The 251592-nt window shown below is 43.5% G+C and overlaps 1 protein-coding gene across 1 annotated transcript; it reads right to left on the bottom strand.

Annotated features, from left to right (window-relative positions):
- Positions 1-806: 806 nt before the first annotated feature.
- On the bottom strand, positions 807-162986 carry GPSM2 (G protein signaling modulator 2). The gene is given in 16 exon segments (XM_030205267.1): positions 807-3871; positions 6283-6500; positions 15078-15231; positions 17443-17625; positions 27509-27579; positions 29070-29199; positions 31577-31685; positions 41160-41315; positions 43417-43532; positions 45700-45823; positions 46508-46650; positions 61196-61207; positions 61209-61332; positions 76802-77023; positions 130255-130359; positions 162888-162986. Coding segments are annotated over 16 exon segments (2070 nt in total). The 5' UTR covers positions 162908-162986; the 3' UTR covers positions 807-3688.
- Between the last annotated feature and the right edge of the window lie 88606 nt (positions 162987-251592).

The raw sequence follows: 251592 nt of genomic DNA on the forward strand, positions 1-251592 counted from the left end.
AAAAAAAACAACCAAGAACCAGGCAATTAGTACATCCTCTTCTCCATAACCAAATAAGTCCACACTGAGGGAGTTAGAGCAAAAATAAAAGGGGAAAAAAAAACGAGGCAAAAATTGAGGTGTATCATCCACCAAAACCATTGCTGCCTTACATCACTATTTACTGAGCTATTGAGGTTTACTCACTTTTTTCCAACAAAACTTTCTCTGTAAAGAATCTATAAACAAAATTATCAGCATGATTCTTTAAACACTTGGAGAGGAACAGAAAATAATGTTGCCCCTGCAGCAAGCATCCTAGCCTTGAGCTGCAAAAATATTTTAAGTTGCTGTGTTGCTCTAGATACATCAGGAAATATTTATAGCCATTGCTCACAAACTAGATCTTTCAGCATATTTATTTTATCACTGTCAGCAATAAAGGTGACTTAAATGTGTTGGCTGCTTTGTAATATCTAGAGTTGTTTCTAAGAAGTCAGGCATTAGAGACAGCACCTTCCTCACCTCTATTACCATGGCTGGACAAAGCCCAAGTGTGAGGTTGACCTGACAACTTAAATTAGACCTGGTGCATAGGTATTGCAGCCTGAACATATGGACACATCTGAGAGGAGGAGAGAGAGATGGGTCTCTGTGTGCCATGGGGAAGGGGTGGTGCAGCAGGAGTGGAAGAGCCAAATGTCTGAAAATGGGGTGCTGGAGCAAGACAGGTATGTACAGGTAGGGGGAGAAATGGTCTCTTTTGCAAGAGACTTGGTTTTATTGTGGTAAAATTTAAACTTGGGGAAAAAACATGGCTGCCAAACTGTCTTCTGGTATGAAGTTTATTCCTCAAGATTTTCAAACCTAATACAAAAACTAATGGGGAAAAAATTCCATCTTTCCATAGCCATGAAAATTTTTGAAAGAACATACACATTTTACAGTAGAAATACAGTATAAGGAACAATTATATCTTACCTACTAATTTTCTTTCCTTTAGTCCTACCACACCAGTCCAGAATGAATGGGTGTTGTGTCCATCAACCGGCAGATGAAGACAGAAACAAAATATTTTTGATTCACCCTTCAAGGGCATCATGCAGGCACATATATTCAATATTTTGGCTTACAAAGCTGTGACACTCCTCCCAGGGGAATTATCAGAAATATAGTAAAAGTAGCTATTACAATTAAATGTATGTAGAAGGCCAAATTATTGGCTCAAGCAAACCAATATAAGGTAGCTCAATATAGTTAAACACTTGTAGCCAGTTCACACATTTGGTGAAGTCAATGAAGCAAAATAAGCAGATTCCAGTGAATCAATGAACCTGCTCGATGAAGCAACTCTAGTAAACAGAAGACCCTACAAATAAATCATTGTAGGACAAGAGATAAAAACCAAGCTCTCAGAACAAGCCAGAGATAACCCTTAAAGAAAAAAAATGGAGTGACTGACTGATCAAATATGTGCTAGAGTGGGCTTCTGGACTGGTAAGACTAAAGGAAAGAAAATTAGTAGGTATGACAATTTTTCCTTCCATAGTATCCAACCAGATCAGAACAAATGCGATGTAGCAAAGCACTTCTGAATATGGGTGGGAGTGTCAAAACTCTACTAGAAGAAATGGCTTCTTGGAGTGAAGGAGCTGAAGAACCGTAGACCAAGATAAGAATGCCTGAAAAATATTGTTTGTTCTCAAAGAATAATACCAGGAGGTGATCAAGACCTCCTGTAAGTGGCAATGCTCATACCTAGGGCCACCCATAATGGTAGACAGACACCTCTGCACTTTCTGAAAATACTTCTAAAAGAGGAGGCCATAGAACCACTAAAAGAAGCAGAATAAAGAGAAGGAATGAACACCTCCAGGTTAGCAATCAGCTTCCAGGAGAACACTGAATGTGCATCAACCAAAACACAGCCTGAGTGGCTTGGTGGAAGTACTAAAGGTACATTCCAGACTACTCCCAAACAGTAGGGATGGCTACTCTTACAGAGAAGCAATTTTGAGCAAGCACAGCAGAATCAGGCTCGGGCTGCTACATTCAGCAAGCAACATAGAAGTGCAGAATAAAACACTGACAGAGGCAACAGCATAAGACTAACATAAGCAGAAAGTGCTACAATGACATGCATGCAGAAAAATGCATAATGGGAAACAGATTCTCATCTGATGAATAAGAACAGGAATTCAATGCAGGGTATGGAAAACCAGATGGAGAAACTGGCTACAGACACAAAAGGGAAAGCAGAGTAAAAGAAAATCTTATCCTGGAGTCTACAATAAGCCCTGTGGAAAAGGAATGGCATACAAGGAGTTTAAATCCACTCCAGCTAGAGATCCCCAGTAAGATCAAGAAAACATCATTCAGTGAGGATCCCAAGGATAGCCACTGGTGAAGGAAAAATACAATCCTTTACAGCTGCAAAGGGAACAAGCTTTTTTTTTTTTTGGAACATGGGAAAACAGTTAAAAAATGAAAAGATATTAAATGAATCTATTGCAATACAAGTAAAACGAGAAACAACTTGCAGGAGTAAGAACCCCAAGCACTTTCAAGTGACCAACACCACTGCAGTTGCAGGATTAAGCTAACCAGATCCAATAAGAAACAAAAAGTGGAGTCAATCAGTCAAAAGTGGGAACCAGATGATTCTTTTACTACTGGTATCCAAACAATTCAAAGAGCCTGACACTGCTGTTTCAGCATACAAATATGCCTGCATCAGGTGTCAAAAAATCTTGTTAGCAGATGACAGTAGACGGAATCATTACCTGGTTCTTAATTCTAATGCTCCTCAGCAAAGCAATTTAAATATAGTTCTGCAAGCAAAAGCAATTGATATGCCGCTCAAATGGGACACCCCAACCAGGGTTTGAGGATCTATCAGATCTGGTTAGCTTAATTATATATATATTTTTAAGTACTGGCAAAAATTTGCTGCACTATATTAGATGCTGCAGCTAGGACCTGCACAGTGAAGCATTACCATTCTCTGGAGACAGAATAATACTGTGACTGAATGATGCTCTTGAGAGGCAAATCACACAGAATATTGTTTTTCTGTCTCTATCCGAAACACGAATTTGTTCTGGACTGGTCTGGTTGGACACTAAGGAATGGGGCATTTTTTTAACCTTTTCTCCTACTCTATCACCAATTTCTAGCAATCCTATTATTGCAAGTGCTAATTGTGGGCTAATAAAGCCTATCATGGCAAAACCTACAACACATGAGTGAGCTTTGTGAACACACTATGCAGGATCACAAGTTTTCACTCGCTTGCTTTACATGATCATTGCTTTTGTAAGTTGAAAAATAAAAGCATAAAATTGTGTAGTACCATCAAAACACTGTAAAAAGTACATCAATTCTTCCCATCTGTAGTATTCCTTGAAAGCAAAAAGTGCTAATCATACAACCCATTACCAAAGTACCTGAAAGGTGGAGTTTATACTCAAATGTTTATCATATGTATCTTTTGACCCTTTGTGAAAAAATAAAAAATTCCATTTATACAATATTAGACATTTCCATAATAGTCCAAACAATTTTCCTAAGGGCATGTTGGAAATTTAATTTCTGAAAAAATAAAGATTCTTTGAAAAATTTGGAAGAAATTTACATCACAGTATGATGTGCTTCCTGATCGTAGTGTTGAGCTTTGAATTTTTAAGAGGTAGTACTTGTAAAAAATTCCTTATAGTTTGAGCTTGTTTAGTTTGAATTTGGTGTCTAAATTTGAGGGCAGATTGACCCGCTGTTCATCCATTCTCTTCGCCTGAGATCTCAAAATAAGGCTAAAGAAATCCTCATCAGGCACTGTACGCCCCTTAGCTGCTGGTGGAGGAGGAGCACATCTCTGATCATCTAATCTGGAGCCCTAGAAATAGAATACAAAATATTAAAGATTAATTGATAGTTTTTGCTTGCTAAGTGCTAAAGTTTCAAAAGCTTAGGGGCCCTTTTACTAAAGGGTTGCTGTGCAGCAACCCGGAACTACCACCGGCCCAACGCAGGTGCTGGCGGTAGTTCCACCCCCAGCGCGCTCCCATTTCCAGCACTAGCAGATTTTCCTGGAAAATAATACTGCCGGGTTAGAACGGGAGCCCTTAATTCCACCTCAATGGGTGGCGGTAAGGGCTCCCTCCAAAATGGCCACGTGGCAAGTGCAAACTTACTGCGTGGTCATTTCTTTTTTCAGGCTTTTTACTCACTGTGGTATAAGGGGTCCTGGCGTGTGGCAAAAACAGCCGCCGCCTGTAGTGTAAGGCCCCTTTTACCGCAGCTTAGTAAAAGGGCCCCTTAATTGGGAGTCATGTGCATAAGTAAGCTCTATGCACTTGTCAATTTTCAATCACTTCAAAACGTGTATACATCTGTGAGAAGCATACATGTGGCTGCATAAAAATGTTGAGTTCAGGGGGCATGCTAATTTATGCACAACTTAAAATTTTCATTAGCTGTGTAACAGCATCTAATTTGTACATACAACTTTCCTTCCAAATAGAAACTGTCGCATGCAGTGAAGTTACTCACCTGTAGCAGATGTTCTCGAAGGACAGCAGGCAATTAATATATAAAATGGAATTCTCTAATTTTTTCATATCAGGCAGAAAATGGTAGGGAACATGTTACTTAAGCTGATACATTATAAACCTAACTACAAAACTTTGTAAATTGTTAGAAACTTGGTTATTTCAGAAGTTTCATTCATACTGAATATTATGATTAGACTTTTATGTTTTGCAATTATGTTAATCTTGGGTATGCCTAACTTCTTTTAGTGTGAGCCATACTAAAAACATGGTTATATCAGCAGTTTCATTCATACTGAATAATGTCACTGGAGTCCAGTAAAATCTGGCATTAAGATATTCTACTTGCTGCCATGCTGGGACATTTGAGGTCTTTTTTTCCTCCTTTTAAGACTATATACAAATTTGAGTATCATGTGGAATATTTGTTTGATATGAGATTTACAAACAGAGGAGTTTTCAGCTTGCAAGACTGAAAAAAATGAATAGCCAGGTGATCTGACCAGGAAACCTGCACCGAAATAGGAGCAGAAATTGGAAAAGGAAGATCCATGGGGGAGGGAATAAGATCTAGTGTGTGATCAGCTAAGTGGGTAGGAAAGAAGACCCTCTGAAGAAGTTTAAGATCAGACAAAAAAAAAAAAAAAAAAAGAGAGGAAGTTCTTGGGTTGGGGCAGGGCTGGAGTGTCAACGTGAATATTGAAATCACCAAGGATCACAATGTTGGGGTAGCGGGTAGTGGTTTCAGCAAGCACTTGATAAACAAGAGTCCCACTGGGTCTGGGATAAGGAGTACGAGGGAGATAGGAGAGCCGATTCGAACAGCCAGAACTTCGTGATAGAGAAGTGTGTCAGAGTTCTATGACCTGGTTTACTAGAGAAAAAGATGGCCAGGCCACCGCCAGATCTAGAGGGTCTAGATAAGAAGTAAATATCATAAACGTCAGCTGTCTCCCCCACGTCTGATCCAAGTTTCAGCCAGACAGAGGATATCAAGTCGAAGTGTGGCTGTTATCATGGATTGCGGAGCATCCGGTTTCTCTTTTCCTCCTCCCCTTGGCTCACCTTCTTGCCTTTCCAAGTTGTCAACTAAAGATGCTGTGGTAGCAGCAGAAACAATGTGAAGATGCATAGAACCATTTCCCTGTGCGTGTCTCAGTATGCTCTGCTGGTCATACCCTTCAATGCAGGAAGTTACAACAGAGGGGGGCAAGACCAGCAGAGCTGGCAGTGGCATCCACAGAGAAATGATCACGTAGCACCAAACAGAATATGCTGGATAGTTTGTATCAGTGAGTTGACAACACATATACAAGTAGGACTCTTCGTTTTGCATTCATTACTTGGTGTATTTATTGACCCCTGATGCAGACGCTTTTTAGCGTCGAAACACGGCCTGTGTCGGGTCATTATCTCTGATATAATAAAGACTGTTGGACTCACGTCTCCAGTGGTGAATCGTCTATTAGTCTCTACTTTTGCCTTCTGTGTTGATCTCATGAAACATGAGAACTGCAGTCAAAAAATGCTGGCCCACAAATTTTCAAAAGTGCTTGTAGTATTATACCTTGAACATGGTCCCAGAAGTTTGCACATATCTTGCTGCCCCCAAAATTCTGGCATTCTGGTACCCACACTCTCTCCCCCCCCCCCCCCCCCCCCCCCAAAAAAAAAGGAAAAAAAAAAACACAAACAGAAAATGCAACACAGACTATATAATGAAGCAAGATATATTAGAAAACAGGGTAAGACTTACTTGGCACTTTATCAGCATATTGAAGAAGTCATCATTTGGCTCATTACTCTCAGTAGCCATCAGGTGGCCAAGGACAGATTGACCATTGTGTTGATTGAGACGTAGACCTGGTAGATTACTGAAGTTAGCTCGTTGATCATTTAATCGACGGCTCTGTGAACTTGCAAGTAGGTTCAAAAACTCATCTGAGTGTGGGGAGACCATAGAACCAGAGAGAGCTAGACAACATGGATGAAGAAATGGAAAGGAATGTATTAGAGCAGCAAATACCTCCTGTAGTTAAACTTTCAAGAAATAATGTATTTGGACAGTCAGAGGCCTCCATATGAGAGCTGAGTGGGGGTGCTGCAGAGGCACCATTTACAGGCCCTAGTAGGAAGAGTCAGCCACAGTAACACCTAGAGACTTGATTAGGTACCACATAAACTGAGTTTCAGATGAGAGTCAAAGTTTGTGGCTCCATGTCTAAAAATTGATGTCTGGGACGAGTTGGAAAGGAAGAAACAATTATCTGGGTAACTGTAAATTAAGCCTCAGTGACATAGTTCAATAGAGGCTTGTCCTTAAATAAAAAAAAAAAAAAAAAAGGAGAAAGAAAAAAATGTATGACCAACAATTGTTATATTATATACCACACTAATTTTTTTTAAGAATGTTAGAATTTCAACATGTAGCCAATAGACAATCCAGAAATTTCAACATATTTCTGGAAAAAAAACAAACATTCTTATCAGGTACCTACCCAATTGTTATGTGATTTATCTCATTAGCAAAACTGGAGCTCTAGAGATTACACCTCAACTAGGAACTATCAATTTTTCTATGACTGATTTTACAAATTCCTTTGGGTGACCTCTCTCAAATAGACAACTTACATTTTGCTGTACTGCTTTTGAGTATCTTGCTTAGGGGCAAATGGGGGAATCTATGGAACTGGCTCAGAGTTACAGAATTTCATCTTTAATATTTAATCTCTAGCATCAGTTAATCGTGAGGCTCTTATTTCTCGTTTATCCCTTTTGGGTTTAGCTGGGGTTCATCAGGATTCTCCAGATTATGCAGATATGACTATTCCAGTTCTATTTTATACCAAAGACCTAGACCAAAAAAAGCTGCCTGGCAGCTGCAAACCAACTTTAGTTGCCACCCGGGGCGAAGCACCCCACTCCTCAAGCAAGGGGGTGCGTGGAGCAGGTGTGTGGCTGTCAGCTCTACCAGTCCCCTGCCCCAGAACTGGAAGCTGAAGTCAGAGGGGGCAGGGGACCGGCAGAGCTAACAGCTGCTCGTCTGCTCCACCCCCCCCCCACTTTCTGCCTGCACCCAGGGCAGACTGCCCCCACCGCACCACCCTTGATACAGTACAGCTACCTTGATTGACTGTGCTTCACTGTCACAGAATTATATCGAGTCTACTCAAGGACATAGACCTCTTCCTTGAAGACAACTTTGTAATGCTAAGAAATTATGTTATATGAAAATAAGGTTGGATTAATAGCAACAGTTTTAAAATTCACATAACTTTTCAATCCCAGTTTAATGTGCTTATGTCGATGCTAGATCTATAGTTAATAAGTCATTACTTTTAAATGACTTAATAGTAGCAGAGGATTTAGGTTTCCTCTGTTTGGCAGAAACCTGGTTAACTGAAGTAAACAGTCCACTTATACCAGTCTTAAGTCTTCCAGGTTATGGTATGATGCACTGTCCTAAGTAAATGGGGAAGGGGTCTGGCTGTAATTTATAAAAGCTTTTTTCATTTAACATTGGTCAGTTATGCAACCTGGACTACAATTTATGATTTGTAAATTTCAAGATGATTTGACCTCTATTTATCGTCCCCTGGATTCATGGGTGTCTATTCAGTATGACTTATTTGAAGCTATTGGTCATTTTGAATGTCCATTTTCCAGATTTGTGTTATTAGGAGACTTAAATCTCCCCTTACAGGATCATACAGATCCTAAAGTACAAAATTTTCTGTCTCTGTATCTTGTCGTCAATTGTTTTTACCCTTTGTTCCTACTCACTAGAAAGGCCAATCTTTAGACACGGTTACGTTGTACCTATCTAATTTATTCTTTATATCAGATTGGTCTGCAGTTCCTTGGTCTGGTCATTTGTCTCTATTTACCATGAACATTTCTATATCTTATGCAAAATCTAAACAGGTAAAACAAACCATAGAAACTAGAGGAAAGATTGATGAAGTCAATTTTTGAACTCAAGTACTTAACAGTCTTAAGCCACTCCACGATGACCCAACTATTACAAAATCAAATTGGGATATTACACTGTCTAATGTTTTAGATATTATTGCTCTGTAGTAAACTAAAATCTTAAAAAGACAATTCCCCTTGGTTTAATGGCCAATTAAAAAGAACCAACAGCAGCAAAGGTGGTCTAAAGGAGAGAAAACAAATACAGATGTCCAAAAGTGTCTTTACTGGAGAAAGGTCCATCTGGGCTAAGTTTCGGCGAACTGCCAGCATCAGGGGTCATCAGATTCTTAATTATGCAGAAATACAAAATATGAGAATGAAGAATTCTTCCGAACAAAAATCCAACAATATGTAAGTTAAGATTTCCTTGCTCTGAAAAGACAACTGCTAAACGTTGCTGGACATTTGCTCAGAATTCTTCATTCTCATGTTTTGTATTTGTGATTATTAATGAAGAATCTGATGACCTTGATGCAGGCAGTTTGCTAAAATTTGGCCGAGTCAGGTCTTTCTTCAATAAAGGCACTTTTCGACATCTGTGGTTGTTCCTTCTCCTTTAGACAACCTTGGCTGTTGTTTTTTTTGTTGGTTTCTGCAAAGGGTTCACTCCTGTTTCTTGTCGTTTAAAAACCATTTAAAACAGATAAAACAAAATTGTCATTGGTTAGAAAAAAAATGGAGAAAGGACTATAATCCTATAAATAAATTGAAGTGGAAAAAGGCTTTAAATTCTTATAAATTTAATCTTGCTGAAGCAAGGGAATCATATTATGCAAAGGAGACAGGCTACAAATCAAAGTACTAAACTATTTCAATGACTTCACCTCCTCCTCCAACTGATCTTGTTCTACCAGTTCAACCAAATGCACAAAATGATGGCTGGATTTTTTCCAAAGACAAAGTGTACGTATTGAGTTTGAAAAATTATTGCAACATAATATTCAAACTGGGCTTCCAGTTAACTCTGATACTGAAGCTATGGCTGACCAAATTTGGAGTGCATGTGATGCCATTACTGTTGCAGAAATTAAGTATCTTGTTCCTAATCTAAGACGTTGTCATTGGTGTGCTAGATTGATGTCCATCTAATTTATTTTTATATCCTCCAGTGCTTCTTACAAATTGGATTTTGTGTTTTTAAATTTTCTTTTAGTCTTAGGCTCTCTACCATTAAGTATGGGACAAATTGTTTTGACACCAATACCTAACGCGCAAAGTCTTGATCTTTCATCAGCCGCTAATTTTAAGCCTATAGCAGGCATCTCATTTCTTACCAAACATTTAGAAACACTTGTAAGCAAACTGGCTCAATACATGTATAAATTTTCCTATTTACATTTTTCACAGTTTGGGTTCCAGCCTCAGCATAACACCAAGACCTTACTACTTACTCTAGTCAATGAAGTTAAGAGTTACTTTAGCTTGAGTAAACAGATTATACTGCTCCAGTTCGACATCTCAACAGCATTTGATTCCGTGGATCATTCATTATTAAACAGGCTAAGTAAATTTGGGTTGGCTGAGTCCTTGTTTAATTGGTTTAAAGAATTTTTAAGCAATTACAAATCATAAATTATGGTCCAGGTTGCATAACTGACCAATGTTAAATGAAAAAAGCTTTTATAAATACAGCTAGACCCCTCCCCCATTTACTTAAGAGAGTGCATCATACTATAACATTTGTAGCCCACTGGTTAGTGCAACGGACTTTGATCCTGGGGAACTGGGTTTGATTCCCATTGCAGCTCCTTGTGACTCTGGTCAAGTAATTTAACCTGCCATTGCCCCAGTTACAAATAAGTACCTGTATACAGTATGTAAACCGCTTTGAATGTAGTGCAAAAACCCCACGGCCACTTTCTGGGGTTACCCCATGGCCACTTAGAGGGTGTATATGCACAGCTCAGGTCTGCCTGACCTGCCGCTCGTGCTCTACACTAGCACCCCTCCTCCTACCGACAGGATCACAACCGCCTCTGGGCGAGTCTCCTGTTCTCAAATTATCCCCAGTGATTTTTAGGTTACTGGGACCACACTCCCAGTGGTCCCATAGTTCCAAGAAAGCACTCACACACCCAACACACAAACCACCAGGATTATCAGGCCAGACAGGCAGAAAAAACAAATGTATATTCTCAGAACATGGAACAGTGGACAAAAAAAAAAAAAAAAAAAAGAAGTGCAAGAAGTAACAAGTAACTGAAAAATGGATCAATTAGAAAACTAGCTAAACATCTGCATACTTCCTAGAAAGTATCTGGAGAGATCAGGACATACATTGCTGTTCACCAGTTATCAAATATAAATGTTTTTTTACAGGGCTTCAGCAAAGAGCTCTCTCTCTCTTCTCTCAGGCTGAAACTGAAGCAACAACCAGCAACTGCTGGGTAATTTCAAACTCCAGGCCAATCAGAGCCGGTTCAAATAAAAACTGGTTACATCACTACAGGCACGTTCTATTATCTGCGTGCCAACTAAAAGAAAGAGAAGTCAGTCCTCTGTAACAGCTTTAAGCATAAACATGCACCACCTGCTGGCCAAACTAGAGAAATACTCTTCAGAATTAATTTAGGCAGAAAATATCCAATACATTTTACAGGCTTAAAACACACTGTTTCTTCACACCCATCAATCTCAACATCTGCGATGCTGAAACCTGCTGGCTGCTGCGGACCTGCAAAAGGTATCCGCTCTCGCTTGAGGAAGTAAGGCCTGAGCCTGCACTGTATCTAACAGGGCTCTTATGTACTCCAGTTGGAAAACTGGGTACAGGTGGACTTGGGGTAATTGACAAGCCCCAGTAGCTCCAATACCTGAATAGTCATCCACATTGACTCCTTGGCTCTCTCCTGAGATGTGTTCTTGATCAGCCAATCATCTAGGTAGGGAAACACATACACCCCCAGTTTGCATAGATATGCTGCGACTACCACCAGACACTTGGTGAAAACTCTGGGGGCAGATGCCAGGGCAAATGGCAGAACGCAATACTGGTAGTGGCATTTCTGAGATACTTTCTGTGACTTTGAAGTATCGAAATGTGGGTATAAGCATCCTTCAAGTCCAGAGAGCATAGCCAGTTGTTTTCCTGAATTAGAAGAAAAAGGATGTCCAGGGAAAGCATCTTGAACTTTTCCTTGACTAGAAATGAGTTCAAGGCCCTTAGGTCTAGTTTTTTTTTTGGTACAAGAAAGTACCTGGAATAGAATCCCTTCCCTTCTTCCCCTGGTGGTATGGGTTCGACTGCTCAGGCCTGCAGAAAGGCGGAGATTTCCTCTACAAGTACCTGGCTTGTGCTCAAAGCTGATGAAAGATGCTCTCAGTAGGCAATTTGGAGGCCGGTGATGCCAATTCAGCGTGTAGCTGAGAAAGACTATTTGAACAACCCACAGGTCGGAGAGTACAAGGGGCCATCTGTGTTGGTAAAAAAAAAAAAAAAAAAGAGCCTCCTTCTGACTGGTAGGCCATCCAGGATGGATACTCTGAGTGGCTATGCTCTGCTGGAGCCAGTCAAAAGCCCAAGACTGGTTTTGACTGGAGAGCCGGCTGGGGCTTCTGAGGACAGAGCTGGCAAGTCCTGGAACACTGGGCCTGAGTGGAGCGAGTGGGAGGCAGGAACCTACACCTTTGAGAGTAATAGGAATGCCACCTAGACCCAGTCAAAAATCTTCTTATTCAAGAAGATGCAGATGGAGGATAGTATCCATATGTTTCTTAATGAGGTCAGCAACCTCTTCAACTTTCTCTATAAACAAACTGACCCCTCGGCACAGCAGGTCTGCCAATCTCTTGAACCGCTGGTTCCAGGTCAGAGACATGCAGCCAAGAGAGTCTGCGCATCCCCATACCCATGCCTGAGAATCTGGACACAACATCAAAAGTATCATAGGTGCCCCTGGCCAGATAGTGCCTATACTTCCTCTGCTTGTTGGCCAGCTAGCGAAGCTCTGTGGCCTGCTCCTGAAGGGAAAGAGTCCACCAGACTCGGTGTACTGTTTACCAAAGACTCCAAGTAAAGGCTCGTGAACAGCTGGTAGGACTGGATGTGAGTAATAAGAATCGAGGTCAGAAAAGTCTTTCTTCCAAACGAATCCAAAGTCCTGGCCTCTCATCCCAGGGGCACTGAGGCATGAGACCGAGAACTCTTGAACCATTTGAGAGTGGGTTTGACCACCATGGAGTTGTGCAGCAATTGTGCCTTCTCAAATCCGGGAGCCTTCTGGATATGATACTATCAAGCTCATTTTCAAAGCACTTAGCCTCCCAAAGTTCCATAGAAACCTATGGAACTTAGCCTCCCAAAGTGCTTTGAAAATATGCCTCTATGTATCCACCTTCTTGGGTGCGAACTGCACTGTGAAGGGAGATTCCTAATTCTTTAACAGTGCGTCCTTAAGGACAGGGTGCAACGGTACAGTGACCCCTTCCTTAGGAGGAGACACATAGCCCAGAACAATCTCTGCTCTGGGCTCCTCCTCCATCTCCAACTTAAATGGGATGGATGCAGCATCTCAGGTAGAGATTCTTGTCTCTCTTGAGGAAAACAGGGATCAGATGGAATTGCATATGACTCATTCTACAAGAAGTAATTTAGATTTTCATCTGACTTCCATAAGCAGTCCCAATCAGACTCTTCCCATACTCAGGAGCAGATGAACGAATCTGTACCAATCTCGTCCTGATGTCCACACTCTGAAGAGCCTTGAGGAGCAGCCTTACCCTCAGAATGTAGGAAGCTTCCTCCCAACACAGAAGGCGGTACTGCCTGTCCCAACACAGACGTCAACACCCTGATGAGGCACCAGTGTTGAAGATCTGGGCAGCAGCACCGATGTAGCCTCGGAGAGGGTCTGAGGCTATTCCACTGGTGGCATAAGCGCTCTCGATACCAAAGTGGGAGCCCCCTGTAGCAACTGCGCCAGCTCCTCTTGCAGCAAGCTGCAGAACTGCTCATCAAAGGTGGGCATCGGCAAAGGCATGGAAGTCGGGGCTGAGGCAGTCTGAGAAGACATCGATGCCGAACCGGTGGCAGGGACCAGGCCACTTGATGACTTGCACATAGGCACCTCTTCTAAGGAGAGGGAGCGCTCCTCATGATGCAGATGCTTCTCGGGTATTGGAGGATCCGATGTTCCTGGAACCGTGCATCAACGAAGACCAATGTTTATGCTTCTTGGCTTCCGTGCATCAACGAAGACCAATGATTATACTTCTTGGCTTCCCCTGATGCAAAGAACCTCGATCCTCCGGAGCTCATAAGGATGCCGTTGAATCCATACGCATCCTCGATGTCTGTACCAAAGCTGACTGGTCCCAGGGTCTGCTATCAGCGCCTGGTGTCAAGGCAGGTGGATACCCACTCAATGCCGGTGCACTCCCAGTGGAAGCCGCAGTTGGAGCAGCCACGGATGTTGATGACACCAGTGCTGAAGTCAATATTCCAGCCTTTGAGGAGCCTAAAAGTTGAGCCAGTTGCACTCGCTGAGTTCTCACCTGCATTTTCAAACAGAGATCACAGTCAGAGGCACCTGATGTACGAATTCTGCAGGTCTCTAGCAAAAATTACCCGTCTACACTGGGCGCATCTCTTGAAGCCTCTGGGGGTCTTCTGTGACACTGAAAACAGAATCTCAGCCAAATTAAACTCCTCAATCTTGAACTCTCAAAAAGGAGCAGCATTCAAATTGAGGTAGGGGCTGCAGCCTAAACTGGGTAGCCACACCCAAAAATAAAGAAAACTTAAAAACATCTGTAAAAATCTCTAAAAGAATAGAGGGGAAGGCACTTAGAAAAATCAAACAGCATAGCATGAGGAGAGCACAGGTGAACACATCCTCTCAGCTCTGCAGAAAAAAAGACAACTGGAAGACCCGTTGGATGACGTCACCCAGATGTCAGAATAAGGAGGTCTGCTTGTCCTCGGAGAAATGGAGGTCTCTGATTGCCAGTACCATCAATCTGGTACCTTTTCTGAACACTGAGGGCCCCATTTACTAAAATGCAGTAAAGTTTGGGAGAAACCACACAGTAATTGCCAAAGTGAACATACAGTAGCGCAATACCTCAGAGTTAACTGCTGGGAGAATTTCCCACTATTAACAGAGACAAAAGTTCTTTACTATACATTAGCTGCATTGAATTGCAGACAACATGATGCAGTTAGCTAGCTACACCTACTGAGGTGGCATTAACTGTATTATGTAATCTGTCACACTAACAGTTAAAGGTGTTAATTACCTCCACTAACTGTAAGGCATAGTCCCTATCCATTCTTCACCTGATTCTGCAGTAATTGTGCTAACAGCTAAGGTGCGGAGTTAACTGCCTAGCTAACAGTTGTAAGTAGTTCCTTAAATTAGCAGATCCAAATTTTATAACAAACCAAATAAAAGAGAAGGCAGCATGTGACAACTGCTCTGCCTGGTATCTCTCTGCTCAGTTTTAACAAAAGATCTCCAGTGTTTCATTTCCTTTGCTCCTCGGTTTTGAAAAACACCACAGTTCCCATCATGGTCCTCAATCTGAAAAGCAGTACCTTGTATATTAATTATTATTGTTATGAATTGAAATAATTACATGTTCTTATTGTTTTAGGAGGTGTGGGTGAAGCGTCCGCTGTCAGTCTGCTCTTCTCTTGTAAACAGCACCTCTGATCATCCATTCTGTTGCTCTGAAACCGGCTTAACAAATCAAAGAACCCTTCATCTCCAATACATTCAGTACTTGACTTCTGAAAAAAGATAAACAAGATGGAATTGAAACTTTAAAGCTTCCCTTTGATGAAAATGAAGAAATTTCATTTTATCCCAGGGTATTTTAAAGAATATGTTTGGGGGGGGGGGGGGGGGGGGGGAGGAAGACACAAATAAACATGCCTAGCATATAAAGTTTATATTTTATATATTCAATTCACATTAATCTGCCATAATAGTTAACTTCAGTATCAGCTTGGAATGCAAAGCAAGAGCCTTGCAAAAGTCTTCATACACTTATACATTTTTTTTTCCTAGTCAGAGAAATTTAAAAAAATAGAATTCAAAGTGCATTAGTTAGTTTCACTGATCTATACAGCATATCATCTGCAGTCCTTCCTAACAACATTTCCTGGGACCATTTTAGACTCTCTTCCCTTCCCCCCCCCCTTTTTTTTCTTCTCACCCTGTTCCTTCTATCCTCTCAGTTTTAATTGTAACTGTTTCACTACTGGTCTGGCGCTAGCCTAATCAGTACATTGTAAGCCACTTTGAGCCTGCTAACGTGGGGAAAATGTGGGATATAAATGTGCTAAAATATAAAATAAAAATAAATATTCTACTCTCAAAATGACAGAAAAATTATAGAAACATTCAAAAAGTCAATAAGAATAAACCAAAAGTCTTGATTGCACAAGACTTCACACCCTTTGACTGAATGCTTGGTAGAAACTCCTACTGCTGCAGTAACAGCCATGACTAATTTAGAATAAATGTCTACCAACTTTCTAACGCAGGATGGAACAGTTTTTGTTCATTCTTTACAGGATAGCTCAAGTTCAAGTTAGGTGTGTTATATTCACTTTCTTCACTGAGGCACTTGAATGTTGCTTTAACTGTGCTTATATTTCTATCATTTTCCATATTTCAATTTTCATAAAAACTCAGTGAAATGCCCACTGCCGACGGACCCTGAGGCAGCTAAGCGAAACACTGGCCAATTTTGGTCTCAAGGGGATTTAAGAGAAAGTTTGAGGATTCGGCTCTTCGTTTGCAGTTAAAAGATAGGTGCATCTATTTTTTGATTCAGTTAAGTTGTGAGTTTGTATACTGAATCAGATAGAGTCTTGGATTGATACACAAGATTGAAGTGACTTAGATGTGGGCATTTCACTGAGTTTTTATGAAAAAAAAAAAAGATTGAAGTATGAAAAATGATACAAATATAAGAAATGATTAAAGAAAATTTTGTGGAAGGTTTTTGCCGATGATGAAGAGAAGATCTATGAATTATAGCTACGTCATGCAAGGTTCCACATTAGGAGTTATGGACCAAGAAAGGGATCTGGGTGTCGTCGTCGATAATACACTGAAACCTGTATGGAAAACAGGTGTGAGGATGTTATAATGCCATTGTATCACTCCATGGTGCGACTGCACCTTGAGTATTGTGTTCAATTCTGGTCGCTGCATCTCAAGAAAGATATAGTAGAATTGGAAAAGGTGCAGCGAAGGGCGACTAAAATGATAGTGGGGATTGGACAACTTCCCTATGAAGAAAGACTAAGGAGGCTAAGGCTTTTCAGCTTGGAAAAGAGAGGGGAAACATGATAGAGGTATATAAAATAATGAGTGGAGTGGAACATGTGGATGTGAAGCGTCTGTTCACGCTTTCCAAAAATACTAGGACTAGGGGGCATGCGATGAAACTACAGTGTAGCAAATTTAAAACAAATCGAAGAAAATGTTTCTTCACCCAACGCATAATTAAACTCTGGAATTCGTTGCCGGAGAACGTGGTGAAGGCAGTTAGCTTGGAAGAGTTTAAAAAGGGGTTAGACGGTTTCCTAAAGGACAAGTCCATAAACCACTACTAAATGGACTTGGGAAAAGCCACAATTCCAGGAATAACAACATGTATAGAATGTTTGTACGTTTGGGAAGCTTGCCAGGTGCCCTTGGCCTGGATTGGCCGCTGTTGGGGACTGGATGCTGGGCTTGATGGACCCTTGGTCTTTTCCCAGTGTGACATTACTTATGTACTCAGCTTTGGATTTGGAGCTCTCTGAGGCTTTTCCTTACTTTTTGGTTATAAGTATCTATTTGTGTGGATCATACTACTTGTTATGATCGTTATCTACATATATCACATATATCTTTGTTAATTCTCCGTGGACTTTGACATAAATCTTTGGTTGCATTTTTCAACATATTTACGCTTTCAAGATAGCAAGAACAAAATAACTTACCCTTTGAGTACCTGGAGCTCTGCTGATGGCTTCAATAGAATTACTGGTGTCCTGCAGAACTTTACTGGATGAAAGACTTTTGTTTTTTTTGCCTTTTAGTCTATTTATGAACAGCAATTTAGTAGATGGTTTGACAAGCAGCACTTTCTGTTTGCTGAGAATTTCACTGTTCCAGTTCTGAACCTTTTGGGAAAAAGTAACAAAGGCAGTATAGTATGTGCTACAACTTTTGTATTCTCAGTCATGGTATATAATAATTAGGTTTTCTGTCATTCAAAACAATGCAGTAAGGTGTTTTTATAACAAAAAGAATCTGAAAATCAGTGCCTCAAACCCAAACCTGGGGGCTTACAGAGACAAAGTAGCTCACGAAGTTACAATATCCCCGAGGCAGGCAGAGACAGCAAGGCTTTCCTATCCACAACAGTTATTCCTGTGATTATAGTACCCAATCCAGCCCTTTACGTCGACCAGACATACAATGTTGGCAATGCAATAAATTTGGCCATTATGCCTATGAATGCAGAAAAGGCTTTCGCAATGGCAGAGGCCATAATAATTGGGGGGTGGGGGGGGGGTATCGTAACCCCACCAGCCCCAGTTCTTTCCCCTTTGTTGTTGTGATTGTTATTTTTATACTTTTTGGCATTTGATGTCTTCACAAATAGAGCAGATAAAAGGACAGAAATCTAATAATTCCAGTACCAGCAATACCCCCCCCCCCCCCCCCCCGTTCAAGCCCCAGCCACAGTTCTTCTAATAGAGGCAATAGCCCTACTCCTATCTCTAGCTCCTGGGCTGAAACAGAATTGGAAGCCACTTTTTTTCTCTGATTCTGATACATTTACACCTCCTCTGCCGGAAGCCACCGCTCTACTGGCACCTCCTCCATGTAATAATTTAACCTGCTTTGAAGCTACTAAATTCAGGAGAAGAAGATAAGTTAGGGGAAATTTTTGAGGGAGACAGAGAATTTTTTCAGCTCCCTGAGCATGATGGAAATTGCTCCCTCATATCCCCCCCACCCTTTATCCCCCCCACCCTTGCCTGCCTCTTTAAACATTCACTTTGAACTCTTGCAAACCGAACTGTGTGATTTTACAGATAGTTCCTGTCAGCATGGCGGCTTTGCTGCTGTAAATTATACTGACAGATTCCCATTGAAGTAGCTTAGTGCAGGCTTCCTACCTCATATACTGACCAGATCGCAGAGCTAGCTACTATGTTATATGTTTTGCAACTTAAAGTCTTGCAACAAGATTTGTCTATGGTCACCTAGTTTAAAAGTTTGCAGTTATTAGATTGAAGATTAGGAATTGTCCCATATACACAGGAGGCGACTGTGTGTGCTCAAAATCCCCTGAAACCTTTGTAAAGTTACTATCTATGTCTGTATCTATGTACGGCAAGTGGATAGAGACTGATCAGCTCTATCCACTCTGATTTTTTTTTTGTTTGTCTCTTATTTCACAAAAATTGTAAAATTTGCTTACATCTTTGTCTTTGTTTGTACTATTCATTACGCTTCCTTTTTCTGCCTTGAATCATTAATAAACTGTTGCTAGAGAAAATTCTTGCTAGCAGCCTTCTCTCGCAATTAAGAAAAAATAGACACTTTTTGGTTGCCATTTCAATGTTACTATGTTTGATGGTTATGGAATTAATGTCTATTGTTTGAAATATGTTAGAGTAAATATCAATCTTTAGCCATGTTCTTTTGTTAATTGACATAGCTATACCAGTGGAATATATTTGTTAAAGTGACAGTGGACCTCAAATGAGCATAAGTCTATATATTCTGGAGAAAACAATGCATTGTAAGAGAGCCTTTTATGGCACACATGATTTATTTCAGATTATTTTGTGGATTGCCCTATCTTTAGTTACTTGATAAAAGAGTGCTTATAGCTGTTTTCTGACTATATGAAGTAATATTTATAGCGCATTGTAACATGGAGAACATTCGAACGCTGTTCTTCAGTGTTTCTGTTATGGTACAGATTACAGAAAAAGTAAGATACACTGTTAGACATATTGCAGTGAAAGAGAAATTGCATAGGAGATAAATTTAAATGAGTGCTCCAGTGCTTTGCTTTTGTTTTTTGGTTTTTTTTAAAGAATTGCAGTTCATCAGGCTTCCCATTTACAAAGTATGTCGTCCATGGTCAACTCCTCAATCCCCTAAATCAAAACAATTTAATATATTTGTTTTTAACTGCATTTTTAAATGAGTTGCATCAGTCATTAAAAATAAAAGAGGGCTGTTTTGTGTGATGAATGCTTCCTTTATCAATTTACTTTTGTTTTGGCTTCTTGGAAGAAGTTACGTAGATTTTGCTATATGTGGGCGTACTTTTTCTCCTTCTCTCTTCTTTCAGAAACATAAAACATATTTTATTTCACTGTTTATGTTCAGGGACTGTATATTCATTTCTATTTTACAGCACTGTAGAGCATTCCTAACATCCCCGTTTTTGGATAACTAACATTAACTGTGAGATTTACTGTAATGTTCCTAAGCCCCCTTTTATATTGTGCTGAGATATGGTATAGAACCTCTTACATAGGTATGCCCCCTGATATTGTAAATAATTGAATTATTGCTACTATATACAGAGTTAGAACTATATTTACATCATTTAGGAATTAAGGTTAATTATCTAGAAATAATAATGTGAATGACATTTTTTGAGATGTTTTTAATTTATACAAGGAAGGAAATAAAATTTTGTAGCGATCATGGCTATCAGTTTTTAATTTACACTAATAAGATTTGTGCTTATATCCTTGAGTCTTAGTGCAGTATTTTAGGGAACTTCTTTTGCTTAAGGTCACCTTAGGAACATCTTATCCCCTGTATGTCCTGTATGATTTTTTTATTTCACTCAAGTTTTAAGGCTGACCCTATTACGGCTGATTTAATTGCATTTGGATACCTTCCGCCTGCTTTGTATTTCATGGGCCCGATTTACAAAGCAGAGGAATATTTAAAATGCAATACATTCTTTAATTTCCAAATTATAGGTTATTTCTTGCCTGATCTATATTTTGTAAAGGTCAGCCAAGGACAGCTCAATTTTATTAGATTGGGTTCAAAGCTTGCCATTACTTGTTCTGCAAATCTTGTTCTGCATTCTCTGCAATAGTATTTTCCTTACAGGCTCATGCTTTCTCCCTTTAAATTTAGTTGCAAGAAATGTTTGTCTAAATGTGTTTAATTCTTAGGTCTCATGAGAAAGCCATGCATCTGTACCCTAGGTAACTGAGATTTCACAGAGCTCCCTCCCAGGATATTGTTTAGTTTTTCATGTGCTTTGCCTGACACTGTTTTGTGCTGCTCTAGTGTGCCCTAATTTGTTTAAATTGCCTTCTCTTTCATTGCATAAGAGATAACGTGTTACCATTATCTGATTGTAAACTTTCCCACTTTGTTTTATATTATCTGAATTTGAGAACGGTTTTCCTCCTTATTTTAGCAAACAGAGGGAGCTACCATGATAAAGATTTACAGTTATGTTTTGAACTGTAGGGTGTCTAATTGTAAAGCAAATGGATGAAAATTTCCATTTATTCTTGGGTTATTCTATGTGAAAGGTTACAGAGATGGCAATTCTATGTGAAAGGTTACAGAGATGTTTATATTTTAAAAGTTGTTTGCTGCTAATGTGCAAGTTGGATGCACTGTTTAAAAGTCACATGGCAGAATATCTAGAAAGTACACTGTATGTTAGAAGGTCTGAGTAAGTAGACGTTTGTGTTTGGACAGGGAACTGTATATGAATTATGGTATACTCTTTTGCGATAGGCTACAATGGCATTTGACTTTATTCTCCATTAACTTTAACTAGCTTTGTATCATGTATTAAACTTGAGAGCAGCATTGTGCTCATGCCATTTTGTTTAAGACCTGGCCAGACATTAAACAGATTGTTTCACTTGTTGGAAACTATGACCTTTATGACCTTATGCCTATAACTCACTATTAAGTCCTCATTGCTCTGCTCTGTTTACTTGTTTTATTGCATTCATTCAAAGCATCTTTATTTACTCTAAGTTGGCATCCTTTTGAAGCATACTGCGAGACTAGTCTCCAAACAGTGACATCTACAGCTGCATTCCTGGAAGGAGAATTTCATTGGACTCATTTGTGTGATTTAAGACCTAAGACCTGCTCCATTTACTGGATGAACTGTTGAACTCTACCCCACTGATTACACTGTTGCTCTGATTGCAGGATTGTTGCTTTTATGTAATTTATGTTCCATTTTTAGCTATAATGCTTTTTAGGTGTACACTCATATGTTTAGCACCAGCAGCTTTACCATTACCAAAGCAACAGATTGATTCATGTTTCATAATGTTTCATAAGCTTTGTGCTGTCCATTTCATAGCCAAATGTTTTTGTTTCTAATTTTTTTTATATGCCCTTTTCTAATTTTCTGAATATGCCCTCTTCTCCTTCAACTACTGGGTGCTGCCTTCCCTCTTAGACAGCTCGCTATTGTAAGTGTGCAGCACTAACTGTCCCTTTCCATGACAGTCTTTTCCAGATAGATAAAGAAATAACCTTCCTGGATCTGGCACTCATCAGGAGAGATGGTTACAATCGTAACAATCCTATTTACAGCATACGGATTTTCACTATACTCTAGATTTTTCTGTAAAATAATGTTATGTTCTGTGCTAAGTACAATTTTCAGGGAGAACAGGTTTGACTCCCTTTGAAATTCTGTTTGTCAGGCAGTATGTAATCCCTCAGTTTGCCTCACTGAAAAGAAAGTTATGAGGAGGCTGAGAAATCACTGGCAGCATATATGAAGAAAAAGTTTAAGAAGTTTCTCTGTCTGATGTCATTCAGATCACTTTAAAGATCCTGCACACACATAACTTGGAAGCATCCTATTTACTGCAGCTGCAAAACCATACTTCCTGCTTCAGATATCTAAAGTATGCTAATGTATGTCATTTAACAAAACTGGACTCAGCCATACTTCACACTATCTGTTGTGATATTGAACATGCCCTCTTCAAACTGATCGTTGTTACATTGATGATTGGGGACTTACGGCTCTAGACTTTTCATTCATTTCATTTTTGTCATTATTCTTACTGCCTTGCTAGCAACAGTTTTGTTGATAAAAAGAGGATTTATATTTTGTATTACTCCAACATTTGTGAAAGAACTGCTATAACCTTTTAACCCTCTCATGACTGTTTTGAGTTAAGATCCTGGTCCTGATGATAACACTGCCTGAGTCCTTACATCAGTTTTAGTATTTTGTGTGAACCTTTGCTTGCCAGTTGGACCACAGGCCCAGGGATATTTACTTTAGAAACAATCCACTTCTATGGGATTTGTCTACTTAAACTTGAACAGGGAAGCATACCATTACCTAGACCTAATACTGGAGAATTGGTACACTTTTGGCTGATCTCATATAAGATACTAGAGATTGGTACCTTGGTTCTTCTATAGGCAAAGGGGAGATAGTTTTGAGCTGTTTGAAATTGTTCACACACAAACCCACTGGGGGGGCCATCCCTTTACCGCTCCCATTCTGACTGTTTTTCATTTTCTGTTGTTGATCAGTAGTGTCCACAGATCCTGAACCTATTGAGCTCGGAAAGGTCCATGCAGGAGACTGGGTCCTAATCAAGGTCATCAAGAGGGAAAATTGGGCTTCACCTCGCTGGGATGGTCCATACCAAATACTCCTGAGTACCCCCACGGCTGTACAAGTAGTTGAACGAAGTACCTGGGTACACCTAAGGTAACAGAACCAGAGGCTGAGATTAGGCAACCAGAGTAGACCAACTTCTCACAAGGGTAAGCCCAGCTGCAAAGGGGAGGTGCCTCAATAGGAACCCTCGTCTCAAACCCGGTGAAAAAAACAACAATCCAAGCGAGACTTTAGGGTCGAAATGGAGGCCTTAACATCTGATCCAGATGGCCCACGTCAACAATTGACTGATACAACAGTTTGGAGTCCCTTTGGACGACTGAGAAGAGGACAGCAAATCAGGATCTTGACCGACAGACAGATAACAATCAGGTTGGTCCTAGGAACCATCTGTGGTATACTTCTTGTCCTCCTCCTGTTCCAGGTTATGCACACAGTCCACTGGAGACCAGGAAAGGAATCATTCCCAAGACCACTACAATCGGATGCTGGAGGACTTCACTCTAGACTGACGCCGAGTTACTGCAGCCCGAGTACTCTGCAGCTCACCTACTACCCTTGACATCATTTCTCCAGTGACATATCGTTATCAGCCCTGTGACCTGGTGTACTGCAAGAATTTTACACACAAAGTTTGAACTGCTCCTGGGAACAATTTGTGATAGAATTCCATTTTTAAAGAGACATATCATTGTTCCACAGTTCCGATGTTACAAGATCTTTCTGCAACAGCCATGTCTAAGAGACACTAATATACAACTTACTGTATTTGGACTCTTGTTTGCTTTCATATTTCTGTTATTTTGAGAAAGGAATTGTATTAATATGATTTTATTACTATGGTTTACCACTCATAGTTTGAATTTGTAGATGTGCTAAAGGGGGGCTGCTAGACCACTAACACTACACCTGATGGGAGCATAACCAAGGCATTGGAAGAACTTACAACTCTTGCCAATGAACTTGCAGAAAATTCTGGTATCGATTCATCCTGGACAGGCTCGTTGGAAACACTTCTTCATGTCTGGACTGGCCACAATCATTGTTGTTATTTCTATTTTTATACTTTTTGGCTGTTGTATTATACTCTGTGTTAGAAGATTAGTAGAATGCTTAATTGAAACTGCCTTGAGCCATCAAGATCCTATCGGACAATATGTGTTATACGAAAGAATGCTTCATAATGTTGCACCTGAGCATGATGAAATTCATGCTGATTTTGAATATCTAAATATTAATGTTAATGAGCAGTAATGTATAATACATCCATGCATGATCATCTTCCCTTGTCACCAAATACTAATGGGTAATTTAATAAGACCATGGGTGGGTGTTTTAAAGGATTCCACCTACACCTTATTGTCTTGCTACACATTATCCTTTATCTGTTACACATCCTAGCCACTGTACCTCACAATTATAGTACACTAATGTCTCTCCTATTTACTATCCACCTCCTAGTGCTCATGCAATTACCTAGCCAACAGGTAAGTCAGGATCGAGTCTTTCCCCCTACTACGGGATTCTCAAGCCTGCAACCTAAGACAGCCTGGAACTGGAGCACGAATCGTCTGCTTGCTGAGAACACGCAGATCCTAAGGTGTGCATATTCACCTAGAGATAAGACTAGGTGTCATATAAAAAACACTGGTAACTCCCAACTTTGGTGAAGGTCTTGCTTATGAAGACCTTCAAGGAAGGAACTGTTTATAGGGGGACATGCAGGTTATGAACCATAAAATAAATTTGCAACAGTAACTGCCTGTTGGCGTACCTCAGGGTTCTGTTCTTGGTCCCCTCCTCTTTTCTATCTACATTTCTTCACTTGGTTCATTAATCTCATCCCATGGCTTTTCCTACCATCTCTATGCTGATGCCTCCCAAATCTACCTTTCTACCCCTGATATCTCACCTTGCATCCAAACCAAAGTTTCAGCGTGCTTGTCTGACATTGCTGTCTGGATGTCTCAACGCCACCTGAAATTAAACATGACCAAAACCGAGCTTCTCATTTTTCCCCCCAAACCTACCTCCCCACTCCCCCCATTTTCTATTTCTGTTGATGGCTCTCTCATTCTCCCTGTCTCCTCAGCTCAAAACCTTGGGGTTATCTTTGACTCTTCGCTCTCCTTCTCTGCTCATATCCAGCAGACCACCAAGACCTGTCGTTTCTTTCTTTACAACATCCATAAAATCCGCCCCTTTCTTTCTGACCACTCTACCAAAACCCTCATCCACACCCTTGTCACCTCTCGTTTAGACTACTGCAATCTGCTTCTTGCTGGCCTCCCACTTAGTCACCTCTCTCCTCTCCAATCAGTTCAAAACTCTGCTGCCCGTCTTGTCTTCCGCCAGGGTCGCTTTACTCATACTACCCCTCTCCTCAAGTCGCTTCACTGGCTCCCTATCCGTTTTCACATCCTGTTCAAACTTCTTCTACTAACCTATAAATGTACTCACTCTGCTGCTCCCCAGTATCTCTCCACACTCGTCCTTCCCTACACCCCTTCCCGTGCACTCCGCTCCATGGATAAATCCTTATCATCTCTTCCCTTCTCCACTACTGCCAACTCCAGACTTCGCGCCTTCTGTCTCGCTGCACCCTACGCCTGGAATAAACTTCCTGAGCTCCTACGTCTTGCCCCATCCTTGGCCACCTTTAAATCTAGACTGAAAGCCCAACTATTTAACATTGCTTTTGACTAGTAACCACTTGCAACCACTCGCCTCCACCTACCCTCCTCTCCTTCCTGTACACATTGATTTGATTACTTTTTTTTTGTCTATTAGATTGTAAGCTCTTTGAGCAGGGACTGTCATTCTTCTGTTTGTGCAGCGCTGCGTACGCCTTGTAGCGCTATAGAAATGCTAAATAGTAGTAGTAGTAGTAATTATGAGCACAGCTATGCCTCTGTGAACAGGCTATGAACAGGTTAAGAATCACTGAGAAGCTAAATCATAAGAAATTATACAGAATGTGAGTCTCATGTCAGCTTGCTCCTTCTGTTGGAGACACAGGCAGATATGGAGTCATAACAAAGATATGTGTGGCAAGAGAATACTATAATGTAAGAGGGAAAATTTGCTGTTGACCATGGAAGCAGATAATGAAGGTAACATAACTTTAGTTGCTGGGAAGATGGTTTTTGCAAAGTAGGATAATCTTACTGACCTTACTTATTATAAACAAATATGCTATGAAGAACTCTGCTTCTGTAAAGATAGAATTTGCTAGAATGAGCTGGAATATGAGAGAAATGCTGACTTTGTACTTCTAATACTAGCCTATGAGAGAAATGCTGACTTTGTACTTCCAATACTAGTCTATGAGAGAAAAGTATATAAAAGGAGAATTATGGAGAGAGGCAACCAGAGAGTTAATCTCAGAGATCACGTTTGTGTCCCGGTTGCTGTCTCATATGAGAATTAATTAATTATATTATGCAGTCTAATTGTATTCCTGATTGGTAAGTGTAATAAACAAATTACTGATTATTCTCATATTACAATATCGTTTATTCATTTTACTATACCGTCTCAAATTGTAGTTACAAAACAGAAACGGTTTACATATTAATATAAAAATAGTAATAAAAACATAAAAGAACTCCATCAAGATAGGAAAGCAAACTAAAACAGCCTTCTGTGTCTTTCTGTCTCTCCCCCTGGTGGTGTTGGGACCATATTCCCTGGAGTGCTGGACATTCCAGGTTACAGGTAACTAGTACCTTTATACCTGGGAGAGAGCAGAAAGATAAATATATACATACACACATTCCTCAGTGATCACCCCATCCCGGAAGGGTGGCCTGGCATTTGAGTACCGGCACCTTTTTTGCTAGAAAAAAACGCACTGTGTATGTATATACATACACAGTGCATTTTTTCTAGCAAAAAAGGTGCCGGTACTCAAATGCCAGGCCACCCTTCCGGGATGGGGTGATCACTGAGGGACCCACCCCACAATAGCCAGGACCCTGCAACCAGTCACAGAATCTATAACAAGGCAGAATTGGTATGTAGAGCCTCAGCTCTTTCATTAAAACTTGGAGTCCATGAGTCAATTTTAGTAGACAATGGAAAAGGTGCCGGTACTCAGTACCCCCTCAAATAAATAAATTAATTAAAAAAAAAAAAAAATATATATATATATATATATTTATAGTAGGATATATGTGTGTGGAGATATATACAGATATAGATAGCCTATATATATATATATATATATATATATATATATATAGGCTTATCTATATCTGTATATATCTCCACACACATATATCCTACTATAAATAAAGAGGTTAATAGTAAGGGACAAGATTTGCTAAAGCATGGCCTGCATCTGGATTTGACTAAGGTGTTGGGAATAAAGGAATGTCACAAACCTTTTGTGGAGTTAGCTTCACAAGCTCCATGTTTTCCATACTGTGACGGCGACCTAATCTAGATCGAGCAACTATAAAAAGAAAAAAAATACAAGATTTAAAAAACCCACTTGCCCAAGACAAAGTTATTCTGATGGCTGATGAGTACAACTGCCCTCATACTATGGATCCTGAAGCATGGGAATTTACGGAGGCATGCAGTGTGTAGATAGTGCTTGCACATGCAGAACACAGTTTCTCTCCCATTCCCTAAGAAATCTTCACCCTCCCTAATTTCTGGCAAGGCAGCAACATGCTCTGAGCACTTCAAGCAGATCACTGAGCAGGAGTGGAAATGCATCTGCAGCATATTCCCTCTGTACCTATCCGTCTGGCATAGCTTCTCAGCCTGAGAATCATCATTTGTGTGGTTGTAGCTGGATATCACTTTGTATTTTAGAGTGTGGCACAGAAAACTCTGTAATGCTTTAAATTATTCCTGAGGTAAGCAAGAAAGGTGGAAACTGCAGGGCTCCCCAAACCTGTACTAGGGACCTAACAGCTAGTCATGTTTTCAGAATATCTACAACAAGCATGCATGTGACAGATCAACCGTTTGAGTCAATGAAATACAGAAGCAACTGGGAAGCAGCACCTCAGACTCAGGGAAAAAAATGGCTTCCTCAATGCCTATAAATTTGAGGGATCTGTTTGTCCACATAGTTGCATACCATTTTAAAAACAGAACATTGTTTCATTAATATCAATCATATGTTATGTCCATTTGGTACAATCAAATTAAATATAAAAGCCTTTTATTTTTAAATTGTGTTCATTTAAGAAAAAGACCAAGGCAACAGTAATATTCAAACAGCCCAGAACACTGCAGCCTGACTTATATTCGGCAAAACAAAATATGAAAGTGCTAAACCCCTGCGAGAAAAACTACACTGGCTCCCACTCAGAGAACACATCACGTTCAAAATATGCTTCTTAGTCCACAAAATCATTCACGGAGAAGCCCCAGCCTACATGTCAGACCTGATAGACCTACCACCCAGGAATGCTAAAAGATCATCCCACACATTCCTTAATCTTCACTTCCCTAACTGTAAAGGTTTGAAATACAAACTAATGCATGCGTCTACCTTTTCATACTTGAGTACACAGCTATGGAACGCACTACCGCACAACCTAAAAACGAACTACTGAAGACCTCTCTCTTTAATAAGGCTTACCAAAAAGATCAACAAACATAAATACACACAACTCCTCCACATACATTCAGAATTGTCTTATAATATCTGCTTGTTATATAACTATCATGTTTTATCACTATAATGCTACCAAGATCCTTCTGTAACACTAAATGACTATTTTCTAATCTATTCCACTATTCATGATATATTGTAAGCCACATTGAGCCTGCAAAGAGGTGGGAAAATGTGGGATACAAATGCAATAAATAAATAAATATTCAAATATAAAACAATTGCTTCTTGACTATTTATACTGTGTGAAAATGGGCATGTAGACATCTATTGACCATACCTGAGTATAACCATGAAAATCATGCACATACCATGTAAATTGTAATCTGCATCTTGGTTCTCTGACAGGACAGAGTTATTTGTACTATAGCTAAGGCCAAGCACCATCTGGAGGTCAGAGAGATTAAGTCGAGCTGTCAGTTCTCCACTGCGATCTCCTACCTGCCAAGCAAATATAAGTTTTAATATATAGCTCTTGGACAATTGCATGATATGTTTCAAACAACAAGGTTAACAGCCTTAAAAATATACCTAATAAGCACAGGGCAAGTACTCAGCAATACAAAATTTAATAGACTAAGGCAAAACATAACAAAAGATAACTCAACATGCAACCTCAGAGGCAAATGAAGAAAGCTATTATGGGTAGAAGTGAAAGGTTAATGAGAACTCAACATGTACCTTAGTGGGCAAACGATGTTCAGCATGGGAGTTAGCTCGTGCAGTAGACGTGGTGCACAGCATAGTAAAATGAATGATATTTAGACTATTAACTAATCTACTCTGAAGCAGGGAAGTACACGGTTGATTTTAAGGCGTGCAGTAGACGTCGTGCACAGCATAGTAAAATGAATGATAATTAGACTATTAACTAATCTACTCTGAAGCAGGGAAGTACACGGTTGATTTTAAGGCAAATTCAATGTGAAAAATATACCACCAGGTCTGAGGAGACAGAATTTGATTTATTAACTTAATATACTGCTTAACGCAACTGAGGCTTTAAAGCAGTTTACAATAGTAAAGGAGTAAACCAAGAATAACGTATAATTACATTTCAGAAAAAAAATACATATGCATGTCCAATTTAAAACCTTACTATAAAAAATTCAGTTCAGTGTAGATTTGGTCTTAGCTCTCCTCAAACATTCAGGTTTCCAAGGCTTTCTGAAACAAACTTAACTCTGGTGGTAATCAGTTTCTATAATGATGGTCCAGCATAACAGAATGCCCTACAAGCTCATCACCTGCATCAGGGCAGAAAAGTTAATAGCCTCCCTAACTCCCGGGCGCCCCAGACCTGTGATCCCCCTGATCCTCTGACCTCCCCTGATCTCTCCAATGTCCTTTGCCCTCCCCCCAAATTTCCCTGACGTCACAGACTTCCCTCTGCCAGCATACCTTCAAGAAGCAGGAGTGAAGTCTACTCACTCTTGCCTCTGTGCCACCATCTTGGATTTACCATGTGGTGTCAGTCTACCAATAAGAGAATTTTCCCTTATTTGGTAGTCTACACCCAGACTACAAAATAAGGGAAAAATCCCCTTATGTGGAAGAATGCTTGACATTTTCCAAAATAGCGGTGCAAGGCTGGGGGGGGGGGGGGGGGGGGTGGGATGGGATGCTGGATCGCAGAATCAGGAGTCATCACAAGGGGTTTTTTTTTTGGTAGGTGGGTGACGATGACCTGTTATATGGCTGCAGCTTTTTAAAATGTCTTTCCTGTCGGTGCATGTGCGGTGTTTGGCTTCATACACTAATAGGAAGAGGGACATTTTACAATGTGTAGCACACTTTTGCCATGGTGTGCATGTTTGTTTGTTTTTTTTAAATGACAGCGCACGCTTTTTACAAATTTTTATTCATTTACTTTTTTTTTTTTTTTTTTACACAGCAGTCATGTTTATGCTCATTGATTACTGTATCTTGTTGGTAATTTATTGCAGGCACCAGCATCAGTAGCTCTCCTCAATCTCTCTTATCCCTCTCCTGCAGATATTAAGCATCAAAGAGAGGAAGTGGTACAAGGCTGCAATGGGCTACAACTTCCTCCTGTGCCAGCCCATTTGTTTTTGTTGCTGATTGGTCTTCTGAGTGAAAATTCCCACTACTCCCGCACTGGAGCTCTGAAGAGATGCCCCCAATTTGAGTAAGGAACTTGAGCTTTACTTAAAGCCAATTTTTTTTGGGTGGTGGGGGGGGGGGGGGGGGGGAGGGGAAGAACCTTCACCATCTCAAAAGTTTTAATCATACACTTCTTTGTTATAAAAAGATATACCAGTAATTAACCAGCTACTTTATTGTTTTTCAGTTATACCTGAAAATATAAACATGAAAAAAAACCCAACCCAAAACAAAAAACAGTGAAATAAAAACTGAAATTAGCTAATTTGATCCTTTTCAGGGGAAACATGACAACTTCCAAAAGTCACTACTATAGTTCCTTAGAAAGGCTTAGTATGCAAGATCTGTTCCCTTAAAAAGCTAGAGAAACCAACATTTATTATATTTATTTATGACATTTATATCCCGCATTAGCCCAAGTAGAATTCAGGTTCAATGTGGCTTACATAACAACTAGAAAAGCACGAACATGTTCAAAATATATTAACAGAAAGTAAATATAAAATAATAAAAATAAAACATGTTTTTATAAACTCTGGCAGCAATTCAAGTGATTAAAAGCAGGAAGGAGCAGTTTAATAAAAAAATTGATTTAGCTTTTGTAACATAGGATGCATGAAAAACTTTAAAATGAATGTATACTTACAAAATGAAAGTAGTAACATGGAATTTTAAACATTAACTTTTTTTGTACCTCTCTTGAAATTTCCAAGTGCTTTTCTGCAAAGTGCATAGCTTGGTCATGATTTCCTAAGGCTGTGTATGCATTTCCCAAACTCCAGCATGCTCTACCTTCACCCACCCTGCAAAACAATTTCAATTGTTTAGGAGCTTGTGTGCACCACATGTTCAGTGGCAATGTGCCACATTTCCCAACACAAACCAGTGAAAGTTTTTAATAAGGATTGCCCTGAGATTTATTACAAAAGTTTGCTACCAACAGTAGAAAACAGATTGATGAAACTGACAAGTCTGCATAAAATTAACATCATCCCATCTGGTTGCCCAGTGGCAGGGCTATGCACTGCTTTGTAAAAAAATGGTCCCTAGTTTGATCCACAAGTCCGGTCTTCTGCTTCCTTGGTCGGGTGGGAATGCTGTAGAGGCACTATTCAGCGCACCTGGAGTAGGGATTCAGAGAGTCATGGTCATTGCTCAAGGGTAACACCTGGTGGCCAGATTCAAAGTCCTCATAGCCAAACTCAAGGGACATAACTACACACGAGGGATGTTATTGTAATGACTTGCAATTGAAAGCTCATGGTACCAGGATCCTCAGCCCTGGTTTCAACTGAGATGGAGGCTCAAGAGTATAAGTAAACTTACAAGGTAAAAAAATTATTCCAACAATCTAGGGAAACACACCAAAGCACTGCAATAAGTGATAAATCCCATGCAGTGCAGTTCTTTGGATATACTCCACACCTGTAATCATCCTGGCTGCGTCTGCCCATTGTGCCCCTGGACTTAGCTATCTCTTGTAATATTGCCTGTGTTGTACTTCCTCTGTTTTTCTTAATATATCCTTAATCTCCAGCTCTTTTGGTACTCCTAATTTTTGTATTGTAGCGTTCTCTCTTTGGCCTGAGTCCGTCGTCCTCTCATTGCTATTTTGAGTTTTATAAAACGCTTTGCCACTTCAACAAAAGGCAGATATCAAACAACTAACTTAGGGCCAGATGCATAAAGGCAGCTGCTAAATACAGATGCTGCAGGAGAGCTTATCGAGTTGCAAACAGTGATCAATGCGCAAAGGGGATGGCATGCAAATGAGATGCACGGATCCCCCCCTTTGCGCATTGGTCACTGTTTGTGACTCAATAAGCTATACCAGGCTTTGTGGAAATAAAACAAAGGAAACCTGAAAATGACCAAAAATCTAGCTAAGATGCTAACAGGGAACAAGGGTACCTCACAACAGCAACAGGACATATGAAAATTTTAAAAATAAAGTTTGAATGAAAAGACATCTTGAAGCAAAGTTCCAGTGATGTGCATCCAAAAGGTTCTGAGGAAAGATGAACCCTGAGGTGATTCCATGCAACAGCCAGGAAATAGTAAGCTGGAAATGATTTCCTGTGTTGGCCCCGTTGGTGACATCACCCATGCTGTGAAGATTTGCTTATCCTTAGAGACCTGGCAGCTCTGCCCTAGCTCAAGGAGGTTTGTAGGAATATTCAGGGACACTATATGGGGCAGCACCACTGAATATCCCTAGATAGCAGCAGCTATGGGAAAATTATCAGGAAAACTGCTGCAGTTAACCATAAGAACATAAGTGTTGCCATACTGGGAGAGAACGAAGGTCCACCAAGCCCAGTATCCTATTTCAGACAGTGGACAGTCCAGGTCCATATCCAGGTCATTCCCTTTGAATATTGGGTCCATATTTTTCCTGTACCCTCCTCCTCAAAAGACCATTTGATGGTCCGTTTTAAAAGTAATTTTTTAATGCTCATTTTTGAGGGCACTACAAGAAGCCTGTGAGGGGACTCCATGGGACCATTAGATATGAAGGAGCAAAAAGGGCACTCAGGGAGGACAAGACCATAGCAGAGACCCCTGAACAAATTCTTTGCTTCAGTCTTTACAGAAGATGATGTAGGAGGTATACCTGTACCAGAAATGGTTTTCAAAGGTGATGATGGGGAGGAACTGAAAGAAATCTCAGTGAAACAGCCAAGGACTCATGGATGTTCCCTTGCAGTCTGAGAGGCGCTGTATCTGGCAAAACTGCAGTTTATGAAACCCCGGCTCATTGTCAAGGTGACCCCTTCAACGTGTAGCCCTTGAAATCGCAACATTTGGGATAAAGCGAAAGCTACATACCTGTAGAAGGTATTCTCCGAGGACAGCAGGCTGATTTTCTCACTGATGGGTGACGTCCACGGCAGCCCCTCCGATCGGAGATCTTCATTAGCAACAGTGTTTGCTAGCCCTCGCGTGCGCATGCGTGACGTCTTCCCGCCCGAACGCGCTCGTGTTCGTCAGTCCAGACGTCAGTCCAGTACAGAGCAAAGACAGACAAGGGTAGACACAATTCCAAAGGGAAGGCGGGTGGGTTGGTGAGAACAATCAGCCTGCTCTCCTCGGAGAATACCTTTTACAGGTATGTAGCTTTCACTTTCTCTGAGGACAAGCAGGCTGCTTGTTCTCACTGATGGGGTATCCCTAGCCCCCAGGCTCACTCAAATCAACAAACATTGGTCAATTGGGCCTCCCAACGGCGAGGACATAACTGAGATTGACCTAAACTTATTCAACTAACAGAGTGCAGCCTGGAACAGAATAAAAATGGGCCTAGGGGGGTGGAGTTGGATTCTAAACCCCGAACAGATTCTGCAGCACCGACTGCCCGAACCGACTGTCGCGTCGGATATTCTGCTGTAGGCAGTAATGCGATGTGAATGTGTGGACAGATGACCACGTCGCAGCCTTGCAAATCTCTTCGATAGTGGCTGACTTCAAGTGGGCCACTGACGCTGCCATGGCTCTAACACTATGAGCCGTGACATGACACTCAAGAGTCAGCCCAGACTGGGCGTAAGCGAAGGAGATGCAATCTGCTAGCCAATTAGAGATGGTGCGTTTCCCGACAGCCACTCCCCTTCTGTTGGGATCAAAAGAAACAAACATTTGGGCGGACTGTCTGTGGGGCTGTATCCGCTCCAGATAGAAAGCCAATGCTCGTTTGCAGTCTAATGTGTGCAGCTGGCGTTCAGCAGGGCGGGTATGAGGACGGGGAAAGAATGTTGGCAAGACAATTGACTGGTTCAGATGGAACTCCGACACCACCTTCGGCAAGAACCTAGGGTGAGTACGGAGGACTACTCTGTTATGATGAAATTTGGTATAAGGAGCATGAGCTACCAAGGCTTGAAGCTCTCTGACTGCGAGCTGAAGTAACTGCCACCAAGAAAATGACCTTCCAGGTCAAGTACTTCAGATGGTATGAAATCAGTGGCTCGAAAGGAGGTTTCATCAGCTGGGTGAGAATGACATTGAGAACCCATGACACTGTAGGAAGTTTGAGGGGGGGCTTTGTCAAAAGCAAACCTCTCATGAAGCGAACAACTAAAGGCTGTCCTGAGATCGGCTTTCCTTCCACACGGTAATGGTATGCACTAATCGCACTAAGATGAACTCGTACAGAGTTGGTCTTAAGACCAGACTCAGACAAGTGCAGAAGGTAATAAAGCAGGGTCTGTGTAGGACAAGAGCGAGGATCTAGGGCCTTGCTGTCACACCAGATGGCAAACCTCCGCCATAGAAAGAAGTAACTCTTTTTAGTGGAATCTTTTCTGGAAGTAAGCAAGACCCGGGAGACACCCTCGGAGAGACCCAAGGAGGCAAAATCTACGCTCTCAACATCCAGGCCGTGAGAGCCAGAGACCGGAGGTTGGGATGCAGAAGCGCCCCCTCGTTCTGAGTAATGAGGGTCGGAAAAACACTCCAATCTCCATGGTTCTTCAGAGGACAACTCCAGAAGAAGAGGGAACCAGATCTGACGCGGCCAGAAAGGAGCGATAAGAATCATCGTGCCTCGGTCTTGCCTGAGTTTCAGCAAAGTCTTCCCCACCAAAGGTATGGGAGGATAAGCATACAGGAGGCCTTCCCCCCAATCCAGGAGAAAGGCATCCGACGCTAGTCTGCCATGGGCCTGAAGTCTGCAACAGAACTGAGGTACCTTGTGGTTGGCTCGGGTAGCAAAGAGATCCACCAAGGGGGTGCCCCACGCTTGGAAGATCTCGTGGACCACTTTGGAATTGAGCAACCACTCGTGAGGTTGCATGATCCTGCTCAACCTGTCGGCCAGACTGTTGTTTACGCCTGCCAGATAATTGGCCTGGAGACACATGCCGTATCGGTGAGCCCAAAGCCACATTCTGACGGCCTCCTGACACAGAGGGCGAGATCCGGTGCCCCCCTGCTTGTTGATGTAATACATGGCAACCTGGTTGTCTGTCTGAATTTGAATAATTTGGTGGGACAGCCGATCCCTGAAAGCCCTTAGAGCATTCCAGACCGCTCGTAACTCCAGGAGATTGATCTGTATACCTTGTTCCTGGAGGGTCCAACTTCCTTGGGTGTGAAGTCCATCGACATGAGCTCCCCATCCCAGGAGGGACGCATCCGTCGTCAGCACTTTTTGAGGTTGAGGAATTTGGAAAGGACGTCCCAGAGTCAAATTGGACCGAATTGTCCACCACTGCAGGGATTGAAGAAAACTGGTGGGCAGCTGGACTACATCCTCTAGATCCCCAGCAGCTTGGTACCACTGGGAAGCTAGGGTCCATTGAGCTGATCTCATGTGAAGACGGGCCATGGGAATCACATGAACTGTGGAGGCCATGTGGCTGAGCAATCTCAACATCTGCCGAGCTGTGATCTGCTGAGACGCCTGCACCCAGGAAACGAGGGACAGAAGATTGTTGGCCCTCGTTTCCGGAAGGTAGGCACGAGCTGTCTGAGAATCCAGCAGAGCTCCTATGAATTCGAGTTTTTGAACTGGAAGAAGGTGGGACTTTGGATAATTTATCACAAACCCTAGTAGCTCCAGGAGTCGAATAGTCATCTGCATGGACTGTAGAGAGCTCCTGCCTCGGAGGTGTTCTTCACCAGCCAATCATCGAAGTAAGGGAATAAGTGCACTCCCAGTCTGCGTAAAGATGCCGCCACTACCGCCAGGCATTTTGTGTACACCCTGGGCGCGGAGGCGAGACCAAAGGGTAGCACACAATACTGAAAGTGCCGTGTTCCCAGACGGAATCGAAGATACTGTCTGTGAGCTGGCAGTATCGGGATATGAGTGTAAGCATCCTTTAAGTCCAGAGAGCATAGCCAATCGTTTTCCTGAATCATGGAAAGAAGGGTGCTCAGGGAAAGCATCCTGAACTTTTCTCGGACCAGATATTTGTTCAGGGCCCTTAGGTCTAGGATGGGACGCATCCCCCCTGTTTTCTTTTCCACAAGGAAGTACCTGGAATAGAATCCTAGCCCTTCTTGCCCCGGTGGCACGGGCTCGACCGCATTGGCGCTGAGAAGGGCGGAGAGTTCCTCTGCAAGTACCTGCTTGTGCTGGAAGCTGAAGGACTGAGCTCCTGGTGGGCAATTTGGAGGCTTTGTGACCAAATGAAGGAGTATCCTAGCCGGACTATTTGAAGAACCCACTGCCTATCAGTGAGGGAGATAGTCCGGCTGCACTGGGTGCACTTTTTGAAGCCGCTGGTAGGCTTCGAGGACATGGGCGGAAAAATGCGCCGGCAAAGTCAAAATTCGCGATGATGGCTAATGGCACCAAAAAATTTAGAAAAAACCCGTACGGGCGGAGAAAAAAGCCGCACTCGATCACGAAAGGAAACTTACGGGAAAAAACTTGACATAAGGGAATTTTTGTTTTTTTTGAAAACTAAGAAACACACGATGTGAAAAGAAAACCGGACACTTCCGAATGGAAGAACGCGGCGAAAAGACGTGAGGGGTCTCCTTGGGGTGCAGACCGACCGAAAAAACAGCCGTCCTGAGCCGCAGAAAAAAGAAGACCGACGAACACGAGCGCGTTCTGGCAAGAAGACGGTTGCGCATGCGCACGGTGCATGTGCCTGCGAGGGCTAGCAAACGCTGTTGCTAGTGAAGATCTCCGATCGGAGGGGCTGCCGTGGACGTCACCCATCAGTGAGAACAAGCAGCCTGCTTGTCCTCGGAGAAACAAAGTTATTGTGCATTGACAACAAGGCCAGAATGCACGTCATCAGTCCAGCTGCAGCTCGAGATTTCTGTATAAAAGAGGCCCATATCTAAGGCAGAAGGCTGCTGCTGTTTAGCATTCCAGCCAAAGTGCAGCCCCTGCTTTGCATCTGTCAGACCATCTGAAGAACACTCTGCCATCTGCTAGATGTCTGCACCAGGTTGTATAGTTATTATGCACAGTTGTTTTATAAGTGCTGTGGGTTAGAGTAACTGGCTGAATGACAAGTCTGTCTAGGGTAGTGTGCGTTTGTGCTATTTTTGACAAGACCTTCATTGTCTTCATTCTTGCCTTTTAATTTTGTTCTTGCTGGTATTATAAATAAGCAATCTATTTTTATTATACCCTTTGGTGTGGAGTTAGCTCTGTTATTATTTGGACGTTATTTCGGGTCTATAGATAAAAGGGAACACAATTGCTTCCTGTCACTAGTTTGCCTAATGCTAAAACGTGACAGAGTCACACTCTTAAGTAATCTATACTAAATGTCACGTTCCCAATAACAACCAAAAAGAGTGTTATCTGGGTATGCCCTCCAGAGTGCCGCTCCATGGAGCAACCTCACCTTGAGTATGCATTCAATTCTAGTCACCATTTCTCAAAAAAAAGATATAGCAGTGTTAGAAAAGGTTCAAAGAAGAGTTACCAAAATGATAAAGGGATGGAATGCCTCACATATGAGGAAAGGCTAAAGAGGTTAGGGCTCTTCAGCTTGGAAAAAAGATGGCTTTGGTGGGGGGGGGGGGGGGGGGGGGGGGGGGATATGATTGAGGTCTACAAAATCCTGAGTGGTGTAGAATGGGTAAAAGTGAATTTATTTTTCACCCTTTCAAAAAGTACAAAGACCAGGGGACATTCAATAAAATGACATGGATATATTTTTTTGCTCATAGTTAAGATCTGGAACTCGTTGCCAGAAGATGTGGTAACAGCAGTAGTGCATCTGGGTTTAAAAAAAGGTTTGCACAAGTTCCTGGAGGAAAAGTCCATAGTCTGTTATTGAGATAGACATGGGGGAAGCCACTGCTTTACCTGCGATTGGTAGCATTGAATGTTGCTACTATTTGAGTTTCTGCCAGGTACTTCTGACCTAGATTGGCCAATGTTGGAAGCAGGATATTGGGCTAGATGGACCACTGCTCTGAACCAGTATGCCTATTCTTATATTCTTATGATCTACACTGGGATCAAGGCTATTTAAAACATTTATAAATGATCTGGAAATCGGACTAGCGAGGGATAAGCAGCATAAAATGTTTAGTACTTTTATGGGATCTTGCCAGCTATTTGTGACCTGGATTGACCACTGTTGGAAACAAGATGCTGGGCTTGATGGACCTTTGGTCTGTCCAGTATGGCAATACTTATGTACTTATGTAAATGCAAAGTGATGCACTTTGGGAAGAATAATCCGAATCATAGTTACCTGATGCTGGGGTCCACCCTTGGGAGTCAGCTCCCAAGGAAAAGATCTAGGTGTCATTGTAGACAATGCACTGAAATCTTCTGCTCAGTGCGTAACGGTGGCCAAAAAAGCAAAGAGGATGCTAGGAATTATTAGGAAAGGGATGGCAAATAAGACCAAGAATACTATTGCTCCATTGTGTGACCTCACCTTGAGTACTGCATTCAATTCTGGTCGCAATATCTCAAAAAAGATATAGCGGAATTAGAAAAAGTTCAAAGAAGAGCAACCATAATAGTAAAGGGGATGAAACTCCTCTCATATGAGGAAAAGCTAAAGAGGATAGGGCTCTTCAGCTTGAAAGAGAGACAGCTGAGGGGAGATATGATTGAGGTTTACAAAATCATGAATTGTGCAGAACAAGTAGAAGTGAATCCATTTTTTTTTAACTCTTTCAAAAAGTACAAAGACTCGGGGACACTCAATAAAGCTACATGGAAATAAATACTTTTAAAACAAATATGAGGAAAAATGTTTTCACTAAATGAATAACGAAGCTCTGGAACGTGCTGCTGGAGAATGTTAACAGCAGTTAGCATATCTGGGTTTAAAAAAAAAAAAAAAAAAAGGTTTGGACAAGTTCCTGGAGGAAAAAAATCCATAATCTGCTACTGAGATTGCGATAGGAAAGCCACTGCTTACCCTGCAATTGGTAGCATGGATTGTTGCTACTTTTTGGGTTTCTGCCAGGTACTTATGACCTGGATTGACCACAGTTAGAAACAGGATACTGGGCTAGATTGACTTTTGGTCTGACCCAGTATGGCTATTCTTATGTTCTTGAGGATCCTTTATGATTCATTTGCTCCTGCTATAGCACATATCAGCACCATACTGCCTTGGGTTGAAATGAAGAAGAACATAAGCAGTCACCCCTCCACCTTGTTTCCCTCAAGTAAATGCACTGAATATAAAGCATTTTCAAAAATGCATCAAATATTTTACCACAGGTGAGAAAAACAAAAACATGCATCTTATTTTGTTGAGACTTACCAACTAAATTATTTTAAAAAGGAAGTAAAAAGAAATGCTAGAACTTAATCTTCATATTAGATAATGCACAACAGAATATTAACCTGATCATTATAAAATGATACATGCTAATTAATTTTAAAATTTCAACTCAAAAAAAATCTGAAGAACAGTTATACATCGTCTGCCATTCACAATGAATGTGTGTCTTCACAAGGTCCTAGATCTCAACTAGATCATATGAGGTCCTATTTTACATAAAACATTGAAATTGGAATTCAGATGTCCAGATCAGGACACGGTTAATTCTGGTGTTAATTCAGAAAAGGAGTGCATGTCTATTTGTGTGAATGCGTAGTGGGGGGCAGCCATTTTACAAGGATAAACTTGGGGGGGGAAAAGCAGCACAAACCAACAACTTCCATATGAAAGCAGAGATTTTGCAGCTTCCACGTGTACCAATCCCATTTACAAACCTATACTATAAGGAAATAAACAGTGGATTAAGGAAACATGTTCCCTTATCCCTTGTGCAAAGCCTGGGCTGAACAATCACTTTTTAAAAATCTGTATACATCTCTGAGCTGGTGCAAATTAAAACCAGACAGAAATTTTCCCCTTATATACATATACATGTATTCTCATCGTAAAATGAAGAACACACATGTAAAATTGTCCCTCCCAAACCACATGAAATCTGTGTGGTGTGGATTGACATATTAAATAGTGGCATTCACACTTGTAGATCACATACACATTTAAATAGAGATTTCAAAAAAGTTACTAATTGCCACATGATATGCATCTAAAATAAAAATCATTTTCTTCTAAAACTTGGTCTAGTCAGAACTGGTTTTCAACTTCTGTAATGCTTCAAGTATGTACCAAAAAGACCCACTCAGGATGAGCCTGCAGTAGCAGAATCTGAGCTCCAGTAAGCAAGTAATACTGAGCAAATAAACCACAGCAATCCAGGTTTCCTCAGCAGTGCTATGGCTAGTTTACTGTCTAATCTCCCATTTTAATTTCTGGACAACTGTTACTCTTTAAAGAAACAAGCTATAGAGCATGTGCTGCACCAGGTCTTCTTACCTATCATTCAATTCCTGAGCAATTGTAAGATGCTTCAGATGATAATCTATGGCCTTTCCATAGTCTTGAAGTAGCGTGTAAGTGTTCCCAAGGCTGTAACAACTTTGTGCTTCCACTGCTCTGTCTTTAAGCTGTCGAGCCAACTGTAGTGTCCTCCTATGAGAAGCAGGCACAGCAGCAACATTTGTCATAAAACTGCCAATTTTATTTTATATTGACAAATAGAAAGACACAAATTTCCCATCTTCTATGCAATAGTTAAGCAAAAACTATTTTTAGTTGCCATCTTCACATCTTGGCTGAGCGAATGAGTGCTAAAGAAAACTGTGAATTAGAAAAGTTTAAGCAAAGAGAAGAACGTATAGTTTGGCTAACTTTATCTACTTGCACAATTGTGCTAAACATGAATCATAATGGGATATGGAATTAAAAGGTCACAAGGCAAAGTTAGAGCCTATCCAGAATTTCTTGAGTCCTTGTGTCCGTAATGTCAACTTACTCCTTTACCTTTACTACAGAAGGCTTAGGTGATCAAATGTTATAAGGAGAAGTAAATGAGTGGAGTTGAACGGGTAGATGTGAAGCGTCTGTTTACGCTTTCCAAAAATACTAGGGGGCATGCGATGAAGTTACAATGTAGTAATTTAAAACAAATCTGAGAAAAATTTTCTTCACTCAACGTGTAATTAAACTCTGGAATCGTTGCCAGAGAATGTGGTAAAGGCGGTTAGCTTAGCGGAGTTTAAAAAAGGTTTGGACGGCTTCCTAAAGGAAAAGTTCATAGACCATTATTAAAGGGGAAAATCCACTATTTCTGGGATAAGCAATATAAAATTTTTGTACTTTTTTGGGATCTTGCCAGGTATTTGTGACCTGGATTGGCCACTGTTTGAAACAGGATGCTGGGCTTGATGGACCTTTGGTCTTTCCCAGTATGGCAATACTTATGTACTTATGCAAAGGTTCCCCCCCCCAAAAAAACCCAAGTTCATTTATAAAATTACTGCTTAACTTTTATATCTTATCTCAAAACCAAAATTACTTACATATAGCAAGTGATCTACAAGGACAGAAGGATACAGATCATCACAACATGGGTTATGTCATCCAACAGAGCTGACCTGGGGAAAAGCCCTTCTGGAAACTTTTGAAAGGACCTACTGTGCATGTGAACTTTTGAAAGGACCTACTGCCTGTGTCACGCTTCTTCTGATGGACTAGACTTTGACGTGCCAAAGATTTTCACATTACTCTTTACAGCAGAGCTTCCCAATCTGTAGGCTGCAACCCCAAAAAGAGTTGTGAAACCAGATTTTGGTATCATGACCTGAGTGGGCATTTTGTAGGATATCAATGTCCTGCACCTGCCAGGGGTCGCACACTTTCGACAGCTACGCAAATTGGTGTTGCAGTTGCAAAAAGATTGGTAAGAGTTACTTTACAGTCTCCTTAGTCATCTTGGGCACAGATGGCACTAAGAGGGTTAACCCTTTATAGTGTCCAATGTTCCCATAATAAGCCATATGGGAACAGATTGATGGAAGCATTGGACACTAAAGGGTTAATGATCAGACTCCATGCACTGCAAGCACCAACTGTGTGTACCTGTGCCAGATATGATCTTACTGCACTACCTGAATTTCTTAAAGACATTGGGGGCTTTTTTTTTTCTGTGACGGGCTGCTGAAAAATATAGCCACTACCAAATGAAACTAGATAGGTCCAGAAGGGGCACTCTGTGTCCAGTAACAGGCAGCAATAGATGAATGTGAAAAAACAAAAGAAAGAAAAAACAACAACTGGAAAATACTGAAAATCTCCACTAAGGACACTAAAGGGGAAAAGAAAAAATATCTGAAAACAAACAAAAAAATCTTTTTTTGTAGAATAATAAATATTAGGCAAGTGAAAAGAATGTCTTTATTGCTCTGCAGAAAACTAGATAGAAGAAGTCCTGCATATTATCTGGGAAATGCTGCACATGAATGGTAGGGCCTTTCAAAGCCTTCCATAGTTTTTCTGAGCTGAAAAGGCTCTTTCCCACAAGATCTATCAAATGAGATAATCCATATTGTCAAGAGACGATATCCTGCATTGTCCTTAGAAAATTTATATGTTTCACCCTTCTGAAGTTTGCCCAATAAACAAAGATCATACAAACAAATCAGACAATCACAACACACACAAAAATCCACCCAATGTGTTTATAATCACATGATACAAGAAAACACAACTACTAAAAGAATTAAATACTAACTTGTAGTATTCAGCAGCCATTTCAAATTCACCCAGAAATATAAAAGAATTCCCAAGATTGCTGTATGCTCTTCTTTCTGCTGGTCTATCACCAAATTCTTTCGCAATTAGCAGCCGCTAAAAAAACACAACTCATATTTAGAGAGTTATTTTACAACATCTTGGTAAAACACAGGTCTTCAAGAACAACACTAGCTTTTTCCACCTAAACAAAAAATACTGTCATTAAATGGCAAAGTATATTAGACAGAACGATCAGTGAAGTCTACTTACTAACTGGTGACATTCACTATTACATATATTAGTAAACAGGCAATATTGCCAATATTGGGAGCTGTGGTAAATAACTAAGTATAAGTTAGTAAATAGATTTCAATGATCCAGTCATTCCTAAACAGTGAAATGAAAATATTCATATCCAGTTGCTTATGCTTTATTTGCTCCCAGTTAAAGAATACCAGAAGGATACTAAAATTACCAGATGACTCAATAGTGACCAGTAAAGTTCTAAGAAAGTCACATTCACTGCACAATAACTTAGAAGTTAAATCTAAGGTGATAACCACGGAGTCTATAGCCTCTTGCTGAGTGCTTCCACAGAATTGCAAGGGAAAACAGAATAGGGGAAAAACCAATGGGTAGTTAAGCTGAAACCACATGGCACCACCGTCCAGAGGATGGTTCTCACTTAGAACAAGAAGAAACTGCTAAGGAAAAAAATCCAGCCCTTTGGTGCCTTATATTTCTGCAGTTTGTAAAACCTGACTCCAAGTTAAGGCAAGTCTCTGACAGGCGGATGATCAGAAGCCCTGTGCTGTTCCAAACAGCGCTCTAAAAATAGCTGCTCAGGCACAATCCTCCTGCACTTGTTTGACAGGCCTGGAGTGTCAAAAGCCCAGACACATCAAACATGGGGGCTCCCTCCAATCTGCAAGGCCCCTGGTAGCCTAGTGCCTCTCCCCAAAGCCCCCACACCCTTCAGTGACAGGGACATGGGGACTGGAGGTCCGGCGGATATCCAGTCCCCTTGATTCCCCCCGACACAGGGGCACATGGGGCCCCACTAACCCCCCCCCCCTCACACCCAAAAATAATGCCCTGGTGGCCTAGTAGGCCGCAAGCCCAAACCTCCCCACCTGGTGGTCATGCAGCCCCCCCCCTCTCCATACCTTTATGGTGGAGGAGGGAGTAGCACACTCCCTCCTCTTTAGCGACACCTTCAAAATGGTGGTGCCCAGCCCTGCCCAGTGCATCCTGGGAGGCGCTGAGCAAGGCTTCCCAACCATTTAAGGGAGAAACCCCCTTATATGATAGGTAAGCCCCACTAGAGGGGGGCTGATAGACCACGAAGTGGGGGGTTGGGCTTGCAGCCCACTGGGCCACTAGGGCCTAATTATTGTGGTGTAAGGGGAGTAGAGGGGACTGGATGTCCACCAGCCGGCTTGGGCGTGGGGGGGGGCAGGGTTCGCCTGCTAGCATGCTGGACAGTGCTCCCCAATCCTCCCCAATGCTCTGCAAATCCTAATGCCAGCTCTGAGCTGGTGTAGGGTTTGCTGTGACAGCAGCACCAGTGTTTTGGCATGCTGCCACTATGCACTGGGGAGGAATACGCAATGCCCTTTTTAGCATGCATTTGCATGCTCATTGCGCTCAAGAGCCAGCGAGTGCGTTGTTGCATGCGCTCACTGGCTCTGATCATCGGGCGGAAGCAAATGTGGCTGCTAGTATAGCACTATTGGCCTCTAGCATCCGTGTTTGCTTTTGATTATCGGCTCATAAGTCTACCATAGTAGCCCTTTCCTCACATCCCTCTCTGTTCATTTCTTAGAACAAGCACTTCATGAGGTATTGCTGCAGTACTCCTTCACTTAATATCAGTAGAAAACAGGTTATATAGGGCTGAAGAAAGAAGAGGTGGGTCAAGAAGTACTTCAATGCAAGTTCAGGTCGAAAGCTTCTGGTCTCAAGTTACATAGTAACATAGTAGATGACGGCAGAAAAAGACCTGCACGGTCCATCCAGTCTGCCCAAGAAATGTGCCACTTTTTTGTGTATACCTTACCTTGATTTGTATCTGTCTTTTTCAGGGCGCAGACCGCACAAGTCTGCCCAGCACTATCCCCGCCTCCACCATTGGCTCTGCACAGACCATATAAGTCTGCCCGGCACTATCCCCACCTCCCAACCACCAGCCCCGCCTCCCACTACCGGTTCTTTCAGCAATAGTTACAGATATCAGTGGTTTCTATTGGCAAGTTTATCATAAAGTAGAGGACTAGAATACCTGCTCATGAAACATGACTGCTTTCCGGAAGTTACCAAGCAGATAATTTGTGTTTCCCAGATTTCCATATGCCCGACCCTGGGCAGCTCGGTCACCTAGCTCTGTCACTATGATTAAATTTGCTCTGTTGGCAGACAAAAAAAAAAAAAAAAAAAATCAAATTGTTAGTTTACCAATCCCTTTTCCTACAATATTCAATGGTCATATTACTAATGTTTAAATGGAGGAAAAAACGACGATAAGAACATAGATTCCCTATTTGATTTAGGGAAGCTGGTTTCCTGTTATCAATCACCATACACTACTCATAACATCCTAACTCCTCAAATGAGCTAAACAGTCCAGATATATTTAAAGCCAAGCGATTTTGGATAACTAGCTCTCCACCTAATAAAGTATCCTGAGCTAGCAAGAGTTATAGTTGTTACCAAGGGGAGGAATGACCTAGTTGTTACAGAAATGGGATAAAAACCAGGGATCAGATTCCGCTCCCCCTCCCCCCCAACTGAAACTCATGACCTTAGGCAAGTCACTATTCCCACTGTCTCTGTAAGCTTCTTGAAGACGGGACATTGAATCTTTGCTAGATATCTAGCATGCAAAAATAGATTATGAATTTACTTTTCATTCACTGTGTGTTGAAGGAAAGGCAGTATTAGTAAATGGATTACACTAAAACTAGAGGAAAAAGTTAATTCAAATGACATAAATGTTTCACTGCTTCTATAGATATAACAACTATAACCGATTTCTAATTCATCTCTACCCATTATCATTCAGATATTCCAGAACTTTCATATTTACTCACTCATAATAGTCTGCAGCTTTCTGTAAAGCAGCTTTTACTTCTTCAGGAAACTCCCCTGGATCATGAGTGCCAATGCAACCTATATTTTTACTCTGGGAATGATATACATTTCCAAGATTGTAGAGTGCTCTTGCTTCTCCAACCTGGAATAGATAAAATTAGTCACAATTTCAAATCTCTTTAAGAGTTATCATCATGTACTAACAACATTGCACAAAGATTTTGCTGTTTCCGTTCGCTGTAAATTCATCTGATAGAACAAAAAGGTTTCAAGGGTTATTTTAAAAAAATTAAATGTTTCCAAATTCTTACAAACTGTAGGAAAAAACCTGAATCTTGAGTAACAATTCATTATTTTCATATAGTACATGACTTTACATTGAAAACCAATCCTCAAACTCTCTAAAGTGATTCAGACAACATTTCTAAACTATAAGCCACTTCCATCAACACAAGTTCAATTTTAGACCTACTTTTGCATATTATCAGGTTGTGTGGTAACCGTTGCAGCCATTTTGAAAATATGGTTCTTTAGGCACTTCTTTTAAAAAACAGCTTTAAGGCCAGGAAAGAGTGCCATTAATCAGGCTACCCCCAGCCAATGACCTCTCCAAAAGAAGAGTTTGAAGAGAGGGGAAATTATCAAGAACCTGGGAAGGATGACTCAGTAGGAAAAAAGATGAAGGGAGGAAGCAAGGAGACTCAGGAAGAAGGGGCAGATACTGTAAGAGGTGGAGAGAATGGGGAGAAAGGGTACCTAAGAGCAGATGGATGAATTCTTGGATTAAAAGGAAGTAGAAAGCAGAGTTAAAAAAAAAAACCCAAATCAAGTCCCTCCTTCAAAAACAAACAAAAACAAGCAAAATGACAAAAGGCAAGAAATAAAAAAAAAGCACATTCAAAAACTTTCCTGGGTTTCCAAAATTTTTTAGCTGACACTTTTTTTTCAAATATTTCTTCACTCCTACTAAAAGGGGGCCTATTCATTAAGGTATAACAGTATACCAACATTCAAATCCTGTGAGGGTAATATTCAGCCTGCAGAGATCACCTTTTTTTTTTTTCTAAAACACTGGCCACCATGGGTTAAAAAAAAAAAATCACACAGACACACCCCATCCTGATAGTGACTGATACTGAATATCCAGAGTTGTGGTTAGCACTACAGACATTTGAGTAGTCAATCTACATACACTTAGGACAAGACAACCTGATGCTCTGAAACCCTACATGGCGACGCAGCAATCAACAAGATCGTGCTCTTCAGAGTGAGATCTTTCAAGGCCTTCCAGAGTAGCTCAAAATGAGGCTTCTGAAGAGCCCGAAGGACTAAATTAAGAATACAAAAGGGAGGCCGTAAATTGCCTGTTCCCTGCAAGAACTGAATATGATCCAGTTGAGCTGCAAGAGATGTCTTCTGTAGCTGGCCCCTGAAACAGGCCAAAGCCACAACCTAAAATTTTAGAGAATCCAACGCCAATCCTTTCCAAAGACCTGCTTGGAGAAACGCTACAATATTTCTCATCCTTGATCTCTTTGTAACACCAATTGCATCTCTTTAACCTGGAATGGCGATGCCTTAACAGGTAAGCCACACTGAGCCTGCAAATAGGTGGGAAAATGTGGGATACAAATGTAATAAATAATAATAAAGTTAGCAATGACAATCAGAATACCCTTTTCGTTTTAACCAAGCCCTTTCTTTGGCCAAGCCTTCAGAACAAAGGGGTACAAGATTCATACTTTAGAATATGCTCTGTAATTTTGTTTTTTATAATAATCTCTACCATTTTGACCGGCACCAACATCAGGCTCATTGGTCTATAATTTCCCGGATCACCTCTGGAACCCTCAAATCGGTGTTACATTGGCCACCCTCCAATCTTCTACTACTACTACTTACCATTTCTATAGCGCTTCTAGACGTACGCAGCGCTGTACACTTGAACATGAAGAGACAGTCCCTGCTCGACAGAGCTTACAATCTACTTAGGACAGACAAACAGGACAAATAAGAGATAAGGGAATATTAAAGTGAGGATGATAAAATAAGGGTTCTGAACAAGTGAATAAGGGTTAGGAGTTAAAAGCAGCAGCATCCTTCCTGTCTCATCAGCTTGTAACCTTGGGGTCATCTTCGACTCCTCCCTCTCCATCTCTGCACATATTCAGCAGACTGCTAAAACCTGTTGTTTCTCTCTCTATATCACCATCAAAATTCACCCTTTCCTTTCTGAGCACACTACCAGAATCCTCATCCACACTCTTATCACCTCTCGCTTAGACTATTTGCAACTTGCTTCTCACAGGTCTCCCACTTAGCCATCTCTCTCCTCTTCAATCTGTTCAAAATTCTGCTGCACGACTAATATTCCGCCAATGTCGCTATGCTCATATTAGCCCTCTCCTCAAGTCACTCCACTGGCTTCCTATCCATTTCCGCATACAGTTCAACCTCCTCTTATTGACTTATAAGTGCATTCACTCTGCAGCTCCTCAGTACCTCTCCACTCTCATCTCTCCCTACACTCCTCCCCGGGAACTCCGTTCACTGGGTAAATCTCTCTTATCTGCACCCTTCTCCTCCACCGCTAACTCCAGACTCCGTTCCTTTTAGCTTGCTGCACCATATGCCTGGAATAGACTTCCTGAGCTGGTACGTCAAGCTTCATCTCTGGCCATCTTCAAATCTAAGCTAAAAGCCCACCTTTTTGACGCTGCTTTTAACAGTTTAGAGGAGGAAAGAAGATGTGTAGTTTCCTCTTCGGTGATTTCAGAAAAGGAAGAAAAGGAAGCAGGGGTTTGGAGGGTTTGAGAGAATGGACTAAGGGAAGGAGAGGTGGAGGTGACCTGGTTGAAAATTCAAGTTTAATCTTGTGAACTTTATCATGAAAGTACTCAGCCAGAGTCTGGGGGGAAAGTGAAGGGGGGGTTGGAGGTGAAGGCCTTTGAGGAGAGAGTTCAGTGTGGCAAAGAGACGTCGAGGGTTTGAGCCAAGAGAATTTGTCAACTGGATGTAATAGTCCTGTTTGGCAAGTAAAAGAGAAGACTGGAAGGAGGTCAGCAAGAATTTGAAATGTATGAAGTTAGCATGGGCACGGGATTTCAGCCAAAGGCGTTCGGTAGAACGGGCACAGGAAAGTAGGTAGCAGATTCTAGAGGTTAGCCAAGGCTGGGGTTTGGTACGTTTTACAGAACGGGGAATGGGAGGAGCTAGAGTATCCAGAGCAGAGGTAAGAATAGTATTATAGGAAGAGACAGCCTCATTGACAGACTTGGATAACGTGGAGGGGCATAATCGAACGGGGCCAGCCATCTATAAGGACAGCCATCTCTAATGACGGCCTCGTAAAGCAGTGTACCCGACCGTATTATCGAAACAAGATGGCCAGCCATCTTTCGTTTCGATAATACAGTCAGGGCCGGCCAAATCTCAACACTTGGGCCGGCCTTAGAGATCACCGCCATTGGTTTTCGCCGATAATGGAAACTAATGGCAGCCATTTCAAACCTGGCCAAATCAAGCCATTTGGTCATGGGAGGAGCCAGCATTTGTAGTGCACTGGTCCCCCTCACATGCCAGGACACCAACCGGGCACCCTATGGGGCACTGCAGTGGACTTCACAAATTGATCCCAGGTGCATAGCTCCCTTATCTTGGGTGCTGCGCCCCCCAACCCCCCCCCCCAAAACCCCTTACCTACAACTCTATATCACTACCTTAGCCCTTAAAGGGTAACGGGGGGCACCTAGATGTGGGTACAGTGGGTTTGTGGTGGGTTTTGGAGGACTCCCATTTACCACCACAAGTGTAACAATTAGGGAGGGGAATGGGCCTGGGTCCACCTGCCTGAAGTGCACTGCAGTACCCACTAAAAACTGCTCCAGGGACCTGCATAGTGCTGTGATGGAGCTGGGTATGACATTTGAGGCTGGCATAGAGGCTGGCAAAAAAATGTATTTAAATTTTTTTTTGGGTGGGAGGGGGTTGGTGACCACTGGGGGAGTAAGGGGAGGTCATCCCCGATTCCCTCTGGTGGTCATCTGGTCAGTTTGGGCAACTTTTCAAGGCTTGGTCGTGAACAAAAAAGGACCAAGTAAAGTCGGTCAAATGCTTGTCAGAGCCGGCCTTCTTTTTTTCATTATCGGCCGAGGCCGGCCATCTCTTAACCATGCCCCTGTCCCGCTTTCGGTACACTACCGATGCTCCCTCGAACTTTGGCCAGCCCTGCGACAGAAAGCACTTGAAGCCGGCCAAAATCAGCTTTCGATTATACCAATTTGGCCAGCCGTAGGCCGGTTATCTCCTGATTTCTGTCGGAAGATGGCCACCCTTCTCCTTCGAAAAATAAGCAGGATAGTGGTAGAGAAGAGATTTGAAACACTGGAGGACAGAGTAGAAGGGTCAATAGCCCTGAAGATTCCTAATGTGTGCTTGATTTTAAAGATAATTACATATTACTAACAATAGTTCTGCATGTTCATTTTCCAATTCTAACAGTACTCTGGGATGAATACTGCTCCAGGTGATTAGTTACTCTTCAATTTGTCAAATTGCCCCATTACATCTTCCAGGTTTACAGAGATTCGATTCAGTTTCTCTGACTTGTCAGTTTTGAATACCATTTCTGGCACTGGTATCTCTCCCAAATCTTCCTTGGTGAAGACTGAAGCAAAGAATTAATTTAATTTCTTGCTATGGCTTTGTCTTCCCCGAGTGCCTCTTTTACTCCTCATCATTTAGCGGTCCAACTGATTCTTTTGCCAGCTTCTTGCTTCTAACATACCTAAAGTTTTGCTATGTGGTTTTGTCTCCAATGCAATCTTCTTTTCAAAGTCTCTCTTTGCCTTCCTTATTAGCACTTTGCATTTGGCTTGCCATTCTTTATGCTGTTTCTTATTATTTTCAGTCGGATCCTTCTTCCATTTTCTGAAGGATTTTCTTTTAGCTCTAATAGCTTCTTTCACCTCACTTTTTAAACATGCTGGCTGTTTAGCCTTCTTTCCTCCTTGTTTAATACATGGAATATAACGGGTCTGGGCTTCCAGGATGGTATTTTTGAACAGCATCCATACCGAATGTAAATTTTTGACCTTTGCAGGTGCTCCTCAGTTTTTTTCCCCCACTGTTCTACTCACTTTATCATAGTCTCCTTTTTGAAAGTTAATTGCGCCTGCAAAGAGGTGGGAAAATGTGGGATACAAATGCAATAAATAATAAAATAATTGCTGTGATGAAACAGTGGGTTTCTAAGCCTGTGAACAGTAAATTATTCCATGAAGTGTATTTCCTCCTAATTGGCCAGCAGATGGCACCTGTTTTGTGTTTTAAAGCTGTTGCTGAAAATACTATTTTCTTTTCCAGTTTAAGCTTGTGAAAAGGCAATTTGAAGTACTACTGGCCAGATACTTTCAAAGTTGGTGCCCTGGGCTCTGATTGGCCCTGAAGTTCAAATCTAGCAAGAGGAGGTACTGGATTTTCCCTATTCTCAGCTGGGGAGTACAGAGGAAAACATCTCTGTCCTGAGACCTGTTCAAGACTTGTGAGCAGTTAATTTCCTAAAACTCCCCAGGTAGTAACAAGTGTTAGATAGTTTAATGTTGATCCTTGTTTATCTGTTATTGCTTGCTGTACTTTCCACCTGGTTTTCAAGCGTTCACTGTTCTACTGTGACAATAAACCTGTTGTCCTGGACTGACTAAGAATCTTGGTGGTTTGTGTGTTGGGTCTGTGGGTGCTTTCCAGGAACTGTGGGACACTTGAGAGTATGGCCCCAGTACCTAGAAATCACTTGGGAATAACTTGAGAGTGGGAGACTCAACCAGAGGCAAGTGGGACCCAGTCGGTGAGAGGAGAGGGCTAGTATAGAGCACGTGGGCAGGAGCAGGTGGGCCTCAGCAGTGCTGCGCACAGACCCTCCAGGTGGCCGCATGGTTAACCCCAGGCGGGGTGATAGGCATTCCATGACAATAACGTATTGGATTTCCTGTGTGTGCTTACTCCAGAGCCGATATCAAATTTGATAATATTATGATCACTATTATCAAGCAGCCTAGCATCATTACCTCCTGAACCAGATCATGTGCTCCACTAAGGATTAGGTCTAGAATTTTTGCTCCTCTTGTTGGCTCCTGTACCAGCTGCTCCACAAAGCAGTTCTCGATTCAGCAAGGAATTTTACCTCCCTAGCATGCCTGATGTTATATTTACCCAGTCAATATCAGGGTAATTGAAATCACCCATTATTGTGTTGCCCAGTTTGTTAGCCTTCCTAATTTCTGATAACATTTCTACATCTATTCTTTCTGGCCTGGTGGATGGTAGTACATTCCCATCACTATCCATGTCGCCCTTTCCACAAGAAATTTCAATTCATAGGGATTCCAAGATGCGTTTTGTGTCCTGCAGAATTTTTAGTCTATTCAAGGCCCTCCATAACATACAATGCTACCCCCTCCACCAGTTCGATCCACCCTATCACTACGATATAATTAGTATATTAGTATGTGTCCCACTGGTTAGCCTCCTTCCACTAGGTCTCAGAGATGCCTATTATATCTAATTTTTAATTTAGTGCAATATATTCTAACTCTCCCATCTTATTGGCATTTGCATATAGACATTTCAAACTACGTTGTTGTTCCCATTTATATCTTGCTCAGCAGTTGAATGTTAATTTGCAATCTTGAAAATCTGTCTGCTTTTTATTTAAAAAGACCCTGGTCTACTATGGTCTCTATTGCAAACCTCACTATTGGGATACCCTTGGGCTCATTTTCGAAAGAGAAGGGCGCCAATCTTTCGACACAAATTGGGAGATGGGTGTCCTTCTCCCAGGGTCACCCAAATTGGCATAATTGAAAGCCGATTTTGGGCGCCCTCAACTGCTTTCCATCGTGGGGACGACCAAAGTTCCCGGGGGCATGACAGAAGCATAGCGAAGGAGGGACTGGGGTGTGCTTAACACATGGGCGTCCTCGGCCAATAATGGAAAAAAAGAAGGGCGTCCCTGAGCACTTGGCCGACTTTTACTTGGTCCATTTTTTCTTGCGACCAAGCCTTAAAAGGTGCCTGAACTTACCAAATGACCACTGGAGAGAATCGGGGATGACCACCCCTACTCCCCCAGTGGTCACTAACCCCCCTCCCACCCTCAAAAAACATCTTTCAAAATATTGACTGCCAGCCTCAGATGTCATACTCAGGTCCATCACAGCAGTATGCAGGTCCCTGGAGAAGTTTTAGTGGTGCAGTGCACTTCAGGCAGGTAAGGGAGCTATGTATCTGGGAGCAATTTATGAAGTCCACTGCAGTGCCCCCTAGGGTGCCTGGTTGGTTTCCTGGCATGTCAGGGGGACCAGTGCACTACAAATGCTGGCTCCTCCCATGACCAAATGGCTTGCATTCGGTCATTTCTGAGATGGACGTCCTTGGTTTTGAAAAATCTCCGAAAATCAGAAACGTCTATGTCTAGGGACGACCATCTCTAAGGACGACCAAATTTCAGGATTTGGACGTCCCTGACCGTATTATCAAAACGAAAGATGGATGTCCATCTTGTTTCGAAAAATAAGGTTTCCCCACCCCTGGATTGGGATGTTTGCGAGGACGTTCAAATCGAAACAAGGACGTCCCTTTCGAAAATGCCCCCTCCACGCCATTGTTTTTGTTTTTAGTTGTTTAGTCTAGTAGGTGGAATTGGTTTTACTGCACTATTGGGGGTATATGTGATTATTTATTTATAGATTTTATTTATGATATGTTTATCTTTTAGTATGTTGTTCTGGTATGATTTATACACATATGTAAATGCTTTTGGTTTTTTTTTTTTACAGTTGTTATATGCTAGCACCAAATGCAGCCATTTAGGAGGGCAAAACGCAGCCGTGTCAGGCCTATTTTAAATAATGTGGTGAATAAATTATTTTTCTCAACATTGTCATTGGCGATTCGCATCTTTTTTCTAGTCCTTCCTATTCTCAGGGCACAGATTTGTAGAAGTCTACCCAGCACTGCTCTTGTACTAAAAGTTCTGATGTTAACGTCGAAGCCCCTTAAAATTTACACTCCAATTCATCCATATCAATTCAGTTACGATCAGGGCGTAGACCGTAGAAGTTGCGTCTGCCCAGTACTGGTTGAGTCCCAATTACCAGCGTTGCCATCCAATCGCTGCTAATATTCCGTAGATCCATTCCTTCTAAACAGGATTTCTTTGTGTTTATCCCCCTTTCATGAAAAAATACTTCCTGACGTTACTCCTGAGTCTGCCCCCCTTCAACCTCAATTCATGTCCTCTAGTTCTACCACCTTCCCGTCTCCAGAAAAGGTTTGTTTGTGGATTACCTTTCAAATATTTGAACGTCTGTATCATGTCACCCCTGTTTCTCCTTCCTCCATGGTATACATGTTCAGGTTAGCAAGTCTCTCCTCGTACAGTTTACAGTGCAAATCCCCTACCATTTTTGTAGCTTTTCTTTGCACCGCTTCCAGTCTTTTTACATCTTTAGCGAGATACTGCCTCCAAAACTGAACACAATACTCCAAGTGGGGTCTCACCAACAATTTATAGAGGGGCATCAACACCTCCTTTCTTCTGCTGGTTAAACGCCTCTCTATGCAGCCTAGCATCCTTGGCCACAGCCTTCGCCCTGTCACATTGTTTCTTCACACTGAATTATATTGGGCGCAGTAGTCATCCAATTAAACTTTGGCCCAATGAACATAAATCCCACATTAATACAAGAATTTACAAGTGCCTTTGGTTTCACATTGGTTAGAAAAATAACAGATTTGAAATGGTGCATTATTGACCCAAGTGGTGAAGGGTGGGAGGGTGGCAATTCTGAACAGCACTTGAATTTTAAAGAACAGTATTGGATCTTTCATCTTGACTCTGTTACTTCTAAAGGATAGAATATAGAACTTGAATGGATGTCACTTGTTTGAATCCTTGACCCTGATTGGTATGCTTAATGAATCAGCTGATAACACGGACGTAAATTTTAAAGTTTCCTTTGACAACGATGCCATCTTTGACTATGGAATGCATGGAAGATGGTTGGGTCTGGCTGCATAAAGTTCTTTTTGTAAAGTAGTATATCTCTATTTGTTTTGCACCTTTAAGTTTTTTGGTTGCATTTCTAATGTGAGATTTTTTTTTTTGTTTGTTTGTTTTTTTAAAGGGAGTGCCTTGATAACAGCAATTGCAAAACACGCGCCATGTCAAGGGAGCTCCTTGATACAGAAATTGCAAAACATGCACCATGTCAGACCAATATCCTCTAGCAGACTTCTTTAAATTCAGATGAATATACTTTTCTCATGTAGTTTTCTGAAATGGAATCTATTTATACTGATAAAAAATGGACTAGTGATGACGATAATGCATAATGCTTGTTAATAAAGTTTAAGGACTGATGAGTTGCATCACTGAGGTCATCTTAAAACAATTGAAAACTTTAAGATTCTTTTGAGCTAATATTTGTTTGTGGGTATTCTACTTTGTGTAAGAAGGTGGACCTAGCATGTGAGCTAAAGTTGATCAAGCATGTGAGGCTAGGCTGGTGAAGTCAAGGTGATAAGCTCGGCTGAATCTGGGCCACCAGACCTGGCTGAGTCCAGGCCTCCAAGCTCATGTTGGTAAACTTGGATGAATTAAAGCAGAACTATGCTGAGCATCTTCTCAGCAGAACCTATGATGTTAGCTCGGCTAATAGGCCCAAATAAGTTAAGCAGGAGAAGTTGGAAAAACTAGCTGAAGCCACGAAGCTAAACTCTCTTGAGCTCATGAAAGCCATGAGAAATGAAAAAGGAAATAACAGTGGAGCAGGAGAATGAGAGCAGCTCAGGATAATAAGTGACAACTGAACTATGTGAATGCAAGACTACTAGTACTTATTTCTATAGTGCTACTAGACATACACAGCGCTGCACACATTATATGCAGGTATCTTTTCTATCCCTAGGTATTTGTGACCTGGATTGGCCACTGTTGGAACAGGATGCTGGGCTTCATGGACCTTTGGTCTGTCCCAGTATGGCAATACTTATGTACTTATATTAGTAGGCTCACAATCTAAGGTTCATTTGTTTTGTTTTTCGTTTATTTTTTGCTTTAATACCTGGGGCAATTGAGGGTTAAGTGACTTGCCCAGAGTCACAAGAAGCTGCCATTGGAATCAAACCCTGTTCCCCAGGATCTCAGCGCAGTGCACTAACCTTCATGCCATTCCTCCTAATGACCAGTGCAGCAAGCTACATACCAACTGGCATTGCCAGGAGGAGACTAGGTACATCAAAAATGTAGAACAAAGCATGAACCTGTAGTGTAGGAAGTAAAACTCAGAGAAAGGAAAGGACTTATATCTGATAGATCTGAGCAAAAGAATCTCTGTTCCCCTGTAAGAATGCTCACAAAAACAAACTGGACTCAATCTCTCGACCATCCTAGAATAGAGATTATACAGTGCTATTACAGAGGGGCCGAGTACCTGGGAATAGAAGGACAAATTTCATCTAAGAGAGAAGGAGCTCCCTGAGGATCTCACAACACCAAGCAACTGTGAGGAGAAAAAGCAAAATAAATGTTCTGTGATGAGGTACGCATTGGAAACAAAGGCACCTCTGAAAATCAAAGGAATAAACTACCACTGAATTTCACCTGAGAAGACACTAATTCCTTTGGTGTTAAGCACAATCATGCACAAGCAAGTGCTAAACTTGAGTCAGTCAGGTTATAAGGTACTCACTCCAAAAGGAGCTTCAGACCTTTTATCTATTCAATAAGGGCCCTGTTTACTAAGTTAGCGAGTGCTAAAAATTAGCGCATGCTGTGTAGACACCAATAGGAATATTATGGCATATACATGGATAGCGCGCGCTAGCATGCCTCTAGTGTGGATAGCAAACATGGCCCTTATTTATTTTGAAATGTAACTGCTCCTAAAGCAGTCTACACATCCTGATTGTCACTGTTCAGAGAGCAGTCTAAAGGTCTGACCAAGTTACTCCACATAACTAAAAGATTGTTCTAGAAGATTCCATCTCTCCCTCCCTTGTCAAAGTTCCAGCCTCATGTGCTGCACAAGCTGAGGGACTGTTAACAGTAACCATGAAATCTGAAAATTCAAGAACTCCATGCACTCACTCACAGGTGCCAAACACTGCAAAAAACTTACTCCTGCTGAATTCTGCGCACAAATTTTGAAAATTCTGTAAAATTTTATATACAAAATTTGCAAATTCTGCAAATTTATTAGTCATAATTTAACCAATATTACTGCCTCTCCTGTACAGATACCATCTATATTTTCCCACCATCCATTTTTTCAGGCCCCCTCCCTGTACCCATACATAGCCCCCTTCCCTCCCTCATCCACCTTTTTACAGCTTCCTTCCCTCCACCCACACATAGCATCCACTTTTTATTTTTTTACAGCACTACCTCCATCCATAGCATCTACCTTTTTTATAGCCATTCCCTCCAACCACAAAATCCATTTTTAGTCCCCTCCCTACTACTACTATTAGCATTTCTATAGCGCTACAAGGCATACGCAACACTGCACAAACATAGAAGGAAGACAGTCCCTGCACAAAGAGCTTACAATCTAATAGACAAAAAATAAATAAAGTAAGCAAATCAAATCAATTAATGTGAACGGGAGGAAGAGAGGAGGGTAGGTGGAGGCGAGTGGTTACAAGTGGTTACGAGTCAAAAGCAATGTTAAAGAGGTGGGCTTTCAGTCTAGATTTAAAGGTGGCCAAGGATGGGGCAAGACGTAGGGGCTCAGTAAGTTTATTCCAGGCGTAGGGTGCAGCGAGGACAGAAGGCGCGAAATCTGGAGTTGGCAGTAGTGGAGAAGGGAAGAGATAAGAAGGATTTATCCATGGAGCGGAGTGCACGGGAAAGGGGTGTAGGGAAGGACGAGTGTGGAGAGATACTGGGGAGCAGCAGGAGAGTACATTTAGAGGTTAGTAGAAGAAGTTTGAACAGGATGCGAAAACGGATAGGGAGCCAGTGAAGGGTCTTGAGGAGAGGGGTAGTAATGAGTAAAGCGACCCTGGCGGAAGATGAGACGGGCAGCAGAGTTTTGAACCGACTGGAGAGGGGAGAGGTGACTAAGTGGGAGGCCAGCAAAAAGCAGATTGCAGTAGTCTAAACAAGAGGTGACAAGGGTGTGGATGAGGGTTTGGTAGAGTGCTCGGAAAGAAAGGGGCGGATTTTACGGATGTTGTAAAGAAAGAAACGACAGGTCTTGGCAATCTGCTGGATATGAGCAGAGAAGGAGAGAGAAGAGTCAAAGATGACCCCAAGGTTTCGAGCTGAGGAGACAGGAGAATGAGAGAGCCATCAACAGAAATAGAAAACGGGGGGAGCGGGGAGGTGGGTTTGGGGGGGAAAATGAGAAGCTCGGTTTTGTTCATATTTAATTTCAGGTGGCGTTCAGACATCCAGACAGCAATGTCAGACAAGCACGCTGAAACTTTGGTTTGGATGCAAGGTGAGATATCAGGGTAGAAAGGTAGATTCGGGAGTCATCAGCATAGAGATGGTAGGAAAAGCCATGGGATGAGATTAATGAACCAAGGGAAGAAGTGTAGATAGAAAAGAGGAGGGGACCAAGAACAGAACCCTGAGGTACGCGACAGGCAGAGGGATGGAAGTAAGTAGAAGAGGATCCAACAGAGTGAACACTAAAGGTGCGGAGGGAGAGGTAGGAAGAGAACCAGGAAAGGACAGAGCCCTGGAATCCAAGTGAGGACAGGGTATCGAGAAGTATGCTGTGATCGACAGTGTCAAAAGCAGCGAAAAGATCAAGAAGAATGAGGATGGAATATTGACCTCTGGATTTAGCCAGTATAGGTCATTGGAAGACTTTAGTAAGAGCAGTTTCGGTTGAGTGGAAGAGGGCGAAAACCAGATTGTAGTGGGTCAAGAATAGCATGTGAGGAGAGAAAATCAAGGCAGCGGCGGTGAACAGCACGCTCAAGTAATTTGGAGAGAAAAGGAAGGAGGGAGATGGGTCGGTAATTAGAGGGACAAGTAGGATCGAGTGAAGGCTTCTTAAGGAGAGGTGTGACCACAGCATGTTTAAAGGCAGCAGGGACAGTCACAGTGGAAAGTGAGAGGTTGAGAATGTGACAGATAAAAGGAATAAGAGCAGGAGAGATGGCATTAAGAAGGTGGGTGGGAATGGGATCAGAGGAACAGGTGGTACATTTTGAGAGAAGTGTAGTTTCCTCAATAGTAACTACAGGAAAGGAGGAAAGGGAATGAGGGGATTCTTCCCCCGAAGCATCCACTTTTTAACAGCCCCCCCCCCCCCCACACACATTTTTTTAACAGCTCCCTCTCTCCTTGCACGCACCCACAGTCATCCATATTATTATTTTTTTCAGACGCCCCTGCACTCACCTGTGAGCTGGGAGCAGGAGAACCGGCATGGGAGTACCTCTTCAGGGCAAGAAAGAACCCTACTCTCTCCTGATCACTGTTGCTGCTCTGGGCCGGTGCAACTGCTCTTTCCAAATGGCCACAGACACTTCCCTGCGGTGGTCTCACAAGATCACTGCTTTAATTCTTGGTGGCCGTTTTGAAAAGCAGCAGCACCGGCCCAGAGCAGCGGCAAAGGAAAGAATTGGGCTCTTTCCTGCTCCTGGAGGGCTCTAGACCACCAGGGCGTAATCAGATAGGCCTGGGGGCAGGGCGGCAGTGACAAAGTGAACCAGCAAGCCTTTACTGTGGGCTGGGGAGTGCAGTCAGCCAATCAATTCCCCTTGGACTCAGAACGCACATTCTGCATAAAAAATATTGAATTTGCACAGCTGTGGAATTCTGCTCAAATTCTGTGCTACTTCTGTCAGGAGTAAAGCTGAATAAATCAGTAATGAAATACAGCTTACTATAGTCCCATGTGCAATGCATGCTAAGCTGAGGGACTTAACGATGACCATGGAAATCTGAAAATTCTAGAATGCCACGCAGTCAGTCACAGCTGCTAAACACTGCAAAACTGAAATAATGCTCACTTCTGCACAGTGTAAATGATAAAATACACCTTACCACAGGTAAAGGAGAGAGGACTTTGGGAGGTTTTGACCTTAGCTGACAATAATCATGTCTGCCACATGAAAAAAAGAAAATGTTCTCATGGTTAAAGAGGACAGAGGCACACACTCTCACAATGGCAGAGAACTGACATGGGGGAAGCCAAAAATGCCAGAACATGGCACAAACTCACCACACTGTTTAATAATAGTTATTTCTCTCCCCAGAGGCCCAAAAAGGTTTAAAAACCCTGGAAAGGGAAAAATCCCCTCCCCCCCCCCCCCCCCCCCCCCCCCCCCCCACCTCCCCCGGTTCCAAAACACCAAACAGGACTGCACAAGATCAACTGATTTTCAGGGGACTGCACAGCTCACTTACTCCTATATCTGAAACTCAATGACTCTCAGTCTCATCTGCTGATAGGAGTGCATATCCCATCTGCGACTGTCTAGAGGGATGGTATGGAAGTGGTGTTTTACCAGTGTTTAGCAAATATCCCCGATGTGCAAAAGAAAAAAAATTGTCTATCAGGATTTGTCAGCTAAAACCTAAAATTGGAAGCTCTAAATACAAAACATGAATCTGAAAAAAAAAAAAAACCCCAAACTCCATAATATCCAGGAATTCACTGCACCTTGTCATAAAGTTTCTCTAGATATCTCTAGATGTCTTTGACCACAAACAATAGCCTCCTCAAATTTCCAAGCACTTTCAATGGTGTTTCCCAGGTTGCCACTAGCCTTAGCTTCACCCAGTCGGTCTCCAATGGTCCTGAAATGAGAGGAAATACATGTTAGGGGCAACCCTTTAATGTAATGCTTTTAAAGGGCAATTCAATAACTAGGCTCTTGCGTGTGCCAATTATGCACGTAAATGTACAAAACACCAGTCCTTTGTAGTTAAGTATATGCTTACAGGTACAAAGGAAGTAAAGACTGACTCAACTTCCAAGCAGGGAGTGTAAACCAGAGTATCTTTGTTATAAGACTTTGTATTTCGAATTACTATGTAAGCCGCATTGAGCCTGCATTGTTGGGAAAGCGCGGGGTACAAATGTAATAAATAAAATAATAAATCAAGAATCTTCTGGTTTATACTACCTGACTGGAAGTCATTGAGTCGGTCCCAATTCCTTTGTACTCTTAGATATCCATAGAGATCTGTTCGTGTAAGTATATACTTACATATGTATGCGGCTAGCCATACGACTATTTTGTTAGAGGGCACATAAGCGGCATAGAACAAATGCAAGGGGCTGTTCATATGGGAAGTACACAACTTATGCATGCAACTATTAGAATACATTAATTTATGTGTGCCTGTGCCACATTTAGGTGCCCACAGTTATGCCAGGTCTATAGCTGGTGTAACTACAGGTGTGTTAAGTGTTAGGCATACTGGTATCAGGTTATGCTAGCATTCTATACCGGAATCTGGGTGCCCAGATGCTATTATAAAAAAAGGCTCTCATCACATGTCATTGGGATGCCTAATGGAGGTGCCCAGTTATAGAATTGCCACATTAATCTTTATGCAATTGATGAAAAGTAAAACTATGAGAGCATTTTTCAACCTTATATCCTTAAAGTCACTTTCTACCACAGACTACACATCACCATGGAAAATTCTTTCCACAGAAAAGTAAGAGGAGAGGAAAATAGGAGCTCTCTCTAAATGGGTGTGAGCAGTGGTGTAGCTATGGAGGGTCACAGGGGCCTGGGCCCCCCCCAAATTGGCTCTGGGGCCCCTGGTTTGGCTGGCAGGAGTCCCCCCCCCCCCCCAGTTGAAGTGTTTGTCCAGCGCTGGTTTCCGGTTCTCCACCACATTGCCTGCCCTGTTCTTCCCCTCACATTGAGTACATGCTCATTTTAGTGAAACTGAACACAAGCAACACTTAGCGAATGCTCAATTTCATTAATTGAGTGAGTGCACAATGTGAAAGGAAGAACAGGGCAGGCAATGCAGTGGAGACCAGTGCTGGACAAATGCTTCAGCTGGCGGGGGTTGGGGACCCCCACCAGCCAGGTATGTGAGGCAGGCCAAAATGTACCCCGCCCCCCAAACACACACACTTCAAGGTCTGGCTACACCATTGGGTGTGAAATGAGAGCTATTCACAAGATGATGCATTTAAAGTTGTGAAAGATATTCTTGATAAAATAAAAACTTAGAGGAGCGACTGCGAGGGTCATAATTTACATCAGGCATGGATGCTGTTCAAAAACACCACCCTGGAAGCCCAGGCCAAATATATTCCGCGTATTAAAAAAGGAGGACGGAAGACCAACGACAGCGGCATGGTTAAAAAGTGAGGTGAAGGAAGCTATTAGAGTTCTCATACTATTCCCACAGATATTTTACTCAACATTCTATGTTTAGCTATGAAAGAGAATTTTTTTTTAATGTACAATCAACTTTTTTTTCTTTACAAATTAGAGGTGTAGCAATGAGGGCTACTTTTGTCCCATCAATAGCAAATCTTTACATGTCAAAATTTGAAGAATGTTGGGTTTATTGTTCATCTTTTTTTGAAACGATTGCTAAATGGGTACGCTACATTGGTGATATCTTCATCTTGTGTAAGCGTACCATGGTGAATAGAAATGCTTGCTGCATGGATTAATACATGCAATGAGAATTAGAGTTTTAGAATGGATTAATATAAGCAATGAGAATTAAGAGTTTTACAATGACTTCAGCAATTGATAGGCTTCAATGATGAACAATTCCTTTTTTATTCTGAGAAACTGTGATAAATGTAAACTGTCTTTGAGAAATTTGGGGTGACAGCTCTCATATGATATGAAAGTATTCCTATCCATAGGTTTATTAAAGACTCTAGTTGCAAAGCCTGCCTTCTCCTGTGTTACCTCCAGATCTAGTAGATTTTAAACAGAGTGCTACTTTGATGGAGAAACTAAAACGAAGAGGGTATCCTAAGAAAGTTTTGAAAACAACTTATAAAAGAGCAAGGTTTTATAACATAGATTTTCTTTTACTGCAAAAGGAAGGTCAGACAAGTGACACATATGATGCCCTGTATAAGTCTCTGTTGAGGCCCATTTAGAGTAGTGTTTGCAATTTTGAGGCCCGCACCTACAGAAAGATTATAAACAGGATGGAGTCAATCCAGAGGGTGGCTACAAAATTGGTGAGAGTGGCAACAAAATTGGTAAGTGGTCTTGGACATAAAACATATAAGGATAGGCTTATGAATCTCAACATGGTAACGCTAGAAGAGAGGAGGGAAAGAGGAGATATGATAGAAACATTTAAATATCTCAGGGGCATTAATGTACAGGTAGAGTGCCTTTTTCAAATGAAGGAAAACTCTGGAATATGGGGGCATACGATGAATTTAAGAAGAATAGGCTTAGGAGGAAAGTATTCCTTTACAAAAAGGGTAGTGGAGGTGTGGAATGGCTTCCTTGTGGAGAATGTGGAGATGAGGACTGTTTCAGAGTTTAAGAAAGCATGGCACAAGCATGTGGGACTCCTTAGGAGGTTACGGAGGATGGGCAGAGTGGATGGGCCATTTGGCCTTTATCTACCGTCATATTCCTATGTTTCTGTGTTTAAAATTTAGCTCTAGTGGTTCTGATGTTACACAAATAGCAAGAAAGAACTGGGATATTAAAAAATTTCATCCTGTTTTTGCCAACATTGATTTAATGATAGCGTTTGCTCAAGTCAGAAATTTAAAAGAAATTTTGTGTACAACTGATGTTAGGACAGAAGGTATTTCAAAGAATACTGTATAAGCACATTTTAAATGCTTACAATGTAGTGTGTGATATGATGTTACAGGTTAAGGAATTTAAAAATCCGACTGATGGCAAGGTTTATCAATTACAGCAGTTTACTACATATAAGAGTGAATTTGTACATAAGTACATAAGTAATGCCATACAGGGAAAAGACCAAAGGTCCATCGAGCCCAGCATCCTGTCCCCAACAGTTTATGTCATCGTTTGCCTGTGCCAAAAGCTATGTGTAGGAATGACCCACTCGTAACCTGAAAGTTTGTATGCTGGAACATAAATCCAATATGATAGGGTGGATCGAATTGGTGGAGGGGTAGCATTGTATATTAACGAGAGTCTTGAATCAAATAGATTGAAAATGCTGCAGGAAACAAACACTTCTTGGAATCACTGTGGATTGAATTCCATGTGTAAAGGGGAAAAGGATAGTGATAGGAGTGTACTACCGTCCGCCTGGCCAGGATGAACAGATGGATTCAGAAATGTTAAAGGAAATTAGGGATGCAAACAAACTGGGCAACATGATAATAATGGGTGATTTCAATTACCCCAATATTGACTGGGTAAATGTAACATCAGGGCATGCTAGGGAGGTAAAATTACTTGATGAAATCAAGGACAGCTTTATGGAGCAGCTGGTACAGGAGCAGACGAGAGAAGGAAAAATTCTAGACCTAGTCCTTAGTGGAGCACATGATCTGGTGCGGGAGGTAATGGTGCTGGGGCCGCTTGATAACAGTGATCATAATATGATTGGATTTGATATTAGATTTGAAGTAAATATACATTGGAAATCAAATACGTTAGCATTTAATTTTAAAAAAGGAGACTATGATAAAATGAGAAGAACGGTGAAAATAAAACTTAGAGGAGCGACTGCGAGGGTCATAATTTACATCAGGCATGGATGCTGTTCAAAACACCACCCTGGAAGCCCAGGCCAAATATATTCCGCGTATTAAAAAAGGAGGACGGAAGACCAAACGACAGCCGGCATGGTTAAAAAGTGAGGTGAAGGAAGCTATTAGAGCTAAAAGAAAATCCTTCAGAAAATGGAAGCAGGAAGACAAAATAATAAGAAACAGCATAAGGAGTGTCAAGTCAAATGCAAAAGCACTGATAAGGAAGGCTAAGAGGGACTTCGAAAAAAAGATTACGTTGGAGGCAAAAACATAGTAAAAAAATGTTTTAGGTATATTAAAAGCAGGAAGCCTGCAAAAGAATCGGTTGGACCGCTAGATGACTGAGGAGTAAAAGGGGCGATCAGGGAAGACAAAGCCGTAGCGGAGAGATTAAATGAATTCTTTGTTTCGGTCTTCACCGAGGAAGATTTGGGTGGGATACCGATGCTGGAAATGGTATTCGAAGCTGACGAGTCGGAGAAACTTAATGAATTCTCTGTAAACCTGGAGGATGTAATGGGGCAGTTCTACAAACTGAAGAGTAGCAAATCTCCTGGACCGGATGGTATTCATCCCACAGTACTGATAGAACTGAAAAATGAGCTTGAGGAGCTATTGTTAGTAATATGTAATTTATCCTTAAAATCGAGCGTGGTACCGGAAGATTGGAGGGTGGCCAATGTAACACCGATTTTTTAAAAAGGTTCCACGCTCTCATTACCTCTCGTCTCGACTACTGCAACTTGCTCCTCACTGGCCTCCCACTCAGCCATCTATCCCCCCTTCAATCCATTCAGAACTCTGCCGCACGTCTCATATTCCGCCAGAACCGTTATACTCATATCACCCCTCTCCTCAAGTCGCTTCACTGGCTTCCGATCAGATACCGCATCCAATTCAAGCTTCTCCTCCTTACTTACAAATGCACTCACTCTACTGCTCCACCCTACCTCTCTACCCTCATCTCCCCCTACGTTCCTGCCCGTAACCTCCGCTCACATGACAAATCCCTCCTCTCACCTCCACCATTGCCAAATCCAGGCTCCGCTCATTTTGCCTTGCCTCACCCTATGCCTGGAACAGTCTTCCTGAATCCCTACGCCAAGCCCCCTCCCTACCCATCTTCAAATCCTTGCTTAAAGCTCACCTCTTCAATGTTGCATTCGGAACCTAACCTTTCGAACATATAGGTTGCCCCAATCTGTCTGACCTATCTGATTAACTGTACATTTGTCTTTTAGATTGTAAGCTCTTCGAGCAGGGACTGTCCTTCCATGTTAAATTGTACAGCGCTGCGTAACCCTAGTAGCGCTTTAGAAATGTTAAGTAGTAGTAGTAGGAGATCCGGGAAATTATAGACCCGGTAAGAACAAAATTACAGAGCATATTCAAAAGCATGGATTAATGAGACAAAGTCCAACATGGATTTAGTGAAGGGAAATCTTGCTTCACCAATCTACTACATTTCTTGGAAGGGGTGAATAAACATGTGGACAAAGGCGATCCAGTTGATATGTGTATCTGGATTCCAGAAGGTGTTTGACAAAGTACCTCATGAAGACTCCAGAGGACATTGGAGAGTCATGGGATAGGAGGTAGTGTTCTATTGTGGATTAAAAACTGATTAAAAGATAGAAAACAGAGAGTAGGGTTAAATGGTCAGTATTCTCAATGGAGAAGGGTAGTTAGTGGGGTTCCCCAGGAGTCTGTGCTGGGACCGCTGCTTTTAACATATTTATAAATGACCTAGAGTTGGGAGTAACTAGTGACGTAATTAAATTTGCTGATGACACAAAGTTATTCAAAGTCGTTAAATCTCGGGAGGATTGTGAAAATACAAGACTGGGAGACAGGGCATCTAAATGGCAGATGACGTTTAATGTGAGCAAGTGCAAAGTGATGCATGCGGGAAAGAGGAACCCTAATTATAGCTACATCATGCAAGGTTCCAAGTTAGGAGTCATGGACCAAGAAAGGGATCTAGGTGTCGGCGTTGATGATACGTTGAAACCTTCTGCTCAGTGTGCTGCTGCAGCTATGAAAGCAAATAGAATGTGTATTATTAGGAAAGGTATGGAAAACAAAAATGAGGATGTTATAATGCCTTTGTATCGCTCAATGGTGCGACTGCACCTCGAATACTGTGTTCAATTCTGGTTGCCACATCTCAAAAAGATATAGTGGAATTAGAAAAGGTGCAGAGAAGGGCGACGAAAATGATAAAGGGGATAGGACGACTTCCCTGTGAGGAAAGGCTAAAGCGGCTAGGGCTCTTCAGCTTGGAGAAAAGGCGGCTGAGGGGAGATATGATAGAGATCTATAAAATAATGAGTGGAGTTTGAACAGGTAGATGTTTAGCGTCTGTTTATGCTTTCCAAAAATACTAGGACTAGGGGGCATGCGATGAAGCTACAATGTAGTAAATTTAAACGAATCGGAGAAAATTTTCTTCACTCAACATGTAATTAAACTCTGGAATTCATTGCCAGGGAATGTGGTAAAGGCGGTTAGCTTAGCGGAGTTTAAATAAAGGTTTGGACGGCTTCCTAAAGGAAAAGTCCATAGACCATTATTAATGGACTTGGGGAAAGTCCAGTATTTCTGGGATAAGCAGTATAAAATGAATTGTACTTTTTTGGATCTTGCCAGGTATTTGTGACTTGGATTGGCCAACTGTTGAACTGGATGCTGGGCTTGATGGACCTTTGGTCTGTCCCAGTATGGCAATACTATGTACTTAAGATGTGCGAAACAACACTCTTCTTGTAGAACATTGCACTGAATAGTCGCATCACCTTTATGGATTAAATGCTTCACCAGACTATGAACCTGTTTGGAACCATGGAGGAAATTGATACAAAGACTTCAATGACGTGAGGCACGTTGGATGAACAGACTGAATACCCTGGAACATGTTGGTTTAAACCAAGAGACTGACTGTGTTGTATTTCTCTAATTCATGAGACAATCTTATTTATGAATTTTCTGGTTTTCATTTATCTACTGTTTTAGCTTTTGTATGCTGTAGTAATACTAAGGGTAAATTTGTGCTTTATTTCTAAATTGTTTTGATAGTAATATTTATTAATGGCTTATGTAATTGTTAATGGGAGTATGTCAGTATATTGTAATAGGATATTGTGTCAATATGTACTGTGTGACATGAATTGCTTGGGTTTTTTTAAAGCACATGTATCAGAAGCACCATGTTTGAGTTGAGAGGTTGACTTCCGCTCCGTATGCAGGAACCTCAAAGTAAGTTATTTATTTTCTTTAGCTTTATGCTTGTTGAGTTCTTTTTAATGACATCTTGACCATTTTATTTTTAGATTGGGTGTCTATCCTATAATCTCAAGACCCTGACAAAGTCAATAGTTAAGGCGAAATAGGTCCCGTCGGTGGATTGTGTTAAGGGGAGCAAGCAATCTTGACTACTCCATGATTTAAGTTCTGTCATCAGGCACTTTTAAGAATCTATGCAAGAATGTTGTTTGGATTTATGAAACTTATGGCTTTGAAGACTTGTGGAAAGCTTTGCAGCTATTGATAATAAATGTGAACACTTTCACTCTGAGTGTGCGTAAGAGATCTTTTTTTCGACTGCCACATTTTGTTTAATCTCCCTTCCCTATTTTTCCTGCAAAGTTTAGGGCATTAAGAACCAGAGTAAGATCCCCCTGGGCAACAACTAGACATGTTTCACCCTCCCTCACATTCAACTCAGTCACGAGTGATGCTCCTTTGACCTGTCCTCTGAAACATGTCAGGGCTGATATCCGAATCTTCAAGCAGAGTGATACCCTGATCCAGGCCCTTCTGCAGAATTCCAAAACAGATGGGACCTGGGCCTGTCACAGAAAAGGTAGCACTCAGCACACCCCTCTTCAAACATTCTCCGGTCTTGAACATACACCAAGGATGAGAAACATTTACAGGACTTCAAAAGGGTCACAACGACAGTGGGAGATCCATCTCTATATTTTATCAGACACCTCTCAAGGGCCAAATTGAGAGCCAAAAGGGATCCAGGTCTTAAATGAGGACTGAACTCTATGCCAGAATAGCCTGCTCTTCTGGAAGGCATAGGGGTGCTTCCTCTAAGTGACAAATTAGGTCAGCAAACAAGGGGCTCCAAGGCCAGTCTGGGGGTTAATCAGAATAACCAGACATGCTTGTTTGGCCACTAGTTTGAGAACTAGCCTCAGTCAGAATTAACCACCCCAACCTACATGAACACCTAAACCTAATCCTATTCTACCAGACCCCCGGGCAATTGGCAAGACTTACAAATGCACTTTCAAGATTTCATATCGAATACTTGTTTGTCCCACCCAGAACCTTATCATAGCAGGTGACATCAACCTTCACCTACAATGTACGCGGATGCAAAGACTTCCTCCAACTATGGGAGCTCCACTGGCCAAACACACAACCCACCCATAAAAAAGGACATACACTACACATCACCCACAAACTCTCATCAGATCCAAATCTCACAATAACAGACACAAAATGGACAGCCAGACCAGGGTCTGACCACTACAGTGGTAACCTCTCCCTCCAATTGAGAACAAAAAAGACACAACAAAAACAAAAACAACAAACCTACACTACGAGAGGCAAAATAGACCCACCAATATTCTGGCAACAACTTTAAAACGAAAAAAGACGAAAACACACTCAAAGACTGGAAACAACTACGAAGAAAATATAAATACGCTATCAGACAAACTAAAAGAACATATTACAAAACTAAAATAGGACCAAACTACAAAGATACACACAAACTCTTCTCACTCGTAAACAATCTCCTAAACACCACTACAGCCACCTCCAACAACACCGAAACCCCATCAACAATCAATCTCGCAAATCACTTCAAGGAAAAAAATCATAAAGCTCCGATGCATGATACCTACAAATACAACGGACTACACAAACATACTTGAATGTCTAGACCCGAAACCCGGGGAATGCCCAGCAGACCGATCATGGACCAACTTTGACAAGCTCTCATCAAAGGAAATTTCACATTGGCTCAGAAAATATGCCAAATCACAATGCAAATTAGACATATGCCCTAATAGTCTAATAAGATCCGCACCCAAACAATTCAAAACAGACCTCATGAACCACGTAAATTACAGGCTTCAAAATGGGCTCTTCCCCACGGATAAAGGAAACATCCTACTAACTCTGCTACCGAAAGATGCTAAGAAGAACACAATTAACTTAACCAACTACCGCCCAGTAGCATCTATCCCACTCTTAACCAAACTCATGGAAGGCATAGTGATGAAACAACTCACTGAATACCTAAATAAACACTCAATCCTGCACGAATCTCAATCAGGATTTCGGACAAACCACAGCACAGAAACTGTTCTAGTAGCCGCAATGAATTCATTCAAACAAGCAATCACAACTGGTAACAACATACTCGTCCTACAATTCGACTGTCCAGTGCCTTCGACATGGTTAATCATGAAATACTATTACATATACTAGAATACTTCGGAGTAGGAGGCACAGTAATCAAATGGTTTAAAGGATTCCTAACTACAAGATCATACCAAGTAATAACGAACGCGGACAGATCACCCCGTGGACACCTGAATGTGGAGTACCCCAAGGATCCCCCCTATCACCAACCTTATTCAACCTAATGATGATACCGTTAGCCAAACTGCTAGCCAATCAAACCTAAATCCTTTACATATATGCAGACGATGTCACTATCTACATCCCGTTCAAACATGATCTAAATGAAATCACCAACGAGATCAACCAAAGCCTCCAAATCATGCACACCTGGGCAGATGCATTCCAACTAAAACTTAACGCAGAAAAAACAACAATGTCTTGTACTCACCTCCCAACATAACACAAAACTTCTCTAACATAATCACACCACACTGCTCTCTTCCAGTCTCACAAAACCTGAAAATTCTCGCAGTTACTATTGATCGAAACCTCACTCTCGACACCCACGTGAAGAACACAACAAAAAAGATGTTCCATGCCATGTGGAAACTCAAAAGAGTAAGACCATTCTTCCCGAGATACGTCTTCCGCACCCTGGTACAGTCAATGGTAATAAGCCACCTGGATTACTGCAACGCACTATATGCGGGCTGCAAAGAACAGACTATCAAAAACCTCCAAACAGCCCAGAATACTGCCGCCAGACTCATATTTGGAAAAACTAAATATGAAAGTGCAACACCCCTAAGAGAGAAACTGCACTGGCTCCCACTTAAAGAACTCATTGCGTTCAAGATATGTACGATTGTACACAAAATTATTCACGCAGACACCCCGATCTACATGCTGAACCTAGTGGACCTACCTCATAGAAACGCCACAAGGACATCCCGCAAATTTCTCAATTTGAACTGTAAAGGACTAAAATACAAGCTGATGCATGAACTACCTTCTCCTACACGAGCACGCAGATATGGAATGCTCTACCCACAGACCTGAAATCAATTGTCGAAACAAATAACTTTCGCAAATCTCTGAAGACATACTTCTTCAACAAGGCCTACAACAAGAGCCAACAACTTCACTAATTCACTTTCCCAACCGAACCAGTTAGGAAAATCCACTTCTACTATCACCCGCCTAATCACTTCCTCTTTCTTCCCTACTTATCTCTACACACTACTAACTGTATCTGATATTCTGTAATGACAATGTCATAACAAAACCATGTAAGCCACATTGAGCCTGCAAACAGGTGGGATAATGTGGGATACAAATGCAATAAATAAATAAATAAATAAATAAACTTTGCCTATTAGAGGCCAGGCAGGAAACACACAGAGTGACTCCCTGCAAGGCCAAGGATGCACTATAGTATGTAATCTTTTAACCTGGGTTCCCTCCAGCGGAAAGGCTGTTGTGCTCATCTCCCTTTTTCCCAGGTCTACACAATCATGTCCTTGAAAATCTTCTTGGAGCCCAATGCCACCCGACTGAGGCAATGGGCTCCCCACTCCAAATTGGTGTCAGAGGTTAATACTGCCCAGTCAGGCAGCTCCAAAGGCATTCCCTTCAGGAGGTGGAAGGCATCATCCCACTATCCCAGCTTTTGTCGAAGTGACCTGAGTAGAGGCAAATGGACCTCGAAGTCCTGTGATCTGGGGGTCCATCGAGAGAGAATGTGGAGGGGCCACATATAAGCTCTTGCCCAAGGGACCACCTCTAGGAGGCCACCACTGACCCCAAGAACTGTAAGTAATCATAGGCCCGGGAGGCCTAAGTGCAGACACTCCTCTTCTAAAATTTCAGCTTCAGTATTCACTCCACAGGTAGGACCACCATTCCTCTCTTGGTATTTAACTGCATCCCAAGGTACTCCATCACCTGTACCGGCACCAGCTAACTCCTGGAGTAATTCACCACCCAGTTGAGGTGTTAGGAACTGAGTCACCTTTGCCGTCACCTCCCTGGATTCAGCTATGGAAGCTGCCAAGATCAGACAGGCAAGCAGATAAGGATGAATTTGGAACTACTGCATGCAGAAATACACAGTCACCACTACCATGACCTTGGAAAACATCCAAGAAGCAGTGTTGAGGCCAAAGTGTTGAACTGAAAATGTTTGCCCAGCATGCAGAAATGCAGGTAGTGTCTATGGTGTATGCTGATAACAATATGGGGGAGACATGCCTCAGATCCAGAATGGGAGGCATTTACCCCTTTAGGTTGAAAATTGACAGGAAAGATCTGCCCTTCTTGGGGACAATGAAGTAAATGGAATAGCAACCTGTCTCTGCTTCTGCCATGCGATAGATTCCACCATGCTTAAGCGGTGGTGGCACTGCAGGGTGAGCTCTACAGCCTCCCTCTTAGTGGAAGAGCTGCACAGGGGCTGTCTGAAACATGATTGCCAAACTCTAAGGTGTAGCCTTGTGAAACCACCTCCAAGACCCATTGGTCAGAGGTGATGAGAGCCCAGTTGTGGTAGTATAGAGATCCATCTGCTCACTTTACCTCCAAGGGGAACGGCTGATCCTCATTATCAACCCTTAGCTGGTAAAGAGGAAGGAGGAGGGACCCAAGCCCTTGCTCCCCAAAAGGGCACATTCTTCTGGGCCAAACTGAAAAAGGTGATAGCAAAGCTAGGAAAAATGTTTGGGTGCATAGGGAGAGGAATGGCCAGTAGGAAAAAGGAGGTAATAATGCCTCTATATAAGACTCTGGTGAGACCTCATTTAGAATATTGTACAATTCTAAAGACTGTACCTTCAAAAAGATATAAACAGGAAGGCGTTGGTCCAGAGGATGGCTACTAAAATAATCAGTGGTCTTTGTCATAAAGTGTACAGAGACAGACTTAAAGATCTCAATATGTATAGCTTGGAAGAAAGACAAGAGGGGTGATATGACCTATTAAAAAACCTCCGTGGCATAAATACACAGGAGGCAAGTCTCTTTCAATTAAATGGAATCTCTAAAATAAGGGAACACAGGTTGAAGGTGAAAGGGTAAATCGCTGCCGGCTGGCTGCAGGAAAGGCAGTATTCTTACTTATCTTACTGATGCTGCCAGCAGCCCAAAAATTGAAGGACAGTGGTGCAGGGAGCGGGAAGGGAGTGAATAGGAAAGAGCTGACTGAGGAGTTTAAATTGAGAACTGGAGACGGCATGATGGCTGAAGTCCATGAGGTTAGTAGTCTCCTTTCCCTCTCCTCCATGCAGTTGTCATCCTCGTTCACCCAAACAAAGCAAGCAAACCTATGAGCTGTTCTGTCCACATTGTTATTCTTTATTGTTGGTAGCATTTTTACTTGATCTCACTTATTTTCAAGCATGCCAGCTTGTGTAGCATACAGATGTACAAAGAGGAAGCATTGTTTTTCATCCATTAGTAATTCTAAATTGTAAATCATTGTGTTATTTGGAGGCACTAGTTATAGGGACTCCCTGTATTCATGCAGAAATGTTTTCACCTAGTAAAGGGCCACCAAAACAGACATGTTATGAGTATCAATCTTATGCTTAACAAATCAAATGTACTATTTATAAGTACAATTTAAAAAAAATCATTTAATTAGGTTGAGACCTAGGAGCTTTTAACATCTTTTTTTCTTGTGCTTACATCAAAAAAAGATGGCATGTGGGAACTTGTTCCTTTTGTTTTGTGGAATGCAGTGAGGTATTAAATAATGAGTCAGTCTAAATGTGGCAACATTGTCCAGTTTGAGGCTTGTGCAGATGGGAGAGCTCGCGGGAACAGGGACAAACATTGACCCCATGCCATTCTCTAATGCTGAGCTTAAAGGACATTTGGTGTGAACCAGTATGTCATTTTTATGCTCTTATGTTAATACTAGTAAAAAAGGCCTGTTTCTGACACAAATGAAACGGGCGCTAGCAAGTTTTTCTCGGACTGTGTATGTGAGAGATGGAGTGTGTGTGTCAGAGAGAGGATGAGACAGAAACAGTGTGTGTGAGAGCGAGAATGTGTGAGAGACAGAGTGTCTGTGTGTATGAGACTGTGTGACAGAGAGATAGAGTGTGATAGACAGGGAGTGTGTCAGAGAGAGTGTATGTGAGAGAGAGTGAGTGAGTGTGAGCCCCCACCCCCCTCTCGCAGGGCTCCCCTCCCCACCCCCACCTCTCTGGTCTCAGGACCCTCTCCAAACCTCCCTCTCCCCTGCCCCCCCCTCCAGCCATCCATGTCCAGCGACCCTCCTCTCCCCCTGCAGCCACCCATGTCCAGTGACCCTCCCCTCCCCCCGGCGCATCAAACCCCCTCGCTACCCGCAGCTGCCAGTGGTAACGCTGTCCGGCCGCTGCTGCTTCTCCTGTTGAGCAGCAGCGGCCGCTACAAAAAGAAAAAAAAGCAATAAATGTTTTTAAACCCAGCCCAAATCATTCGCAAATGCCCAAGTCTTAAAATGCAGTCTCTTCAGCCGCTCCTCCTCTCGCCTGTCACGTCGCTGCGCTCCTCCGGGGTCTTACTCCAGGGGCAGTGACGTGGAGGCGAGAGGAGGAGCGGCTGCAGAGACTGCGTTTTAGGACTCGGGCATTTGTGAATGATTTGGGCTCGGTTAAAAACATTTATGTTTTTTTTTGTTTTTGTAGCGGCCGCTGCTGCTCAACAGGAGAAGCAGCAGCGGCGGCCGGACAGCGTTACCAGTGGCAACTGCGGGTGGCGAGGGGGGTTGGGGGGTGTTTGATGTGCTTCGGGGGGGAGGGGGGGGGTTGATGTGCCGGGGGGAGCTTGGGTGATGCGCCAAGGGTGGGGGGGGGGGGTTTCTGTGGTGCCGCGCTTGTAGTTTTTTGATGCTCCGCTCCCTGCCACTTGCTCCGAAGTGGCAGGGAGTGGCGCACTGACGGCTGATTCCCAGGCAGGGGGAGGAGTAGGGAAACACATCATCCTGGTTACGGAGCCTAGCTCAGCAACTCCAGGAGCCAAAGACACAGGCAGTCCCACATTAGAACGTTGGTGGTGAGAATTATTATACAGGATTTTTTGGCAAATAGAGACAGCATGTCTCTCAAAAGCTAGCCCCATAAGCAAGTATTACCTACAACATTTGACTTTTTTTTTTTTTTTTTAAGAATAATGCTTAGGTCATGAGGATCCTGGAGAGAGCACACACAAAGATTTCAATTCTCTAGAACCATTTCTAAAAACCTGTTAATTTTGTCTCTTTTACAACCCCCCCCCTCCTCCCCACACACACACCTTTTTCTTATGGCTGAACGTACTCATTTCAAAATTATAGTAGTTTCTCTTTATGAGAAAAAAAAAAAAAAACAGAAAATTAGCGCTCCTTTTACTAAGCCACACTAGTGATTCTAGTGCAGCAAATACAACAAAGCCCATAGGAACTGAATGGGCTTTGCCGTATTTGCAGTGCCAGGAATCAGTAAAAGGCTAAGTCTGGTCCTCAAAAGTTAATCTGGCATACCACAATTAAGTTCTATAACAAAACCAATTTAAAACAAATCCATATGTTCTCCAGCTGCTTACATACTTTACTATAAAAATAATCAACAATTTTGTAAATCACAGTTCACAAGAAGCTACCCAATTTGAGTATTTTGTAGAGAAGACATCTTTTCTTGGATTGTGATCAGATTTTAAGTCACCAAAACTGGACACTTAGGAATTTCTATATCAAATTATTTCAGTAAAATTATATACTCCCACCAAATATCTAGATTGAAAATAATTGTATTATACTGCTGGATGTTGGGCTCCATTGTTTGCCTGCATGAATGTATTTGTAGAAATGAACTACTAAAATCTGTCTTGTGCTCAAATACTTAAAACATTTCCAAATGACTATACCTAGAGAGCTTGGACCATAAAAATGTGACACATTAAGTGGCATACTCAGAAGCCTTCCACCTCTCATTCTGTGAATAAAATCATGGCTGGCTGGTCCTGCATACAGCCAAAGCACAGACAACCATGAAAATCAAATTACATCATTTTGCAATGTTACCTATTACTGGAGATTTCAGGTTTTAATTAAGTCAAACTCTACAGAATAAAATAAGAATATACATTCCACTAAATTTAAATATGGTCACTTATAAGTAATTTGCATACCTTGCAAGGGTTAAATCATGATGGTGGTACTCTAAAGCTTTTGTATAATCATGCAAGTAAAAATAGGCATTGCCCAGCTGACTGTAAATAGCACTGAGTGTTTTCAGATCTTCTGTTCCAACTTGAACTGCTGCTTCAAAGAAGGACACTCCAGCTTGACAATCACCCATCTTACATAGCCGTTCTCCTTCCAAAGCCAGCTCCAGGCATGAAGCTTCCATTCTACACATTTAAAGGAAAAATAATATTTATTGTAGCATTTTAACACATTCTCAGTAACCCCAAGCAAAATAATATATAACAAAGAACAAAAACCTGTCAAACTATTATCCTCATACAAAATAAGGTGAAATTTGGACTTATCTGCTAATTTCCTTTCCTTGTGTCCTGCCAGACCAGTCTGATGCATTGGATATGACTCCTGGCCAGGAGATGTAGAAAAATAGGTCAGAGCTGCCTTCACTTTCCTTAAAGCGGGCTGGTGTTGCCGTCAGCAACTTGGTATCTTCTGCCAAAGCTAAAGCAACTGTTATGTCTTGCATTTCCAGTTTACCAAAGCCAAAACCTGATGCAATCAGATTTCATGGTCACTAATCCGGAAATAAGATAATGCCATAAACAAAGAGTATGTTTACTTTCAGAGGGGCTACAACACACTCACTGTTAGCTTTCAGAATTTGTCAGACTCCTTGACTACCATGGCTTCCATGAGTGGGTTCTGGATTGGTCTGGCAAAACTCAAGGAAAGGAAATTAACAGTTAAGTCCAAGTTTTAACATCTTTTCTTCACTGCCAGACTAGTCCAGATAAGTGGGAAATACCCAAGTTCTACCCAGACTGGGCAAAAGGAAGCCACTATAACTCTCAGGATTCCTAACACTTAAGTTGTACACACTTCAGACCCTCATACTCACATCAAGGCATTTAGAGAAGGGGTGCAATTGAAGCAAGAGCTCTAACCTGCCATTATTCTCTGGAATAGGGGTTCTCAACCCAGTTCTTGGGACATATTAGGTCAGTCTGACTTTCATGATAACCACAATGACTATTTATGAGATAAATTTGCATTCATTGCCTCCATTGTATGCAAAATTTATCTCATGCATATTCATTGTGAATATCATGAAAACCTGATCGGCTAGGTGTGTCCTGAGGACTGGGTTCATAACCCCTGCTCTGGAAATATTCTAATGCTGCCTACTGGGACTCCTGCACTCTGAGCAGGCACACCAGCTCTCGAGGCCTTGCCAGCCCTTGCTAGTGTGGTCCAAGGTGATCATCTTGACGTCTCCTTAATTCAATGTCTCTTTCCCTAACTGAAGAACTTGCTTGTCAAAGTTTTGCTGAGCTGAAATGAGGCCTAATCACAGAGATGCTCCACCTAGCCCTGCAGGCTACTAGTTTTCCTCAGCTTGATCCCATCGGTGAGAGAGAGAGAGAGACGGACTTACGACACTGGGCTAATAGAGATCATTATGAAAGGAGTTAACAGGGAGAGACACTGGTGTGAGTTCAAAATACACAGGTCTATTATCCTGACCCCTAGGATCATTCTCAGGGAGGACGTGGAAAAGGGATATTCTGGTCACTGGGATTATACTTTTGAGTCCACGACATCCAAGGCCACAAGATCAAGTTTGAGTCCAGAGTGCTCCCTGCGCTCCAGTTGAAAGGAAGGACTAAATTGGTTTTTCAAGATAATAGTTGGTGTAGACCTGCCATGCCTGCAGTACCTGGCTACAGTTGAACCCTAAATAGCCAGATTACCTGAATTTACTACACCAGGGCTATGGAGTCAGTACATCAAACCTTCGACTGACTCCTACTCCTACTATGTATAGTAAATCTAAGAGAAACTTAATTACAAAAACCTAGGATATTTCGTTATGTACAAAATTAGGACTAAGATCACAAATATATTTAAGTCTGAACAAAAATCCTGAGCAAACTATATAGGTATAAAATGATAAATGTACCATATATTATAATGTTGTAAGTTTTTATTTTGAAGCTAGAGTTGGAGTCAGTATATTTTTACCAGCTTCAACTCCACAGCCCTGCAGGTACCTGGGGCCATAGCTTGCCTAAGGGAAAAGAACGTGAAGCCATCAGCAAGGGGATCCAGGATACTGAATCTTAGAAATAACTGGTGATAACCCTTGAAAGGAATGCCGCCACTTATCTACACAGTGAACTATCAGACAAGAGGTCCATCATTCTGATGAGGACTCCAAGAACAGGTAGTCCTCTTAACATAAGAACATAAGAATAGCCATACTGGGTCAGACCAATGGTCCACCTAGCCCACTATCCTGCTTCCAGCTGTGGCCAATCCAGGTCACAAGTTCCTGGCAGAAACTCAATTAGTAGCACCATTCCATGCTACCAATCCCAGGGCACGCAGTGGCTTCCCCCATGACCATCTCAATAATAGACTATGGACTTTTCCTCCAGGAACTTGTCCAAACCTTTTTTTAAACTCAGATACACTAACCGCCCTTACCACATCCTCTGGCAACAAGTTTCATAGCTTAACTATTCGAGTGAAAAAAATATTTCTTATTTCTTTTTAAAGTATTTCCATGCAATTTTATTGAGTGTCCCCTGGTCTTTGTACTTTTTGAATGAGTGAAAAATTGATTCAACTCTACCCACTCCACACCTCTCAGGATTTTATAGACCTCAATCACATCACCCCCTCAGTCATCTCTTTATCAAGCTGAAGAGCCCTAACCTCTTTAGCCTTTCCTAATTCCGCTATATCTTTTTTGAGATAAGGCAACCAGAATTGAACACAATACTCAAGGTGAGGTCGCACCATGGAGCAATACAGAGGCATAATAATATTTTTGGTCTTATTTTGCATCCCTGTCCTAATATTTCCTAGCATCCTGTTTGCTTTCTTGGCCTCTGCCACACACTGGGCAGGTCAGCATATTGTCTACAATGATACCCACTGAACACAATACTCAAGGTGAGGTCGCACCATGGAGCAGTACAGAGGCATTATAATATTCTTGTCTTATTTTGCATCCCTGTCCTGATATTTCCTAGCATCCTGTTTGCTTTCTTGCCCCTGCCGCACATTAGGCAAAAGAGGTCAGCGTATTGTCTACAATGACACCTAGATCCTTTTCTTGTGTGCCGACTCCGAAAGTGGCCCCCAGAGTCGGATAACTATGATTCGGATTATTCTTCCCAACGTGCATCACTTTGCATTTGTTTACATTAAATTTCAACTGCCATTTGGATGCCCAGTCTTCCAGTTTCCTAAGGTCTTCCTGCAATTTTTCACAATCAACATGTGTTTTGACAACTTTGAATAGTTTCGATCATCTGCAAAGTTCATTAATCGTTCCAATATGCAGATCATTTATAAATGTTAAATAGCACCCTCCGTTCTTCAGGTATTACGGACAATTTTAATGACAGGTTACAGATCACTAGCAGCAGATCTGCAATTTCATGTCTGAGTTCTTTCAATACCCTGAGGTGAATACCACCCGGTCCTGGTGATTTATCACTCTAACTTGTCAGTTTGGCTCAGTACATGTTCCAAGTTCACTGAGATTTCTTTCGGCTCCTCAGCATTGTCACCCCTGAAAACCATTTCCGGTATAGGTAGTATAGGTAGATCTCTTACATCTTCTTCCATGAAGACCAAAGCAAAGAATTTATTTTGAAGTCTTTACATTGGTTTTCTATTAAGTTCAGGATTGAGTTTAAAATTTTATTGTTGTTTTCAAAATTTTGACTAGTTATATTTCCCCTACACTCAATGCCACCCCGAGATCTTCTCAAAAACAGTTCCATCTTTTCAGCAAGTTAATTTAGAAGAATGCAGGTCTTCCATATTTTATGTTAAGGGCATCAAATTATGGAATGCTTTGCCCTTAGAACTTTGTACTGTGCAAAACACTGTCTAGTTTAAGAGTCTTTAGATGAACAGCAGTGATTGATATTAGCTATATGAGTTGTAGACTCTGCTGTCATTGTAGCTTTATGTTAATTTGTATTACGTCATAATAAATAATTTAGTAATATTACTTTTGTTATTTATTGTATTTGTTGTATTGTATTATTTTATTATGTTTGTATTTTTGTACCCCACCTTACTATTCTAGATAGATACAGTGGGTTAGAAATAGTTTTTTTTATTATTATTCAATCTCTCCACTATGGCCTTGTCCTCTGAGGGTGCTCTTTGAGTCCAAAATCTTGTGGCTCACTGCAGCAGCCTAACATTGTTCCCAAGCCTACACTGAGGGTGAATTAAGTCCTCATGAGTAATGTCCAACCACACAGTGTGAAGACCTCAACTGTTGCCATAAAGGAGCACTGCTACACAGCACCTTGCAAGGAGGGGTCCACCGCAGTCAAACCAACTGTCCAGGAAAGAGGAGAGCTGAACTGGTGTTGTTAATTGGCGTGCCTTTCAAAATTTCCTTTTTATATATGGAAGTTTTGTAAATCGCTTTGACCTGCGAGACAGACATGGTGGTATATCAAGTCTGCTAATAATTTCTAGCAATGTTGGCTTTTATTTATAATTCCAAATGCTTTTAACATATAGAAACATTAAAAAAGGCTAAAAGAATTGATGTGAAAAATTACAGTCCATGTCTAAATATGCAACATATACATTAGACTAATTTCCTTTTTCAAATAATCACAACCTTATTAGTTTTGATTGGTATCATAGAAATGTGCTAATATGTTGTTATTTCACAGTACAAAGGCATACAATAAACAGGGCCTGATTTATTAAGGCTCCCCCTCCATCCTATATCTGGTAAACTAGCTGGTAAAAAAAACTTGACCATAATCATCTAAGGAACTCATTTACCCAAGTTTATATTTGATTAAAAAATTCAGTAATTAAATTTATGTTAACAATTCTGAAAACAAGGCACCCTAAGACAAAAAAAAAAAAAAAGTTATCCACACCTCTATGGTATTAATAAGATCACTATTATATTTATATCCTGCCTTTCTGTAATCCTGTACCCAAAATAAGGAACAAATCAAAACAACATCTCCTGTCCAGAGGCACATACCCTAGCTTACAGGCTTTATAGGCTCAGGTTTATAGGGAGAGAGGGAGGATAGATCAGTTCCAAAACAAAATAGTTTTCCATCAGATCAACCTAATTTGAAACTATGCCTCTCTGTACGGTCAGAAACCTCCAATATCTATACGCAACGACCTCTACAGAGCATTAAAAATTTATGAAAACAATCTAATATTTATACTGCTTCTCATCCCACACTGAACTCTCTATCCTGCAGCTGGAAATGAATTATTAAATATTCCCTGCCATTCAAATAGAAAAAAACATGATTGCCTTTAAATTATTAAATGGTGCTAATGCATAAAACATTCTGCTTACCCATTACTAGACCCAATGCAAGAAAGACAACACCTAGAACTATGTAAATTATACCCAAGATGGGAAAAGGAAAATAAAAATGTGTATGCTGGTAGTGCGCTCAGAAAGGAAAGGACAAATCTTGGTGATTGTAAGCTCTTTGAGCAGGGACTATCTTTCTTCTATGTTTGTGCAACGCGCTATATAAATGCTAAATAGTAGTAGTAGTGATATTATAGAGAAAAACAGGTTTAGCAGTCTGTTGGATATGTGCAGAGAGAGAAGTTATGAACTGATGAGACGGGGAGGATGAGAGTGTCAGCGCTGCGTATGCCATGTAGCGCTATAGAAATGCTAAATAGTAGTAGTAGTAGTAGTATCCACAGAGATATTAGGGGAAAGAGAAGAGGTGGATTTAGGGAGAAAGATAAGAAGCCCCAACCCCAGGCCTATCTTAAGTAATCATTGGTGGTCAAGGGACCATGAGAGATGGGAGCGATCCCTCATCACTCCTGTCCCTGCTGGCATCAGATTCAAAATGGCAGTCCATTCCTTAGCAATAGTACTGCTAGGGGTTGCAGGCCACATTTTGAAACTGGTGCTGGCACGAACAAGAGTAAGCGGAGACTGCTCCTGTCCTGCTTCTCCTGGACCACCAATAATTATTTAAAGTAGGCCTGGGAGAGGAGGGCCTACAGGGTAATGGGGCTGGGGCTTAAACACTTGACCACTTACATGTCTTTGGAGAGGGGGGGGGGTTCTTTGCTGGCAGCTGAGGAAGGACCCCTAAACCACAGAGCTTGTGGATAGCACCAGCCTCTTTAACAGACGCCCTGGGAGTATTCAGAAGGCAGTAAGTTAATTGCAGTAATAACAAGCAAACATCTTTTTTTTTCTATTTTCCCACAATCAGAACGGATTTATTTCCTTCTGCTATTGAAGAGCAGTATTGGGTCGCGTGTTAGTGACCCAATACTCCTGGGCAGGAAAATAAAGGGGTTACAATACCAAAAATGACCAACAAAAAAGAAACTTAAAAATATAGAAGGATAATACACACATCACATAAAATGTATGGCATCCATGTGATAACAGATGTGCACAATATATATTTTAAAAACCATACCATCTACAAAGAGTATCATGCAATCAATTCAAACCATAAAAACTAAATACAACTTACAACATCAAATGGAGATACAGGTGCTGTGTAAAACATACTAAAAAACTGATTAAATAAATAACCACCACCACATCAGAAACCCCCTGGGTCACCCCTGTGGTGCTTGGCCCCCAGAACAGGGCCCCAGCTGGGGAACCTCCAGGCCTCTAGGGATCCCACTGTTGGTAGAGGAAAGTGAATGATACATACCTGTAGCAGGTGTTCTCCGAGGACAGCAGGCTGATTGTTCTCACGACTGGGTGACGTCCGCGGCAGCCCCCACCAACCGGAAGAAGCTTCGCGGGCGGTCTGCACGCAGGGCACGCCCACCGCGCATGCGCGGCCGTCTTCCCGCCCGTGCGCGACCGTTCCCGCCAGTTGAATGACAAGCAAAAAATGAAAACGCAACTCCAAAGGGGAGGAGGGAGGGTAGGTGAGAACAATCAGCCTGCTGTCCTCGGAGAACACCTGCTACAGGTATGTATCATTCACTTTCTCCGAGGACAAGCAGGCTGCTTGTTCTCACGACTGGGGTATCCCTAGCTCTCAGGCTCACTCAAAACAAGAACCCAGGTCAATGGAACCTTGCAACGGCGAGGGTATAACAGAAATTGACCTACGAAGAACAACTAACTGAGAGTGCAGCCTGACCAGAATAAATTCGGGTCCTGGAGGGTGGAGTTGGATTTAAACCCCAAACAGATTCTGCAGCACCGACTGCCCAAACCGACTGTCACGTCGGGTATCCTGCTGGAGGCAGTAATGTGATGTGAATGTGTGGACAGATGACCACGTCGCAGCCTTGCAAATCTCTTCAATAGTGGCTGACTTCAAGTGGGCCACTGACGCTGCCATGGCTCTAACACTATGAGCCGTGACATGACCCTCAAGAGCCAGCCCAGCCTGGGCGTAAGTGAAGGAAATGCAATCTGCTAGCCAATTGGAGATGGTGCGTTTCCCGACAGCGACCCCTAGCCTGTTAGGGTCGAAAGAAATAAACAATTGGGCGGACTGTCTGTGGGGCTGTGTCCGCTCCAAGTAGAAGGCCAATGCTCTCTTGCAGTCCAATGTGTGCAACTGACGTTCAGCAGGGCGGGTATGCGGCCTGGGGAAGAATGTTGGCAAGACAATTGACTGGTTAAGATGGAACTCCGACACCACCTTCGGCAGGAACTTTGGGTGGGTGCGGAGCACTACTCTGTTGTGATGAAATTTGGTATATGGAGCATGAGCTACTAGGGCTTGAAGCTCACTGACCCTACGAGCTGAAGTAACTGCCACCAAGAAAATGACCTTCCAGGTCAAGTACTTCAGATGGCAGGTATTCAGTGGCTCAAAAGGAGGTTTCATCAGCTGGGTGAGGACGACGTTGAGATCCCATGACACTAGGAGGCTTGACAGGGGGCTTTGACAAAAGCAAGCCTCTCATGAATCGAACGACTAAAGGCTCTCCAGAGATGGCTTTACCTTCCACACGATAATGGTAAGCACTAATCGCACTAAGGTGATTCCTTACTGAGTTGGTCTTGAGGCCAGACTCTGATAAGTGCAGAAGGTATTCAAGCAGGTTCTGTGCAGGGCAAGAACGAGGTTCTAGGGCCTTGCTCTCACACCAAACGACAAACCTCCTCCACTTGAAAAAGTAACTCTTTAGTGGAATCCTTCCTAGAGGCAAGCAAGACACGGGAGACACCCTCAGACAGACCCAACGCAGTGAAGTCTACGCCCTCAACATCCAGGCCGTGAGAGCCAGGGACTGAAGGTTGGGGTGCAGAAACGCTCCGTCGTTCTGCGAGATGAGAGTTGGAAAACACTCCAATCTCCACGGTTCTTCGGAGGACAACTCCAGAAGAAGAGGGAACCAGATCTGACGGGGCCAAAAGGGCGCTATCAGAATCATGGTGCCGTGGTCTTGCTTGAGCTTCAGTAAGATCTTCCCCACCAAAGGTATGGGAGGATAAGCATACAGGAGGCCGGTCCCCCAATGGAGGAGAAAGGCATCCGACGCTAGCCTGTCGTGTGCCTGTAGTCTGGAACAGAACAGAGGCAGCTTGTGGTTGGTCTGAGAGGCGAAAAGGTCCACCGAGGGGGTGCCCCACTCTCGGAAGATCTTGCGTACCACTCTGGAATGAAGCGACCACTCGTGCGGTTGCATGACTCTGCTCAGTCTGTCGGCCAGACTGTTGTTTACACCTGCCAGGTATGTGGCTTGGAGGAGCATGCCGAACTGGCAAGCCCAATGCCACATGCCGACGGCTTCCTGACACAAGGGGCGAGATCCGGTGCCCCCCTGCTTGTTGGTGTAATACATTGCAACCTGATTGTCTGTCCGAATTTGGATAATTTGGTAGGACAGCCGATCTCTGAAAGCCTTCAGTGCGTTCCAGATCGCTCGGAGCTCCAGGAGGTTGATCTGCAGATCCTTTTCCTGGAGGGACCACAGACCCTGGGTGTGAAGCCCATCGACATGAGCTCCCCACCCCAGGTGAGATGCATCCGTCGTCAACACTTTCGTGGGCTGCGGAATTTGGAATGGACGTCCCAGGGTCAAATTGGTCCGGATGGTCCACCAGAGCAGTGAAGTGCGGCAACTGGTGGAGAGGCGGATGACATCTTCTAGATTCCCGGTGGCCTGAAACCACTGGGAAGCTAGGGTCCATTGAGCAGATCTCATGTGAAGACGAGCCATGGGAGTCACATGAACTGTGGAGGCCATATGACCCACAAGTCTCAACATCTGCCGAGCTGTGACCTGCTGAGAACGCTCTGGTCTGCGAAGCCAGGGACAGGAGGTTGTTGGCCCTCGCTTCGGGAAGGAAGGCCTGAGCCGTCTGGTATTCAGCAGAGCTCCCATGAATTCAGAGACTGTGTTGGCTGGAGATGGGACTTTGGGGTAATTTATCACAAACCCCAAGCAGCACAGCCTGGCGCATCAGCCCTTCCAGGATCCCCGGAAGGATGGCTCGGGAGGCACTCGTCCCATGCCCGCTGCCGGGAAAGACGGGGGGGCCAGTAGGGTGTCGGTGCCGGAAGCTGCTCGGTCCAGGAGACTTGCACCGAAGTGCTGGGACCCTGACGCGTCTGTACCTCCACTACCGAAGGGGGATCTCTCCTCTCGAGCACGGAGCCTTCGGCGTCGACTCCTCTCACGGTACCGAGAGCCGGATGCATCGAAGGCGACCGATGACGGTGCTTCGTGACATTGTCTTGCGGTGCCGTCATCGGTGCCAGTTGGAATGGAGGAGGAGGAGGTCGATCCCCCTCGGTCTCGAGGAACCGGGTCAGACAGGGTTCGGTCCCGAGGGCCATGGGCCGAGGGAGTGACCGGGGCCGATTGCCCACGTGGCCTCTCACCCCTACCCTCACCGGAGGACCGGCGGGCCGACAGGACCTGTGCTCCTGGGGTCGATGCCATCGGTGCCGATTTCGCGGGCATCGATACCGGTACCGAAGAACCGGCCGTCGATACCGATGCCGTCGAGGTCGACGTCGAGGGGCCGGCGCAAGTTCCGAAAAGACGGTCCCGTAGAACTTGCCTCGCAACCTGAGTCCGTTTCTGGAGACCAAGACACAAAGAGCACGACTTGATATTGTGCTCCGGCCCGAGGCACTGGAGGCACCAAGCGTGGGTGTCGGTCTGCGAGATAGGCCGGCCGCACCGACCACACTTCTTAAATCCACTCGGGACCTTCGAGGACATCGACGGAAAAATCGCGTCGGCGAAATTAAAGTCGTCGATGGTGGCGGTAAATCACACCTCGAAAAATAAATCGGCCGCGCGGCCACAAGGCTGCAACGCGACGCCCCCGCTAGAAAACAAGGGAAAACAAGCACGTTCACACTTTTTTTTTTTGAAGAAAAAGAAAAGGCCGTAACGCGCCTAGAAACAAACAAAAACTAAGAAAATTCGCGAAAACGCGACGGTTTTTCGGGCTGAACAAGAGAGAGCGGCGACGCACGACTCTCTCCAGCGCGGAAAAAAACAAGACTGGCGGGAACGGTCGCGCACGGGCAGGAAGACGGCCGCACATGCGCGGTGGGCGTGCCCTGCGTGCAGACCGCCCGCGAAGCTTCTTCCGGTTGGTGGGGGCTGCTGCGGACGTCACCCAGTCGTGAGAACAAGCAGCCTGCTTGTCCTCGGAGAACCATCCTCCACCTGCAGGGCTTGCTTAATCATTTGGGTTAAGCTTGGCAGCCCCCCCCCCCCCAACCCCCATGAGGCCATTTCTGAAGTCAGAACCAGTCTATTGCAGGAGAGACAGACAGAGCAGTGCCTCCTGACTCGAGCTGTCTTTGGCTCCGCATTCCAATGTCTTTACCATCCCCCCTTGCTCTGTAGGTGTGACTTCTAAAAACAGTAAGCTCTTAACTCAATTAGCTTATCCCCCCAATGGAGAGAATACAGCTAAATCAGGCAGGCCAAATAACAATTAAGCAGGGGAGCCTGAGGGGAGAGAACACCCAAACAGGGTGTACGGACTATGATTGAGGGGCAGCGAAATCGGGACCCGTGCCCCTCTGGCAGGGCGCCGTATTGTCAAGTCTGGTGCTCACTCAGTGGGTGCTAAAACGCGTGACTGGGGGCAGCAGAGCGCAGCTCCGTGCTCAACCAGGTCTGGTCCAAGGACCAGGTAACCTGGAACAGGTGTTAGGCTTACCTTGCTGTACTGCTCAGCCAGCAGAGCACAGAGCTAAGTCAGGGGACCAGGAGCACCAGCATGAACAACCTACTATCTGCAAGAGGTAGAGAGAAATACTGGAGATTTCCCTCAGCACCAGCAGGACTACTGACAAGTCCAGTTTTTTTCCTACCTCCATCTGCTGGTAAGAGGGGATAACACCCACTTGTTCAGAACGGTACAGCCAGATGACAAGGAAATACCAGATTCTAAAGATCCTTCATTTTATATTTCTATAGCACTCCATTTAATCTCCTCTGCAAGCATTTCTTTCCCACATACTACTCTAATTACCTCCCAGTATCAAAAGTATAGGCATCATATTATAGACCAGTGGCATCCATCCCTCTGTTCATTAAGGTGATAGAGAGATGGGTAACAAACTGCCAGCCTGAAATGGAATTTCCAGACCTTGAGCCATGCTATTTAGTCTTTTTTTTTTCACCAAAGATAAATGTCCAATGTGGCCTGTGAGCTGAAGGAAGGCAGACTGAACTGGAGCTGTCTATAGTGCTCATTGTGTTTCATGGGCATACTGCTCTATTAAGGCTGAGAGATATCTTGTGCAACTACCTGACCCAGCACAAGCAGCAATGGCTAGAGGAGAATGAACACTGAGTGAGCACTCTTGTATAATTTTTATGACCCTCCATGTGGGGATCGACTTCCTATATTTTTTTTTTTTTGATGTTATTTATACCCTTTACCTTAAATATTAGCAAGGCAGGTATAAGGAAGAAAACAGACAGCCAAAATCACATCAATGCAATATAGAAATAAGGGATAGGGAGGATATGGCTGTGATTGGGAGACCCAGGGGAGGGGAAGAGCAAGAGTGGGTGTGATAGAGAGACCTACCCACTGTTTAGTGCCTGCCGACATTAATGTTTGATCCCTCCAAAAGTATCAGTGGCTCTATTACTGACCAGTATGAGCTCAAGAACCTCTTCAGACACAATATAAAAAAAAAACCTAACTAAATTCACTATATTAATTTATTTTATTACATGTAAGAGACTTGCATGAGACTAAAAGATCAGGACCCAATGATCCATGGTAATTTGGGTCCATCTCCAATGAAACAGCTGCAACCTTCCCCCTATGGGAATTATCAAAGGATAGGATAGGCCCAAACAGCTCCAAATGCCTCTTGGCCTCCATTTCAGCATCCATGAAAAAAAAAAAAAAAAGCTTCTACTCCAAAACCTTCCTTTCTGAGTTCCTCTTGACCTGCCCAGACCGTATCTCTTCACGTCTCTAAAATGCCCCCTGGTCACAGAGTGAGTCCCCAAACAAGATCTATCCTCAGAGAGTCTGGGAACTTCAGATTCACCCACACAGTGTGAAGACCTCAACTGTTGCCATAAAGGAGCACTGCTACACAGCACCTTGCAAGGAGGGGTCCACCCCAGTCAAACCAACTGTCCAGGAAAGAGGAGAGCTAAACTGGTGTTGTTAATTGGCGTGCCTTTCAAAATTTCCCTTTTATATATGGAAGTTTTGTAAATCGCTTTGACCTGCGAGACAGACATGGTGGTATATCAAGTCTGCTAATAATTTCTAGCAATGTTGGCTTTTATTTATAATTCCAAATGCTTTTAACATATAGAAACATTAAAAAAGGCTAAAAGAATTGATGTGAAAAATTACAGTCCATGTCTAAATATGCAACGAACATATACATTAGACTAATTTCCTTTTTCAAATAATAACAACCTTCTTTGATGAAGCCCTAACGAAATCATACATAGTGTCTGTCAAAAAAGCTGTACCTAACTGCAAGTTTATGACATCCTCAGAAACTTGTGCCACGATTTCCCCCAAGAAATCCATAAGTCTTTCTGCCCAGTTCGAGTCACATAACCTCCACACATGGCTGTTCGCAATGCCAGAACAGAGATCTCAAAGATCTCTTCAGAAGGGCTTCCATTCTTTGATCCTGACGATCCTTTAATGCAGCTCCCCTTCAACAGAAATTGCTGTCTTCATGGTGACTGCTGTTACCACCTTTGGTATCTTGAACTCTCCAATTCCATCAAAGGAAGCTGATAAAGGCAAACCATGGCTAAGCCAATTCTTAGCGTCATGTTGGGGAAGTGTCAATCAGCATCCATCTCCGCGATCTTCATTAAATAGGCTTCCTGATCCAGTCCCCCTAACACCCCCCCCCCAACAGAAGAGAGGGCTGGAAGTCACCGGACCGCAATCCCACACCTGGTAGTCTAGTGCCCCTCCCCCCCCCGGTGGTCTAGCAACCCCAAACCCTCCGTACCTTCAGATGCAAAATGACAGCGTAGCACTCCCTCCTCCTTCCAGTGCCGCCTCCAAAATGGTGGCACAATGCGCTGGGCAGGGCTTCCATACCATTTAAATGAGAAACGCTCTTAAATGGTATGGAAGCCCTGCCCAGAATATCCCAGGATGCACTGGGCAGGGCACCGCAATTTTGGAGGCAGCACTGGAAGGAGAATGGAGTGCTACTCCCTCCTCCGGCATCTGAAGGTATGGGAGGGGGGGAAGGATTCGGGGCCGCTATACCACGTTTGGCTGGAGGTCTGGTGACCTCCAGCCCTCTCTTCTGTTGGGGACGGGTTAGGCGGGGCTAGAGGTCCCACAGCCCCCTCCATGTTGATGTCTGGGGGGGGGGGGGGTCACTAGACCCCAGGACTGAAACTGGTAGCCTGGGATGACAGTGACAGACTGGGCTGCCTGGCATGGATGGGAGGGCGGGAGAGAAATAGCACCTTCACCCTAATGCCAGATGTGAGCTGGAGTAGGGTTAAGAAGCTATTCCGCCTGTAAGATCACAGTGCAGTGCTCTGATCATGTGGGTGGAATAAGAGCTACATTTAAATATAATTTAAATGAGCTCTGCAGTATTCCCTGACGCGCTTGTGCCAGACACCTCCGATCATGCTGCTCTGGTAAGTGCGGGCACTAGTGGCCTCTAGCGCCCGCATTTACCTTTGATCATCAGGGCACTAACCCTGCCAGGGCATCTCTGCCAGGCCAGTCTGCCCTTCCACAGCTGCCTGAGCCGACTTCAGAGTACCACCAGGAGACCCCGCAACCTCAAAGCTGACAGCACAGACTCAGCACAAACATGACAAAGGCTGCTAAGTGCAGACAACATGCGCCATACTGAGCAAAAAGAACAGGCACAGTTATGTTGCTCAAAATATTAAATTATCTCCTGTGTTTTTTCTTGCCTTCTGTTTCACCAAGTTACGCTCTATCTTCTTTTTTTAAACTTATGGGGCAAAAAGGAAGCACCCAAACCAGGCCAGTCTTGATAAGGGCTGCACAAATACCAACCATCTGCTCAGCAGACTGAGAAATACTGGCAGGCTCTGGACTGCACAGGTATTTATATTATGACATCACTCAGTAGTTGTGTCTCCTATCCACTGGAAGGAGGGCACACCCACTCATTGAGAATGGTCTGGAGAAATAAGAAATTCTCTTTACAGTACTTTTGCACATGCTTTCATATAAAGTTGTGACATGATTCATAAATATCTACTGGGAGAGGAGAATTGAAGTTGGTGTATACAATCAACTTTTGCTGGAGTCATTAAGTAGTAAAAGGACAGTAACTTAATATCTTCTATGTCTCTGTTTCAGTAGGCAACTCACTGTATTATTCATTAACCCAGGGCAATAAAATAAAAGCATTCAAGCTATAAAATGGAAGGGAAGAACAAGCAGGGCATGCTAGAACCCTCAGTTCCTGTAAATAATGCAAAGAAGTACAGCACAATACTATTCACAGAAGACTGCAGAAAATTCAAATGATTCCTCCTTGCCTCTTTCTGCAAGGCTTCCAAACCTAATGTATTCAATTTGTCCAATTCTTTGTGCTCTTCTTTATAAAACTTTGCTTTTACCTTCACTTCTGAATCCCCATTTTTAAAAAAGTTAATTCTCGAAATAAAATTGTATGAATAATTCTACTTCTCCCTCCAATAAACCAAGTGCACAAAAAGTTACAATAAAAAGAGTGGAGAAATAGTTTAATGGTTACAGCAGCCTGCTCAGAACCTGGGAAACCAGATTCATCTCACTGCCACTACTTGTGATCTTGGGCAAGTCACTTAACCCTCCACTGCCTTGGGTACAAAACCTAGGGGTGCTTTTACTAAAGCACGCTAATAATTAGTGTGTGCTAATTGATAAGGCGCCCATTATATGCCTATGGGTGTCTTATTTAGTACGCGCTAAATCTGTTAGTAAACTTTAGTAAAAGCCCTCAAGGAACAAGAAAATACCTAGTGTATCTGAATTTAACAGCTTAAACTACTAAGAAAGGCACAAGGTAAAAATGGAAAAAAAAAAAAAAAAAGAGGCGTGGATTGGGGCTTTGAGCGTGAACTAGAAGCAGAGACTGCCTGCACACCCTTATGTACTCAGATTTCTTCTCCTGTGGAGAGTTATACACAACATAAATTAAAGTGTGCGATAATCTGCCAAATAATTAGTCACACTGAATAGTAGCACACCACCTTTGTTTCAGTTACGTGTCTTGAGTCATAACAAATAAAAGAAAAAGGAACTTGGGATTGCAAATTCAGCCCTCTGCTTTCTGCCTGGACATTGTTTGCTGAGCTTTGAAGACAATAGTTTCTGCAGTTTGAACAGTAACAGTCATGCTCTTCCCTAACCCAGCCTGTTCTCCTGTTGCTTCCCCCCTTCCCTCTCCTGAAGTAGACACTGCAAGCAAAAGAACAAATAGAAAAAGGTGGTGACTTAGGACAAGTTATGAGCAGCATTGGCATTCTTCAAGGCTTCAACCTTGGCCTTGAGGGCCAGCATTTCTACTCATGTTTAAAACTTGTTCCAATTCAATCCCTTTTTGGTTCATTATCCAGAGCTTAATTTCTGCCAGAACAGTGTCTCACCACCTTTTCTGAAGGGAAGCAGAGCTATCATGGCTCCCCCAAGGAAATAAAGCTGAGCCATTTCATTTCTAGGACCGATACCTGCACAAATATTTAAGAACTTGCTCCTAAGAAGGCAACTATGCCAAAACATGGTCCCTGTTGGGGATTCCCTGTGGGGCTTTGACAGAAGTCTGATGGTTTGATGCTACACACAAGTTGCTAACTTTGAAAGACAATTTTGGAGAAGTATCTACACCAGCGCTTGCAAAGCTCAACTAATGTGATGCCATTTTTACATTTGGAAATTTGCATGACCACAAACTACAACAAGTTAGCAGATAGGTGTATCTTTCACCTATCTCCAAAATTCTTAAAAAAAAAAAAAACATACAGGTAATACATTTGTTGTTTCTTAAACTTCTACTTTATAACAGATACAATTACTTATCTGAGGTACTCCCCTTTCAACCCCCTCCCCATATCTCCAACCCATCTTCTCTCAACCTACTTTCCCCTCCCCCCCCCAAAAAAAAAACAAAACATCATCAACATCCAATTGATCTCAGAATCCTAAGATTACCTATCCAGATGTTTAGGGAACTGCAAACTATTACTCATTAGCTGCAAGCAGCAGAATCTGACCAGGATACATTTACCCTTTACACCTTCCATGTTCCTTGAGTATTTTGGTCTGATTTTATCAGAACCCCAAAAGCTGGCACCGCAAAAGGGATTTGTGCTCAATTTCACATTTTTTCATTGATATCCACTCATAATTCCACTGGATAATTTTTTGACCCCATGTACAATCATAACCCATAGATTGAGAAATACCAATCTAAACCTTTTTTTAATATGTTCTATTTGAAAGTGTGTGGTATCTTTTTCATCTAAAAATGTTGGATCTGATTATACTGAGAGACTCTATGGAGGGACAATTAGGTTCTTACCTTGATAGTTTTTCCTTTCCTTTAGTCACAGCAGATGAATACATTAACTTATAGGTTGTATCCGCCTACCAGCAGGTGGAGATAGAGAACACTGAAAGCACATGGTGTTCCTGGACGCCCAGCCCCCTCTGCCTTCAGTATATGAAATTTCCAAAGCAGAGTGAATAAGAAAGGCAAAATAATAAAAACTTTCCTCACAGAGAAAAAAATGCCCCTGAACCGGAGCAATAACCAAACAGTGGAGGGACGTTAATCAACCTCCTGCAATAAAAACAGCATGTAATAACTCTGATAGCTTGTCTTCAAGTACTCCTGATGAGCCACATTGTATGTATGCAACATCTGTACAAAAACTAAGGTCAGACAGGGAGGGATATGGATTCATCTGCTGTGACTAGAGGAAAGAAAATTATCAAGATAAGAACCTAATTTTCCCTTCCTTGTCATCAACAGCAGATGAATCCATTAACTGATGGGTGTACCAAAGAACTCCCTAAATAGTGTGGGAACAGGCAACTCCGCAAGCAAGCACTTGCACTCCAAAATATGCATCCTGCCGCGCTGCCATATCCAGCCTGTAATGCTGCACAAAAGAGAGCTGAGAAGCCCAGATAGCAGCACAACAGATCTCTTGAAGAGAAAAGACACACGTTTCAGCCCACGAAGAGGACATTGCCCTCGAGAGTGCGCTTTAAACACTTCAGGCGGCGACCGCCCTGAAAGCAGGTAAGCAGAAAAAATGAGTTCCTTAAGCCAGCGGGCCATAGTGGCCTTAGACGCCGGAAACTCCCATCGGGGACCTGCCAACAGAACAAATAAATGATCAGAATTCCTAAACTCATTTGACATCTGCAGATACTGTCACAGAGCCCTGCGGACATCCAAAAGGCGCAATTGCCCAAAAGGAGTCCGGAAACTCCTCCTTACAAATTGAAGGAAGAAAAATGGGCTGGTTCGGGTGAAAAGCCGAAACCACCTTAGGCAGAAAGGAAGGCACCGTACGAACAGTTACCCCGGATTCCGGGGAAAGGGATCTTGACAGGAAAAAGCCTGAAGCTCAGGAACTCTTCTTGCCGACGTCACTGCCACTAAAAAAAACTGTCTTGAGAGTCGCATCCTTTTCAGAAGCCCGTTTAAGAGGCTCAAACGGAGACCGCTGGAGCGCCTTCAACACGAGCCCCAGGTTCCAAGCCGGACAGGGCGACCACAAAGGAGGACGGAGACGAAGCGCCCCTCTGAAAAATCAGACAATATCCAGATGAGCAGCAAGGGACAAGCTGGAGACTTTCCCCTGGAAGCAGGCCAATGCTGCCACTTGAACTCGAAGGGAATTGTAGGCCAGGCCCTTTTGTAGCCCGTCCTGCAAAAAAAAAAAATCGAGCAAAAGCGAGACTGATGCCAGAGTCAGCGAGATAGCCTTTGGAGTACACCACGCCTCAAAAGTGCGCCAGATCCGAGCATAAGTCGCAGAGGTAGACCAAGTGCGAGCCCGCAAAAGTGTGGCAATAACCTTATTGGAACAGCCCTTCTCCCTCAATTGCGCCCTCTCAAGAGCCAGGCTGTAAGACCAAAGCGGCAAGGATCTTCCATAGTCACCGGACCCTGAACGAACAAGTTCGGAACCCGAGGCAAAGGAAGGGGCGCATCCACCAGCATCCGCCGGAGATCTGCGTACCACGGACGCCTTGTCCAATCCGGGGCAATGAGAATCACAAAATCCTTGGTGCAGGCGAATCCGAAGTAGCACTCGCCCTATCAAGGGCCAAGGAGCGAACACATACAGGAGGCCCAAGGGTGAAGGCTGAGCCAGGGCATCCAACCCCGCCGAGAGAGGATCTCTCCTTCTGCTGAAAAAGCGAGGGACTTTGGCGTTTACGCTTGACGCCATGAGGTCCAAGTCTGAGTCCCCCATTTGGCACAAATCTGAAGAAAAAAACTTCTTCCGCCAGTTCCCATTCCGCTGGGTCGATTTGATCGTCTGCTGAGGAAATCGGCTTGTACATTGCTCTGACCGGCTATGTGAGCCGTGGACAGCAGCTCTAGGTGGCGCTTGGCCCATTAGCAGATCTGAGATGCCTCCGCAGCCAGGGCCCTGCACTGAGTGCCGCCCTGACAATTGATGTAGGCCACTGCCGTCGTGTTGTCCGACAGAACTCGGACAGGAAGACCCTTCAGCGTCCTGTGGAAGGCCAGAAGAGCCTGGAATATCGCTCTCAGTACCAAGCGATTGATGGACCATCCCGCTTCTGCGGTGGACCACAGACCCTGAGCATAGAGTACCCGGCAATGAGCTCCCCAGCCCAAAAGACTGGCATCCGTTATCACTCTTCAGGAAAGACACCCTCAGGTTTCACTATCTGTCCCCTAATTCTATTCCTCTCTGCTCCATTATTCTCACCTCTATCCCACCACTACCATTCTTCCCAAGGATACACATCCTCAAGCTTGTTCTCTCCCCCTCCCTCCATCCCCTTTATCACATGGCTTTCACACAGCGAAGATACTTACCTGTAGCAGGTATTCTCCAAGGACAGCAGGCTGATTATTCTCAAGCATGGGTCGACATCCGTTCGACATCCGTGTTGGCCCGGGAACCGGCATTTTGCATAGCAAAGAGAAAAAACTTTGCTAGAGTCTTCTGGCATGTGTGGTGTGAACCGTGCATGCATGGACTGACTTCTCACCCACCACGTACCTCAGTTTCTTTTTTTCCGCGATGAAGTACGGCAGGTTCCTCTTGTGCTCCACGTTTTGGCCTGTGAAAGTCTTCTTTTTTTTTAGTATTTTTGGCGATTTTTTTTTCTCTTTTTCTAGTTTTGTTTAAAAAAAAAAAAAAAAAAGGATTCCTTTTACGAAATCCTTAATTCTTTTTTCCAAGTTTTAAGTTTTCTTTCTTTTCGTCGTGGCCGGTTTTCTCCTTTTTTTGTGCCCTTTTTTCTTGGCACAATTGAGTAATTTGATTTCGCCGGTGCCGGTTTTCCTTCCATGACATCGAGGACACCCAGCGGCGTCGCAAAGATTGTGCTCGGTGCAACCAGACCATCTCAGGTACCGATACCCATTCCTGATGTATCCAGAGCCTTGGGCCCGACCACAGCCCAGCTGCTTGTAATCTGTGTTTTTGCATGAAGAAGCGGACCCAAGTAGCTCAAGAAGCCCAATGTGAGAAACTTTTTGGGGCTCAGTCTGGTACTTCGACATCGGTACCGAGGTTGGCGGTGTCGACATTGAGAGACGCATTGACATCAGAAGCAAAGGTAATGGCTGCTGAGAGGCCAAGACACGCTAGGAGCAGTGATGCATCGAGTGGGTCTCTACCTGTCTCGAGGCCTCCTGCTATGCAGGCCCCCCGGGACCGACCATCATGAGGATTCCACGTCATCCTCATTGGCACCGAGAAGACCCATGCGTGAGAATAAGCAGCCTGTCCTCAGAATGTGCTGTACCCTCTTCCTCTTCCACCTTGGGCACAACTAGTGATTTAATCATGCAGAACACTACAGCCATACAGTTCTAATTGCTGAAATTTGCATTAATCCAATAACAAGAGGTTATTTCTAGGGTCAAAGTTGAAACATCACTACATAAAGAGCACAGCAAAGGTGACTCGAAGAAAGGGTCTTGACGATGTGTCAACAGTCCAATTTATTGATAAGTCCAAATCAATGAAATAACTCAATGAGACACGACATAGCTGTATTTTGGCCAATCGGCCTGCCTCAGGAGACTATATTCTTTTGCAATAACCTTGTTCGGCAAACAATATCTCCGTTTCCAGAATGGAACTTCGTTTGTAGAGCAAAGCTCAAGAAGTTGCGTAGTACAAGAGCGGCAGGGTAATGTCGCCTGTGTCAAACTGTGAGACATTGTTTGCTGAACAAGATTATTGCAAAAGAATATAAAGACTCCTGAGGCAGGTCGATTGGCCGAAACATGGCCATGTCGAGTCTCATTGAGTTATTTCATAGATTTGGACTTATCAATAAATTGGACTGTTTACACATCATCTTAAGACCCTTTCTTCGAGTCATCTTTGCTGTGCTCGTTGTGTGTTTGAACTTGTAAAGATTTTGCTCTTCTGTGTTCACATCGACACCACTACAATAACCCATGCATAAAAGCATGGCTTCTATTTCTTTCCTCATGTCTCTGTATTTTCCTACTTGTTTTTCTTTATTTCTTCTGCTAGTTCATCACAAACCATACTAGTTTTAGAACTGTAAGACAGCATGGTCTATAAATGTTTTAAAATAAAATATAGCATGTCCCTTCTCTGAATTCTTCTCTTCCATTCTTATCGCTTTCCTTTCTCTAGCTTCCATTAACCCCATCTAGATGTCCTGCTTCCCCCCTTGCTCTTTTATTCACTACTCAAGAACCAATGCCAGAATTTGGCACCTTTTGCTTCCTTCCCTAAATTACATACTGTAAGAGAGAAAACTTAAAACATAGGATTCAATACTCAAAGGATTTATGCTCCTAAGAGTTTAGGACTAGATTATATATATCATATCTAAAAAAAAAAAAAAAAAAAAAAAAAGTCAGCACTGAAATGAAATATGCCTAGGCGGACTCTATAAAGTACGCCTAAATTTAAGCGTACTTTATAGAATAACTAAGTTTCCATGCGGTATATAGAATACGCCAAGCATTCATCCACGACTAAATTGAGTTGTGCACAGTTACGCCAAGTAAAACTTGGTATAAATGCCGATGCCCATTCCACACCTAAGGCCACACCCCCTTTCAACTATACAACTTAGAATTAACCCAGGGGTGAAGAGGGTGCGGGAAGGAGATTTTATTTTTAAAATAGTGGCCTTTGTAGATGACCTGTTGGTGCATCTCACTGACCCCCAATGTTCTCTTGAAGAGAATATGAGGACAATCAGGCTTATTTTCGAAAGAGATCGCCGGCGATCTTCCGACACAAATCGGGAGATGGCCGGCCATCTCCTAAAACCGGCCAAATCGGTATAATCAAAAGCCGATTTTTGGACACATTCGCCGGCATTCCGTCGCGGAGGCGGCTAAACTTCAAGGGAGCGTGTCGGCAGGGTAGTGAAGGCGGGATGTGGGCGTGCTTACGAGATGGCCGGCTTCAGCTGATAATGGAAAAAAGAAAACCGGTGACGACAAGCATTTGGCCAGTTTTACTTGGTCTATTTATCTTCACGACCAAGTCTCAAAAAGATGCCCAAACTGACCAGATGACCACCGGAAGGAATCGAGGATGACCTCCCCATACTCCTCCAGTGGTCACCAACCCCCTCCCACCAAAAAAAAAAAAAAAATTTTAAAACATTTGCTTCCTAGGAGGGGAAGCCAGTCGGCCAGCTCGTAAAAGAAAAAAAAAAGGATCTTGCTGATCAGTTATGTTATGACTTACTTGTTCTGGAGTGCTGTATTTTGTGATACTATTTTGAGAAATGTTCAAGAAAGACTTCATACAAATTTAAAAAGTCCCTGCCATTCATTTTCCCTTGATGGCCGTCCCTGACGTGCACTTCCCTTAATAGCCGTCTTTCTCTTGATGGCCGCCTTTCTCTCTGAAAGTGCACGTCTCTTAATGGCTGGCTTTCTCCCCAAACAGGGAAATCAAAACAGTTTTTGCTCACAGTTTTTTTAGTAGTAAAAGTGGGATTTGAACCAGCCACCTCTGCATTACAAGAGCCATGATATAACCACTTGGCCACAGCTCCACTTACTTGGCTATCCCTCCCTTTTGATTATACCCCCTCAGGTCTCTCTCAGCCAATCACAGTGCATTAAGCTGTCTGTGAGTGGCTGAGAGAGACCTGGAGGGGTATAATCAATGGGAGGGACAGCCAAGTAAGTGGAGCTGTGGCCAAGTGGTTACATCACTGGTCTTGTAATGCAGAGGTGGCTGGTTCAAATCTCACTGTTACTACAAAAAAAGCAGTGTGCAAAAACTTTTGATTTCCCTGTTCAGGGAGAAAGACGGCCATTAAGAGAAATGCACTTTTGGAGAGAAAGACGGCCATCAAGAGAAAGATGGCTATTAAGGGAAGTGCACGTCAGGGACAGCCATCAAGGGAAAATGAACGGTAGGGACTTTTTTAATTTGTATGAAGTCTTTCTTGAACATTTCTCAAAACAATATCTAAACATCCAGAAGTACCAGTGCACTACGAATGCTGGCCCCTCCCATGGCCAAATGCCTTGGATTTGGCCGGGTTTGAGATAGCCGGTTCCAGTTTCCATTATCGCTGAAAAACAAAGTCGGCCATCTCAAACCCGGCGATCTGTGGCATTTGGTCGGCCCGAACCGTATTATCGAAACAAAAGTTGGCCGGCCACCTTTTTCGATAATACGGTTCCGGCCAACTGTTGCGGCGCCGCCAAAATAGATCGCTGGCAATCGATTTCGCCGGCGCTGTTTGATTATGCCCCTCAATGCTGATGAACTGATTGAAGTTGCGGAGGTTGAGGATAGGCCAAAAGGAAACTCTTTTGAGGCACCATGAAATAAATAGAAAAACACCCCATGCGGGAATCAGGAGGAGGAACAGGAACCACTGCCCCTAGGTCCAACAGAGACTAGAGAGTGGCCTCGACCGCTGCCCTTTTGGCAACTGTAATGCACAAGGATTCCACAAATGCCTCACCTACGGGTACAGCAAACTCAAGCTTGTAACCATCTGACGATATTCAAGACTCATTGGTCCGAGGTAATTTGGCCCACTCTTCATAGAAGAGAATCAGTTGGCCCCCAGATCCTCTCTAAAATGGAGCTTACCCTGAAAAGGCAACCTAATAAGTTGCTGCTTAGAGGTCAAATCCACCGCCCAATGGTGGAGCCACAATTGCAGGCGAGAGGAAACCATCAGAGCAATCAGTTTGGCTGAGGTCCGGATAAGATCATAAAGAGAATCAGCCAAATAAGTGAGTCTAGCTTCTACATGGATTCCAACTGATCCCAAGGCTGAAGCCTCCTCCTCCTACTACTACTACTATTTAGCATTTCTTTAGCGCTACAAGGCGTACGCAGCGCTGCACAAACATAGAAGAAAGACAGTCCCTGCTCAAAGAGCTTACTATCTAATAGACAAAAAATAAATAAAGTAAGCAAATCAAATCAATTAATGTGTACAGGAAGGAGGAGAGGAGGGTAGGTGGAGGCGAGTGGTTACAAGTGGTTACGAGTCAAAAGCAATGTTAAAGAGGTGGGCTTTCAGTCTAGATTTAAAGGTGGCCAAGGATGGGGCAAGACGTAGGGGCTCAGGAAGTTTACTCCAGTCGTAGGGTGCAGCGAGACAGAAGGCGCGAAGTCTGGAGTTGGCAGTAGTGGAGAAGGGAACAGATAAGAAGGATTTATCCATGGAGCGGAGTGCACGGGAAGGGGTGTAGGGAAGGACGAGTGTGGAGAGATACTGGGGAGCAGCAGAGTGAGTACATTTATAGGTTAGTAGAAGAAGTTTGAACAGGACTCGAAAACGGATAGGGAGCCAGTGAAGCGAATTGAGGAGAGGGGTAGTGTGAGTAAAGCGACCCTGGCGGAAGACGAGACGGGCAGCAGAGTTTTGAACCGATTGGAGAGGGGAGATGTGACTAAGTGGGAGGCCAGCAAGAAGCAGATTGCAGTAGTCTAAACGAGAGGTGACAAGGGTGTGGATGAGGGTTTTGGTAGAGTGCTCGGAAGGAAAGGGGCGGATATTACAGATGTTGTAAAGAAAGAAATGACAGGTCTTGGCGATCTGCTGGATATGAGCAGAGAAAGAGAGAGAAGAGTCAAAGATGACCCCAAGGTTTCGAGCTGAGGAGACAGGGAGAATGAGAGAGCCATCAACAGAAATAGAAAACGGGGGGAGTGGGGAGGTGTGTTTGGGGGGAAAAATGAGAAGCTCGGTTTTGGTCATGTTTAATTTCAGGTGGTGTTGAGACATCCAGACAGCAATGTCAGACAAGCACGCTGAAACTTTGATTTGGATGCAAGGTGAGATATCAGGGGTAGAAAGGTAGATTTGGGAGTCATCAGCATAGAGATGGTAGGAAAAGCTATGGGATGAGATTAATGAACCAAGTGAAGAAGTGTAGATAGAAAAGAGGAGGGGACCAAGAATAGAACCCTGAGGTACGTCAACAGGCAGAGGGATAGAAGTAGAAGAGGATCCACCAGAGTGAACACTGAAGGTGCGGAGGGAGAGGTAGGAAGAGAACCAGGAAAGGACAGAGCCCTGGAATCCAAGTGAGGACAGGGTATCAAGAAGTATGCTGTGATCGACAGTGTCAAAAGCAGCGGAAAGATCAGGAAGAATGAGGATGGAATAGAGACCTCTGGATTTAGCCAGTAATAGGTCATTGGAGACTTTAGTAAGCGCAGTTTCGGTTGAGTGGAGAGGGTGAAAACCAGATTGTAGTGGGTCAAGAATAGCATGTGAAGAGAGAAAATCAAGGCAGCAGTGGTGAACAGCACGCTCAAGTAATTTGGAGAGAAAAGGGAGGAGGGAGATGGGTCGGTAATTAGAGGGACAAGTAGGGTCGAGTGGAGAGGTGTGATCACAGCATGTTTAAAGGCAGTAGGGACAGTTGCAGTGGAAAGTGAGAGGTTGAGAATGTGACAGATAAAAGGAATAAGAGCAGGTGAGATGGGTCGGTAATTAGAGGGACAAGTAGGGTCGAGTGGAGAGGTGTGATCACAGCATGTTTAAAGGCAGTAGGGACAGTTGCAGTGGAAAGTGAGAGGTTGAGAATGTGACAGATAAAAGGAATAAGAGCAGGTGAGATGGCATTAAGAAGGTGGGTGGGAATGGGATCAGAGGAACAGGTGGTACATTTTGAGGAAGAAAGGAGAAGTGTAGTTTCCTCTATAGTAACTTCAGGAAAGGAGGAAAAGGAATGAGGGGAAGGAGAGAGAGGGGAACAGACTAGTGGAAGGAGAGGTGGCGAGGTAGAGAATGCAAGGTTTATCTTTTGAACCTCGTCATGAAACAACTCAGCAAGGGTCTGAGGAGATAATGAAGGGGGAGTTGGGGGAGGGGGCACCTTGAGGAGAGAGTTCAATGTGGTGAAGAGAAGTCGAGGGTTAGAGCCAAGAGAGTTGGTCAGTTGGATATAATAATCCTGTTTGGCACATAAAGAGCAGATTGGAAGGCGGTCAGCATGAACTTAAAGTGTAAGAAATCAGCAAGGGCCAGAGATTTCTGCCAGAGGCGTTCGGCGGAGCGGGTACAGGAACGTAGGTAGCGGATATTAGAAGTCAGCCAAGGTTGGGGTTTTGTACGCCTTATAGGGCAGGTCATCAAAGGTGCAAGAGTGTCTAAGGCAGAGGATAGAGTATTGTTGTAAGAAGAAACAGCCTCGTTGACAGACGTGGATGGTGCCACAGTAGAGAGGAGGTTTGAAACATGGGAGGATAGAGATGAAGGGTCAATATCGTGAAGATTCCTAGATAAATTAGATAAGGTAGGACGGGACTGGGAGGGAGGAGATTTGAGTGTGAAAGTTATAAGATGGTGATCAGAGAGGGGAAGATCAGAGGCAAGGAAACTAGAGGGTGAACAGTTGGAGGAGAAGATGAGATCAAGACAGTGACCATTTGATGAGTGGGGAGGTGGAGCATAGTTGGAGATTAAAGGAGGACGTTAAAGCAAGTAACTTGGAAATATAAGAGTTGGAAGGATCATTAGCAGGAATATTAAAGTCACCAAGGATGAGAGAGGGGGAGGAAGGATCATGGAAGAAGGCAAGCCAGGCATCAAAGTCACTGAGAAAGGATGAAAGGGACGTATCAGAGGGACGATAAATGACCGCTATTCGAAGAGGCAGAGGAGAGAAAAGGCGGATAGAGTGGACTTCAAAGGAGGAAGTGAGATTGAGGTGGAAGAAGGGGTTGAAATCTGGAGGAGGGAGAGAGAAGTAGTCCAACACCACCCCCGTGACCAGCAGGGCGAGGAGTATGTGAAAAAAGATAACCGCCATGGCAGAGGACTGCGACTGAAGCAGAGTCATCAGGGCAGAGCCAGGTTTCTGTTATGGCGAGCAGATGGAGGTGACGCAAGATAAAGAGGTCCTGGATATAGGGGAGTTTGTTACAGATACAGCGGGCATTCCATAGGGCACAAGAGAAGGGCAGAGAAGAGGAGGGGAGTAGAGGAATAGAGATGAGGTTAGAGAGGTCGCGGTGAGATCTGTAGAGTTGGGAAAATAGTTGGTGAGGAGGGCCAGGATTGGGATTGATGTCACCGGCTGAGAGTAAGAGAAGGAGTAAAAGAGAGCGGAGGAGAGTAGGAGAGGGACTGTCTTTCTTCTATGTTTGTGCAGCGCTGCGTATGCCTTGTAGCGCTATAGAAATGCTAAATAGTAGTAGTAGTAGGTGTAGCCACGAAGGCGTTGAAGGCGAGAGCTATTTAGGTGGAATGGGGAAGGCAAAATAGAGGGAAGAAAGAGACGGAGATTAAAAGCCAAGAGGGTGGAAGAGGGTAGGAGAGAAGGTGAGGTGATGAAGTCGATGGATGGGCAGTGAGTTCCTGTAGCGGAGAGAGGTAGGGAGTGAGGGAAAAGTTTAGGAAGGGACAGGGCTAGGAAGAGAATGTGAATAGGGGCCATAAACGACTGAGGTACTTTAGCAACTGGGAAGAAGATTAGATGTAAAGAGAAAAATGCCCGGCACCTAGAGCGGAGGCTCTGAGTGGATCGGAGTGGACCTGGGTGTCACCCCGGAGAGTGCTGTAAGGATATGCAGATGAGCTGCAAGTCCTCCACAGCACCTGAAAGGCAGCCGGTGGTAGAGCTGGGCACCTCTCAGCTGAGGAAAGGCTTACCAGGGGTTAGGCCGAAGCCAGCATTCCTCCCCCTGAGGGTCGCCTGAGCCTAGCCAAAAAGCACCTGGAAACTCTGTGCACTTGGAGCGAGGGCCCTGGGAAGATCAGGGTGGACCTGGAGTCACCCTGGATACAGCTGTGAGGAAATGCAGAAGGGCTGCAAGTCCTCCACAGCACCTGGTGGGAGCGCTGGGCACCTAGAGCGGAGGCCCTGAGTGGATCGGAGTGGACCTGGGTGTCACCCCGGAGAAGGCTGTAAGGATATGCAGATGAGCTGCAAGTCCTCCACAGCACCTGAAAGGCAGCCGGTGGTAGAGCTCCTCCCTGTTTTGCTCTAGAGCCTGCTGGAACCAGCTGAGACACCTCACCTGGCCATGTAAGAACTATAAATTGAGGCCTGCAGAGCCAACACAGACACCTCAAAAGCCCACTTCAAGGAAGCCTCCAGGTGCCTATCCTGCCTGTCCTTAAGTGCCACACCACCCTCCATTAGGAGGGTAGTCTTTTTGGTAACCACCGTCACCAGCGCAATCATGATAGAAAGGACAAACTTGTCCACCTGGTCAGCGGACCACTGGATAAAAGATGGGTCATAGCCCTAGAACCCCTAAGACCCCCATCCAGGTCTGACCACTGAGCTGAAATTAGTACCTGAATGGCTTCATGTACTGGGAATGCCTTGGAAGGTTTCCAAATGCTGACCATCTTAGAGTTGACTACAGCAGCAACAGCAGTCTCAGGATCAACCAGGTTTAAAGCCTCTAAGGCGTTGGAGACCAGAGACAGTAACTCGTCTCTGTGAAAGAAACGGACGGAAGGATAATTCGGCACCTCCTGGAACAATTCTCCCTCCTCCAGCTACTCCACACGAGAGAGACGGAGGGACTCCCCAGACAGTGCAGCAAGTGAAGAAGAGGTAAGAAGGGACCACCGACCCCACCTCAGACACCAAGTCTACCCATCTTCTCTTCTGAGAACGGTTCTTAAGGGGGTCCAGGAAGGGAGGTCCCCAAGTCTTGAAGAGAGAATCCCATGGGGTAGGGAGCTACAAAATGCCGAGACTGAGGAAGGGACCTCTTCAATAAATATACCTGATGAAGACGTAGGATAAATTCTGGGCTAAATCCATCCCTAGATGATCCGGTCATGGGGCAGAGGGACCCCCCCCCCCCCCCCAAGGAAGAGGCCAAAAATCACAGGACTGCACAAAGGCTCCGACACCGACATCAGCTGAATGGTGGGAGCCACTTTGGAGCTAGCAGACAAAAATGGTGTGCACGCCTCTGAAGCAGATGAATTCTCCCCCGACAAGGGCTCCGAGCAGTCCGCCAGACAAATCCCCGCTGCGGATATCTTTTGTTCCGCAGCAGGAGCACTGCTTTTCTGCCACAATACAAGTCAACGTGCACGTCATGGAACCCCTGAACAAAGAAAACAAGGGTACTCACTGCAGGCAATGTGGTCTGGAGCAATGTGGCACTACCCAGTGCAGGCCTGCTGCCAGACAGGCATCTCGGGACACAGAAACACCTCAGCAAAACACACTGGAGCCCCATTCCTATGAGATTGCCTTGCTTTGATTTTTTTTTGGGAGTGAGGAAGGTAGAGCAACAACTGGTACACAAAACTGGGAGACTGGGGATTATGGGATGAAGCAGGGACCCAAAGCTACAGGTATGTCTCCAAAGAGGACCTCAAATGGTCCAACACCCCGAAACCTCAACTGGCCAACAGCCCAGGAGAAGCCCCAGATGAAGAATCCAGGAGCTGGTGAGAAACTGTCCATCACCTGCTGGAGATAGAGCTATACTGGCTGATGGAGGGGCTTGGTTGTCCAGTATCACTCACTTCAGTTTAAGTAATCTAACTCCTCCTGCTGGCAGAGGGACACAACCCACCAATTGCTGGATTCATCTGCTGCAAACGCTAAGGAAATGGAATTTTGCAGTTAAACATGTTAACACGCCTATAACGCTGCTTAGTAAAACAGGGCCCTTAATCTTATGTCCTTTTATTAAGTTGCAGTGTAAAATAGGCTTAGAACTCTGTAACGCGGGACTTTCTGCACACTAATCCCATTTTCACTGTACCAGTAATATAGGGATTTTTTCCTTTGTATGTATTTATTTTTATTTGCAGGTCATGCACTAATGTCATTAGCATGTGGCAAAAAATTAACATGGGAGCACTTACCACTCCTATTTAGGAGGTGCTAAGTGCTCCCGCATTAACCAGTTATTGCAAGGTAACATGAATGTGCTAGCTGGTTAGCGCTTTCACACCCACTCTCTGCCCACGACACACCCCTTCAAAAAATAGTTTTGAATAGTTTACATGCAACTACTACGTACAAGTGGGGGAGTTACTGCAAGACACTTTAGCATACCCTGAGGTAAGCCTTTTTTTCCAGTGAACTAAGCCCCTGTTAGGACTCAGAACACCTTAGTATTCTGAGGTGAGTATAGCAATCATTTTACCACATTTCTTTGAAGAGATGAAGATGATAAAGAAACACATGGATAAAGATGAGCTGGTTGATATTGTTTATCTGGATTTTCAAAAGACATTTGACAAAGTACCTCATGAAAGACTCTGGAGGAAATTAGAAAGTCATGAGATAAGAGGTAGTGTTCTACTGTGGATTAAAACTGGCTAAAAGATAGAAAACAGTAGGATTAAATGGTAAGTATTCAATGGAGAAGGGTAGGTAGTGGGGTTCTCTGTGCTGGGACAGCTGCTTTTTAAATGATAAATGATCTAGAGATGGGAATAACTAGTGAGGTAATTAAATTTGCTGATTACACAAAGCTAGTTATTCAAAGTTGTTAGTTTCAACAATTTTTTATTGATGATACGACAAGTTAAACAACCAACAAGCTCCATGTACCGAGCAATGGAACCAGAACAATCACGTAAGAGCAAAGTAACATTCTCTTTATCTTCCCCCAACCCCCACCCCTAAGTTTCACCTTTTTTTTTTTTTTATTGATAACAGCTATATATAACCCATTTGAACAACTTGGATATTGATGAGCACAGATCAAAAAAGAAAGACCAACAGTGTCTAACAATCCCCTTCCCTCATTGTATTCCCCAGTAATCTATTCAGAACTTGGCTGCGAGCTCTACTGGATATGCTGTTAAGGTAAGGTTGCCATATTCCCAAGAATTTCCTCTGTCTTTTTGGTGACACTCTCGCCCCTCTAGACTCCCAAAGCATAAGCTGGTGTAGCATATTCCTCCAGCACCAATAAGAGGGAGGTATGTCTGATACCCATCCGTTTAGTATACAATTTTTCCCCAATATACAGGCTTTATTTGTCAGCAGCTGGGCTTCCTTGGTTCCCCCTCCCTCTTGTCCCTCTACATTAAACATCATGCGTTCAAATGTGACCCGTGTCCTATGCCCCAGGACCCCTCTAAGAAAGTTCTCCACTTTCTGCCAGAATGATTTAACATATCTGCAGAGCCAGATGCAGTGTGTAAATGAGGCTCGTGGCTGCTTACATTTTAGGCAGTTATCTTCCTCCACTACTCCTGCATGAAAGGCTCTCCTCTGGGAAAAATATGCTCTATGTACCGTTCTGAATTGACATTCTTGAAGTTCTGCACTATGTACTATTTTAGGAACCCCCATCAATGACCGTCGTATAAGTATCTCAGGTACTGGTTTCTGTATGTCTATACTCCAACGTGCTGCTACTTCTGCTACTTCCCTTGGTGGTTGAGCATTCTCCATAAGTCTACAGAACCAGGAGACTGAAACTTGCCCCGCTGCATCACCCTCTAAAAACTCCCTCAACTTCCTCCCAAAACTAGGGTGCAGACTGTCTCATGGAAGGCTTTGTACATAATGAAGAAGCTGGTGGTATGCAAAATGCGCCATTAAGCCCCCTGAACTGGTACCCATGAATTCTTGTGTTGTCAGCAGCACCCCCTCCTCCCTGATAAAACTCTCCAGGAGAGTGACTCCTTGTTCCTTGAATCGCCGGAAAATACTGTTATCTCTACCTGGTGAGAAGTCATCATTACCATGCAGCGACAATAAGACGCTGCTGGTCGGGTTTTGTCCCCATCCTTCCAACAAATCTTTCCATACCCATCTCAAAGGCTCTAATAGTATGCTGTGCCTAACCCTTATCGGCATCTTTTTCTGTGTCACATGTAACAGGTCATTCACATGCCATGGGTGAAAGTGTGCTTTCTCTAGATCTATATCTGTATAAGTGTTGGTTCCCAAAATCCAATCTCTAAGGTGACGCAATAAGCAGGCCTTATTATATTTCTGCACATCTGGCAATCCTAAACCTCCATGCTTCTGAGCCCCCACCAAATGTTGCCACTTCACCTTAGGTTTTTTGCCGGCCCAACAAAATGATACCACCAGTCTTCTGAGTAGTACCAGATCTTTTCTCAGAAGTCTGATCGGCATAGCCTGCATTATGTATAGCCACCGAGGGAATATTATCATGCAATATGCATGTATTCTGCCCATGAGCGACAGAGGCAGGGCAGACCACCTAGACAACTGATCCTTCAATAACCGTGCTACATTAAGGGAATAGAGTTGCCGAGTATCCATAGCTAACTGGGTGCCTAAATACCTAAACTCTCCTGGAGCCCATCGAAGAGGGAACGCTGCACCCCAACCACTTTTTAGTTCTTCCGTGTTTGCCAGGGCTTCCGATTTTAAGTAATTTAATTTAAAGCCAGAGAAATTCCCGTACTCCCGCAAGCTTTCCAGCAAGTATGGTAATGAGCTTCGGGGTTCTGTTAGTAACACCAGGAGGTCATCTGCAAAGGCCGCTGTCTTAAATGTGATGCCTCTGATCTGGACCCCTTTAATGTCTGCATTACTCTGTATTTCCCTTAATAGAGGATCCATCGCTAGGATAAAGAGAAGTGGCGATAGCGGACAGCCCTGCCTTGTGCCCCTCTGGATTGGGAACCACTCTGATAATTGCCCATTAGCATAAACTTGCGCTTTGGGTTCGTTATATAACGCCTCCACTGTGCTAGTAAAGAATCCCACAATACCATATGCCTTTAGCACCCCAAAAAGGAATTCCCGCCCTACTCTGTCGAATGCCTTTTCGGCATCGAAACTTATTAGCATTGCTGGGGTGGTCTCCATCTTTACTCTTTCCAATGCTGCCCAAATTCTTCGCATGTTTTTCGCTATCACCCTACCACAAGTGAACCCCACCTGCAGTTCCATCACCAAAGCAGGGAGGAACCGCGATAACCTATTTGCCAATATTTTAGCCAGCATTTTTGTTTCTACATTTAGTAGCGATATTGGCCTGTAGGATTCAGGGCAATCCCTTGGTTTACCAGGCTTTGGCAATACGGTAATTTGGGCCCTGTTTGAATGTGCTGGGAAACAACCTCTCTGTATTGATGTATTGAATACCTTTGTGAGTACCGGGTTTATTTCCGCACCTAACAATTTGTAGAACTCAGACCGCATTCCATCTGGTCCTGGTGCTTTATTCAATTTGCTCTGTTTAACCACCCATTCAATCTCCTCTGCCACCACTGGAGCATTTAAAATTTCCAAATCTCCTTCCGAGACCTGTGGCAGCTCAATACTATCTAAATACGTGCTACTGGGGGTAACTAAGTCTTCTTGCCGTGAATATAACTTTTTAAAGAACGCAGCCAGCACCGCATTGATCTCATGGTCTTTATGGGTCCGTTTGCCTCCCTCATCTCTCATGGTTAAAATTTTTGTAGCTCCCGTTTTCTGGTTAACTAATTTAGCCATTAGCCGCCCACTTTTATTCGCATACCTATATAGTTGGTATCTATAATAGGTATTTGATTTCTGTATTCTCTCCTGTAGGAGTTCATTTAAGGCCTGCTGCGCTTCTAATAATTGTGTTTTAATAGCCAGTGAATGCCTTCGGTCGTAATGTCTCCTCAGCGATGTCACTTGCTTTTCTAACCTTGCCACCTCCCCGTCTCTGACCTTTCTTTTGAAAGCTACATAAGATATAATTTCTCCTCTTAGGACCGCCTTTGCAGACTCCCAGAAAAGAATGGGATCCTCCCCATGTTGCATGTTATTATCTCGATAGTCCCGCCACTTCTCCATCAAATAGGGCAGGAAGTGGCTCTCTCTATACAGAAAGGCTGGAAAATGCCAGGACCCCAATGGAGGCCTTCCCTCTCCTCCTCTCAAACACACCTTCACCCATGCATGGTCCGAGATCATGATAGGTCCAATATGAGCCCCCTCCACCCTGGTCAGTAGTTCAGGTGATAACAGTATATAATCTATTCTAGACATGGTGGAGTGGGCCCTGGACAGATGCGTAAAGTCTCTCTCCACTGGATGCAGAGTTCTCCACACATCCACTATGTCGAGGGTATTACATAAGCGAGCCACGCCCCTCTCTGTTCTGGCAAGTTCCCTTCCCGTCGGTTTAGATCTATCTAATTCGGGATCTATTACTTCATTCATGTCTCCTCCTATCAAAATTGGCAAGTCCCCCAGTGTCCGTATTTTCCTTATGAGTTGGGAGTGAAAACGTTTGTCAATTTTATTTGGTGCGTATATATTTCCTAGCAGCAATGGTTGCCGTTCTATTATGACTGATGCCAGGACATATCTCCCTCCCGGATTGGTCAATACTTTCTTGATCTCTACATTGAGCCCTTTCCTAATCAACATAATTACTCCACCCTTCTTTCCAACTGCTGGGGCATCAATCCATTCTCCTACCCACCACCTCTTCAGTTTGGCATGTTCTTCCCTAGGGAGATGTGTCTCTTGCAAAAATGCTATAGATACTTTCCTATCATTCAAAGCTTTCAGGATTTTTTGTCTCTTAACCGGAGAATGTATGCCCCCCACATTCCATGTGATCACTTGTAATGTACTCATGTTACCACTGATTCAGTGTTAACATTCTATGTTCTAACATGTTGTTGCAAAACTTCGTAATCACGCCTGGAGAGAGTGTCCCAGCCTCCACTCCCCAAGCAATGTCGTCCTCATGGCTCCTATCCGGGGAAACTTCCTCCATCCAAGCCATACCACCACATTTAATCCACAACCAATAACAGATCTTAGGTTCCCTCCCCCCCTCCCCTTACATTCTCCCCCCCTTACTTCCAACTTTACCCTCCCGCAGCCCTCCCCCTCCCCACTTGCTTATGCCTCGAGGCATATCTTCCGGTGTTACCACGGCTAGAGCGCCTCCTTCAGTCAAGTCCTGACTAGAGCCGTTTTCCACCTGCTGCTTATAGCGACATCTCTTTCAGGTTCTCCGCAGTATTGGTTTTTAAGTCCTGTTCATAGATTTATGTCTAGTCTTATAACTTCTATATGACGTCCATATCTCCCATACTGTATTATCTGTCTGTTTTTCTCGCTTTATTGTACTGTCCATATTCCAACAAGTAACTAATACAACCATAAACATCGTTGCTTTACCGGCAACATCCGATAAGTCTTTGTTATTAGAATTTCCCAGATTCGTTTCCTTACCAATCTTCAGCCGTCCTGTCTTTGTGCCAGCATCTTTTCCACGTAGATGTTTGCTTCTTCAACTCTTTCAAAGAAGATTGTCTGGCCATTATCCAGTATCTTAAGCTTGGCAGGATACAGCAGGCTAAATCTGTATTTGAATCCAAAAAGCTTAGTGCACAGCGGAGCAAAGCTTTTTCTTGCCGCCGACACTGCAGAGGAGTAGTCCTGAAAACACAGAATGCGCTTCCCCTGGTAATCCAAATTTTTGCCTGCTCGTATCGCTTGCAAAATCAAAGCTTTGTGTTCATAGTTTAGAATTCGGAAGATGATCACTCTGGGCTTGCCCATGCCTTCTCTTTTTTGACCGAGCCGGTGTGCTCTTTCCACATGGAGAGAAGAAGCGAGCTCCGCATTGTCCAAGGTCTCGGGAAGCCATTTTTCCAGGAAGGAGCACAAATTCCGCTCAGGAAGAATCTCTGGTAGCCCCACGAGGCGGAGGTTATTTCTCCAAGATCTATTCTCTAGATCTTCCAGCTTTGCCTCCACCTCCTTGAGGCGCGTTTGTACACGCGGCAGATCCTCTTTGACTTTTATGTTTAAACTGTTTTATTAACAATTCTCACAATACAAAGTAATGTAGAATATGCATATAACATTGTTTGATATACAAAACAGCATTTTTACAACATATTCAACTTCGCCAAACACTTTTCATCCCCATTTTTTCCCCCTTCCCCCTCCCCTCTTGACAATTCCTTGGCCCATGCTAACAATAGGTTTTGAGTGACTCTTGTTCCTAATATCATACTCTTGAATACTTCATTAGGTAAAATAGTGCTTATCACAAAATATCAGTAACTAAACATCAAAGCTCTAGATCACTGCCAAGCTTAGCCATTTACGTCTCACTCAACCCCTCCAACCCCCCACCCAATACCTCCCCCCCTTGCAAGCAGAATTCCACTTTAGATTAAATTAACTACTCCAGGCTATCCGTACTCTCTATTATTCTACTATTTATCAGGCATTAACAAGCAGACTACGTCCCCTTGGACTAAGCATTTGCAGGTATGGTTCCCAAATCTGCAGAAATCGCACTCTACGTTTAGGCGATCGTTTTGAATCCCTAGCCTCCCAAGAGGCCAGGAGATGCACCTGATTGCGCCAATGCCAGTAAGCTGGCCCTTCCGATGAGACCCAGTATTGCATAATGCATTTTCGCGCTACCAAGCTCAGCTTTCTGCATAGCATTATAGCGGGGGCTCCTAATGGGGCAAACGCTCTTGGTTGATCCAACAGAAACTGCCGCTCCGTTCCTTGAACTCTGTTCCCCAATCGAATCAAAAACCCTCTTACCCTCTGCCAAAACATGCGCACCTTGGGGCATTGCCACAATGCATGATATAACGAGCTGGGACCCCCTCCGCATTTAGAGCATCCCGAGTTGTCCGGCCCCAACATATGAGCCAGTTGTGTTCTAGACATATACCCCCGTAAGACCACTCTATAACCACACTCCCTCAGCCTCTCATCTGTTACCAACGTCCGTATGCCCTTCAAGGTAGCTGACACATCCCATGTTGCCAGGGAGATCCCCATATCTTGTTCCCATTTTCGCTTAAGATCAACGTATTGCCTCTGAGGCCTACGCCTAGCCAGTGCCCCATACAGTGCTGATACAGACTGTTTCTCTATCTGCAACTCCTCAATGAAAACCCTTAGCAGCTCTCCCATCCGCCCTCTCAGGGATATTTGGCTCAAGGACTTCACATAGTGTCGGACCTGTGCATAGGCAAATCTATTACCCCAAGCTGATCCCACTTTATCTTGAAGAGCGTCAAATGTTATCATTTCCCCATTGTCCAACAATAGGTGTTCCAATCTTGTGATGCCCAGCCCTTGCCACCTGCCAAATGTCGGGTTATCTATCCCTGCCTCAAAAACAGGATTGCCTACGATTGGGATTTGATCTGTAACGTGTGGTTGGCCCCCCATTTGCCGCATCCACCACTGCCACGCCTCCCGAAGGGGTTGTAGTATGATACTTTTTTTAAGTTTAGAGGGGAGCTGACTTCGAGGTAAGTGGAGCAATGCTAATATATCATAGGGAGCAAAAAAAGCTTCCTCCAAGCCCATAGGTGTATAATACTGCGTGGCATTCACCACATCTACTAAGTGGCGCAGCAAACACGCCTGATTATATAGGAACACATCCGGGATACCCATTCCCCCCTGTCTCCAGCTCCCTATTAACTGATTTTGGCTAACTTTAGGCTTTTTGCCTGCCCAACAAAATCTACTGAAAAGGCGCATCATCCGCTTCAAATCAACTCGCAATAGACGTATGGGTAAAGTTTGAAGAACGTACAACCAGCGCGGAAACAACACCATTTGTACTACATGTATCCGTCCCATTAATGACAGTGGCAGACTCATCCAAGAGTCCAATTTAGTTTTTGTATATTCCAGTAAGATTTTAACATTCAACTGATATAAATCTAATGTATTCATTGTGAGTCGGATTCCTAAGTATTTAAAGGACTCTCTAGCCCATCTCAACGGAAATTCGGGAGCCCAGTCCCTCTGGTTCACCTCTGGCGAAGCCAGCGCTTCTGACTTGTCTAGATTAATACGGAAACCTGAGTAGTCGCCATATTCACGGAAGGTTTCCAATAACGTATCTAAGGATTCCCTTGGGTTTGTGAGATGTACCAAAATGTCATCCGCAAATGCTGCAATCTTAAACATGTGTGTCCCTAAGCCAACTCCCCGGATCAAAGGGTTTGCCATGATGTCTCTAATAAGGGGATCTAAAACCAAAACAAAGAGAAGAGGGGACAATGGGCACCCCTGCCTCGTGCCCCTCCTAATACAGAAACTTTCCGATTCTATCCCGTTTACTCTCAGAGTGGCACATGGGTTGGCATATAAAGCATGTATTGCCTCAACAAATCTCCCTGAAAATCCGTATTGTTCCAACGTGTCAAAAAGAAACTTCCAGTGAACCTTATCAAAGGCCTTTTCCGCATCAAAGCTGATCAGCAATGATGCTACCTTCGCCTGCGAGCTGTGTTCTAGTGATGTCAATATTGCTCTCAAGTTCTTACTCACAGCTCTACCTCCCACAAATCCTACTTGACTTTCATGAATCAACCTTGGGAGCAGCCTCGCCAATCTATTAGCCAAGATTTTTGCCAATAACTTGGTATCATAATTTAACAGGGAGATAGGCCGGTACGATGTCGGCTCTAGAGGGTCCCTCCCCGGTTTCAACAAAACTATTATTTGAGCCCTATTCAAGTCTGGGGGTAACCTTTGTCTCTCTATCACTTGGTTCAAAAATCTAGTAATTGCAGGTATAACCCCTCCTTCCATTAATTTATAGAATTCTCCCCTTAACCCATCTGGTCCCGGGGCTTTTAGTCGTGGGCTGTGAGCAATAACCAAACTGACTTCATCTTCAGTAATTAATTGATTGAGACTATCCAGCTCTTGTATTGTAAGCTTTGGTAGAGCCAGATTTTCTAAATACATCTGGTTTAGCAGACCGTCTTCCTCTGGGGAAGCGTACAGCTCTTGATAAAAGGCCCGAAAAGTTTCACATATTGCTTTGTCTGATGTGTGGAGCCCTCCCCCCCTTTGTCTCAGTGCCAAAATATTCTTTGTCCCTCCCCGGGGGCTAATTATTTTTGACATCAACTTGCCTGTTTTATTACCATGTTTATAGAGCATATATCTATAGTATAACTGTGACTTGTGTGCCCTTTCTTGCAGAAGTACATTTAGGGCGGTCTGAAGTTCCAGCACTTGTTGTTTATCACCTATCGCGTGTGTCTCCCCATATCTCTTCCGTGTCTTACAAAGTTGGGTACTCAAACGCAAGATGTTTCTATCTCGTGTCTTCCTCACAAAGTGTGCATGACTTATCACTTCGCCTCTAAGAACCGCCTTAGCCGCTTCCCAAAACAAAACTGGGTCTTCTATGTGTTCTTGATTATGAGTACTATATTCCGCCCAGCAAGCTTGTAACCTGCCTTTAAGCATTGGATCTGAACTGAACTCCAGGGGAAATTGCCATTTGTATTCCTGTGGAGTTGTACCGCTTGGTATCCATTCTATCTTAACCCAGGCGTGGTCCGACACCATGTACGGTCCTATCTCCGCTGTTGTCACTTCCCCAAACATCTGACGTGATGTCAGAATATAGTCAATTCTCGACTGAGTGGAGTGGGCCCGCGACAGGTGTGTATAGTCTTTCTCACCTGGGTGCAGCACCCGCCACACATCAACCAGGCCCAACATCTGGCTCAACTGTAAGAGGCCTCTATTATTATAACATGAAGAGGCCGTCTCCGGGGCTGATCTGTCCAGAGAGGGGTCCCAAGTTGCATTTAAATCACCCCCCAGCACTATAGCTGCGTGCGGTTGCCTAAGCAAAAAGTTTATCAGAGTTTGATAAAACTTCCGATCATATCTATTTGGAGCATAAACATTACAGATAAGCAGTTTCTGTCTCCCAACTACCACTTCCAATATAACATAGCGGCCTTCAGTATCAATCAGAAGTGGATTAATTACAGAGGCTATGCCTTTTCTAATTAGTATCGCTACTCCTCCCTTTTTACCTTGTGCATTTGCTGCTATACAATCCCCGACCCACCAGGTGCTGAGCTTGGCATGTTCAATCTGGTTCAGATGCGTCTCCTGCAAGAGTGCTATGTCCGCCCTTTGCCTATTTAATTGCTGTAAAATCTTAGAACGTTTGATTGGCGAATTAACTCCGCCTACATTCCACGTTAGTATTCTTACTATTCTTGGATTTGAAAGTGTGTGCCTTTCTCCATAAATGTCCACTGTTGTACTCGAGGGGGACATCCCAGCCTCTGCCCCCCCCCCACTTGCACCTCCACTGTGTCAACTTCATTGTTATGTTCTACATCCTTACTAGTTAAGACTTGTGCCCTGCTTGCATCCCTCTTCCCTCCCCCCCCCCAAACCCCATATCCCTTATTCTCAGGTCCACCAATTAGGACCTTAACTTCCTTACGTCTCTCCCTCCCCCCTCCGCATTATACATTGTTACAATAAACATAAAACATAACTTTCTTGTCAAGCTGAGCAGACACTTACAGGGTCTCCCCCCTCTTACCAGGGGTTCAAATCGGTTCACCCACAGGCCATGTCTGCCATATAGTGTCTTAATTAACAGCAAAAAAAAAAAAAATCAACATTCAAGTCTAACTCACAAACCATAGGACCTTAACTTTCCAACTGCAGCCTTCTTGCCAAGCTTTCTGCTACTATAAGTGGTCCATCTTTGTTCTTGGCTGGGAGATTACTGTAGTGTCATATCTTGACCAATCAGGTCTCCGCTGACCTCTCTGTATGACATTACTCAGTGTTCTCAGAGTGTTCTCTTTCTATGCTGTTCAACTTGCATCTGAAGATAATGTTCCCAGCTGTTGTAGAAATTCTTTAGCCGCCCCTGCCGTCTCATATGTCTTAGTAATACCATTATGCGTGACCCGCAATTTGGCAGGGTATTGTAGTGCAAATCTTATTTTCTTTTGGAATAGCGTTGAGCAAACCTCCGAAAACTGTCTCCTCCGTGTTGCTACCCCTGCTGAATAATCTTGGAAACATCTTACTGGGATTCCTTCATACTCCAATGCTTTCCCAGCTCTCAGCAACTTCATCACTTCTTGTTTTTGCGCATAGTTCAAAAATTTTAGAATTACCACTCTTGGCTTATTGGTGCCAGTCATTTTCATCCCGATGCGGTGAGCCCGTTCTATTTGTATCGGCCCCGAGGCTTCTGGGTATTGTAGTTCACTGGCAAACCAGCGTGCCAAAAAAACCTCCAAGCCCCGTTCGGGTAACGTTTCTGGCAGGCCCACCACTCGGATATTATTTCTCCTGGACCTGTTTTCTAAGTCCTCAATCTTTTCCTCCATCGCCTGCAGCTTTTTTTGAGTTATTTCTTGTATTGTCTCCACCTCCGTTACTCTATCCTCAATTTCACTCACACGTGTTTGAAAGCCTGCACAATCCCGAGAAAGATCTGTGAGCTGTTCTTTTACCTTTTCCAGGTTAGTATTTATGGGGGAAAGCCGGCGATCCAACATAGCTTCTAACACTGAGGACATTTCTGAGGTTATTTCGGCGATCCAAGCCGATGACACTGTTGGGCCCGGCGGACTTGCGGGCGGCGCCATCTTGTCTTCTGCTCCTCTACCACGGAGCTTATCTTTATGTACATTTTTCGCTGCCATTACGCCGCCAATTAAGTTAAAGTGTACGTTGCCGGCCTCTCTGCCGTTTCAGGCTGTGGCGAATTTCGTTTTTAGATCGCGGTTTGTGAGCTGATCATGCGGAGGGGGGATTGAAGCCGGAGAGATCTTTTTCCTTCAACCCCTCACGGTCATGACGTCACCGGAAGTTCCTCCTCTTTGACTTTTAAAACGTCCTCCTCCGCTTGGCACACTCTCTGTTGTACTGCCTGCAACTCCGTTATCATCTTAGTATGTCTCTCATCCAAGCCTTCTAACTTATCTAAGATGAGTTGCAGCTTCACGCCGACCGCCTGCTCGACCGCCGTCCTCACCTCCTCCGTTATCTCCGCCGCCCAGAGACAGCCCGGCGGCGGCGGTGAGATCTTGTCCGCCATTTTGTTTTCGGCAGTCCGGGTTTTGTCTTTTGCGTCTTTGCGGGCTGTTTTTGATGCCATCCGCTTTACCCTGAGCTCCGCTACTCTCCTGGGCTATCCTCTAAGATGCTCGATGGAAGTGCTTTCCGCGTACTGCGGGAAACGGGGCGATTCGTGTGCATATTAACCGAGGCGCTCCGGAGCAGTGGTTCTCTGCGTCCTCACCGCTCCGTGCCTCCGCCGGAAGTCTCTCTATTCAAAGTTGTTAAATCGCAAGTGGACCTTATGAGACTGGGCATCCAAATGGCAGATGACATTTAATGTGAGCAAGTGCAATGCATGTGGGAAAGAAGAACCCAAACTATAGCTGCTTGATGCAAGGTTCCACATTAGGAGTCATCGCCCAGGAAAAGGATTTATGGGTCATCGCTGATATGTTGAAACCTTCTGCTCAGTGTGCAGCATTTAAGAAAGTAAATAGAATGATACGAATTAGGAAAGGAAACAAAAATGAGAATGTAATAATGCCTTTGTAACGTTCCTTGGTGCAACCACAACCCGAATACTGTGTTCAGTTCTGGTCACCACATCTCAAAAAAAAAACCAGAGATATAGCAGAATTAGAAGAGGTACAGAGAAGGGCAACAAAAATGAAAAAGGGGTTGAGACAACTTCCCTATAAGGGAAGGCTAAAGCAGCTAGGGCTCTTCAGCTTGGAGGAGAGACGGCTGAGGAGAGATATAACAGAGGTCTATAAAATACTGAATGACGTGGAATGCATAGATGTGAATCGCTTGTTTACACTTGCCAAAAAGTACAAGGACTAGCAGGGTACACAATGAAACTACTAAACAGTAAAATTTAAAACAAACCTTAGAAAATATTTCTTCGCCCAACGTGTAACTGAAGTCTGGAATTTGTTTCTGGAGAACGTGGTAAAAGCAGTTAGCTTAGCAGAGTTTAAAAAAAGGTTTGGATAATTTCCTAAAAGTCCATAAGCCATTATTAAGATGGACTTGGGAAAATCCATTGCTTATTTCTACAATAAGCAGCATAAAATCTGTTTTACTGTTCTGGGATCTTGCCAGGTACTTGTGAACTGGATTGGCCACTATGGAAACAGGATACTGGGCTTGATGTACCTTCAGTCTGTTCCAGTATGGCAATGCTTATGTTCTTAATGTTAAGCAAAAATCTTTAGCGGCACAAAAAAAAAAAAAGTATTCATTGTACAATATATCACAGGAAGTTACCATGACAATGTAGTTATTGTACAGTGTTTACAGTAAAATATTCTCTTTTATGACAAAAAATGATCTGAGTGGAAAAGGTTAAGAGTTTATTCAAATACGAAATAAAGAAGGTAAACAATTTAGGCCTCATAATTTGAGAATGTCATACGAGAACTCTTCACAACAAGAGTGATCATTTTTGTTACCACCACAGCCTACTTAAAATCAACTTCAAGGCATTATGACTATCAAACTCCATGTGAACAGTCATTCTTGTTCTGAGCCAATTCATACTGCATGTTTGCAGCAAGAATGAAGAATCTTACCCTTTCTTCAATTTAGAAATGCAAAATCTTAATGCAAATATTAAACAATGAATTTCAGTGCATGTTTGGGATGCAACATTAGTCCCAAAAAGTATAAAAATCTGATTAAAAGAGTTCCTCTTGTCAATGGGGCTAAAAAGAAACAAGATCTGATCAGACACCTATTGAAAGTTTTACCTGACAATAGACAAAAGCTTACTATAAAGTTCTGCACTATTTTCAGTCATCCACATATTATCTAACTGAAGCCCTTTACTGCTGAAAAATATTAATCCAAATTGTCAAGTTACACATTGTATGAATTCTTTTCAGTGTATTTTAAGTTTATGTTTCTAAACAGATTTAAAAGTGAGAGCTTAAAAATGATAATACCCTTATTCAGTGCTAAAATGTTGCCTTGGTGGCTAAGTTTCAAATCTGCTGCAAGCTGCTGTTCAAATATAATAAAATGACCAAGTTGGCAATTTTGTCGCACTGCTTTGAGTTTGTTTTGCTTTTTGTCTGTGGCCTACACTTCCCCAACTAAGATCGCTGTTCCTGAAATTCTGTACTTTTTAGTTTGAGACCAATCTAGAACATTCATACAAAGTTTAGTCAAAACTAAACATGGCTGAATGGGGACTGAATCCCCTCCAATCCCAATGTGTGGCATACACCTTGGCCAAATCCAAACTTTTGTTGGTAGGCTTCAGAATGGCACCGTTTCTGCTACAAATGAGAGACTGGTGAGAGCCGTCAATCTCCTTGGGGTGGGGGGAGGGTGCTCTGGTATCCCCAGATTGCAGGAACTAGCTTTCCTGCTGCAAATAGGGCACAATGAGCTGGCAGCACTGTTCTAAAATGGGTTCCTGCAAACTATGCCCTTCTGCTCCCCCCAGCATCCTAAGCCTACAGCCAACACCCCTACCCCACTAGACCAGCCTCCCTGACTAATCATGCTGAAGAACAGGTCGTCGGTACTGCACTGCCACTAGTGTTTCCCATACACTAGCTGCCTTCTTTTTTATTCTAGTTTTTTTTTTATAGCTTTAGTCCACAAACAGCAAAGAGAATAAAGCCTGAAAGCTAATTAGGCTTGGTACCAGCAGAACACTGGTAGGTATCCTGTGGGAGCCTGTGCCAGCTGTAGCTAATACTCAAGGCAGTGGAAGGTCAAAGCCACTGAAGGCTCAACTGGGTAAGGACCAAATGGCCTGAACCCCAGGAACAATATCATCCAAGGAATTGTACCACAAAGGATGCAGGCAAAAGACTGCATCCTAGGGAGTCAGGCCCCGGAAAGAACACCTGCTGGAGGCTGAGAAATACTGGAGAGATCCAGTCTGAATCAGCCCTTATACCAATGATGTCAATAGAAGACTTCAGTTTCCTTAGTGCCATTTGCTGGTAGGGGGGACACAAGCCGTTGGTCTGGACTAGTCTAGCAGAACATGGAATTGTAGTTTATCAACTTACTAGACTGCTTTTCCTTTAACAGTATTATATACATTTTCAGTTCTCTTCCACAGACATTTCAGCTGCTCTCCATCCCCCAATCTTTACATTCTCTGGACACCTCTAAGCTAATAAATAACCTAACGAAGCATCAGATCCAAATAAAAGTATACCTCACACCTGAATATCTGCAAAAGAAAGTCAGATTACTGTATTCAGACACATACCAATTTCTTTTTTTAAATCCTTATTCTATAATGAATCCCCCCCCATTAATTCAACAGCATCAACAGCATGTCAAACTATCTTCAAATATGTTGTACGCAAATATTAAAAGTTAGTATTAATAAACTTAACCAGGTTTAATTCTAAAATCAAAGTGTAACATTCAATAAATACATTTTCTGAAATCTAAATCCTACACACTAATCAAATATCATCCTTACCTGTAACGAACATGAAAGACATGATCTTCACGCATGCTTACTAAAACATCACTTCCCTCCATCGAGTTGCATTATTAGCAAAAAAAAAAATGCAAATACTGTACGTTTGTTGAGGGCATGACAAGCCCTATGAGATGGAAGAATGTTTTCAAAACATTGTCACAGTTAATAAATTAGTCAGCTGCTGTTAATAAATTTTAAGCTGCGAGCTCCACTACTCTTCTTTATTAATAGGTAAAGGTGGTCAATGGCATAAACAGCTCAGAAATCTGTCCCACGTTCTTGTGTCTGCAGCCTTTTCAGTTCAATTCATCTGCAGTTCTGCAAAGGGAAACAAGATGCTTTTCTTTAAGTCTCATTTTCAATAACCTAACCTCAGTTTGTGTAATATGCAGCAGAGAAGGCAAACACTGCTGACTGTGTAGTCTCAATTACTCCACGAAAGAGAAGCAATGTGTCATTGTAACCATAGTGATCCCAGCATGCAAGCATCTGAAAAGTGAGAACAGATTTTCCCTCAAGGTAGCGTGCTGCCTAAATTTAAACATTTTAATTAAGCTGCCATTATAATTATTCATTGTAAATCCCTGGAGAAAAATCTGAATTTAATCTGTAAAGAACTTTAAATACATCCAAATAATTAATAAAGGCTAGCAACGAACTGCAGAAACATGAAGTCCTATCAGAGTAAGATATTGATGCTATAAAACTAAACGTACATTAAAAAAAAAAAAAAAAACTTAGTCTAACTACTTTCTAAGAACCAGAATGGTCATTTAACTTCCTTGTTTTTCACAGTAACATGGTAAACAACAGCAGAAAAAGACCAATTGACCCATCCAGCCTGCCCAGGTTACTTCCTCTCTGGTGCTCTACCATGAGTAGAGGAGCACATAAAATTCCAAACACTTCAATGAACAACAGTTCCTTCCCATTCCAATGTTTTTGTTATGAAGCCTAATCAACCCTCCTCCTGCCACTGACCTTTACTTCTGCCCCAAGCAAATTTAAATACTAGTATACAAAGAATTTTCAGGTGGTTTATTTTTGGCTCATTTCACATTCAGTAGAGGGTGTCCTAGACCGGGGATCTTAAATCAGCAGTTGAAATTTGCCAAATCCAAAAACAGCATTCTCCTCCCCCCCCCCCCCCCCCCCCCCCAACACAGACAGTAGAGAACCCCTTAGACTGTTTTAGATTAGTAATTTGATATACTGCCGTTCTATGGAAAATGATGTCTTACCTGATCATTTTCTTTTTTTTATTTTTATTTTTTTATTTTATAGAAGTCTTTATTAAGCATTGCAAAATCAATACAATAACCACTCAATGCAGAACAATACAAAATGGCACACTTCTACTCAACCTTTCCATGAGTATGTAACAGTAATACCGTCAATTTGTTAACAATGTTATAATAAACACCAATTCTACTTCAAGTTTTTTAGGTTTTAATACATGTAAATTCCTCTAGTCTACTCCCCCTTCCCCCCCCCCCCCCACCTTCCTGAATGCTCTGTAAACAAACCAGTTAAATCAAAACAACTTTTTAGAAAGGGTTCCCACACCCTTTCCCATGTAGGCAAAGTTTTTAATCTCTCCGCAGTCAGTCTCTCCATTTCACATATGTCTCACACCTTGGTATTCCACCTCACCATTGAGGGTACCAATGGTGACTTCCAGTGCTGTGCTAAGTTCAAACGAGCTGCATGCAGGCATCCTCTCAACAGAAGCCACTGATCTGACGTAAGGCCTTCTGGTCGCTGCCCAAGTAAGAAAATTAAAGGATGCCACCTCACAGAATTGCCAACCCATTTCTGAATGCGGGCTTGTACCCCCTCCCTTCCAGTAAGCCTTTGCTTTAGGGCAAGACCACCAAATGTGCCCCATGGTCCCCTCTCCCCCACAATTCCTCCAACATTCCTTTGGCACCCTTGCAAACATGTGGTGCAGTCTAACCGGTGTCAGATACCATCTATAAAATACTTTTATAGCATTCTCTTGCATACTCACTGCTAAAGCTGATTTCAAAATCCTTTTCTCCAGTGTCAACCAGCCCGCCTCCAATAGACTAAAATGTAATTCTTGCTCCCACCTCCTCCTATGTTGCACATATGGTCTGGCACTGGCCACCTGATGCGCATACATGAAGGATATCATTCCTCGCTCAATCTTTGAGTCTACGCATATTTCCTCCATTGGGTGCGTTTCCCGCTTCAAACATCCTCTGTAAACCTGGCCTGCCAAAAAGTGCTGCACCTGTGTGTAGGCATAGCAGTCATTATCCCTGATCCCAAAATCGTCTACCAGCTGTACAAAAGGCACCATTTTCTCCCCTACACGCATCTGTCCCAACATGTCCAATCCAGAGTCTGCCCATCGCCTGAAGGTAATATTTCCTATGCCTGGTTCGAACATAGGGTTGTCTGCTATGGGAGCTAAACCTGACATTGGCGGTTGGCGTTCTGGAAACATAAGATTTACCTGATCATTTTCTTTCCTTTTTTTTTTGTGTTTCAACTTTTTTATTGATGACAATTCAAATGAAATACATCCAATAATATGATTACACATAGCTTCCGACACAAACATGAACACCTTAAGACTATGTAATACAGTCTGTCATCAAACGTTTTTCTCCCCACCCCTTCCTTCTGCTTATGTTCTAGCGGTTTTATTTCCCCCCCCCCCCCTTCACAATTTCATATGGTTCCCAACTTTTTTATTTGTGGATCAAACTGGTGCACACGACCAAATAACTTCAAAGTCAATAATATAGTCCAAACACCATACATCGGTACATAGTGGTTCAAGTTTGCCATCAACTTTTTGTTTCACTTTCTCCCCTCTCATCTTCCCTCCCCCCCCTATCTTCCCCTCCCTCATTTCCTGAATTTGAAGTGGATTAGGTTGTCTTATTTGATAAGAGTCTGCTTGGTGTTTGTGTTGGTTCTCAGTTCTCCGGACTCTTGTCTTGGTCATAACCCATGGTCCGGCTCCACATATAGCCACTATTGTTTGGTGGGTTACCTCTATCCCGAGAGGGAGCCCTTGTTCTTGTGGCCCCCTCATGGTGAATCCATTATAGCTGCTAAGCATTGTCTACAAGCCCACCAAATCTGAAATATCAGTGTTTCAGTACATTTGTCAGCATGAACCATAATTGATTCCCCTTCCTTAATCATACAGTGTCTCACCATTCCCTCCCCCCTCCCTTGCCAACCCTTATTCGGGAAAGGAATTATTTTCTTTCCTTTAATCTTATCAGACCAGTCCAGACCAATGGGTTATGTCCACCCACCAGCAAAAGGAAACAGGAAAAAAAAGTTCTAAATAATTTGCCCCTCAAGGCTATCGTGCAGCATATAACATTCAGTATTTCGAGTAGCCAAGCAATGGTGCTGCTAACCACATAATGGCTGATAAGGAAACAGCTAGAGACAGATACCATACAGGTTTGATCCTTATAAAGGAGTGAAGCATTTCTCTACTGACATACAGGTATTTCACCAAGTCAGGAGATGTGTGACATCATAGGAAAGGAGGAACAAATGGAGAAAGAACCACACCAGTCCTGAAAGAGAATACAAACACCTCAAAGAATCTGAAAAACAGACATGGACTGGTCTGGACTGGTCTGGTAAGACTGAAGGGGAGAAAGTTATCAGGTAAGACTATTTTTCCTTCCTGGTCATCTATACCAGACCAGATCAATGGGATGTAGCAAAGCAGTACCTCAAACAGAGTGGGAACATCATAGAGATAGAGTGACTGACAACTGATAAGTGAACCTAAATCAGGTCCCCATGAAAGGATCGGTGAAGACAGTAGGCAGTCTCTGAATTCCATGCAAGCCTCATCAAGGGAAGATGTGCACTCCTATGGAAGGACTGAAAAATTCTAAAATAGAAAACATTGTATATCCTCAGTAACCAGAGAGATAACGATATGAACTACTGGCAGGAAGATGCATAAGACACCCTTAAGTTAGAAAAGAAGGGTACCCAATAGTATAGCTTAGCATAGAATAGTATATTGTATAGCATAGAATAGTACATCATAACTGACAAAGTACAAGACAGTACTAAAGGCTACCATCATGAAAAAGAAATACATAGTAAGAGGAAATAGATCTTGGTTCTAACGACTTGCAAGAAGCTAGGACTCGAAGGCAGTAAACTCAACGACAGGAGTCTAGACAGTCAAAATAGTACAACTTCATGGACTCTTAAAAGCATGCAACATCAAGAGACTACGGGCCTGGTATTTAGCCAGCAGCAGGCAGCGCATTTGCTGTCCGCTGCTGCCGTTAAACAAGGATAGGCACAATGCCGGCCTGTAGCCTGCGACCAGCATTGAATATTTGGGTTTAATTTTGGCCACTAAGAAGTTAACCGGATATGCCAATATTTAGTGTTAACCAGTTAATTTTTTACTGGTTAAAGATAGGCCTATTTAAGCAGCCTATTTTAACCGTTCAACATAGCCGATTTGGTGCTGAATATGTGTGATATAGATGGTTATCAGGGGAAGGGAAAGACTACTCCACAGAAGGTGGAGGCTTCTGAAAGGGAAATATATGGGCCAAAAAGGGAAGGCGTTAGAACTGCCTGAGGAGCTATACACAGGACAGTGCTCTCGGTGGACAAATGTTTTCCTGGCAGGTCATGGAAACAGGTGCTGCTTCTCACACCAGTATTCAAAGACCTGCCACTTAGACATATGCCAAGAAAGTAGACATGCTCGCAGTAAAGTCACAATGAACGATGCAGAGTACTCTCTACTTTACAGGCATTATTTCTCAAGAGCCTAGGAATAACTTCTGGATCTTCTACTAGCATTGGGCCTTGCTATAGCAATTTGGGCCCTCTTGGCAACAGAGATGGGAACCTTGCCAATAAGTGAATCAGATTTGTGTACTATGAGTGCTGAGGCCAGTCAGGCGTCACCTGGATTACCAAAAATAAAGGATGTTCGACCACCTTCTAGAGGGCCTGCTCTATCAATGACCATATAGGATCTCTAAGGGAAGCCAGACAAGCCATATGGTTATCTGCCTTCATTTTTCTCGGATTCTATTCAATAAAAAGCATCCAAAAAAAAATATTTCAAAGCGCCTGTCAACAAAAATTCCAAAAGGCATGCAAAAAGATCCCTTACATAATCAGGATAAAAAGATTATGGCCTCACAGTCACCAACAACTATAAGATTTACAAAAGGATCAATGGGAGATCCAAGGTAAAAGTCTTGGAGCCAAATCAGTTCTGAAAATGCTCTCATGCCAACAAGGAGGGACTGCTGCTCATGGAGAGCTTGACTTGTGATACAGAAGTGGCAAAGCAATGCCTAGCACCAACTGCTGCCGCCCAGTGAAGGAGCAGGACCAACCTGCCTTGTATTGGCTCCCAAGGGAAATGAAAGCTACTGAAGGTGAGGTGAGGAGTTGCTGTCATAAGAGCTGAAGCCTTGGGACTATTTTTTTTGCTCCAGACACCAGAAACAGAAGAATTATTTTTCTTCTGAGATGAAGTAAATACGAACAATACCGGTATGTGAAAAAGAAAGCTTCCAAGGGGAGGGAGGGGAGGAAGGAGCCTTTTCCTGGCTCAGAAAGAACAAGGATATGAAAGGAAGAGGCAAAGGAGGAACCAGAACTGGTAAGACAATACTCCCAGCAGCTGAGCACAAAGAAAAGGAAGAACAGTAAATAGACACACTACTATCCACATAGTATATAGGATTGAATTCAAGTCCTTGTGCCACAAAACAAGTTATAAAGGCAGGTCTGGAGACTGCAGGCAAATAGAGATACAAGTATGTCTAGCCTAATTAATACGGCTACCCAAGTGCCAAATTATGAAGGACTGAAAATGCCCCAAAACAGTATATTCACAGCAATAAAATGACATGGCATAACAAAAAAACAAACCATCACATAAAACCACACCGAGGACTCCTCACACAGTCAGCAAACTAATATCAAACTACAAATTACTCACTATTTTATCAAAGCAAATATGACTCATACCTAATCAGAAGCATACTGGTCACCACATGCCTCTAAGAATATCAATGTTTTTAGCTCCCGCCTAAATTGATCTAAGGCCATCAATGACCATATGTACATAGGCAACTCGTTACACAGTTTAGGACCCCAAACTTTAAAAGATGACTTGCATTATTCATCTAGCTTGATAACCTGAAAAGATGGTACCTCTAACAGGTTAGCGTTAGAAGATCTCAAAGCTCTTGCAGACTGTTGATACATTCATAAAAGTAGAGGAAATAACAGGAGAAACTACATTATTTCACACTCTGAAAGCTAATAATAAAGTTTTAAAAGCAATCCTTTAATAGGGAGCCCAATGTAACATTTTTAAAATAGGAGAGACATGCGTATACCAGGAATATCCATTAAGGACTCTGGACGCAGCATTCTGAGCAACCTGCACGGCTTATAAAATATTCCAATGCAAGCCCAAAAGTAGACCATTACAGTAATCAAAGCATGGAATAACAATACTCTGAATAATTAAACGGAAGCTCGAGAAAGTAAGATGATCTCGCAGCAGCCTAGTCAACCTTAGTCTGTAAAATATTTCCTTAATTACTTTCTGAACATGACTCTTCATTGTTAGATTAGAATCTAACATGACACCAAGATTTCTAATAAGAGTTAACAATTGGGTAGATAGTATTCCTCCTGATTTAGTCATTGGCAAAGTATCGAATGAAGAACCAGAAGATCTGAGTTTTTGCCATATTCAGCTGAAGATGATTACCCCACCACTACTGATTAACAGCATTCAAATAGTAACTTAAAAAGTATCATTAAAAGAGCTGCCGAGCTCCACCAAAAATTGAATGTCATCTGCATATAATTTATAAGTATGATGAAACCAATTTAGGAGTCTACAAAGAGGTAACAAAAATATGTTAAACAGCACAGCAGAAAGTGCTGAACCTTGTGGCACACCTGAAAAACAATCCAGCTCGTTTGAGCATTCAGAATTGACAGAAACAGGATATTTTCTGACTACTAAAAAAGATTTAAACCAATTAAGGAGTAAGCTATTTGGCCCAATAGATTGCAGTCTGTTGATCAATATGATATGATCAATTGTATCCAAGGCAGCAGATATGTCCATGTTTACAAAAAGATAGTGTTTGCCTTTATCGAAACCCTCTGACAGAATCTAAGGGAAAATTTATGTCTGAGTGTTCTTTGAGGAGCTAGTAATATTTATATACAGTAAAATCAAGTCCTATGATGTTGACACACCCCCCCTTAATCCTCTATGCTGATTGGCCATGTGTAAGCACGGCGTCTGACGTAGCTGGCTATTTAGAGCAGCCATTTTTTGCTTTTACTTGTTTTCCTGAAAAACCATTAGTGCAGAGGTAACAAATCGGTTCCTGACTTTTTTTTTACTTTTATAAGGGAATAGAAGGTAATTTTTTTCTCATTTCCCAGATAACACGTGGACCACTGAACCCTGAGGCAGGTCTTCGAAACGGCGGCCATCGTTGGTCGTGGTCGAGGTGTAAGAAGGACCCGCACGTTCAAACACCTGATAAAGTTAAGTAATATCTGGTGTGAATTTATATGAATTAAAAGCATTTACCAAGAATAAACAAGCTTACAGAGGTTTTCTGGCCGATGATGAGGAAGCCCAGCCCCCGATGCTTTGTTGTATGCTGGGGGCTTCTCGAGGCCTTTCCTCTGAAAAGTACTCTGACTATTTGAGCGATTCAAGTCAGATTTTCCAATGCTTGATATTTGATATCTCCTTATTTCCTAGATATTAGCCATATTGACAGGGAGGTTACCTCTTTGTTGTATTGATATACATATACATAATAAAGAATTTCACATATTTAAGTTCTGCAATTTAGAATGTTGAGGGTAATGAATGTGTGGTTAGACTGAACACACCCATATGACTGGCAGCAAAAGACTGGTTAAAAATGTTACTATGAATCAGAAAAAATTATTACTGCAACAAATTAGCTTAGTCTAGGAGAAGCCTAGTAATTAAACAGCATACTCTTATTTAATGACTTACAGGTTTTCGTACTGAAGGAAAGAAAGTAATCCAGTGATATGGAAATCGTATTCAACCTCTTCCAGCCTCTCTTGCCCAACATTCAGTGACTTCAGTTTCAAAGAACTGGGTAGGAAAACAAAAGTAAACCTAGTGATCACATTTTATAGGCAGAATTTGCCAGTTAGTTTCTTCATACAAAGTCAGACTACAGCAAAAAATGATGCTACCATTTTATAGCATGAGCTGCCTTATCATCCAGTTTAAGTCAGAGGTATACTATAACAAACCTAGAATGCTAAAGTAGTAATATGGTCATAGGATTTTTTTTTTTTTTTTTTGAATGCAGGAACTACATGCCTGTAAAACAAAGGACAGGCTTTACCTTCAGGGGCGTAGCCAGACAACAGATTTTGGGTGGGCCTAGGCAAGAAGTGGGTGGGCACCAAGTGTTCTCCCCCACCAAATAAATACCTCAGCTGGTGGGAAAACACTTCTTTCCACCTTTGCAGTCTGCAGCAGGCATGCGCTGAAAACTGAGCATGAGTAGGTGCCAGTATCATGGAGAGTAGCATTTTTACCACCATCAGGGGGTTGTCTTCAGTTGGCAGAGCATGGGATCCCCAGCAGCTACCGCTAAATGTGTGCTACTGTTGGGTGGGCCTGAGCCCTAAATGGGTGGGCCCTGGCCCACCTGTGGCTACGCCACTGTTTACCTTAAAAGATGAAGGATTTTTTTTAAAATATTTATATCGCACATAATTCCAAGCAAACTCAGGTTCAATATGGTTTACATTTGAAAATACAGTGAAGCAGAATAATAGAATTCAGTTATATCAAGGGAGCAAGTAGATGGATATGTCCAAAACATTTAACAAATTTGAGATTAGCATATATACCCGGACATTTAAAAATCTGTCCTTTAATGATGCCTCAGTTGTACTATCGCTTTTTGATTATATGAAAGATTGTATAAGAGTTATCTTAACAAAAGTCAATGTTCTATTGGTTTATAATGTTTAAGAAAGCGTTATTCCTCAGATTCTATATAGGTTGCCCAAACTTGGATGCCAGAATTTGCACTTGGACCTGAATCTGCAGGCAACTTAGAGGAAATGGGCACAATTGGCCACTTAATTGGTCCTTGAAGTTGAATGCAGATCTCCCCTGTGCACTATTGTATAATTTGGCACCCAACTTTTCCCCGCACACAACCCAAAAGAGGCCATGGACATGGCCATGAGAGGGGTATAAGTGGGTCATGAGTACTCCCAAAAAAGTTAGATGCCAAGTTATAAAACAGTGCCGATCACCGTTAACTTTGGGCACAGGATTTAACATCTGTTTCTATTAGGCGCAAGTCTGGCACCTAAAGTTAGGCATGACCTGTGAGTTAGGCCAGTATTCTATAAATTTTGGGCGCCCTTTATAGAACAGGGGCTTTTTTGCAGATTTTTTTGGCATCTAACTTGATGCTATTTATAGAATTCCCCCCTATGTACATACTTTTCATGTTTGTTTTTAAAACAGAAAGTAGGAGTTCCTTATCTATAAAAGGAGGTTCTCCATAAGCAGCAGGAAATACCAACCATACCTGTGGGTGTCATCCAAATGGCAACCCACAAAAGGTCTCAGTTCACTTAAAAGCTCATCACCAGCTCTCTGGGAAAGCAAGGGAGGGCAAGGTGATGTGACCAATTTATTCTGCTGTCTATGGTAATTCCCCGTTAGAAGGTAAGCAACACCCACTTTTTTCACCAAGGAGCAGGATGATAGTTTGACTTGTGGAGACTCCCATAGCCGAGGATGGCTTCTTTTTCCAAGGTTGATTAATTGCTGAATGAAGTTCTAGAATCCCACTTGCCTAAATCACAATCTCTCTTTGACATGCTATCCAAATAACAGGGAGAAGTGAATATATAGAGTCCATCTTCTGGGACCACAGGATATGCCCTTTTGATGTTTAGGAAGCATCTTTCTCCTTTATAGTTTAAATTTTTTGCTATCCTCAAGTTCCATGCTATCAGGAATGCACTAAAGGAGTGTGATTAACAAGCAGGTCATGCTCCTTCTAGCGCTCCTTTAGGTCCTAAAAGCATCATAAACACTCTTTTCTAAATCTCTTATTCTTCTGGCCTTGTTTTTTTGTACTTTTGGATTCTGGCTGTCCTATTCTCATATTAGAGGACCTCTTCATCATGTAATGTCAGGCCACTCCTGAATAAACTGTCAATCCATCTTCAGTAGTTAAGTCTGTTCCTGAGACAGTTAAGAAAATTGGCTCGGATGTTTCATTTCTGAATAAATGGTCTCTTTTTGTCTCTGCTTTACTGAAAATAGCTTTCAGTTTGTCTAACTGAAACCTGACTTAGGCTGAGTGAGTTCTCTATAATGGCAGAGTCAGGTTCATCAAATGTTTCTTATTTTCATAAAGACAGGTCAAAGAAGAGGGGTCATGGATTTAGCCATGTTCTGTACTACAGTTTTACCTCCACTGAAACTTCAAATACATCTTTTGGTTCATGCTGGTTTCCTTGCACAGTTCCCTCTTCCTAACTTTATTGCAGAGTTGTACAACCTCTGTGATCCATTTGGGTTTTCAGGATTTCCCTAATGAATATGCATGAGATTTATTTGCACGCAAATAAATGTTATGCATGTTCATTGTGGAAACCCAATATCGAGCATCTCAGCTTTACCTTCCACTTACAATTACCTCCTTCTTACGTTAGAGCTTATTGAGTAGATTGCCTGGGAAGGTGCGGAGGGAGAGAGAAGTTCTCCATCCCCTATCTTCCTTGTATTCTCTCTTCATTCCCCCCTCCCCATGACATTCTTCTCTGCCCTGGCACACCCTCCAATTCTCATTACCTTCTTTTTTCTAATCTACATGCATTTCTTTGCATATGCACTAAGAAACATGCATAAACAGACAAGACAGGCCTAGACTACTCTCCACACCAGTCACTCATGCTTCTGCAATGTGTATAAAACAGGTTAGGTCAAGTCACAAGGGAAAAATATATGACAGCAGAATTCATATGCTCATTAGACAAAAAATTCTAATGAGCAAGATCTATGTCTGCACCATCAGATGATATCACCCACAAATGTGGCCAAGTTCGTCTTGCTTGTCAGAGAAAAAAAAAGCAAGTTGTTAGGAATCATTACAAGTTGTTTCCTCCAGGACCAATGAATCCACATATCCTTGTTTTGTGAGAACTGGTGGTTCAGAGATTTACATTCTTTAGAAGAGAGGGGAAAAAACCCACAACTACAAAAAAAAAAAAAAAAAAAAAAGAGTGGTAAAGGGGGAAAAAATAAACAAACAAACAAACAAAAAAAAACACAGAGGATCCAAAGTATCAACAAAACTGAGGTAAGGTAAATTTACTGGCTCAAGCAACCATATAACCCAACATTGCCATGTTTCAAAAGAAACTTTAAGGGTAACCAAAAAAATGAAGCATAGATCTTTACCACAAGAACAAATTGTTAAACTGAAAATCCTTCAAGTAGTTTTTTTTTGTTGTTGCTTATTGCAGAAGCCCTGGTATTTGGAGACTCTTGTGCAAGCCAGTTTAATATACAAATTTGTTAAATGGTTAAATTGAGCGGCCTGCAATCAATGGTTATAAAAAAAAAAAAAAACAACCACGCAAACGTTTGAATTATATCCTTTGTCAAACTATTCACTAGGTTGCTTTACTTTTTGGTTACCCTTGACGAAGACTCCTGTTATTTTCCACAGCTGAAAGGATGCCATTTTACAAGCCAGAATTAATCCTGCCCTGCTAGGAAGCAGAAATTTAGCACAGTTTGAATCAGACACCTCCTGCAAGCCACTGAATAAACCAGAAGAAAGTGTATCACTATGCCTTAAATGCAGATGCTGCTCAGATATTCTCTGTGAGGCATGCCCCGAAAAACCATGCAGCCACAACTAAGATGGTCACCGTTCCCACCAGAGGGAGTGCAGCAGTTGGATTGAGAGTTTGTGTGGACATCAGCCCAATCTACTGCTATTCATCAAGCTCTCCCTGCTGAAGCTGCTCGAGTTCAAAAAGTAAATGAGTTCCCTCTGACACGGTGTTGGCTGAGGGGGAATGGATTTTTTCCCCAAGTCCTCTGCCCCACAGCCACTCTGTTCCTCCAGTATCAACTGAAATGGTGTCTAAACATTTGCACTGGCCATTATTATTATTCCTCTCTTCTCCCTAAGTTCCCCCCAATTACCAACCATACATGTACCTCATTCTACCACAATATCAATTTGTATTCATTCATACCATGTATTTGTTCAGGCCGGAATCGGCTAACGCCATTAACGGTAAAATGTAAGCCACACTGAGCCTTTTAACTGCCCCATAGACTCAACAGAAGAACCGGAACAGAACACAACAGAACCTAACAAATCCAGGGTGGGCCTCTGGATTGATCTGTAGGGACTAATGGAAAGAAAATTATCAGGTAAGACCTTATTTTACCTTCCATTGCGTCCACAGATCAATCCAGAGACTTGTGGGATGTACCAAAGCAATCCTCAAATACGGTGGGCCGCATGCACTCCCGAGGTCAACACCGATGCCCCGAAGGCTGCGTCCTGACGCACTGCCACATCCAATCGATAATGCTTCGTGAAAGTATGTACCGATGCCCAGGTAGCCACTCTGCAAATGTCTTCCAAAGGCACCAGATGGGCCTCCGCAAAAGAAGTAGCTTGCGACCTAGTCGAATGCGCTTTCACCCAAAGCGGAGGAACTTTCCCCATGGCCACATAAGTCAAAGAAATCGCATCCTGAAGCCACCGGGCCACCGTGGCCTTAGAAGCTATCGCCCCTTTATTGCCCTCCGCAAAAAGCACAAAGAGATGATCAGAACGTCGGAAAGAGTTCGTGGCCTCCAAGTAGCGCAAAAGAACACGCCGAACATCCAAAATGCATGGCCCGGAACTCACTTGTATGCTCTTCCCGCCGAAAGGTCAACAACACCAAGGTCTGACCCAGATGAAAGCGAGACACTACCTTAGGCAAAAAGGAAGGAACAGTTCGAATGCACACTCCCACCTCCGAAAAACGGAGGAAGGGATCCCTACATGACCTCGCCTGGAGCTCTGAGACTCGCCTTGCTGAGGCCATAGTCACCAAAAACACCGCCTTTACCGTAAGGTCCTTCAGAGAAACCTGACCCAGGGGCTGAAAAGGAGGATATTGCATAGCAGGGAGCACCAGATTCAGATTCCACTCGGGAAGCACTGGGACCGTCGGAGGCCCTAATATGGTTGACGCCCTGCAAAAAATGCACTACACCCGGATGGGCCGCTATGGAGCGACCACCCAAGCGACCCCTAAAACAGGCTAGAGCCGCCACTTGCACTTTAAGTGTGTTCAAAGACAGTGCCTTATCCAAACCTTCCTGCAAAAACGCCAGAATAGATAACAGTGCTGACACTGCCGAAATGCCCGCCAAAGAACACCAAGATACAAAGGTGCGCCACACTCTAGCATAAGCCGAAGACGTAGACTGCTTCTGCGCCTGCAACATCGTGACAATCACCTTCTCGGGATAACCTTTGCGCCAGAGGCGCGACCGTTCAATAGCCACGCCGTAAGCCCAAAGGGGGCAGGATTCTGCATGACTATTGGCCCCTGCACCAGAAGATTGCTGTGGACCGACAGCCACAGAGGACTGTCCACAAGCAGCAGACGGAGATCCGCGTACCACGGCCGTCTAGGCCAGTCCGGCGAAACCAAGATTACCGGCCCCGGATGACGAGCAATCCGTCCGATAACGCGCCCTATCATGGTCCACAGCGGACACACATACAAGAGATCCTCAGGCCAAGGCTGAAGAAGCGCGTCTTTGCCCTTGCAGCGAGCTTCCCTGCCCCTGCTGAAGAAGCGAGGCACTTTGGCATTCGAGGAACGCACCATCAGATCGAACATCGGGACTCCTCAAAGGGCCGTGATCTGATCCAACGCCCTCTGGGAGAGCTCCCACTCCTCCGGATCCAGCTGATGCCGGCTGAGGACGTCCGCCTCCACATTAGGCGCCCCTGCGATGTACCCCGCCGACAGAATCGAGAGATGCCTCTCTGCCCACAGGCAGAGAGAGGAGGCCTCTTTTGCCAGCGGGGCACTCCTGGTGCCCCCCTGCCTGTTGACATAAGCAACCGCAGTCGCATTGTCAGACAACACCCTGACCGGCTGTCCCCACAGCAGAGCCTCGAAGAACTGCAGCGCCAGGCGAATGGCCCTTAACTCCAGAAGATTGATTGTGTCACTTCCCCCGATGACCAGGCGCCCTGGGCCATCCGGCCCAGACAGTGGGCCCCCCCATCCCATGAGACTGGCATCCGTGGTTACCACGATCCACTCCGGAGTTGCGAGGGGCATCCCCCTGAGCAAACTCTGCGGCTGCTGCCATCAGCGCATTGCAAACCGCGCCCTCGGAGACCACGGGATTCAACACGCATAATCCTCAGGCAGGGACGACCACCAGCTGAGCAGGGACCACTGTAGAGGCCGCATATGGGTCCTGGCCCAAGGAATCATGTCCAACGTTGCCGCCATGGACCCCAGGACCTGCACGTAATCCCATGCCCTGAGAGCAGGAGCCTGAAGCAAAGAAGCCAGCTGCCTTTGCAACCGAAGCCTGCGGGCCTCTGGGAGAAACACTCTGCCCTGATGGGTATCCAAGAGAACCCCAAGATACTCCAAGGACCGTGACGGCTTGAGCTGACACTTTTGAAAGTTGACTATCGAGCCCAAAGACTGCAGAAGATGCAAGACCTCTTCTGTCGCCTGCACACACTGAGTACGACAGAGCATGAATCAACCAATCGTCTAAATACGGGTGTACCTGAATCCCCTGAGCCCGTAAAAAAGCTGCGACGACCACCATAACCTTGGAAAAGGTGCGAGGGGCCGTTGCGAGCCCAAAGGGCTTGGGCTTGGAACTGGAAATACTGCCCCAGAACCTCAAAATGCAGGAAGCGCTGATGAGGAGGCCAAATGGGAATGTGCAAATACGCCTCCTTGAGGTCGAGCGCAGTCAAAAACTCTCCTGGCTGCACTGCCACCAGAACCGAGCATAGAGTCTCCATACGGAAATGTCGCACCTGCAGACACCTGTTTACCGACTTGAGATCGAGGACAGGGTGGAAGGTCCCGCCTTTTTTCAGGACTATGAAATAGATGGAGTAGCAACCCTGCCCCCTCTCTGCGGGTGGTACTGGAATCACTGCCCCCAGACGATGCAGCTCGGACAGGGTGTCCTGAATCGCCATGTGCTTGACAGCGGCCTTGAAGGGAGATTCCAGGAAAAAATCTGACAAGGGCTGAGCGAGTTTGAGCTTGTAGCTGTCTTGAATAACATCCAAGACCCAATTGTCTGAAGTTACCCTGGCCCACTCCTCCCGAAAAAGGGGCAGATGACCCCCAATCACCAGGAGGCAATGAGCCAGGGACCCATCATTGCACCCCTCTGCCTCCTTGCTGCCCTCTGGGACCTGAGCCAACTGTACGTCTGTCAGACCGAAAGGACTGCTGCCTCTGCTGGAAGCGAGGTCACTGGAAGTTGCCCGACCAAGCAGGTCTGAAACCCTTAGAGGTATATTTTCAAAGCACTTAGCCTTCCAAAGTTCCATAGGTTTCTATGGAACTTTGGAAGGCTAAGTGCTTTGAAAATATGCCCCATAGTCTCCCAAAACCGAGGGCGACCAGCTCTAGATGCCACCTTGCCTCGATCTTCCGGCAGCCGCTGACCCTTAGAGTCCCCAAGCTCTTCACAATCTGAGCGAGCACATCACCAAAGAGTAGTTTACCCTTAAAGGGTAATCTCTCCAAACAGGACTTAGAAGCGACATCCGCTGCCCAATGTCTCAGCCACACCCACCGGCGGGCCATTACTGTCAGAGACATCTCAGAAGCCGAAGCCCGAAGCATATCATACAGCAGATCCACCAGGTAGGCTAACCCAGACTCCAATGCAGGAAGGCAATCAATAAGTTCCTCCGACGAAGAAGCCTTCTGGACCCAGGAGAGGCAAGCCCGGGCCGCATAAGAACCACAGACCGACGCCTGCAGGGACAAAGAGGCCACTTCAAAGGCTGACTTCAGAGCCGCCTCCAACTTACGGTCCTGAGGGTCTCGCAGAGCTGTTCCCCCTTCCACCGGTAAGGTGGTCTTTTTTGTGACCGCCGTAATTAAAGAGTTCACCACCGGCAGATGCAGGGAGTCCAAATCCTCTGATCGTAGCGGACAAAGCCGTGACATGGCCTGTGCCACCCGGAGACTTGATTCCGGGGTATCCCACTGAACCTCAATGAGCACCCTCATGGCTTCGTGGATATGAAACGCCTTAGACGGACCTCTGGTACACGTCATAATGGAGGGGGCAGCCACCACCGCCACCACCGGACTCAGCAAAGAGATGTTCAACACCTCCAACGCCTGCACTATAAAAGCCGGGAGCGCCTCCTTACGGAACAGCCGAACCGTCGTAGGGTCATCTCCCTCACCCGGCAGCAGCTCCCCCTCCTCCGTCCCTTCAGGGGCAGCCGACATGGAGTCCCCTGAGAGTTGGCCACCTTCTGGCTCCGAAGGCCCAGGAAAATCATCTTCCACTAGAGGCAGCTCTAACCGGGGTCTTTTAGGAATGCACTGGGGCATGCCCGGCTGGGTACCCCAAGACACAGGCAACGGAGCCTCTACAGCTGAAGACTTCAACAAAAAGGCTCTGTGCATAAGAAGCACAAACTCCGGGGTAAAGGAGACCCTCCCCGTTGTTGCCTCATCGGAGGGAGCACCCACAGTACTCACCACCTCCAACACTGACTTCGGTGTGGCCTGCGATCCCGCCGCCGCGGGGCCGACCGCATGGGCAGCTGAGATGGCACCCGCAGACGCGCGTCTGGCCTGTCAGCTGATTTCCCGCCACAGACGGGAGAGTGGTGTCAGAGCTTTCCCCAGCTGGCGAACGCATTGGCGATTCCCTGCTCTGCTTCCTGCACTGTGCTCCAGCTTTCGCACACTCCTCGCACGCCCCCGACGCCGCTCTTCTGCTGCCACACCACGAACAGCACTTTGCCAATTCCGACGGTGCTGACATCCCAACCCTGAGCAGAACCAGCCTCCCGCAGCGCGCCACTTGGTTCCGACGGTTCCGGAACCACACCCTTCTATTTAGCCCAACGGAGAAGCCTGCCCAAGTGGTCTTTTTTTTTTCTGACCTGGAGAGAGGCAGGAAAGAGCTAAATCAGGCACACTCCGACTGTCAGCCAAGCACCCCAAAGGGACTGGCTAATGAGGCTGGCCGGGGAAGGGGAGGGACCTGGCCCCACCAGGTGTCCCAAACCACACTAGATGGCACCTCAACCCCAAAAGAAGACAACACCCCCCGAGGGAACAGGATAGGAGTCAGATCATCTGGAGCTACACAGGTATGTCCCTCCATCTGCTAGATAGTGAGAATACTGAGATTGGTATATGTAGTCCTGTGCAGCCAGCTCAATCTCGGAGTTGTATCTCCATCTGCTGGTTTGGGGACATAACCCACAAGTCTCTGGATTGATCTGGGGACGGAATGGAAAATTAAATTTTTGAAAATGATTGTCAATCATGCGAGTGTGCTTGAGTCATTAATCCAAGACACTTAAAAAGGCGTTTAACAACTGCACTACCAGGAAGTGGAGTCTTCAGTCTGATAAAAGTTCTTTCAAATCAGGATCAGGCTAAAATATTACTGATGTCTTCTGACTAGGTTTGCAGATATTGATCAAGAGACTCTGAGACACTTGACTTCTGTATAGCAAAGAGTATTTTATTGTTGTTATAATTGTTATTATCATCTGCATTAGAAGTAGTGCTGCCTAATTCATCACGTGCATCTTCATCTTTATCTTTGTTATCATCATTCTGTCCAGTTTACAAAGAAAGCTTTCACAAGGTTGGAATTATCTGTTGCTGTTCTAACAATTTTTCATGCAATGGCAAACTCTGAATATCTTTGAGAACTGATGCAAGATCATCAAATGTGTGGGAACCTTTCAGTCATAAAGCCAGACAAGCAGACTTCATCTCTAAACTATCAATCTAGTGGACAGTCATCCCAATGTAAAATGTTCCATGGGATGACCATCTGATGTGGTAGAGGCATATCTGTTCACCAAGAATTGCAACCACCTTCAGCTTCATCTCTGCTTCAAAGTGATCCTACTCATCACTGTTCTCTTTTGTTGGAGACCAATAACCAGTTCAACAAACATAACCAATGCCACTGTTCTTATAGGCTATATTCACTGAACAGCAAAATTTAAGGTGAGATTATCCACTATTTGTTTGATGCGATTTGCAGCTCCTTGTGACTCTGGGCAAGTCACTTAACCCTCCATTGCCCCATGTAAGCCGCATTGAGCCTGCCATGAGTGGGAAAGCGCGGGGTACAAATGTAACAACAACAAAAAAATAGCAAAATCCTGTTCCCAGTTTTGCTGTTTCATTACTGAGGAATCATTATTTACATCTCGTGTCCATTTTTACTTTTTACTGCAAGCATCAGATATAACTGAGTAAAAATTGGGAAAATCACTACTTCAGTAAAAGTGAAAGTAAAACATTGACAAAAAATCTTTTACTTAAGTACCGTAACTAGTTATAGTTACTTAGTTACTATATAACACTGCTGTAAACGAAATGTCAAGTTGGGGTAGTTGAGATTTCCTGAGAAGAGGTGTAGTGATTAGGTGCCGAAGGCGACATTGAAGAGGTGGGCTTTGAGCAATGATTTGAAGATGGTTAGGGAGGGGGCCCAGGGTATGGGCTCAGGGAGTTTGTTCCAGGCATGGGGTGAGGCGAGGCAGAAAGGGCGAAGCCTAGAGTTGGCGGCGGTGGAGAAGGGTACTGAAAGGAGGGATTTGCTTTGAGAGCAGAGGTTACGGGTAGGGACGTAAGGGGAGATGAGGGTAGAGAGGTAAGGAGGGGCTGCACATCGAGTGCATTTGTAGGTGAGTAGGAGAAGCTTGAACTGTATGCGGCATCTGATCGGAAGCCAGTGAAGTGACTTGAGGAGAGGGGTGATACGAGTATATCGGTTAAGGCGGAAGATAAGACGTGCGGCAGAGTTCTGAATGGACTGAAGGGGGGATAGATGGCTAAGTGGGAGGCCGGTGAGGAGTAGGTTGCAGTAGTCAAGCCGAGAGGTAATGAGAGAGTGGATGAGGAAGGGGCGAATTTTGCTAATGTAAACCTGACTGGCTGGGGTTTTCCCAGGACAGATTTGGGAGTGCCCAAAGCTCTGCACACAACTTTACATGTCTACCCAGGTTGCCTTTCATGCCTTCAGAACTTCAAGCAATATACAATGATGGAGAGGTGAGGCATCCTGTGAGCCCATTAAGCATTGCTGGGTGTGCTTTCTTTTAAGTGAAAGCTATCAATTAACTTATTAAATCTGCTTTAAATGTATTTCAGTATAAACTCCTCCTCTCCCAACTGATTAGAGCTACATGCTGGAAACTCACTCTTCATTATTTGAATACCAGAAGTCACTTGCTAAGAAGAATGAGACAGATTTTCTTACACACTCTTGGATGTAAAATTGAGCATTAGACCAAATATTCAGAACACAAATGTGTTCTCTTAAAGAGAGCTTACCCAACCACACAAACGCAGAACATACTGTAGGAATGGCAGGTTCATGACTCATGACACTCCCCTCCAAATAATGCTGAAAATATGTACTCAACATGAACCATTACTCAGTAAGCAGCTAGTGTCACACATCCTCTCCCTATTCAATATGCTGTGTTTAAAACTGCATTTACTCTCTGGAAACAGCCATCTGTTACGGTACAAGATACACTAATGTGATAATCTGTGATGAACAGAAATCTCATTGATGCCTCACAAATTTAGGACTTTTTACATACTGCTAAAAATTTGACATTTCCGTAGCAGAACCAAACGACGAACCACAAAGGAAAAAAAATGTTTGGACACTTTCTAGGTGTCCAAACTTGCAGCTTTATATCTGGACACCCAAGAAAACTGTACTCTCTCAGAAACATGGGATCCAGAACAGACACCTAGAATACAGCGGTGCCGTTAGACTACATTAGTTATACCAGGACCTTTTCTAGTATTGTTTTCTTTCAACAGCTGCTAGGGACTTATTTGGTTTTTACCTACTTCTATTTAAGAATGAAATGCTCATTGCACAAGCCTATCTTAACTTGGCTGAATAACTAGAGATGAATATCTGAAGACCACTGGACACACACATCACAGATTCTACTGAACAGGATACATTTTGCAAAGTTCAAAGTATACCTTGGACTCAGTTTTGAAAGATATCATTAACTCTACCTGCTTACTTTCTGTAATATGTTTAACTGGGTCCACTTTCAGTAAGACATCTTGGGAATAATTTAGACAAGAAAAGGTCTTGCCTGATCATTTTCTTTAGTTCTACCAGACAAGTAGGCTGAGACTGTTGACCAATGGATGAAGACAAAAAAAGAAAATAGTCCCAACTGATTTACCCTTAAAGGCTATCATGCAGCCATAGAATGTTCAGTATTTAGATTAGCCAAGCAGTGGTGCTCACGACCATAGATTTGGTGAAAACAGAAAAAGCTCAAGATGATATTTCATTAAGTGCACTTTGCAGTGTCCGCACCAGGCTCATTCTACCCCACCCTCTTTACTGTTACAACTGTAGTTCCACCCCTCCTACCCTTTTGTATCCCATCCTTAGTAAGGGAAAATTAGGTTCCTACCGTGATAATTTTCTTTCCTTTAGTCATAGCAGATGCAGCCATTACAGATGGGTTGTGTCCATCAACCAGCAGAGGGAGATAGAGAGCACACTTTTTTCAGTGCCTCATACCAGCTTGCTCCACTGCCTCTCTTCAGTATTTGAAGCTTCCAAAGCAGTATGGCAAACCGCAATGGGAATAAAATAAGCTTTCCTCACAGCGAACGATGGCCCTACAACAAAGGGCATTAACTCAGAATGGAGGTAATGAAACATCTTCCCGGAAGGCATAAACTCATCCTCCACTGAGACATAACTGGAGGGAATAAACTCATCCTCCCGGGGGGAATAAACTCATCCTCCAAAACATGAAACTGGAGGGAATTAAGTCATCCTCCTTTAATTGAACAAGAATCCTGAAGACTGTTTTCCGACTTTCTCCCAAGGACGGAATCTCCAGGAAACACGAACAGAACCTGAAATAGATTTACAGCAGATAGCATCAGACAGGGAGGGATCATGGCTGCATCTGCTATGACTAAAGGAAAGAAAATTATCACGGTAAGAACCTAATTTTCCCTTCCTTGTCATCAAGCAGATGCAGCTATTACAGATGGGATGTATCAAAGCAATCCCTAGATAAGGTGGGAACAAGCCACACCACGCGCCAGCACTTGCGCTCCAAAATGTGCGTCCCTCCTGGCAGCCACATCCAGCCTGTAATGTCGGGCAAAAGAGAGCTTAGAAGCCCATGTTGCTGCACTACAAATCTCTTGAAGAGAGAGTGCTCCAGTTTCAGCCCAAGAAGAGGAAATTCCTCTAGTGGAATGCGCCTTAAAGGCATCAGGCAGAAGCCGGCCGGCAAGCAAATAAGCTGAAAGATAGATTCTTTAAGCCAGCGGGCAATAGTGGCTTTAGACGCTGGAGACCCTCTGCGAGGGCCTGATAGCAAAACAAACAGATGATCAGAGGTCCTGAAAGAGTTAGTAACTCGCAGATACTGCAGCAGAGTCCTGCGCACGTCCAACAGGTGCAATTGCCCAAAAGATTCTGGAAACTCCTCCTCGACAAAGGAGGGCAAGAAAATAGGTTGGTTTAGGTGAAATGCTGAAACCACCTTAGGCAAGAAGGAAGGCAAGGTCCGAACCGTGACCCCGGACTCTGAAAACTGCAGAAAAGGGTCTCTACAGGACAGCGCCTGAGCTCTGACACCCGTCTCGCCGAAGTAATGGCCACTAACAAGACGGCCTTCAGTGTCAAATCTTTCTCTGCAAATTATCCAAATATAAACCAGAGATTCTTAAAAGTTGATACACTATCTAGGTAGAAGGGTGATTACACATATAGAAAAAGCTGAAGCGCTTACATTTGTTTATGATTTATGGAGAGTTCTCAGAGTAATAACTCACCCAAACGAGACTTGTTCTCTTAGTCTCTAGGGGTGGTAGAGCATCTCAATCATAGAACCTCTACGTGTTTTTTTTTGTTTTTTATATTTACTAATAATTTTCAAAACCCACACTATAGTGCTCCAAATATTGTTCAAACTTTCAAAAAAATATAAATTTGAATTTAAATGTGAATAACACTCACTTCAACCTCGTGTTCCACTACTCCTCTGTCACTCTAATATCAAAAATTGCCTTAATAAAGGCCTAATAATCAAAAGGAGGCACTTATCATATTCCGTCGATTGGCGTCGGTAAACTCTGCAGGGTTTCGTAAAAAACTTCCTCAGGAACTCCAGTATGATTTCCAATATCCAACATGAAGTGGGGAATAGCTTCTACCACGGAGAGGTTCTATGATTGAGATGCTCTACCACCCCTAGAGACTAAGAGAACAAATCTCGTTTGGGTGAATTATTACTCTAACTCTCCATAAATCATAAACAAAAGTAAGCGCTTCAGCTTTTTCTATATGTGTAATCACCCTTCTACCTAGATCGTGTATCCACTTTTAAGAATCTCTGGTTTATTTGGATAATATTAATGTTTTACCAGGGAGTTATTTTGGGATCCATTTTGTTGTTGAGCTGTGCCACCTGCAAATGGCAGCAGTCGATAAGCAGTACCAGCAACCGACAAGAAAAAGCTCAATACCCTCCTCAGCAAAAGCATGAACTTTCTATCTCCTCAAGAGCGTAAATGACAGGGTTCATTGCCGAGTTCAAGGCTGCTGAGCGAAGCAAGAGAGGACTATTGAAGAAAGAATACAATGCAATATACACATGCGATATAAGTTGCCTCTCCCAAGTATTATATTTAACCAAATGAATTGCTCCAGAAGTCAATATGTCCTCTCTCAAGATGCAGTTACTACGACTAGCATCATTTAAATCAAAGGAAGGAGAACATCCAGGCATAGAGAATAATTCTAACCACCAAAATAGCTGAACCTTCAGGATGAAAAAGGAAACTCTGAGGACTCATGAAATGTCACATATCGTCTCTTTTTTAAGACTTTGGATTGTTTGCTAGAGCAGACCAAGTGGGGTAGAAAACAGTTAGCTTGCTGAGGCTTCTGAAAAAAAAAAAAAACCACTACAGAAGAGAGACTAATTAAAGGCTCATTTTCAAAGCACACAGACTTACAAAGTTACATAAGTTACTATGCAACTTTGTGAGTCTATGTGTTTTGAAAATGAGCACCATAGTAACATAGTAGAGAACGGCAGGTAAAGACCTGTATGGTCCATCCAGTCTGCCCAACAAGAAACTCATAGCATAAGGTATGATGCAATACTACATATGTATACTTTATCTTGATTTGTTCTTGTCAATTTCAGGCACAGACCATAGAAGTCTACCCGCACTGGCCTTGTTCAACTACTAAAGCCACCAAAGCCCCAGTCCAACCCACCAAGTCTGTCCAGCTATGATCAGGGCACAGACTATAGAAGTCTGCCCAGCACCGGCTTTGCTTACCAATTACCGGAAGCATTCCCTGGAATGAAAAGAGTAACAAAAAAAAAAAAAACCTTTGCAGCAGAAAGATCTCTAACTTAAACGATGGCACAGGAAAAGCCCATTCTCTGACAACCACTGAAATGGAAAGCAGAACAGAGCCATGGAAGCTATGAAGAGAAAACAACTTACCTCTCTGAAAATATGGTAAATAAGAGGAAAGCAGTGCTAGCAAGCAGTCTTTCAGAAAAATATTTTTAAAAAAATCAAGCAAATAAGCTTTGAGCCTATAAAGAAATCACATAGCCTCGCTGCAGAATTGCAGGGCACAAAGGGGGGGAGGGACTCGGTACCACCGAGAGTCACCCAAACTGCAGTAAAACCATAATGTATTAAAAAACTGCATATTACATTCTGTAGCCCACTGCTCAACTGACACCTAGTCATCTGTAGGGTCAGGAGCTGTCTGAAAAGTACAAAGTGAGAGCTGTACAGTCTGTCAACCATCCACTTGGAGACAAAGAATATGCTGAACATTCTGTGGCTGCATGATACTCTTAAGGGATAAATCACGTGGCACTATTTTCTCTTTTATCCATCCACTGGTCAGTGGACACAACCCACTTGTCTGGACTGGTCTGGTAAGGAAACATCTAATGTGCATATGTATTAATTACATTATTATGTTTTATTCACTTTATTGTTTGTTTGTAAGCCATATTGAAGTTGAGTCTATTTCGGGCTAATGTGGGGAACGAATGAATAAATAAATAAAATTTCAAAATTATGCTTATATTCAATGGTACTCTACATGTACAGCCTCCCCTTTTCAATTAACTTTCAGACCTCTATCTCCCACCTCCTGAGATTCTGACGAACAATAATCATGGTCATCTCAACATGCTTACCAATCCTGTAAAAATCCATAAGTGGCATCATACTTTTAAATATGAAATTTGCCTTCATTATACACACACAGTGAAGTGAAAAAGTTCCCCTTCCCCCTATTATTGCAAATATGTCACATTGAATGGTTTCCGATCTTTAAACAAAATATATTGGAGAACCCATATAACATGTTAAAAATTGTTTCTTTCAAATAAATGAAGTGAAAGTTAACCAACAACCATATCACAATGTGAAAGTAACTGTCCTCTAAACTGACTGCACTACTTTTAACAGCAATAATTGAAATCAAAGGCAGTTTTTCCACATCTTAGCCCACTCTTCTTTGCAGAGCTGCTTTAATTCAAAACACATTTGTTGGTTTTTGTGCATGAACTGCTCATTTCAAATCCTGCCACAGAATCCCTACTGGGATCAAGTCAGGACTTTAACTAGGACAATCTAAAACTTTTTGTTTCTCCTCAGCCATTTAGATGTAAACTTCTTTTTGTTTTTTTGGACCATTGCCTTGCTGCTTAACCCAATTAAGCTTCAGCTCTAGCTCTCAGACAGATGTCTGGACATTCTCCATTAATAATTTTCTGCTACAGTGCAAAATTCATGTTTTTTTTCAATAATGGTATGTTGTCCAGGTCCTGAGGCAGCAAAGTATCTGCACACCACCACGTTTGGCTGTTGGTATGATATTCTTATGGTGGAATGCTGTATTTGCATTACACTAGACATAATGGAACCTGTACTGTCCATTGAGTTCCGTCTTTGATTTGTCTGTCCATAGAATGTTATCCCAAAAGGCTCAGGGATCATTAAGGTGTGTTTTTGCAAATGTGAAGGAAGCACGGATGTTACTCTTGGATAGCAGCAGTTTCCGCTTTGTTATTCTCCCATGAATCCTATTTTTGCTCAGTCTTTCCTACTGTGGAGTCATGAACACTGACTTTAGTGAGGCTAGAGATGCCTACAGTTCTTTGGATCTTCTTCTGGGAAGTTTTGCGGCTTCCCAGATGAGTTGTTGCTGCACCCTTGGAGTCTTCTCTATTAGAAGATAATAGCGCTCACTCTGGTTTGGTGGAGTCCCGGATCTTTAGAAAGGGCTTTGTAGCTATTTCCAGGCTAATATATTTCAACAACTTTTTTTCCCCTCATCTCTTCTGGAAATTACCTTGATCATGGCATAGCTTTCTGTAAAAACTCTGTGATTACTTCACTCTCAAAATAAGCTTCCATCTATAGCGAGTTTAGATTCAACAGGGCTAGCTGAAACCAAGTCTGGCTATGTTCCATCAGCTGAATCTAATTATCAATTAAATTTGGTTGAGTAACTAAGGGGGCAGTTATTTTTTTTTATATGGTTATTTTAAAAATTGCTCACTCTCCCTTTGGGTGAAATATGTCACTGGTTCTTTGAATTATTGCGACTGTCTGGACTTATTTTGATTGCTACTACTCTTCGCCACCATAATCTTGCCTGTTAAGATGGCCCTGTAAATTATACCAAGACGTATAGGTAGAACCACCCAATAACAGCATTATATGTATAAGTTATAGGTTTGGCTTGGATGCTCCAAATTATAGACCAAGACAAAATATAATCTATACAGTTAAGTGCTTATATTCAGTCCCTATGCAATAGTGGTATAGCTAGGATTGAATTTGGCCCCAGGCAGAAAAATAAAGATGGGCCCCTATAACATCATCTCTCCCAAAGGCAGTAGGGACCGGGGAGGGGGGGGACCCCTTTAGAGCTCCAATAAACAAACCCTACAAAAAGAAAAGCTATTTACACTGATGTGATATATAGGCCTCTTTCACAGGCAGGAGAAATGGACAGAGATTTAATTGAAGACATTAAAAAATATAGCTGTGAAAGAGGAAGTTCTATTAACAGATGATTTTATTGTGCCAGATGTTGATTGGGATATCTCTTTTGTAGGGTTGTCTAGACGTTGGGAGAACCTGGATTCTCTATAAGGAAAAAAACCCAGTTCCAGCAGTTGGTAATGGAACCCATGCAGGATAGACTTGGTGCTTACAAATGGGAAGTGATGTTCAAGTGGGGATCATCTAGCATCCAGTGACCACTGGATGGTGTGGCTCACTATTGAGAGATATGGAGAGGGTTCATTCAAAAGGTGAAAAAGCGCTGGACTTCAAAAAAAAAAACCCAAAAACCTGACTTTGTTGAGATGGGGATTACATCCAGGAGCTGCTAGCTGGATGGGGGACATCTGGAGGAAGTAGGAAAGCTGTGGGCAAAACTGAAAGGAGCTATTGTAAGGGCAACTAACCTTTTTGTAAGGAAAATAAAAGTAAGAGGAAAGAAAGGCCACTTTGGTTCTCAAAAGTAGTAGCAGAAAAAGTAAAGAAAAAGCTTTCATAAACTACAAGAGATCACAGAAAGAGGAAGGCGGGCAACAATAAGAGAAACCAGTAGTCAAGATATAAATGGAAGAAGGGAATACTTTCTGAGTGGATCACGAATAAATCCCCAACAATTCAGCAATGGCGGTGTCAAATGGTTCACTTTATGAGATTTGAGAGAAGAATGGTAGATCACACTCCAAGTTTTAAAGAATCAGACTTTTGTAGGATATGGACCCCATTCTGGCTGACATTGCCTCCAGCAGCAAAAGGACCCATATTAAACATGTGAAAAGTACTGAAGATGGTTTGAGCAGATTACCCATTAATAAAGGGATAAAGAGTGGGGGGAGTTATGGAAAGTAGAAGGAAGAAATAGGTTTTAAAAAAGATGATGTGGCAATAATGTTCTTTGTTGAAGTTTGTTTATGAATGCTCACATTGTACCTTTATTGGATTGGTTGTACTGAATTAACATCATCAATAAAATCTTTTGAAAATAAATGGAAGAGGGGGGATCCAAGGTGGCGCCGGAATAGGAGGACGCGTTGCTAGTCCCTCTAGTGTATTGTGATCAAAGAAATAAAAGTGGGGTCCGTCCGCACTTACCCCCTTGAGAGCTGGCCGATGGTGGAAGTAGTGGAGAGCAGTCAGGTGGTGTGGAGCTGAGCGGGAAGCGGAGAGTAGCAAGAGAGAGGAATCACGCCTGCACATGGTGGGCGCGGCAGTCCGGCGAGCACGAGAGGATGAAGCGGCAGAAGTGGACAGGAGGGCGCGGCGAACTCCGAGCGGCAAGAGCAGAGAGCCGGGGAAGGGGAAGTCAGCCACAACGGAGACCAACGGAGATTGAGTGGAGAAAACGTGAGGTGCCATCGGAGGGCAGTAGCTGTTGCTGAAGGTTGACTGGGGCTCGGTAGAGTTGTCCACTCCTTCAGGGGAGAAAGTGAAAGCACAGTCTGGGTCGCAGAGCAGAGAGAAGAGAAGAATAGCTGTGGATGTGAAGTGTGAGGCCAAGGCACTGCAGGGAGAGTAGTAGTGGAGTGCTAAAATCAGTGAGTTGCTCTTTAAAGGTCAGCATTGAAAATAAAATAATTTCATTTATTGTAGAGTGCAGTTGCGGTGTTGAGAAGAGTGAGAATATCTCATAGAAGTGAGTGGCATCCTGAGCTGGGCATTACAGGGGAAAGGTCCCTGAGGGATGCCACCAAAGAAGGGATTGGAGCGTTTCCGCTTTTCATCGGAGCAAGGGAGAAAAACCCCAGTGATGTCGAAGGGGACAGAGCAGAGCAAAGGAAAGATGGCGGCAAGTCCGGCAGCAGCCGGGGAAGAGCATGCGGTGGAGTCCAAAGCCTGGTGAAGCCATGAAAAGGGAAATGGTGACTTGGTTTCAAGAACTGAAGGCTGACTTGGCAGGGGTTCAACTGGATATACAAAATGCCCTCTGAGAAATTAGGGCTGACATTCGCGATTTGGGAACGCGTGTTGGTGAGATGGAGGAAGAAATGGAGAATTACAAGCAGTAGTTGGGGAAACTGCATAAAGTGGTAAATGAGGAGATGCGGGAATTCCAACAACTCAGGGAGCAGGTGGAGGACCTGGAGAATAGGTCACGCCGCAATAACCTGCGATTTAAGGGAGTCCCTGAGTCGGATGGGTTCGGCAATTGTACAGCAGTAATCCAAGAATTGTGTGGGTTCATTTTGAATTCCGAAGATGGAAGTCAATTGCTGGACTTTCGTATCCAGAGAGCACATAGAGTGGCTGGCCTGCAGAGGGAGCCTCGTCAGAGGGACATTGTGGTGTGTTTTGCAGATTGCCCCTTGAAGCAGAAAATTTTGGCCAAAGCCAGGCAGCAAAAAGAGATCATCTGGGGTGCAACGACATTCCAGCTCAGACAGAGAGACGGGAGGTTGTTGGAGAGCCCAGAAAGGAAATGGTATGGCAGAAAGTGGGCAATCGAGGGAAGATTTATGACAAGCAAGCTTCCTGAAGGACTGCAGGAGGGTGTGGACTAGTGTTGAATTGCTTGAATTAGTGGGGGAGGTGGGGATTGGAATGCGGGTAGTTTGAATGTAATAAATGCGGGTGTAAGTAGGGAGATGGGAGGGATAGGGAATAGCATTGGAAAGGGCAGAGCCGAAGGCAGCGTGTATGTATTACTTTATGTGGTGGATCCTGAGCGGACAATACCGGTGGTCTTGGGGATTTTTGAGGCATTTGAATGGCACGCAGGCCTACGAGTTAATAGGGATAAGAGTGAACTATTGAGGATTTCTTTGCAACGAGGGGATACTAGTAGACTGAGAACATTGTTTGCATTTATTTTTTGTTACATTTGTACCCCGCGCTTTCCCACTCATGGCAGGCTCAATGCGGCAGGCAATGGAGGGTTAAGTGACTTGCCCAGAGTCACAAGGAGCTGCCTGTGCCGGGAATCAAACTCAGTTCCTCAGTTCCCCAGGACCAAAGTCCACCACCCTAACCACTAGTCCACTCCTCCACACATTTAAGTGGGCCAAACATCATATTCGGTACCTGGGGATTCAGATTCCTAGGGACTTGGGTAGGGTCTATATTCTCAATTATGGGAAGAAAATAGACCAAATTCAGGGGGAGCTGTCTAGATGGAAGGGATTGTGGCTTTCATGGTGGAGGCATATGGCAGTGGTGAAAATGAATGTGCTGCCCAGATTGTTATTTTTGTTTCAGGCACTTCCAGTAGAGGTTCCGAAACGGGTTTTTAAGCAATTGCAGGGTCTGGTGTCTCAGTTTATATGGGGGAGGGGGGTAGACATCCTCGTTTGGCTGGACGAGTGCTATGGGGTGTCCCGGAGGGGGGGGGGGGGGGGGGGGTAGAGCGGTACCCAATTTTGAATGGTATTTCGTAGCAGCCCAATTAAGGATGATTATGGACTGGGAGAGGGGGATAACTAAGCCAGCTAGTCAATTGGAGCAATTATATAGCCCGCACAGGTCGCTGAGATCTTACTTATGGACTACTGAAGGAGTGGGAGTGATCTTGGCAGGGATACAGAACCCATATGTGAGGCATCTGATGGAAGTGTGGGGAGGAGTGAGGAGAAAATGGGGGCAGTCGGACGGGGTGTCGACACTGGCGCCCTTGAGATGGGAGCCAAGGTTTGGGGCAGGGAGAGAAAATGCTAGTTTTGTGAGGTGGGAACCAGTGGGCATTGTGAATTTCCGGGCGGTGCTGCAAGGGGGGAAGGTGAAGAGTTTTGAAACGCTGTGCTCCTTGCATAATTTATCAGGGGGAGATAAAGCGAATGCTACATACCTGTAGAAGGTATTCTCCGAGGACAGCAGGCTGATTGTTCTCACTGATGGGTGACGTCCACGGCAGCCCCTCCAATCGGAAACTTCACTAGCAAAGTCCTTTGCTAGCCCTCGCGCGCCCGCGCGCACCGCGCATGCGCGGCCGTCTTCCCGCCCGAAACCGGCTCGAGCCGGCCAGTCCAGTATGTAGCAAGACAATACACTTCAAGGGAAGACACAACTCCAAAGGGGAGGCGGGCGGGTTGGTGAGAACAATCAGCCTGCTGTCCTCGGAGAATACCTTCTACAGGTATGTAGCATTCGCTTTCTCCGAGGACAAGCAGGCTGCTTGTTCTCACTGATGGGGTATCCCTAGCCCCCAGGCTCACTCAAAACAACAACATTGGTCAATTGGGCCTCGCAACGGCGAGGCCATAACTGAGATTGACCTAAAAAATTTACCAACTAACTGAGAGTGTAGCCTGGAACAGAACAAACAGGGCCCTCGGGGGGTGGAGTTGGATCCTAAAGCCCAAACAGGTTCTGAAGAACTGACTGCCCGAACCGACTGTCGCGTCGGGTATCCTGCTGCAGGCAGTAATGGGATGTGAATGTGTGGACAGAAGCCCACGTCGCAGCTTTGCAAATTTCTTCAATGGAGGCTGACTTCAAGTGGGCTACCGACGCAGCCATGGCTCTAACATTATGAGCCGTGACATGACCCTCAAGAGCCAGCCCCGCCTGGGCGTAAGTGAAGGAAATGCAATCTGCTAGCCAATTGGATATGGTGCGTTTCCCTACAGCCACTCCCCTCCTATTGGGATCAAAAGAAACAAACAATTGGGCGGACTGTCTGTGGGGCTGTGTCCGCTCCAGATAGAAGGCCAATGCTCTCTTGCAGTCCAATGTGTGCAGCTGACGTTCAGCAGGGCAGGAATGAGGACGGGGAAAGAATGTTGGCAAGACAATTGACTGGTTCAGATGGAACTCCGACACGACCTTTGGCAGGAACTTAGGGTGAGTGCGGAGGACTACTCTGTTGTGATGAAATTTAGTGTAAGGGGCCTGGGCTACCAGGGCCTGAAGCTCACTGACTCTACGAGCCGAAGTAACTGCCACCAAGAAAATGACCTTCCAGGTCAAGTACTTCGGATGGCATGAATCCAGTGGCTCAAAAGGAGGTTTCATCAGCTGGGTGAGAACGACATTGAGATCCCATGACACTGTAGGAGGCTTGACAGGGGGCTTTGACAAAAGCAAACCTCTCATGAAGCGAACAACTAAAGGCTGTCCTGAGATCGGCTTACCTTCCACTTGGTAATGGTATGCACTGATTGCACTAAGGTGAACTCTTACGGAGTTGGTCTTCAGACCAGACTCAGACAAGTGCAGAAGGTATTCAAGCAGGGTCTGTGTAGGACAAGAGCGAGGATCTAGGGCCTTGCTGTCACACCAGACGGCAAACCTCCTCCAATGAAAGAAGTAACTTCTCTTGGTGGAGTCTTTCCTGGAAGCAAGCAAGATGCGGGAGACACCCTCTGGCAGACCCAAAGAGGCAAAGTCTACGCCCTCAACATCCAGGCCGTGAGAGCCAGGGACTGGAGGTTGGGATGCAGAAGAGCCCCTTCGTCCTGCGTGATGAGGGTCGGAAAACACTCCAATCTCCACGGTTCTTCGGAGGATAACTCCAGAAGAAGGGGGAACCAGATCTGACGCGGCCAAAAAGGAGCAATCAGAATCATGGTGCCTCGGTCTTGCTTGAGTTTCAACAAAGTCCTCCCCACCAGAGGGATGGGAGGATAAGCATACAGGAGGCCCTCCCCCCAATCCAGGAGGAAGGCATCCGACGCCAGTCTGCCGTGGGCCTGAAGCCTGGAACAGAACTGAGGGACCTTGTGGTTCACTTGAGATGCGAAGAGATCCACCAGGGGGGTGCCCCACGCCTGGAAGATCTGTCGCACTACACGGGAATTGAGCGACCACTCGTGAGGTTGCATAATCCTGCTCAAACTGTCGGCCAGACTGTTGTTTACGCCTGCCAGATATGTGGCTTGGAGCACCCTGCCTTGACGGCGAGCCCAGAGCCACATGCTGACGGCTTCCTGACACAGGGGGCGAGATCCGGTGCCCCCCTGCTTGTTGACATAGTACATGGCAACCTGATTGTCTGTCTGAATTTGGATAATTTGGTGGGACAGCCGATCTCTGAAAGCCTTCAGAGCGTTCCAGATCGCTCGCAACTCCAGAAGGTTGATCTGTAGATCGCTTTCTTGGCGGGACCACCTTCCTTGGGTGTGAAGCCCATCGACATGAGCTCCCCATCCCAGGAGAGACGCATCCGTGGTCAGCACTTTTTGTGGCTGAGGAATTTGGAAGGGACGTCCCAGAGTCAAATTGGAGCAAATCGTCCACCAATACAGGGATTCGAGAAAACTCGTGGACAGGTGGATCACGTCCTCTAGACCCCCAGCGGCCTGATACCACTGGGAGGCTAGGGTCCATTGAGCAGATCTCATGTGAAGGCGGGCCATGGGAGTCACATGAACTGTGGAGGCCATGTGGCCCAGCAATCTCAACATCTGCCGAGCTGTGATCTGCTGGGACGCTCGCACCCGCGAGACGAGGGACAACAAGTTGTTGGCTCTCGTCTCTGGGAGATAGGCGCGAGCCGTCCGAGAATCCAGCAGGGCTCCGATGAATTCGAGTTTCTGCACTGGGAGAAGATGGGACTTTGGGTAATTTATCACAAACCCCAGTAGCTCCAGGAGGCGAATAGTCATCCGCATGGACTGCAGGGCTCCTGCCTCGGATGTGTTCTTCACCAGCCAATCGTCGAGATATGGGAACACGTGCACCCCCAGCCTGCGAAGCGCCGCTGCTACCACAGCTAGGCACTTTGTGAACACCCTGGGCGCAGAGGCGAGCCCAAAGGGTAGCACACAGTACTGGAAGTGGCGTGTGCCCAGCTGAAATCGCAGATACTGTCTGTGAGCTGGCAGTATCGGGATGTGTGTGTAGGCATCCTTCAAGTCCAGAGAGCATAGCCAATCGTTTTGCTGAATCATGGGGAGAAGGGTGCCCAGGGAAAGCATCCTGAACTTTTCTTTTACGAGATATTTGTTCAGGGCCCTTAGGTCTAGGATGGGACGCATCCCCCCTGTTTTCTTTTCCACAAGGAAGTACCTGGAATAGAATCCCAGCCCTTCTTGCCCGGATGGCACGGGCTCGACCGCATTGGCGCTGAGAAGGGCGGAGAGTTCCTCTGCAAGTACCTGCTTGTGCTGGAAGCTGTAGGACTGAGCTCCCGGTGGACAATTTGGAGGTTGTGAGGCCAAATTGAGGGTGTATCCTTGCCGGACTATTTGGAGAACCCACTGATCGGAGGTTATGAGAGGCCACCTTTGGTGAAAAGCTTTCAACCTCCCTCCGACAGGCAGGTCGCCCGGCACTGACACTTGGATGTCGGCTATGCTCTGCTGGAGCCAGTCAAAAGCTCGCCCCTTGCTTTTGCTGGGGAGCCGCGGGGCCTTGCTGATTCGCACGCTGCTGACGAGAGCGAGCGCGCTGGGGCTTAGCCTGGGCCGCAGGCTGTCGGGAAGGAGGATTGTACCTACGCTTGCCAGAAGTATAGGGAACAGTCTTCCTTCCCCCGAAAAATCGTCTACCTGTAGAGGTAGAAGCTGAAGGCTGCCGGCGGGCGAACTTGTCGAATGCGGTGTCCCGCTGGTGGAGAGACTCTACCACCTGTTCGACTTTTTCGCCAAAAATGTTATCCGCACGGCAAGGCGAGTCCGCAATCCGCTGCTGGATTCTATTCTCCAGGTCGGCGGCACGCAGCCATGAGAGCCTGCGCATCACCACACCTTGAGCAGCGGCCCTGGACGCAACATCAAAAGTGTCATAAACTCCTCTGGCCAGGAATTTTCTGCACGCCTTCAGCTGCCTGACCACCTCCTGAAAAGGCTTGGCTTGCTCAGGGGGAAGAGCATCAACCAAGCCCGCCAACTGTCGCACATTGTTCCGCATGTGTATGCTCGTGTAGAGCTGGTAAGACTGGATCTTGGACACGAGCATAGAGGAATGGTAGGCCTTCCTCCCAAAGGAGTCTAAGGTTCTAGCGTCCTTGCCCGGGGGCGCCGAAGCATGTTCCCTAGAACTCTTAGCCTTCTTTAGGGCCAAATCCACAACTCCAGAGTCATGAGGCAACTGAGTGCGCATCAGCTCTGGGTCCCCATGGATCCGGTACTGGGACTCGATCTTCTTGGGAATGTGGGGATTAGTTAATGGCTTGGTCCAGTTCGCAAGCAATGTCTTCTTCAGGACATGGTGCAAGGGAACAGTGGACGCTTCCTTAGGTGGAGAAGGATAGTCCAGGAGCTCAAACATTTCAGCCCTGGGCTCGTCCTCCACAACCACCGGGAAGGGGATGGCCGTAGACATCTCCCGGACAAAGGAGGCAAAAGACAGACTCTCGGGAGGAGAAAGCTGTCTCTCAGGAGAGGGAGTGGGATCAGACGGAAGACCCGCAGACTCCTCGTCAGAGAAATATCTGGGATCTTCCTCTTCCTCCCACGAGGCCTCACCCTCGGTGTCAGACACAAGCTCACGGACCTGTGTCTGCAACCTCGCCCTGCTCGACTCCGTGGAACCCCGTCCACGATGGGGGCGTCGAGAGGTAGACTCCCTCGCCCGCATCGGCGAAGCTCCCTCCGCCGACGTAGTCGGGGAGCCTTCCTGGGAGGTGGCCACGGTCGGCACCGCACGCGGTACCGACGTCGGGGACCTCAACCTGGGCGATGGGCCAGCCGGCGCCACGCTCGACGGTACCAGTGGCGCAAGCACCGCCGGTACCGGAGGGGTAGGGCGCAACAGCTCTCCCAGAATCTCTGGGAGAACGGCCCGGAGGCTCTCGTTTAGAGTGGCTGCAGAGAAAGGCTGAGAGGTCGATGCAGGCGTCGACGTCAGTACCTGTTCCGGGCGTGGAGGCTGTTCCGGGCTGTCCAGAGCGGAGCGCATCGACACCTCCTGAACAGAGGGTGAGCGGTCCTCTCGGTGCCGATGCCTGCTGGGTGCCGACTCCCTCGGCGACCCAGAGCTCTCGGTGCCGACACGGGGAGGAGACCGGTGTCGATGCTTCTTCGATTTCTTCCGAAGCATGTCACCGGAGCTCCCCGGCACCGACGAGGAGGACGTCGAATCCATCCGTCGCTTCCTCGGGGCCGAGACTGAAGAAGGTCGATCTCGGGGGGGCTGTACCGCAGGAGCCCTCAGGGTAGGAGGAGACCCACCCGAGGGCTCACCGCCACCAGCAGGGGAATGGACAGCCCTCACCTGCACTCCACCCGATGCACCACCGTCCGACGACATCAGCAGACGAGGTCCTGGTACCACCGACGTCGATGCAGCTATCCGATGTCTCGGCGCCGATGCAGAGGCCCGATGCCTCGATGCACTCGATGCAGGGGCGGCCGAGGAAGATGGTCTGGACGCTGACGACGTCGATGCACTCGAAGAGCCCGGTGCCGATGCCGACGAAGAGCCCGAGAACAACACGTTCCACTGGGCTAGTCTCGCTACCTGAGTCCGCCTTTGAAGCAGGGAACACAGACTGCAGTTCTGAGGGCGGTGCTCGGCCCCCAGACACTGAAGACACGACGAGTGTCGATCAGTGAGCGAGATAACCCGGGCGCACTGGGTGCACTTCTTGAAGCCGCTGGAAGGCTTCGATGTCATGGGCGGAAAAATCACGCCGGCGAAATCAAAAGCCGAAATGGCGAAATTTGAAGCACCAAATTTAGAGGGAGAAAAAATCTCGACCGAGGCCGAAAAGAGGCCTTCCCCGACGACGAAAGAAAACTTACCGGGGCAAAAAAGCTGGAAGTACGGGGAGGATTTACACGAAACCCGGCGAGGGGTTTCCGGAGCACTTCCCGACTAAGGTAAAGCTTTCCCGAAGGAAAAAAACACGTCAAAACAAATTGGACGCGCGAGGTCGACTTTCCGGGGCTCGACACGGCGAAAACACGACCGTACCGAGTGCGGACAAAAGAAGACTGGCCGGCTCGAGCCGGTTTCGGCCGGGAAGACGGCCGCGCATGCGCGGTGCGCGCGGGCGCGCGAGGGCTAGCAAAGGACTTTGCTAGTGAAGTTTCCGATTGGAGGGGCTGCCGTGGACGTCACCCATCAGTGAGAACAAGCAGCCTGCTTGTCCTCGGAGAATTTTCCCTATATACAGATACATTTTGTGGGGAAATTGGGTTGGAGGGGGGGGGAATCCACAGGAGAGGGAGAGTTTGGAGAATCTGTGGCTTTTGTTGAAGAAGGTTCCCAGACCAATATCAGTGATATATAAATTTTTGAGGGGATATGATCCTAGACCATTTGGTTTTCAGGGGACTTGGGAGGAAGATTTAACTTATCGCTTTTCTGACCAGGAGTGAGAAGTTATTTGTGGGGAGGTGCAGAAAGCCTCAGTATGTGTGTTGGTGCAGGAAAATGCATATAAAATGTTATCACGGTGGTATTACACACCAGAGAGATTGAAGAGGATGTATCCAGATACAACAGATCTGTGTTGGAGGTGTGGTTCGCAAAGGGTTCATTTATACATATATGGTGGACATATCCGGGGGTGATACCTTTTTGGCAAGATGTTATGAAAGCATTAAAAAAGGTTAATGGGATCATCCTTGGTATGCAGCCCTTTGGGGTGTTTGTTGGATTTATACAATGAGAGGAAATCATGGGAGGAGCGGAAATGGATGCACTGGGGGCTGGCAGCAGCTAAGTGCCTCATAGCACAGTATTGGAAGAGGGTGGATCCTCCGATCTTGAACGACTGGAAATGTAAATTGGGTCAGTTAAAACAAATGGAGAGATTAACGGCCTACCGCAGGGAGGGGACATGGCAACATAAGGGAAGATGGGCTCACTTACAACAGAGATTGACAAGTATTTAGGATAATGGAATCTTATAGGAGGGGGGAGGGAGGGGAAGAGAGCGTGCTCCAAAGGAACAGGGGGTGCTCTCAAGTTGAGTGGGGGCTGGTAATGGTTTGAGTGAAGGGGAGGGTAGGGGGGTTGAGGTATTTTAGGAGTACAAGGATTAGATGGACAGTGGCTGTTTTTGAGATGATTTTGTCATTTGCTGTAATGGGTAGAGTGACGAGTTGATTTTTGATGTAGTAGCATATAATTTTAGTATTTATGAGCCCCTGCGTGGGCAAATGTGAGCGAGATGTGCTCTTGTTGTGGAGTTAAGCAAAATAAAAAAATATATTTTGCAGTGAAAAAAAAAAAAAAAAATATATATATATATATATATATACACATATACACACACACACATGGAAGAAAAAATGCCCAATCCTGTAAAGTGTGTGTGTGTGTAGGGGACCAAGTTTTTTGTTTTTTTTGTATTTATTTAGATTTTTGCTCACACCTTTTTCAGTAGTAGTTCAAGGTGAGTTACAATCAGGTACACTGGATATTTTTCTCTGTCCCAGGAGGGCTCACAATCTAAGTTTGTACCTGAGGAAATGGAGGGTTAAGTGATTTGCCCAAGATCACAAGGAGCAGCAGCAGGATTTGAACCGGCCACCTCTGGATTGCAAGACTGGTGCTCTAATCACTAGGCCACTCCTCCACTCCTATGTTAGTCATAGGAGAAAGTGCAAAAGTGGCATTGTGAGACTCAAAGTTGAAGGAGAGGAAGTACATAAGTACATAAGTAGTGCCATACTGGGAAAGACCAAAGGTCCATCTAGCCCAGCATCCTGTCACCGACAGTGGCCAATCCAGGTCAAGGGCACCTGGCACGCTCCCCAAACGTAAAAACATTCCAGACAAGTTATACCTAAAAATGAGGAATTTTTCCAGTCCATTTAATAGCGGTCTATGGACTTGTCCTTTAGGAATCTATCTAACCCCTTTTTAAACTCCGTCAAGCTAACCGCCCGTACCACGTTCTCCGGCAATGAATTCCAGAGTCTAATTACACGTTGGGTGAAGAAAAATTTTCTCCGATTCGTTTTAAATTTACCACACTGTAGCTTCAACTCATGCCCTCTAGTCCTAGTATTTTTGGATAGCGTGAACAGTCGCTTCACATCCACCCGATCCATTCCACTCATTATTTTATACACTTCTATCATATCTCCCCTCAGCCGTCTCTTCTCCAAGCTGAAAAGCCCTAGCCTTCTCAGCCTCTCTTCATAGGAAAGTCGTCCCATCCCCACTATCATTTTCGTCGCCCTTCGCTGTACCTTTTCCAATTCTACTATATCTTTTTTGAGATACGGAGACCAGTACTGAACACAATACTCCAGGTGCGGTCGCACCATGGAGCGATACAACGGCATTATAACATCCGCGCACCTGGACTCCATACCCTTCTTAATAACACCCAACATTCTATTCGCTTTCCTAGCCGCAGCAGCACACTGAGCAGAAGGTTTCAGCGTATCATCGACGACGACACCCAGATCCCTTTCTTGATCCGTAACTCCTAACGCGGAACCTTGCAAGACGTAGCTATAATTCGGGTTCCTCTTACCCACATGCATCACTTTGCACTTGTCAACATTGAACTTCATCTGCCACTTGCACGCCCATTCTCCCAGTCTCGCAAGGTCCTCCTGTAATCGTTCACATTCCTCCTGCGACTTGACGACCCTGAATAATTTTGTGTCATCGGCGAATTTAATTACCTCACTAGTTATTCCCATCTCTAGGTCATTTATAAATACATTAAAAAGCAACGGACCCAGCACAGACCCCTGCGGGACCCCACTAACTACCCTCCTCCACTGAGAATATGTAGAATATGTAGAAACTGATAAGGATAAGGCAGAATTACTTAACTATTTCTGTTCTGTGTATTCACAGATGAAGGACTGGGAGCAGGACTGCAGAAGACAAACAGAAATAGGAATGGAAGTGTGGTAGACTCCAGCTCCTGTTTTGCCTTGCTCAGGGCAGGGGTAGTTGGGTAGTTGACCTCCAGCCCGTGTTTGACAGGTCTGACCTTTTGACAGCCCAGACCTCTCAAACAAGTGCAGGAGGATGCACACAGGCACAATCCTCCCGCACTTCTACCCCATGATCAGAGAGAATTGCATGCTTAATTTTGCATGCAATTATCTCTGATCATAGGTGCGTTAAAGCCCTGCGCTGTTCCAGCACTATATTTAGAGCACTGTTTGGAACAGCACGGGGCTGTTGATCATCTGCCCATTAAGAAGGTTCTGGCAGCTCCACTGTCTGACCTTGTCAGTGTTCTCAGAGTCTTCAGATGACAAAGTTATTTCTCAGAGTTGCACCTCTACTGACGTTACAATCTTTAATAGTGTACCAGTATCACCAGCCTTTCTAAAGATTCGATCCTGTGTTGTCCTCTTTTAGCATATTTTCATTGCACTTCACCACTTTACAAACTCCGTCCTGATGCCGGCACTTTGCCGAAACACAGTGCCTTGTTGAGTCCTATTTTAACACTAAAAGACCTTTATTCCATCATTATGCTTCCTGGGATTTTTGGAAGAGTTGTGTTGATTACGCTACTCCCTCTCCCTTTTTTTTTTTTTTACTTTGTTTAAGGGGAATGGCTACTCCCCGAAACTATAAATCCCAGATTGCTTTGGGATGTAAGTTTAAAACCAGGACGGGCCAAAAAGTCTCCCTCCTGGAATGGGTAACTTGGAAGCTCTGATAATTTGATACAAATAATCCCCCTATTAAAAAAAATACAAGACATTTAGCACCCTGTCAAACTTGTAAGTGCTTTTTGAATACTGACCTTAAGTTTTTTCAATGTATATATAAAAAGTTTCCTATCCTAAAATTACAGTGGGCCTGCTGCCAACCAAACGACAGAAAAAACAATCACATTACACTTGAAGTACATTCTGACAGTTCTCAGAAAAAAATAAAGCTGCTGCACCCTCGCCTAAGGGTTTCATGATTTTGAACTGAACATCGCCTTTTACATTACGTTTAAAGCTAAGTTTAACAGCCATAAGCTAAAACCATCCTAGAGCGTCACCGCATTTTACCTTGCTCACCAAACTTCCTTAGCTTACGCCTTACGGTAACCAGCATATGGGAGAGCTGTCAACGAGCTTCAGTTTTCTTGCAGGTGCCCACAGGGATCCAAGTGACAGCGCGGTATAGAACTTAATTTAGTTCTCCTTAAAGCAAAATCATTTTTACTGACAAGAAAAACAGTTAGTCAGCCAGTCACTGTGAAAGACTCAGGTCTTCCAAAAAAAAAAAAAAACCCCCGAAAGAAAAACTATTTAGCCCAAGCGCACTGAAGGGGCCGGGGGACTGGTGAACTGTCCACAGACAATGCGAACAACATAAGACTCGCCTCCCTCCGGTAACCAGCGAAAAACCCAACTCACACACCACCCCCTCCTCCTCTGGGTCAGCCCAGGGCTGCAGCACGCTCACCTCCTCTCGCGCCCCCGCATCAACACTTTAAAAAACCATCACGCGCTGTAACCTCGAGGAACCCAATTCCAAATCCTTCCTTATCCACACCACACACTACGCCTGCGTATAACCCACTTCCAACAAAGACCTAAAAATCCGCGTCTTTTAGATTGGCCAATGAGAGAAGTGGGCGGGAACCTTACGGATTCCAGTAGGTGGCTGATTGGATAGAGATTCATGAGCGTTGCTGAGAGACACAGACCGCTGAAATCTTGTAAGGCGGATCTGGGAGGGAATGGATTCTTCTCGCTGTAGGCGTGGGAAAGGAGGAGGAGGACTGGAGGATAGAACGGGAGGAGACATGTCTTGGATAGTTTGGGACGAAGAAATGTAGCTTTGTATTGTGCTGTGACGTGGAGTTTAACATTGATTTATTCCGCCAAGGCAGTACTGTCCAAAGTTCACTTCTGCAGTCCTACAGTATAATGCCTATTGGCTTGTTGCAGCTTCTAACTAAAGGTTTGATTGTGTCACAGAAGAGTATAGTACAAGTCAAATGTAAAATGGATTGCAATAAGAAACCAAAGGGAAAGAAGGGGATTTGGATTTAGCTCACTGCTTTACAATAGTAGTGGCTCAAGACGAATTACATTAAGGTGCTGTAAGTAATTTCCCTGTTAGTAAAGGGCATACAGTCTAAGGAGGCCTTGTACTAAACTGTGCTAAAAATGCTTCTGGCAGTAGTTTTAGCATATGGGTTTCCTGCATGCTCGCTGGCCACTTTTTACAGTGGTTCTAAAATGGCTGAATAGACCCAGATTAAGCCCTATTTATTTATTTATTTGTAACACTTATACCCCGCGCTTTGCCACTCATTAGCAGGTTCAATGCGGCTTACATAGTACTACACTTGGGAACATGATGGGCATGACAAAGAGGCTCGCCATGGGAGGTTGCCTCTGTGAAGCCGAGGAATCTCTGTCCAGTTGTTCAGGCATGAAGAGCTTGTCAGCTTGTTTACTCAAGAAGCAGGGCATTTCAGTGGTAGCTCAGGCCCTTGGATAGGGGCCTCTCCAGAAAGGCCTCCAGAGACCACTCAAGTCCTTCCCATTTCATAGAGCCCTATCCCTGATGGCCCTGGCCAAGTGGGAGGATATTCTCTAAGGCAAGAAGCTCTAGCACAGACTCCACTCATTACCACCTGAGGGGCTAGATAGATTGTTCTGTCTCCCTAAAGTGGATGCTCTGACCATGGCAGTGACCAAGAAAGTTACTATTCCAGTCTAGGGGAACTCTGTACTGAAGAATGCTTATAACAGGAAGATAGAATAGTATAAGGGTCAGTTTATTTGATATACTGCTAAATTTTCAAAACAAAATCTAAGCAGTTTTCAAGGTTAAAAAAACTATTGGGGAGGGCGCTAGATGTGGTGCACTTGAACTTTAGCAAAGCCTTTGACATGGTTTCGCACAGGTGACTGATAACTGAGTGCCCTCGGTATGGGGCCAAGTGACTGAGTTAAAAACTGGTTAAACAGAAGGAGACAGAGGGTAGTGGCAAATGAAGTTTGCTCTGAGGAAAAGCATGTTATGGTGTACTGCAGGGATCAGTCCTTGGGCTATTTTTAACATCTTGGTGAGTGATATTGTGGAAGGACTGGTAAAGTTTGTCTCTTTGTGGAAGATACCAAACTCTCTAATAGGGTGGACACCACGGAGGGTGTGGATAGCATGAGGAGAGATCTAGTGAAGCTTGAAGAATGGCCCAGTAATTGACAGCTAAGATTTAATGCTAAAAAATGCAGGGTCATGCACTTGGGTTACAAAAATCCAAGGGTAGTTTATAATATAGAGGGTAAAGTACTGTGTACAAACAGGTAGAAAAGGCGAGGGTCAAAGCCAGAAGGATGGCTAGGTGCAAAGGGAGTGGAATGATAAGGAAAAAAGAGGTGATAGTGCCCTTGTATAAGATTCTGGTGAGGCCCCATTTAAAACACTATGTGCAATCCTGGAGACCGCACTTACTAAAAAATATAAACAGGATGGCGTTGGTCCAGAGGGTAGCTACAAAATTGATCAGTGGTCTTTGTTATAAAGTGTATGGAAGAAGGGAGGGAGGGGATGTGATAAGATGTTTAAATACCTCCGTGGCATTAATATACAGGAGGTGAACATTTTTCAAATGAAGGAAAGTTCTGGTATGAAGGGCTTAAGATGAGGTTAAGAGGTTATAGGCTCAGGTGTAATCTAAGGAAATACTTTTTCACAGAAAGGATGGTGGACAGGTGGAATAGCCTCCTGGTGGAGGTCATGGAAACAAGAACTGAATTTAAGAAAGCATGGGACCGGCACACGGGATCTCTTAGAGAAAGGAGGAGATAGTGGTTACTGAAGATGGGCAGATTGGCTGGACCATTTGGCCCTTATCTGCCGTCATTTTTCTAGGGGGAAACAACGAGTTAAACAGATATCACATGCATATGAAACAAAAGGCTAATGGAGACAGGAAAGAGTTACAATGTGAACAGAAGTTAGTGTCTAGGAAGGTAGCATGATTGAAATGCTTTTGAGATGCATGAGTGATGTGCAAGCTGAAAAAGAGATCAGATATTACCAGAGCCAGTAGGAAATGGCAGAGAGAAATATTAGGTTTTAAGCTAAGATATGAAGATCTTTCAAGCCTCAGATAAACAGGGAGGGTGTCCCAGCGATTTGGGCCAGCTACACTGAAACATGAATTTTTGATAGTATCCAGGAAGACCTTGCAGAAGGAAGGAACTGACAAAAGACCATGGACAGCAGAGTGTAGGGCCCTAGCAGAAGAATGAGGAAAGAGTAAGCTATCCAGAAAGGTAGGTAGGCCTGAAGATTGTATCTGGTGACAAAGAATACTAATTTTGAAAGGGAATCATGTAAGATACTGGGAGCATGTGTGCTGACACCAGGAGGGGAGTGACATCGTCAAACTTCTTACGGCATTATAGAAGTTTGACAGTGGTATTTTGTATCAACTGAAGTCTGTGAATTTAACAGGTAGGCAAACCTACAAGGAGGGAGTTGCAGTATTGAGTTTGAATAAGACCAAAGAGAACTGAAAAAATGGATGGAACGGATACATTGAGAGTGAAAGAAAATGACACTATCTTTGAAATGTGGGACTGGAAAGAGAGGGTGTTATCAAAAGTAACACTCAGGATTTTTGTAGATGTGGAATAAGGTAGAGGGTTCCCCTTAATAGTGAAATTTGGGAGAGCTATATCAGATGAATAGAAGTTAAATATAGCAATGGTTTTAGTTGGATTGAGCTTCAAGCTATTATCAGTTAAACAATCTGTGATTGTATCGAGTTTACTAGAGATCAGTGAGTAGCTAGAAGAGTGAGAGTCAAATGGTTTATTAGTTTTAATATACCGCCTTTTGAAACAACATCAAGGCGGTTAACAAAACAAAAATAGGAAAGGAACTACAAAATTTGGATAGAAAAGATAAAGTGAAGAGTAAAAGAAAAGGGCAAGCAAGAATAGACGCACTGCTAAAATAGGAAGATAGGTAACTGGGGTGAAGTGAATTATGGAGTCAGGGCCCAAATGCAATTGAAAATAGGTGCGTTTTTAATCCAGCCTTACATGTAGCGAAGAATAACTCGAGGTGGAGGTGTTTTGGTAATGAGTTCCAAAGGGATGGCGCTAAGTAGAAAAAGCAGACATCCGTGTAGCATTGAAATGAGTTGAAGACAGAGGAGGAAAGCAGACAGCGGCCATCCAAAGAGCAAATCACACAAGCAGATGTATAGGGGATGACGTATGAGGAGAGGTATGATGGAGTGTTAGTATGAAAAATCTTGTGTGTCAAGGTAAGCACATTGATTTGTATTCTATACTCAAACTGGTAGCCAGTGATGTTTCAAGAGTAATGGGAGAAGTAACTGAATATCATCTGCCTAAAAAAAAGAAAGTAAAGTCTAAAGTAGCAGAGTTAGGGGTCCCAAGAATATATTGAAGAGTATTGGACCCAAAATTGATCTTTGCAGTACCCCAGATGTTAAGGACTGAGGAGAGGAGGAGGAATTACAGTAATGAACTATGTAGGAACACTCAGACAAGTAAGAATGAAACCACTGAAAGCTGTGTTGGTAATATGTAGGTCTTGAAGATGGTGCAAGAGAAGAGATGTCACAGCCGTCACCATGTTCCAGACCCTCCCTACTTACCTGTTGTCTCACTGCAGCAGCTCTGATGCGTGGACAGGCTTAAATGATGCAGCATGCCATCTCAGTCTGCTCCTTAGGCGTGTGTGTGCCCCCCCCCCCCGCACATCCTTTCAAGGAGCTGGTGCTTCCAATGGCTTTCTGGTGTCAGCATTCCGACTGTTGTTCCAGCTAAGCTCGACCTGTCTCCAGTCTCAGCTTCTGCTGTTCCAGTTTCAGCCAAGCCAGTCCTGTCTGCAGACTCAGCTCCTGCCGTTCCGGTTCGAGTTCCCCTGTGTTTGCCTCCAGCTTTCTACCTGTTCCTAAGTGACTCGTCTGTCATTGGCTGGGACCTCCTGGCTCAGGAACCCACTGGCGGTCCAAGGGCTTACTCTCCAGTCCCATAACAAGAGAGTGGCCCACAAGGTCGAAGGCAGCTTACCTGTCCAAAGAGAATAGGGCAACATCTCTCCCACCATCCATGGTGACTTTGATATAGTTCGTCATCCCCAAGAGGGAGTATTCACTCAAATGGTTAGGGTGAAAGCCAGTTTGGCGGGGTTGAAGTTCGTTGGTGCAGTCAAGAAAGTCAGAAAGTTGAATAGAAACAATTTTTTCACATTGAAAATAAATGGTAAATTGGAAATTGGTCTGTAATTATTCACAGTATCTGATTTGGAATCTGTAAGAAGAGGGGGGGAACAAATTGCCTGTTTCCCTCATAGTGGCTAAGTCCCGACTGGTTTTAACAATAGAAGAAAAGGTGGTAGTGGTTGTAAGAATCTCAGCAAGAAGGTAACTGGGATTGGGTCATTTTAAGGGGATAAAGGTCAAAGAGATAGGATTGTTTTCTGGAGGTCTTCCATGGGGGAAGGTGTTAAAGGAAGTAAGGGAGGCAGTGGGGATAATAGATGAGGAAAGGTTTGCAGAACTGGTAGTAGCTGAAGTTGGTAAAGCCTGTTGGAGGAGAATAATCTTACCAGGGAAGCCTGTGGCAAAGTCATCAGCAGTTAGTACGGAGTGGGGGGGGAGGCACTGAACCTGTCAGATTAGTGAGGTGATTTAGCAGATGATAGATGTGGGAAGTGTTGTGGTCCGAGGCAAGTAAGTCTGTCAAGTATGTACATTTTGCTTTTCAAGCAGGTCTTTGCTTCCTCAGCATTTGGGGTATACAGTGGGGGAAATAAGTATTTGATCCCTTGCTGATTTTGTAAGTTTGCCCACTGACAAAGACATGAGCAGCCCATAATTGAAGGGTAGGTTATTGGTAACAGTGAGAGATAGCACATCACAAATTAAATCCGGAAAATCACATTGTGGAAAGTATATGAATTTATTTGCATTCTGCAGAGGGAAATAAGTATTTGATCCCCCACCAACCAGTAAGAGATCTGGCCCCTACAGACCAGGTAGATGCTCCAAATCAACTCGTTACCTGCATGACAGACAGCTGTCGGCAATGGTCACCTGTATGAAAGACACCTGTCCACAGACTCAGTGAATCAGTCAGACTCTAACCTCTACAAAATGGCCAAGAGCAAGGAGCTGTCTAAGGATGTCAGGGACAAGATCATACACCTGCACAAGGCTGGAATGGGCTACAAAACCATCAGTAAGACGCTGGGCGAGAAGGAGACAACTGTTGGTGCCATAGTAAGAAAATGGAAGAAGTACAAAATGACTGTCAATCGACAAAGATCTGGGGCTCCACGCAAAATCTCACCTCGTGGGGTATCCTTGATCATGAGGAAGGTTAGAAATCAGCCTACAACTACAAGGGGGGAACTTGTCAATGATCTCAAGGCAGCTGGGACCACTGTCACCACGAAAACCATTGGTAACACATTACGACATAACAGATTGCAATCCTGCAGTGCCCGCAAGGTCCCCCTGCTCCGGAAGGCACATGTGACGGCCCGTCTGAAGTTTGCCAGTGAACACCTGGATGATGCCGAGAGTGATTGGGAGAAGGTGCTGTGGTCAGATGAGACAAAAATTGAGCTCTTTGGCATGAACTCAACTCGCCGTGTTTGGAGGAAGAGAAATGCTGCCTATGACCCAAAGAACACCGTCCCCACTGTCAAGCATGGAGGTGGAAATGTTATGTTTTGGGGGTGTTTCTCTGCTAAGGGCACAGGACTACTTCACCGCATCAATGGGAGAATGGATGGGGCCATGTACCGTACAATTCTGAGTGACAACCTCCTTCCCTCCGCCAGGGCCTTAAAAATGGGTCGTGGCTGGGTCTTCCAGCACGACAATGACCCAAAACATACAGCCAAGGCAACAAAGGAGTGGCTCAGGAAGAAGCACATTAGGGTCATGGAGTGGCCTAGCCAGTCACCAGACCTTAATCCCATTGAAAACTTATGGAGGGAGCTGAAGCTGCGAGTTGCCAAGCGACAGCCCAGAACTCTTAATGATTTAGAGATGATCTGCAAAGAGGAGTGGACCAAAATTCCTCCTGACATGTGTGCAAACCTCATCATTAACTACAGAAGACGTCTGACCGCTGTGCTTGCCAACAAGGGTTTTGCCACCAAGTATTAGGTCTTGTTTGCCAGAGGGATTAAATACTTATTTCCCTCTGCAGAATGCAAATAAATTCATATACTTTCCACAATGTGATTTTCCGGATTTAATTTGTGATGTGCTATCTCTCACTGTTACCAATAACCTACCCTTCAATTATGGGCTGCTCATGTCTTTGTCAGTGGGCAAACTTACAAAATCAGCAAGGGATCAAATACTTATTTCCCCCACTGTAGGTCTCAGTGTGCAGGGACTATGTGGCTTGCACCTTCTTGCACTGGATTCAATAGTTGCTTTGACAGTAGCATACTGAAAGATTCCAGGCTGCATCAGCCCTGGTACCCGGGGACTCAAGGAAACAAAATTAGAGCCCTGGATGTTTTTGTTTTGTTCCATTATGGCAGAAAAATGTCCAAGACTTAGGAACACCCAGTTCCTGACCTTAACGTGCCCCTCACATGCCCCCTTGTGATTTGAACGCACTTCTGATGGACTTCATAGAACTAGTCTAAAAACTGTTTTTGAAAATACCAGTTTGGACATTTTTGTGAGAAAAATGTCAAAATACAGATTTATGCCACTTTTTTTTGGATGTTTTTTTTCTTTTGAAAATGAGCCCCTTATTCTGATAGCCAAAGTAGCTGCTGTAAGAAAAAATATTTTCCAGGTAATATGTTTACTCAAGTGAAATTTGCATCAGAAGGCTACATGTGGGCTAGAGAATATTACTAACCAGGGGCCCAAGGAAACAGATAACCTCCTATTCAGATTAACATTAAGACAAAGGTATATGATTTATAAAGACACATAGGCCAAGAACTGCAGTTAGGAAGCTGACTGAGGAATTCAATCAACATATTAAAGAGCCTGGGCTGTAGCCTGTGCAATGAAAAGTCAAACAAGCTGTAAAGAGGGACCAGTTTGTGACACTGAATATACAAAATATGCACCTTTTAATTTAAATACATAACTGGCTTACATGCAAATAACTATTATTCTTAATATGTACTCAAACATAGGAATAAATCAGTTCTGGGGGCTCATTAAACACTGTTATGATTAAAATACAACTAGAATGCATGTCATATTCTTTGTCACTGTAATTTTAAGTAGGTTTTTCAAAGGTAATGATCTAGGGGAAGTAAAAGGCTATCTTTAAATTAGTGGATATAAGATGGTTTGGCAGGCACATAAAGGATGGAAGTATACTGTAGACATTGATATTCTGTGGTTTGCAATTTTTGGAGAGCTTCTAGCATGCATTTGTATACTAATTACTAGCTGGCCTTGTCATTTGTTTATAATATATAGATAGTTGATTTGCTGGTTTATAATGTAGCTGGGATATGTTGGCAGGTTAGCAGTATAAATTGTTTTTGTATATTAAAACACACTATTGTGACATTGGCAGCAAAAAACAAAAACACTCCCATTGGAAGATTGAGGTTCACTATTTAAAATTTCAAGTAAACTATGATTTCACTGTCTGTTCTGAGAGAAGTAATCAGTAGTATATTCAGAAATAATATTATGATAGTCTATCTTCTTGAGCATTCTGAGTAGACTGGGCACACAGACAAAACACGATCTGACAGAAATCACCAACAAAATTAAGCTCGGTTTGAACATCATGGACTCATGGGCAAATGCATTTCAACTAAAACTCAATACAGAAAAAACACACTGCATCATCCTCTCATCCCGATACAACATGAACAACCCCATAAATATAAACACCCCAGACTACACCCTCCCCATCTCAGACAGCCTGAAACTCCTCGGCGTTACAGTCTACCGCAACCTAACACTAGAGAGCCAAGTGAAATCCACAACTAAGAAAATGTTCACTCAATGTGGAAACTCAAACGTGTGAAACCATTCTTCCCAAGGGAAACATTCCGGAACCTGATACAATCAATGGTACTAAGCCACCTAGATTACTGCAATGGAATTTATGCAGGATGCAAAGAACATCTCATAAAGAAACTTCAGACCGCTCAAAACACGGCAGCCAGGCTTATATTTGGAAAAACGTGATTCGAAAGTGCTAAGCCCCTCCGTGAAAAATTGCACTGGCTCCCAATCAAAGAACATATTGCTTTCAAAATCTGCACCCTGGTTCATAAGATTATCTACGGCGAGGCCCCGGGATACATGACAGACCTCATCTACCTACCAATCAGAAATACAACTGGATCAACACGAACATATCTAAACCTCCTCTACCCAAGCTGCAAAGGACTCAAATATAAATCAACTTATGCATCCAGCTTTTCCTACATAAGCACACAACTTTGGAACGCACTACCAAAAGCCGTGAAAACAACATATAACCACCTAAGCTTCCGGAAATCACTAAAAACTTACCTGTTCAAAAAGGCATACCCTACCGACCCTACTTAAATACCTGAACCCAGCAACACGACGAAACCAAAGAACGTAATGAACATAACGTAACTTTTCCTCTATATGATTTATTATTTATTTATTGCATTTGTATCCCAAATATTCAGTGCTGACCCCTGTCTGAGTAGCGGGACTGAATATCCAGGCATAATCCAGTTACAGGGACTTCTCGGAAATATTCAGACCAGTAACCAGATAAGTAATTGGATAAATTTAGGACAATCTTTTTGCTGTCCTAACTATATCCAGATAGTTACTCAGCGGACTAAATATCACTGATAACTAGGTAAATCCCAGTTCCTCCCACACTTCATGCCTAGGTCACTGCTGCAGGATATGGCAACAGCCTACTATTTTTTTCCATATTTCCAAGGATATGTGCAAATAACTCATTCAGACACCCAGAAGATTATATATAATACCTTTTATTGTGTACATGTAAAGGAAAGGCAAAGTAGATAATTACAGTACTAGAAACAGAAAAATGAAGGCACGGGATATTTCAGAGAGATCTCATAAGGCTACATGTTGTATTGCAGGTTGCATAAGTGTATACATTCAGCATGTATGCACAAAAACTATATATATATATATAATATATATATATGTCTTTATTGGAAAAAAAAGAACAGAAAACATGTTTTTATAACTAAAAATTCATGTTTAAGAGGAAAAATATAGCTCCCCCCCCCCCCCCCCACCCTTTTTACAAAGCCACACTAGTGGTTGCCAGTACGGTAATGCCAACAGCCCATTCAAAGTGAATGAGCTGTGTTGGCATGTTGCGTTGCTTTGTGAAAGAGGAAGTAAGTCAATAAAGGGCCCTTTTAATAAAAGGTGTTAAGCCATAACATGCGTTTAGCATGCGGGATAATGCTTACTGCAAAACACCTTAAAGCATTTTGCAGTTGTTTACCATTTCTCGAATGCAAAGCGTGCATTATTTATTTTTCAAAAATATTTTTCCAGAGGAAGCATGCCATGGGTGGGGAATTGGCATGAAAGTGTTATTCAGGTAGCATGGTGTGATTAGCATGCGCTACCTGAATAACACAGACAATGCAGGTGCACTTAGCACCCCTTAAATAGGATGTGTTAAGTGTTCCTGCGTAATTTTCAGTTGTCGCATGCTAATGACAACATTAGTGCACAAGCTGCAAATTAAAAAGAAAAGAAAGACTTGTTTTACTGATGCATTAAATATGGGCTTAGCACATAGGAAAGTCTCACATTAAAACATGCTTGTGACGAAACTGTATTGTTTTGCTGATGACATGTATGTCTCCTGGTTGTTTTGCTGATGATATGTGTTTCTTCTGGTTGGCCAGAAAAAGAAGATTGTCTTATTTTTTTTTAAGCTGTACCAGAAGTGATAGTTTTCTTTTTTCCACCTCACTGTGAGGTAATTTTCAGTCTCAGTTTGGAAGTAGAGGGAGAAAGACCTCTCTACTGAGACCCTGTGATCAGTTATATTCTGTAACTTGTGAGCAGCAATGTTTCCTATACTTCCCAGGCACTATTCAGGTAGTGATAAAATGTTTAAATAATTTTAATTGATCCATATTCAGTTACCTGTTATGTGCTGTTTTTGTTCCATCTGTTTTATGGTTCACTGTTCAATATTTTTCATGACAATAAACCTTCTTTAGTTTATTGCCTCTGCTTGTCAGGACTGACTAAGAATCCTGGTGGTTTGTGTGTTGGGTCTTTGAGTGCTTTCTAGGAACTGTGGGACTGCTTGGACTGTGGACCCAGTGTCCTAGAAATCACTGGGGAATAATTTGAGAGCGGTAGACTCGCCCAGAGGCAGTTGGGACCCAGTCAGTGGGAGGAGGGTACTAGTATATAGCACAAGCAGCAGGTGCAGGTGGACCTGAGCTGTGCTGGGGCCAGACCCTCCAGGTGGCTGCAGAGTTAGCCCCAGTCAGGTGGCTAGGCGTTTCGTCACAATGCTAAGCCAATTTTTTAAATGCAACAAGCTGCTTTAAGGCATTAAGTTGCATTATTTGCCCCTTCACTTGACTTAAAGGGCCCTAACTCAGCCTGCCAGAATTTACTGTGGTGATATTGAAGTTGCTGCAGGTTATACAGTAATGAGACGGAAAACATGAAAATTCATATTTTGCATCTCATTACTATGCAAATGCCATAATATGAGACTATTGCTGCATCAGAAGGGCAGGAGTGACTGGGGATGCTTCTAGCCCAGGACCCATATGTTTCCTGTCTAATCCTTCTAGTATATCCCTCTTCCTTTTTATCCCTAAACATCCTAGTACATCCCTCTTCTTCCCTCCCTTACACTCTCCTAGACCCACCTCCCATTCCCTACCTCTACCATCCACCTTCCTTGCCCGTCTCACCTATCCACATCTAACGACTGCCTCTTTATTTACTTTGTCCAACCGGTAATGCTATGTAAACAACCACCTCTTTATTTGTTATATTACGGCTGCATCCATTCTTTACTACTTTATTTAATCTGTAGTACTATGTAAGCCGCATTGAACATGCTAATGAGTGGGAAAGCGCGGGGTATAAGTGTTACAAATAAATAAATAGACCACCAGAGAAATGAGGTATGGGCACAGGGGTGGGGTGTTCATTGGGGGAGAGGATTGATTGGGGAGGGGGTACTTATTATTGGACCAATCACTGATCCACAAGATTATCTACGGAGAATCTCCAAGCTACATGCCCAACCTAATTGATCTACCAACTAGAAACGGATCAAAATCCTCTCAAACATATCTCAATCTACACCTTCCCAACTGCAGAGGTCTCAAGTACAAAACGTACTACGCATCCAACTTCTCCGTTATAGGCAGCCAACTCTGGAACGCCTTACCAAGACCCAGTTGAACAGCGACCATCTACCCTTCTGGAAGTTGCTAAAAACTTACCTCTTCAAACAAGCCTACCCAAATGACCAGACTTAACTATGAACCCACTCTACACCACTCCTACATCCCCTGCCCATTTCAACTATCTCAACCTATTTCCTAACAACCACATCATAGTACGTGACGGCAGAAAAAGACCTGCACGGTCCATCCAGTCTGCCCAACAAGATAACTCATATGTGCTACTTTTTGTGTATACCCTACTTTGATTTGTACCTGTGCTCTTCAGGGCACAGACCGTATAAGTCTGCCCAGCACTATCCCTGCCTCCCAACCACCAGCCCCATCTCAGACCGTATAAGTCTGCCCAGCACTATCCCCGCCTCCCAACCACCAGCCCTGCCTCCCACCACCGGCTCTGGCACAGACTGTATAAGTCTGCCCAGCACTATCCCTGCCTCCCACCACCAGCTCTGGCACAGACCGTATAAGTCTGCCCAGTACTATCCCTGCCTCCCAACCACCAGCCCCGCCTCCCGATCTTGACTAAGCTCCTGAGGATCCACATCATACCTCTACTATTGCTACAGCTGTGTTCTTTCTGTGATACTATGTAATTCCATACTATGTAAGCCGCACTGAGCCTGCTACCTAGCGGGGAAAGAGCGGGATATAAATGCAACAAATAATAATAATAAAGTCTATAAGCTTTAGAGCTCATATCGATTCCTTTTTCACGTGACAAAGTTGTTTAAGTTCTGTTACATTAGGATGCCTTTTTTTTTCACTGCTTCAAAATATATAATAGACTTGTTAAGGAATGTAAACACTTGTTCCACTGGTGCATACTGCTCTTGCCTTTGAAAATAGTGTGGTTTCTTTGTAACATAAATAAATCTTAAATTCTACCCATAATATGTCCAGTGTAAAATAGAATGGAAATGTGTTTGTTGTAACTACAGTACCTTGGTAATAAAAGCAGAGTAGAAAAGAAATGCAAAACAATAGAATGTGTATTGTCAGAGAGAGAGTCTGGCTCAGTTCAGAGATAGAGTTTAGTAGGTAGAATTACAAGAGGTGTAATTGGAGGCATCCTTTGTGAAAGAGACAACTCATTTGGTATTACCTGATGAAGTGCCTGAATTAATCAAATCCCAGTGGTAGTCTGAACCATGTTACAGTAATACTCTGACATAAAGAGAGGAACAAGAAAGGAGGAAAGAATGTGTTTCTAGGAGTACAGCAAGACTGGTTTGTACTCTCCGTTTTTAAATTTTATTTTGTGCATTTTCATCTCTGAGATATGTTTGATATGTACCCCTACTTGGGACCAGCCCTATCCCCAGTGGTGCCTCATGTAGGTAGAAGGAATGGTGCCCTGAGGGTGTGCGTTCTCTGTCCAGAGAGCCAAAGAGTGTTGGGGGGGGGGGGGGGGGAGGAGTTGGTGGTGGTGCATGGCTGCATCAGTTACATCCCTAAGGCTGTGCCTTCCCCTGCTAGAATTTAATTTTGGTTTGTGGGGTAATTCAGGACTTATTGAAGAAAGAATTCAGAGGAGAAAATCATTTAGGGGGTCTTTTACAAATGTGCGCCTGTGTTTTTAGCGGGCCCCAATGATTAGCATGCGCTAAACACTAGATACGCCTGTAGGAATATATGGCCGTCTCTAGCAGTTAGCACACACTAATTTTTGTAAAAGGACCCCTTTGTGCAAAGAGATATGTATATGATTTAAATGCAAAATGCCAATACAACATGAACTATGCTGAGAAAGGATCAGTGTATACGAGAGATGTATTTAATACTATTCAGTCTTTTTTAGTGCTTGCATTGTGTGTAGTTCTAATGAGAACAAAAGTTGAACAGCATGTCCGTAAAGTGCTTTAGACAAGGAGTGAAAGTGGAATCATTATTATAATGGTTATAGTTATGGGAATAATAGAGTTCCAAATATAGGAAGCTTCTTTAAATTTGATTTGTTTTCCTATCTTCCAGCTTCTGTTTGGGTGGGAAATATTTAGAAAAACTTAGGCTCACAAAAACATTGTAGAAAATGTTCATAAAATTGTGTTTATATGATGATCTCTCTCAGCTCATTACTTGCAAAATACTATGGTGCTAATTTTCAAAAGAGAAAAACATCTCAAGAGCGGCACAAAGCTCCAGATGGATGTTTTTCTCTCCAAAACATCTAAATTGCAGTTTTCAAAAAGACAGAATTGGGATGTTTTTCACTGAGTTTGTCCAAATAGCAAGGGGGTGTATTGGAGGCGTGTTTTGGGTGGGACTTGGGCGGGCTTACAATCTGGATATTTTTCTGTGATAGTGGAACAGAAAAAAAAATCCAGGGCAGAAAAGAAGTATGTTTTTATCTAGACCTGTTTCAGTCACAGCCAAGTCAGAAAAAGGTGCCCTAACTGACCAGCGGACCACTGGAAGGATGAAGGCATGATTCCCCCCCCCCCCCCCCCCAGTGGTCACTGACCCCTTCCCACCCTTCAAAGATATGACGGTAACAGTAGATACCAGGCTCCATGACATCTCCAAGAAAAGCATGTAGATGGAGTAGCCTAGTGGTCAGTACAGTAAACAGTGAACAACGGGACCAGTTCAATTCCCACCATAACTCTTTCATTTCAATACGAATATGTGAGCCCTCCTGGAACATAGAAATACCTCCTGTTCCAAAATATATAACTCCCCTTTTTACAAAGCCTCGCTTGCGGCTGCCAGTGTAGTAATGTCAACACAGCCAATTCAAAGTGAATGGGTGTGTCGGTATTGCTGTACGGCTTTGAAAAAGGGGGGGGGGGGGGGGAGGTAAGTGGCCTACAAGCCTGAGAGCTATTGTAGTGGTGGACCTTTAGGTACAGTAGGTTTCCTCTGTTCCTGGAGAGCTCACTATACAATATAAAGGTGTTTAGATGAGATTTGTTCCTGGGTCCCTTTATGTGAAGTCAACTACACTGCCACTAGGCTGCCCCTCTGCACTGTGGATTTCTGTGTGGCCAGTTCACTAGGAATGCTGCCAGACAGATATCCCTGTGGCTTGTTGTCTACATTTTTCCCTGGGACTTTTTTCTAAAAATTGTACTTGCAGATGGACATGTTCAATCTGAAAACATCTAGCTCAAAACCATAATCAAACTAAAAATTTAGACTTGATTATGGCTGTGTGCTAGACGTTGGATTGAGACGGTTTCTGCAAAACCTCTCAGTTTGGAATTGGACGTCAAATCGAAAATGCCTCTCCAGTAATACTTCAGTATTATTATCACTGTGACCTGATTCCTCATCATTTTAAGAAATCTCTTAAATTCCTGTAGGGATGCAAGTTCTCTGAGACTGGATTTAACTACTGTATATTTAGTTATGGAATTGGTTTCTTATTTTACAGGAATTGACATGTGCAATATCACATTCCCAACATTACAGCTTACAGAAAAAGAAAAGTTTAATCAAGATAAATCAAGAAAGAGCTGCAATGGAAGGCTTTTAGAATGGATGAAAAATGATAACTTCCATGACATAGACGATGGAAATACAAGTGATGAGCAGGAAGACTTGCCTTATGATGGTAACCTAGAGGATGCCTATAGACACTGTACTGAAATATGTGATGCCAACCAGAGCCATTCTAATTTTTCCAATAATCTTCTAGACTTAACCATTTCAGAAACTAGCATCGGTCTAAAAGAAGAAAATGGACTGGAGGCACAAGATTTATATCATGATGACGTTGTTGAACATAATACTCCCAAAATATTGCATTACACTGATGCAAGTAGAGATAAGGATTCCAGTTACTCCTTATCTGCAGTTTCCATTGAGAATAAGTTACTTGGAGATTTTTCTACTGAAAACAAAGTAGGGTTTTCAAATTCAAAAATACCAGATGTTTTACTGCGTCATTTTTCTGAAAGTGCTTTGTTAAACACAAGCCAATTTATTGGCTCTGAGACTATTCCTGACACATCCTTTACTGAAAGTATTGATGAAACTATAATTAAGAAAATAAATGACTCAAATAGTAGCTATGGCTCTTCAGTAATAGAACAAGGAGCAGAAGATTTTGAGAAGTATCTTTTAAAGAGAGATGAAGAAAGCTTTGAGTTTGATTATCCAGGGAAACATCTGCTAGAAGAAAGTAAATCAGTTGTCACCAAGGCAGAAACTTACAGAAATGAAGGAAATGGGGTGAGTTCACAATTACTAACAGAAGCTAAAATCTTAGAGGATCCAAATCATTCCAAATCTGTAGGGCAAAGGAACATAGAACAGAAATACCAGCCTGAAAGACGAGCATTATCCAATGAAATCAAATATGGCCAAGGTCAAGTTCATTATCGTCTCCCTGACTTCTCTAAAGTTGCTTCAAAAGTCAAAATACCAAAGAGACATGGGAATGTTCAATCAATACCTGCAATGAAAACAACCAAATCTTCTCCTAATTTGATTGATAAATCAGCCATAGTAAAGAGTGTTTTAGAAACGATGTATCCCATTGTTCAAGAACCTGAAGAGGAAAAGAGAAATCTTGACCCGCAACATGTACAGGTAAATATGAAAGAATCCTAATCTTCACCATGTATCATATGCAGAAAATACAATGATTGTGCTTATTATTGCTGAATTATTTTAGCTTATAGCCTTTAGAATTATGCTTATTTAATTCAGGCCTTGAAAAGTTTTCTTTGTAGACCATCTGCAGCTTTTCAGACTCTGCTGCCACTTCCATAAGCAGGGGCTGGCAGTCCTCTAAAGGAGGTGGTGAACCCTGCATTTTGCTGTTGTTGGACATGGAGAGCAGACAAATGTCACTGAATTTCCTCCTCAGCCTCTGTCTGCTCTTTTCTGGGGTCCTCTGTTTTTCCTCTTCCAGTGCCAGGATGAATGCACTCTGGTGGTTGCACCCTACCTGCATGGTGACCATGACATTTGAACCTTGGGCACTGAGAAGCGCAAGGAGAAGCAGGGTGTGGAGGAAGGTATATATTGCAGGGTGGTGCCAGATATCCTAGTGCTAACCCTGTACTCAATATGTTTTGACAGTGATTTGAGTGTTACTTTTCTATATGGTACCAGTTACTACGCATTAATTCACACAGAAACTGCTTGCTGCCCTTTAGTAATATAGTTAATGTCAGCAGATAAAGACCTGTACGGTCCATCCAGTCTGCCCAACAAGGTGTTTAGAGTTGTATCTGGTGCTCTGCACAGGTTCTGCTTCCTTATGATTAAGCACTGGCATAACTTACCTTGCCAACCTCATATGGGCAGTTATATGATGCAAACTTGGAACATAATACCACAATACTGTTGCCTTCATCGCTTAGAATGTGTTCACCTACCTTACTGCTGAATAGCATAATTTTTACTGTCAAATATTAGACCATTCTTCTAAGTTTTTTAGATCACTTCTCATGTTGTCCATTCATTCTGGAGTGTTCACTCTTACAAATCTACTCCCCTCACTGTGTGCCTTTGTCAGGCAACAGAGGTCCTTATCTAGGAGTGTTTGTTTAGTATGTTCACCTTTTCCTCGTCACTCTCCACATATCAGTTCTTGGCAGCTTTTGATCTCACAATTCCATTTCTAGCCTTCCTTTCCCTAATATACCTGGAAAAAAAAGTCTTGCCATCTCTCTTTATGTCTCTAGCTATATTTTCTTCCACCTGGCTTTCACCAACCATATTTCTCTCTTCACTTCTCTGAGTTTTATGCAGTATTCTTTCTGTGTTCATTGTGCTTGCTTCTGTATTTCATAAATGCCTCTTTTGCCTATATTCCTTCACTTGTTTGGCGAAACAATTTCCTTTTTCTCTTGCTTTGTTTACTTTCCTTACATAAGATCTGTTGCCATGTTTAGTAAACAGGCTCCTTATGCTCCAAAGTGTGCATGAAAATGGAGGACACATTTAGGAACCTATATTATTTATTTATTTATTTATTTGTTACATTTGTATTCCACATTTTCCCACCTATTAGCAGGCTCAATGTGGCTTACATAGTACCATAAGGCGTTCGCCAGCTGGTAAAGAACAAATACAAAGTGGAGTTATGCTAGAATAAGGTTTATGTGTTACAGACACATTTGGGAATCATAGAGAGGAACAGTTGCGTTATGTCCATTACTAGCTTTAGTTTCCTTGTGTAGCAGGGTTCAAGCATTTAAGTTGGGTCATTAGGGTTTGTATTTTTGAATAGGTTAGATTTTAGTGATTTCCTGAAGTTTAGGTGGTCATATGTTGTTTTCATGGGTTTTGGTAGTGCATTCCACAGTTGTATGCTTATGTAGGAAAAGCTGGTTGCATAAGTTGTTTTGTATTTGAGTCCTTTGCAGCTTGGGTAGTGGAGATTTAGGTATGTTCTTGTTGATCCGATTGTGTTTCTGATTGGTAGGTCAATGAGATCTGTCATGTATCCCGGGGCTTCATCATAGATAATTTGTTGACCATGGTGCAGATTTTGAAGGCAATATGTTCTTTGATTGGGAGCCAGTGCAGTTTTTCTTGGAGGGGTTTGGTGCTTTCGAAACGTGTTTTTCTAAATATAAGCCTGGCTGCCGTGTTTTGTGCGGTCTGTAGTTTCTTTATGAGTTGTGCTTTGCATCCTGCATAGATACCATTACAGTAGTCTACATAGCTTAATACCATTGATTGTATCAGGTTGTGATATGTTTCTCACGGGAAGAATGGTTTCATGCTTTTGAGTTTCCACATTAAGTGGAACATTTTCTTTGTTGTAGATTTCACTTGGCTCTCTAGGGTCAGGTTTCGGTCGATTGTAACTCCGAGGATTTTCAGACTGTCTAAGATAGGGAGGGTGTAGTCTGGGGTGTTTATATTTGTGGGTTTGTTCGGATTGTATTGGGATGTGAGGATGAGACAGTGTGTTTTTTCCATATTGAGTTTTAATTGAAATGCATTTGCCCATGAGTCCATGATGTTCAAGCTTAGATTGATTTCGTTGGTGATTTCTATCAGATCGTGTTTGTAAGGAATGTGTATTGTGACATCGGCATAGATGAAAGGGTTGAGGACTTGGCTAGTAGGGTCATCATTAAGTTGAAGAGGATTGGTGATAGTGGTGATCCTTGAGGTACTCCGCCGTCTGCTTTCCATGGTGAGGATGTGTTTGTATTTGGTTTAACTTGATATGTTCTAGTGATTAGGAAACCCTTGATCCAACTAATTATTTTTTCACCAATCCCGAAATAATCCAAAAGTCTTAGTAATATATTGTGGTTTACCATATTGAATGCACTAGACATGTCGAATTGGAGGAGAAGTATGCTTTTTCCTGTTGCTATTTCCTGTTTGAATTTGGCTAGGAGAGTAATTAATACAGTTTCTGTGCTGTGGAGGGGGCGAAATCCTGATTGTGATTCATGTAATATTGAGAATTTGTGTTTGTAATCAATGAGTTGTTTGGTTACCATACTTTCCATCAGTTTCACTACCAGTGGAATAGATGCTACTGGGCGGTAGTTTGAGATTTCGTTTGTTTTCTTCTTGGTGTCTTTTAGTATTGGGGTGAGTAAGATATTGCCATTTTCCTTGTTGGAGCATGTGGTTTAGGTGGGATGTGAGGTCGGCTATGAAGCGGTCAGGGACGGATTTTAATACGTAGCTTGGGCAGGTGTCCAGTTTACAGTGAGTGTCAGAGAACCTATTAATCACCTGGGCAACTGTTTCGGCGGTGAGGAGGGCGAAGTTTGTCCAGGTTTGGTCCGCTGGGTATTCTCCAAGGGTTGGGTCCAGACCATTGATGAAGTATTTGATATTAGTGGTGTTCCGAGGTAACGTGTTGCGTAGGTTTGCAATTTTTTCATTGAAGTATTTGGCAAGTTTGTCTTCTGATGGGATGTCTGTGTTGGTTGTGGTGACCGAGGTGGTGTCTAGTAGTTTGTTCGCGAGTTGGTATAGTTTCTTCGCGTCTTTGTAATCTGGCCCTATTTTAGTTTTGTAGTATGATCTTTTGGTCTGTTTTATTGCGTATTTATATTTTCTTTGTATTTGTTTCCAGTCGTTGAGTAAGTGTTCATCTTTTGATTTTTTTACAAGCTCATTCGAGTTTCCTGGATTGTGTTTTTAGTTTTTTCAGTGCATCGTTGAACCATGGTATTGAGTTATGTCTTCGTGAGGTTCTTGTTCGTAAGGGTGCTATTTCGTCAAGTATGCTACTGCATCTTTTATCCCATTCTAAAAGGTAGTGTATGGAGTCTGTTTGTGCTGTCCATTCGTTATTATATATCTGTTGCCAGAATGTTTTCGGGTCAATTTGGGCTCTTGTCCTTTAGGTTGTGTGTTCTTGTGTGCAGTAGGAACCCTTCTTCCGCCATTTTACAGATAGATTTAATTTGTAGTGGTTGATCCATGCTGTTTCTGTCCATGTGATATCTTTTATTATTAGGTTCTGGTCTGTGAATAATTTGTGTGAGATGAGGTTAAGTGTGTGTCCTTTGACGCGGGCTGCTTGAATATGTGGCCATTTGAGATCCCATAGGTGGAGGAATTCCCTACATTCACGTGCATTGGTAGAGTTTTGATCTTCTAGGTGAAGGTTAATATCTCCTAGTACTAGTATGTTGGAGTTGGCTACGCAAGTGTTAGAAATGAAGTCCATGAAGTTTGACTGGCTTTCATTCCAGTTACATGGTGGTCTATAAAACAAGACACAGCTCAGGTGGTCAGCCAGGGTTTTGTTGTGGATTTTAAATGAGGCGATTTCAAGTTCGGTTTTTATTGACTCAGCAGTGGTTTCGGTGGTAAAGTGGGATTGGTGGATTAGTGCTATGCCTCCACCTCTTTTTTTTCTTTTCTGGTCCAATGAGTGATTTTGTATCCTGGGGGGCATAGGTCTAGGATTATGGGGTCCTTTTGATCATGGATCCAGGTTTCAGTGATGGAAAAGTAGATCAAGGTTGTCTGACGTGATCAAGTCTGTTACTGCTGTTGTTTTATTTACTACTGATCTGGCGTTAATGTAACCCACTTGAATTATTCCCAAAAAAGCCAGCTTTCTCCCTTCCTTCCTTCTTTCTTTCCTCCTTATCCAGAACTCCCTCTTCCTCTCCAGTAGTATTTCCCCACCCCCTTTCCCATACCATGCCAGTGTAGACCTTAGAAATGCATAAGCTCTATATGTAGATCCTTCAAGAGGATTAGGGACGCAAACAAACTGGGCAACACAATAATAATGGGTGATTTCAATTACCCTGATATTGACTGAGTAAATGTAACATCATGGCACGCTAGGGAGGTAAAATTCCTTGATGAAATCAAGGACAGCTTTATGGAGCAGCTGGTACAGGAGCCGACGAGAGAAGGAAAAATTCTGGGCCTAGTCCTTAGTGGAGCCCCTTTTACTTCTTGGTCATCTAGAGGTCCATCCGATTCTTTTGCTGGCTTTCTTCTTTTAATATACCTAAAAAATTTTTACTATATGTTTTTGCTTCCAACGCAATCTTTTTTTTCGAAGTCCCTCTTAGCCTTCCTTATCAGCGCTTTGCATTTGACCTGACATTCCTTATGCTGTTTCTTATTATTTTCAGTTGGTTCCTTCTTCCATTTTCTGAAGGATTTTCTTTTAGCTCTAATAGCTTCTTTTACCTCACTTTTTAACCATGCCGGCTGTTGTTTGGTCTTCCGTCCTCCTTTTTTAATATGCGGAATATATTTGGCCTGGGCTTCCAGGATGGTGTTTTTGAACAGCATCCACGCCTAATGGAATTTTTTGACTCTCACAGCCGCTCCTCTAAGTTTTTTTTTCCCCACCATTCTTATTTTATCATAATCTCCTTTTTTAAAGTTAATCGTTAACGTATTTGATTTCCTATGTATACTTACTTCAAAGCTAATATCGAATCCGATCATATTATGATCACTGTTATCAAGCGGCCCCAGCACCATTACCTCCCGCACCATATCATGCGCTCCACTAAGGACTAGGTCTAGAATTTTTCCTTCTCTCGTCGGTTCCTGTACCAGCTGCTCCATAAAGCTGTCCTTGATTTCATCAAGGAATTTTACCTCCCTAGCGTGTCCCGATGTTACATTTACCCAGTCCATATCGGGGTAATTGAAATCACCCATTATTATTGTGTTGCCCAGTTTGTTTGTGTTGTTTTGTTTTTGGTGCTGTACTGCATACAAGAGTCTGGTTTCTTGGGGTTTCAGCTGAATGTTTATCTTCGTAATTCTATTAGTTTATGGTCACTGAGTTTGTATTTGGTGAAAGTCTCTTTGCGTTCTGTGTGAGTAGCGGAGGCCAGATATTCTGTTATCATGGAGTTTCTATAAAGATCTATAGTAAGTTGGCTTGTTCAAAGTTTTCCAAATAGCTGTGCTGATGTTCTAGGACCAACTGCGTGTTTATTGTGCTGCTTCTCCCTAGGTATAGCCCTTGTTATATGAGTTTTGGAAGTTAAAGCAAAATGGTAGATTTGCTTTAGGTCCTGAGTGAATTTTTGTACAGTTTTGCATTACTTTACAATATGTCTGGAACTGACTGAGTTTATGTTGCTGTTATCGAGATTGTATTAGAACCAAATATTTTGTGTACAGCATGTTTTATGGGGAAATGTTTTAGCTCTGCTGTACACCAGTTATTGGGGGAGAGGCCAAGAGGTTCTGTGAATGCAAAATAAATATTTGGATTTAATACTATACAGAGGAAGAATATCTGCCCTCCAAAGGCAAAACACACCAATTCTATCTTATGTAATGAGGAGTTAATGCGTTTTGCCTTTGGAGGACAGGTATGTATATTGAGGCACTGTGAAGAGAGCTGTGGCTCATTGGGGGCTGAAGAGAGCAACCTTTTGTACTACCCCCTCCTAGCCCTCAATGTGGCCTGAAGGTGCTCAGTCCTGTACTGCTGCCCTCACTCTTGGGAGCAGAATGGGGTGTAGCAAGGAGAAGAACAGTAGTGGAGCAGGACAGTGGCAGGTGCCGAGTTTTTAACTTTCAAAAAGTTGGCAACCCTAGGCATACCATTCATGTAGCTGGTAGAGATCTCCAAGACCAACCATATGCAGCCTGCCAAACCCTCCATCAAAAACCCATGGCTGTCAGTGGTGCTGCTCAAAACTGCTGGCACTGGCATCATGGGCATACTCAATTCTCAAGTCTATTCAATTCATGTGTGAGAATGGAGTGTGCCTGGGATGTTGATGTCAGTGGCTCAGAGCACTGCCTTTGACTGCTGAACTTTTCTGAACAAGGGTTGGTGGGTTGTGGGTGTCTTTAGTTGACAAGACTGGGGATCTCCACGAGCTAAGGTATTTAATTGTTAAAGTTTGGAGGGGGGAGGGAAGAGGAAATACATGCCCACCCAACCTACCTATTGGCCTATCCAAAAATTGCCTTCTGACTACGCCACTGAGGTGCAAAAGATCAGTTGCAGATGTGTGCTGGCACAGCCGTTCCCCCCCTCCCTAATTTGCTGCAAATTTTCTGTGCATCTAATTTGAATATGTTTAGCTTGAATACTTGATGAAGTATTGCTTGATAAAATGTCCATGATGATGGAAGTATCACATGATGAACTGGCTCAATGATGAAGTATCAGGTTATGAAGTGTCTCAGTGATGAATTATCAGGTGATACAATGTTCATACAATTTTAAGGCCCACTATTAAAAAAAAAAAAGCTGAATTCCTAAATTTAGGAACATAAAAAAAAACATTAAAAAAATAAAAAAGAGACCCAGGTGTGCCTTGGTGAGATAAGTTATATTCTAATAGTATCAAGCCCTCACAGTGGAAATACCAGCCATTAAGAGACAAACCAAAGCAGAACCTTACCCTAGTACTATTCCCCCTCTCCCAACTCAGCATACTAACATAATATAAACCCAGAGCCACAACTGACCTCAACTAGTTTAAAGGCAACCCTCAAATACAAAAAAACATACCTGACCAGAACACCAGTCCCTGGCCCAAGGCACAAAGTCCCATCACACACCTTATCGAACATGACCATTAGCAACCCAAAGTGAACCGATATACTACTGGAGAGGAAGAGGGAGTTCTGGATAAGGAGGAAAGAAAGAAGGAAGGAAGGGAGAAAGCTGGCTTTTTTGGGAATAATTCAAGTGGGTTACATTTACGCCAGATCAGTAGTAAATAAAACAACAGCAGTAACAGACTTGATCACGTCAGACAACCTTGATCTACTTTTCCATCACTGAAACCTGGATCCATGATCAAAAGGACCCCATAATCCTACTACTGGAGAGGAAGAGGGAGTTCTGGATAAGGAGGAAAGAAAGAAAGAAGGAAGGAAGGAAGGAAGGGAGAAAGCTGGCTTTTTTGGGAATAATCATAATGAATATGTATGAGATATCTCATACATATTAAATATGTTTATTCCCAAAAAAGCCAGCTCTTTCTCCCTTCCTTCCTTCCTCCATATTAGCATATATGCAAATGAATATCCTTTGCCCCCCCCCCCCCCCGAATGAAACAGTCAAACTACGCCCATGGTCCTTGCTCCAAAGTCTATGTGGGTAAAACTACACGGGCTTTCAAGATGTGTATGACTGAACATAAACATTGTTTAAAGAAGAAATGGAAACAGACTCCTATTGTTGAGCACTGCTTGGAACATCGACACACTTTCTCTGAATTACGATGTTGTGTGTTGGACCATGTTCCTGATGGCCGATATGATCGCTCTAAAAGACTTTTACAAATTGAACAGAAATGGATCTTTAAATTGAAAACGGAACCACCGCAGCATTTGAACTTAAAATGACATAATCACCGGAGTGTATGAACTCAGTGGCTAAAGAAGTTGGCATCCTGTCACCATTTTGGGAAACCCAGTGACACTTGAAACAGTGTGTGGAATTTAATGGCAAGTTTTGTTGTTTTATTTAAACTCTCTTTAGGCATTTTATTCTTAATTTTTACTGGTCACATACCTTAGCACTTTTGAGTTTATGTTGAGTACTCCACAGCGGTACATGTTTTTCACTATAGTTTTTGTTTTTCAGATTATTCTGATCCTGTTATGCCCTGAAGCAGCCACTCGGCGAAACTAATTGGTGGGATCTGTCTATGTTGAACTCGCTGAATATATGTCACATTTTAGTATAAGGGTTACCAGTAATTTATTGCATTGCATAGAGCCAGAACAGTGATTTGGGTTTTTTTTTTTTTACACCAGTGAGGTCACTACCTATAAAACCCTTCCTTTAAAATACAGAAGGTGGGGCTCTGAGGCTTTTTCTTCCCGTTTTTAAGGCTTCACTGTTTGCCTCTATGCATTTGAGAGATCCCTGTACAAATTAACTAGTATATCTTGCTGTTGTCACAGGAAAGTGTTTTCTCAATAATATTTTGTCTTTTCTGATCTCGATTAATTGTATTCCACGGATATTGCTATAAGTCCATTTTTTGGGGTTCTCAAAGGTGGAATGAGGGGGTCCAGTATTCTATTTCCCTGCCGCCGCTACCATCATCACCACAATAAAATATTACCTTTGCTATCAGGGATATCAGGCCCTGCCAGGCAAAGACATCTCTTGCATAATCCTGCTATCTTGAATTAAGCATGCGTGGGAGAGCCGGTATTTGCGGCTGAAGTGCGCCTCCTGAATGAAGTGTTTGCTGCTCATTCAGCACAGACAGGACTGTGCAGGAAATGTCTTGAGGCTTGGCATCCCTGCCAGCCACGAATGTTGAATATAGAGGGGGCCTGAACCGAAGGTAAGGGGGCCCAGACCCCAAGGCCCCCCCATTGCTTTGCCTTCAAAGGTTTTCCCTTGGCTAAATCTGTGTTGGTTCTGGCCTATTAAACCATGTTTGTTTACGTTTTTGTTAATTTTATTCTTTATAATAGGTTTTACTATTTTGCACGGCACTGACATCAGGCTTACTGGTCTATAATTTCCCAGATCATGCCTGGACCCTTTTAAAAAAATTGGTGTTACAGTAGCCACCCTCCAATCTACAGCTTAACATTTCAGCAACGAGCAAGAGTTGTCCTGTCTTCATCAGGTCAATGAAGAAATAATAAGGTTACACTGGGTTTAAATAGTACAAAGTCAAAAAGGTGTTAGGATTTCTGCATACGCTATTAAAGGGGGTGTGGTACATACTAAGAAGTGATGAAAGAGTAACTTGTCAGGTACAACACTTTTCAAATGTAAAGTGTTACTTTCTCATGATCTTTGTCTATCTCCCCCCCCCCCCTTTTGTACTATTTAAACTCTGTGTAACTGCATTGTTTCTTCACTGACCTGATGAAGAGATTATATTTCTTGAAAGCTTGACACAGATGTATTAAGTTAGTCCAGTAAAAGGTATTATCAACAACTGATATGACCCTTGTTTCCACATATGTTTAACTAACATTGCAGCCATAATTCTCTACTTACAGAACTGAATACAATGAAAGACATAACATTCTCATGCATTTTCTTACTGGTAAAGCTGGTTCATCTACTACAACTAGATATGCAGTGTAAAGATTTCTCTTTGTATATATGTTTTTAAAGGTCTCACTTTATTCAACTTCTCTGAATGCAAAGACTACCTTTGATAGAGGAGCCAGCGATGCACCCTTTGAAGATTCTACTGTTTCTAATCTTTATCTTTGGAAAATGCAAGTAAAACCTACAGTTGTTTTACCTCAAGGAGATTTCACAGGTACAACTGCACTAAAAGAAAAAAAAAAATCATCTTTGTTTTATCTGCCCAGTCCACTCTTTTAAAGTTTTTGTAAATACATTTTTTGTCCTTTAATCCAAGGGTTCCCAAATCTGTCCTGGGGAAACCCCAGCCAGTCAGGTTTTCAGGTTATCCACAAAGAATAAGTATATATTGAGGGGCATAATTGAACAAAAACGTCTATCTCTATGGGCGTTTATCTCCGAGAACGGGTCCGTGAAGGGGCGGACCCGAACCGTATTTTCGAAAAAAAATAGACGTCCATGTTTTATTCGACAATTTGTGAGCTGGGCGTTTTTGTTTTTCAGTGATAATGGAAAATGAAAGTGCCCAGCTCAAAAACGAATAAATCCAAGGCATTTGTTCGTGGGAGGGCCAGGATTCGTAGTGCACATGCCAGGACACCAACCGGGCACCCTAGGGGGCACTTTTACAAAAACAAAAAAGGTAAAAGAGCTCCCAGGTGCATAGCACCCTTCCCTTGGGTGTTGAGCCCCCCAAATCCCCCTCAAAACCCACCGCCCACAAGTCTACACCATTACTATAGCCCTAAGGGGTGAAGGGGGGCACCTACATGTGGGTATAGTGGGTTTGGGGGGTGGTGTGGAGGGCTCCCATTTACCAGCACAAGTGTAACAGGTGGGTGGGGGGTGGGCCTGGGTCTTCCTGCCTGACGTCCACTGCACCCCCTAATAACTGCTCCAGTGACCTGCATACTGCTGCCAGGGAGGTGGGTATGACATTTGAGGGTGAACATAAAAGTTGTGAAACGGCATATTTTTGTGGTGGGAGGGGGTTTATTGACCACTGGGGGAGTCAGGGGAGGTCATCCCCGACTCCCTCCAGTGGTCATCTGGTCATTTAGGGCACTTTTTGGGGCCCTATTCGTGGGAAAAACAGAGTCCAGGAAAAGTGCCCTAAATTCTCGCTAAAAAACGCATATTTTTTTTTCCATTATCGGCGAAAGGCGCCTATTCTCTGATCGGCCGATAAACCCACGCCCCAGTTCCGCCCTTCACCACGCCTTTGACACGCCCCCATCAACTTTGTCCGCATCCGCGACGGAGTGCAGTTGAAAACGTCCAAAATTCGTGCTTCGGATTATACCGCTTATTCGTTTTTGTGAGATAAACGTCTATCTCCCGATTTGCGGGTCGCAATATAGGTGTTTTTTCTTTTTCAATTATAAGCTGGAATATCTCCTTTTATTCATTGTGGAAATCCTGAAAACCTGACTGGCTGGGGTTCCCCCAGGACAGGTTTGGGAATCAATCAATGCCCAGATTTCTAGAAGTGTTCCTATTCAGTTTTACTTTTAGTAATCCCAAAAGCTGTATTCAGCAAAAAAAAAAAAAAGAAACCTTTTAAGAACACACATCAGACCTAATTTACAAAGGTTTATTTTTTCCATGAATTTTGTGTCTACTAGAAAAGACCTTAATAAATCAGGCTCTTTATATTGAAAAGCTCCTGTTTAACAAGATTGCTGTTTGACAGCTCTCAGTATAAATAATTATTGGTTAACTGGCTACTGCCTGGTAATAGCTCCGATGTCAGCTAAACATAGTTTTTTAAAGGAAGCTAGTATGTGGTAGCTGCTCTGATCCACTGTCAGTCACAGCCATAAGTAGCACCAGCTTCCAGTTTCCTTTCAGGATTGTCTTATCAGCACCAAAATAAAAAAGAAATGGTGTGTAATACTAAAAACAAATATAAGGTCATGACTATTTATGAGCAGGCTGGGACCACTTAGCTTTTAGTGACTATAGTTTACCTTTATTAAAAATTAAGTCCTCTCTGAATTTGTATGATATTATTGGGTAGCAGGACTGTCAACTGTGGTATCTTTCTAAAATGATATGTTATCTTAGGATGAGATTTCCCTATAAAGTGCAAAGTAGTCAATTTTTTATTTTTTGTTACATTTGTACCCTGCGCTTTCCCACTCATGGCAGGAAACTGTATAAAGTGATCAGATATAATTTGAGTAGTTTCTTGAATGAGATAGCAACCCAAATGGTGAATTATATGGATATTAACAGAGCACTTTACTTCCATTACATAGGCTGAGATTGTGTTTTTGTTTCCCCTGTTTTCATGTTCATTGATGCGAGTTTACAAAATTCCTACAGGCTGTGGAGTGATTATCTCTTTGTAAAATTTAATTACAATTTCATCTTGCGTTGTTTTCTGCAGAATTGGGATGTAGAACAAAGAGCTCAAAGTCATTGTTTAGTACAACAGAAGAAAAGTCTTTAAATCTTACTATGGCACAGGACCCAGCTAAGGCAGAAGAGAAGTTTCATATGCTGAAGGATCACACAGAGCAACTGAAAGCTAAAGTAAAGCCAGATAAGAAACTGTTTTATGTTCTAACTTCCAGTGTTAATACAAATAAATTTTATTTTGATTTAGAGACAGCTGTCATCCCCTTGCAGACTGTTGTAATTTTCTACCGTTAAAACATGGCAACTACAGAACCTCTACATTAACTGTTGGGAATGTGTCCAGCATCTTCCCTTACAGTTGATGCAGAAACTGTATAATTGTGGAGCAGTTACATAACCTCAGTGGGGCCTTTGTGAGCCACTTTTAGGGCTCAGGCCCCCTCCAAAACTGCAGCACCATTGAATGGCTAGCAGAGATACCCAAGCCCCACCAGCCAAAGAGGTCCACTGCCTGAACCCCCCCCTGGTGCTGCCTTGGCAGCGAGGAAGTCAGTGGTGTGCTTCAGCCGCTGATGCCGGCACTCCTGGTGCTATGCTCAGTTCACGTATGAACTGAGCAAGTGCGGGGGGTACCAGCAATTGGGCGGCTGAAGCAAGCAGACAGTTTCTGCGCTACTCAGGCAGCACGGGGAGGGGGGAGTAGGGCAGTAGATATCTTTAGTTGGTGGGGCTTGGGCATCCCCACCAACAAAGGCAACATTTTTAATCTGGGGGGAGGGGGTAAGAGCAGAGAGGAAAAGTGTGCCCCCCCAGTTCATCCCAGGCCCCTCCAAAATGGGCTGCTGGCTATACCGCTGTTGTGGAGATGCTTAGTTTAAAGCTGCAAAAACACACACATTTCAAGTCTATTTTATGAAAAAAAAATGTAGGATGAGATTTCCCTATAAAGTAGTCAATGAAACTGTATAAAGGATCAGATACAATTTATTGAATAATTTTCTTGTGTGATGTGGCAACCCAAATTGTGAATTGTAAGTGGCCAAAAACTCACCTTCATTTAAGTGCAGTCACTTACACCAGCCCTGCAGTTGGTTGTAACGACCCTATCTTTTGTGACAAAACACAGACATGGCTCAATCTTGTCCTCCTTTTTCTGGAGCCATATGGTAACCCTACTTAGGTGCCTCCCTGCCTGAAGTCGAAGAGATATGCTCGAAAAGTCTATGGGAGCGGGGCTGATGAGTCAGCAAAGCAACCAGGTGCTATGTTCACCGGTCCTAACTCATCCTCTTCAGGTAGAAATTTAAAGGGAGTGGTTTCTTTCTAGCAAGGCAATAACAGGGAGTGCAGGGAAGGATTCATCAGGACAGAAAGCAGCTCAGGACTAATTTCTTAGGCAAGGTTCCTGACCTTCTCCTTTTCCCTGTTACCTTGTAGTGGAGTAGTGTCAAGGAAGGGTGCTTCCTAGTTAGCATCTGTGGGTCTAAAAATGCAGAGAGTACAGTCTCTTCAGAGCAGAAGGCAGCCAGCAGGGCTGTAAACTGGAAGGGTTCGCCTCCCAATGAGGTTAAAGGTAGCACTTTGAAAAGGGGAAGAGACTGCCAAAGTCTAACAGGATGGCATGTAATATAGAAAGGTTCAGTACTTGGGAGGCACAGGCAAGACAGTCTCTCTTCTCAGAGAACTATCAGATTTTCCTCCATTCTGGTCTTGTGCCAAAACTCTTCCCTCCCTTTTCTTCACCAAGCCTACTACCAACCTGGTGGCAGTGGTCCTCAAGTGACTGTTTTGGACGAATCTGATCTCGCATTCCTATCTGTCCAGCAGATGAAGTGCAGGCCTGGAGAACAATGGGGCCCGAGTTTTTTTCAGACATCCTGCCATCAGGGCTGATGCCTAGAAAGGATTGTTGGTAAGGCTTATCTCATTCTTGTGTCGGTGTAAATCTGTCCTGTTATCAGCTTCACACCAGAGACAAAATGCAGATGTTCCTCAGAATGTCAGTGTCCTGTGCTGGCAGTCAAAGAAGCAGGAAGCACTGGAGCAACCATGACAGTTTGGTTCACAAAAGATGGATCCTGACCTAAGTAGGCCTCGGTTGCACAAAAAGATGGTACACAGGGGACACCGCTACAAAACCTTATAGAATTATCCTCTTATGTGGATTCATTTAATGTCACCTATTGAGGTAGTATTGATTGCTCTGTGTTATCTGCTGCTTTAACAATTAACACATGTTACCATAGTCAGGACTAGTTCAAGGGTGGTGAGTGCCCTTGGCAAGCCTTCAGCTTTATATCCCATCTGGATTAACTTTCTGACTCCTAGCTAGCCTGTTGCCTCCATTCTAAGATTTTGATAGCTAAATTGAAATTCAACAATCATGATCATCACACAAACATCCTATAAAAACACAGGCTAAACTATGCTCTAATGGTTCTTTGAGCTTGTGTGGCTGTCAGGACTTATTGTTTTTCTTTGACTGCAGCTGCTCTTTGCTGCTCACAAGAAGCTGCTGACCTTGATGACCACCAGGTCTTGTCTAACAGTTGGGCTGAGCCTGACCATACTATACATTAAATATAAAGTGCAGTCTACCCCCAAACCTCTGTCTCCTTCCACATTTGTCAATGCAAGATTTAGCACACACTAAGGGGCTATTTTCAAAGCACTTAGACTTACAAAGTTCCCTAGGTTACTATTGGGCATATTTTCAAAGCACTTAGCCTTCCAAAGTTCCATAGAAACCTATGGAACTTTGGAAGGCTAAGTGCTTTGAAAATGTGCCTCTATGGGGCTCATTTTCAAAACAGAAAAATGAATGAAAGGTGGCATAAAGCAGCATTTGGAGATTTGTCGCACAAAAACACCCAAATTGCTATTTTCAAGACCTACTTTGAGAGGTTTTTCTATGCTGTTCATCTTTAGTGTGTTCAAATCTCAAGGGGGCGTGTCGGGGGATGTTAAGGGTGGAATTTGGGCATTCCTAAGACTCATATATTTTTCAGCCATAATGGAACAAAACAGAACTGTCCAGAACTAAAACTAAGACGTTTTAAGCTAGACCTGTTTTTATAATGAATAAGGCACAAAAAGGTGCCTAAATGATCAGATGACCACTGGAGGGAATCAGGGATGACCTCCCCCTTACTCCCTGAGTGGTCACTTACCAGCCTGTATGTCAGCCTCAGATGTTATACTCAGGTCCATTACAGCAGCATGCAGGTCCCTGGAGTAATCTAGTGATGGGTGCAATGCACTGCAGACAGGTGGACCCAAGCCCATACTTCTTCCTACTGGTTCTAGGTCAGTTCCCACTGGACAGTTCCCACCACCCACAATTCCCACTGAATCAATTCCCAACATACCAGGGAGGAGAATTCCCACCCAAACCCCCCAAAATTACAAACACACTAGGACAAGTAATCTTTTTCCCCTTTCTCTTCCAGATCATTTGGGAGGATAGTACCCCCTCACACCTCCCAACATTATCTTTTATACATCCCTTTCCTCTTCCAGACCTGTAATTTGTATGGGGGGCAATGCCCCCCACACCCCCTCCCAAACTAGGTTTCAGCCTAATTCATGTTTAATCCAGGATATAAATATCATAAATAAGTCAATAAATAGATAGATACAAACTGTAGTTCATGGAGGAAGCAATCCCCTCCACACCCTCAAAGTAGGTTTCAACCTAATTGAGCCCCTCAAAATGACACACTGATTACAATTTATAACAAATTACTACTCTGCCCATGTTGCCCCCCCACCCCTTCCAAACTAGGTTTCAATCTAATTCATGTTTAATCTGGAATCTACATGTTATAATATTAAAATAAATACAAACTGCAGTTCATATGGGGTTACAATGCCCCCACATACCCCCAAACTAGGTTTCCACCTAATTCACCCCGCAAAATGACACACTAATTATGATTTATAACAAATACTACTCTACGTATGAAAGTTATTCTGTTATTATACATCCTCTGTTACATCCGTATCTTGCTCTAACCTCCTTGTTCCAGATGCTGTTAAAAAAATAAAATTTTTTTAAAAAGGCACTGCCAGGACTTAGGGACCCGATACAAGAAAGAAGCTATGATCGGTAAAAAAAAAAAGGATAGAGAGGGTGGGAAATGACTTTGGGGGGGGAGTCCTTGGTGGAATTGTCCCCAGGGGAAATTGTCCTAGGTGGGAATTGTCTCGGGTGGGAACTCACCTGATACCCTCCTACCTGTGACAGTTGTGGTGGAAACTAGAACCCTCCAAAACTCACCAGAAACCCATGTACCCACATATAGGTGTCCTCTTCACCCATACGGTCTATTGTAGTGGTGTACAGTTGTGGGTAATGGATTTTGGGGTGCGCTTTGGGGGGCTCAATAGACAAGATAAGGGAGCAAATGGTGAGATGTATACCTGGGAGCATTTATTTAAAGTCCACTGCAGTGCCTCCTAGGGTGCCTCATTGCTCTCCTGGGATGTCTAAGGGACCAGTCTAGTAAAAATGCTGGCTCCTACTTCCCAATGGCTTGATTGTCTACGTTTTTCATTTGGCAGTTTTTTGGGGGTTTGTTCACAATGGTATTTTCAAAAAAAATATAAGACCTTTTTCTTTTTTTGAAAATGATCGTCTTTCCTATTCAGATTTTGGATGTTTTGTGCAAAACGTCGAAAGTCGGACTTAGACATCATATCAAAAATGCCCCTGTATATAACTTTGTAAGTCTAAGATCTTTGAAAATATACCTCTAATTGTCACTCCGGTGCAGAAACTGTTAGCGTAGGCATACAGTAACAGCACATGCTAATTCTTGCATTAACCTCAAATTCTATATAGTGTGACTTAAGTTGTGCACACATATCTGGGTATATTTTGATTTGCGATCACAACTTACTTAATTGGTTAACAAGCCAATCAGTGCCGATATTGGATGTTAAGCATTGCACTAATTGGCACTAATTAGAATTTATACGCACTACTTGCTAAGTGTATTCTATAAAGTAGTCCACGTAAATTCTACCATGCAGTTGGGGCATGGCCATGAGAGCAGTATGGGTGGGTCATGGGCATTCCTAAACTATATGCGCAGTGTTATAGAATAACCCGTTCTGTGCCGAATTTCAGGCATGGGCATTTACACCAGCTTTTTATTGGTGTAAATGGCTGTACCTAAATTTTAATCACGTGGACGGTACTACATGTATTAAGACGCGGTTTATAGAATAGGCATAGGCGCGTTTTCCATCAGCACTGCTTTTTTTTGGGGGGGGGGGGCACCAAATATAGAATTTAGCTCTAAATGGCTAATACATGTTAGTAAAAGGGCCCCCTATGTTGTTTTTATCTAGGGTGATAGAACTATGAATTGCAGGTTGCGTATTTGAAACCATGTTAACTAACTGATGTAATTTAGGATAATTAGGTTAAAAATGCTTGTGTTCCTTTTTTTTTTAATGCTAAGTAAAATGTATGCATTTTGCCTTTTTTAGGTGGAAGAGTTTTCTAAATGTCTAATGAAGGATGCCTTGTCTTTACAAGATCAATGTCTGGTAATCTCAGATGCTTGTGTTCAGCTTTGTGTGCAGTGATTTAGTTGTGTAGATCAAAGCAATAAGGCACCAGATGCACTGTTGGCAGTGAACATAATCACTCCTTGAATGAGCTGTGTGCACTAGATACCTGATTAAAGCCACAGTATAACAACCTGCACTACCCAATCCTCTAAATCTGCACTACCTAAGTTGTAAAGGACTTAAATACAGATCTACCTATGCATCCAGCTTTTCCTACATAAGCACACAACTGTGGAACGCATTACTAAAAGCATTGAAAACGACGTACGACCACCTTTACTTCCGGAAAACACTAAAAACCACCCTGTTTAAAAAGGCATACCCTACCGATCCAACTTAAATGCCTGATCTCGGCTACACAAGAAAACTAAAACACATAATGAACATAAAACAACTCTTCCGCTCTACGATTCCTATTGTGGCTTCTGCCACATCAACTCCTATCTTACCACAAATCACATTGTATTTGTTCACACCGGAGTCTGCTAACGCCTCTCTGGTACTATGTAAGCCACATTGAGCCTGCAAATAGGTGGGAAAATGTGGGATACAAATGTAACAAATAAATAAAATTTCAGAATACCTTAAGGCTTTCTGCAAATGTCATCAGCTCCCAAAAGCTAGTCAAGAAATAAAAGAGTGGTGGTACCTTTCTGATTATTGATCTTTGTTACCTTGAATGTGTTGTGAAAGCTAAAATTTGATTTTAAACTTTTATGTATATCTCCATTGACAGCATAGGGAAATGCAGGCACACATGAAGGTGATGTCACCAGATGAAGCCTTGCACGCGTATCTGTCTTTTAGCTCAAAGAAATCAAGATTTGATTTCTGTGAGCATGCGTGCCCAGCTCTTACTCACCTTCCCGATGTTTTCTTTCAATATTGATCTTCATCCTCTACAGTGTTGTCTATTTGCTTTTTGCCTCTTGGCCTTCGTCTCACAAACTGGTTCTAAACACAGATAAAACAGTTACCTTGTTCTAAATAAGAAACTCTCTACTAATATTACCTCTTGGTTGACATTTGATAGACTGAAACTAAATCCTGAGAAAACTTGGGTCCTTTTACTTTCTGGGAAAGATAATCTGTGGTTCTCTGGATCTGTTATGCTCACTGATACTAAGATTTGGCTCAGTCCCTCTATGAAAATTATTGGAGTAACTTTACATTTTCATTTTCATATATACAACAGTAAATGGATCTTTAAATTACTGAAGATTAAATCAATCAAAAAATTCTTAGGTAGGAAAGATGATCGTGTTCTACTTCACATCTTAGTTTTGAGTAACTTAGAGACTATTGTAATGCCTTGTTTCAAGGGATTCACATTCACACTGTTGACCGTAGGCATCTTCAATTAATCTAAAGTGTAGACATTAAATTAATTTTATCATATTACCCCCCCCCCCCCTTTAAAAGCAGAACATTGGCTATGCATATGTTATACCATTCTAAATATGCTCCCTAGGTCAGAAGATTCTCTATTCTGGTGTACCAGTCTTTTTATCTAGATATCCGATTCCCTATCCTGCGTCCCAGCTGTTAAGTTCTGCTCAGCAGAATCTTCTGGTTATCCCTTCAGTTAGGTCTATCCATACGGATGCAACATGCCATTCTATATAATCAATGTTACTGGACCCACACATTGGAATAATACCACAAGTCATCTAAGTGGAACCTTATCAGAAGTTTAAGGCTGGTTTAAAAACCTTTTTCTTCACCAAGGCCTTTGATCTTTAACCCTCGTTTATGGACTGACTGCTTGGTAGAAGGCATGGGGGTAGCCATTCTGAGCGCCAGTCTTCAGAAACTTTAGATATTTTATTTTGAGAATGTCAGCCTTGTACCTGTTAGCGGTTGTTTTGCTTTCCTACCAAGAAAAGCAGACCTTTGAGTGATCAGTATATGGATTCATATGTTCATTAAACAGGATTCTACAGTTCTTCTCTTTGCTGAAACATAGACAATATTGACGAGTATATTGCAGACAGCACTAAAAGACTCCTGAGGCAGGCCCTTTGGCCGAAACATGGCTGTGTCAAATCTGTTAGTCTGTGCAATAAACCTTGAATCCAAGAACATTGTCCAGACCTCCCTTTCAAGTCACCTTCGCTGTTTTCTGTGTGATCACAAGCCTGTGAGGGTTTTTGTTCTTCTGTGTGCACATCATCTGCATTCAGCTGCAACAATGCTTTATTCTGTTTTCTTTTATGTTATAGATTATCAATAGAAATCAAACAAAATAAAACATGGAAAATAAAATAGGATGATACCTTTTTTTATTGGACATAACTTAATACATTTCTTGATTAGCTTTCGAAGGTTGCCCTTCTTCGTCAGATTGGAAATAAGCAAATATGCTAGCTGACAGTATATATAAGTGAAGCATCCAAGCCTTTCATTGACAGTCTAACAGGGTGGATGGGAGATCTGTCAATGAAAGGCTTGGATGCTTCACTTATATATACTGTCAGCTAGCATATTTGCTTATTTCCGATCTGACGAAGAAGGGCAACCTTCGAAAGCTAATCAAGAAATGTATTAAGTTATGTCCAATAAAAAAAGGTATCATCCTATTTTATTTTCCATGTTTTATTTTGTTTGATTTCTATTGATTACCTTTAAGAGTGGACTAACACGGCTACCACACCTCTACTTACGTTATAGATTGTAATTTCTCTCTTTTTTAACCTGGTAATATTTTATTTGTTGTTCCCTGATAATATTTTATTTGTTGTTTTGATTATTTCTTTGGAAACTATACACTATATAGGCAGTACACTGATAGGCAATATTTCAAATAAATCTTAAACTTAAAATTTGTACATCTTTACCATGTCTTTATATTCAGCTGTAGCAAGATCACATGTATAAACATCTGTAATTCTTTTCCCACTGGTTAAGGTATTTAAACACCTAAAAGAATGCCTGGAGACACTGGAACAAGATTACTTGACCACAAAAGAAAAACATCGGGATCTGCAACTACAGAACTATAGGTCTGGAAGGGAAACTATTGGAGATTTTGATCCTGACAGGTCAGATTTACTTTATAGCTACAATAAACATATCAAGAAGGGCATAGTGCTGGTTCAGTAAGGAGTTTTATAATATATTAGAGAATGAGAGAAAATCCTTTGTGAGCTTTGAAAATATAAAGGACACAAATTGGAAAGCACAACTCCGTATTCCAAACTAAGATCAATTGTTAAAGGTAAAATGATAAATGGAGTGCTGGACAGCTGCCTATAGGTTAAAGCATGCATTTCAAAAAGTTGATGTTTCCTTAGGGGCTCATTTTCAAAGCACTTACTTACAAAGTTTCATAGGTTACTATGGAACTTTGTAAGTGAAGTCTAAGTTCTTTGAAAATACTCTAATGTCCTGGCTGCACCATTCTGACTATTGGTTTATACTCCCTTCCTACCTGCAGATGGAGGTATAAAAACTGACTTTTCCTAGTGACATCGCAAGAATAAGTGCTGGTGCTCTGTGGAAAACTGCAGAATTCTCTTCCCCCTGCAGATAGTAGGTTGTGCAGGCTGGTGCACCTGATCCCTGGTTCCTGGTTAATGGACCAGACCTGGTGGAGCATGGAGTGGCTCTGCAGCCCCAAATCATTGCCTAAGGACGATAACTTGGTGAGGCTCATGGCTTGGTCCCCGGATCCTTGCTGTAGGAGAAATGGGTCCCCATCTCTCCTTCTGCCCTCCCACACCCCTAGTAGGTGCTTTCCATCCCCATGCTCCCCGCAGCTCATAGGCAGCCAAAAAACAAATTGGCTGGGCTACCTGGTTTAGCTTTATTGCCCTAGTATAGGAAAATAAAGCTAATTAAGGAAAATAAAGCTGCTCCTTTAAGCAGCGAAAGGAAAAATGAACCCACACCTAAGAGAGCCTTACCAGGGAGAGACAGAATAATCTTGAGTCCCAGACTGCGGTTGACCCCAAGTGGGTAGACAGGTCCACACATGTTGGCGCTGTGCAGTCTGCAAGAGCCGGCAGCTGAGCACAGCGGGTGGTGGTGAATGAAAATCACTTGGAGGAAAGACATGTGGGTAGTGGAGTACCTCAAGTAGAGGCCAACCGAAACAGCTTTTTTTCAGTTTCAGCCGAAACCAAAACTGCAGCCGAAATTTATCACCTGGCCGAAACCAAAACTGAAGATTGGATGTGTGAATATGAACCAATGAGGCCCACTGGGGTTTGTCAAAGTTTGCAGTCAGTAGCCGTCTGTTAAATCCACAGGGGATTATTACCCTCCAGTCCCAGGAACTGCATTACAGGCTGACAACTGGGAGAGCCATTTTAACAAGGACTTCTCAACAAGTCTGGCACATCTAGGTTCCCAAGTCAGTGCAGATGTAGTTAAATATTCTCTGAGACAGGAACATTATGAAATCGTGTAAAAAAATTATGATGATCAGCTTTTTATGCTTACCCAAACTGTACACAAGTAGCAAGAGAAAGTAGCATTGAGGTGTTTCCCGTTTTGTATTTAGTTATAAAATTGGTTTAAGGACAAGCATGATATATATTCTTACTAAATTAAGGTAAAGTCCAGACACTGGACTACACTATGGACATTATACCAACCTGATGCTCAATCTAAACTAAAAAAGAACATCAATATCATTGAATGAATGTGAGGACTATATGCTCTTAAAAAATTACAATCAAGAGCAATACATTTCTCAAATTATTTTCTAATATATAAACTTTATTTCACTGCAACTTCATTTCCCTACTAACCGTATAAGCTGACCAGTACTTGTGCTTGAAAACAATCACTGCAGGTTCCTTTCTCAAAGAATCTAGCTTCTGTACACCACAAATTTGATTAAAATGCTGCATCATTTTCATACCCAACAGAGCCTGGAAATTCTTTAGAATCACCCAAATAGTATCCAAGACAGATTACATATAATAATTGAAGTAATGAAAGACCATATTTTACCTCCAAGCAAAATAGTCTCTGCACACATGGACCTCAGGTAATGAAAATAAACTGAAAGCCACAGTGCTTTTACAATGGCTGACTTTGCACCACATTTGGAGTGATGTCATATCTCCACAGAGAGGCTAATTCCTAAGGAGCTTATCATCCTAAATTTACAGACTTAAATTCCTGCTAAACTTTTTTTTAATCGAAAGCATTTATTTGGAGCACTCTATTTACATTATAAAATACTATGCAAGATCATAACTGCATTACTTGAAATCGCATCACACCCGTTGTCCCATCTTCTTTCAGCACTTTATATTCTACAAAAGGGAGGTTTTTAGGAATTAAAATGGCTGTTCCCGCCTCCCTACTACTAGGCATGTGTAATATCATCAATTTACCCACTGCCTTCGCAATTTAGGATGTTTGTGAGATGTGTCTTCTAGAGTAGCACTGCTCCCATCTGCATTCTGTGCAATGCTGCTTGAGCCTCTTTTATTTTTATGGGTGAGCCAAGCTCTCCCACATTCTAGGTTGTTATGCAATTTGGTTCGGTGATATTCAAAATCTGTGTCATTCTGAAAGGGGAAGAAAGCAAATTACTCAAACATATCCTAGGCAGCATATACATCCAGTTGAAAGTATTCCAACTCCCTCTCTGCTCATATACAGACTGAAACCACCAAAAACTCCTGCTTACCACCTCCTCCTTTTTCCACCCATTATTGTACCCACCCTTCCTCTTCTAACCAGACCCTCCCATTCTCCTCTTCTTCTCCCATTCCTTCCAAAATATTGTAATCCTCTCTTCCCAGATTCCACTCCCAGACCGTGGCTTTAGAAAGTAAAGTTCTCTTAGACATCCCTTATCTACTCATTTTCTTCCCCACTAAGAGAGAAGAATCGCTATACCCCTCCACCCTTCCATTCTCCCACACACTACCCATTCAAAATTTGTTCCATACAATCTTCTCAATCAAGCAACTTGCTTCCTATCAACTGTATCTTTTGTCTGACATACTCGCCTTACCATATAGACACAATTCCCCCACTTATCCAAACATATAGCACCTTCATCTGTTTTTGTGTTAGAACTGTTAAGATGCTTAATTCTTGATTCCATGCACTAACAGCCAATAACTTTCCAACCTTTTATTATCCACATATGTGCAGTACGTGTCTGACATTATGAAATAGTTGTGAGACCAATGAGTAAAAAAAAAAAAAAAGTAAACACAAAAGTCCCAAAACATAGATTATCTGTTCACAATCCGACTCCAGAGGGCCGTTACTTGTTCGGCAGTCTTCCGGAGGATTGTCTTTTCAGATGTGTGCCTCCCTCCAGCATTCGCTGGCAGCAGGGTTAATGTCTTGTGGTGCTTTAGAAGCTGGCTGCCGGGACCCGATAGTAACATCAAGAGCCAAGTCCACTCTTGCTAATGCTTTAGAGGCCTCCTCCAGAGTTTTACATGATATGAGGTCCTTCACACCACAAATTGTAATAAAAATGGAAAGAGCCAGTGGTATTTCACATTTGCTCAATGCAAGTGATCTGTAACTAGTTTAAAGCCTTTGCAGTGTTGTAAAGTCAAAGAACACTTAAACCAACAACCAGTGGAGTAAATTCACTTTAAAAAGCTAATGTAATATCCAAGAACAATGTGGGTTACTACAAACACCACAAGCTCTAAACACAATCACTAACAAGGACAGGAAAAGGCCTCAGAAGTCTGCGGTTGTTAATTAGCATACAGCACCCTGCAGACAAGCTTCAGTCACTGGTTAGAAAAACCTCTCCCTCCCTACTTTAACTTAACTTTATTTCACAACAATTATTTCATTTTCACTATTTAAACATTTTTTAATGATCATTCCTAAAATGCCACTATTTCTAGTTATAACAGTGCTTAAATCATTACAGCATTCTTATCTTATTCAGCAGTACTCTGCACATCCCGACGGGGACCCATTTCACGATGAGGCTTCATCAGGAGCAGTGTTCATTTTCAGTTCTCTGAAAAATAAAATCAACTGGATTTCAGACGTGCTATTTTTGATAAAAGGGGGGAGTACCTGAAGAAGGTGCTGATGGCATGGGTAGGCACAGGTGAAGTGGAAGTGCAGTGGTCCAAGCTAAAAGCTGCTATAAGTATGGCAACTGATCTTTACACAGGGAAAGTAAACAAAAACAAGAGAAACAGAAAGCCTATATGGTTCTCCAAGCAGGTGGCTGAAAAAATAAGGGAAAAAGAGGCTTTGTTCAAGAAATACAGAAGAACGCAATAGGAGGATCGTGGAAGAGATTACCGACTTAAACGCAAAGAAGCCAAGAGGGAAATATGGCAAGCGAAAGCACAGGTGGAAGAAAAAAATGGCTAAAGATGTAGAGAGAGGTGACAAGACCTTTTTCAGATATAATGAGGAAAGGAGAAAAGATAGGAAAGAACCAGGCACACCCATTAAAGGGGGGCCGACCACAACCGGGCTGAAGGCCAGCGAAGACAGAAGTGTGGGGGAGGGTACAGGGAGGGCCTTAGTTAGAGAGCAGAGGTAGTAGTGGGAGGGAAACAAGGGGTAGCAAGGGGAGGGGGCAGGAAAGAAGGGGAGGAGCAAGGGAGGAGGAGAGAGGAATTTGAACTGCACAGGAAGTCCTTTTGAATTTGGAAGCAGGAGAAGAGCAACCCTGGGCAGCAGCTTCTGAAATTTTTACAGGCACATGTTTTGTGTCTGCCCTGGGCAGAGCTTGTGCAGAGTACAGCCAAAGAAGCTCTTACAGCAGAGCATGATATTCCAGCAAATTGAGAACACATTTTACGGTATGTAGACATTTAAAACTTTGTGCGGCTGCAAGGCATTTTAGCTTTCTCCTGCCGACCCCCATTTAGCTTTTCCAGGATGGCCGGCCATCTCGGGTTAGCTGCCTATCTCACGGCATTACGCGCACTAGGCTAGAGTCCCACATACGCTGCCCATGGCGCATGGCAGATGGGTTTGCCACAGCGCGGTTGCCGTTTTTGGCCGGCCATGCAGTGCTCGCAATCCGCAGTGCATAGCACGGCACTGAGGCACGACTCGGAAGACCTTGTGTACAGTACTGAACCGAGGCGCAAACACCTTTAATGGTACATCATTTTTGCTCTTCTCCTGCCTCAGCGGCACACCGCACGTTAAGATGCGGTGATGGCCGGCCACTAATACTTTGCCGACAGTTACGCACTATACGGCAACGGACCTTCGAGCCCCATTGTTGCCGGCCACGAAAAATTAATGCGTTATAAGCTGTCAATGCCAATACGGCGATGGACCTTAAAACCCGTTATGGCCGTTGATTGTTCTACAGGCACACGTGTCTAGGCCCATTTCGGTTGATCCAGCAGACCTAGTGCATAGCACGGCACTGAGGCACGACTTGGAAGACCTTGTGCACAGCACTGAACCGAAACGCAAACGATCCCAGGGAGACGAAAACATCTTTAATGGTACGTCATTTTTGCTCTTCTCCTGCCTCAGCGGCACACCGCATGTTAAGATGCGGTGATGGCCGGCCAATAATACTTGGCCGACAGTTACGCGCTATACGGCAACGGACCTTTGAGCCCCGTTGTGGCTGGCCACGCCGTGTTATCAAATTCGATAAATTAATGCGGTATAAGCCGTCCATGCCATTACGGCGACGGACCTTAAACGTTACTTACCGGCGCCATGTCTGTATGATTGGCCTGCCATGCGATATTCGAGATGCGGGTTTTTGCAGAAACGTCCACATTGCGATCCTCGCTAGTCAGGGTCTTCTCTTGTGGGCCACTTAGGGGGAGTCCCAAATTGGCGGGACATGCGCTTCGCTACGCGTTGTAATTGCCCGCCCATACAGTCGGCCATTAACCTACAGAGGCACGTACGGCAGCGGTGAATTTCGATAGGGTGGCCATTTGCATGAGTGCCGATTGTAAAAACGGTGGCCACTTTCAATACACCACCCATTCCGACTAGCAGTAAAATTTGGAAAAGGCAGCCAGTTTTATGGCGCTAAAATTCACTAGAATGGACATTCCAAATACAAATTTAACCGCAGCGGCCACCTTGGATACCGCACGCATGTGTCTTTGACACACGGCATAGGCTGGAACAATTGATATCATACCGTTTGGTGCCAGCATAGCGGGACACAGTACTTAGGGGCATCAGACAAACATATCGGTTACAGTATGCTACTCTCAGCTGCCGTTAGGACCAGGTCCACGGTGGGAAGGGTTGGTACAACAGTGTTAGTCCTAGAGGGCCATGTGCACTTAGCGGCCAGTTTGACTAGAGCGGCCACGTGGACTAAAGCAGCTAATTTGAAAACGGTGGCCATTTTGATAGAAGGACCACCGGTCTTACTGATTTATCTGCAGGATTTACAGGGGCCCGGCCATTTTAATTTTAGCGGCCCATTTTGCATACGGCAGCCGTTTTGACTACCAGGCCAAATTTGAATGTAACAGCCATCGCCCGTGGGGCTTTAGGCTGGCCATTTAAGGAAGGGCGCACTGCGCACACAGCATGCAGTCGGATATGTACTTGTGAGCAAGGAGGGTACAGTTTACACAGGCACCATAGGATGCACCCAGCGATTGGGGAAGCCGGCGTCACCACAATCAGTTATTATGAGGTCATTTTGCTTTAAATTGTCTATTCTTTTAGTCTCTCCATTGCAGTAATGTCATTGTAGTGTGCGAAGGAGACATATGCACCAGCAAGGCCAGCCAAGCGGCCCACCAAAACTCCGCCAGCTAAGACGCGGAGTGCTGCGGCCCCAGACCTTAGAAGTCACAGTGGACCTACACCACAAGCACAGACGGTGCGGGGGCCTGCAAGGGAGGTAGCAGCACCGCAGACTCCACCTCCATAGTTGCGGGGCTACCGCCAGTACCGGCAAGGGGTAAGTCTAATGACAGCACCACACTCCTTCCAGCGCAGACGCATGACATAACTAGATATGCAGTACGGGACGATAAGAACGGGTAACGGAGCCCAATATGGCTGGACAGAATGTGGTTGTGGCACCGGTCGGTGCACAGGGGACCAGTCAGGATGTGGGAGTACTTAATCACAGGAGAGATGCATTAGGTACCGTTCTCACAATACAGGTGGATTGATATCTTCTCCCTCCTTGTGTGGGAGTTGCATGAGGAGGGTACCGTAGGCAGGGATAGCGTAACAGATAAGACCCCAAGATATTCGGGTCCTTCATGGACTGGTCGTAGGCTGTTCACATACTTAGGACACTCAGCTGTTCACATACTCAGGACACTCACTATAGTGAAGGAAACGGAAAGGGGCCCGGACTTGGTGTGGGATATGGAATACAATTTTAAAAGCGCATGAGATATTTAGGGGACAGGCATGCCTTAACTAAGATATTAAATTTACAAGAAAGCAGTGCAGACAATCCATTCATATCGGGTCAGCACCAGTGGTAGTCCTGTCAGGCAATGCCGTCAGGACAAAGGCAGGACGGAGGCAGCGGACATTGCACCTAGCACCCGACACGCCCGCGCGGGTAGGCATGCTGCAGGGCAAGGCAGGCTCCCCAGAGACGGAACAGCAATCTAGTAACACGGGACAGGGTACTGAGGGAGCTAGCGCTCCCCCCAGCAAGCTTATGAGACAGGAGAAAGCAACCTATTAACTCAGTACAGGGTCCGGAAGCCATCAAGCTTCAAGGTTAGCCCGTTACCCTGACAGAACGGGTGCATCACCACAGGTTTCCAATCAGGTTGCATGATTCCATATTAGAGGACAACACCACAGTGACAACACTACCCCAACAATGCATCCTCGATTCACATGCATCGACAGATAGCTGCAGGCAAGATTACCAAAGAACTATTGCTAGGCTGCATAGCGGGGCTGTTTGAGGACCCGCCCTTCAAGGCAACAACAGTGTCTCCGCTAGGCATAATACCAAGGAAGGAGCTGGGGAAAGGTAGGCCCAGTCGTAATTTGTCCCGCCACATAGGAACATCAGTAAATGACTACATTGACCATAGCAGCTGTACAGTACAATATGCATCTGTAGACAATGCCATTCAAATAATTCGGCGGCAAGGCAACTAGGCACATTGGGCTAAGGTGGACGGAGATTCGGCTTTTTGCACCTTGCCTTTACACCCACAGCCCTTTCCCTTGATAGGTGTCAGGTTCCAAGAGAGGTTTTATTGCGATAAATGTGTCCCCATGTGTGGCCACATCTAGTGCGCATACTTCAAAGAGCTTAGCATGTTTGTGCATGGGGAAGTGGAGCAACTAGCCCCCGCTAGGTCTCTGGTCCTCATCTGAAGGACTTCCTGTTCAAAGACCGGGAATCACAAGAGTGGACGGATGTGTTACAGGTCTTTATCCACTTGGCACAGAAATTGGTCATCCCATTAGCCGTTGAAAAAACAGTAGGCCCACGGCGAATCCTTACGTTATAGGTATTGAATTGGAACTAGATGTTCCAGACTGCCGGCTGACAAAATTGATAAGCTTGCCAGAGCGGCGAATACGAGGTGGCACTGTAAAAAAGCAAGGCTGAAGCAGGTACAGGAACTCCTGGGTCCAGTAGGCTTCGCAATAAGGGTGATTCCCAATAGCTTTAGCAACATCGGGAACAAACAAAGCGCATTTTCATCTCAGACGTACACAGGACATCAAGCGAGATTTAGCAGGTTCTTGGCCCATGGGATTTCATTTTGGCACGATTCACCCACTCTCACGGAAGCCCTGCATTTTCTTTACAGATGCGGCAGATTTACTTCCAGGGAGCGTGGTGCGCAGCAAGCTCTGGTTTCAGCAGGGACCACGTAGGATATCATGTTTCCTGGGGGGACCTGGCATATCTCACAAGTCAATTGTAATTCCCTCAGACAATATGGCAGTAGTTGTCCGCCATGCACTTCCCACAAGTTATGTGCGCAGACAGATAGTTCTGCAGTGATTACAGCTAAACATATACCAGGCAGGGAGAATGGTTATGGTGGATGGTCCTTCTAGTTTTTAGAGCGCAGACCCGGAAATGGGACTCGATGCTGCGATAGTTAACACATACCTCGCGGACAAGATACACAACCGCACATATAGTCAACACTTAGAAGAGAAGGGTGGTACTGATATATTCCCGGTCCCTGGCATGTATGAAGGGAATTAGCAGAAACCAGGTCTCAATCATGTTCGCAGCCATCAGTTTTTTCGCCAAAGCGGTGGCTGTCCAAAATCCATCTAGGTCATTTGTTGTCACGAGACTGATGAAAGGATGGGGCAGGCCGGGAGTACCCTACCCAGGTAAAAGAAAACCCAGTACCGTTAGGGAAATGGGCCGTCTCTTTGCATCATTAGAGGAGATAAGTGACACTGAGTTTGAGGGCCGTCAAGTCAAATGTGCATTCTCATTAGCTTTGCATGGTGCTCTGCGAGTCAGTGAGTTGGTGGCTACGTACAAGCATGCCCACCATGGCATGTCCCTCTTAATACGTGACGCGGCCATTACAGCCGCGGCAACTGACCTACTTATTCGCAAATCAAAATGGATCGGAGCGGACATGCCCTGTCCTGAACCTTCAAGCCGACTTAAAACAAAGACCAAAGACCAGCCTGCTGATTCATACACTATGTACAGTACCCACTCATTTAGGATTAGGGCAGCTACGGCAGTGGCAGCGCTAGGAGTGTCCATAGAGGCCATCAAAAGACTGGGCCGATGGCGACCTAATGTATACAAGCGCTACATCAGACCCATCTAGTGTATACAAGCGGTACATTGGACCCATTAAGGCATCCACAGCAAAGTGATAATGGTTGCTTGCACTGTGCTAACATGTCGCTTCCCATTATATTCTATTACAGGTACCCATATCCAGAATGAGCTGCAGCGGATTTGGATATGCGGTCACTCATCACTTGTATGTACATTAGGCACAGGGAAAGGCGGTGGGCGCATAGAAGGGCAGCAGTGAGACCGAACAGTGAGAGCCTGGGTTGTCAGGGCGATAGAGGAGCCATAACAGGGTATAGGTAAGGGAGGGATGCTTCAGGCATTCATGTGTGCATTAAAAGTCATACGATCCCACATGACTTGCGAATAGATACAAGCCATAGCGTTAGGGCATGTCAGCAGCTAGGAGGGGTAGGGGACCACGGCAAACGAGGTGTCGTTGCCGTGGCCTGTGGCGTTAGACTACAATGTTTACGCACAGCCAGCAATGGGTACACAGCAGCTTGACACATAACAGTTACAAGTTTGGGGTAACTACTGCTGCAGAAAGAGTTGTGTGGAAAATTATCAAGTTGATGCAAATGGTAGGCTTGCATGTGAGCAGCCTTGTTATAAGGAAACAACGTGTATACAGCTTGTCTCCTGGCTTGGGAGGCCTAGAACATCATTTTGTAAATGTGGTAGGTGCCTCCTTCAACGGGAAACAACGTGTATACAGCTTGTCTCCTGGCTTGGGCGGCCGGGAGGCCTAGAACGTCATTTTGTAAATATGGTAGGTGCCTCCTTCAACGGGAGACACCAAGTGACGTCGGGTGCTTGGAAAACAGCACAGGGGGCCACAGGGGCTTGGTACGGCTTGGCCTGTGGCCCAGAATATGCAACTACGTGTAGAAGCTGTGTACCCGGATAGAAATGCATGCTGGCATAATGATTAGTAGAAGATGTAATGTAATTTGTTTAAGTTGTAACAATTTTGATGTTCCTGGCTGCGGCCAAAATAAATCCAATTCTATCGAAGATACGGCTTGTAGTGTGGTATTGAAGGGGGCGGGGGTTGATACGTCTGAGTGTGTGCCGAATGCCCGAGTTGTGAAATTGTAAGACTGAAAGATGCTGAGAATAGCTATGTGGAGAGTGATAAGGATAAAGCAAATGTGCTAAACAAATACTTCTATGTTCATGGAAGAAAATCCTGGAGAAGAACCACGGTTGGCTGCCGAGGGTATATCTGGGAATGGAGTGGATATTATGCCATTCACAGATGAAAGTGTTTATAAGCAGTCCTCAAGCTGAAGTTGAAAAAAAATTGTTAATGTTTGATTGTTTTTTTTACTTTGCTTCATCCAGAAATGAGAGCCACTCTTCTCTGAATAAACAGGCGCTTCATTGCGGTTAGCAGGAAGGATTTTACTATGGATGTTACTTGATTATAAAGTGGTCACCTGGCACTCTGAGATCAAGCAGCCAGTTACTGCTGACGTCATCTGACAGTCCCAGTCATTATTAGCGTGTTCAAGAAGGAAAATGAAATAATTTGTTTTCTTTAATTTAAGATAAAGGTAATTAGTCAATTAATTTAACCTAAAACCCACCTTGTTTGCATTTCCCCTATTATGCCATTGTAACCAGAGTTACTCAAACTCTCTTATTTGCTTTATCCTGACTAGATTGTAAGCTCCCAGATGCAGGGACTGTTCATTATGTGCCTTTGTACAGTGCTGCATACATTTGCTATGCACCTTACAAATCATGATAGTAATAATAATCAAAAAGAAGCAAAGGATGGAAGAGAAAAGTTCCAAAAAATGCCAGAAGTTCAGTATCTTCAAAATAAAGTTTATTCTCCAAAAATGTTGCATAAACAGTCCAGACCCAACACAGGCTGTGTTTCAGCAAAATGCCTTCTTCAGGGGTCACAACTATACAAAAATGCAATTGTGAGTATGTATAAAAAAGTGAGCACAAATCACTGTTTTATATGTACTTACAATTGCACTTTTTCAATTACATATTTCTAAAATCACACTATTTCACAGACATTGATGTCACACCATCATTGAATGTTTTTATAGCTGTTATTTCACAATACCGCACTATTATATACATTTTATATTAATCTATTATATCATGTTTTATTATAATTGTATATCTTTTGCTTATATGATTATTTATTTCATGTTCTTTTGATAGTCCATTCATTTGTGGTTATTTCATTTTTGTATAGTTGTGACCTCTGAAGCAGGCATATTGCCAAAACATGGCCCATGTTGGATCTGGACTGTTTATGCAAAATTATTTATTTTGAAGATGTTGGACTTCTGTTATTTCTTGGAACTTTTCCCTTCCGCCCTTTGCTTGTTTTGTTTGATTGCTGTTGAAGTATTTACCCTCCCTTTTTTTTGGAATAATAATAATTAGTCATTTTAGAGAGTTTTTCATGAAGCTGCAGTAGTGTTTTAGTGTGGGAAGTTTGTTCATATTGAATAGTCCCCATAGAATAAAATAGGATTATCATAGGTTTTCCATATTACAATACTAATGCAGCTTCATGAGTCAGCCATTTAATTTTAATTTCTTCTAATGCAAGGATTATAGATTTTTAAAGGGTGATTGTGTAACTATTTTCTGTTTGGGTTCCTCTTTAGGAAGGTAGAGGGTGAGATCTTTAGGTTAGGAATGTTGCTTGAGAACATCAAAGAGCAAATGGATGAAAATATCGACAGTCGATCTTTATCCACATCCATGTCTGTTGTGCTCAGTCAATCTGAACCTGGATTCACATCTCATACACTGCTTTACAAGGTAATAAGGCTAGCTTTACAATGTTTCAAAATATATTATTATTATTACATCATACAGTATGATGCCGATTAACCAGATGTCCAATTATCCGGACCGATGGGCTAATTTTTGTGGTTACCTCATTTTCTTTGAAAATTACTAATTTGGTAATAATATTAGTTGTTTTACCTTCATAGCTGCAGAGGTTCTGTGAGTGTTAGCATTGGAGTTCTTGCAAAAGAAACAGCACAAAGGGCCTTTAAAAACAGAAGGGACCACAGTTCTTTCATTAAAATATCGCTTAATAATGAACTTTGATTGAAGAAAGACCCGACACAGGCCGTGTTTCGGTGCTACCACATCTGCGTCAGGGGTCAAACCAATGACAAAGGAGGCTTCAACAATCTAATTTCAAAAGGCTGATGCTTTCCAAAATTTGGTGATACGTTTCTTCAAATAGAACGTGGTGCAAAGCGCACGCACATCAACAGTGTAAATCTCAATCTAATGAAGGAACATATCACCAAATTTTGGAAAGCATCAGCCTTTTGAAATTAGTTTGTTGAAGCCTCCTTTGTCATTGGTTTGACCCCTGACGCAGGTGCGGTAGCACCGAAACACGGCCCATGTCGGGTCTTTCTTCAATCAAAGTTCATTATTAAAGAATATTTTAATGAAAGAACTGTGGTCCCTTCTGTTTTTAAAGGCCCTTTGTGCTGCTTTTTTTGCTTGGTCTTTTTCTGTACTTGGTTCCCTCTCTTTGTCACATAGCATTGGAGTTCTTGCCATTAAGTCAGCTGGTGCAGTGAGGTCTTCGGTGCTGCTGCAGCAAGTGGATTGACTGACAGAGCGTTTTGCAGTAGGCCTCCAGGTGGATGGGTCGGTCTGGTAGTATGGAGCATGTGGTTTGTTGGGAGAGAGTGCAGTACCACAGTCTTTGCATTTGTGGGTTTTTTTTTTTTGCAACATTGATTGATTTAATTAATTAATTAAGTTTTGAGTTCTTGCTACATCTGGGACAATGACTGGGTGGTTGAGGCCATGCAGGGTCTCGGGTTCTAGCTTTGGTGATTGTGGGTATAGGCTTGACCAATCATCTGGATTTATGATTATCCGGACCACTGCCTTGCCAAGGATAGTCCGGATAATTGGCATCGTACTATACTTTTATACTGCTACAACCACAAGTTCTTTATATATATTTATTTATTAACATTTAGTAACTATTGCACTAGTAAAACAAACTTGTTTCAGTAATACAAAGAAGGAATAAACAGAAATTTTGCAGTTATAACTCAGGTAACATATATCTCTTTCTTAGACCACAAACAGAAATTAGAAGGGGGGGGGGGGGCGCCATCCAAAAGACAAGGAGATCAACCCTAAAGGAAAACTCTGGTAGGCATAACTTAGCATGAGAAAACACCCGCAATATCTTCAAATAGCCAATTCTCTAAACTAACTTTTTCAAGTCCAGGAAGGCCCTAAGTTGTTCAGGAGCAAAAAAACACATACTTAGTTCTAGTGTATTTAACAATATATTTACAAGGATAACTCAGTAAATAGGTAGCACCAAGATCTTTGGTCTCCTGTCTTACAGTTAGGAGTAATTTCCTGTGATCTTGTTTAGATTTTGTAATGTCAGGATAGACCCATATTGTCTGTCCAAGAAACAAAGCTTGAGACCGCCGGAAATAAGCTCTTAAGACCGTATTCAAATCTTGCACAAATACAAAGAACACAAGTAAGATTGAATGTTCCACAGTTTCCACAGTTCTAAAAAGTCTGAAAGATTGTCAGGCTTATTTTTGAAAGAGAAGGGCGCCCTTCTTTCGACACAAATTGCAAGATGGGCGTCCTTCTCCCAGGGTCGCCCAAATCGGCATAATCGAAAGCCGATTTTGGGCGTCCTCAACTGCTTTCTGTCGCAGGGATGACCAAAGTTCCCTGCCGATAATGGAAAAAAGAAGGGCTTCCCTGACAAGCTCTTGGCCGACTTTAGTTGGTCCATTTTTTCTTGCGACCAAGCCTCAAAAAGGTGCCCGAACTGACCAGATGACCACTGTTGCCTCAGATCAGTGGGTTCTCAAAATAGTCCAGACAGGCTACACCTTACAGTTGGAAACAATACCACCAAATTGCCCACTGAGAGCATCAAAGTTAAGTTCTCAGTACTAGGAAATGCTTATAAAGGAATTCTCCTCTTGTTTTTAGGCCAAAACGGTCGAACCTGTTCCAGCCACTGATGCCAGCATTGCAAGCATATTCAGTTCTCACTGAAGCACTTCCTGATGCTGATCTCGTAAGATCAGAATTGAGCAGTACTCAATGTGCCAGTAATGCCAAAAGTTTTACCACTGACTGCTGCACTTCTTAGCTGACTCAGCCCTAGATTTCTTCCGTTGGTAGTATTGGGGATTCCCACCAGCTATTGTGTTTTTTGTTATTTGAATTTTGTTTTGGAAGGGGAGGAAAGGAAAAGCAAGTGACAGATGTTGGGGAGGGGGACAGACAGAAAATTGGGTTGCTCAGTACCTAGCGCCCACCAATTTTAATGTTTAGTACTCTTTCCCCCCCCCCTCAAAATTTTTTTTTCAGTTTTGGCTGTGCCACTGAAATAGCAATTTTAGAATGATGCTATTTTCATGCATTGGGCATTTAACTGTGTAAATGCCGCACAAGCCTTCTAAATGGCTTCCATAGTCATCAGTCTGAGCAGTGAATGAGGTAGAGAAAAGGAAAGGCTGATAGGAATAAACTTTAAGAGGTAATCAACTAAGTGGCTGATGATGATACTGTCTTTTATTAGATTAATGAATGCTTAAGATACAAGTACAGAGGAATACTGAGGATTCTTCCTCAATCAGTCCAAAGGAAGGGACTTTACAGACCCAAAACATTCATTATAAAACATTTGTGAGTCTCATAGAAGTATCATCTTTAGCCAACTGTTTTGTTCATATACTTTTGATAACCACTGTGATGCCACTTGGCAATGTGTGGTATATATAGTGAAATAAAATAAATAAATCAATAAATACATTTTATGGCTAGACTCTGCACAAGATTGCTTATACCATAAGGAAACAGCTAGTGAGCCTATTTTAATGTCAAAGTAAATCTTAATGAAGGGAAAATGGAAGAATGGTGACGAGAAAAATACTGTGTTAGAAAATATTAATATATTAGGTTAGGGGGTTGTTTTAGGGGTGTGGATGCAGCGTGTATGAGGTGGGGAAGGGGGGACATTTCATAAATTCTCAAAGGTATTTTGTATTTGATCAGTACTTGAGCTATGTTGATATGGTTCAGTGTATCATTTCATGTTACATCTGTTGGTTCAGTAAAGTGACCTTTGAAAAAAAAAATGTAAAACATCTACATTTATTTTAATGAAAATAAGCCATCATACACAAAAGAGAAAAATATATCATAAATATGAGAATGTAAAAATAAAACCAGTTTCACTATCAAAACTTTACATGGCTCATAAAAAAAAAACCTTATATGGCTATGTTTCAACAACTAATGTCTGCATCAGGGGTATTATTCACATTCAGCAGCCCAATGTACTCTGCTAGAAAACAAGACTATTACCTCTAACAAACAACTTCTAATAAAATGCAGAAACAAAATCTCAGAAATGTAATTCTAATGCCCCAAAGGGCTTAAATTGTTCCATCCTAGGTCAGAAAAACTCTTATCTTAATTTGTTAATTTGATTATTTTAAATCCAAAATGTTACTTTAATTCCATATAGCACTTTATTGTATAAATTCAAATATATTGCTTCACAATTTTTACAAATTTCAAAAGATTTCTAAAACAGAAGTCCTAAAAATTATTACCCATAGCAATATAACAAGTTAAGATCCAGAAAAACTGTTCACTTATCTTAGGTTAAAAGCCACCTCGACTGGTTCTAAATGAAACTTCTCTCTAGTTTGTTGACAAATTCTGTCACATCCAATGATTAAAATATCCTAAAGTGGGCATGCATTTATATTCTGTAAAAGTAGGGAATATGTTTCTGTTCACCTCAGTGGCTTATTTAAACTAGGTGCATCAGTGGCGTACGCACCTCCTATCAAACCTGGCCCCCCTCACCTTAAAATTCTCTTGGCTTTAGTATTCACCGAGGCAGCGGCACTCATAGGTTGCCTGCGGCCTGCTCCAGGACTTCCTCCCTGAACCATCTCGTCCCTTCTGATTCAGCTTCCTGCTTTGTGAAGGGTGAGACGATTGAGACAGGAAGTCCCAGAGCAGGTTGCAGGCAGCCTATGAGTGCCACTGTAACTGCAGCTGCTGCTGCCTGGGTGAAGACCAAAGCCAAGAGGATTTTAAGGTACCATGGGGGACAGGGCGCAGGGGGAGATGGGGGCAGCAGCAGCGGGGTGGCGGTGGGAGGGGGGGGGGAGTGTCACAGGGGGACAGGGGAGACACACCCCCTGTAAAAAGTTTTTGGCTATGCTACTGGTTCACCTACTTTTAAACATTTATTTACCCCCATGCAATTTTATAATAGCCATTTTCCATGTGTAAAACATGCGTTACATTCAGAAAATGCTTTATAAAGTAACCTCCAAAGTAAGTTGTCTTGTTTAAAAGAGGCAATTAGAAGGACACCAGGTGTTATGTAAACTTGGATTTTATCTGTGTGCTAGAAAAGTAAATGCACATGTTGATTGTTTTGTTAGAATCCAGGGTTTTTGATGGCTAATGCTGAAAAGAGTACAATTGAGCCTGAAGTGACTCCCCTTAGGAAAGAAAATGAAGAAATGAGTAATGGTCTTCAGAATGAGATGGAGCTGGATCAGTGCAAGGAACATTCTTTACAAGGTGACAACTTTGACCTGCTTTCTCAGCTGTAAGTCTTATGAAAAGCAAAAAGGAGATAGAATGAGTTGAAGTGGTTAAAAAGAAATATATATAATAACTAGTAAAAAAGGCCCGTTTCTGACACAAATGAAACGGGCGCTAGCAAGGTTTTCCTCGGAGTGTGTATGTTTGAGAGAGTGTATGTGAGAGTGACTGTGTGTGAGAGAGAGAGTGAATGTGCGAGTGTGTGTGTGTGAGAGAGAGAGAGAGTGAGTCTGGGTGCGAGTGTGTCTGTGAGAGAGAGAGAGAGTGTGTGTGAGAGAATGAGAGTGTGTGCAAGTGCGTATGTGAGACACAGTGTGAGACAGAGAGTGTGTTTCACACAGATACAGTGTGTGCGAGAGAGAGAGAGTGTGACACACAGACTCTGTGAGACTGAGTGTATGAGACCAAGAGAGTGTGTGAGTGACTGTGTTACACATAGAGAGTGAATGTGATACAGTGTGAGACATAGAGGCTCATTTTCAAAGCACTTAGCCTTCCAAAGTTCCATAGAAACCTATGGAACTTAGCCTCCCAAAGTGCTTTGAAAATATGCCTCATAGTGTGAGAGACAGTGTGTGAGAGAGAGAAAGACATTGACTGTGAGAGAGAGAGAGAGAGAGTGTGTGTGACAGAGATACCTCCCCCCCCCTCTGGTATCAGCACCCCCCTCCCTCTCTCTGGTGTCAGCCCCCCCCCCCCCCTCTCTCTCTCTGGTGTCTGAGTGTTACTGTGCAGGACGCTGAGCTCTGGCTGTGTTTCAAGGAACTGACCAATCCTATTTAATAGAATGCACCTCCAACATTCTGAAGCCGAGAAACCTCGTGTGGTTGGTCACTTCTGCTTGTGATGAACCCAGAAGTACGTGATGTCAATTCAGGAGATGGATTCAGAGAGCAGGAATGCCTCAGCCATGCAGTCAGCTTCAGAATGTTGGAGGTGCGTTATATTATATAGGATATGGGCCAGCCCGGTGGTTCAATGGCAGTGCCATGTAGAATGCTCCTGGTTCAGTCTGCAAGTCAGAAGGGATGCTGTGGAGAAAACGTTCACATCCACTGGGCCCGGAGTGGGGGGGTCAGTTAGGCTCACTGAACAGTGATGACTTCTAATGGTTGAATTTAAGACCCCATGATTTTAGGATTCTGAAAAATGCTCTCCCAAGTACTGTCGCTGCTGACTAAGACTGTATGTTAGGGATGAGGGAGAAGAAGATATATATTAGTGGAAAATATTTCAGAACGTTAAGGCATGAAATTAATCAAGATTGTGGGTTGTATTAATGAAAAACCACATTGATAGTTAACCTCTAGTTAACCCTTGTGACCATCCTCAGCAGAGAAGACAAAGACTAAATGGGAAAGAAAACACAACTACCCTCTTCCCCATGGAGATGTCTTCTCAATAGGTGGCGTTAATTGTGCCCACATCGTTGGTCATGTACTTAATGTGTGATAAAGGATTTTTTCTCTGTGTTAACTGTGTGGGGAATTTTGTTTGTTTATAGCACTTATAACCTGCCAAATCACCATGGTTCAAGGCAGGGTACAAACAAATATTTACAGTTAATAATAAACATATTATTCACAAACTCAAAAAACAAGCAGAAGATAGCAAAATGCTAACAGGAACAAGCCCTTATAGATAAATAGGCCTTCAAAAACCTATATTTCCCATTGTTATGTGTGCCTCGGGCCTGATTAAAAAGAATTTCCAACCACACCTGGATAAATTGTCTATAAAGGTAACATCTTGTGAACTCCAGTAGGATGCTCTCTTTGACACAATGCAAATACTACAGTGAGTATTAGCAGTAAATATGAGAAACTGAGATCCTACTCCACACTAGTAAAACTTTGAGATCCAAGAGTCAGTTTACTAGATCTGTATGAAGAGGGAGGTCTTGTTAGTTCAATTCTAACTTGAGATCCAATGGAATTGAATTCCACAAGGTAAAAATAGCCCCTGAAAAGGCATTCTCACTGGTTCTCACTAAATGCATTTCCTCCAGAGATTGATCCTTGAGATGAGCTTCCTGATTGGGCCTTAATTGTTGTAGACCTCTAATGGTTCTGAATATTAAGATTAAGGCTTTGAAGATAATTTGAAGCCTTAGCAGGAGCCAATTCAGAGACACAAAAAAGGAGAGGTGCTACTGTCAGTGACCAACCTGGCTGCAACATTCTCAGGGTTATTTTCGAAAGAGAAGGGCGCCCATCTTCCGACACAAATCGGGAGATGGGCGTCCTCTCAGGGGTCGCCCAAATCGGCATAATCGAAAGCCGATTTGGGTGTCCTCAACTGCTTCCCATCACCGGGACGACCAAAGTTCACGAGGGCGTGTCGGCACCATAGCGAAGGCGAGACACGGGCGTGATTAGGAGATGAGTGTCCTCGGCCGATAATGGAAAAAAGAAGGGCGTCCCTGATGAACACTTGGCCGACTTTACTTGGCCCATTTTTTTCTTGCGACCAAGCCATGAAAAGGTGCCTGAACTGACCAGATGACCACCAGAGGGAATCGGGGATGACCTCCCCTTACTCCCCCAGTGGTCACCAACCCCCTCCCACCCTAAAAAAAAAAAAATAATAATTTTTTTGCCAGCCTCTATGCCAGCCTGAAATGTCATACCCAGCTCTATGACAGCAGTGTGCAGGTCCCTGGAGCAGTTTTAGTGGGTGCAGTGCACTTCAGGCAGGTGGACCCAGGCCCATACCCCCCTACATGTTACACTTGTGGTGGTAAATGTGAGCCCTCCAAAACCCACCCGAAACCCACTGTACCCACATATAGGTGCCCTCTTCACCCCTTAGGGCTATGGTAGTGGTGTACAGTTGTGGGGAGTGGGTTTATTTTTTTTTTGGGGGGGGGGGTTGGGGGGCTCAGCACCCAAGGTAAGGGAGCTATGCACCTGGGAGCAATTTGTGAAGTCCACTGCCCAGTTGGTGTCCTGGCATGTCAGGGGGGACCAGTGCACTACAAATTCTGGCTCTTCCCATGACCAAAGGGCTTGGATTTGGTCGTTTTTGAGATGGGCATCCTCTGTTTCCATTATGGCCGAAAACCGGGTGCGACCATATCTAAGGTCGACCATCTCAACATTTAGGTCGACCATCTCTAAGGTCGACCTAAACGTTGAGATTTGGGCGTTCTCAACCATATTATCGAAACGAAAGATGGACGCCCATCTTGTTTCGATAATATGGGTTTCCCTGCCCCTTCGCCGGGACGTCCTTAGAGATGGTCGTCCCCGTTCGATAATGCCCCTCCAGGTATGCTAGTGGAAATAGCCAAAAATGTGCAAACATTAAGGTACAGTCACTTACACCAGCCATATATCTAGTGTAAATGCTTATGCCTAGATGTTAGGCTGTGTGCTTATAAATGATAAGAATTCAATACTTTACACCTGCACCTATGTGTTCCGTGCATGAACACACTCACCAACAAGTATGCACCAGCTTCTTACAGAATTACCCCAAAGGTGCCTAAATGTTATGGTGCATATGTTGAAGGTGAGTGTATATGACTAAGTTTGGGCAGAGTGTGGGTAGGGCACACAGTTATACAAATAAATTAAAGAATACTATAATTTATGTGCTTGTTTCAGCAATTTAGGCAGGAGCATTACACAGGCTCTACGGTTGGCATAAGTGCCTGTGCTTAAATTATAATCTATTCAACAGTGGGACATTGTAGCATCAGTATTACTTCAAGTATAATTCACTAAATATTTTTACTGAAAAATAATTTTATATGTGAAAAGGTATCAGAAATGTGATCATATCTCAGAAAAGGTGGCTAAAGTAACCAGAAACAGAAGAACCAGGTTTTAATGAATTACAAATTGTTTGCTGTAACAGAATTTATTAAGACCTCATTCTTTTGTCCGATTCTTCCTTATAAGTGTCCAAACTCAAGAATTACAGTCCACCTTAATAGTAATTCCAGTTTCAAAATATCAAGTTCAATGTTTCATCATATATACTTCCAAAAATATTTCATCATAAATTGTTCCAAGTACTTATCTGGAACAGCTCTGCGCAGCAAGGAAATTCTTCACTCATCCTAGAAAAATTTTTCATTCAACTCGACACACAAAAAAATCCATGTGGGTTTGAAGGTTGATTGTGATTCTTGAGCTTGTACTTTGAAAAGTAGATGATTGAGTTTCCATGTTAGTCTAAGACTGTTTGAAGTAAAAATTTCAGTAGGTCTCATGACCTTTAACGTCAGTTGATGTGATGATTTCTGATACCTTTTCATATATAATTGACTTGGTGTAAACAGTTTCACCTTCCTCTTGGGCGCGCCGATGTGGGTTTGTGACAGAATCAGGGCACCCTGACTTTGTTATAAATTGGCACTTCCCACACTGTACCAAGGCACACAAATGGAGGCACCAATTTTTAGAATTGCCCCCTTTGACTTTATTAGCTTGTAAACTTCAAGAAGTAGGGCCTATCTACTTTGTGCCTGTAAAGTGCTGTGGATATCTTATAGCACTATATGAATAATAATAAGAAGAATAATGAAAATAAAACACTACAAGAATATTACCACCAACATTAAAACAGAAGAAAAGGAATAACTTGGCCCCACCACCCCAGAAACCATTGCAGAAATGCTTTAACTGACAATAATCAACAGACCCCTTGTGATTTCAGTGGGGGAAGGGGGGAATGTCATGCTTTCTGTCACTCTATCTATGACCTGTTAATATGGAACAAACATTTGACATTCCGAGCCTGGTGTTTTTTTTCTAACTTCTTCTCTACTATGCATGTGACTTCTTGTTCTTTAGATCCTATTCTATCTGGATGGATCAAACTTTCTGTCCACGGATTGATGTCTTTGGCTTTAAATATGGTTACCAATAGCCTGCAGGGTATGACAGTTCCTTCTTTGTGGAAATATGCTGTGATTCAACCTGTTTGAAGAAGCCTTTGATGTATTGGATGGCTCCCTTGAGTTATAGGCCAGGGTCAAAGTTGGTGACAAACATGGTACTAAGGCAACTGCTGGATCATGTTGAGACATCCACAGTACTCCATCCCCATCAGTCACAGTTTGGGGTGCAGTATAGTATGGAGACTGTCTTGGCAGGGCTTCTCAGTAAAGTGCAGCCTGTCTTGGATAACAGTCAGTGTTGTTGGCTATTTTCTTTGGATTTGGCCCCCACTGCATTTGACTAGGTGAACCAGCAGCTGTTTTTGTTTATTATGATTTATTTACCACCTTTTTGAAGGAATTCACTCAAGGCGGTGTACAGTAAGCTGTTGTTGGCTAGCCTTTATGATATTGGGCTTAGGAAAACATTTCGGCTCTCATCTGGAGTCTGCTTTATGTGCTCACTCCTTACTGTTTGGCGTATCTCAGTGTTCAGTTTAACACCTTTCTTGTTCTCTGGCAGTGATTATACAGGAGTATAGTGTGAGATTTTATATTATGCAGATGATATTTGTTGATAACATCAGTGGCGTACCAAGGGGGGGCGGTGGGGGCGGTCCACCCCGGGTGCGCGCCGCTGGGGGGGTGCTGCTCGCCGGTCAGCTTCGTTTCGTTTCCATGCTCCCTCTGCCCCGGAACAGGAAGTAACCTGTTCTGGGGCAGAAAGAGCATGGAAACGAACGAAAGCTGACTGGCGCGCGGGCACCGCAGCATGCACCGGGGGGGGGTGTCTTTTCGCCGGGGGGGGAGGGTTCGTGCTGCACCGGTGATCCGCCCGGGTGTCAGCCCCCCTAGGAACGCCACTGGATAACATATACATGAGTGTTAGCTTTGACCTCATGCCCCTGCAGGAATGTCTCAAGGCTATTGATCACTGGCTCCTGGACCATAGGTTAGTAAATTAATAAGGATAAGACTACTACATGCTGAATTTCTGGTCACCTGGCCTGTCCGTCCATGACTTCTATTTTGTTTGGCCATCTAATGCAGGCCCTTAAATAATTAAGTACCTTGGAGTACTAATAGACAGCTCTGCTCTCTATGCAACTATTTGGATGAAACTGCCATGCATACTTTGCTCCATGCTTTACTGGTATCATTTATTTACTATGCCAGACACTTCAGCATTCAGCTGTACGTTTATTGTGTAGTGTTCAGTGTTTTGATCCCCTTAGTGGACTTACCATCATTGGTTGCCAGTAAGATTTTGAGTGGAGTTTAAGGTACATACCCTGACTTATAAGACTTTCTAGAATTCCTAACTATGGAGAATATGTAGTTTGAGAAGTATAGTGCTGAGCTATGGCAGGTGGTGGTAAAGAGGAAAAAGGCTTCAGGAAAGTTGTTCGTGAGAGAGAGAGAGAGAATGAATATTTGGGGAAGAAAATCCAGCATGGAATTCAGATGGAACTGTTTGAATTGTAACATGAGGAAATTGGCTAATAATACAAATATTTTTTTTGAAAAAAGATTATGGACTTTCAGGCACAGGTTCAAGTAGGAGCCTGATACAGAGTGAAGAGTTGGGTAGTATTTAGCCATGACATTCCTGGAGATATTCAAGGGAAAAATAGCTATTAGAAATATGCATACCGATGAGTATTAACAATGGTTAAGAATGTTGAAAGCTCCTGCCTCTATCCCATCTCACAGTCTGACACAAGGGGAGCTATTTAGATCTAGTCAGTGGAATCAGGAATGGCTGAGAAATGTAACTGTTTTTGGGACTGCTTGGCAATGATAACAATAACTGGGAGAAAGGACACTAAAGAAATCTACTACAATAGCATTTAATTTTTGAAAGAGGCAGCTATGATAAAATGAGGAAAATAGTTTTTTAAAAATAGCTGAAGGAGCAGCTGCAAAGGTTAAGAGTTTAACCCCCTCCCCACTTTTTACAAAGCAACACTAGCGGCTGCCAGTGCAGTAATGCTGACACAGCGCTGTGCCGGCATTGCCGTGCAGCTTTGAAAAGGGGGGGGGTGGTAAATTAGGCAGGAACGTTGTTTGAAATACCATCTGAAAGCCCAGACTAGATGTATTCCATATATCAAAAAGGAAGCCAAATGACAGCCGGTATGGTGAAGGAGGCTATTAGAGCTAAAGAACATCTTTTCAAAAATGGGAAAAGATCTTTATGAAGAGATTAGGAAGAAGCATAAGCACTAGCAAGTTAGATGCAAGGCACTGATAAAGAAAATTGCTATAGAGAAATAAAACTCATAACAAAAATTTTTTTCTGGTACAATAGAAGCAGAAAGTCTGTTAGGGAGTCAGTTGGACTGTCGGATCATCAGGGAGTAAAAGGATTACTCAGGGAGGACAAGGTCATAGCAGAGTGACTAAATTAATTCTTCAGTCTTTACTGAGGAATATGCAAGATCTACCTGTGCCAGAAATGGTAATTAAGGATGATGATAAGGAAGAACTGAAAGAAATCTTGATGAACCTGGAAGATATAATAAGCAAAATCAATAACTTAAAGAACAGTGAATCTCCTTGACCAGATGATTTACACTTCAGGTTACTGAATAAGCTAAAAAATGAAATTGCAGGTCTCTGTGGTAATCTGTAACCTGTCATTTAAAATCATCCGTGTATCTGAAGAATGGAAGGTGGTCAGTTCCAGGGGTGATCTGGGAAATTTCAGATGTTTAATTTCTTTTATTGATTTTTGATATAAATATAAGCAAGAGCTCACAACATAACAACAAGTAACATTTTACAAAGTATGGCAATACCGGTGCTCACATGTAAGAAGTAGCTATCCATATCTAGGTTTAAATTAAGTTAAGAAAAGAAAGAGGTAGAAAATAGGAAGGAAAGGGGAGGCTGGAGGGTACAAATCAAAGTATAAAGCATGCATAGTAATTTATTTCAAACAATATAACAATTCTTATATAAATGCAAACAGCCCGACACAGGCCGTGTTTCGCCCAACTGGGCTGCTTCAGGGGCTATACAAGAGTCCTTTGCTACCAAATATAAGGCATATTGAGAATGTCCTGTCATAAATGTATGAAGAATTGATTTGATCTGAAAAAACAGCTGGATCAGAGATGCCAAAATGTAATCCATATACAGCAAAGCGAGAAGATTTCTTTGCAAGGTGTGATTCGTATTTATAGATTTGGAGCAATAAGTTCCACCATTCCTGGTAGGTGGCTTGGTATAAGGACTTCCAATGTGAGAAAATTATCTTCAATGCTAAGATACCATGGTGCTAACAAGAGACCCTTCACTATGAGTCAGCAAACTCTTATAGCACTGATCCCTGAGGAATCACCCATTTATAAGTGATTTAACCAGGAAGGTGAAAGATGTACCAGTTGTGACCAGATTTCTAGCCAGTATTTATGAAGGCACACACAGTCAAATATAAGATGCTTATATTACCCACTTGAGAGTGGCAAGACCAGCACACACTGGGATTAGAGGGAGAAATAACATGTAACTTATGTGGCGTCCATAGAGATCTAGCATAAAGAAATACATAGACTGTGTAGTAGTAGAAGAGTTAGAGCATCTGAAGAAGGACTTCCAAAGCGGTTCCCAAGTTTTCTGATATAGGTTGCTGTATGTCTTCCTCCCCAATATCTACGTAATCCTGTACATATAGTGCGGGATTTGCTAAGAAGGTATTGTAAATGTGGGAAGCAGTGTGACCAGTATGCTGAAGCTTCAAATTAAAATCTATAAGCTCTGGGGTTTGGGTTAGGGAACTGATCTGGGAAATTTCAGACTGGTAAGCTTGACATCAGTGCCAAGCAAAATAGTGGAAACTATTATGTTTAAATCTTTTTATTAAAGAGTATCGAAAAATACAACAAGAACCAATGATATTTTGAAGATACAATATATGATACAGAATGTTGAATTCTCAATAAACATGCTATATAAAGTTACATATCTTGTTCTCCTTTGGAAGTCTTAAGTTTTAATCTATTTATTGACTTATTATATGAATCTGTATACTTAATGCTCGGCAGGTAGCCTTACTGATACCACAGACAACTTGTAGACCTTCCACATACATCAATCATTTTCTTCTTTTATCCCTAGACTCCCCCCTCCCTCCCTTCCTGGTGTTTTAAGGTTCAACAGATTTTTGGATGATACTGCAAAGAGACTCTGTATCCTGTGCTTATAAGAACTGCAGAATATAGCAACAAACTCTGTTTCAACCATGTGATGCATCTCGTTTCAAACCTAGTGGAAACTATTATAATGAACAAATTACAAGCAAATAGACAAACATGGTTTAATGGAACGAGTCTGATGGATTCAGCCAAGGAAACCTTGCTCATCAATTGGCTACATTTTTTTGAATATGTGAATAAACATGGCTAAAGGTGAGCAGTTGATGGTATCCAGATTTTCAGAAAGATTTTTATGAAGTCCCTTATGAGAGACTTCAGAGAAATTAAAAAGTCAATGGTATACGACTCTTTCTAGGTTCTTTTCTGCAGGATTTTGCCATTGGTACTTTATCAGATACATAGGGCTCTCTTTTACAAAGCCATGCTAGTGATTCTGTTGTGGCAAATGCAACAATGCCCATTCAGTTCCTATGGGCTTTGTCACAATTGCCGTACAGGATTTGTTAGTGCAGCTTTGTAAAAGGAGCCATAGTGCTTCTATTTTATACAGACAGCACAATTTATCATGCTATATTTCCTGTAACGTTCTCTCTGCTTCTTCTCTGTTTTTGCCTCACAGTTTCTTTGTTTTTCAGGTAGTGAAACTGAAGATTCCTTATCTCTTAATTCCATGATTACTGGATCACTCAGTAGAAAGGCTCCAGAACACATGCCTAAAGCTGCAGGCCACATAGTGCAAATTTAGATGGACATGTTCTAGGTAAGATCATTCCTTCACCACTTAGTTGGGCATAAAAATAATATTGTATTTGTGTTTGCATTTTGCTTTTTGCAGATCTTGGCTATAAATTCAACAGACACAACAGGAGAGGGTCTTTTTACTAAACATTAGAACATGCTATCTGCAGAAGGGCCCATAAGAATAAATGAGTCTTGTGGCTGATCTTTAGTAAGACTCTCCCTCCCCCGAAACTATATGAAGTTGGACAACTATGAAAAGGATTTTGTTAAGTGTATGAAAAAATTTAATCTGATTATGATCAATGCACAAATTATATAATGAACACTGTTACAGTATTACACCAGCTAAGATTAATAACTTTATTCATACAGTTAATCACTGATTTACTTTAAAATATGACCCCCACAATATTGAGTTCTTACAGTTCTTACATTTTTACAGTGTTTAAAAGATGTTCTGCTTGAGGTCACATGATGTGATAAACTTTAGACGTGGACATGTGGACTCAGAACTCCAGGACCCAGGCCAATATCAGTCAAGTTGGGAGATCTCAATGCCACATTGACATCTGATCATTGGGGATAATATTTAGCAATGGGTCTAGTATGAAGACAGTGTGAGATCATACTCAAATGCATGAAGATACCATAGAAAATTAGAGAGAGGCCCTGTCTGTCTGATACCAAGATGGCGCTGGGAGCCATATCAAATGCTGTGCTTATGGTAAGAGAGGTGAGGAATGGTACAGACTCTAGTAGTGGAAGTGACGGAAGTTGTATAGAAAATGTTGAAGGGTAAATTTGACCAAGTTACAAGGAGCTGGAAGATATCATTGTGGTCCTGGGAACTGTTTCAGGGCACATTCACAGAGGCTGAAAGAATGATCTCAGATCTAGAGGATGTCTTGCACATGGCTATATTAGATGACGAGGAGAATTGCTCCAGGAGAAACAATGTGCACAGTTGGTCAGGTTGCTTGAGAGCATCAAGGAAGAAGAGTTACAGGGATTTTTAGAGACTTGGTTAAAACAGGCCCTCCACCTGAACAAAGCCTCATAATTGAGCAAGCACATAAGGTGGGCTTGCCATGAGGGGAGAAGGTCTGCCCTAGAGTGGTGGTGGTCTGTTTTCTTAATTACTTTTACAAAGAAATGGTCTTCTGTCAGGACCTGTTCAGCTCAGCCCTTCATGCATGATAATTGCGGAATACTGTTGTCAGGACTACTCTTTGAAAAGTCAGCTTTAGGAAAAGAGTTGCTTCGACCTGTGCAAAGTATTTTAGTAAAGTGTATTTGTGTGGTATTCCCAGCTCATCTTTGCATGCAGTATAACGGCATCACACGCCAATTCAAACCCCCTACAAAGGCAGAGAAATTTTAGCATCGTTGCTGGAGTTGGAACACAAGAATCTAGATCACAGGAGTGAGTGAACATTGGAATCATATTATCATATATGGACGACTATTAATAAATGAACGAATCAGTGCATGGCACAGATGATATGGGCTACTTTGAAGAGCTTGAGCTTCTAGAGTAGATGCATAGACTTGGGTCAGTACAAGGTCCTGCAGAAGCCTGAAATCTTGGTGGTTATTAACAAACATAGTTTTTTTTAATGAGAACTTCCACAAAGTTTTGAGACAGATGTGAGAAGAGTATTCCCAAAACAATGGGGATAACATGAAAACTCGCTCTTTTCTTGGAGACTACTACACTAGAACTGCTACGGGAAATCATAAGAAATATAGGAATCTGGACACTTGCCCAATATTCTACTCTAAAAACTCCATTTTAGATAGAATGTAGAAACTGAAATTGATACATCCAGGTTAGGAAGTATATATTCCTTAAGGTCTAGACTAGACCAGTCCAGAGCTTGTGGCTTATGTCTGTTGACCAGTGCATGGAGACAAAGAAATAAAGTTCTATGTGATTTGCACGTTACAGGTACTATGCAGCCTTTAGAATGCTCAATATTTCTCTGTCTCCAGCAGGCGGTGATAGGCAGTCCATGCAACTCCTGGACTGGTTCCTGAGGTAGCTCTTGACCCAGTTAGAGAACTGGAAGTTAGTTGAGCAAAGACTTCCTCCTAAACCCAGTTAAATGATGTGGTTTGTGTGATTTTAGATTATGTATGTTCAAATTGTAAACCGCTTAGGTTTTAAGCAGGCATACATTTTTTAAACAAATAAATCCAGTTGGAGAACTGGGTTTTCAATTCAGCTGATTTGATAACGAAAGAATTGAAGAAACAATTTTCAACTTCTGGGGGAAAAACTTGGTGGAGTCCAGGTTCCTTTCCTCTCACCTATCTCTATATTTTACATTTTTTTCAGGAGAAGTAGTTTTATTTGTTTGGCTGTTTATAAAGCTAAAAAAGGAGAAATGCTTTTGTCAGTGGCTCAGAGGAGTATGAATTTCTTCCTTCCTCCTTCTCCCCTCCATTTCTAATTTTCCAGAGGTTTTCCTCTCTTGAAAAACTTTCAAAATATACATAAAGCCCTATCTGGTAGGTAGAACATCAGATGCTTATCTTTTGTCAGGTGAGCAGGGAAATTGCTTTGGTGGAGGGGCTGCCTCATAGTGCTATCATAAGGGAGCACAGGCAGACAGCATCCATTAAAAGCTTTCAATTCCCTCAGATGAAATCTTAATGCTGTCTGCTTTTCAGCAATAATTCTGTTTGCGGTATCCTTGCTGGATAAGACCATTTTGGTGCCAAAACTGGCTTATCTCAGAGGTAACAATTCCTTTTAGAAAACCTTTGAGGCCCAGCGGAGTGCTTGAGGAGTAGCCTAGTGGTTAGTGCAGCGGACTTTGATCCTGGGGAACTGGGTTAAATTCCCACTGCAGCTCCTTGTGACTGTGGGCAAGTCACTTAACCCTCCATTGCCCCAGGTACAAAATAAGTACCTGTATATATGTAAACCTCTTTGAATGTAGCTGCAAAATACCACAGAAAGGCAGTATATCAAGTCCCATTTCCCTTTCCCCCTTTCCCTTAAAGCATCATGTACAGTGCCGTTCCTTTCTCTGAGGCCAGATGCTATTCTTCAGCTACTAGAAGGCAACTCTACTCTCCATCCCCAAGACATACCTTTTAACTGAGGCAGATGTTTCTGTTCAGTCACAAAAATACAAAGAAATCTGTTCCCGTGCCAGGAAATGTGGACCTGCCAGGATGCTGCTAACAACACTTATTATGCCTCAAATTAAAACAGCAAGCTGATATTCTCTTGGCTTTCCCCGTGATCGGGTCAGCAGGGCGTTCTAATTTTGAAAATCTGGTGCGTTCATTGAGCTCTGACACCAGCTGGTTCCCTTGAGCTGCCATTAGTAGAGGGGATCTTGTCAGCTGTTTCAAGTCACCCTCTTTTGGGGAGGATTGCAGAGAGGCCCTGCCTGTTGCTTATGGGTCTCTGGGAGCAGGGGCTCTTTTTTAACATAATTGTTTTGTTGTTGAATAATAATTGCTCAAGGTGTACATAATTCAAGTAAGCCTCCAGGGATACCTGTGAGCAAGCAGCCCAAAGTTTAATTCGGGCAGGCCATCAGCATCACTACTCGATCCGGGTGCTTCGGCCTGCTACATCAGGAGGTTGTAGAATTTTTCCTGCATGGTCTGCTTCCTAGTTGAGTCTGTGGAAAAATAATTCTTCTTCTCCGTCACCCCTGTAGATGTTTAATTAGTTTTCAAGATAAATATTTGCTTGGTTTTTTTTAATCCTATTTAATTAGAATCCTTTTTGTTATTGCATGAAAAAAAATAGGTGGAGAGTTAGACCCAAAAATTTGTGGATCTGTTTATGATGTATTTTGATATCTGTTTGAATTCCTGTTTTATTATTTCTTGTGAGATTTCTCTTATTGCTCCCCAATGATGTGCACTATTTTGTTCTTGTTTATAATATGTATGTAGTATAAATGCTAAATAAAACTTTTTAAAAAAGCATCCTTCTTCTGAGTGAAGGAGATATAAGGCAGTTTTTAAGATATTGAACTATCAGTGGCTTTGTTAAGTTCTTAGAAACTCTATTTTTCTTCTTCCTCCTCAGGAGTTCTCCTTCAGTGGGTAATTCTTTGATGAATGGCATTACAATTTCTCTAGAGCCATCTCTTTGTAACCAAAGGCAAGCTTAAAAGTCGGCAAAGCCATAATTAAATTTTCCTATTGTGCCATGAATGTATCTTTAAGCATCTTAATGGATTGTGCAGATATGGTGGTAGCTTTAGGTTTGAGTGGGGGTGGGGTAATGTGTTCTTCATCAAAAAGTTGGTCATTTTAACTGTATTGTACACTGTGCATATTCCTTTGTTTTCTTTTGTGAATTTAATAAAATATAATTCAAATAAGCATCTTAATGGAGATATTGTATCTGGTGATGGCAGTTGTCATTATAATACCATCTCTCTAGAAGGTTACTTGGCTCTAAGGAAAGTAAACAAATAATTGGCAGGTGAGACTTTGTACTTTTCTAGTATCCCGCTTAGTTCTAGCCTTTTTTTGCTGACAGGGGAGATATCTTCTTGACTGGCAAGTGGACCTGTGGCCCATGAACTCTATTAGTTAGAATTGTAAACAGCTTGATTTCCCAAATACCTAGAGCTGGACCTTATAGGTAAGGCACCAAATCAAATAATCAAATGCAGCAAGCAACAGAGCTCCTGCTCGAGTGTCTGTTCAGGATGCCATCTTGGCCCAAGTCAAACATTTTGTATGGAGACCTTGTAGTCAGATATTGCTGTCATCCATCCAGTGTAGTTTCTCATGTCTCTGGATTTAAAAGAAGCATATTTCCACATTCCAATCTGGCCTCCTCATCAGCGCTTCTTGAGGTTTGCAGTCCTGGGGCAGCACTTTCAATTCAAGGCAATGCCTTTCAGGGCTGTTTTCAGCTCTGAGAACCTTCTCCAAAATGTTGGTAGTGGTGGCATTTCTGAGGAGGGAAGGAATAAGGGTACATCCTTACCTGGACGACTGGCTGATCAGAGCGTCTTCCTTTCAGGAAAGCCTAACAGTCACTTCACATGTTATCTTGTTACTTAAATCTTTGGGGTGGATGATTGAGCTTTCAAAGAGGCAGTTACACCCCTCTCAAAGTCTGGAGTACTTGGGAGTTTGTTCAGAAACCCTGCAGGGCAAAATTTCTCTCAAGTTAGAGTCAGATTTGAGTCTTACTGCAACTTCAGGGCCAAGTCTGTAACTTTGTTCAAGCCCTGGGATCTATGACGGTGACCCTCGAGGTTGTTCCATGGGCCAGGGCTCACATGAGACCTCTGCAAAAGTTTTTCTTGTTCAGAAGGAAGAGCGGGATTTGGGGGTGATTGTGTCTGATGACCTTAAAGCTTCCAAACAGGTAGAAAAAGTGACAGTCAAAGCCAGAAGGATGCTTGGGTGCTTAAAGAGAGGCATGACCAGCAGGAAAAAGGAGGTGATAGTGTCGTTGTATAAGTCTCTAGTGAGGCCCCATTTGGAGTACTGCGTGCAGTTCTGGAGATCGCACCTACGGAAAGATATAAACAGGATAGAGTCGGTCCAGAGGGCGGCTACGAAATTAGTAAGCGGTCTTGAATGCAAAAATTATAGGGACAAGCTTGTGAACCTCAACATGTATACGCTGGAAGAGAGGAGGGAGAGAGGAGACATGATAGAAACGTTTAAATATCTCAAGGGCATTTATGTACAGGAAGAGAGCCTTTTTCAAATGAAGGAGAGCTCTGGAATGAGGGGCCATATGACAAAGTTAAGAGGGAATAGGCTTAGGAGTAACCTAAGGAAGTACTATTTCACAGAAAGAGTGGTGGAGGCATGGAATGGCCTCCCGGTGGAGGAGTCTAGGACTGTTCCAGAATTTTAAAAGGCATGGGATAAGCATATGGGATTGCTTAGGAACAGGAAGAATTAGGGGTTACAGAGGATGGGCAGACTGGATGGGTCAAATGGCCTTTATCTGCCGTCATGTTTCTATGTTTAGATAGTCCCCTGTATCTCAGGAGTATGATATACGCCTTCCTTGGACATCGCGGGTGAGGCTCAGCATGAACTGTTGGCTTCAGACTAGAGAGCTGCACGGGAATGGGGATAGCGGAATCCGCAGGGATCCCTTCCATGTCTGCAGGGATCTCGCGGGGATGGATCCGGGTGCACGGGAATCCCATGGGGATGGATCCTGTGGGATCCCTACGGAACTGCTTTCTCTCCCCCGAGCGCAAGGTGCCCTCCCAGCACATACCTTGAGGCAGCCTGGTGGTCTAGTGGCTTCTTCGGGTCTAGTGGCGTTCCTGCCGTGGCGCTGATCCTCTCCTCTCTGCTCTTTTAAAATGGCTGCCGAGACTTCCAGCGGCAGCCTTGCAAGACTTCCATGGAAAAGTCTAGGAGAGAGTCACGGGGTGGCAGTAGAAAAAAGGCTTCCGGTGCATGGGGAAGGGGGGTAGGATAGAATGCAGGGTGGCTGGAGAGAAAACGCTGCAGGAGCAGGGAGGGGGGGAAGTGGTAGGAAGAAAAATATGCCGTCAGGGGAAGGGGAGGAAATTCAGACCAAAGCATCTTGTCTCCTCAGTGGGTTGTATGTGGAAATGAGATGGTGCCCATGGCGAGGAGAGGAAGAGAAGGGACGAGATGAGATGGTGTCCATAGAGAGGAAGAGAAGAGAGATGGAGGAGATAGTGCCCATAGAGAGGAAAGAGAGGAGATAGTGCCCACAGAGGGGAGGAGTGACCGGAGGAGATGGCTAAAAAGTATTCTTCAGAGGATCCCAATATGTATACCCTAGAGGAAAGGAGGGATTGGGGGGAGGGGGGATATAATACAGACATTTAAATATTTGAAAGGTATTAATATGCCAGCAAACCTTTTTCAGAGAAGGGTAAGTGGCAGAACATGAATTGAGGTTTCAGGGGAATCAACTTAGGAATAATGTTACCTTTTCATTGAGAGGTGGTGGATGTCTGGAATGCCCTCCCATGGGAGGTAATGAAGACAAAAGCAGTAACGGAATTCAAGAATGCGTGGGATAAGTACAAAAGATTCCTATATGGAAAGAGAATGGAATCAAAACAACTTAGCTGTGCTGAAGCAAAAAATCCAATAGCTGAAAAGTAAGGGTAGTGCAGGGCAGACATCTATAGTTTGTGTCCTAATTATGACTGGAGCAGGCTTCGTCATCAACTCCAGTAGTTGAAAATTAAGCCAGTGCTGGAAAGACTTCTATGATATGTATCTTGAAAATGGCAAGGACAACTCAAGATCAAGTATGTATATGTTATCATATACTAGGATTTTATCTTATCTTTTATTGGGCAGACTGGAAAGACTATGCAGGTCTTTATCTGCTGTCATCTACTACATTACTATATGTTAGGATGACGCTTCCAAGGCCCACTTCAGGATTGAGTTTGCCTTTTGAGGAATAACTGTAAAGGTTGGTGAGTGTAGCTGGGTCACCCTTCCAGGACCCAGCCGGGCTCGACCCAGCTTAGCTTCCTTCTTCACCCGACTGTTGCCTCGCTCCACACCACCTTGGTCTGTTCTGGGAACTCAGCTCCAGACCCCCTGAGAGCTTGCAGGACTTCCTCCTCTCTCTATTGTTTCCACAGAGGCTCAATCAGGGTAAAACGTTTATAGAAAAAAAACTTTATTTTCTTGCTTCCATTCAGCATAGACACAAAAGGAAAACACCTTACACCCAGGTTGTTAAGGTTTGCTGCCAAAGTCTCATTCAGGGTTTAAACAGTCCATATAACTTCACTTTAGCCAAAATTACTTCTTTTAGGGAACAGTACATGATCAGAAAGAAAACACCATAGCTTGGTAGGTTGCAGGCCCAGACCTTTCCAGTTTGAAACAGTTTACACAGTCTTTCTTACAGCACAGCTACACAGCTTTGGTCCCACCTGGTTCAGACTGGGGTTTCAATTGTGCCCAGCCCTCTTTCTCTCCCAGGGGCTGCACCTGTTTCCTCTTTAGTAGAGATCTCCCCCAGCGTCTCAGTCTCTCTCCTCTGGTCTTCCACCAGTCTCTCCAGGCACAGCTAGCCACCCTCTTACAGCAGCTTTTCGGGTTTGAGCCAGAGCTCCAATCTCCATCTGTTCCTCCTCTAGTCCTTCAGTAACCTCCATTTTATCCTCCTCTTCAACTTCCCCCGCCCCCAACCTCTCCAGCTGGCCCTCATCACCTCCCTCAGAGACCATTTCCCAATCTTCTGTCTCCTCCCCTAATTCTTGCACAGCCGGGTGGGGAAGAGAGGGATTCTGGGACTGGTAGTTCCTCCTCTTCTTCCTTAACCCGGCCAAACTCTCTGCCTCCGGTAGCGCAGCTTTCTGAATGTGGGTGTTGTGCACATGAAGTCTGCTCCGTTGGGGTTCCCCGGCTGCCTGCACCCCCCTTCTGCGTGCCTTCCCGGATCCCCTTTCACCTACCCTCTCACATAGCCCCATCCTCAACTGATTGCTAAGGACTTATATTTCTTCACTAGCAATCCGTGACAGGACATCGGCATTGGTTAAAAGCCTACCTGCTCGATGCTCCACTCGGAAGCGGTAGGGCTGCAGGGCCAGGTACCACCGGGAAAGCCGGGCATTACTGTTCTTCATATGCCCCAACCATTTGAGAGGAGCGTGGTCCGTCACCAACGTAAATGCTCGGCCATCCAAATAGAAGTGACAGGCCTGTACGGCCCACTTGATAGCCAAACATTCCCTCTCAATGGTGGAATACCTCGTCTCATGCGGTAACAACTTGCGACTCAGGTACAGGAGGGGATGTTCTTGTCCCTCATGGAGCTGGGATAACACTTCCCCAACCCCACCCCAGAGGCATCTACCTGGAGTAAGAAGGTTTTATCAAAGTCCACTGCCCTTACTACTGGTTCCTGACACAATATCGACCTTAACTTATCAAAGGCCCCTTGACTTTCCCCATCCCACTGAAGCGTGTTCGGGCTCTTGCTTTTCAACTTATCTGTTAGGGGGGCTGCTATTGAGGTGAAATGGGGAATAAACCTCCGATAGTAACCCACTATGCCCAAAAACCGCCTTAACCCTTTCTTATTCCCCGGATGAGGACACTCCCTAATGCTCGCCACTTTGTTGCATAAGGGAGTGATCTGTCCGTCCCCCACCATGTACCCCAAATATTTCACGTGCCGCTGACCGAAGTGGCATTTCTGGGGGTTTAAGGTTAAACCTGCCCGTCGGAACGTCTCCTGTACCCCCCTGAGTCGTACTACATGGGTGGCCCAGTCCTCACTATGGATGACCACATCATCCAAGTAGGCTGCCGCATACTCCTGATGTGGACGTAATATCCTATCCGACAACCGTTGGCAGGATGCTGCCGCGGAGTGCAACCCGAACGGCATTCTTTTAAACTGATAAAGTCCCACCGGGGTAGCAAAAGCAGTTTTCGGCCGTGCTCCCTCCGTCAGGGGTATCTGCCAATAGCCCTTGGTCAAGTCCAGGGTAGACAGGTACCTGGCGGTTCCCAGCCAATCTAGTAATTCCTCAATGCGGGGCATGGGGTAGGCATCCGGGGTGGACAGGGCATTGACTTGGCGGAAGTCAATGCAGAACCGCCAGGTACCATCAGCTTTTGGTACAAGCACCACTGGGCTTGACCAGGGACTGAAGGACTCCTCGATTACTCCAAAGGATACCATCTCCTTAACCTGCCCGACCACCTCCTGCCGTTTGGGGGGGGGGGGAGAGATGATAGGGCTGCTGCCTCACTACCTTCCCTGGTTCAGATATAATATCATTGGTTATGAGAGTAGTCTCCCCGGGACGAGCGGTCAACACATCCCGAAACTCCTCTAAAAGTTCCTGCAGATCCTTCTGCTGGGGTTCACTAAGGTTCACTAAGGCCTGGATCTATCCGGGGTTCACACTTCTGTGAGAACTCCGTAATCTGGGGCCCCAGGTCGTTCTCCCCTTCCTGTATCCCCTGACTCTATAACCCCTTTCTCTCTCGCCAGGGCTTCAGAACATTCACATGATACGTTTGTATCCGGCCTTGCTCATGCCTCACTGCATAGATGGTGGGACCCAACTGTTTCTCTGTTGTAACTGGCCCTTTCCACCGGCTCGTGAATTTATGCGGGGAGTCAAATATCAATACCAGCACTTTTTCCCCCACCTGAAATGTCCGATTGGCACTCCTCCTATCATAATAGGTCTTTTGGGTGACCTGGCTTCTGGCTAGCTCCTGCTGCGCCCCCTCCTGCACCATCCTCAAGCGCTCCTTTAGATCAACCAAATACCTACTAACTTCCTTATCCTGCTCCTTGGGTGGCACCCACTGCTCTTTTAAAATATCCAGCACTCCCCTGGGTACTCTCCCATACATCATCTCAAATGGAGAGACCTTTAGGGAGGCTTGCACACTTTCACGACATACATACAACACAAAGGGAAGTAACAAATCCCACTGTTTATGATGGGTACCGAGTCCCTTTCTTAACAGCATCTTCAAGGTCTTATTGAAGCGCTCCACCAACCCATTGGTCTGGGGGTGGTAGGAGGTGCTGGATCCCAAATGCCTCCCATACCTGTTTCAGCGTACGGGACAGAAAATTGGTACCTCGGTCTGTTAATACCTCCCTGGGGAACCCCACCTCACAGAAAATCCGTATGAGATGGGAGGCTATGACTTTGGCTGAGGTGTTGCAGAGAGGAATAGCCCAAGGATGCCTAGTAGCCATATCCACCACAACCAGTATATAGGAGAAACCCCGCTTGCTCTTGGTAATGGGACCAATCATATCCATAGCCACCTGGGTCATCGGGATAGCTATCCGGGGCAGAGGACATAGGGGGGCTCGGGCAGGCACCTTCTCCGACACATTTTGGCACTGGGCGCAAGCAGCGCAGAACTGCTCAATACTCTTGTACACCCCAGGCCAATAGAAATGGAGCAACACCTGCGTAAGTGTCCCTTGGACCCCCTTATGCCCTCCCAAAGGGTGATCATGAGCTAGCCGCATAACCAACTCCCTGAAACCCTGGGGAACCACTAACTGCTTCTTGGTACCCTCCTCACCCGGAGTCCGGGCTACACGGAATAGTAGCCCCTGGTCAACACTGAATCGCGGGAAAACCTGCTCTACCTCCTGTCCCGCCCGCTCCCAGGCATACTGTAAGCTAGCATCCGTTTCCTGCTCCTTGTGGAAGTAAGGGAACCTCTCCCGCACCCCCACGGGGTCTTGGGGAAATTCCCCCTGCTCATTCAAATCAGCTCTCCTACGCTTCTGGGCTCGCTTCTTCTGGCTAGAGCTAGGCTTCTCCCTACCCGGGGCCTCAAAAATGTCCATTTAGAAAGGGAATACCTGAGAAACTGTGGGCCTATCCCCCTCTCCCTGCTTACTTTGGGCCCGTGTAGTCACCAGTCCTGTCTGACTCCCCAGGTACTGGAAAAAGGGAGCCCAATCTCGCCCTAAAATCAAATTCTGGGGAAGCCGGGGTAGTACCGCCACCTCCACCTCATGGGTCCCTGCCGAGCTCTTAATCTGCACCCGATGGACTGGGTATCATGAGGTAGCCCCATGAATGCACTGGATGTTTATTAACCTACTCCTTTTACCTGGTCCCACAACCTCTGGGAACACATTGTTTGGTCGGCCCCCGAATCCAGGAGCCCCTCTACCTCAATCCCTCCAAACTCCACCCACTGAGTGAAATGGCCCCCGGCTGAGAAAGGCACATGAGAGGTTAACCCCAGTCAGACCCCACAATCCCGTCTCACATGCCCAGGTTTCCCCCAACGATAACACTGCCTATCTTCCCCCATTCCCTTTTCCTTATACCCCGGGGAACCCTTCCCTAACATGCTTTTGGGCTGGGAAGAAAACACCCTTGATCCCCTGAAACATTGAGACTCAAGGTAACATTCCATCCCTTTGACAGCAGTTTCTAATGTTTCACACCCCTTTCTTACCAAGTCTGTCCTCACTATTTCTGGTACAGACTCTAAGAATTGTTCTAACACCAGCTCTTGTAAAATTTGCATCACTGACCTTTTGTCTGGCTCTAACCACCTCGTGGCCAGGTCCATTAATTTCTGGGCCAGGGCTCTCGGAGTCTCCCCCTCCGACCACCTCCAACTCCGGAACCACCGGCGATAGGTCTGTTTACTCACACCATATCTGTCCAGGATAGCCTTCTTAAGGCAACCATAGTCTGCTACCTCTGATGGAGCCAGCCCCCAAAACGCTGCCAAGGCCTTCCCAGACAAAGCTGGGGCCAAACGAATGGTCCACTGATCCTGGGGCCACGCAGCAGCCACGGCCACTCGTTCAAAGGTTCCCAGGTAGTCCTCGATATCGTCCCCAGGAGCCAACTTGCCCCAGGGTAGCCAGTTCACATGACCAGGTTCCCCATAGGTTCGCACCCCCATTGCTCCGGACTCCTCTCCACTCGGGCCCGCTCTCTTTGACACACTCCCAGACCGCACCATCTCTTGTACTAGGTCCAACAAGGGTTGTTGCTGGGCTCTCGATGCTGCCAGAGAGTCCTCCATGAATTTCTGTGCCAGTTCTTGCTGCTTCTGGAACTGGTGTGCCATTAACGCCATCAGCTCCTTCGGATCCATGATCTCCGACGCCCGCTGGTTCCTGGAAAACACAGAATACAAGACCCAAGTGCCACTCTTCACACAATATGCCCAATTGAGAGCAAATGATTACTCCCACCCGTTTCACAATCCTTGCCCCAATTCTGAGTCTGCTTACCAGAATCAGGGTAAATATAAGCCTTCCTTGGCGGGTCTTCGATTGATCCCACCACTGCCACCACTTTGTAGCTGGGTCCCCCTTCCAGGACCCAGCTGGGCTCGACCCTGCTTAGCTTCCTTCTTCACCCGACTGTTGCCTTGGCTTGGTAGGTTGCAGGCCCAGACCTTTCCAGTTTGAAACAGTTTACACAGTCTTTCTTACAGCACAGCTACACAGCTTTGGTCCCACCTGGTTCAGACTGGGGTTTCAATTGTGCCCAGCCCTCTTTCTCTCCCAGGGGCTGCACCTGTTTCCTCTTTAGTAGAGATCTCCCCCAGCGCCTCAGTCTCTCTCCTCTGGTCTTTCACCAGTCTCTCCAAGGCACAGCTAGCCACCCTCTTACAGCAGCTTTTCGGGTTTGAGCCAGAGCTCCAATCTCCATCTGTTCCTCCTCTAGTCCTTCAGTAACCTCCATTTTATCCTCCTCTTCAACTTCCCCCGCCCCCAACCTCTCCAGCTGGCCCTCATCACCTCCCTCAGAGACCATTTCCCAATCTTCTATCTCCTCCCCTAATTCTTGCACAGCCGGGTGAGGAAGAGAGGGATTCTGGGACTGGTAGTTCCTCCTCTTCTTCCTTAACCCGGCCAACCTCTCTGCCTCCGGTAGCACAGCTTTCTGAATGTGGGTTTTGTGCACATGAAGTCTACCCCGTTGGGGTTCCCCGGCTGCCTGCACCCCCCTTCTGCGTGCCTTCCCGGATCCCCTTTCACCTACCCTCTCACATGAGGGACTTGGGGGAACCCAATCCTCAAGTTTTCTAAACTTATTTCAAGCTCACCACATGGTTTTCAATCAAAGTAAGATTTTCTGTGGTGAAAACATGCAAGTCGGGCTGTTCTAATTTCTTTGTGTGTTTCTGTTCAGACACATCAGATGTTCTTTCAAAATTACAGAAACATCTATGGGTCTCAAGGTTCTCTTATATGTTCCATTGATTTTGAGCACATCGATTCCTCACAAGGATGGATGTTTTCTGTTTCTCAAGAGTCTCCTCCAATTTCTGGGTCTTGAATATAATCAGAAACAGCTACAACTTAGTTTTCACCACCGTAATACCATTTGAGTAGACTGATGCAATCCTCTTTCTTGAGGCTTCTCAGCCCAGAGGGTCTTCTGAGTTGACTTTTGTAGATAACACCTTTTAATTACTGGTAGGAAATTGGAGTGCTTCCATCTTTGGAAGGGTCAGTCTACACTAAGGCAGTGAAATTATCAAAATTAATTTCTTCTGGTCATCAAGGAACTGTATGCAGATACTCAATAGTAGTGGCTATAAAAACTCATGCTTTCGAGCTTACATGAGACCATTGCAGATTTTTTTGTTTACTTGTTGGTTGCTACTCTCCTGGAATTACAAGTATTATCTATCCTGGGAGTTCCAAATGTGGTGCAGTCTGAGGTACTCACTTCATTCCAATCATCTATTCTGAGGTGTCAGCCAGGAGACTCCTAATGGAGTAGTAGTAGCATTATAGGCTACTTTGCGTTTGTTGTCTTTGATGATCCTTATCAAGTTTGTCTGGTGCAAGAAGTATGATCTCACTAGCCCCTGGCTTCCTGATTCTTTAATGGTTCAGATCTAAGTGTGGTCTGTCTGCAGCTATAGGACTTGTCTTCGTGGCAAACCAGTGGTGGAATTTTCCAAAGGTGGGACCATGGAGGTTTTATGTTAATGGACAATGAGACGTTTAAAGCATGGTAGTTGGCCAGACCAGCACACCTGCTGCTTTTCTGTTTGGTGCAGCACTATCTTTGTCAGCTGTACATCTTGCCAGAACACAGATGTTCAAGCAGATTTCTCAACAATCTCTTCTCAGTCTATAAGAGTAGTAGCAGTCTCCTGCAGCCTTTGCATGCTTTTCAAGCTTCTGGGGCTGTCTGCTTCTAGAACCTATGGCAGTAGTCAGTGATTATATCTGCACTTCTTCTCTTGTCAGAAGTAGAACTGATCAGAGAGTCTGGATGAGTTACTCAAATCCTGTTCACAGGGAACACTTGTTTCTGGTGTTAGGTTGGCTGTTTCAGAGGTTTGTATCTCTCAGTTTTCTGCTTTACTCTTTGGTGGTTGCGCCTGAGATGCCGTAGTTCCTACGAGCATGTTGTTGCTATGCGATGTCAGCCTATGAAGTATTACTTCCTTTATGGAGCACCTGAAGTGTAGCATGTCCTGAGACCTGTGCACAGCAGGCAGTTTCTATCTTTGCTAGGCCATTCACTCGCATCCTTCTATCTTTTTCAGGAAGGTTTAAAAAAAAAAAAAGTTAGCTCTGGAGTCCTTAAAAGTTCAATCTGTCATGCCTTTGAGGATGTCTGAAAAGTTCCTTTCTGGCAAATTATCTTTCTGTGGTTTAAAGCTGTTTTAAGCTCTGAGTTTTCTACCTTTTGATCTTTTTGAGTAGTGACTTAAATGGATCTTGCCCTCAAGAATGTCTGCTTACTTTCCATCTCTTCCCCTTAAGAGAATCTGATCTATGAATATTCTCATGCAGTGATCTTTTTCTCTAGTTCAAGGCATCAGAAAGATCAAATCACTTCTGCCCTTCCCTCCAAAGATGCTATCTTCATTCCAAATAATTCAGATTCTCACATCTCCTTTGTTTCTAGGCAACAATTTGGGGTTAATTTCAAGTTTTTACATTTGCTTCATAGAGGCTGACTGAATTTCGGTTTCAGTTTCGGCGCTGAAACCAGCCCAAAATCTGTATTCAGTCTTGTTTTGGTTTTGGCCGAAAATGCCTGTACATTTTCAATTGAAACTGAACTTACTGCTTACCCACAGCATGTACCCCCCCCCCCCACTCCAAACATTAGCAGACTCGGCGGCTTTCCCCCCCCCCCCCCCCCCGAACAAAGTTAGCACCACTGCCCCTCCCTCTCCCCTGAACAAAGATAGCATCCCCCGGGTCTACCTTAGAGTCCCTAGTGGTTTAGAGGCTAGTGTGAGCAGGAGAAATTCCTTTTCGCTCCTGCCCTTGCCATCTCCACCACCGGAATGGCTGCCACAAACCTCAGTGGCAGTCCCACTAGGCTGATACTGGAGGATGCGGCAGCCTTTTTTTATTGGAGCCAGCATGTGGAGCCCATGCCAGCTGCAATCTCAAAATGGCTGCCATGACCTTCAGCAACAGCCTTGTGAGATAGCTGCTGAAGGTCTTGGAAGCCATTCTGACAGTGGAGGTGGCAGGGGTAGGAGCAACTGGGGATCACTCCTACCCTGACTAGCCACTAGATCATCTTGGAGGCAGCATGGTACCTTTAAAGGGACAATCACAGAGTACTACTTTGTTTCTTTGTCGCCACCTGCTGGTCAGTAGACATAACTCACAGATTCTGGACTCCTCTGGTAGGACTAAAGGGAAAAAAATTATCAGGAAAGACAATTTCTCCATTCCAATAGTATTTTAGAAAAGGGTCTGCCAATGTAGAGCTTTTCCTAAAATACATGCATGAGTTAATGTGTATTTGCCTGCATGTAGAATGGAAACAGCCGTTTCATAATGATACAGGTTGAGGATACTCGGCAACTTACACATGTAAGTGCTGACACAACATAGCTTAGTAAAAGGACCCCTTAGGCACCAAGTTACAGAACAGTGCATATGTGCATTATATGTATACCTGCCGTTTTACTACTATTTGGCACATAACTGCCATTGTAGAGCCAAAGTTACATGCCAAATTGTCACATAACTTTGATGCACTATATAGAATTAGGAGGATAGTTAGGTGGTACATCCATGTACTGCCCTGGCATGATCCAGATAGTGTCATGGTGGTTAGAGAGATTTTCAGCAGCACTACCCATAGATGTTAAGCATGTAAATCCCTTTGAAAATTGATCTGTATGTTTTTGAAAGTGTGCTGATTTCCTAATTGTTCATATGTATTAACATTTTTTGTAACTGAACAGGATTAAATAACCTGAAATCTGATGTGGCCTCTGAAGTTCCATTATTTTATCAAAGAAAAAATATCTATTCTCCAGCTTTCCACGTAAATAAGTATAGACATGAAAGAAATGGATTCACGTGCAATCTTCCTGAAAGGTAAACAACACCATGTGTTACATATGATTTTTGTCTCATGTTTTAGTATATAGAGAATTGTTTGTAAAGTGCTTTAGAATGTAGATTTTTAAAAAGAGTGACAAAAATGATAAATGGGATAGAACACCTCCCCTGTGAAGAGAGGCTAAACAGGTTGGGACTCTTCAGCTCAGAGAAAACAACAGCTGAGAGAGGATACGATAGATATTTATAAAAATCATGAGTGGGGTGGAAAGGTAAAATAGGGAACAGTTTTAATCTGTCAAATAACATGAAAACTAGAGGACACTCCATGAAGCTAATGACCAGAAGATAGAAAACAAATCATACAGTGTCTTTTTTCACACAGTACATAATTAAGCTGTGGAATCTGTTGCCTGAGAATGTGGTCAAGGTGACTAACGTAGCAGGATTGAAAAATAGTTTGGACAAGCTCTGAAGAGGTCAATAGAAATTATTGGCCAAGTAGATTTGAAAGAGACTTTGCTCATCCCTGGAAATGAACATTGAGAAACAGATCTACTTTTTGAGATCTGCCAGACATTTATGACTTGGTCTGGCCATTTTTCAAGTTGGGATGCTGGACTCAATGGAACTTGGTCTGACTCAGCATGGCTTTATGGCTTCTCTCATGTTCTTATATATTTCTTTTCTTTCTTTTTGAGATTACATATACACTGGGGTTTACTAAGCTGCTAGAATAGCTGGCTGTGCGCTAGTGCCGACAGCCCATTCACATTGAATAGGCTGTATTGGCAATGCCACGCGGAAGCTGCTAGTGCGGCTTAGTAAACAGACTCCATAATGTGGAATAGAAATATTTTTAAATATAGATACATACATGTGCACACACACACATATACTCCAATACATTTAGTTTAGTGTTCTTCAACCAGGGTTCTACAGAACCCCAGGGCTCTGTGAGCATTCATAAAGGCTTCCATGTAATTTTTCACATGCCAGTGGGAAGGGAACAGGAGAGATAGTGTTGGGGTTCCACAGAATTAAATATGTTATAATTGAGTTCCTAACAAAAAAAATGTTTGAAAAAAACATTAATAGATATCAATGAATGATATGAAAAGAGAAATATTTAAGCCTCCTGTCTCCTATTTCTTCTAACTGAAATCAGAAAAAATGCTGTGATTTTGTTATCAAGAGCTTTCATTGACAACAACCTGTGGATTTTTTTCCCTACTTTAATAGACCTGCCACACCATTCATAGTCTGGTCATTACAGCAATGGGCCATAGTCACAAACTAGAGCTCCTGTTGGAACTGTTATGGGTTATAAATCTACCCAACCCACCAGGTATCTCCCTTAAAATTAACCATGTCGTCCTCTCCTTTAAGGGCTCTGAATGCTGCTTCCACAGCATACTCCCACCTCAAGCAAAGGGAGTGTAAAAGACTTCCTTGAAATTGAATCAGGCTGGCCCTGTTTGCTTGTTTTAGTATGCTGTGTTTGTGCTATAGAGATTTTCTTTAAAATGTGTTGTAAAATAATTACTTTCTGGCCACTTGAAGGATTTGGAGCAAATATTCAAAAGCTTAGTTGAAACTTCTTTATGTATGATGAGAGTATTTAAGTTTGTCAGGAAATGTTATAAAATTATAAAAATATATACTGGAAGAAAAACAGCTATCAAGAACCTAATAAAGATCTAATGAACACAGGGGTTCTTTTACTAAAGCTTGCTCGAGTTATCTGCAGCAGGGCTCATTTTATTCCTATGGGTCCTGCTGCAGATAACTCAAGCTAAGCTTTAGTAAAAGACCCCCACAGATGAGGAAAACACATTCCGCTTCTAAATGCAGAAATGCCCACCTCCTATTTCAAAATTTGAACAAAATAATGTAGAAAGAATCTATTATTCTGCAGTTTCAATAAAATTTGGGATATATCATTCTGAATAAATTTGCAATAAGCCTACACTCATTCAGTCACCTCCCCTTAATGACATCACTTTACTACCTGGTTTTTCAACTGTTGTGATCTTTTCTTCCTTGCGAACTGATTGGTTCCTGCTGCTTCCTGAGTGGCGATCAGTTGATCCTTTTTTTCGCAGTTTTTTCAAAACATATTCTATGCTTACCCTCTTCCAGCTCTTTTCTGGAAACTCTTGTACCAGTCTGAGAACTATAACCTTTCTCCATATACCAATTTTTAATAAGGATCAAATTCTCCTGACTGAAAACCATGGTAACTGTTTATGTTCAAATCAAAATGGCACCTGTGCATATCTTAACAATAATCGCTAAGTGTTGACGACATTGTTTAGCTGAGGTCGCTGGTGTGAGTGTAGGATTATTGCAAATATATTCAGGATGATATAGCCAGGGCTTTTTTTGAGGGGTTACTGAGTACCGACACCTTTTCCATTGTCTGCTAAAATTGACTTATGGACCTCAAGTTTTAATGAAAGAGCTGAGCCTCTACACACCAATTCTGCCTTGTCATAGATTCTGTGACTGGTTGCAGGGTCCTGGCTATTGTGGGGTGGGGCCCTCAGTGATCACCCCCACCCCTGAAGAGTTGCCTAGCATTTGAGTACTGGCACCTTTTTTGCTAGAAAAATCACACTGGATATAGCCCAGATGTTATTGAAATTTGTCAAGTTTTGTATATATTTTTTTTAATCACAATGTATAATTGGTTATGCTCAATATCCAAGAGCCTTTGGATATTTTCCAGTGGTACTTAACACTACCCCTTGAGAGATGTTTTTAGAATGAATTGAGCAGCTCCTAAATGAATAACAGGTTTCCATAAATTCAAAAATTCTTTCCTATGAATCTGAATTTTATGCTGCTGCCAGTTTTAATTCAAATGTGGTAAAAGGGGCCCAGTGTGATTTTTTTTTTTTGGGAGTGGGGAGTAGCCTAGTGGTTAGTGCAGTGGGCTTTGATCCTTGGGAACTGAGTTCAGTTCCCACTGCAGCTCCTTGTGACTCTGGGCAAGTCACTTAGCCCTCCATTGCCCCTGGTACAAAATAAGTACCTGAATATATGTAAACCACTTTGAATGTAGTTGCAAAAACCTCAGAAAGGCGGTATATCAAGTCCCATTTCCCTTTCCCTGCCATATACAGAGGCCCCTTTTACCGCAACGGGTTAAAAGGTGGAAAAAATGGTCATGCGGTAAGTTCACATTTTCCGTGTGGACATTTCGGGAGGGGGGAGCACTTACTGCCACCCATTGAGGTGACAGTAAAGTCTCCCATGCTACAACTCCCTGTGATGGTGATTTTTGAAAAATTCCAGTAGCACTGGAAATGTCACTTGCCGGGGGCGTAACTACAGCCTGCAGCCGTGGTGGGCCAGCGGTAGTTCTAGATTGCCACGTGAGAACCCTTTATTAAAAGGGACCCTAAGAGAATCTTTTACTAAAGATTAGTGCAAGTTATCTGCAGCAAAGGTCCACAGGAATAAAATAGATTCTGTGACAGATAATGTGCTAATCTTTAGTAAAAGGCCCTCTACATTATCAGCAAACAACATCATAAATCCTCTAACACCTAATAGGTTCTGTGCTTTGCGGTCCTTAGATAAAGTTATTCCCTCCAGCTGAGCTCCTTTACAAGATAAATCTTGAGGCTGTTTTCAGTACTTTATTTCTTCATTCCTTGTATTATATAGAAGAATTCATGCAGGCTGTGCTGTATGAGAACTGAACCTTTTTCCAAACATCTGGCACCAGTATTACAAGTACAGTTGTGGGATCCTGGATGCAGCTGTGTTAGCCACAGCAGTCAGTTCTTTGCCTAGCTGCATACCAAAACCTAATAGGAGACAAATGGTAGGTGCTTAGATCCAAGGTTACAGAACATATGGAACTAAGGCTATAAACTAGGCTGAATTCTGGGTGCCCTGGGAGAGGGATGAGGCCAGCAGGTACAGGAACTATTTAAAAAATTGTGCATGTTTCGATGCCTCGGGTGCCTGCTAAGCCAAGTGATTCATTTCAGCTTGTAATTAGTGCAAGTGTGGAGGCAGTGGAGTGCACACTGACACTGCCAGGAGATGTAGGGGCCCTTTTACAAAGCAGTGATAAGGCCACTGCGGGCTTACCACGCACCAATCCAGAACTACCGCAGGAGCCCGGTGGTAGTTCCCACGCCTAGTGTGCCCCATTTCCGGTGCTATAAAAATGTCGTATTTTTGTTATGCCAGAACTTAACTGGCAATAATCGCCAGGTTAGCATGGGAGCACTTACTGCCAGCTCAATGGATGGCGGTAAGGGCTTCCCCTGAAATGGCATTGCAGTAAGTGTTTCACTTACCGCATGACCATTTCTTTTCCTCAAAAAAAGGCAGCCTTTTACCTGCTGCGGTAAAAGGGGGCCTCAGCGGGTGCCAAAACATGCACTGACTCTAGCACAGGCCCCCTTTTACTGCAGCTTATTAAAAGGACCCCATAGTACTACTACTACTATTTAGCATTTCTATAGCGCTACAAGGCGTACGCAGCGCTGCACAAACGTAGAAGAAAGACAGTCCCTGCTCAAAGAGCTTACAATCTAATAGACAAAAAATAAAGTAATCAAATCAATTAATATGGAGGCAGTCGAGTGCACACTGATATGATTGCAGAAGCTGAATTAGAAAACTATTGGAAAAAGGCAGAATTATGAAAAATACTAGTAAAAAAGCCCATTTCTGAGACCAATGAAACGGGCGCTAGTAAGGTATTTGCTTTCTGCAATTATTTTTTTGAATGGGATATTTAGGATAATTGTGTTGTCATAGTAATGATTAATTACATTTTTCTGTTGTGTGTAATATATATATATATATATTTTTTTTTTTTTGTGTGTGTGTTGGTTGTTATGTTATTGTATTTGTAGGATTTAGTAAAAGAGATTGACAAAGTAGTTTGTGCCACAGTTTTATTCATATGTGTGTATGTGTTTCACAGAGATAGTTTGTGTGTGTGAAAGTGAGAGAGGGTTGTGTTGACTTGGAGGTTGGGGGTGAGTGTCTGTGTTGTGTGGTTTTGTGTGTGTGTGTCTCAGAATGGTGGTGGGGGGAGGAGGGGTCGGGGTGGTGAACTGAGAGGGTGTGATGGGGGAGAGAGTGAGTGTCCATGTCTCCATGTTGTGCATCAGTGTTTGTGTGTGTGTTTTTTTGTGGTGTTTTGGGGGGGGGGGGGGTGCAAAGTTGGAGTGTGGGGGCTAGTATTAGTGAGGTGCGGGTGGCAGGCAATGCAGGTGGTAGGTAGGTGGGGAGGGGGGAGAAAGAGAGAGTGTGCGAGTAGATTGTACTCCCCTGAATCAACCCTTCTTCAACTCCCAGAACCCTGACGTCAATTTTCCCAACGCAGCTTGCTTTTTGTTTGCATGCTGCAGGACAAATGCACCACATTTATATGTATTTAAACGCAGTTGCAATAAGGGTTTGCATGCAAGTGAAAACCAGAGCTGAAACCCTTCAGTATTGTTATTCCGTAGTGTTAGTAACACCAGGTTACCCCCGTGCTAAAGCTTTGTACACCGCCTTCACACCGGCCCCTCCCCCCCCCAAAAATATGTAGTTCACCACCACCTCGGGGCTACTGCCCTGGACATGTTGGCAGCTGAGCAGCACGGCGCACACGAAGCCATCGGCGGGCGTGACAAAGCGCTGCTCCACATAGGAAGCCTTGTCGTCCCAGCAGAGGAGGCGTGTGCAGATTTCTAAACACTGCAGCAGAAGCAGGGAGGCAGCGGTAGCGTACAGCGCAAACATCACCATGCCGGCACGGAGCGCGCGCAGGGCACCCAGCAGACCAATAGGCTTGAAGTGCGCGAACGCGCCAGGTCGGTCTCGCGCTCATAGCGGGCGTTCATGTGCAGCAGCAGGTCGCTCACGGTGCTATTTTGTGATTGGGCACTGTCGCTGCTGATGCACCCAGAAGTGGAAGACGTCATCATTGCAGGAGATGTATACAGAAGCACAAATGCCTCAAGGTTTATGTCCACGCAGTCAGCTTCAGAACGTTGAAGGTGCATTTTATTATATAGGATATGAAGATGAACTGATAGCTGTCTCAATGAATGTCTCACTGAAAGAATGGCTTATAGATGCAAAATATACCAATAGATTTGCCAGTTGTTGCACATGCAAATTAACTTTAACCCCTCAAAAATTAAAATTTCCTCATTAATGTTAACTCTTTATGTATACTTATGTTCAGTGCATTAATTTGGACCTTCCATACTTGAGAATGTTGGATTGTGGTCATCCTCATGGATGACTCATCAGCTTTTTCTCTTTCACCCTTGATATACTCTCACATTACACACATTATTTCTGTCTGTCCCCTCCAGGGATGACCCAGGCACTCTTTCTCACCATTCCCAAGCCTGACCCCAGCACTTTGCCATTCCCAGTCTCCAAGCCCAATGCCAGCACCCCTTCATTGCCTCACGATTTCGGCATGCTTTGTCCCTTCCCCCAAGGCCTTGCACCAGCACTCTTCTTTGGCTCCCTTTTTTCTAGGCCTCACCATAGCACTCTCTTTCCATCCTCCCTACTCCTCAAGAAATACTGTACCATACATTATTTATTTATAGTCCACCTAAAATCAAAAGCTCATAGCAGATTACAAAAGGAAAATATATAATCATCATAAAAACATATGAATCAATATTCAACTACTGCTTTCAGAGTTTTATTTTAACACCAGCTGCAGTGGTCAAAAAATATCTGGATAGTGGCTAGTGTTGACTATTTTATTCAAATATTTGTATGCTTCACAATCCACTATCCTTGGTGGATTACAATCAAGCATGCACAGAGAAGAGTAACTATTTGGATAAGGCGGTCAGCGCTGGAATGTATCTGAATAGTGACAATATTTAGTCTGCTATCTGAATGAACTTGCAGAACAATTGTTAGTAATATATAATTTATCTTTAAAATCAAGCATGGTACTGGAAGATTAGAGGTGGCCAATGTAACGTTGATTTTTAAAAAAAGGATCCAGATATGATCTGGGAAATTATAGACTGGTGAGCCGGACATCAGTGCTGGGCAAAATGGTAGAGACTATTATAAAGAACAAAATTACACAGCATATTCAAAGCATGGATTAATGAGACAAAGCCAACATGGATTTAGTGAAGGGAGATCTTGCCTTACCAATCTATTACATTTCTTTGAAGGGGTGAACAAACATGTGGATAAAGGTGAGCCGGTCGATATTGTGTATCTGGATTTTCAAAAGGCGTTTGACAAAGTACCTCATGAAAGACTCCAGAGGAAATTGGAGAGTCATGCGATAGGAGGTAGTGTTCTATTGTGGATTAAAAACTGGTTAAAGATAGAAAACAGAGAGTAAGGTTAGATGGTCAGTATTCTCAATGGAGAAGGGTAGTTAGTGGGGTTCCCAGGGGTCTGTGCTGGGACTGCTGCTTTT

This window comes from Microcaecilia unicolor, chromosome 6 (genome assembly GCF_901765095.1).
Source record: "Microcaecilia unicolor chromosome 6, aMicUni1.1, whole genome shotgun sequence".
NCBI classification, from domain to species: domain Eukaryota; kingdom Metazoa; phylum Chordata; class Amphibia; order Gymnophiona; family Siphonopidae; genus Microcaecilia; species Microcaecilia unicolor.